The sequence below is a fragment of the Callionymus lyra genome, chromosome 3 (genome assembly GCF_982586985.1).
Source record: "Callionymus lyra chromosome 3, fCalLyr1.hap1.1, whole genome shotgun sequence".
Classification (NCBI taxonomy): domain Eukaryota; kingdom Metazoa; phylum Chordata; class Actinopteri; order Syngnathiformes; family Callionymidae; genus Callionymus; species Callionymus lyra.
This window is the reverse complement of record NC_141820.1, coordinates 25,979,858-26,268,215: the sequence shown is the minus strand read 5'-3', so window position 1 is coordinate 26,268,215 and position 288,358 is coordinate 25,979,858. Positions and strand designations below refer to the sequence as shown.

At 38.5% G+C, this 288,358-nt stretch overlaps 4 protein-coding genes across 4 annotated transcripts; 2 read left to right on the top strand and 2 right to left on the bottom strand.

Moving 5' to 3' along the window:
• Positions 1-102,784: 102,784 nt before the first annotated feature.
• Positions 102,785-225,940, bottom strand: snd1 (staphylococcal nuclease and tudor domain containing 1). Its single transcript, XM_087787301.1, has 25 exons — positions 225,925-225,940; positions 225,703-225,843; positions 223,830-223,979; positions 222,311-222,431; positions 221,891-221,972; positions 216,599-216,759; positions 214,984-215,075; positions 214,390-214,548; positions 213,538-213,644; positions 213,316-213,406; positions 210,278-210,382; positions 203,224-203,325; positions 198,200-198,300; positions 196,837-196,947; positions 195,691-195,763; positions 192,230-192,371; positions 188,847-188,956; positions 157,997-158,185; positions 141,056-141,197; positions 130,578-130,701; positions 129,174-129,243; positions 124,942-125,055; positions 120,178-120,381; positions 105,781-105,825; positions 102,785-103,484 (listed from the first exon to the last, which is right to left on the bottom strand). Exons 2-25 carry the CDS (start codon positions 225,769-225,771, stop codon positions 103,419-103,421), a joined length of 2,730 nt encoding a protein of 909 aa, XP_087643427.1. The 5' UTR covers positions 225,772-225,843; positions 225,925-225,940; the 3' UTR covers positions 102,785-103,418.
• On the top strand, positions 173,086-178,593 carry lrrc4.1 (leucine rich repeat containing 4.1). The gene has a single exon (XM_087787300.1). It carries the CDS (start codon positions 175,047-175,049, stop codon positions 177,879-177,881), a length of 2,835 nt encoding a protein of 944 aa, XP_087643426.1. The 5' UTR covers positions 173,086-175,046; the 3' UTR covers positions 177,882-178,593.
• Positions 225,941-232,737: 6,797 nt separating the features above from the next.
• Positions 232,738-235,594, top strand: pax4 (paired box 4). The gene is made up of 7 exons (XM_087786061.1): positions 232,738-232,771; positions 232,839-232,969; positions 233,035-233,250; positions 233,310-233,400; positions 235,181-235,324; positions 235,392-235,474; positions 235,538-235,594. The coding sequence occupies exons 1-7, from the start codon at positions 232,738-232,740 to the stop codon at positions 235,592-235,594; spliced, it is 756 nt and encodes a 251-aa protein (XP_087642187.1).
• Positions 235,595-238,767: 3,173 nt separating this feature from the next.
• On the bottom strand, positions 238,768-279,462 carry LOC148084031 (hepatocyte growth factor-like). The gene is made up of 19 exons (XM_087787297.1): positions 279,313-279,462; positions 267,296-267,455; positions 264,584-264,696; positions 264,143-264,257; positions 257,211-257,353; positions 257,024-257,144; positions 256,838-256,956; positions 252,743-252,917; positions 252,515-252,648; positions 250,861-250,954; positions 246,690-246,829; positions 246,130-246,162; positions 245,487-245,519; positions 244,530-244,638; positions 244,390-244,464; positions 244,182-244,319; positions 243,117-243,223; positions 242,915-243,048; positions 238,768-241,596 (listed from the first exon to the last, which is right to left on the bottom strand). The coding sequence occupies exons 1-19, from the start codon at positions 279,374-279,376 to the stop codon at positions 241,420-241,422; spliced, it is 2,184 nt and encodes a 727-aa protein (XP_087643423.1). The 5' UTR covers positions 279,377-279,462; the 3' UTR covers positions 238,768-241,419.
• Positions 279,463-288,358: the final 8,896 nt, after the last annotated feature.

Below are 288,358 nucleotides of genomic sequence, written 5' to 3'. Positions count from 1 at the left end.
TCTCAAACTAAAACTTTAAAATGTGTGATTCAAAACCAATGTTTTTACTTTCAACTACTACTTACATCTAATATGTTTTATCCATATTCATACAGAGATAAACTAGATCAAATTTTCAGACGTTACAAGAAGACGTTTTGAAATTAACTTGTCTAGGTCTTCTCTGTTGGTTCACTTGTGATAAAAGCTAATATGTCATCAGCGATAGCCTAAAAATAACAATGGGAAGTATTAATAATGCTGAGGTACATGCACCATTTTATTTCCAATTTAACCACATTAAGTTAATCACCTATAATCACAAAGTGTTTCCGAGGAAGTCGTCTTCATCACAGTCACCATGGTAACTCACACGTTCCCGCTCGCTCGTTCGATGAGACGCTGCAGGAGGATTCTTGTCAGTCAATGTTCTGTCAGCATCTTCTTTTCTGTTGCCATCAATTATAAATTGGGTTTTTTCATCGCCTGAGAAGATGGACATGTGGCATGATAGTGTGTGAAAATCACCAGTCTCACTGTCGCTGCGTGTGACAAGTGGCCGTATGGCTCTACTCCACAAAAAAAAGAAACGTTTTTTTGACTACATCCCGTGTTTTTGAAGAATATCATCACTTACAAGTTTATGCTTCGACGGGAAACGCTCGATGTTTGGTTTAAAATGCCAGAGTTATTATGTACTTCGCCGACAGATGAAAGCAAGGTCGACGTTCACAGTCAGGGGTCGTACTGGATCAATAGCCACATGGCACTTCCTGTCCTCGGAGGATTGTGTGACATCTTTGTGCGAGAGATAGATCTTGAAGAAAGGATGTCAATCAAACGTCCTGTCAGAACTAATCATCACCCCGATCTATGACTTGAACTGAACAGACGTACAATTCCCTTATTCATTTAAACTTGTTTCATTATATTTTGGTCAGCAATGCTGTTTTTTTCCGATTATTATTAGAAGCCGCAGAAAGACTTTGAGCAAAAGGTAATGAGAGTTGCGTGTTCAAAAACCTCCTGCTGCTTTGATAATAAGGGAAAAAAGCAAGTCTCTTGATTTGGAGTTGTGTAAAAGAACTATTTCTTTTCAGCGGTTTTCCAGTCGCTGTTGTATAATACATAGACCTTTGGATACAACAATTCCATATTCCCTTTCTTTTGTTGGACTTTTTTGGGTGAAGATCCATTGTTGTTAAAAAGGATATTCTTCTTTTGTGTATTTTACTTACAAACCTTCTTGCAAACAAAATTAAACCGATCTAGTGTTAATTTCCAAGCCTTGGCTACCTTCATAGAGTCTAACTTACCACAACATCTTGTATTTAAGATGGTAAAATGATTTTTAAAAATGGCATCGACTCATAACCTCAAACCATTCCAGCCTTGACCTACAAAGAACTGTGAATCCACGTCTTGTTTCAACGTCTCACTCCTGACTGGTGTGCCTGCTTGCACCATCAGACCTCCGTGAACTCATTACGAAACCAGTTTCTCTGGTCATTAACCTGACAGCATTTTGTCTACTAGACATCCCACATCGTTCCCCGGAATGGCTTCCACTGGCGGGCAGAAACCCCCTTAAGTCTCTCGGTCACGAAAGGACCAGGCCCCGGGGTACATCAGGGAAATGGTTAAGGCTTGCACCTTGGCCCTTCTGTTCTGCTCCATCAGTTCGCTGAGAGCACAATCTCGCTGAAACTCAAATCCCTGACATCTCCTTACATCTTGGTTAACTTAAAGGTCAAGTAATGTGTTGATTTAAAATAGATGTTGGAGCTCTATTGTACTCGTCAGTATGTGTCTGTTTGTACAAATCTCTCTTTTTATTGAAATATTTACATTTACAAAATGTGCTTAAGCCCCGCCCACTAAAAACACTTTTAGTAGAGAATGCATCTAGTTTACCATAACATAATCTACTCTGCTGTGATTGGTCAAGCATCAAGGCTTGTCCCCACAAGTCATCAACCCCCGGAAGTCGCCACTTGCACGGGACTCATTGTATAAACAGAGAGGGGCGTGATTACAGCTGGTTGGAGGAGGAGTGAAGCCATTATTACACCATAATGGACTAGGCTCTCATAACCTCTCATATGCCGATATTTCAGACGGGCGAACTTGATAAAGTAATAATCAGACAATTTGAATTGAATTAAATTGAATAAATGTAAGTACCCCTGTAAGTGGAGGTACATGTCAACCCATCTCTCAGGGATTCATCTGTACATTTGCTTCCTCACTTTCATGCTGTACACAGTTCATGGGGGCTTCATTCTCTACACCTTCATTTCCATTTCCTTTCTCAGGTGTTCAATAATTGATGGATTCTAACTGAAAAGTTACACAAGTCTCTCAGTCCTCTCACCTCCCGATGGCTTCATTATTTCATGCGAGGATCATTTTAGCTGTGGCCGAGTCCTTCCCTTCCACCAGGGATCCAGAGTTAATATTTTAAACACTTTTTCTAAAACTGTATATAACAAAAAAAAAAAGAACCAAAGTCAAAGAATAAGTGTGAGTTAGTCTGATGTGCTGGGAAAACTATGCCATGTCGGGGTCAAAGGTGCAAAGAGCTGGATTGACTCTGAGCATCTAGAGGACAAAGCCATCTGTCTCATGCTTTAGAAAATCTCCTTCAGTTTTATGAGCAGAATTTATTGGAGGCGGTAAGTGTGATAGTGGTTTTATCTTCAGGCGAACAGCATGTTGGGTTACTTATTCATTATTTGACACAGCATGCCAAAAGTGCACCCTATTTTTTTTTTTGTCTTTGCTTTAGCTTTTCTCCTTGAACTGAGCATATGGCGGAATAGCATCAAGTCCTATGCAAGTTATATTTATAAATTGGGCTTTTCGAATATCACCTTGTTATAATCCAAGCCCCCTATATATATATATATATATATATATATATATATATATATATATATATATACAGTATGTATATAAAAGAAGGATGGATAACACATTATTATCTATTAATAAGATACTTACTTACATATGTATTCACAGCAAATTAGCCACTTATTAACCATTATATAGTAACCAAAGATTCCAAGATGGAGCCTGCCTTTGCGCAACATTTATTGATATTGATTATTTATTTATTGATAATTTTAGTTGCTGTTGGCATATTATTACAACTGTGTGTAAATGATGTAACTTAAGAGAAATAATTAACATGTTTCATGAACATCTTTCATGAACATTAATGCTGTTGATACTCGGCATGTCATGTGTATAACACGCTTATGTCACTCTTATGTTGACACCTTCAAAATACTTGCTTAAGGAATGTCCCAAAAAATTGGCCAAAAAGTCAGTTATTTTACATAATGTAAACACAGTGGTATTACCATGCCAAAAACCATTATTTTTTATATCCTTTTTGAGTGAAATCATGGTAAAGTTGTCTGACATGAGTTAGGCGAGTATTTTAACAGGATGACGATATGTAACTTTATCAATGCACCCCAACTTTTTCTATGAGGTTTTCAAAACGTACATTGTCCATCATCTGGAGCTGTGTTCGTTTTTTTTGTTCTTTCCCCCAAAAAATTACTTAATTAAGGTCATATTAAGTTTTCCTTTTATAGCCATAAACAATCAACCTTCCTGTTAACGTTTTGAACTTGAGTATGAACTGCACTTATATTCTTATATATACTTTCATTTATCTGTATTCTCTTCTATTCTTCTATTATTCTATTAACTGTTGCGCAGCCATTGGAATTGGAATTTCTTAAGGAACATCTTCCAGGTATTAAAGTCCAATCTACTGTATCTTTAAAATAGTTGGGCACCAAAGAGACATGAACACATTTTATTACGTTTTATCTTTTTTTATACTAGTGGTTATTAGTAATGTGTCAGCAACAATCCTTCAGAGCCTTCATGGATCCAGATGATACTCTGGAAAACCAGCAAAATGTTATCAAATTTTACACATTATCAACAATTCAACAAAAATATCAAGCCTTTATTGTTTATTCAGAGAGCTACATGTTAAAAACCACAAGCTTGCAGGTAATTAAACTACCCGAAAAAACTGGGACATTTCAGTTAGTGACACACTTGACCCTAACAAAAACATGCTTTACTTTAACATACTTAAGTTTTTCACATCAGGGTTATTAATTATAACTATAATTATTAGGAAATAGGGCACATAAAAACATTGACAAATATATTAACAAGAAATTAATCAAAACTCACCAGAAAACCAAAAAAACCAAAGGACCAGGCCCCGGGGTACATCAGGGAAATGGTTAAGGCTTGCATCTTGGCCCTTCTGTTCTGCTCCATCAGTTCGCTGAGAGCACAATCTGGCTGAAACTCAAACTCCCTGACAACTCCAAACATCCGACTATTGGTTAACTTAAAGGTCAACTACCGTTAACTGTGTCTTAAAGAGATGTAAGAGCTCCATTGTACTCATCAGTATGTGTCTGTTTGTACACAACTCTCTTTTAATTGAAATATTTACATTAGAAAAGTATCTTAAGCCCCGCCCACTGAAAACCTTTTTCTATAGAATAAATCTTGTTTACCATAACCACACCTACTCTGCTGTGATTGGTCAAGCATCGAGATTTGTCACCATGAGTCATCAACCCCGGAAGTGGCGACCTCCAGGGGACTCGTTGTATAAACAAAGCGGGGTATGATTACAGCGGGCTGGAGGAGGAGTGAAGCCATTATTATGTCATAATGGACTCCGCTCTTGTAACCTCTCAGATTTCAGTCGGGGGAGAAATTTATAAAGCAATAAGTTCAAAACATGATCATGATGAGGGACTTACTGCATCTTGGAGAGGAAGACTGGTTTTTATTCTTGTTTTTTAATATTGAATAATATATGGTTTACCATAGTTAATGGTCACACATGAAGCGGGAAAAGGGTTGACCCCAGTGTTAGCCATTTGTAAGGTAAGATCAGGCTTAACTTAACCTTTTATTGCATAACACCGTTAGAAAAGAAGAAGAGAAATGAATCTATACATTTAAAATAATAACTTCACTCATTTTCTACTCGCCATCTAGTTGGTTAAGATTATTTTCAGAGTAATCTGTTCCTTTTTAGTTATAGACAAAAATATAAGTCCATTTTAAAGTAGCTACTGGAGCTCAGTTGTCTTTGTCTTCATCCAAAATGACAAACATCAAAATACTTAATGTTAATACCGTAATGCTAATCTGACATGAGGTAGGCGAGTATTTTAACAGGATGTCGAAATGTAACTTCATCAATGCACTGCAACTTTTTCTTCTAGGTTTTCAGAACGTTCATTGTCCATCACCTGGAGCTGTGTTCGTTTTTTGTTTTTTCCCCGAAAAATAAATTAAGGTCAAATTAATTTCGCCTTTTACAGCAAGTAAACAATCAAACACTGCCACAAGCGAATTCACTCGTTTTTAAAATGTAGCAATCAAATATATCTTTAAAAACAATTAACACATAATCAAGATTTGATAATTGTATTGTCCTGTGCTCACACAGAAGGAAACATGATGAAAACAATCAATGGTTGAGAAATATACTTTAGCAACTGTAACTGCAACCTTCCCATTATTACTTCATATGAACTGCACTTATATTCTTGTATATACTTTGTATTCTCTTCTATTCTTCTATCAACAGTTTTGCAGCCAAGGAATTGGAATTTCTTAAGGAACATATTTCAGGTATTAAAGTCCAATCTACTGTATCTTTCAAATAGTTGGGCACCAAAGAATTTATCTTTTTAATACCAGTGGTTAATAGCAACATGTCAGCAACAATCCTTTAAAGCCTATTACTAACAATTTAACAAAAAGATCAAGTCTTTATTGTTTTTTCAGAGAGTTACATGCTAAAAACCATAAACTTACAGGTAATTAACCACCCAAAAAAACTAAATGGGAAAGGTTTACACAATGGCATAATTGCCTTATAAAAACATACTTTATTAAAACTCAGAACACCAATTTTTGGGGGGGAATATTGAGTTGAAAACAAGAACAAAAAAATAAATTAAGTAAATATAAAATGCACTTAAAAAACGAACATTCTTTGTAAAGTAAATATTTCTGTCTCCATTTCAGTCCAAATTGTTGCAATGGAAATGAGAAAATAAACTGTATTTACAAACACAGTCGTCAGTTGCCAATTGGTAGATATGTGTACAATATACACTAAATAGAAGACAAGAGAATATATAAACAGTCTTTCACAGCAAGAGACATCAACTGCACAGCTGAGTAAAGAATCAGCTACATTTTTGGGAGTGATACATTTCCTTTCATCCTGTGGTGCAGTGAAGCACTCGCCCAAAAATTGCACCCAGGGTCGACAACAAATCAGCACTGAATAGTCTCTTGCAGAGACAACCTTGTCACACAGCTTTCAGAGAAAGTGCCTCATAGTCATTTGACTTTTCTGACTGCAATTTTAGGTACACCAAAAATACCAGCATTTCACGTTGTGGCTCTCAGTATGATGGTGTGTTTCTGTCTGTGTGTGTTTCTTTCTTACACAAGGATAGTTATTTACTCTCCTATTGTTCTTAACTTCTGGACTGGACTTCCAGCCACTCTTATCTCTAACTCCCTTTTTGTCAACCACCAATAAGAAAAATGTGAAATTTAATTTGAAAATGAGTCTCCAAAATCAGATTATAACTGGTGAATGTTGAATGGAAACTCTTGTTTCGTGTCCTATTTCATTTTCAAGGAAACACCATTGAGGTGTTTTTCATCCTATCTTTCAAACAGAATCTTTGTGGCCACCATAGGAGCCATCAGTGTCACTGGTGGCGTACCACAAGTGTCAGTTTTAGGTCCAATTGTAATTGTATGCTTGAACAGACTTTAACTCGTCAATATCTCATGTCATTTTTATGCAGATGACACACCGATATACCTTCCACTCAGAAAACATGAAATCCTCAGCTAGAAACCTTATGTGTCCTTTTTTATACATCCTTTTCATTCAACCACCACATTAAAAAAAAACGTTCAGTCCTTTTACTATCAACTCAAAATGAAACTGAAAACATAAACCCGATCATAAAAATTTAACTCAAACCTTAATGTTGTCACATCTTGATCCTTCTAATTTCCTCTTTTTTTGCATCTGTCAGAAATCTCACTCTCGCCTCCGAATGTTCCAAAACTCAGCCGCTTTAACTGGTTGTATTTTATTATTTATCACTAATGTGCTGTTCCTAATGATATAATTATAATTAAAGTAGTACTGAAAGTAGGCTTCAGTCGACTAGTTAATGTTGCAGGCCATCGATCTAGAAGGCTGAGTCCAGGGTGTTGTTTGGAAATCTGTTTTTATCGTTGGTGAGAGCAAAGATGTTTGCCAGGAAGAGGGTTCGGTGGTCAGCTAGCATTTATCATCTATGCAGCTTCCAGCCTCTCATACTGTATCTGGTTTGTGTTTTAATCGTTGCCACTTGCTATATAAACGCTAGTCAAAGGCACAGTAAGAAGCCACAGAAGACTCCTAGAAGGAAAAGCCCACTCCACATCCATTAGTTTGGCTAATCTTGACTGAACATAAGAATAATTAAACAATTGCTGGGTGATGGTTTCTTGGTGATGGTTGGTGTGGGAGTCAGGTCCTATCTAGGACTCTGAGAGGTGTTGGCTGAAGCAAGAACAGAGGCAGATGCATGTCCAAGCAACAGTTACTAATGACTTATTTCAACTGGAATGATTCATAGAGGTCTATGGATACTTTTTACAATATGGAAAATACTTTTTTAAATTAATTGTTCCTAAAGGGCAACTTAGCAACTTACCTAAAGGTAACTATTTGACTGTATGATTTAATGTTGTTGCGGATGTAAACTATATATGACAATGTATATTGCAGAAGTAATGCAAAATGTAACTGCAGCTATTGAGCAGTGGTTCCCAACCTTTTTTGCATCAAGGACTGTCGCACTGTCCGGTAATATTTCACGGATCGGTCTTTAGTGCAATATGACCAGTGACCATAGGTGAGGCGCTACAAGCGAGCCTTATATGCGTTATCCTAAGTATAGATGTAATGAATTGCTCTGACGTGACTTTAATCAAATACTCCCACAGAGTTGTTGATTCTATGATGCTGCAGAAAGTTTTCCCTACTGTGGTAACACTTGTAAGAATGGATGTCGATCTCATCACTGTCATACACAAGTGACTTTATCTGACCAGCAGCATCAACTTGAACTTGACGGCAGAACTTGGGGGAGGGCAGTAAATATCCAACCCAATTTATTATTGGTGCACACAGAACTGCAACCTCCCAAGATGCATCCTGGCCAAATAAAGAAAGCTGATTGGTCGATACTTTACTTTTAACATGATTTGCGATCTCCAGCAGTTGACCTTCTTGCACAGACATTCTGGAGTTACCAGGGGCCTTTTTTGGGTTTATTTACCGAATACTTTATTTACATTAACATTCATGGGCTGGTTTGAAACATCTTAAGATAAAATTTAACAAGCTTAAAACTGCTAATCAGTAACCTAATTCGCTGCGTCTGATTGTCTGATCGTCTCTGCAGGTACATGTAAGTAAGTAAGTAATTTATATTTATAGAGCGCTTTTCTAGACCAGGGTCACAAAGCGCTTAAACAATCAAAACAATACCCAATAGTATATATACTCTAAAAGATTAAGACACATAAGACAAACACAGGAGTCTCAGAAAATCAAGGAAAAGCCTGCACGAATAAAAAGGTCTTAAGATGTTTCTTGAAGGAGTCAGTAGATCATCAAACACAGAGAGAGAGGAAGATCGTTCCAAAGCTTAGGAGAAACAGCCTGGAAGTATTTCTCTCCTCTGGTCCTGAACCGTGTGCAAGAAACCATCAGTAGATTCTGTGCTTCATTAAAATGTGAGGCTCATCTGCGCAACACACACATATTCTTATTATATGTATAGAATGAAAGCATTTCTTTTAACAAATCATGTCATAATGTGAAGTTGTATTAATATAATTGTGTTTTTTTCAGGAGAAGGCTCCGATCACGTGATCACACGAGGGAAACCGTCTTTTGCTGCGCCTTCATTTGAACTTGCAGCTGAGTTTGATATAACAGACGTTGATGTTGTTTAACAAGAATGTCTACGACTCTCGGAGACTAAACTTGAAGCGATCCAACAAGAATCATTTTGTTCATTATATTATAAAAACAGATCTCATTCCTTATATATGTGTGTGTTAATATTTGATCAATATGATTGCAACCAATCAGCTTTCACTATTGGGCAGGGATGAATCATGGGAGGTTGCAGTTCTGTTTGCACCATTAATAAATTAGGTTGGATAATTATTTCCCTTCCCCCCCTGAGCTCATTTGTCAAGATCAAGTTGATAATATCCTCAAATAAAGTCAGTTGCCTATCACAGTGTGGAGGATGACGTTCTTCTTGGACTACAACAGTGGCAGCTCGTGATCCAGTAACAACATGACCCAAACTGGATGATGGCTGAAACCTGGGGGATGGGGACCAAGGACCATAGAGAATCTGTTCAAGCAGTTCATTAATTTGTTGTAAATGGGCTGTGGATGGAGATTCTAAGCAATTGAGTTGCTCCAAGGAAAAAATTCACAAGTACTTTTAACAGAGTAAACTTAACCCTAAACATTCTTGTGGTAATAAACCTTGTGTTGAACTGATGAAAGCATATACTTTCCACTTATTAAACCAGAATTCCTGGTCTGGAAAGCTTCAGCAAATATTATTAAATTAAATTTTAGGGGTATTTTAAGAAGCAAAGAGGTTGTAACTATCCAGCCATGACACAATTTTCTAAAGAGAACCTCTTCAGCCTCGTGACATATAATGTCCTCACCATCCAGAGCACTTTATGAAAGTTATTGAATAATTCATGTGCTCAGAGCTTTAATTATTATCAGTTATGTAATGTATGTATGAGAGACCTGCACCACCCTGGGGTTTTAATCCACTATGTATGCCACATGATGAAGAGAAATGAATACAGATTTGACACAAACCTGACAGATTCAGGTTAGACCGTGAGCTAGCTCTTAGCTAAAGACTTGTGCAAAACTTGCAGTTTAATTACTCATCACAAATGACACAGACACGGATGGAACTAGGATTGGTGAAAAAGTGTTTACATTTCACTAACAGAAGTGGCCATGCTTCATATTGATAAAAGGCAGTGTCAAAGAAAATGTACCTGCGGGCCTGAAAGTGTTAATTCAATATGTAGTCTGATACCAAGGTCAAAATTGATTTATGTGGAATGTTTTTCCCCAATCCTGGTGAGTTGTTGGTGAACTTCGAAACCATCACTGTGCATATAACAAGAGAGTGCATGGTAGATATCCCCGCCCCCTCCGGCAAGCACCCTCAGGGTAATACTGAGGGTCCAATTAAAAAGATATAGTGAGTTCAGGCCCCCTGGGTCAGCAGAGCAGTCTCCTCGCTTTAGGACTATAAACCACCACCTCTTCCCGGTGACTGCTCTGTTGATGCTTGACGGCAGCCTGGGGACATTGACGGCAGGCTTTAAACACTGTTTGCTTCCAGAACACAAACAGCAATTGGTAATCCAGGTAGAAATCAAAGTGGGGGGGGTATTTAATTATTTAATTGAGAATACAACATGTCCCTACGTGAACTCAATACCTAGATGTGGAAAAGCAGAAAGAGAAAATAAATGTTTAAGCAAAGTTGATGAAAATGTGATGGAGAAAATTGCAAGGCCACTTTATTATCCCTCGCATTGGTTTAAATCCAAAGAATTCAACGTTCTCTAACATCGCTTTCCATTATTTGCAAGGCGCTAAAATGCTGTTATCTTACAATAGAGCAGCTTCCACTTCACATGTTAATCAACCTTAACCTCAGATAAGTCACTGCAGTATTTCTTTTTAATAAGAAAGTTATTGCTCAAGGCTGCATGTCTGACGAAAGCCGGAAAATATGTAACAGTTGTAAAGGCTTCAGCAAATTAGGATTGTGGTTTCACAGTGAGTCTGTCATGGAAATTAAAGAGAAAATGTTATTAAAATGGTCACTCAAAAACAATTGCTTTAAGAGTGTTAAAGCACGTCTGCAATAGAGCTAGTTAGATTCTTTCAAAGTCAGTGTACAGCATTTTTCCGACTACAAGGCGTACTTAAAATCCTTTAAATTTTGTAATTTTGCCTTAAAATCTGGTTGGCAGTATGTATTATTTTGGGGTTTGAGGAAGGCTTGAGGGTTTGTTATTATACTTTAAGGCTACTCAACAATGTTTAAATGTGTAATCTTTGCTGGGCTTGTTTATTTGTTAATCTAGGGAAAAAATAAAACAGTCAAATTGCAAGCTCCACGCTCAGACCTCCAGGCTCTGACCTCCGCGACGAAATTTTACAATATAATTTATGCTTCACAAAAGGGTTAGTTAATTATGATCGTTAAAATAATGAATCTCATCCATCTATCATTAATCTATTTTTCGTCTAAATTAATTTATGTGGCCACGCCCAGACCTCCAGGCTCAGACCCACTTTTGGACAAAATTTTACAATATCATTTATGCTTCACAAAAGGGTTAGTTTATTGTGATCGGTAAAATAATCAATCTCATCCGTCAATCTATTTTTCTTATAAATTAATTGATGCTATATACATATATATATATATACATAGATATAGATATAAAATAGTAAACAAAGTTTAACATTTTATATAAACTTTACTTTAGTCATAGGTGAATATCTAGTCTTAAATTTCTATAATTCCTCTTATTCAGCATTTCCTCGCAAAAGGATTGCATGTCCGTTTGTGAAAAAAAAAAAGAATTTAAACGGCTCCAATATTTGTTCTCGCTCCTCTTCGTCGATGAGAACGCCTTCCTCAGATGACAGAGATTGAAAGCTTTTTACTGCCTTTTCCAGGTACTCTCCCTCCATCTGAAGAATGTCAGGCAGCTCAACTCTTGCTCAAAAACAAAGTTTGTTCTCCTCAACCCATCGAAAACAATCACACGAGAACATGGTTAGTTTTAAACAGGCACAATTTAACTGTGTTGGTTTTAAACCACATGGAAAGATCTCTCTTAAGAAGCAGAGCAAGTTAAATATTTTCTCTTACTCTGGTCTATAATTAGAAAAAAATCTTAATAATGCAGAGAAAATCTTTTGAAAAAACTGACCTCAGCAACAATTACTTTACTTTCCTCCAGACGGAAGACTGGTGGCTGTTCACCCCTAAGCAAACGGGACAATAAAAATGTTGTGACATTCGACATCCCAGACTCGGTTGCATATTGTTTTATCTGGGAACAGAATAAGCAAATGAAGAAAGTTGTTAATAGTGTTGTATGGAAGTATGTAAGCTTTACTGCCATTTACACATGCAAACTTACCTTCAGAGTTTCCGAGGGTGGCTTGATGACCCTCCCTGCTCTATCTTTGGCTTCGGGTCAGTAATTAAATGAAACTTCCCATCATGTTTAAGAGCGCTATCTGCTGACCTGAATTAAGAAAATGTATCATGTAGCATCATTAGCATTAACACAATTACCGTTTTAATAGATTTGGCTCTCAAGATCATGGTCCACTTTCCAAGTGCTTAGTTCTCTCAAGCAGGATTAAACGATAGCAAAGCAAAACAGACAGATGGAATAATTGTTGAATGACTGGACTAAACTTTGTCTAGACATGGACAATTTCACTAGTAGAGCACTAATAATGGGCTAATATCATGTCAATTTCAACAGCAAAATCTGTCATTAATGAGTTCTAGAATTGTTCATGTAATTGTCTCTCAGAATATTTGCTGAGACACCTTGAAAAAATTGTAGGAATCAATAACTGGTCATTGATTTTCTTTTAATTAAGTGTAGTGTTGTGTACTGAATATACGGTTAAACTTTATCAGAACGACTAGGGCTCCGGTTATAACAAATATTACCATGTAATGTTTTAAGAATATACCTAGAATTATGGTGCACCACCTTTGAGTCTTAGACCAAAGGAAACTATTACATTTACGTGGATAATATTGAATTAATTGGCCTTATTAATTCATTATGAAACACTAGTTTGAATCCAACTCAGTAACTAAAGTCTCTACTTGTTGTCGTGATTAAAGTTCTTTACTGAGTAACAGACTCTTAAATTGATTATACAAAAATCTGAAAAATTTTAAAGGCAACTGACATACTTTTTATAGGATTTATTGAAAGAAACAAAGATAAAAGGGAGAACAGTTCGGAACAGTGGAATGGAATGAAGATGATTGCTTTGATATGGAAGGAACTATATTAATTACTCAGGAAGTTACTGACTTGAAGGCTTTGAAGTGTCAACTCTGGGAAAGCTTTACAACGTATTTTAAGCTAATCTTGCTGCCTCTGTTCAATTTGAAAAATCCCAACACATCAATCAATGCAAGAATGACAATGTTACAGTTTCTTACGTCGTCAAGATAAGAGAGAAAAGGCGTGATGACGACGAATCGGTTGAGGTGAGGAGGATGAGGAAGAGGTGAGCAGGAGTAGTTGCGTTTGTGGAGTGACTTGGCAGGGACCTCAGTGGAGACGGAGTGGCAGCGGGAATCGCTGACGTCGGGGTCCTCTTGGGCCCTGGTCCTTCGTTGCAGGCTAGCAAAGATCTTCCTTGACCGAGTTGGCGTAAGCGACCAGAGATGTATCTTTACTCAGTTCAAGGGATCAAAACGCATGGATCTTCTCTGGAAGAGCAGTTTGGTTGCTTGGTGGAGCCAGAGAGGTTCAGGCTTGCTTGGCTGGCTGCTGGAGGTTGGATTGTGTACAGTTTGCTTGCGTCTTGAGAAGGTCATGCAGCTGGGGAGACTTGCCGCACCAAGCTGCAGGGTAAGACCGAAAGGTCGTGGAAGGGGGCAGGAGTCAGGAACTGGAGTGAAGAGAGGAGATAATTGTGGCGAGAGAAAGGGTAGATTTGTATCGCCATTCAGTCGTGCTCCTGGATTGGTGGGTGACATCTGATTCCTCAGGACCCATTGGCTAGAGATTGGCACTGGTCCACTCCCTCTCTCCTTCTCCTCCTTCTGATTGACTTTGAAACTTCTTTTATTTGATGTAATTGAAAGATCTGAGGTTCACGCATTATGCTAACTTATCATAACTTTCCCAGTTCTTTCTAATGATCAGAATGATACCAAACATTACTGTATATGTTATGAAACCACAATATTGAGATGTATGTTCATACAGCATATAGACATCAAAACACTTTTAGGTTTGGTTATATAGTTCATGTGACTTTCTTCTTTGGCTTCTCTTTACCTGAAAATATTTTATTGAACAAGAAAATGACATTTAATACTCTGTAAGTCATCAGGTGGTTGTGGTTCTCTTTGGTCATTATTGTGTGTGGAGAATGGCCAACCTTTGGTGTTTCAGTGGAAGCAAAATCAAACATGAAGGACTTCACTACAGTGGTAATAAAGTAATATATATATTGTGGAATCTTGGAGAACAATGAAGGACCCATCACTAAACGAGCAGTTTGAGACTCAGCACAGGCTGAAGCAGCTTCAGAAAGAATATATGCGATTAGCTAATGAAATTCTCTCCATGATAACTGATAAGTGGTGGAAGATGAATAATGAAGGACTTGGGCAGCAACTTTGACCATCTCCTTTTCTTTAACAGAAACTGGATTTGCCGAAGCTTTCAGAACCTGCTTACGTACTTATTGTCTCCCATTATCCAACATGTCTCTTTCAAGAGAAGAAGAAAACAAGCCCAGTTCCCAGAAATGTTTTGTTTGCTGCAGCTCCTTACATCCCCAAAGTTGACTCAGACTTGTGTGTGGATACACAGAATTGGTTTCTTAAAGACATTTAAGATAATATTGGGAATATTTAAGTATCTTTGATGGCCTTGAACTATCACAAGAAAATGAAAAGTAATGATGGAACATTAGCTCAGATGCCAGTATTTCTGCTTGCCTTTTATCTTTTCTTTTCTAGTTTTGGCTGTTTTCCTCGACTAGCTACGACAGTGCTCGGGTCTATGCTGTTACGTATCTGAAAAGGCCTGGTATTATTGTTCATCAGCATGTAGATGAGAGGTAAATGTATTCATCTCCTTCTGAGAGGGAAGCTGATCAGTATTCACATATGCTCATTTGCATCTCTGCCAATGATCTCACTTTATATACTCAACTGTCTGCGTGCTTTATCACAGGAGAGTGTCAGTAAATCAACATCGCTGTTCTGCGGCTTCAGTTGAAACTCTCGCTTGGAAGATCGCTTGAAAGTTCAGACAGCTCTGGGGAGTTCAGAGGATGAAAAGAGGAATTACTATAATTTAAAGGGCAACTAATGTGTTGATTTAAGTGTGTCTTAAATAGATGTTGGACCTCTATTGTACTCAATTAAATTCAATTTTAATTAAAGTGTCTTATGATAACAAATCTCAAGACACTTTACAGTTTAAGTGAGACTATAGTGGAGAAAGGAAAAACAGATCCCAGCGCCTCAATAATGAGTAAAGCACAGTGTGGCGTTGGCGAGGAATACCTTCCTTTAAGAAGGCAGAAACCTAGAGCAGAACCAGACTCATTGTTGACGGCCTCCTACTGTGAGCGGCTGGGAGGAAGGATAGGGGGTAGACAGATGGACGGAGAGAAGATACAGTGAGAGAAAAAAAAACGAGGAGAGTATAGAAGAGTCCATGAGGTGCTGGAGAGAACTCTATATTCAATGACGTGGTGGAGGTTCTGTATCAGCAGCAGCTCTGGAGGTCGAGCCTTGCTGTGGGTTAAAACTGCACAGGTGATGAATGTAATGCAGAAAAGGAAGGATATACAGAGAGAGAGCTCAGTTTCGTCCGAGTTCAGTAAAAATAAGTTTTTGGTCTTCCAGGACTTGATATCTGTAATACAGGACTGTACTTGTTGTGTTGGCTGATTTCTTTCATCTGGCTTCCTTGACAAGTAGAGTTGGGTCAAGTCCCCTAGTGGACGGACCAAGAACAGAACCTTGTGAGATACCATAGCTTACCTTAGGGTGTGTCGATGAGAGGTGGTTGACATCTACAAAGTGCTTTCTATCTGACAGGTAGGATTTAAACCAGTTTAGAGCAGTTCCACGTATGCCTATATGGTTTTCTAGCCTCTCTAGAAGGATCTGGTGGTCAACAGTGTCAAATGCAGCACTGAGATCTAGAAGAACAAGAACTGAAACATGGACCTGATCAGACCATTAGCAGGTCGTTACTTACTTTTACCAGGGCGGTCTCTGTGCTGTGGTGTTCTCTAAAACCAGACTGATACACCTCAAATTGATCATTGTCCTGGAGATAATCACAGAGCTGACTCACAACCACTTTCTCCAGTATCTTTGAAATGAAGACAAGATTAGAGATAGGATTCTAGTTAGTGAGAACCTCTGGATCAAGAGTGGGCTTTTTATGTAGAGGTTTAATTACAGCCACCTTAAAAATACAAGACAAATTAATAATGTCAAGTATGAAAGTGCTAAGTAAGGGGAACACTTCTTTAAGTAGCCACGTGGGAATGGGATCCAGTAAAGCTGCATAGATTGTATTAGAAGAATCTAGGAGGTCCTGAATTTTTCCTCTTATAGTTACAATTTTTTATAAAAAAAATTCATCAGTATGTGTCTGTTGCTTAAGCTGTTGTGTCTGTTGCTTTGGAGATTCAATCTGATTTACTGTTACCACATAAAGTAATAACTTCAAAACATGGTCATGATGAGAGACTTATTGCATCTTAGAGAGAACGATTTAGAAATTTAAAACATGTGAGTCAAAAAAGTTGGGTTTTCACATTAGTTGCCTTTTAAACTGATGCAAGTTGAATAGTTCAGCACGATCAAAAATATGAAGTGCTATTAAGACAGCCAAGCTGCATATTCCAAAAGATAATAAAAAAGTAAAACATGTATAAATGCACCAAACCAAATACTTAATTAAATTCAAGTTTGTGTTTTCTTCATCTTTTTTAAATTAATGGTACAAGATTCTGACATTAGCGTCCTCATGCAGTAGGATGGTAGTAGTCCTGGAACTAGGCTTCAGTCAACATGGAAGCATATTAGGAAACTACTGATTGTTGTTGTTGAAGAAGGTTGCCTGGAATGATGTTGGAACTGGTGGTCTGCTTGCATTTAGCTGCCCTAGCAACCCAGCCAGCTTCCCTTTCTGTGAATAAAGCTTCTATTAGCATTAAATGTTTATATAGTTGGAAAAATTGTCTTATCTAATTGTTCCAATTTTTTATATCATCAATATAATCATTAAAATAAAAACAAATTGGATATAAACATTATTTTGAGACAAAGATACAGAAACTAACTTATTAACCCCAATACATTATTTATTATTATGTTACCTTATAATATTCAGAATCAGAATGAGAATCATTTTTATTGCCAATATCAGTTCAGGGTTCCACCAATTAGGAGTTTGTTCTGACACCAAATAAAATCTTAGACATAAATAAATATACAGTTAAACAATTTACATGTTTGTATTTATTCTCCATAATTCAAGCTTTTTCTTAGCATTTAATAAAGATTAACAATTAGCTCAAGAAATAAATAAAAAAGGCAGCAGTGTTCAGTAACCTGCTGGCACAACACAGTAGAAACAGTAGGAAGAACGATCCATTCATTCAGGTCTTTGGTGAATTGTCCAGCAAAAGTTGAGTTGTGAGATTCATCATTTTTTTTTTAAATGTATTTTTTCAGCTGGCCTGAGAACGCCTCAGAGTCTCCCAGGAAAGAGCTGGATGATGTAGCTGGTGAGAGGAAAGTATGGACCTGAAGCCGCTGGCCTCACGACCTGACCCCGGATAAAGCAGAAGAAGATAAAGACGTTTCTTTTTCCTCCTCCTCCAGCAGGCAAATATTTAAAAGTAAAAAACAAATTTCCAACAGAATGGTTGATAGTTAATTAAATCATCATTAGTATTTATTTATCTCCACCTATAAAATCCTAATTATAAAGTACAGAACCTGAGCCAAGGTGACTTAATGGCAATAAGACACTATAACAATGAACTGAAAGATGAATTAATGTCAAAATGGTTCCAAACTTGAAGCGCTTTGAGATACACACTCCACATCCCAGATCCATCACAAACAGACCAACATTTTTGTTTTTTTGCAGGGACACATAAGTGACCACTGCCAAACATTCCAGGTGCACCAATCCAACATTCTTCTTTTCATTTCACCTGGACACCAGCCAACCAGACTTCCATAACTCTGCTTCTATTATCACTGGAAATGCATAACATCTAAATAGTGTGATAAAAAGCAATTGATCGAAGCCCTTGTATTTCAAGGAGCCTCTGCCATACCTCGTAAAGGTAAGCAGGTTCTAAAAAATGAAAATGCATTTTAGCATCTACACATACACAAAGCTTGCTGTACCGAATCACATGACCCACTCACTCAGAGAATGTGTGTGATAAGAGTGGAGAGAGGGGAACACTTTTGTAGAATCAAACAAAATGCGAAAATTACCTTTTTGTTAGAATGTAAAAAAGGTTTTCTGTATTCATCTTCTCACAGGATTAGTTAAAAGGCTACTTCCAAAGACTAAATGGGAAATATATAAATTTTATTTAGTGGAAAAAAAACATGTCCCCTTTAACTTGAGTTGAGTTACAATACATTGTGTATCAGGAAAAAATGTTTTCCTGTTGTTACATAATTGCAGTCATGATGCCATAACTCACACAAACAGTTTATGTATAATTTAAAATGTCAGTACTGCATACATATTAGCGGAGGTCCATCACTTTGACAGATCCATTAGTAACGTAGCCTCACCATGTATCGCAAAAACTTCTCTCTGAAACACCTGAGGCGTTCATGTTGCCTCAAAAGAGGTAAAACAGATGTAAAGTCCTCTGGCTCGTATAATGTTGGTGATAATCTCAGATTTGTTTTATTGACCTCAAGGGGATGAAATAGTTGCATAATTTTTAGCACCGAAGGTCAGCTCCTGTACGCCAGGCAGATTATCTTCTTCCTCCGCACTGAGCCTTTTTACATTTATTCTTGAGGGCGTCCCAGCTGTTTTTTAAATATTAATGTTACTGTTTCTAAGATACTAGTGCTGTGTTTCATTATTGAAGCAGATAAGCGAGATATGGATGTTTTTTACACATGATCCAGATTTCAATGCTGCTAATTAGAAGAAGGAAAACTGGATCCCTGCAGAATATTTATCGCCACCAAATAGGAAAGACTCCATCCTTTCTGGATGCTAACGAAGCTCCACAGCTGGTCTGAAAGTACATTTCCATGAAAAGATCTTGTTACTGTATGATAATGATCCGCTTGTCTGACTCGTGAATAAGTTACTCATTTATTTATTCCGATTCCACAACCTCTTGACTTCTTAGTTTTTAATTGTTGTAACAACAATGCATTTTTTTTTTTTTTTTATAAATCTTGGTCTCCTGCCAAGGGTACCCAAGTTTCTCGACACGGAGAAGAGAGTGAAGTATTGTTAGGAGACTCTACGTTGTTACATTGTATTGACTACTTACAATATTGTTTAATTCATGGTGAGACAAGGTTTTAGTACAATTTGGAAAAAGCCTATCTTGTAGGACATCCAAGGTGACAGATGCAGCAAATGACACGTCAAGACGCTTGTCTCAATAAAGTTTATTCAAGAAATAAACCCATAAACTAGTGGGAAAAGGTTTTTTTTATGAAGATCTATAAATATAATGCCCACGTTAAACCAGTTGGTGACCCCTACTTTAAACTTCTTCTGTCAAACTCTAAAATTCAGTCTAATCCAGCAAGTAATTTCAGTGACCTGTGAGATATTTAAATACATAGAGTTGTCTTTAAATTAACTTAAAAACACATCGAAAGATCAACAAATACATGTCGCTATTACTACCCAAACGTAAAAAAAAAAGTTTGTGTTTATTTTTATTTATAAAGGACATCAATTTCAACTATTTCTTGAAGCTGACAACTTGTCTTTTGTTTCATGGTTCAGGGGTGTCGTCTTTGTACTCTGACCAACAACCACGGATGAGATTGACAGCTATTTTGACACAAAATATTCTTCAATAAATGGATATGGGTCAGCCTGCGACTGTGTTTAAAACTTGGTCCCCTGGAGTGATTGAGTTTGACACTCTTGCCTTAAATCAATATTCATCACGAATGTAGCGCAAAATATATCCCGACCAGGTTGCATGTCCCGTGGCTTGCGCTCAAATTTGAATATAGAATAGAAGTTTTGTTGTTCACTCTATCCGTCAATCAACCTCTGTGTGTCTTATATGTCTTCAGAAACTTTTGATTGATGTTTTCCATGTATAAAATAAAGAGGAAAAAACTCAAGAACAACAGCTATGAAGGGTTTTGACTGATGAATGTAAATTTTCATCTAAAATGCATCACTGTCTGATGCAGTGGAGAGTACTTCTTTTTTTAAATCCTTTTTACCTCAAGGAACAAGATCTTTCCAATATTTCATTGTCAACCAATGACATTCAATAGCCTTTTCAGTAACTACATTTACTTTGAAGCATGTGAAAGTGTCAGTTATAATGTGACAATTTCTTCAACTGGCCTTGAACGATTTTTTTCTTTTCTACTCTCTCCTTGTTAAAGGCTCCTTCACAACACACGTTTTCATTAAACAGTTTTTTTATCCAACAAATGTTCAGAACACATCCTTCCTTCAATTCATTCCTGTTTTCTTCCATCATATTTCTATTTCTCTGTAAGTGAAGAGTGACGCTGAAGTTTCCATTGTCGAGATATTACTAAACATGAGCAAGAACATCTTCTGTGTGTCTTCAAAAAAATGTATAGGTCGAGAACATTAGAGTTGAGTTTGGAAGTTGTGGCGAAGGTTTGACCTTTCTCAGACTCCAGGAAACAGAAGGTATTTACTAGAGGTGTATGGAAATGTAGAAATAACAATGTATCGCCATATTTTTATACACAATACTGTATCGATATTCAATAGCACTGTATTTAAACAAAATGTACATTTGCGCCGTAGGTGAAGCAGCCGCTCACATCAGCAGCTCTACTGCATGTGAGCTGAGGTGTGGAGGAGGAGAAATCCCACGACAAGATTCAACAGCACTAACTGTAATAAACATCTAAAGATGCATCACGATAAAGAATATCAGCAGATCGACCAAACAAGAAAGACAAAACAAAAGTTAACTTTGCTGTTCTGTAGAGACGAGAGAAACTTTCAGTCGACATATGAAAGTCAACAATAACAAACGTTCTTGTTAGTGTTAATGTTAACTTCATCGTTGGAATCTGTCTCTTACAATAAATAGAGAATTTGTGTTTAAAAGTGATTTAATAAAGACTAACAGTGCAGAGTTCCGTGTGTGTAACATCAGGGCTAAATTTAAATTCCACAAACTTTAGGATGATCAAAAATGACACATACATACATTTAACTAGTTTAGTTTAGTCATAACACCGTTAAATGCTTTACTAACTGACTTTTAAATCGTGTTAATCACAGTTCAAATATTTTTTTTGTTCCTTTTTCAGAAAAAAATGAAATAAAATAACTAAATTAAAGTAAAATATTATTTCAAAGGTTAATTATATATTTAACATCCACTTTTAAAGCTGATGTTTGGACTCATTTTGGCTTTAAAACAAAGTATAAAGTTAAAAAATGTAACTTCACCAACAATTTTAACTTGATTAAATTAACAGATACTGGATATTGCATGTTGCTCCAGGTTGTTTGAGACTGTTAATGAACTTCATTGTTAATATAAGTCTACAGTTTTTGTTCATATTTTGAGAAGCACTTTCAGACAGTATATACAGTAGTTGTTACTACAGAATCGCACTATATCACAATATATTATATAGTCACACGTGTATTGTGATACTTATCGTATCGCCTCATTCTTGCCAATACACAGCCCTTGTATTTACCCAAAATGCTCCAAGGAAAATCAACAAGATTAGGGGTGGCAACAAAGTGCTACCAAAAAAGTACAGCAAGGGATTCAGGGAATTGTCAAAGTAGCATTGAATATGGAATTTAGATGAGGTCAAGCAAGAAGTAAAAACATAACAACAAAACTGTTATTTTACGCTATCTGCCGCAAATTCCAAGAGACTCCAGCCTTAAATCAATATAGTTTGAGCCACATGTCAACATTGGTTAGCGAGACAGCAGCAAGTAAAGAAAGAAAGAAAGAAAGAAAGAGTCAGATTGATCCAATACATAAGGTTGTGTGTGACACATATCTCTGGACAACAGCATACATGCTCAAAATCAATTAGCGAGTTTTTGGTGGCACAATTCACTTTGGAATTTTAAAGTTGGTTGCTGTTTCTGGAAAGCTTTATTGATTTGTAAGCATTAAACTGCACTCATGGAACTGCTCTTATTATTTGTTGGATATGCAGCCAGTTCTTATTTAATTCTACTACTCCCAATCTATTCTTAAGTATATTTGTAAAGAACTGCTCGCTTGGATAACTTTAGGAATGTCTATTGGGACCTCTGTTGTACACTCACTTAAAAAGTAAATTAAATAATGATGCTTCCAAAATCATCAACTACCAAATTATTATTACTAATAATTATTAACAACATATTAAACACTACTTTGTGAGAAGGTAGAAACAACAGCAACTCTTTTGAGTGAAGGTGAAAAGTATTTGTTTGCACCATGTGTATTTATGAATGTTCTGATACAAGTCTCTGAAAAAAAATCATTCTTAATGACATTAATGAATTAAAAGCCTCGATCCCAGGGTGTGGGGGAAACTATATTAGTAAACAATTTGAGTTTACTAGAAGTAGAGTTTAAAATATCTACTATTACAATTGTACTAGTAAAGTATGTGTTTACTAAAACCTTCACAAGTACAACTGCTTTACTACTAGTGATACTAGAAGAGCTAAACATATTAACAAGTAGCACTAGTAAAAAAAAAGTTTGCTACTAGTATAGCAAAAGGTAGTTGCCAGTAGTATAAGTAGCAATACTAAAATGGAGGATGATGGATTTAAGCAAGATAAAGGTATCTGATTACCAGTTAAAATGGTTTAAAATATCTACAATTACAAATCTACTAGTAAAGTATATGTGTACTAAAACCTTAACAAGTACAAATGTTTTACTACAAGTAATACTAAAAGAACTAAACATATTAACAAGTAGCACTTGTAAAAGTTGTTTCAATCTACTAGTAGGATGAGGGATTAAGGCAAAATAAAGTTATCTGATTACCGGTTAAATTGTTTAAAATATCTACTTTTACAAGTCTACCAGTAAAGTATTTTTGTATCAAAACTTTCTCAAGTACAAATGTTTTACTGACAGTAATACTAGAAGTAGCTAAACATACAAAAAGTAGCACTAGTAAAAGTTTTTTTTAATCTACTAGTAGCACCAGTAGTATTAGTAGCAATACTTAAATGAAGGATGAGGAATTTAGGCAAGATAAAGGTATCTGATTACCAGTTAAAATATTTTTGAAGATTCAAGTGGAAGACACAGTTCACTTTCCCCTGCTCCTTATTCACAGCTTACTAGTAAACTAGTAAACTAGTAAACGTTCGAGTCAAGCAACTTCATCCGTACACGTTCCTTTTTGACTTGAATTATTGGCGACGTCTCATATCATTTATCAAAAGCACTGTGTGCAAATTATCGTTTGAATCAGTTGGTAAGTATATCATGTTTTGAAATCTAAATTTATCTCTAAAATAAATTGGTATTCTCGTGCTTTTAAACTAACCACACGACCTCTTCTTGTTTGCTAGCAGTTTCATCATCACTTCACCTCATCAATATGTTTAGTACGTAACACCCTGATCAGCTTCCACACGTTATTATCAACGACGAACACAACATTTAATTAGACACCATCGCTGTCAACACCCTGTTGTATTCATGGTACGACATATTTCCTAATGATCGTAACGTTATGCCGTATTGCTCCTTGACTACTTCTGCTCGGCTTGATTGTCTTATTTCCTAAAATGACAGCATCTGGATCAAAGCAGTGTATTAAACACCTCCACAAATTGCTTCCTCTAATGGTCTTCCCCTTTGGCTATCCATGTTTCAGTTCTCTCAGTGTTCCCTCATTTCCGCTTTATCTTTCTCCAAATGGGTCTTATATACCTATTTAAATGTCACTGTATTTATCGAGTTCTCATTTTGCTCAAGAAAGACACACTTAAGTCAAGAGGAGATTGATAAACCCCTTCCTTCAAGTGACAGCTTGTTTCAACGATGAAAAAAATGACCTGGTTGATATGAGGACGTGGCAAGTGGGTAGAATGAGGTGATCTGCGTTCCATGCCTTATCTTAAACGCTTGAACTGTTATTATGCATAAATATTTTTTATGAAATTAATTTAGATCGACAAATATGTTTGTTTCTTGAATTATTGCGCAAAAATATAAATATTTAGGAGTTTACTTTTTTCCCTGATTTTCTTGGTTTTTCTTGGTGTTATCTTGATCTTACACAATACACAATATCCCAATATCGCGCCTTGTGCAAATGATATGTCCGTTGATTTGTTGATTTTCATTGTAAAGTTAATCTTTAATATATATTTTATGGCAGATGATTGTTTCAAGTTCATATTTTTTTCAGGGTGGTTTATGTTTTTTTTGGTGTGGTTGAAATAAGTGAGTGAAATAGTGTAATAACGATTCACGGACGATAGACGGATCATTTGTCAGTTGAACCTAAACTTTTTTCTCTTTTTTTTAATGAAAAGAAGGAATCGGCAGATTTTCTGTACAATATTATATAAAGGTGTCTTAGGATGTCTCGTAGTGCGACGCAGAAGTTATCTTTAGGAAACTAAACCATCCTAAGCCGCCATGGAATTAAACAGAACCAACTTTGTGAACGATAACAGACAATTTCATGCTAAATGTTTATGCATAATTCAATATAGTTTATATATAGTTCACTCTTTACTTGCCACACATGTTCTTCAGAACTAGGCTGAACTAGCAAGATGATTATTATTGGTCATTATTGTGTCGTAACAATTCTCTTTCACTCCACCTTGCACTGATCACCTCCTCTTCCCCTCCCTCAATCTCTATCCATTACTCCGAGTCCTCGCCTCTATCCTCAACCGTTTACAGCCATTATGCAGCACGAATGTCACACAGTGTGATCTACTTCAGTTTCGGGTCAGACACCAGCGAAACACCTTCTAGAGTGTATCTTTGAAAATCAACATTACACAAGCCGTCAAGTGCGCATAAGAACAATAACTATGCATCAATAAAGTGTCATGTTAACACCGGAACCCTCTGCTCTGCCACACAATGATAGTCTTTATGAGTGAATTTAATAGGCCTCCATCCAGCCAGTGTCCCACATCGCCTTATCTCTGGCAGTAGAAAATATCTATTTGGCCTCTGACACCTTCAGAATTATGAGCCACAGCTATTTACGAGCGCATCCCGGTTAAGTCACATCCAGCCGGTCCACCTCCAAACTCACACTGCGACGTATTGAATCTGTGTGTCCACCGGTTGTATCTGGAGCTGTAGATCAGTTATATTCGCCGACGTCTACGGACCGGCTTTTATTTTACTGGCGGTATCGTGCGCTGATTGACCCATTCTTGAAACAAACTGCTGTAAAAGACTCAAATGTAAAAGGAAATCTCTAATAAGATATAAAAAAAAAAAACACCAGGTCATTAAAACAACACTTACTTTCAGTGTTGTTTTAATGTCAAATTTGGATAATTAAAAAAAATAAGACAATAGAAAAAGACATTTGCATAAGTGTTCACACTCTTTATTTAGCACTTATTTGAGGAACCTTTGGCAGCAATTACAGCCTGAAGTCTGTTCGGAAATGATGCCATAAGTTAGACACACTTATATTTGGGGTATTTTTCCCTATTCTTCTCTGGATATTCTCTCCAGATCTCTAAGGTTGGACGAAGAGCGTATTGTTAGGTCCTTCCAGAGATGCTCAATAGGGTTCGAGTTGGGCTTTGACTGTGCCACTCTTTTCACACACTTGTCCTCAATAACATCTCAAGGTCAATCAGTGGAAACAGCATTTAAGCAGAGTTTTGAGGGTAATAGCAAAGAATAAATACTCATGTACATGTGAGATTTTAGTGTATCATTATTATTTTTTTAATGAACAAAATATTAGCAAAAACGTTTTCCAATTCATGTGGTATTCTGCATAGATTGATGAGAAAAAAACAAAAGTTCTGCCTTTTGAGATGAGTGGTTTAAGTGAAGGGGTCTGAATATTTTGACTGAAGGTAGGGTTTAGAAATATTCATGAGTGGAAGATTTCGGTGGTGTTTATTCTCCAGTACGATGGATTAACGCTGGCATTTTCAAATGTCTAAAGACTGATGTTTTTTGTTTTTCTCGTTGAAAGAAATTGGGATAACCAATTTAAATTTCAACTGAAGTCAAAAGTACAAAAGTCATCTAAATATAAAAAGTAAACATAAAAATTCAAACGGAAAAGAGAAACTTTGTAGTTTGATGCAATACTACAGGTGTGGGCAATTAAAAATCTTCAAGGGCCACATTCAATTCTGTGAATGTTGTTAGGGGCCGTCATGCAAAAAGAAAGACGAAAAAATACCTAAAAAAAAACCAGGACATGTGTCATTAGGCCATTACATTTTTTAAGCTAAATAAGCTGCAATTGTATTCTTGTATAGATGAGTTTTTTTCAAAACATTTCTTCAATCAACTTAAATAAAAGATTTTGAGAGATTAATATAGACATGAAATATTACACACAAAAAGGAGGGAAGTGTTATGTGAAAATGTAAATGAATGATAAAATGCATTTGTTAATACATTAGAACCATTTATACATGATCATACTTTGACATTATGAGGGCCGCATAAATACAATCAAAGGACCGCATGTGGCCCCCGGGTCTGCAATACTATATCAGTGCTTTTAAAATCGACAAAAACAATTCTTTATACTTGAGGTAAAACATATAAAAAATTAAATAGGGCTGCAGTTGTGTGTCAGCGTTATACTTTTACTACCATATTAAAAATCACAATCTCTTTTAAACACCTCATCCATCAATCTCGGATACATCCAAACTAAAACTGAAGACTTAGTCTTTGTCCTCTCAAAGTTGGCTGCTCATAATGAGTAAAGTAAAGAGCAAATTTAACACGTTGAAAGCTAAAAGATGATCCTTGGATATCATGTGCAATTTAACACAAATATTTTGTAAGTAAGCTGGTAAGACCAGGGCACGTACAAAAAGAATTGTGCAGTTGCTATAGATTCTTTAGCAACCAGCATTGCCTTTGAGTATTTGCCTCACAAAAAAAAGACAAACAAGTAAAAATATTCATGGACATTTCTGAAAACATTCATTTGCATACCCCAGATGTAGTTATCCGTCACTGAAGGAGCTGCTCAGTGTGTCAAGAAGAGGGAGAGACACGTTGCCTGATATGGATGATAGCTCTCCTAACATCCTCCCAGCACCCTAACTGGGTCAGACCAACGTCCCATGACAGAACCAGTCTATTTATACAAGTCAACCTTTCCCTGTCAACTGTTGCTACATTGATGGGCCGTCAAACCGGACCAAAGAAGTCACTTAGTTAGTTTTACTGATACATGAGCCAGAGGATTTAGTCTGTTTCCACCATCTTAGTGATCTCTAAAAAAGATGTTAATAGGCATTAACTTTTTGGTGAATGTTCCAGATACTGACACCAAGTGATAATGATCCATTGCAAATAACCAGCATTCTGCACATGTTTGAACTCCACCTTATAACTAGGGTAGGGTATTAAGATTCGTTTGGACCAGGGACTAGCTTTCAGATTCCCTCTAAATGTTCAAAAGTAAAAGTTTTGATTTCAAAAGGTTCTATTCCCAGTCGGCAAACTAGAAAAAGAAGCAGACGAACACTTCGTGTCCACCGGAAATGTTTTCATAACAGAGCAAGTTGATCATGAAAAGTACACCTAGATAAAGTGTGGGATTTGCACACGATGACGAAAGTATTTCTTGCATAGGATGGTGTAAACATGAAAAATTGGACATAGTACAAGCAAATTTGTTTTGAGTTGAGTTATGGAACTCAACCAAGAGACCACTGTGTTATTCTTCAAATATAAATTGGGGACCATATCCAGAGAAAGCTGATTGAACTGGTGAAATGTAATTCATGCTCTCACAACTGTCTATTTAAATGAAGATCTATGCTTTATATCTTCTTTGCAGTCAACAGAGGACTGTAGAGCTCAATTATTCACAGCATTTGTTCATTTATGTGTTGCAATTAAACATGTCGGCTAGATGGCAGCCAAAGAAACAATTAAATCTCTCGAGTTCCCAGTGATAACTGAGGACGAGAGGATAAATAACAGCTGGTTCATACTGCCTTTAAGTGTAATAATCACAAGATGTCACTAAACTTCAGTGTCCCCTAAAATTGTCCTAAACTGAAGCAAGTGTATTGAAATATATGGTATCGTGTTGTATCAGAAACTGAATATTACCTATCAATTTGTATCGTGAAGTGAATATCATATTGAATTGTATCGTGAAGTGAATATATCATATTGAATTGTATCGTGAAGTGAATATATCGTATTGAATTGTATCGTGAAGTGAATATATCATATCATATCATCACTCATTGAGATTAGTGTACACAGCATGAACCAACTAGTGGAACTAGTGAACTAACCATGGAAGTACAAACTGTCGACTATGTAGAAAACCAAAAGAAATGAAAGATTTTCTATTTATTGCGGATGCATCAGGAAGCGTTCGGAAAGACTCATCATGTTTGAGTGATTACAAAAGTGGAAAAACTGCAACCCATTGTAGTAAAACCCCTGTTGTATGATACACGAGCCAAAACCCAGATAATGGGTTTCTTTCAGAGAATAAATTAACTCGAGATCTATGAGCCAGAGATGTAACTTGTGATTTGAAGGCATTTTGGCAGCACCCCAATGATGTCATAGGGCTCTGAAACACTTACTCTGACATCACTGATTGAGGATTCAGATTGTAGGGAAACAAGATAAGCAATTTTCCTAATGGCTGGCGTGCCATAACTGTGTGTCAAAAAGGAGCGCTCTCACGCCCGTGATGTGTTCACTTTAGCGTGGATTCATGTGCGCTTCTTTTTTTTTTTGCTCTGTGGCAGGCTGTATTTTTTTATTTCTTTTTCATGAACGTGAGCAGGCAGATGTGATGGGTGTCGACAGAGCTGGCAGCTAGCCTGTATCTCCTAGTTAAAGGGCAGCGTGTGCATAATGCTGGCGCGGCGGAGTATCAGGGTCTATAATCTCTTATGGAGCAGCGTCATCATGGCGGGGTCATCGTCCCCTTTCCTCCGTGTGAAGGGGGAAGGAGAGCGGAGCTGACAGTCTGGACACCAGAGGGCCATACTAGGTTGTGCTGCAGGCCAGGAAAGGAACAAGGACAAATGACATATTGCTGCACACATTAGCATTTTTATTCTGGCACCGTATTTAGTGGTTGAGGCAAGAAATGAACCTGATGCACATTAGAATGCGGCATTATACGGCACTGCAGACTTGTTTATATCCCCTCTAGTTCCTTTTTTATAACCTGTAACCATCTGTTTGTTCAGCACGGACCATTCCTTGAATTGTACATAAGCATCTAAGTATGAATTTAAGTTAAAGCCGGTTACTAACTTGCAAAACAACCACTGTCAAACGTCTTCAAATACATGACAGGAAGTCAATTTTGTTCATCATTTCACTTAATGTGGCTCATTTATCAGCCTTGTCAGTAACACAACAGGTCATCGATTTTCTATATGAGGGAAGGATTTGGATGGGAAGAGGAGAAACGTGAAGTCAAGGCTCCTGAAGACTCTCTTGTCTTCGTGTGCGTTGTTATTATCATTCATTTATTCAATATCGCAGCTTATTTCCTTTGCACGGGTCAAATAGACACACACTCATAACCGCTATCAGTTTAGACTCAATTAACCGGAAAAACACACATATCTCAGGAAGAACATACAGAAATGTCAAATAAGTTTAACAACGAATGACTTGATTTTTTCTTAGGAAAGATTCTATTTAGTTCTAACAGAAGGAATATCATCAAGACTGTGTTGTCAAACCAGTGACATTTCAATTAGTTTACATCTAACACCTACAATGTTATGTTTTTCAACTGCAATCAAACCATTTTAAACTCTAATCAAACAATGATTAGCTAAAATCAAACTATAACAGCCGTACTAAAATCATTTTTCACTGTATCCAAATGAATGTCAACTGTAATAAAGCGGTGTTCCGCTGTAATCTAACAATTATCTGCTTTAATCAAACAATAATAGACTAAAATTGAGAAATTTTAAACCTTAATCTAACAATTATCTGCTTTAATCAATGAATAATCAACTAAAATCAAGCAATTTGAAACTTTAATCAAACAATTTTCTGCTTTAATCGAAAAAAAATCTCAACTCATCAAACAGAAATACTCCCCGATATTCACACTCCTATTATTTCAACAGATATTTAGTTCTTACGTAATTTCTATTGACGCTGCCTAATACTGACTTGATCCATTTTTTGTGATCACAGTGAACATTGTGTGGGTTGTGAAGTCATTTAGAAGTTAATAAATTAGGAATAATTTGATTCATATTTTTGTTCTAATTATCTTTTAAATGTCTGCACGTTTTGATGTTCTGTTATTATGATGATTTTTTTCCCGTGTATGGTGTTTTTTTTAAAATAATTTTACTGTAAGAATCATGAGATCATTTTCACATCCATTATCAAATAACAATACAAAGATAATGTATTTCAAATCTTGGATGCATGGAGCTCAGTTGTCTTCGTCTCTGTCCAAAGAGAAACACTTAAAAACATCCATATCCATCCATAGGGCTCGACTGTAACGTACATCTTGTACTGATGCCTCAATATTAAATAAAAAAAAATTATACTGATATTTTCAGCTTTGTTTTTAAGCGGAAGATATAGGATATCATCGTTAATCTTGTAGCTTGAGCTAAGGGTCTGGGAGTTTCCACAACACACAAATTTAAAATATAGACAATTTTTGTCAAGACTTCAACACAAGACGTTACAGACGAGCACTAGGTATTTGGAAGTTTTTCTTTTTGGAGAAAGATGAAGACGAAGACGATGACCTTGAGCTCCAGTCGCTACATTAAAATGAACAAACATTTTTGTCTATAACTTTGAAAAGAAACAGATTACTCTGAATATAATCCTAACTCTTAGTCGACATGAGGGTGAGAGGAAAATGATTGGATTAAGATTTTTGGGTGAACTATCGCTAACAGTATTCTGATCCTCAACTCTGACAGAGGAGTCTAAACTGAAAGACCTCATGACTTCATGATGTCTTTGTCAAACTTAAGGGCTGGATTTAACTTCCAAGAAGAGCTGGTTTTAGGTCAAGTGATGCCATAAATATATGCCTTTCAATTCTCTGTTATAACATCAAGTTTGAGATATTTCCTCATACTTGAAAAAAAAAGATTGTGGTTCAGCACTTAAAACACTGCTTGCCAAAGAAACTGTGCTTACTCGAGCATTCAGCTCAGCCAGACCACAACAGCAAGGCTGGAAATAGAAGTGCAGCCTCTGTAGATGTTCTAACAATGTCAGGGAAGCAAACTCTGTTTGCCATATTTATGTTGTCTCCTTCTCAGATGATTACCCCAATAAGCTGATGGTGCACTTCACTTGGCAGGAGGGGAACATACGCAGAAGCAGCCTCTTTCTGCAGATGTTGCTGGTGTGCGCATCTTGAAACTCCCTTTGATTCTTTTTTTTTGTTTGCAGTCATCAGTTTAAACCACAGCTTGTTCTGTGTTCCATGGTTCTGATCCTCCAGCAGCCTGCTGTATCTTCCTTTAACAAATGTATGTCACATGAACTCCTACCTAAGCCGCTCTCAAATACCTTTTTTTCCTCTCCATCCAAAAACGTCTCTCTTAAGCGTGCCACGAATAGCAAAAGGTTGTTCTCCTTTCATCGGAGCAGGTGACATAAATATTGCAAACACACAAGGTCATTGTGTGTGTGTGTGTGAAAAAAATTAGTGCCATTTTTCCACCTGAAAACCGCCTGTCAGTCCTTGTTACGGATGTGTACCTGCTTTTCCAGCTCCCCTTCTTTTCTACCCACCCTTTTTCCTTCGAGCTCGGTATTACAAAATGAATGATGAATGTTTTATAAAATTATTTTCCTGTTCCCAGTATCGCCAGGAGGAATGCGCGGCCTGCACTTCTGTGGCAGCGTTATGACATTCCTCCAGGGTGCGACAGGGAATGGAAGCTCGGATTATTGCTTGCATGTTCTGTATTATTTCTCTAAACCCTGGAAGGTGATTGTGAAGGTCTGTGTTGTATTTGGACTAATGTACTTCCTGCCATTGTCACGGATTAAAGCATATCCAATGGAATTCCGTCGGCTGCAGCAGATTAAACTGCAGGTGGAATGACAAATGTGCTCTTCACTATTTAATGTCACTTCCCTGCTCTTATTGATTTCCACTATGTAGAAGAAGATAATTGGGTTTCGCATCAATGGGTTCCTGTCGGTGTGTTGTATGGATTTATGAGAGTTTCCCGAGTTTAAGAAACCTTTATCGTGGGTTGTTGCTGTGGGCTGTTGGGGACAAAACCAGCCAAACAACATGTTTTAAGTTACCCATAAAACATACAGTAGACGCACAGTTTGCACTCGTCGCTGTTTCTAGGAGCCATTTAAAAAACTCATCAAGAATACATTTTTTTTAAGTCAACCGAGAAAAAAAAACAATGCAGAAGAAAGCATATTTGTTCGTAAGTATGAGTTTTGTAATAACTAACCACACATTATTGCCATGCTAAAATGAGTCTTTAATTTAAAGGCGAGACTGTTACTTTTAAAATGTATTTTTTTTTATTTTGCCAAACTTTGGCTGTTATTTGGAAGTTAACATAATGGTTTGTTAAGGTTTTGGAATACCAATATTTTGATTATCATTTGTTTTAATCTGTGAGAATGTCGAACTTACTCATTACAGATAAAAAACGGAAAGTGTTTGATTCTTATTTTAAGTTTAAAAAAAATAAAGTCGACCTTTATTTTACCTTTTTTTGAGATATTTACATCAAAATTAAGCCTGAATTAATTGTATATAAATTAGCTTATGTGTAGATTTAAGTGTGTCTTAATTAACTCTTGAACTCTTTTGTACATATCAGAATGTGTCTGTTTGTACAAAACTCTTTTCGTTTAAATATATACATTAGAAAATGTGTCTAAGCCCCGCCCACTGAAAACACTGTTATTTTGAAGATAAAATCTTGTTTATCATAACCCCACAGTCTGCTGTGATTGGTAAAGCATCAAGGTTAGTCACTGCGCATCATCAACCCCGCAAGTCTCCACCTTCGAGGGACTCGTTGCATAAACAATGCAGGGCACAATTACGGTGGACATATCTCATAAATAGACTCCACTCTCATAGATTTCAGACGTGGGAGAACTTTATAAAGTAATAACTTCTACGTAAGAAACATTTTCTTTTTAAGTTTTTTAAAAACAAGAACCTTTTTCTAACCATATTGAATAACTTATTGAATATCTTAGGATGAGTTTTGGTTGTCAAGTAGCGAAGTGACTCGTTGCACAAATTTGCGTGTACTTTAAAATTAGACGGATGATTTAATTGTGGTGATGTCTCAGAATGGCCATCTGGATCCATTGATCTTTTGAAGGATACATCACCCTGTTGTATTAAGAACCATTTCCAAACATAAAGAAAACAATGATTTCTAAATCACCAAAACAGCTTCTATGTAGCTGTGGTTTCAAACGTTGTTAATCAAAAGTTCCTTCACCACTTGAATGCAGCTGTGTTCCCGTTGTTATGCAACTATCAATCTGGTTGGAGACAAACATCCTCATCAAGAATACGTGTTTAATGAGAAAATCACATAATGGGTAGAAATTAGTCAACCTCTGAACAAGTTCAAGTTTGTTTGTTTTTTTTAAAGGTAAAACACATTAATCTACCTAAAATGCCAACTCTATGCAGAGTCTAGTTTATTGTTATGTAAGCTGGAAATTGAGGGCTTGGTTTCCTTTAAGAAAAATCTACTACTACCTCATCCATTCATTAGAACAGATATTAAAATGAAAATTAATTGCTATCTATAGGATTTGATATTCAAAGTAAATTAATTCATTATCCTAATTTAACACCGTAATCAAAGGAATTTACATGAAAGGATTTAGATCTTCTTTGTTCCACAAATGCATAGGGGAAAAGTAAATCAGTATTAATGTATGTTAATCCTGGATAAAGCCCCTGTAAACACCTACACATCTGTTAAGGGAAGAGGCTCAATGTGTGTTTATACCTGTGTTTGTATTTTAAAATGTAATTATATATTATATTTAGAGGTCAATCTATTCAACAAATTGAACCTGTTATATTTAGTTTATCATGATCATAAATCGTTTTTGATCAAGCAAATGAGTTCCTCATAATAACCGCCTTTAAAAATAACGTGATTTGTTTATAATTTATTTTATATGTTTGTTAACAGTAACATCTTGCAGAGCTAAGGTCATTATTGTGACAGTGGTTAAGATCATATCGATGACAAACCCATGGGGGGTAAGATCTGGTGAAGGTGAGTCAATACAATTATTCATTTTAAAATGAGTTCCTTGGCAGAGGTATGCCTTGTCTAAGTGCTAATTAAAGTACAGAAAGATATAATTAATAAACCCTTTTAATGGGTCCATTTTAAGTTCATCTCAAGAGTATAATGTAATAAAGATAAATCTACTTAATGATACAGAAATACAGGAATAAAAGCTAATTATTGGAACGAATATTAATGGTTTATTAAACCAGCAATAAGCAGTGCCATTATGTCTTAACTTAAATTAAAAAATATAATGGGTGTTTGATGTCGCAGCGATTGATTATCCTTATCTGCATTTCAACCCTGGCACCTTCAACCTTATAGACCTATTACTTTCCTCTCTTGATAGATTCTGTGTACCATCAATGTTTTTGTCAGAGATTAATTTCACTGCATAATCGAAGCATTAGAGCAGTACAAGCTACCAGATAACGTTTATAGAGCCAGGCTTGACCCTGAACATTGATGATGAAGTCAAAGACAAAGTGGCTGTTGTGGGCAAAATGAAACTGTGTACAGATATCAGCATCACGACGCCGATTCATCTTGTCTCTATTTTTCATTTTGGCTCTAACTAAACCCGGTGCAAAGTTCTTGTTTACTAGAAGGATCACCAACGGTGTGCTTTCGTACCTATTAGCATGACGTTCTTTCACTGGAGCACACGGATAAAAATGGCAGTAATACTTTGCTAAGACTGCACAGTCAATCATTTAAAAACCAGCGCAGGTTCAAGGTGACCCCCAGCATATGGTCTGTTAAGCCTCCAAAGTGACTTCTAGCTGTGGAAATAGACAGGTGGTGGAGGTATTAAAGAATAAAATCGAGGAACATGTCATCTATCAAAGGGATGATTACAGCGCGACGAAAGATGGAGAAGTAGAGATTTGACATTTAAGATCTTTATTTTTCCGTAAATTCAAGCAGCTTAAAAAAAAACATCATCAGCGGAGGGGAAAATAGAATGTTCTGTAAACTCAATGGTTTTATGGACACCTAGCATTCAGAAATAGAACCCATTGAATGGTTTATTAGTGCGTGCTGCGTAGGAGGTACAGCTAAGGGAACAGAATGAATGACATTTCTCAGTTTATTGATTTAACAGACACCTATACATCTTTTGAGACCATTATCGACAAATTCCTTCAAAGACAATTGTATATATTGGTAGAGTGTGTACTCCAACTGAAAGGTCTTTATTTCAACACAGTCAGTATGACTGAGATATTTCCAATACAGACCAGCACTGTCGTTTATGCCCAGCCACACTGTTGTGTAATTATACTGCATTGTTGTTGTTCATTGATTTGTGGTTATAATTCTACTGTGCTGGTTTGTTGGCTGATGTGTTTTAACTGTGAAAAAATGAGTTGGCTTTATAATTGGTAACCTTTGTAAGTAAGTAAGTAAGTAAGTAATATTTATTTATATAGCGCTTTTCCAGACCAGGGTCACAAAGCGCTTTAACAATCAAAACAATGCTCAACAAAGTACATACTTTAAAGATCAAGATAATACTGAGAACAACACAGGAGTTCCAGAAAATCAAGGAAAAGCCTGAAAGAAAGAAAAAGCCTTTGTACCTTCTAGTGGCCAGGTAAGGAATGCCAGGAGTGCCAAGCTTACGTGATAAAAGAATATATATATATATAAATAAAAAAAGCTATATTGATTTACATTTAAATTTATATGAATACACTCATTCACTCTTATACCGACTGGTCTGTTTCCAGTCGGCCATCTAGCTGCACTAGAAACGATGTTGCACATCTGATGACGGTATTACAGTAGAAACCAAAATAAAAACATTAATCAGATATTTTTTTATAGAATTTTATGTGTTAAATAAAGGTTAAATAGATTAAGGAGCTACATATGTGTTTCTTTTAAACCTTGTGTTATCTCAAGGTCAAGGTAACTCAGAGGCCCGAAAACAAATGTGTCTGTGGTATCCCTTGTGTTTTCTCCGGGTCAAGGTGAATGACCTCTATGTATTTTTGGAAGCCAGGGACATCTAAAAGCACATGTGTTTTAAGGCACATGGGTCACCTTGACCCGAAGACCGTACAAGAGTTAAAGAGATTCTAAGAGTCTAAGATACCATTTCACAGTAGTGGACAAACATTCAACTCCATATATGTGTTCAGCAGGTATTGAATTAGAAGTGAGCAAAGTTTCATACATGATTAATGTGGAAATATTGATTAAAGTGTCACTATTAATTAATTTAAAATAAATGTTTACTACATAAGAGCCTTGATCATTTTGAAATTTCAGATCAATTCCATTCCTGCCAATGAACTACTTCTCACAACAAATGTGCAATGACTCTCATATTGTCGCATGTTGCTGTATTAAGTTTAAAAAAGTTGGCTGAAAAGTTTGAAAGCTGTGAAATGTAGCGTCTCCTGTTGAGAGAAGCTTCCCGGCCCTCCATCAAAATGATTAGTTAGTGCTTCTACCATTGGGGGGCGACGTTTTATATCCACCAAATTACAACGTGTCTCAGCTTGTAAATGACAGGAGGAAAACAAGGAGAAGGGAATCGACCAGGAGGTAATACATAAACTGGTAAAAATAACAGTCGTTAAATGAGTTAGTTGGGAATATATTTTTTGGAAATACTGAAAATAAGTTGGATTTATATGTATTTCCTTATTTCTACATTCATTTCTATGTGTATCATATTAACAGGGAAGCAGACTCTGGGTCTGCATTTCTTTGATCCAAATTTGATTTAGATTTTGTTCATTCATTTTTGGGTGTATTTAAATGTGGTTTCAACATGAATTATCATTTTATTTTATGTTTGTTTTTTGGAAATCATTTCATCCAAACTAAACAATCAATGCTATATAAAGTGGAGATTTGGTGTAATGATGATTATTATTTAATTCCATCTGATGTTGTACAAAAATGGAGTGCCTTGCTTCACACTCATCAGAACCTTGACATCAAATGGAGGGACGCAGAATATCATCTATCTGCCATCCAGCATCAAAGAGCCCGGCTTAGCAAACCCGAGGCGACAGAGTGGAGGGTCAGTATCCAGGTCAAAGTGAGATGGCTCTTGAGGATTTTCTCCTGTAGGCTTGTTGGTGCATGCAGAACGATGTTCGCTTGTCCCAGCAGATAACGATCCATCAAATCGTTGATCGCAGGAGAATTACGCGTCCATGTCCAGGAATCCCATCCAGGCATGACTACAATTCCTGAGTCAAGCCACCAAAAGCAGGTTATTTCCCTCATAGAAAGATTTTCAAACAGAACTTAATGGAAGTTACCTTTATTTTTCTGAGCTCTCATGCTAAAAATACTTTACTTTTGTCTTTTTATAACACACCTAATTATCTCTCTATGGTTTTATAAATCACTGAGAATACAGACCATTGTGAAGCAGCTTCTTCCATCCATATTGTTATTTATTAAATATACAGTGAGTTACCGAAACAACAAGATCCCGGATACAACCGGACGAAATAACTTTCCCCTGGAGGGCGGTTGGGCTCTCCCTTGGAGATCAGAAGCACCGTCATGGGAGAAGCTTGTAGTAGAACCACTGCTCTTCTAGTTGAGAGGAGTCTTGAGGAGTTACGGTGGCTTTGGTGTCCGATTAGACACTTCACTGGTGAGGTGTTCAAGGCATCTCCCACCGGTAGGAGAGCCAGGACATGCTGGATAGACTTTGTGTGTCAGCCGGCTTAGTAACAACTCTGGGCCCCCGGGACGATGCAGCTTGGATTCCCCAGATAAAGAGGACGAGGACAAAAAAAGCTAAGTGGGATAGAATGTGTTTCAGAACTCTGCACAACCCAGGATAGTCAGCTCGACTAAAAAGTTTACAGCATCCAAATGGTGTATGAGGACACCACAAAAAAAGTAATCCTCTATACCAGACCTGGGAATAGTGCGGCCAGGGGGCCACATGCGGCCCTTTGACTTTATTTATGCGGCAAAGTATTATCATGTGTAAATGGTTGTAATGCATTTATTATTCATTTACATTTTCAACTAACACTTCCCTACTTTTTCTGTGTAATTTGTCAAGTATATAATAATCCTCCCTGTAATGTGGCCCTTGAAGAATTTTACTTGCCCACCCCTGCTCTATACACTGTCCACTTATCAATATTTCTGAATCTTTTTTTGAAATATTCTCAATACTTTTCAAGTTCATCTGCTAACACACCACCACCAACAAGAATTGGGATAAACCATCCAAATTGATTTGTATAACCTCCGTTTGAGTTGGTACAAAAGTGATGTGAAGGCCAAAAACAACCCAAAAATTACACAAACACCATGTAACACCGTGTTTCCATGTAAAGACGGAAGTTTCCTAGAAATGCACTAAACATGTGATCCCTCCCTTCAGCGTACATTATCCCTCTTAATGGTCAGCATAGGGGATTAACAGAAATTAATCACTGAGTATTTATTGAAGCTTTTGAACCCACACAGGAAGAAGGTTAAGGTCAGAAAAATTGTGCAATACTGCTTTTAAAAATAAGGAAGAAAAGAGGGTTTTATTTTTCCAGACAGCTACTCTTTGGTCAAACCGACATCAGCAACGTCATAGATGTAGGTAGATCAATAGTCAGTAGCACTCATCAGAATGCTGTTCCACTTATAAATCAATCGATGGACAACAAAAGGCCATTGCGCAGAGAGCGTTGACTGGCTCACATTTCCCGGCCCAACTTTTCCTTGACTGCTAAATCGATGGGATCCCCTGCAGATGGAGGAGACGGCCACTGAGATGATGGCATTTGTTATCCCAACACATCACATTAGCAGAATTGAGTGAAGAGAGTCAAAAATGTGTTATTCCCAACTATCAATAGGGAACTGTCAACAAGGCCGGGGGTTCAGTTTCTCACCACACACTGTCCTGTGCCTCGCTATCGATCTGTTTTCAGCCTTGGCCTGATGTGAATTGTGAATACCTGATGATGTCAGTTGGGATCGTATGTTCTCGGACAAGGTGGTTGCAAGAATATCCGCAAGGTTATAAACAACAGCTCGGTTTTGTGTTCTAACTATGACTGTATGACTGCATGTTTTTTACTTATCAAGGGGTCCCAAACTTTTTCTATGCCAGAGATCAGTTAAATGTCAAACTTATTTTCACAGACTTTGAGATAAAAACAGAAGTTAAATAACATGAGATTCAAATGTGATTATTTAGATAATTTAGTTATAAATTACAAATTACAAATGTATTTACTTCTGGAAGGAATGAGAATGAGAAATGAATCAGAGGAACAGCACATGTTAGATATTTTGAGATAAGGTCAGAGAGGCCAGAAGGAGATGGTTTGTTCATGTACAGAGGAGGGATAGTGAGTATGTTGGTAGAAGAGATGCTGGGGTTGGAACTGCCAGGCAGGAGGTCGACTCTAGAGGAAGACCAAAGAGAAGGTTTATGGTTGTAGTGAAAGAGTACATGGTTGGTTGGTGTGAGAGAGGGGGATACAGAGAACAGGGTTAGATAGAGGAGGTTGATTCGCTGTGGTGACCCCTGAAGGGAGCAGCCTAAAGGAAAGGAAGAAGAAGAAATGTATGTACATAGACAGAGGCGATAACCAAAAATGCCTCATTGACCAGTATTGGCCCCCCGGACAGGTGGTTGGGGGACCCCTGATTGTATTTAATTCAGTATCTTACACTGCGAGACCTTTCAAACTGGTCATACATGATTGTCAATGTTTTAATGAGATACTTGTCACTGGTCCAAACTTAACTCCACAAAAGGAAACGTGAGATAAAACTGATGAAACTATAAGTGACCTTAGATCCTCAGGTCGTCACAATAGAATTCCATCTTGATTTATTCAATCACAGCAATTGTTCATGGAATACAAGCGTGCAGAGGAACTGGTGCTTACTCTTGAGATATGAGACGCTTTTTATAATATAAATATAAGGAACCATGATAGTAGACAAGATATCATTTTATTGGGGATGTTCGAGAATACTATTTGGATCAAGAAATATTTGCTTCCATGTCTGCTTCTGTAGTGTTTTCTTTTTGTGTTCATATTTTGTCAGTAAGATTTTTATTCCTTATCTTTATTGATATATTCACTTATGCAATGACTTCACACTGCCTTCTTTTCAGATCATTTTTACACGCTTCCCAATTCCCTTAAAGGTATCTTTCCGCCAGGAGCCCAAGGCACATGAGTGTGTGGACGATCAAACTGAAAGGAGGCTTATGGCCCGAGGCTGGACCCTGGTCAGTAACTTCAAGATCCGCCTCAGGAAATGTTCGCTCTGCCTCTGGCCCAACAGAACTGGACACAAGTGAATTTCTTAGTCAGGAGTTGGAGTTGATAACTTTGATCTCATGAAAAACCAAATGGATATAAGGAGATATAAGGGAGCAATAAATGTTTATCTTTCGATTGTATTTGCTGTTGCCAGATGGAACCTGTGATCAAAAGTGTTGCCAACGTATGGATTCTAGACCTAAGTTAAGATGGATTATTGCATCGCCGCTGGCAGGAAGTTGCATAATTACGTGTTTGCTAATTCTGGAGCAAATATGGTGGATCAATACTGACTTATTACTTCCTCTGTGTGTGGGCTGAGTGGGAAATTTATCAATCATTACATACATGCCGAGGCTCTTTTAATTTGCAGACCGCAAGAATACATCAGCCAGCCTGAACAAAGCCTCTTTGTAGGAAACGCATTGGAGCTATTAAAATACTTTTGTCGCAGGTCAAAGGTAAGGGTTTAGTAAAGTCAAAATCGGATTTCTACCCATCTTATGATATCAGAATCAGGTCTAAGCCCTTTGGGGCCTCTTTCTATGTAATGGAAAGCAGGCTGAGTGGTCATTGTTTACACAAACACTCTCTGCTAACAAAGTCCTGTCTGAAAAAATCCGGGACATTTAGCAAGAAGACGTATACAACCATCATCTGTATATCCTTAGGTTGTTTTTAATAAAACTCATGGAAACTTGGTAGGACGTAATACAGCGGGAAAACAGGGTGACTGTGAGACATCTGCCGTTCAGGTCACATGCGCTAAAAAGTTGCATTCTGTACAAATGATACACAGAAACTGGTCAACCTTCAGCTGGTGTAACCCAAACAAAGACAAGGGCTCTTGTAGTTGAAAACGCACTGTCAGAAGGCTTTAACCCCTGTGTCATGATGAACGACCTCCCCTGCTTCCATTAATACATATGCAGTGGTGGAGATGGTTCACCTTGACCCAGATACAGCACAAGGGATACAACAAACACTTTTTTTTTCCGGTCACCTTGACCCAAAGACATGACACGTGTTAATAATCCTGCATTTATCGGAAACAAAAGCAGAAACGAGTGAATAAGAACTAGATGAAACACAAGTATTTAACTGTTCTAAATGAATCCAGGATCCGTCAAAAGTACTACAAAAAGATCTTGAGTTGAGTAACGCGGAGAGATATTTTAATCCCATACAAAGCGAAATAATAAAAGAATCTCCATCAGCAAGCAGATGACTGATTAGCTCACCGTCGGAGATGAACAGAGCTCGTAACTCAAGGCGCTCGTACACCGTGGTGATAGCGGATGTGCATGGTCATGATGCATTTGACAACCATTCATGATCGCTGACCCGCAGTATAGTCGTGAGTGATGACTCATCTCAACGTGATAACGTATTTGATTTGAGTGAGTGCCGTGCTGTTAGCTCGCGCTCACCTTATGGTCACTTAATAAACGGCTCGTAATTACTCTTACAGAGCATTTATTTGATCAAGTGTGTCAATATTTGTCAGGAAATTGATGATAGTGATTTCAGTGATGAATGTTTTACATTATTCCATCACTTGATTCTTTTTTTTTTCTTCCTTATTTGGCATCATATGTAGAGTTTTTTCACAGACAAGATTGTGGGCTCTTTGTTTGATTTTTTCAAGCCATGCGACAAATATCTCTGGTCCTCTATATAATGTCTAAAGTCTATTTATTTAACAATATTTATTATTATCAGGCCAACAAAGACACTATCTTTGTACAATGTCAGCTGTTTAAAGAATATATACAAGAAAGTACCTCTTTGAGACGTCTCTTATAGATGAAACTGGTGATGGCAAAGATATTCTCATTTAAAAAAAAATCTGTTCTGCATTACCCTTGTGTTATCTCAGGGTCAAGATGACCCGAAGGCTCCAAACAAATGTGAATAGTAGCATATGTTTTTATGGAAGCCAGGGAGGTAGTTCAAATTGACCCAGAGGCAACACAAGGGATACCACAAACACATTTGCACATTAACGTTGGATACTTAAAAACCATGTCGCAGAGCTTCATCAGAATCTCCTCAAATGATGTAAATGGTAAATCAAAGTGGTGGGTTAATGAGGCCTCATGAAACAGCTGATGATGTGTCACGATACAGTTTATTTTGAAAGGCCACTAGATGTCACTCTCAGCTCGAAAATATTATGAACCAGAGAGTGAAATCTAGTGGTCTTTCAAAGTGAATATTTGATGATATCTCATCTGCTGTTTCGAAGCCTCATCTTCCAAGTATTACGCAACAAAAGTGGCAGTTGAGGTTTGTAAAAACATCAGTGAAATCATTAACTGAAAAAAATGCAACCCCTAACTGGTACACCATCAAGGTCAAAGGTCAACAGGCCAGAAAAAGAGGACTAAAGCCTGTTTCTAATCCTCATTGGCAGAATACCTCCAAGGATTCACTTATATCCGGCTGAATGATTTCGCAAGTGCTATGTCGGTATTTTCACCACCGAAGATTTCAGCCAAAAATGTTGCAGTCAATGATGAAATCAAACCAAAGTGCCAAAAATGCCTCAGGGTTGTATCAGACTGTTGCAGGAAGCACTTCAGAGTTAGCTGTTGGCAGAGAACCCAGAGCCATACAGAGTGCTTTCGCTTCCGTCACCCCCCCTGCCGCCCCCCTCCCTTCTCACAATGCAATCGCTAAGATTGATGTGTTCATTTAACATTAGCCTCCAGCAGCACAAAGAGGATAAGCACCTGCGCTCTAAAAATACCTTTCCAGATCATCCGAGGAAGAGAAAATCAGATGAGTGAAATTACATTCCAAATGGAGCCCCATTCATACAACTGTGTCCTCCTCGCTTGCCAGAAATCCGCTGTGTAAAAAGTAACACTGGGCTTGCCAACAGGGGTATTCATATGAAAATGCTACCCTTTATTAATACAACAAACAAACTGGGGGCTTGACTGGGCTCCAACAAAGGATGCAATTTTGGCAAACGGTAAATGTTGGACGTCTCAGTTCGGTGTGACACCAGCTCGGAGTGTTTAAGGGTCAGTCGGTGTTTACACGTCAGGAGGAGACGGACGGATGCGAGTCTATAATAGAATCGTTCATAAGTGGCTAAGAGAATGAAAAGATGAAAAGGTGTGATGGATTGGGGACGTGTCCGGTGTGTCCCTGGTCTCCCACCCAAGTATCCTGTGGCGTCTCCAGGCCTCTTTAATGAAGCTGAAGAAGGAAAAGAAGGTGAAAGTATTTTAACTAGTTCAAGTTAAAGCCTAGAATGGCTTCCTTTGTGCTTGGTTCTGTTTTTCTATTGCTTATTTTTAATCTTCTTTCATTCAACAAAAAAAGTACGTGTTGTGTTTAAAACTAAAACACTGGCAATAAAAGTTAAATCCACTTTCTTTAAGTTTTTTCTCACTAAATGTATGAAGATTGAAGTGTCTGTTTGAGAAACAGCACTTTGTTTTTGTCGAAACTATACTTTGGAATGTTTTAATTTTCAGCTCATTTTTTTCCATTTAGAAATAAACCAGTTCGATTAAGAATATATATATATATTTTTTTTTTTCCAAGAGTACTCAAAGATTTAAAAACATCTTCTCAACACGTTCCAAAGTCTATTTTTTCCCACTTCAGCCAAATATTGAATCCTATAACTGTCTCTCTGAAGAGAGAAAAAAAACTTTACACAACCTTGAGTTTACCGCTTTCTACCACCTCACCAGAGAAAATGAGAGAATAATGTTATGAAGTTCACCACTGCAATCATACCACTGAATTAACAGACAAGAACAAAAATATCTTTGAAGCCGTCATCTCCTAGCAACAGGTGTCTCTGCTTAGAAGAACATTCTGTTCACTGCAATTTAACTGTGACTGACTGCGGCTATCGCAGCCACGAGCAGGTAGATTTGGTGGCTAATTTTTATTTATTTATGTATTCATAGTCATATCTCTGGGATCATCAAACCATAAATTCAAGTCAGAATGCTTCATGCTCTAGAAATCAACCCTTGGGTAAAGGATGGAGCTCAGAAAAAGAGCTTTAAAATTTAAATCACCAGATGTTACGATACAACAATCTATGGCAGGGGTTGGGAATTAAAGGTATCTTATAATTCATTTTTAAAATGAATGTTATTTGTATACATATATTAAAAAAAAAAGGCATTTCCGATTCCTAAAATTTACAATTAAAATAAAATACAATGCTAAAAAAGTGTTATTGTCCTATAAATTGTGCAATGTTTCATTCTATATACACGTTTTTTTTTTTTTTTAAATAAAATAAAAGCACTACAAAAAATATAAAAACCAATACCCATGAAAAAAGAAGACAAATAAAAAAAGGAAAAACAGGTTTTGAAAAAAAAAGATCTTTATCACGTTATATGTAGAACTAATTACAAAAGAAGTGATGAAAAAAATTAAAGTATGTTTTTAAAATGTACTTAACCACATACAACATTATTATAATCGTATCAATTGTTTGTCTGCTTCATGTGTGAGGAAGGAATTTGGGGAGTAGAGATGTCTCTGGAACTGGACTCTGAAGAGAAAACCACCTCCAACCTCCAGAGATGGAGATAGAGAACTCTTTATATATTCTACTTTTAAACTATAAATGTCAATCTGCTGCCATCTTGTTCGGGTACTTTTAAACGTGACTTTTACATAAAGTTATATTTGTACGAAAAGATCCATCCTTTTTATTGCCCTAAATATGAATATTGACAACATATGTCACACATACAATACAGCACTTTTAATTTAACCATTTTGTCCACTCTGAACAAGTGTCACGTTATACAGCTTATTGTGTTGTTATCTGGGTTTCCTAATTATTTGATATAACATCCTGTTCTCTCTTTTTAAGAATTACAGCCTTGGGGTAAATAGAGAGCTAAGAATTAACAGTGCTGTATCAGCCGTTTAGGGGGATTTAAAATGTAATCTTAATGAAAAAAATGCATGAATTAAAACACTGTTCCGTGAAAAGCTTTTATGCAAACAATCCTCCGCACAATACATATTTGTTGTGTTGTCATTAATTCAGAATCTCAGCAGATAAAGGTTAGGAAGAGCGTGAATGTTGTGGTGCTAATAGCTGAAGAGAGAAAAATGCAGTCACGGTCCAGTGTCACTCCTATACACACAACGCTTTGACTTTATATGGGCATTTTATGAGGCGTCATCACTCACGGCTCCTCCACATGTAAGTGAGATGGAAAAGAAAGGGACGCGGTCAGTCAGTCATGTCTTAGAAGACCTTGGGGGAACAGGGAGCCGCGATGCGGGGACTTGACATTGCGACGCTGATAAGATTGGAAACCCCCAGTAGTGGAGCAGATGCGGGGAGGCAGAACACCGTGACCACACCTGAGATATTTGATCACACTGAAATATCATCAGCCGGCTTCCCTCGAGGGATGAGCGACGACGAGTTAATTTCATACAGATACAGCGATAGAGAGCAGCGGCGACGAGAGAATTACCAAAATGAGCCACATTACATTACAGGGACTGTCGAGACGAGCCGGCAGATAAATTGTAAAAAGGGTCATTGAGTTTGGATGTCGGTTGTTATTTGATGGAGGAAACGGGTAAGTGTTTCATATAAAGTTTAAGAAAAAGAAAATAATATCACTGAAATAATATATTTGGACTTTTGTTATTTTCTGCCAAAATAAAGATGGAATTTCTACAAAAAAAAAAATGATTTAAAAATGCCAGTGTTTACGCTTAGATCCTTATCCTAGACGAAGAGGATCAATAATACCAATTATACAGAGACTTTTTAATAATAGCAGCATGTTTTTCAAAGAGACAGTTCAGTGAATAACAGTTGAGTAACAACAATAAAATAACTGATCTTATTTCATAAAGCACTTTTAAGTCCAGATTGAGAGCCCTGGAGATGAGAACTTTATAAAGTAATAAGTTCAAAACATGGTCGTGATGAGAGACTTACTGCATCTTGGAGAGGAAGACTTCAACATTTGAAGCATGGGAGCGAGTCAGGAAGTCGGGTTTTGACTTTAGTTGTCCTTTAAGTTATGTCACAAGTGTGAACCAAACCAATAGCTCTATAGGCATAAAATGCCCTTAGAGTAGGTCTCAGTTGCAAAAAGATTGGTGACCCCTGACCCCTGATACAGACTCTGGACCATCTTGCCAACTCTAACAACAGCAGAAATCTTTTGGCTTGGTTTCTACGGGGTTATGCATGCGAGTGCAACCTCCATCTACTGTCCCACAGAGCTTATTAGATTTGTCTACAAAATTGAGATGAAATTCTCGATTGGTAAGAGCGAGAGTGCAGGCGACACATGTACGCCAGCACATATTTAGTTGTGAGCGCTGTTGTAGTGACACTCGTGACTTTGTCGTGTCTGGACCCCGCAGCAATTGTAGACAGATCATTCCTCCCATCATTCACACTCAGACTAAGGGACATCCACAGACGAAATCCCATCTGCCCGACATGAAGGACACATTACAGGAGTGCGTTTGATTCATGTGCCCCCTGGTGAGAGAAGACCCTGCTGTTCCACCATTTATCCTGAAATCTCACCCGCCACGAGCTCGGGCAGAAGACTTCTCATCACTCCCCGTGGCCTCGAACAGAGGGGAGCAAAGTGAGAAATCTGATCCGCTAATTGAGAGCCTTTTAGTATGTTCATGCTAATCCAGACAACACTTTCCCCCCACGTGTCATAGCCTTCAGCTAGAGGAAATCTACCGAGGCATCGATAGCGATACCTGAGTTATCCATCTTAATGAATTCCTCTCTAACCTATTAGTGGCACCAATATAGATCTGTTTTTCTGATACCAAGTCTGGCGGCATCATCGCGAGCATGTTTTCGCATTCATTAGGACATGTTTGAGACACTGAAGTAATAAAAGCATTAGCAGGGGGATGATTCGGTTTTTCCTGGATCATTACAATGAAATGATACCGTTGGTGTAATCATTTCTTCTCAACATGCCTGATTTCTTATTAAAAAAAAAAAGGAGCATAACAAATCAGACAATTGTCCTCAAAGTGTCATTATCATATTTTTGGATAGGAATGAAGACTGATGTCTTGTTTGGGGATTTGAGACCTGCGTCATTTCTTCCCTTGTTTTTTTTAATCCCATCCCACTGAGGTACTTGGAGTCAGAGAAAACCATTCAACTTTATTATGCAAAGTCATCCGGACGGGTCGTACACACTCTCTGCTAATGGAGCAATCCTTGTGTAATCCAGGAACTTCTTACCCTTGGTTTGACCCTCAGCCTTTTTCTATATGGACACATATGCAACACCACTCTCCAGGCACTGTGTCAAAGGGCATCCTGACTAGATACCAAAGCCAACTTAACCTGCTTCCCTTAATGCAGAAGATCAACAAATCTACTTCTAGCTTCCACAGGATGACTGCACTTTAACTTATATCTAAGCAGAGACATCCTGCATCTGTACATTAACTAACATGTAGCAGTAATGACTTGTTTCTTACTTAAGTACTTAATGCATATCGAATGCATAACGAATATCCGGAGAACTTAGTATTATAAAAAGATTATGAAGTAATACAACACATTAATATGATGAGGAGCTTAAGCAGTGTCTAGGCATGACCCAGTTTAAAAAGCGGTTCAAACACATGGTTTTCAAAAGGTACAGGGAAGAAGAAGGTCGTCAACAACCGGGTGTTTTTGATTTATGTATTCTTTTTTTACTCTGTTTACTCCTTATTTATTTTTTATTATGGACCTACACATGTTCCGAATAAAGCATTCAAATCAAATCAAATATCTCATTGTAAAAACAGATGAAAATGTGTGACATGACTGAAGGGGTTCATGCACAACACACAAAAGTACACAGATAAAGAGTAGTTCTGACTACTTTTTAGAAGTGCATGAAGTTAGCGTGGATGCTAACAAGCTGTCATTTTGTGTTTTCTTAAGAGATCGCTGTAGTGATACACTAATCTCACGATACGATTCAATACAATTTTCAGCTCACAATACGATAATTGTCGGAAAAATTTCCAGGTACACTGAATTTGAATGGCATCCTGTGATTGTTCGACTCTCTTATGAAGGTCAAAGTATCTCCAAATATCAGCTTCAAAAGCTGCTACAGGCGTCTGTATGCTATCGTCCCTTTGCTGGATTTGAATTTTCTATTGGCTGCCATCTTGCGGCCGGAGGTTTATTAATAAATAATTATATTAATTGTTTATTTTACACACCCTTTATTAGTTACTTAAAATTACTAGAATAAAAATGAAATATAATTTGAAAGACTACAAATATTTATAAAATGGTCTTTAATATCGATATATATCAGTTCTACCAGATATGATCAAACAGCAGCCGGTTACATTTAGATATCAGTTCAATATCAGCTCAAAGCAAGTACCATCAAAGTTCATGTTTACGAGGATATCTAGCTTGGTGAGCTAGCGGAAAAAGCCCATAAGATCATCTGGAAACAAAAATGATATGCATGTAAAGGGCACTTCTACGTCCAAAACCAATTAGATACTGTTTAAGGCTACAGAAATGGCACCGTTGGACCCCCAGAGGATTAGTATGGTTGAATGCCTTGTCAAAGTCCAGCGAGCACATATGAACTGTTTGATCAAAAGTCAATGAAGCGTAAGACACAGCATGACAGGAAATGTCGTTCCCGTGTTCCATGACCAGGAAGAAATCGACATTGCTCTTCCTGAAACTAAGTTACAAACAAATCCCTTGAAATACAACTTGCCGGGGAATCAGAAGTGTAACAGTTTATATAGATTGTTTATTGCAACGAGACAGCGAGACCACGTTGTGATTCGATGAGGTTAGGACCACATTATCTCTGACGGGAGCAGTGAAGATAAATGTCACAATTAAGAAGGGAAGTAAAAGAATGATGTGCAGAGATTCTAAAATAGATCCCTCCTTATGCAGCTTGGTGGACGGGTCAAGGCCTCTGTCAACACAGAAAGCTACAGCAGCTCTTCAGGCTGACAATATGAGGTCCACTTGACATTTCTGATGGATCTGCACAGTTCCTTGAATATCTAATCACTCTCTATTTCAGTGGGGCACAGAGTTGACGGATGGCACCCTGACATTGAGCAGAGATCTGTTTCGATAGACAGTCGGAGACCACCCTCAGTTTATAATAAAATAAAATCAAACAGCTACATTTAAATTAAGTAATGCAAACATCAAGCATGGGAAAAGAGAGATATTTCATTATCTGTTGCTAGTCCTATAATGGTGGCTTTGGGACCGGAATGCTAGTCTGACAATTAATCCAGCCACAATATCATGGGGAACAACCACATATGGAGAGGCTTCCATTTCTAGACCTTCTCTCATTAGGAGAAAATCTATAGAAGCCATTTATTAGTTTTTGTTGTATACTGAATTTGTCTGTGACACCCCCCATTTGAAACAGAATGTAGGGCTCGAGGGCCTCAAACGGTGCTTTCAATGTATTTCCTGGGCCCTCGAGAAGCTAACGTTTAAAACTAGAAATAGCTTACTAACTCTTGTTTGTTTATTTTTACTATTAATTTCCACATATAAAAATAAAATAAAGTGGGTTTTTTTAGGTTTCCGGGTTTTTAACCCCATATATTTTATTTCTCTTTTTTTGAGTGTTTTATAAAGTGAAAAGTAAACTACATTAAAAAAAAATCAAAATAACATGCCCAAATTATAATTTATACTTTTTTATTTAGCTTCGTTGTAAAATACCATGTCATAATGACAATTCTATTCTGAATAAGTGTTGTTCTTTTTTTTCTGTTGGCAGGAGAGCAACTCACTACAGTCACAGTATATAATGAGGCCCCTGGGGAAATTGAAAATAATAAGGATAGGTATGGTTCCATGACAATTCGATTCAAATTCTTAGGGTCATTTTTCAAAGGTGATTAAAGAATGAATATAAGTCAAAAATCGAAATAAAAGTGATATAAAAAAAATTGAAACTAGAATAATTTAAAAAAAGTATTATCATTTAAACACTACAACATGCTGAGGTTAAATTGTGAGAGTGTGACATTTCTTTTGGAACATTTTGAATGTTTCTATATTGGACAAAACTTTTCATCAGGGAACTATTGGGGGGAAATATGAATAAAAAGGGAGAACAGATTTTCGAAGTTAATGAATCAAATAGAAGATGATGACTTTCCATGAACCTTGAATTTTCATTCTCAATCATTCTAAGCATCACACAGTGATGGGAGTAGACTGCAACGCAGCATGCCAGCTCAGCATCAGGCACAGGAAGGGTTCTTTCTCAAGGACACAATCATACATAATCATATCCATGGCTACAATTGAATCTGCGACTTCTAAGCAACAAAATGATCCGGACAATCTTGAAGGCCAAGCTTTTAAATAAAACAGCTATGGACACTATTATCCTAAAAGACTACTAAGCAACTCAGCCCCAGAGAAACTGACATTTCACAAGTCCCTCATGCTTACCTGCCAATCTGAAAAATATATTTCTATCAAATCCCTCACTATCGAGACATTTTTGATCCATGAAAATGATTGACAGACAGAGGCAGGAGCAGTTGGAATCTTGACACCAATATTTTTTTCAAGATAATTTTCCAATTGGGATTCTCAGAAGGTGAAACATCAAGAAACCTATCAAAACAAACTGAGATTTTTTTTTTTTTTTCCTGCCCACCAAAGAGCTTGAAGAGAGTAGTAAGAACTGGACTGGTTTATTTTGCCCTGCAGAAGTGCAACCACAAGCAGACAGAAGGTAACCAAGATTTGACTCGTATGAGGAGAGTCAGGTGCCCTGGACTAAACACTCTCCCTCCATCTCTTGCATCTCTCTTGCCAAGTACCATGTGCCAGGCTCCACTGCCTCCAGCAATATACACACTTTGACGGCAGAATGTTAAAATGGGTAAATATCAAAGCACACATGGGGATTCAAAACTAAAACAGTCCAAACAATGTGATATTTAAAGTTAATATAGAAAAAGAAATACACCTGGTGAATGAGGTGATGATTGAGAAAAAGAAGGAAGAGTAGAAAAGAGCAGAAAAATACACAGTTAGAGCTGTTTGTGGCAAAATGTTGAATTCCTGGAAACTAGGATCGTAAAAGCTAAAGAAAACAAGCATAAAAGACTTTGTCATTTAATTATATTTGTACAATCAGATACCTTTGAAAGCACTTCATGACAAAGTCATATTCAAACGGCCAAATGGAACAGAAGGAGGCGGTAGTATACGCTAGTAACACGCTTGCGCAACACAGTAGAAAGCGAGAGTAATCAAGAACACAATCTAAATAAATGTTTGTTTTTTTCTTCTCCCATTATCAGATTAAAATCACAAATACAAAACATGCTTAGTGGAAGAACAACATGTTCATGTTCTATGTAAAGTGGTTAAGGTAAGGAGTTCAATCTGAACTCCACTCATCGTCTATTTTCTTTTTACGGCCGAAATACTCACGTTTGGATCAATGAAATCTAACTTCCCTGTGTCCAGAAGCCTTTAGACAAGCAAAGAGTGTGATAAAGTACGTCGCTCCATCGCTTTCTGCCTCAGAGTGTACTAAATGCTTCGATTAATTTTTGTCTAGTGCGGTACAACTTTGCTTTAAGTGAGCATAAAAATATTCCCGAGTGGGGAACACTGACCGTTAAAAAAAATATCTGCTTGTAAATCTTACAAACAAATCTCGGCTTTAAATTATTGATGTGCCCGAGAAAGGTTAAGCTTTCATTGTTCCACTGGCACATAAAAGAAGAAAAAGTAGCGCAGAATACTTTGAAGTTCGATTGAATTACTTCTGTCTCCTTTCCTGTCACATGGATTAAAAATCAATCACATTGTTTTGAGCTACAGATCTTACAGAAACTGTACTTTTGGAATGTCTTTGAAGGAATCTTCTGAGTATTAGCAGACAGAAATATTTGGAATATTGAGGAGTAAATGTTAGATCTTCATTCTGTAAAATCCACATTTTACCCTTAATTAACTCAAAGATTCAAGTCATGTTTTCTTCAGTAAACAAAGATGTGTTTGATTATTTATAAATACCACTAATTATGAAAACGCTTTGCATCCGAAGACATCAAAAAGTCCCCGAAAATAGGCCAACAACCCATAATGCAAAGCGTTTCTAGATTATATTCAGATGTCTTTTTAAGAGGCGCCAGCAAACACACAAGTATCCAATTTACTGAATTCATGGAAGATATTTCAGCAGAATAATTTTTTTAATAGTTAAATTAAAGATCCAGGGTTCATTTTAGCTTCTGGAGATGCTCATGGATCTTGACATTTGCCAAGTTATGCCATTCTTCAGCTAGTTTTCTCACAAGCCAAAGAAAAGAAACATTGATTATGCTGCTGCAAGGGAGTTTCTGGCAAGTTAAGGAAGAATTAAGTGTTTTCTCTTTTCAAATGGCAGAATTTGGCAAAAACTCAGTGGCCTCCAACCACCAAAGCATTAAGCAATCGTGAGTCATTTGAAAAAAAAATAAACACTCTCAGATTTTACATTTATTGTGTTGAAAGTGTAAAAAAGGTATGGAATATAACATTGGATTAAATCGTGAATTGTCAAGATCCTTGTTTTAGTCATGTTTACTAAAAAAAAGAAAAGCCTGTGAACTACTGAACATGAGTTAAACATAAACTATTTGTGGTATCTCTTGTTGCTGAGAAAGCCCTCAAAATTGCACCTTCATTTGGAAAAAAAAAATGGAAAAAGGCCAATCTGTGAAAATAATACCTTCATTCAAGTAAAATGTGAAAAACCCACCTCTCGTGACTCACTCACATGTTTCAAATGTTGAAGTCTTCCTCTTCAAGATGCAGTAAGTCTCTCATCATGATGATGTTTTAATGTTATTACTTTATAAAGTTCTCAGGTGGTTAAGATTCCATTATGATGTAATAATGGCTTCAATCCTTCTCCAGCCAGCTGTAATCACACCCTTCTTTGTTAATACAACGAGTCCCTTGGAGGTGGAGACATCCCTGGATTAATGGCGCGCGGTGACAAGCCTCCATGCTTGACCAACAAAGCAGACTGGCCGTGGTTATGGTAATCAAGATTTCCTCTCCAGAAAATTAAAGTGTTTTCAGTGGACGGGGCTTAATCACATTTTCTAATGTAAATATTTCAATGAATATAGAGTTTTGTACAAACAGACTCATACTGATGAGTACAATAGAGTCCAACATCTATTTAACACACACTTAAATCAACACATTAGTTGAACTTTATACCAGTAAAACAATGTTAGGGACCAATTGTTTGCCACCCTGTGTGATTGAACCTTTTTTTTTAATAATAATTTATAAGAAAGGATTTTAAAAATGTCTTTGGTGGGACACTGCAGAGAGCCCTTCCTGAGACACACCCTTGCAATATCCATGTTGTCTAAGCAGCATCTTTATATGCCACACCTGTCAGGTGGGATTGATTCTCCGGGCGAGGATGAAAATGTTTACAGATGGAATAGTTTTTTTTGTGTATTCAGATTTTTTTTTTACGTGCATACCAGAGCGATTACAAAATCCCTGACAGGATGGAAAGAAGCAGAGCATATTAACATTAACTTTTCCTAAACAGATGGTGGTTTTTGGATTGTCACAGCATCGAGCGGATTCCCTAAAGCATAAAGCAATAACTCCTGCTAGCTGATCATATAGATCCATCTGCCAACAGTGCCTCTAAAACGTTTGTTTCTAAAGGCTTCAAAAATATCATCTCAACTTTAGAGAGTAGTAAAGGGTGCAGTTCTAACCTAAAAATGTTTGGGGGCAGACAAGTTGAGCACTCGTCCTGCTTGTGTTGTGTCACTATTGCTTACCAACCGTACAAGTTCCATTTAGAGTGAGCAGCTGCCCCTTCTCGGTGGCAGTTCCTCTGGTAAATGGCTGGCTGAGTGGATGCAATTGCCTCCCACCAAGCCTCTTCAATTGCGTGGAAGCTGTAGAGTGCAGTGATTCAGAAACCCTTGTCAGAACAGCACAGCGATTTAAGGGTTGCCCCTACACACTTGTCTCATCTTACTGCAAAAGAAAAGGTTTAAAAAAAAAAAAGTTGACTTATATTCTAACAGGCTTGTTCTGGCTAAGATGTTTATCTTATTTTAACTACAGTGTCATTAGCAGGAAGGTCAAGTCAATAGACGTGTTTCCAAGATTCAATCGTTCTTAAAGGTCAACTAATGTGTTGATTTAACTGTGTCTTATTAGATATTTGACCTTTATTGTACTCATCAGTATGTGACTGCTTGTACAAAACTATCTTTTCATTTAAATATTTACATTAGAAAATGTACTTAAGCCCCGCCCACTGAGAAGAAATCTTGTTTACCATAACCAAGCCCACTCTGCTGATTGGTCAAGCATGGAGGTTTGTCACTGCACGTAATCAATCCCAGGAGTCTCCACCTCCAAGGGACTTGTATAAACAAAGCGGGCGTGATTACAGCTCACTCTCGTAACCTCTCACACCCGAGATTTCCGACGGAGAACTTATAAAGTAATGAGTTCAAAACATGGACTTACTGCATCTAGTCAGGAGAGTTGGAGTTTGACATGAGTTGCCCTTCAAAGACTATTAAGGATGGTTTGGCTTGGAAGGAGCACTTAAAATAGAGCAAAGTGGGCTCTGGCAAGACCTTTATAAGGTGGACCCTCTCTTCAATTTCATCCCTAATCTGTGAAATGTCACAGAGTTGTTGATTTTTTTATGTGTTGTTGTTAGAAAGCGCATACGTCTTAAACCGTATCGTTTGTTTTTTTGTGTGTTTTTATTGAAACCAAAGAGTTAAAGGGTGTTTTCTAAGTTCTTGATCAAATGTTTATGCCCTTGAATGCATCAGTCATATATGAACATCGATGCAGCAAAATTAAACATGCATATATGTTGATTTATAAATAGAAAATTAGTTTAATGTTGTTTCATTAATTATTTCGACTCACAAAGATTATTTAAGGTTTAACAGTTTACTTATATGAGTAATATAAAATCATATAAGTAGATAATTGTGGAAAAGATAAAGGTGTAATTAAATAAAAAGCAATTTTTTTTAAATTGACATGACATAGATCTCTAAGCACTTGGTCGCTAAGAAAGCTGTTAAGAGTGGCTCAGCTCCATCTTACATTTCCATCTTGGTGAAAGATCTTCTTAAGGTAAGAGCGACCCTTCGAAACACATCCGTCTTTCACAGCATTCTTAAGAGCTCCCTTAAGAAGATCGTAGCACTTAAGAACACAAAAAACTCTCCAAGGCAAGTTAACTATTTATCATTTCTTTAGGGAAGAAAAACTAGCCAAAACAAGTACAAATAGCTCACGGTATGACTCCCATTGCTTTGATAAGACACTGACTTGCGTGGATAAACAGTAAATACAGGTTTTCCTTTGGTCTGACAACAGATCTGAAACAGGCCTCGGGCCTCAGCTCATTTGATTTCCCACCAATCCTCAATATACCGTGGTGTGATGCCTTTATTCTGGCGTCTCAGACATCTGTGTGTTTATAAAGGAACAGATGGGGAGAAGAATGCTCAGGAGGGTCTCCACTGTTGGGGAAGAAAATGCTTGCGTGACTCGCCACCAGCTCCCACCCACCAGGACTGCTGCGCCTCGAGTACATCTGGCTCTGGAGGACACGGGCGCTAACACGGTGCACGGCAGCATCCCCACCTACGGTGCTACACTTGCAATTGAGGTGATGTTTGCTCACACACACACACACGTATGTGCTTTGACATGTGCAGACACGCTGCAGGCCCATGTCAGATGGAATCTTGTGGCACACGGTCACGTGTGAGTTATGTATGTGCGAGGCCACATGATCAAATGTTTTACATGAGGTCATCATTATGTCTTCTGTCAGGCTGTTGGTGTTTTTTCTTGTCGAATTCTGCTACATTTGTGGAGGGTTGAAGTCCTCGCCTTCTGAACCTGAAGCAGCAGAAAGTCTCTTTCTAAAAATGAAAAATATTTCAAATACATTTTCAGAAAATGCTGTTAATTTAAACAAGGATTAGATTTTTAAATGTTGGTCCATGAAAGGGTTCATCAGTTTTTTTAAGGAGCGAGATACATCAGTCTGTCTTATTTCGGAAAATTAGCATGAAAGTTAAACATGTTTTGTTTCAGCTTACTATCACACCAATCATTTCCATGTTGCCATGTTGCCTAAATGTATTATTGTTCAACATGTTTTGGGTTTGCCAACTCAGGAACTCTGATGAAACACTAGACTGAATGGGGACCATATATACAAACCACTAGAATAACTCTTTGATTTATACTCTTTACCTAGGATCTACTAATTCAATGAAACCTGGCATCATTTTACAAATCAAAGTGCCTTTTGAACAATTAAGATACTGTATCAGAATACAGCATCAAACAGTTGAAATAAAAAGCCACTCTATTAACATAGGATCAAGAATGTTGAACGAAATAAAACACAGCTATTACTCTACTATGAGTGTTTGATAGGCCTTAGAAAACTGATGTTTTCACTACTGGAACTGCAATTTTTTAAAAGCAAGTGTACCAGAGCAACAGTGGCAGAAGTAGAATTAAAGTACCTCCGAGCTTTGTGGCACCACTTTGGACTATTTTGAGATTAATGTCGCTGGTATATTCTGCCTGACAAAATATCACATGATATGTCTTCAGGGTTAGGGTTGCACCTGTAGATGATCGAGGTTCAGCCATTTAGTCATGAAATGATCAAATTGATTTATATGGAGGAATATTGACCCTACCATAAAGAGCACTAAATTATCTTACAGATACCATAATTATCGTACAACACTGGAAGTTTGATAAACAAAGACGCTGATCTCATAGCTGTCATTCATAACCTTAGTCTTTGAAACCTGAAAATAATGGGGAATTATGCTCCTTTTCCACTGGCTTGTCTTAGCCGAGTCGAGGTCGAGAAGGTTTAGTAGAAAAGTGAAATTAGTAAGTCATGTTTAACATTAAAATTATTAGACACAAGACAATTCTGTAATATAAGTAAACAATGCTCTTGGATGTACTGGAGAGAAAACCATAACAGCAACTGTTGGATATCTTTCTATTTTAGTAGTAGTGTTTTCCCAGAAAACAAAATTAAAAAAGGATATGGCTGGGTCTCCAACTTTTCCTTTTGTTAGAATGTATTTTTTGTCTTTGTAAAAGTCTTGTTCAAGAACCATTATCAAGGTGAAGGTATCGGCACGATACTGGTATCGAAGGTTTTTCAATCCATACCAAGCCCCGGTCAAGGATGAAATGTTTTACAAGCTTAACCTCAGCACCAGACTAAACCTAAAGTTTTTTATTACACATTTATTATGACTAATTTGGTCAGAGCATTATGACCACATTCTCAGACAAAATGTGTTCTTCACCGTTAACAGTCAGGCTTGAAATAGGTCCATTGTGAGGAAGCTCCTTGTCGGATATGGATGGATGCCTGTGACTGTATGTTTGGTTATTAGAGTGCTTCAGTCGCTAAGAAAGACACCATAAGTGTGATGAAGTGTCTTTAGAGCCTGAGTGACTCAGTATGGTTTAACCAAAAAAGTATTTGTTTTTGAATCAGTGTGCCAGTCTGTAACACAGAGGGTTTCTGAATGCGCCAGAGAAAATTAAAGAGGCTGTTAATTACTCGTCCTGCGTCGATGTGTATTTGCATGTGAGAGCCAGATCTCGAGGGGACCCCCCCCCCCCGCCCTCCCACCAACACCACCAATAGCAGCACTGCTGCTACAAGCTCATCAAAGTAGCATATAAAAAAAAGATGAGTCAGACTCTTGATGATGCTGTGAGACCTGCTGTGCCAGCAGTGTTCTAAAGGATACTGTGTTTGTCTCATTCCTGTCTGCTGCTATCCAGTTACCAATTAAGCTCGATGAAGAGGTGCTTTTTTTGGCTTCATCGAGCCCTTAAAACACCATCAATGGGAGTTACTCTCACAACCGTTTGTCTCTGTCCCGACTGAAGATGACTGTAACTAAGCATACCAAATCTGCAAGGGTTTCTATTAGCCATTAAAAAAAAAGACAAAAATTAAGACACTTAAATGTGAAAATACAAATGTCATGTACTTACTGGGAGTGAAAAAAGTTGTTTCTCTATTGTCTCTTGGTCAGACCAACATACGTGATTATTTAATTTACTAACACACGACGTATAGCATTTAGTAAAAAGAAGGTTCTTTGTTTGGATAAAATGTTTATCTAAAGTGTCAAATCATAACTGAGTTATCTCAAGACACTTCCGAGATAAAACCAGTGATTCACAATGTTCACAGTGGCAGGAAAAACTCTTTAAACAGGAAGAAACCTTGATCAGAACCAGATTCAGTTTGATCAAGGTAGAAGGATGAATAGTTTGGGTTACAACACTTGAAGGTTTAACATTACATTTACATTTGTTTTTCTTCTCAAAGCACATCCCCACTCCCACCTGTCATCAAATTCCCTTCTATATTCACCTCTTTTTTTTCTTTTTATTTTATATCTTTGAAAGTTTCCAGGTGAATTTTGGACATTAAATATATATATATATATATATATATATATATATATATATATATATATATCCCCTATATATATAGGGATACCACAAAAACATTTGTTTTCAGGCCTTCGGGTCACCTTGACCCTGAGTTAACACAAGGGTTAAAACTAGAAACTGTTAGAGACAAGATTGTGTAGAAAATAAATAATTTTCACTAATAATCCAAAGGTAATCAATCTCTTTGTTTTGTGTTTTTTTTTTTCTCGTTTTGTCATATATTTGCTTGTGGCAGGGAGTCAAAGCATTTAAAACAACTACAATGAATGCAACTGCTTCAGATAAAAAGAAAAACCATTTGCCTCCGAACCCCAAAAGGACAAAACCATTTTAATCGCATATTAGAACGTGGCCTGGAACAGGAAGTAATCTACGATTACATAACAGCAGCTGTGTGGCAGATGTTGTGACCCACTTGTCAATTCACTTGAGTGTCACTGTGGTGATTGGTGTGGATTCAGAGTAATTACTTAATATTTAATCGGATTTAAATATGTGATCACAGACAGGTGTGAAAGACAAATTGTCTGCCAGTGGCGACCCTGAAGGGGAGCGAGTGAGAGCCCGAATAGAATGGGGGCATATTTGACTGCGGCTATGACTCGATCTTAGAGCTTTTCAAAACCTACTTCAAGTCTATTTTTCAGCCTTTTTTCAGCCCCATTTTGAATTATTTTGATGATGTCAACATACTAATACACTTAGTCTCAATACTGTTCTGTCTAATTGTACGATCTGTGCAATTAAATTGTGTGTGCATGAGATCTCGTTCATGGCTTGTCTGGGGGGAGTTCCTGGTTCCACTCCCATGAGTGACACAGCTGTGATTCACTGTCATGACAATGTTTTTAATACAAACTAAATGATTGTATTAAAGACAAAATGTTGTCTTAGGGGAAGTGACACCAAAGCCTTAATGCAGCAGCTAAATATGTGTTGAATTCACTCATGTAAGTGCTGTTTATATCAGAACTTGTTCCATAATGGTGTCTTTTGTCCTAAACAATACCTTTTATAGACTGAATTATGATTCAAAAATACATGGCAGAAGTAAAGACAAGTTATTTGATTAGATGAAAATCTTCTGTTGGCCAATTTACTCAAATACAAACCAACTCATTTAGGGGATAGTTCTGGATTTTCCTCTGGTTCAACAAATATTTTGAAGGATTTTTCATTCAAGATGGGATCATTGATGATCTTCCTGAATGAACAACTCTAACACTAGTGGATTCCATAGATGGACTTCTCTAATGTGTTTATATTCATCCCTGAAACAGTTTATTTTGAGGGGAATCTTTCTTTGTCTTTCTTAAAGGTTCAGTGGATTTCATTTGTACTACTATGATTACTATAGAAATTTCGTTGCCAGTTTCACTGCTGTGTTTTCTGTGCAATGACAATAAAGTCTCTAAATTGTCTGGGATTTCAAAAGAAAAAAAAAAAATTGGTCCCCTTTTACCTGCCTAGTGTAGAGTTGTGATATTCCAAATTTCCTGTCAATAATATTCATAGTGATGCCTATTGAAAGATACACATGTGAACTCTACACAATATCTGCTAATGAATGTAAAAAAAAAAGAATATCAGCAGAGAGTGACATTGAACTGAGGCCACGAACTGTAATCTCATTTCAAGGGCTAGATAACCTCAAGCATCATGGTGGACATCAGCTGTCAGTTAACCTTGAAACACTAATAGGTCATGGTTCTGTGTAACAAGTCGCTATATGATGCTCCTGGGCTGATCACATGACCGCCCCTCGCTGATAGCAGGAAGCAGCCCAGATAGAGTTCCCTGATTACTGTGATTACGAAGCCTCGTATGCAATGAACTGCAGTGCATTTTTGTGTAATGACACATTCCACTGAGATTAATGTTTGATTTGATTTGCGCGGAAAATCTGCAGAGCACGGCCTGCAAGTGAAAAGTCTGTCACTGGAGTACACTTCCAACTCTTAATGAAATCTGGTTACAAGTTTGCGAACCCTTGCATGTGGAGCCGTCAGTGGCCACCGAATAAATAGTTAATAACCTTCATTGCCAGCTATCGCTGCAAAGCAAGACGTCGGGTGCTGTGAGCCGAGCACTGAAGGGAGCGAAACACTGATAGTGCAGAATATATCTGCCCTTGACATGACAAAGTGAGGTGGAAGGCTTAAAGTGGTCACATTGCATTAGCATCGAGCCGGCTTGACTGACTGAGAGGGCAGTCTGACTGGAACCCTGTGGTGGGTAAGGCAGTGTGCAGCAGGCAGAGAGGCTCCACCATCCTTTGGGCAATACACAGGACAGGCAGATGAGGTCAGTTAGCAAAACCAAGCATCCACCCATCAATAATTTAATCACTTACAGTCAATGTATTTTGGCGAAAGCGCCGGAGCACTTGGATCGCGACGGAGGAACTCACAACCCGCGTCTAAAAGGAGAAATTAAGGTTTGATGCGGACCAAGACGGAAGCTGTGAGTTTCCGTGTGATTTTGACACAAACAAAAATCCCCTGTGCTGCCTATTCAGGATCGGCCGGCGGTCCGTTGAGATGCGTTTTCACCCGAGCAGCAGGCCTCCTTGTCAAATTAGATTAAGGTCCGCTGACTCATTATTGACAGGAGACGTTTTTCCAGTAATGACCCAGCAGTTGAGAGTCATTTACTTCGGTCTGAGGAACCCTGGCCACCGTTCCAACTGCGGCCACTCCTGAATTATTCTGCATCACCTGCCGGTCCTGCCAGCTTTGATCGAACGCACACCTTTCTTTGGCCAAGGCGAGGGCCCTTTGAGAGCACAGTTGGACTTTATAAGAGCCCAGTGGAGTATGTGTTGGCATTTTGGCCAGTTTGAGTATGACAGGAGTCACATTTAATTAACAGGCTCTTGTGTCATACGGTGGGTTGTGATGAATGGATTGTGGATATTGAATACCAATAAACACACAAGTTTTCTCTCAGTCGTTGAAACATGGCCGACTGTACAAATTTCCCCTTCGCGTCTGTCAGGATAGAAAACTGACTAAGAGCTGAAACTTAAAGAACAGACACCAGATTAAGCTCAATGTCCCAATTATTTACTTGTGTACAAGTGAGAAAGAACACAGATCTTACATGCCTCAATGGTTGCATGTCTGAATTCTTTCTGAGGCACAAAGAGGTTGTATCTTAATCACAGTTTCCCAAGGCGTAAATGATCTTACTCCAGTGATCTAACCATCCAAAGTTTTTTGTACCTTCAAGGTCAGAGGTGGTTTGCTCCTTAGTCCAGACCCTGGCACAGAGACATCTTTTAAACGTAAATTCCTTTCTCGTGGAAATACCAGCACTGATACAATTATAATAAATGTGATTAAGTGAATTTGGTGAACATACTTTTTTAATCAGTGTCCAAATCAGAAGCTTTCGTAGTTTGTGGAGCCAAAAGGAAGCTTCTGTTTGCTTTAACCCTCAAGTGTTGACACTCACAAGTCTGCCTTAACTTGACTATCCTCCCCACTCACACCTATAGTACCTTCTGTTCTCCATCATAGTATCCATTTATTGTCTTGTTTTCTGGTACCTCCATATCTAACATGCTGGTCCAGCAAAAGTCTCAAGTCCAGCTGAGCATCTTCAACTCTTCTAGCCACGTCTAGCTCTGCTACGTACCCGAGTCTCTAAACCATAGATCATGAAATGACTTACTGTTGTCCTATCAAGCTTCCCTTAACCTTTATTTCTATCTATTTATCAAAGTACATCCACAACAGTCATCACACTTTTTCTCCTTGATCTCTCTCCATCCTTCTCCTTCAATAACTTCACTGCAACATGATAAGCTTTTCTTTTACCATCAAAGCCACAGTATGGCTTCGGAAGGGTCAAAGGAACCATCTGGTGCAACATGGCTGTGAAAGCACCTTGAGATACCAAAGGATGACACAGAGGTGTTTTCATGAGGGCAGCAAAAGACCCCGGTGTACCCTGACATTTTGAAGCTCTGACACGCGAGTGTCACGGTTCATCTGTTGGATCAGACCGATGTGGCTGGCCTTCGCCCCGACGTACATCTGTGGTTCTTGGCTGCTTCTGATCTCTTGCCTTGCGTCTCCTTGGAACCCAGTGGCGACTGGTGTATCCCTACTTTAAAAGTCAACCATTATTTTAGGGTGTTTTAAGGTTAATTCTGAGAATTGTGTAAATGTGATTTGGTTCTATAAATGTTAAAAGTGCATTTAAAGCAAATAATCAACACATTTTCAAGGGAGAAATTATAATTTATAATTATGTTTTTACCTTAAACATGTAGTTTAAGGTGAAAAAAAGAGGGAAATGAAGGTGAAAAATCATCAAAAGGTGGGACAGATAGTTCAGCATCAGTACGGGTGGTTGAACTCAGTTGGAACATGCTTGAAGTAATTACTTTCACCTATAGAACCTGAAAAGGGGCTCTTTATCTGATGTCTGATGCAGGAAATCTTCTAGACTCAAATGCTATTGGTTTCCTATGAACCATCAGATGTTTAAATATGTTAAAGGAAGTAAGCAGACAGGGTGAAAAGTTTAATTTTTGTAGCTTGGAAATTATTTTGACATGCCCAAGGTTGAACTGTCTTTTGTCTGAGTGATGTTTAGTTTGCTTTTAATGAATTTTATCCGGCAGTGCACTGTAAAATTGCACCTAAATTGGTGCTCTGGCAGTCTGGAATAAAAGCATCAGGGAAAGATTCATGAATGAAGCTGCACTTTCTGACTACACACTTTATTTTCAAGTACATATTGTCTTTCAGTCAAGATCAGACTCAATTTGGCCATGTTTTCTTCCTCGACATACAAATATATATAATCAAAGTTGACTATGGTAACAAAAAAACAGAAGAATAAAATTGCCTTCAGGGGCTGAAGTTTTGAATAAATACATTTTGTTTATAGTGTCTTGTATTGATCTTGGACCGTTATTGTATCATCAGTATGTGTCCGTTTATACAAAACTCTCTTTCATTGAAATATTTACATTAGAAAATAATCTTAAACCCCGCCTACTGAAAACACAATTTTTCTGGAGATTCAATCTTGTTTACCATAACCACACCCACTCTGCTGTGATTGGTCAAACATCAAGGTTTGTCAGTGCGCATCATCAACCCCGAAGTCTTCACCCCCAAGTGACTCATTGTATAAACAAAGAGGTAATAACAGCTGTAACATGAATTATATCCACCTAAGGGGTCAGGTGTTTTGTCAATTGTTTGCACATTATTTTCCTAAAATGTGGTCATTTATTTCACAGGATAATCACAATTGGATAGAAATGAGCTACTTTTGGTGCTTTTCTGTCGGTTCTTCTGGATTTAACAATATTTTAAAGGTTTCAACAGAATACCATCAAATCACTTAAATAAATCAACCTGGTATGACACATTTTTTTGCAGTAAGTATAGCGACAGCCATGTATTTTCAAGGTAGGCATGTAGTAAACTAGTTAAATCAAAGTTAAATGTCTCATACTTTAGGATATCTGCTCACATTTACTACCATTGTGTTGTCTTAGGGTCAAGGTGACCCGAAGGCCTGAAAACAAACGTGTTTGTAGTATCCCTTGTGTTGTCTCTGAGTCAAAACATATGCAGTGGCGACGGTTGACCCTAAGATAACACAAGGGTTAAGACTAGAAACTGTGAGAGACAAAAGGGTGTGGGAAATTAATAATTTGCACAAATAATCTCAAATTAATCTCTTTGTTTTGGGGTTAAATAGCATACACATTTTTATGCATACAAAAAGATATAAAAGATGCAGAAGATGCAGTTTGAATGGAAAAATAAAATAAAGACACATTGATGGAAAACTTTTCGTGGAGCTGTTAAAAGGTGTTTGTACATGAAATCTAGCATTTGTAAAGTCTAGTTGTACACGTCGGAGGTCTCAATGATACAATACAATTACAGCTCTACACAGCTCCGTGTCTGCCCACAGGCTCCTTGTTGTTTCCCGTTTTACACGAGCAATTTAAGATGATGTGGCAGGTCGAGTTAGAAAAAGCCAAATGTTGTCAAACAGAAATCAGATTTGCTCCACTCTCCATTAGCTTCAGCCCCTTCACTCGACCCCCCGGAGAGCACATTAAATGACATCTGCTATCATCAGGATAACCTGTGTCAGCGACGTGACCGGACTGCAGATGCCGGTCACTCGTTGTGCCGGGACGGATGCGAGGGTCTGGAGATGCACCTGATGCCGATAGCCGCGCACTCCTCATTCTTATATTAGCGCTTGTACGATCCGTCTCCAGATATAATTACCATATAAATTGATGCTGGTTCATAAAACAGACAGGGAGCATTTTGCGAACGCTTTCCACGCCATCAGGAGGATAGAAGGACATTATTTATTTAAGGTTTACCGCTTCAAGTCACGCTCATACCTCGTAATACCATACCAGCTTATTCCTTAGCAATGAGATATGAGGTTTCACTTGGCAATAGGAATCTGAGACTCACATGTAGCCATGTGTGACTTTGTTCTGGCAGCATCACCCATAACCATGTGGCTATTCATATCTTTTGACAATACTTGTTGAGCTCGCACTCATCTGTCTGATTCTCTTGCTCGCCTTTTTTTCGCCAACACTCCCAGTTCTTATTTGTTGACACGGTAATGAAAACATCAGAAAAACAAGTTAAGACTGCGCTTTTGTTAGCAAAGTGTTATGTACATTGTTAACTGCTGATGCTTAACCATATATAAGGAAGATTGTATTGATTTTTTTGTTGTTGGTGGGAGTAAAGATTGAAGTGTTTGGTCCGGTTCAGTTAAAAGTACAACTATGAGCAAATATAATGTAGCGTCTACTCTCAAAAATCTACTTATACAGCCTGAACAAATTTCTTTACAGGAAAATCCCAAGAGTTATCAAAACACTGTTCTCATACATCAGGTATTATGGTTAATAAAAAGGGACAGAAGTCAAATTACATTGCTACCTTTAAATTTGATGTAAATATCAAGCTCTAATGACAGATGAACTGGGGTCATTATCTGTGAGGGAAATGTTTGTAACACAGTCCAAATAAAAGCTTTCAACTGACAAACCGTGAGGTATAATCACACAAACTCTGGAGCATTAGTGAGACGGCAAATGTGATCATGATATATCCAAAGGGCAAATTGTTACACTTAATGCATCAGACAAGAAAGAAAACACGATTAAGAAAGTGTGCTTTCCATATAATGGCAGGAACAAAGGCTCATATCTTAAATGGGTTCAACTTTAAGTGGCAGATTTTTTAAAAGCCTTGCAGGTTGTACACATTTTGATGTCAGTTCTGCGTGGCACAAGCTACAATTATAGCTTCCCCCAGTGGGTTTCCATTGTTGTTAAACAAACTATACTGAAGATAAATAGTGTTCACTTGCTGTATTGAGGTTCATTTTATGCTGCTTCACCACTTTGCATATTTTTGGGGTGTGTGTCAATGGCATCCGGTGAAGAATATTCTAGGTTCGGCTCTTTTCCAGTACATTTCTCTGCCTACAAAATTGAAAGAATCAGTTGTAAATAGTCTTATATTAAACTTAGATAAAAAATTAAAACATATTTTAACTATAATATGACATATATATATACATAAACCTCATATTGAATAAACTAAATTATTTAAAATCTAAAGAAAAGCTATAAACAACTTGTGCTCTGCATCAGGACATCAGATACTTTCTACACACTTCACAAACACACACAAAGACACTGCAAATCAAAAATAATATTTTTTATTAAAAAAAACTCGAGAAAAAATGTCGAGAGCAGCGATCGAACCGGCAAATCTCCGCATCCTCGAACTTCAACAATGGTGCACGATACCAAGTGAGCTGAACAGTGACAACTTTCATCTATTGCTACCATCAGGGTTGCCTTTTCTTCGCTCTTACTTTTGCAGCAATGTCTGATTTGTAGTAACAGAAACGTGACGTCACTGATGGGCTCTTCAAAGAACCTCCTCCCCCTGAAAGACCGTATATGACGAAGGACAACACAACATTGTGAATAATTGCAAATATAGTTTATCATTGTGAAGACTTCTGCAAAAATACGAAATCTTCACTGGTGATGATTATTTAAAACTAAAAAATAATTAATCATGGTGTGTGTTTCTTGGAATATTGCTCAGGATTCTCTATATCGTGGGATGCGCCATGTTTATATAACACGGCATGCTATAGGCTAACAGACGAGCGGACAAGCTGCTGATTGGCTCATGGAGCGCCACATATAACTGTGTCAGACGCTTTGCTTGTAAAAGTTTGCCTGAAGTTTTTTTTGGTATACCGAATGATACACCACCTGACGCTGATTTGCATTTGACGTTAGCACCAAAACACACCATCACCAAATTACCATCATTACTGCAAATCAAATTCATCATCATTGGAGTTCGATCACAGTCAGCTTTGAGACTCACAGGCTTTTATGAAAAATGTTATAAAATGTACAACAAGCACAACCATTTCATTCATGTATTTTTTCATATTTAAACAGGGTTTAAATGTGTGTAAATAACACATTTTTAGTGTGTCTCACTACATTGCGGATTTTTACTTATTGCAAGTAGTCTTTAAACGTAACCCGATTAAATACAGTAAACAAGAAGTTCTGGTGTTTAATGATTCTTCTTTATGAAAGTATAGAAAGCGGACGAAGACTCAAAAAGAGACAAATTGCGTTCATATTTAAAAACGAATCCTGTTTTTTAAAAAGTACCTTATTTCAAGTTTTTCCGCACCAACTCCACCACAGTTTCAGTAAAGCGTCAGGCGAGATGTTCAGCTCGGATATAACTCCACCACTAGTACCCATCAGGCATAACACAACCTTCAAGGCGTCTGTCAAAAAGTGTTCCATTGACAAGCAATCACGGAGCAGAATCAGGCTTTGAGTGTCTTGAGGAAATCATTATCAGCCTTGCAAATAAAAGTAGCCAAATAGCCGGCGTCCAGAAATTGTTAAAGCAGGGCCTGTGCAGCGGCGTCTGATTAAAAAGGAAGCGGGGACATTAATAGGCCGGCTGATGTCGGGTTGTCAGCAGCAGCGGATGGTTCATTTGGCTGCTGAAGCCGGATGAGAGGAGGATGAGAGATAATCATGGCCCCTATGCATTATCCCTTGGCCATCCTCGAGCCGAGCACACCTCGTAATTTCGCCCCATCACCACATCGCTCAATGGTATTGGATAAACAAAATCTTCCTCCGATACAAGCGCGATGGCGGCTGAGAATGAAGAGGTGAATCGGAGCTTTGTGGAGCTGGGATTCTGGGGGACAGTTTGCTTGGCTAATGGGGTTGGCGGGAAGCACAGCGCTCGCTCAAGCGAACAGCTAATTAGCGGGAGCAGATGAGAACATGCCGAACAGTGTCCAGGATCCAAAGACGCACTGCTCATCAGACCAAGATAAGACAACCCCTTTTTTGTCCAATCATAGCTCCCCGAGCTGATCTCTCCGATTTTATTTAGTGTCCACTCAGCCAGCGGCTGACACCGTGACCTTTTCACGGAGTCCCACATCGCAAGCGTTTCTATTTACCATGGCAACGGGATGTGTCAAACAGCGCCGGCCCCTGAGGGAATCTCACAAAAGCAGAATCCATCAAGTACGAGTGGGGGCCATTTACCGAGCACGTTGCCATCGCCACAGATGAACAATTGGAATGTGCGGAGAATCGTCCTTGAGATCGAGCGGAGATACTACACAATGAGGAAGGATGGCAATGTACAGATGGAGACGCCATGTTGTCGCATATATGCTGTTCAGTTTTTATGCTCAAGATAAAGTAGAGCTAGAATTGGAGATGGTCCTTTACAGAAAACAAAACGTATTATAAGGTCAAGCAAATAGTAAAGTTTGTATAACACTGATGATTGTGTTACAGAAGTGAAAGCATGAAAATATATTGTATTTCGTTGCAAAGATAAATATCTCGACATGAATGATCAATATAAGGTTTATCTTCATCAATATTTCAAATGCTTAAAAAGTTTTAAAATATTGATATTAACAATAATTATATTTATAACATAAAGTGTAATAATATTACATTATTATACATTATCAAAACTTTTTAAGCATTTGAAATATCAATGGAAATTAACTTCAGTGGGTCTGCTCATGGCTATAGTGGTCTACAACTCGCTTGCACAACACGACTGCACACGAGAGCATCTTGTTAACAACCTAATTTGCACAGTCACAACAATATGGTTAAAATCTAAACTAACAAACCTAGGAACAAGTGATACGGCTGCACGATATTTTTTTAAAGATTTGAAAATATTGATTAATAATTATAATAACACAATACTAATAATTATAATAAATGCATTTTTGTCGTAAATAACACCAGAAAAAAAATGTTTTTTTTAATGGAGAGTAGTCTTTTCAATTATATTTATATTCCTTTTAACTCTGTGTTCTGTGGAAAGATTAGGCACAGTTTCAGGGAGGTGAAGAGGAGAGTGCATGCATGGTGGGATTTTGGCTTTGAAAATATCAATACTGGAAAGTATTAATACTAAAAATGCTATATCCGGAAACAATACTAATCTGTTGTGGTATCGATATAACTTCTCAGCAACGGCAGACCTTTTAAATGTGTTGACTAGCACGCTATTGTAGCCCCAGCTAGAGTTAGCTTACTCAATGAATTGTTCCATTAGCATTTAGCCACAGCTAGCTGTTTTTATCTTTTTTTTTTTTTTTTTTTTGTCCATTTCTGATTATTTTATTGTTTTATTTAATTGATTCATTTTTGTTGGTTATTTTAGTTTTGAGTCTACGTTAATCCAAGCAGTTTAAAAAATTGTATTTAGTATCAAATGTTTTCTTGGATGTCGATATCCAGTTTGCAATTTCAGTGTCGTGATGACCCTGTGTGGAATGGACAGGAAGTCAGAGTTAAAAAGAAAATTTCATGTGGAGAAGTTTGATAATAAAGTTAGAAACACATCACACATTTTAGATAGGGAAAGTTGGAACAGGAGATAATAGGAAAAGAGAATGATGGTAGGTAAGTGCAGAACATAAAGTGGACTCATCTGACCAGAGAAAATGAAAAGATCTGTTAAGACTTGCTGTGACTTTCAATTAGTGGTGATAATAATAAAAAGGAAACACTAATATCATGTATGATAGTAAATAGGACTTTCTTGAAACACGTGCTTCCCTTCCTGTCACAGTTATGGTTAATAAAAGGGCCACTTTGACAATCTTGGCGTAGAAAACCTTTAATTTATTCACAGACTTAAAACAGAGAAGGAGATTACTCCGGTGTGCTTTGTTGCTCCGAATACAAACTAGGATGCACAGAACCAATTAAAGGCCTCAGTAGACAGCACCACTCTTCACAGGACCTTTAATAGAAGTCAGTAGTTCCACTAAACTAAGTCTTCCACATAGATGAAGGGCCACACAGACGTGTGAGTCACCTCATTATTGAGGATTCTACTGTAAAAGAAAATATATTTTCATGTGCTCTCTGGCCTTGATCTAATGAAATGTGCTGAATTTCCATCATGAGCCGGACTCACTTTGCATCTCGCGCCTCGCTGTTCCAGCCCCATTCATAATCCACCCAGTGCTTCTCGTCTTTTTTTTAATCAAATAAACAGATACCGTAAACATTGGTACTTTACTTAAAACCCTATGAAATATATAGGGGAAGGAATTTGTGAATTTTCCACATGTTCAAATAGCTTTTGGCACTTCATCGTGACAAAGAAAGAGCCATTGGGGTGAGCCTTCAAGGTGCCTGTCATCTCACTTCCTTCGAACTGAAACAAATTGACAATGTTTGTGTGCGTTGGAGTTTTTGTGCATTTTCAAAGCAATTTTGCTCCAAATGCAGGAATTATATTAACAAAAAGAATGTGCTGTGAGTCTACCTCCAGGAGAAACTGGAAGAAAACAGGAATGATTTCTTAAAGAAGGATTATGCACCACAGATTATATTTTTATTGACAGCCAAGATGCATTTGCTTCTCTTGCAAAAATCAGCCAAGGCTACTTCCTTTTCAATATTTGTCCACTTCCTGTGGTGCATAAGTGTACTTTTAAGACGTCAGTATTAATTCAGCCGCAGTGAGGGACAGAAATATTAATTTGCGCAGTTGAGCCAATTAATCTGTGTTCCACGTCACATTCACGTCGTCTCATCGTTAACTGAAGAAAATGTTCTGTTAGTCGGAAGTTTCATTCCGTGATGAAGCTGTGAAATATTCCAGAGACTGCTTAGCATGACGCCATCAGCAGGTGGCATTCAGGGCCACTATTTAAAGTCAGGAAAAACACTGTTCAGCTGGATCAGTACAACTACACGATGAGAAATAACTGTAAATGTTGGGCAAGATTCTTGTTTTTTTTTAATAATGAAACCGGAAAATAAACCAAAGCAAGGGCTGCATTTCCTTAATGGTTTCACATGAATCAAGCGTATCTGTTCTCCCAACGCATATGGAGCAAACACAATATTCATATTTAACCAACTGGAAACCTGATGAATATTTCATCAGCGAGAGGTTCTTGATGGTAACTCCTGCAGCACAGCGGTCAATGAAGTTCAACAATGTAACACCCAGCATGTCCTCCAATCATTAAGCAGGCTTTCCATCTCCCTGCCTGCTTGCACTCTACAGGGTGAAAATCAGAGCACCTTTTTCTCTCCAGAAGAAACCCAGAGACGCATCTATTAAACATGGTGTATCTGGTTCCATGGAATTAACCGAGTTCATTGGGCTCATTTGGTGCTCATACGGAGCAGTCTCCGAGGGCAGCCAATTATCTTGTACCCTTCATGGTCAGGCTAAAATAACCAAAATTCCCTATCTGCCAGTGCACATAGAGAAACAGGAGCAAGGAAATTGCCTCCGATCTTTTTCCCCAATGGGGTGGCCCTGCTGACACTCAAGGAAATCACACATCTCAAGCATTTATTACCTGCTAATGGCCCCGGCAATCCTCAGAGATGGCTAAGAGAAAGTGAACGGATCAAAAAAGGAGGAGGGGAGCGAGCTGAGTGGGGGTAGAGTAGGAGAGGTGGTTGGGGGGGGGGGGGGCATTAAAGTTAAAGATGACTGGGTTGAAGATTGGAAAGACCATCATCACGGAAGATAGACGCACCCTTGGGGAATACGACTTGCCAACTGGAACACCAACCATTACTGACATGGAAATATGAGACTCGCTTAGTGTGTTCAAATTTTCAACCCAGGAGAAGCTGACAAATTGTGTGTCCTTGAAGTTCCGGGTGACAGACATCCAACCCTTACGCATGTCATGGACCACAAGCAAGAAATTGTAAACCTTGATTCCGAGTCGAGGATTGTCAAATATTTCAAGTGTTTGTTTGGGTTGAGATCACATGGACAGAATTCCTTCAACATGAACAGTGAGACGGTGCAACATTAGATTTGTCCTCTCTAACCCAGGAAGGTTGAAGAAAATTGACCTATGAGTCAAGTGTGAAATTGCCATGGCAGCATTCTTTTTTTCTCACAACATCAGTAAAGATTACCGAGCGGTCTGGGGGAAAATATGACTGGACCAGACTTGACCATGTGAAGATTTAAGTCATCTCTTGTGAAGTTTTGCAATTGTGAACATGTATTTGATCATACTTGAAACTTGTTTTACCTGCAAGCAAATACCAAGTTTCCTTCCTGCGTATTGATAATTAATTGGGCGGCAATGATTTTTTGAATTCTCACTGGAATATGTCTCTAATGCAAGAGAATTACACGAGTACAGTTCAGTCAGTGAAGGGGATAAAGGATCAGGGAAGGTTACTTGGTGAAGACGGAGCTGTAAACAGAATCTTGTGCAGCTGGAAGATTGCAACTTTAAAGGTCAGATCCAAGGGATATGGCTTCTCTTAGGCAATCTGGAGCCTGAATCTGGAACCTGCCTGGATATTTCCAACAACGTATATCGTACACAAACATGCTTGGCTTGCTCATGTGAACCAAGATCAGCCAAGAAGGCTTTAAGAAACATTTTATATCATTATCAAGGTTTTTGGCTTCCACTCTGGCAGGTTAAGATTTGACTCTTAGCACTGTGAAAGTGGTTACTTTCATGTTCTCTGAATATGCAAAAAATGGTAAAATCAAGTTCCTGTTCCTGACCTTCTGTTGGAACTGTGTTTTCTACGCTTTTGTTTCTCCTCAAACAGACAGGAGTCCAGGGTAACTTGGCAGGGGTTGCAACTATGAGTTCTACCATTGATAAACCAATGTTGTATGAAACCACTTGCATACGTGTCCCTCTGACCCAATAAAGCTTATGTATGAAGAGGATACAAGGATTTAAAGAGTAAGCGCGTTATTGTCCACAACCCAAGCTTCCTTTCAGAGACTAGAAACTTACAGGGTAACTTATTGTCTGTTATTTCTGCATTAAGCATCTCATTTTCTTGTGAAACATTTCAGTATGAAGCTTTCTTACCCAATAAAACATCAACTGCTGTAGTTGTAATCGATTGCAATGTCCTTCACCCTGGAACTGAAATTACATTTCAGTATATTTGCTAGACATTTCTTGTGAAAATTTTTATGATTGCGATGAGTGAGATCGCCTCCCCCACCCCTCCCAAGTCGCAGCAGCTAAAAGTGTTCATACCAATTATCCTGCCTCTCATCTTTGGATTTCAAACAAAAATGCACACCACGGGAATTCATGCACCTTGAGGCATCTTTAGCGCACGCGTGCTCAGAGTGTAATGAGTTTTCTTGAGCGGATGTGATAATATAAGGGGGTCATGAAAATGTTGAACAAAATGGAAGATTTTTTTTTTCCTCCTCAAGGCATTGAGTTATGAAGCTCAATCATAATAGAGGCAGACCACTGAAATGGCCTCGCCGAGCTCATGGATTCAGTTGGAGTTGAAGTGATGTTTGGAGGAAATTGTGTCGAGATCAGTGGTCCCCAAACTATGGCCCATGGGCTGCATCCGGCCTCATTTAGACCGGCCCCTTGACCAATACCAGAGGCAGTGCGCAACAAAAATAAAGGACCACCCAATTATAGTGGGACGATTAGTAGCTAAATAAAAATCAAGACTGTATGTTTTTGTTGTTATACTCTACACGTACCTATATTCTGTTTCTCTCTAAGAAGGTCATTAAAAAAGGCTATTAAAAAATTGTCTTACTTTTTTCCGTGAAAACCCCAGGAAGGATTATTTGGTTGTTATCTATTACAAATAGTGTAATATTTATACCCATGTTTTTTCTTTGAAGAACCCAGATAAGGTTATTTATTTATGTGTGGCTTTCTTGAAAAAAAACAACATTTTACAGTAGGGCCGCCCTTGTGATCATCACACTTTTTCTTCTACAAACCGACCCCTACCATTGAAGGGAAAAATTATGTCACTTTCAAAGGTAAAAGTTTTGTGACCCTTGATCTAGATAGAACTTCCCGTTGAGTGTTTTTGCTAAAAATGTTGATTATCATCCCAGACTAAGAGCATTGTTGGTCTCTCAATTATTTATTTCTGTTTCTCCCATTTAGACAGAAGCATGCATGATCATTTAGATATACATAGTAACTAGGTTGTCAGTTACAAAAAGGTAGAATTTCTTTCCCACGTGAAGGTGTGCATGTAACTGGGGGGGCTTTGTTCAGGTGTTAGGAAAGACATCCGTCCAAGTGAAGAAAGAGCCGGGCTATGCCAACCATTGTATAGTCAAGAGCTTTGAGTAGTGACCTGAAAAAAAAAAACGTCAGACAAATTGAGCTTTCTTTCCTGATTGTCTAGAGTCTCTCTGAGATGCACTGAGAAGTTTACATTGAGAGATCATTCCAGGAGCCTCCTCAATAACTCCCTGTCAAGGTATACTGGACATGTCCAACTGGGAGGAGGCCCCAGGACACACCCTGGACAATAAACTAAACCTTTTGTTCCACCTCAGAATCCACTGGAGGAGAATTCAACACATGTGGAAAGTCTGGGCCACGTTACTCCATCTGCTGCCAATGACTTTGGATAAACAGAGGTAAATGAATGGATTTGAACAGAACCATCACAACCATCCGACAAAGATCCTCGTTGTGAAATACATCGCGAGAGTTTACTCCTTCCAGCTTTACCAATTACCAATTCTTTTGCTTCCCAAGTGGTAGGGAAAAGGCAACAGATTGTAATAACTATCCCCCGGAGGAAGCTATGAGCGCTTGGTCACAATAATTGGTCGGGTCCGGCCCCCACAGAGGACGGAGATATTGCTCTTATTGGATTTTCTGTGTGGCAAGTGGTTTTGTTGGAGGAAACAAAGACAAACTGACAACACTGGGACTATCAGCCCAGGAAAAGTGTTTACCTCAGACCAGGTCTAATGACTCAAGAGACACCTTCCTTCATTATGAGTAAAAAGTGGTATAATAAAATATTTATGGAAGAAAACACTCTAATACAGGTTTAAAGGGGGGGGATCAGTAGAATGAGGCTTTAAATCAAACGAGTGCGCTCTAAAACCACAAATACATCCTTATTGAAGCAACAGATCTCTCTCAAATGTAAACATGTGTCCAACAGTGTAAAGAAATCTGAATAATTTGATCAGCACAGAGTCCATCGTGATGGAGGGAGCAATAAACAGATCTATATAGAGGTAAAGAGCGGCTAAAGTCGCCGTAATGGTCCCCGCAAGAGCCACAAAAATTAACCCTAGGCCCCTGCGATATATGATTAATTGCAATAACGGATGGCAGGATCTCCAGGGAGACAGAGAATACTCGGTTGAGCAAAACAGCCTTTTATTACGCTGCATTAGAATTAATTATCCTCCAAGGTCACATGTTTACATATATGACGTTATATTTAACGTGGAATTAAATGAAAAGCAGGAGGACGTAAGGGGGGGGGGATTTTCTCAGGGTACTATCAGTTAACTATCATTGGTAACCGGACTAACTGAGGTGAACTGCAGAAAGCTTAGACCTTTTATCTTCAACGACATGTGAAGGTCTAGTTGTATCCAAAAAAAAAACTTCATCTCATGTTTCTTGTGAGTTTTTTTGTGGTGGTTTCTTGACCTCATTAAGGTCTTTACCTCCCCAGCTGAAAGAAATCGCCAGTTGATCGTGTCTCCTGACTTTTGTCCTTTTTCTTTTATGTTATTCACTTGAGTACAAAAGAGGTCCAAGAACTACTTAAGAGACACTTAAATCAACACATTGGTTGCCATTTAAGTTAATTGGACTGTGATATATTAAAGTATTATTTTGTTATGAGAACATGTGTATGCTAACTTAATGACATGCATATTCTTTTATACCTAAAACCAGATTTACAGTAACTGATAGCAGGAATCGCAGTGCCGGATAAAAATGTTGTCAAATAACCTTATGGACTTTAAGCATAGCTGTCTTTAGAGTTGGGCTTTATTAGGATTTTCATCTATGTCTTCTTATTCAAGTATGTTTGTTTTTCGGTTCATAACGCAACAGTTAAATTACAACACAATCATATCACTGTAACTATGTATTCCTTTTCCCTGAATCAACAGCAAACCCCCTTCCCTTAACCATTTATTCTTGTCTTTTCTTGGCAGGAGATCATAACCACAAATAAGTTGAGGTTGGCAGAAACAATTCGGTGAATGTGAACAAAAAAAACACATATTTCAGGAGAAAACACTTAAAGAAACGGCCATGATTGAGCATTGAGAGCCATTATAACATCCTACCGGTGAAGTAAGACACAAAATGTTGTGGGTTTTATCCAGAATCTTGAACAATTAAAGAAATGGTTTTCCAGTGCACAAAAAATGCATCAACAAGTAGCAGAAGGTACTCACTCGCAAACAAAACTCTAGGAAAGTATACTTTTGAAAACCATTGTTGCCAAGAACAAGAAAGAAGCATTGACTCCACTGCAAGTGTTGCATGCACTTAAAGCACGACCTGTCAATAAAGTGGCTCAAATTGCTGTTGAATAGATGGCCTTTAACGGTAAATGCTTTAGCCAGAGCTACACTTTTACATACCAAAGTGAGAACAAAGTGATCTTTAAAGAAGGGGTTGAAACACTTTCCCTATAGCAACAGACATAGAAACAGGTCAAAGTGATTAAATCAATGTATGAAAAGTGAAGGGTTTGATTGTCAAGAATGTTCACTGCAACTGTGTTTTTCTTTATATTTCTACATTACACAAGATAAAAAAAGAGTGAATAAACAACATCTTCTGGAGAAAAATGTTTTTGAAAGCCTTTCTGTTATGTGCAGCACCAGGGTTCTTTCAGTCCACTCAGATTGAACCACTGATAACCTGTTCTTTTTCATTACGTATTCAAGAGTTGTTTTTAAAAGCCTTGTATCAGGTTACAATACAGATCAGGCTTTAAGAAAAGACAGAAACTAGCTAATGTGATACTTCTGCTGACCAGATTTCACCTCAGCGAAATTTTGTTTATTACGGAGGCCCTGAAGTGACATGAAAAAAAAAGTATCTTGTTCCAAGGTAAAACTATTTCATTCTAACTTCAATGTGAAACTTTCTCATCCTAACATGAAACTATCTCATCCTAACCAGAGACTTTGTCGTTCTAACATGAAACTATCTCATCCTATCATGAAACTATCTCGTCCTAATGTGAAACTATCTCATCCTAATGTGAAACTATCTCATCCTAATGTGAAACTATCTCATCCTAATGTGCAACTATCTCATCCTAATGTGAAACTATCTCATCCTAATGTGCAACTATCTCATCCTAATGTGAAACTATCTCATCCTAATGTGCAACTATCTCATCCTAATGTGAAACTATCTCATCCTAATGTGCAACTATCTCGTCCTAACCGGAGACTTTGTCGATCTAACATGAAACTATTTCATCCTAACGTGAAACTATCTCGTCATGGCAGGAAACAATCTCGTCCTAACTAGAAACTATCTCTTCCTAACATGACATTATCCTGTTTTAACGTGAAATTATCTCCTCCTAACGTGACACTATCTCATCAGAGCATGAAACTATCTCTTCATAGCGTGAAACTATATTCTCCTAACTAGAAACTATCTCGTCCTAACATGAAACTATCTTGTTCTTACATGAAACTATCTCGTCCTAACATGAGACTTTGTCGTTCTAACATGACACCATCCCATTTTAACGTGAAACTATCCGAAATCTAAATGAAATGTGTTTTGCACCTTTAATAGTGCCAACAAGTTTGAATAATAAAGAATAAATACAAAGATGCAATTAAAAAAAATATATATATTTTGCTGCAGATGAGCTTGAATTAAACAAGTGCCTGAAGCTGAAGACGTTTTCATAAAGTATATTAAATGTGTTTTGTCAGTCAAAAAAGCTCAGTGAATTTTCTTTAAACCTAAAATAAATTATTCAACCGAAGCGCATGTTTTATTCTCTTTCCGCTTCATCGAAAGACGCTTCAGCACCAAGTCAAGGTGAAGGAATCTAGAGGTCTGGACTTCCGCAGTTGAGGATACAGCAGACGTGTTTGAACAGGAAACGATTAGCGGCACTTAAACAGCTCAAGTTGTTCGAGTGATTAGCCACTGTTTACCTGAAGCTGTACTTTGTATACAGGATAACTGAGCTCATTTGCATATGCTAATGCTGGTTAATTAGCAATGCTCCGCCGGGTAATTCCTATTCTGTGCCAGCCTACAGGCGTACCCTTTTTTTTTTTTAGATTAGAATAGGCGAGCATTAATGAATATATTCAATCAATCATGTAAAGGATAATGTATGCGCGGCAAACAACGAGGGAGAAAGTTTTAATGTCACAAATCAACAGGGAAAGAGACAAACACTAGTTGTAAACGTACCATACGTGCTCATCCGCTGTGAAAATAGTTCCATTGGGAGATGTTTATTGTGCTGATGGATTTGCTATCTTTTCAACCAAAACCCCAGCTTTTCTAGCGTTTTATTATTATAATTACAATCCTGGTTTGAAAAGTCCTTCATTTTAGACTTATATCAAATTTGATTGTGGTATGGTATTTGTTTTTTTAAGAGCGGGGAATAGAATTTGGGCTAATTATTCAGAACAGTCTGGACTTCAGAAAAGCACTACCAGAATATTTGGAGCTGAGAATATCGTTCATGCAGGAAATCAATCGATTAAAGTAAAGTACATTCTGGTTGAAACTAAAACACTATTTGCAGGTGGGTTTTTGCACCGTGGATATGTTAGGTCAACCTTTTGTTAATTTAGTTTAGACACAATGTTCGAAATGCAAAAGCTTTTAATAGTAGCTGGCTTATCCAATTGAACATTTTTAAGCGCCAACTTTCTCACCAAGAAAGTGGCTTATTGGATCATCATACGTCTGGTTTAATCAAATCTCCGCGAATGAGAGGTTACGTCCATTATGTCCATTATTATGTAATAATGGCTTCAGTCCTCCTTCAGCCAGCTGTTATCATGCCCGCTTTGTTTATACAACGAGTCCCTTGGAGGTGGAGACTTGGGGATTGATGACTTGCCGTGAGAAAACTCGATGTTTGACCAAACAGTTGAGTGGGTGTGGTTACTATAAACAAGATTTAATCTCTAGAAAAACAGAGTGTTTTTAGTGGGCAGGGCTTAAGATCATTTTCTAATGTAAATATTTCACATACACAATAGAGTCCAACATCTAGTTAAGACACACTTAAATCAACACATTAGTTTAACTTTAAATGATAAAATGTCAAGCGTTTGCTGAAAGAAAAAATGGGAGTCGTTGCAGTGCACTATGGGGTCCAGCACTACAGCAAACCACGACCTGATTTGCAGTGAGTTCAGAGTAATGCCTACACTCTTTGTTCCGTACATATGAATATCACCCATAAACAAGCTTCACAATAGGTCAAGTGTAATATCCTGTGTGTCCTGATCTATTTAATAGAAAGCTGTTGCCATTAATGGCTCAAAATGATCATTTTTTGGGGTAAAACACCGAATACACGTTATCACCCTCATACGTCCTCTTGGATGGCTTTTATCAAGCACTTTTGTCGGCTCCAATCCAAAACCTTTTTTATGTAATGGTTCGCCCACGCCACCTGTTTATGGTGCAATAGAAGAACCAAATGAGTTTGTGTTCTCTCGGAATTAAGGGAAACTTCATTTGCCCTGCAGGCAGACGTGCTTCAGAAGCATTGACAAGAGAGAGCAGCTCATCTCATTTGAGCCCTAATGTGTGTTTGCTCTCCTAATTTTCTCTCTTCTCCAACATTCAAAGGCATGATCAACTGTGAAGCAAACAGGCGGCTCCTTTGCTCAAAGCTCTCATCCCATTACTTCAGACTGCAAAGAGGTACAATATCGCCCATCTTTGTGTTCCGTTCCAGGGCCTGGGCGAGATCAGCCGGCGTCTTTCCGTCGTAAACAAACAACAATAATTTGTAGGGTCGCTACGTCAGTTTGGTTCGGCTGCTGCGAGCGTCAATGATGTGATCAATGGACATGATTAACGACAAACGAAGATCTGAAAAGCTGATCCGTTCTCTTGTCCGTGGACGACCCGGCAGGAGCCTCAGATTATTCCAACAATGAAGCGAAAGTGGTTTAATTGAGAAAGGAATCAAAACAGGTTTGACGTTTTCAGCATCATGTTGTTTCAGATGATTATTGCCTCATAAACGTTGTCACACCTCGCAGTCGACACGGCTTCCCAGGATTCATAAACTTCAATACAATCCCCCCAGAACTAGCTCGACGTGCCGTGCTATGTCCGCATGTGGATTACACAAGCCTCAGAGTGGGAACCATACTGTGACGTGCCCTTCTTCACATCAAAGCTAAGTGATGGTGCAGACTGTGAGAGTCCTTTTTTTTTTTTTTCAAATCTATCTTTCCGCCGAGCTGGTCGGCCCTAATGGTTTCCTTTCATCACAGCGAACTTAAAGCTCAACTAATGTGTTGATTTAAGTGTCTCTTAAATAGATGTTGGACTCTATTGTATCATCAGTTTGTGTCTTTTTGTACAAAACTCTCTCTTCATTGAAATATTTACATTAGAAAATGATGTTAAGCCCCGCCCACTGAAAACACTTTCTAGAGATTAAATCTTGTTAACAATAATCAGACCCACTCTGCTGTGATTGGTCAATCATGGAGGTATGTCACCACACATCACCAATCCTGGAGGTCTCCACCTCCAAGGGACTTGTTCTATAAACAAAGTGGGGCATGATTACAGCTGGCTGGAGAAGGAGTGAAGTCATTATTACGTCATAATGGAATCCACTCTTGTAACCTCTCGTTCGCTGAGATTTCAGACGGGTGAGAACTTTATAAAGTAATACGCTTAAAACGTGGTCATGATGAGAGACTTACTGCATCTTGGAGCAACATTTGAAACATGGGAGTGAGTCAGAAGGAGTTTCACTTTAATTGACCTTTAAGTCTTGCAAATTAGTACCTTAGCCACATTATCTCTGCAGGGGAGATAAAAGTAAAAGTAGAAAACCCCAATAGAAGGGCGGAAATAACCTTGGCATCAATGTGAAGAAAACTAAGGAGATGACTGAAGACTTCCGGGAAAAGCAGCTGTTCTGCAGCAGTGAAGAAGGTTCTCCACCGGGTTATCGGGAGCATCTTCTCCACTATCATGGATGTCTAGTTTGTTTGTAAGGTTAATGAAGACTCTTAATGTTATTGTTGTTGTTAGCTGTTGTAGTAGAATGAGTATCATTACCTTTAAGGGTTTCTCTCTTGCTGCTCTGCTGCTGTCTCTGCTCCATTCCAAGTGATCGCCAAAAGAAAAGCCTTGAAAATAAAGCAAGTTTGTTCAATTGGACTGACCTTTCCATGGTAATCCTTTCTTGAACACACCAGATACTGTTGCTTGGGTTTCTTTCAACAAGAAATAAAATAAGTACTTTTGTATTATTGGAGATAGCAGTCAATTTCTATACATCTTTACATATATAATGTATCGTTCCAACATTTAGTTAAACCTGTTTGTTAAGTGACTGTATATTTGACTAGTAAAGCACTGAGAGGGTGCATACCTCTGCCAACGAGCCAATTTCACATGACAAAACATATCAATTAAAAAAATCGTGTTGGCTCATAGTAAAAAAAGTACATTAAAATAAGTGGCAGTTATTTCCTGACCAGCATCCACCGACACCGCAGTGCTTTATTAAGAATCTTTAGTGTCTACATCATTACAAAGTCTGTATATCTGAAGTAAATACTTATTTCATTTTGTCACCAGTTACATCACGTTTCTATTTAAAAGATTTAGGTTTCATCTTTTTTTCCGAGATAATCACAAATCAATGCTAAGGCTGCGTCTCACGACTCTTTTATTCCTCAAGCTCAGTCCTCAAGCTCCCGCAAAGATCTAGTTTTGTCCCAATAATCAAAGGTGAATGAGTGAAAGGGCTGTAGCTTCCTCAGGTTTGACATTTTTTTGGGAACTCCCTTGATAGTCTTTGGAATCCCAGAATTCCTTGCGCATCAAGACCCAACTCAGTAAAACCAGGAAAAAGACAGGCTACAAATGTAAGTATTTTCTCTGTTAACAGAAATGTAAAAATGACTAAAATCACACAGTTGTATTGGTTTAATGTTTTTTGTTATGGATTAGATTCCTTTGTAGTTCAACTTTTTTAGTCAATTTCATGATCTTTAGCCGGGTGCGTACAATCCAGTGCTGAGCTTCAAAATGTATTTTCTCCAGTGGTACTTTTTTTTTTTGTCAAGATATAACCGACATGCACCGACTTACATTTAGGATGTACTAATAGTTTGATGGAAGATGTAGTGTTAAGGATAGTTACGGCCTCTAACCTCTGAAATTACCCTTTTCCAGACAATCCTGAACCTTCTATAAAAAAAACATTTATAATTGATGTAGTTTTGCTGTTGATAAACAAGCAAAAACTACAACCAAGAAGGAAAAAACAAGAATGCACTCGTGGTTTTGTTTGGAAGTTGACCACAGTGGAACTAATAAGCGTTGCTTTGCCACGAGGGATTCTGAGCTCAGGAGCATTTCAAGTCTGCGGAGTGATTCCAGAGGGTGACCACAAGTCAACATCAAACATTTGATATGAAATAAAAAAAAGCGAATACATGTCCAGGTCACACTTCTCCGCGGAGCCTCTCTGTGGAACAGCATGAATCACAAGGTTCCCGCTGACAAATGTTATGTACAACCGGTTATATAATAATGGCATGTCATCGTGATACATTCCAACATGTCCAACTAACAGGCCCACTCGAAGGCCTGCCACGTCCCCAGCTGCCACCTGCCACACGATTCTTTCGAGAATTAGGGCAATAGCCTGGATTCAAGCTGGAGCTTTACCAAACCTGCCTGCAGCCCTGTGGGACGCCAGCGTGAGAGGAAGGGGGGGGAGTGAAGGGGTCCTCCTGGGTAGCTGGTGTCCCCCCCCAGAGCAGCAGAATTTACAACAAGAAACTGGCCCACCACAGCGGGTGGTTGTAAGGATCGGAATGCCAAGCGGCGTGGCTCCCCTCAGGTGGACCGAGAAGCGCCGACAACATGAGTGACGGCGCTAATGGACGAGTGGAAGGCTCTGGCGTGTGTCTGACGTGCACTAAAGTCAGTCAGTGCACAGAACGTTCTGACAGATGGCACTTTGGTGGCGACAAAGTTTGCAGAGGATCCACGACCAAACAAAGAAAAGATGAGAAGCAGAATTTGGAGATGTTTTTCGGTAGATTTGTTGAGCGGATCTGCCAGGATGGTCGTGAAGCCGGCGTCGGCAAATATTGGTCGACATCGAAAAGGCAGTTTGACAGTTTGCGGAGAGAAACGTCCGCAAATATTTGTGTTGAATACAAGAAGTTGATCGGTTTGACGATTACGGTTCCGTCCAAATGTTAGCAAGGAGTCAAACGACCAGGATGATGAAATCCTGATTTTGTTCTACATGTTTTTAATAGTGATGGTAAGCATCTATATTGTGTGTAATCTTGTTTCTCTTTATTTCTCCCTTTTCTCTTTATTTCTCTTTGTTCTTGTTCTTTTCTCTTTATTTCTCCTTGTTCTTGTTCTTGTTTTATTTTGATTTATTTTTTATAAAAAAATTACTGTATGGCTATTGGAAAAAAAACAATTTTTTACCTTACCTTACCTTACCTTCATCTATGGAAAAATGGGACAGCAATTTTGCCACACTTGACCTTTGCTTTATTATAGTTTTTTATAATCACAACACACCAACAAACTAACAAACTTAAAGCTCAGAAGCTCATATTTGTGAACTAAACACCTACAATATTTTTTCAAATGCAATAATATACAAACACTACACAGGAATTGACCAAAAACCAACACCTATTTTCTTACAAACCTTCTATCAGTCATACAACGCTGTCATAAAAACATGTTGGATTAAAAAAAAAAAAATACATTATGTTTCAGGTATATTCTTTTGTACCTTTTTAAAGCTGTTTTTTATCCTTCTCCAGGAATATCCATTATTTTAGCATGTAAACACCCAATGCATATGTTGTTATATCAAACCTTCATTGGATATGAGTTTATGAAGACAGTAAAAACTCTAATAGAATATTTGCAACATTTGTTTAAGTCATTTCACTACTTTTGGGATACATAAAAATACAATACTCGTATCCTGTACTTTGAGATTTCATTCAACCGTGACTTTCATTTGTAGACCAATTTACATAACTTTACTCAGCTGCTTTTCAATGACAACGAGAGGTAATTTACTTCTGTGTGTTTGAACAGCTGCTCACTTCAACATTAGATGTTGGTCAACTTTAAAACATGAGGTTATACTGAAATAGCATCTGTTAATGTGTGACTTGTTTTGGCCTATGTAGAGGTTTTATGTAAAGAAAGTCAAAAAACGTTTTTGTAAATGTGTAAAACTGTCGTTCACAGGTTGATGTTTCGTCTGTGAAGTGGTGGAAATGGGTCTGAGGCATTGGAAATTGTGTTCAGACGATCAGACGAAAATCAAATTAATCACATTTTTTATGTTGGTTAAAACAGTTGGTTAAGATTCAAGATTCAACAGCAGCTTTATTCGCCAGAACATATCGGTATACAAACGTGGAATTTTTGTAAGTGTAAACGGCATGGTGGGGATAAACTGTTCAAGAGTGAGATGGCGGAGGAGAAGAAAGTGTTCTTGTGGCGGGGGGTTCTTGTCCGCAGGGCTCTGTATTTCCTGCCTGAGGGGAGGGGGCAGAAAAGATGATCCGGGGTGAGTCTGGTCTTTGATGATGTTCCCTGCTCTCTTCAGGGTCCTGGACTCGTACAGTTCCTGGATGGAGGGCAGGGGGGCACCAATGATCCGCTCTACGGTCTTCACAGTCCACTGAAGTCTCCTCCTGTTTTAAATCATTTAATTTGAAAAACTGTCATTAATCTGCACTATAAATACACTGAACTTGTAACTCTCTATTTAAAAAATATCTGATTACTTGACTGCAAATTAACTGTTAAATTGATTTTATTTAAGATAAGACTCACCCTTCATTTAGCTCTCCATGCACACATGTGTGCTGTGCACACGTGCATCGTAACAAGCTGGTTCAGACACCAATGGACCAGAAGTCCTGCAGGGCTTTGAGGAGCAGCGGGTGGCGAGAGATGTGGTGATGCTGCTCCAACCCTGTGGTATGTGCTGTCACTTCAGTGGGGGAGCTCATCTGAGGACCACGGTTAAAGAAGATGTGACATTACGTGTGTCCCACTCATAGACATATGTACAGAGACACCACATCGAATTCAATTATTCGCTGAATTCTGGACCGGTTTTCGTTTGGTTAGTTCAAATTCTCATACATGTAGCTATGATACAGTCTGCTTGGATAATAATAACTTTAATAAAAAAGATTCCTTCTGATAATTTAGCAACTATGGCTAGACCTCGGATAGTTCCTGGCCATGGAAGCTGACGTTTGAAATGAATGTTCTGAAAAACAAGCCACCACAAAGTTGTTGAAGAACTTCTGGAATAAGAATAAGATTTTCCGCACCACAAGGCACACTTAAAACCTTATATTTTCTCAAAAATGACGTGCGCCTTATAATCCGGAGCGCCTTATATTTGAACATTACCTGGTAGTTGACTTGTTTACAAATACTTTCATGACTCTGAGCCGACATGCCGTGGACGGGATTACATCATTGCGTCATCACGGGGCGAGATTTACGATGTACGTCACATCATAGCTGACGGCTATGGAGTAAGATTACTGCCACCGTTTTGAGCGAGTGTGTATTGGTTGTTGTACACTCAAAATAACTCAACTAGTCATACACATGCATTCAACATGTCATAAACGCGCATTCTAGCTGTCATACACGCGCTCAACTTCTCTGCTGTTCCCTCAACATTTGTCTGCTCACAACACCAGTCTCAGGCACTGCTGCTCACAGCCTTTTAAACGTCATTTGAACATCGTTACCATGGGAGTGAACAGAGTTGTCAGAACGCTTGATAAAGTTTGATTTTATCTGACTGTTTTGTTGACATTTCCTTTAGCACAGCTTTATCTAGTTGATGCATAACGCAACCCCAGTCAAACGTTTGACTGTATCTTTTATTCTATGCACTGATAATCCGGGGGCTCCCTATTTATGAAAAGTTCTAAAATAGGCAATTCATTGAAGGTGCGCCTAATAATCCAGTGCGCCTAATAGTGCAGAAAATACGGTACTCAAATGCAATTGAACTTCAAGCAATAATGACCTGAATGTTTTCTGGCTTATTTTCATTTTATCTATGTCTGTCTGTCTATCTACAATCAAACCCTGTGAAAATAGCTTGACAAATGATTGATTAGAGATGGTGTAAACAAATCACTCCTCTATAGACGTAATGCAATGTAGGAGCGAGTACCAAGATGGCTGCCCTGTATACATGCCGTCGATGCGGCGTCTATGTATACATGTCTGTGGTCCCACATGTCCATGTGACAACACTCTTCACAGGTGCATCCATCCAAGTGGTGGAAGGCGAATCGGGTTGAATCGTAGATGAGGGCGGTTAATTACATCTGCTTTCTCAAAATGTCATGGCAACACTCTAATCAGATGTGCGGCATATTGACCACTAAATTGCTTTCACCTCTGCAACCGCACTGAAAAGATACGGCCCGGTTTAATTAACCCAACACAAAGGACTACGATGATTGATCACCTCAGCCATCAAAAGTTTGGACGGAAAATGTTTTTCCCAGTTTCAGTGTAAAGGTTTTGTAACGAGAGATTAGGAGCGTCTTCTGTCCGTGGTCATTCAAAACTATTCCTGTTGTTTCTTATCTGGAGGACGACAAGTTCGCAAGGTCCCGGAGAGTCGAGTCGGAGTCAATTCAGGGGAGGATGTGTAATGTTAACATACTTTAACAGTTATATAATTAATACTAGAAATATTTCCAACACTGTTCTAACCAAAATGAAAAGAGAGGTAAAGTATTTTTATTTGTAGTATTGCAGTGGCAAACAAAACTTTCAAACAAATTCGGAAAAAACGCTCTGAAATGTGGGGATTGAACCCACAATCTCTTGAGTGTTTTCAAATGACTTTCAGCAGAACCATTCAGTAGGGTAAGTTTTAAAGAAGGATAGGTAAATCTACTCTTAACTTCATGGTTTTCAATGTTCCAAAATGATTATAATGATTGTTATTATTTTCCTACATTGATCTTGCCAACAGAAGCCACTGTGAATGGTACTTTATGTAAACTAATTTACATTCATATTTATGCTATTCGAGCAATTTAAATACACACTTAAATAATATTAATACATAGAAAGCATAAAGAAAACACTCTGTACAGTAACATTTGCACTGAAACACGCTGTAACAAGCTGAATTTTTATCATATACTTTTATTTTGTATTCATTATGACTCCCTGGCAGAAGTGGGGGAAAAAAAGTTTTCAAGTTGTTGACAAGTCACATCTTTACTTATATGGCCAAGATTGTAACATTCTTTAAGCATCAGTTTTATGAAAGATTAAGAAGTACCTGGACAAAGTGCGGCCCAGAGGCCACATTTAAAACTTTAGATTCAATGGCTGTTTTGTGGGCACAAAGGTTTTGTCCTACACCTAAACTCGAGGATATGAAATGTTAAGAACCTGAATAAATAACTTCAAGAGCCAATTTTCTGTGGGCCTGTTGATCTCAATTAAATAAAGGAAAACACAAAAGTTGCCTCAGACAGAGAAAAATTGAACAGTATCTTAATTCAATTCCGTGGTTGCTACTTAAGTTTAGAAGCAGCAACACGCCTGCAGTTGCGCGATGAAGAGGCGAAAACGAAGCTCTTTATTCAAACATAAAGTAGTCCAATGGAATTACGGGATAAAACCTTTATTCCTGTGTCCATTCACAATACATGCTTCAGTACGTCCGACCCACGAAGACAGACCCGAGGCTTTGTAATGTTGGGCTTACTAAACACGGCGGGGTTTAGAAATGTTAAGAAGCAGGATTATGCTGAAAACTGAATGGAATTACATGTAAATCTATACAGACTGGATAATGTCTCCCCAATTAAGCACCATCACTGACTCCGTGGGGCTTCGTCTTACACCAGCTCTTTAATTAGGTTGGCAATTTTGAAAATAATTCTTGACATCGGAAGACCCCGGACAAAGAACGGTTTCCTGGATCACTTGCTTTTTTTATGCGATGTCAGATGCAATATCCTTTCCTTTGCTTGAAGACTAAACCACTGCTGACCAAAATACAGTATTAATAACGATCTCCAGTTAGGTAGACAATGGCGAGGAAGATGATAAATCAGCCATATGATGAATGAATCTTTATATTAAGGTGGTCTTAGGAGACTTTTCACCTCAGAGGATCGATAGATAAAACCAGTTATATTGGTCTGTCGTGCAGATTAGTTTCAAACTAATGGAGCATTTTCCTGCTATTGGATGAAGAAAACTTGGCATAAAACAACATAATAATCTAATTTGATATGTTTTGTATGTGCATGTTAAATGTTTGTCCTTGTAGGTTCTCATTCATCCAGGTCATGGTTATCCAAGTGGTCAACTGGACTGTGTAGCAGTCTAGCTCATTTGGAAGTGAAGAAACCTCTCGGATGAGGAGGTGAAACGTCTTCCCAGAACTCTACACAGTCCAGTTGGCTCGCTGTCAAATCATTTGAGTAACCATGTTAAAGTTGTTACTACTTTGGAACCTCTGTCTAACGCTACGTTCAGACTGCCGTCTGTAGTAACCCTTTAGATTTTTGCCCCTTTACAACCTGTATCAGATCTTTAAATGACAGATTTCTCAAACACAAACCAGGCCTTTTGGACATGTGGTCCTAAATTTACTCTGAATGACCAGGTAGCATTTCTCGGACTTAAATTTCATCAAGCATTCACGATCGTACACAAACGCCATGACAAAAAACCCTGTCTTTTTTCATCAACAGTTTCCTTAACCGCTGTGTTATCTCAGAGTCAAGGTGTTTTCAGGTCACCAGGTCACCTTGACCCTGACATAAAACAAGGTTTAAAACAAATAAAAAACGCTAACGAATATGCTGGCTCTGGTACAACACTTGAACATCACCAACGGCATGAATTACAAGCGTTTACCTCTGCAAACACTGACAGTTGCTGTGAGTTTTGAGGCGTCTTAAGTTCACACTTGAGACGCATACAAGAATCGCATTTAATTACAAATGTCAACAACCTCACAAAAATGAAAATCATATTTCATTTTCGGTCGCTTATTCCCTTTATGCCAGTCTGTCTCAGGGCACACAAAGACACACATTCATTCACACACACACTCAAACCTGCCAACAATATCCCAAAGTTACCAATCAACCTCTGTATGTTTTTGGACTGTGGGAGGAAACCGGAGTAAACCCACGCAACACAGGGAGAACATACAACCCTTTCACACAGAAAGGTCACAAGTTGGCTCCCTACTGACCTGCAACCTTCTTAGGAAAAGGTTGTCACAACACAATCTGGAGCTTGTAATCCATGCGTTTGTTTCTTCTCGTCTGGACTATTGCATTAGTTTTCATGTCTTAACAAGAAGGATCTGTCTCGCCTGCAGTTAATACAAAACTCTGCAGCGAGAATGCTGAGCTGCTCTAGTAGAAGAACTCACATTTCTCCAATCCTTGAAACTCTTCACTGGCTGCCAGTTTCTTTCAGGATCAATTTTAAATTTGGGTTCTTTCTTTCAGATCTATTCATGGTCAGACTCCTCCTTACATCAGTGATGTGAACCAGACTTACACCCCAGCTCGGGCTCTGAGGTCTGTGGATCAGAATCTACTGATGGTTCCTGAACACGCTTCCGGACCAGAGGAGAGAAATCCTTCCCTGATTTTCTGGTTGGTCACCCACATCATCAAGCTAAATACTCAAGCAAAGAAAATCTGCGCATTAACTTCACGTTGGCCAATCTGAACCCACAAGACACAGTGATGTAGATAATATTCAACATGGAGAATAAACTCATTTTTGTCTTTGCTTTATCACCCATAATGTTCAAATTAATTAAAAATATTAAATGTATGTCAAATGTTTTGACATATTAGTGTTATGATAGCTTTTATGCTAACTAGTGCAACAATGTAGTTCCTGTGGTGAAAATAGTTTGTAAATGAAAAATTAAGAGTCTCGGGCGAAAGTTTTGCCACATCACGTCAGAATATCAAGCACATGGGGGTGGAAGGGTGCAACGGTTGATCTACATTTTTACTAGCGATGCTGTGATTACTGGATAAGAGTCGGAACCAAAAGGGGAGTGAATCAACCAAAAAACCATGCAAAAGGGAAAAATGCACACATGTTTAACCACAAGGTAACAATTCATAAACAAATAGAAGATCAACTAAGTAGTGTCCAAGATCGTGGGTGTCCATATCACAGACTTAAAATGTAAATTCAAAATCAACCACGAATCAGGAGTTAAGCTAAACACAAATGGTAAACAAGAGAAGAATACTGGCTACAAACCTTATGATGAAGGTTACAATCTTGGTGCCTGTTGCTGAGGCATTTAGGTCAGGCAGTTGATACGTTTGTTAGTTAACCCTTGATTTCAGGGTCAAGTTCCGAAAACACTTGTGTTTATGGGATCAATTGTGTTGTCTCTGGGTCAAGTTGGACGACCTCCCTGGCTTCCATAAAGTACATATGCAGTGGTGGACCCTGAGATAACACAAGGCACAGCAACAGGCGAGCTGCTGTGAAGACACAGCAACAGGCGCAGTGGACCTGATCAAACTGAGGATTAAAAGGAAAGTGGGACAAACAGGAAGTTTAAGATGATGAAACTGATGTGAGGTTTTATTTAATATTACTGGCTCTGACCATATTGAGAAGCTATGGACAAAATGTGGATAAAAGCAGCCAAAGCGAGTGCTTTTTGCAGAGAAGATCAGGGATCTAGTCCGGACAGATTCCTCTCAGTGTCCTGGGACACCTCAGTTTAGGTCAAGAGGTGGAGAAGGAAAAGTTTAAAAAGCAAGAGTTGAAAAAAAATCTCCTCATATTCTTTACTATCATTCAAATGAATTCACTTTGAACTAAAGCTTTTTTGCAACAGCTGGCGTCAAGAATCATATTTTTACTAGAACTTCTGACAGCTTGATTTGAATCCTGATATGAATTATCCAGTGGGGGGGAGGAGGAGAACTTCCGCCTGGAGACAGTCAAGAAGAAGATCAGTTGGAAGAAGAAAACTCCAGGTCCAACTAAAATAAACACAGCCTGACGCTGCAGCGGGGAATCTAAGAATCGCTTCAAATCCTCTCCCGGGATGCTTCAATCTTTCATGTCATCCATGAAGTTGGGGGAAATCCAGCTGGTTCTTTTCAAAGACTCGCTCAGTTTGGTACTTTTTTTTTTTTGTTACATAGTCAGGGTGGAAAATGAAGTTTTTCTGGATTATTATTATCTATTATCTCAGGTTTTTGTCCAGGGCAGACCGAGGATCAGACCATAATGATTTAGAATGTTATCAAACTGTGAGCTGATGATCAAAAATAGCTGCTCGAGTAAACTGGGTACAGGTTGTAGAAAATGAACTGAATCACCAGTTTTACAGATGATCAATCAATGTAGAGAATTACTCGATAGGCGCAAACAGATATGCAGATTTATTTAGTTTGATTGATTGATACAACTTTATTCTTCAAAATATTGGGAAATCTGACTTAAAAACAGCAGTAAAAAAAAGGTTATATCAAGACATACAGTACACATATTATACCTAGAAAACGAAGATTATATTAATCAAAAAAAATAAAATGGATAAATAATAAAAAACTAAAATTATAATAAAATAAAAAAAATGTCATAATAAAAATATATTTAATAATAATGATAGTAAAATAAACCATAATAAATCAAAGAATGCTAAATATATCAGCAACAAAAACAACACACAGTTAACACATGATTATTAAATGTTAAACTAAGTTAAATTAAACTTAACTCATTAAAGATATGAAACTTTCTTCTGGGCAAACCTAGAACTCTAAATAAGAACTTTTAAGAAACATTTTAAATGTAATGATCTAAATAAACGCTGATGGCAGGTGGCGCTCTCAGAGCTTTTGTGGTGATTCATCTGCTCCACGGTCCAACTAAAACTTTTGTCTGCACTGATGGAACATCTCTAGACAATTGTGGTTGATGAAAATAAGCCGTCAATTCCAATCCCTGACTTCTTCTGAGACGGACGCGGCACAGCGAGACACTTTTCACTGAACAGCTGTCTTCAGTGTGTCTGATTGCTGCCATCGTTTGATTCAAGCTTCTGCCCAACAATGAAAACCTCTCGGGAGGAAGTCGGAATCGAGGCAGGTGTCGCTCTCGCGGACTTCATTCATCAGCGCCGCCAATACGAGATGACGATGTCTGGATCCTTTTGGAATAAGGTGACGCATTAATTGCTTCTTCTGAAATTCTCCAGGAGGAAAAAATGTTATCTGCGATCTCGGACATTATGCGGACAAAAGAGTCACATTGAAGCGCCGCGACAATGATGTCGTGGTGGTGAATCGTGACCCGGACCCCGACCTAGAATGAACTTATCAGGCAAGAAAGCCAGGAGGGTCATATAAGGAAGCTGAAATGTGGACAAAACTGAAACTCTGGTTATTGCTCCTGATGATAAGGTTCCAGGGTTGAGTCGGTACTTGGGTGACTTAGGTCAGTCTGTCAAACTGAGCCTGAGAAACCTGGGTGTTGTATTTGACAAAGACATGTCTCTAGTTCAACACTGCAGAAAACTGTCCAGAAACTGTTTCCTTCAACTGAGAAAAATCTCTAAATTTAGGAAAATGTGTCACAACACAATCTGGAACTTGTAATCCATGCGTTTGTTTCTTCTCGTCTGGACTATTGTAACAGTTTATTTTCATGTCTTAACAAGAAGGAGCTGTCTCGTCTGCAGTTAATACAAAACTCTGCAGCGAGAATTCTAACCCGCTCTAGTAGAAGAACTCACATTTCTCCGATCCTTAAAACTCTTCACTGGCTTCCAGTTTCTTTCAGGATCAACTTTAAAATTCTGGTTCTTACTTTCAGATCTATTCATGGTCAGGCTCCTTCAAGAAACATCTTAAAACATTTTTATTTGTGCAGGCTTTATATATAGTATATATTTTATTGAGCATTGTTTTGATTGTTTAAGCGCTTTGTGACCCTGGTATGGAAAAGCGCTATATAAATAAAAATTACTTACTTACTTACTTACTTACTTACCTTATATTGGGTTTTAAATCACAACAATTTTACTCGTAGCCAGGAGAGTTTAATACGGAACCTTTTTTTGAGCTCGGTTTCGGTTGCATCTTTATACTCCATTGTACGTTATTGATTATCTGAGAGAAAGAAAAAAAAGTTCACAAACAGATTACAAACAGAACAGAATGAATAACAGCTGGTCTTAAATGAAGCAAACAAAGATCAGTGTTTTTTTCCTGATGGCTAATCTGAGTAAACAAGCTTCATGTTCTTTTTGAGAATTTCTCACACATTTCAACACACTCGCTCAGTATTTTTCAATCACAAACTTAATCACACAAGGGACCAAAATCCTTTAGCAAATGCAAATGTTCCCTTAAAAGTTAGTATGAGTCTGATTATGATTTTATTGTTTTATACTTGGGGGATCCAATAAATCTCAAGTATCTCTGTGTTTGTCTATCAAATACTTACCCCCGCAAAATCATTTCCTTCAACATCATTTTACTGTTATTGGCAGTCTCTGTTTATTCATCGAAGTTAATAGGCTATCTTATCTTTCTTATCTTAAACACTGGCGTCCTCTATGTGTCAGGATATCAACGTGAACATTGATCTACTTCGAGCCGACCATCAGACATGCCATATATAATGACTTGGCCAGATTTGAGAGTTTGACACAAAATTGTTGGGCTTTCACTTGACACACATGTGGAAATAAAATCATAAAACAAGTTTGACAGTCAAAGTCATTACATTGAATAACTTTAAGAAAAAAACCTGCTCAACAAGTTCAATCACAGAAAACATTATTTAAAGCCCAGCAGGTACAAATCAACACGTTGCCAGGTATGTAGGATAAAATGTCCCCACACAGTATATAAATAAAAATCAACGCTGCCTCCTGCAAACGTGTTGCCAGGTTTCAGTGTGATTGAGCTTCTTTTGTGTTGTATTTTTCACCACTTTCTATGATCTGAACTAATATTCTCGTACAGGCTTAATGTGGTGTTTTGGTTCGGAAACAATCAACAACAATTCTTCTCCCAGTTCACACCTTTAAACATGTTTTCAAAAAACCATCATCTTGTGAAAATGAACAATGTGTGATAGAGTTTCCCTCTATCTGGCTCTGAAAATGAGGCGAGGCTTCATGAAGCTTCATCTCTACGGGATCTTCATTCGCATCATTCTTCATCTCTGGAGTGATGGTCAGTGTGACGCCCTGGAAACACACACCGTCTCATTGTAAGTTTCTCAGCTTTATTTTAATGCATCTATTCATCATAAAATGTCCTTTGAATTGATTTAAAACAGTAACTCTTGAATCATTTAGTGTACTATGTTCCAGTCAACACTACAAAATATAAAAAACTTTGTAACTTTAAAGTAATAATGAAACAATACAAGTACATGAACAATTAAAATTCTATTAAATGTCTCACTTTGTTATTTAACCTTCTGCAAAACTCGCTCTCTGAACCGACCTGCTGCTGCTGTTTTACCGTTTTCATTCCATTTGAATCATTTCCCTGGGATTTTGAGTTTTACTTTTGCAAATCAAGTTAAACTTTAAAGCTCTCAGTTGTATTAAATGTCATTTTTCTAGAATAAGACTTGTTGTATAAACGTCCATATCCTTTTTAAGTTATTTTACTGAATCTTTTTTTTGGTCTTATTTTCATATTTTATGTATTGAATATTTAAAGGGTTTTTGTGCATTTTTGAAATAATAGAGCTGCATAGAGTTGTAAGGTAAATGTTTGGACTAAATCAGTCTTTATTGTATTCATTGTTGTTCTGAGTGCAACAACTAATGAATAATAAGTCACACACACGAACACACACACACATATATATATAAGTATATATATATACTTCCAAAGTAAGAGCTCAAATTTGATAAGTTATTGCTTTTAAAAATCCAATTTTTTTTGCCCTTAACAGCATCCAAAGCAATTTTATTGGAATCTGTCGAAATTTGCCGTTTACTGACGCTAGCATCCTTCTCAAGTCAAGACACATGTTTTAGTGAAGTTTTCTCAAAAAATAAGTCTGTTATCAAGTGAAAAAAAAGTCAAAGAAAACTTTATATTGGATCCAGTCCAGAGCTTCTGCTGAGTCAGCGTTATGGTGAGATATATATTTTTTTGTATTTTAGATTTCTTGCCTGTCACACAATTTGATTTTTGCAGTTTTTTTATCTGAAGGTCTGTCCCCTGAAAATAATGCTGTCATTAAACTGTTGCCTTGTAGCTCCATCTGAAGACTATTTCTGGGGTCGTATGTCCAAACCATGTGTCCTTCATCTCCGACGCTCCTCACACCATCGGTCTCTCTGACGTGTCCTCAGGTTTGCACCTCCTCGACTCCACTTCGTAACTTCTAACGGAAAGATGTTCCGTGGATTATGATCTTGGATGAACTCTCCTGACCGCGGCGAGAACAAGTCGTCTCCGGAAGGTGTTTAATCAGGAGCCATGAGTCAAGGGGACGTGCAGGTTGATGGAAATCTATGGAAATATGTCTCCGTTCTGGGCTTCATAAAACCATCAGTGGTTTCAAAAAAGAACAAAAGAAAAGCAAAACTTATTTAATTTCACGCCATGAAAACATCTTAATCAAAAACAGAGGAGTGTGAAAACTCTTTTTTTTTTAATAAATATTCATAGATCAGCTTCTGGACGACACGAGCGGTACTTGACCAGGGTCCAGTTAAATACTCATCGCCGTGGCAACACGACGAGACGGACGGAGCGCCTGCGACGCCGAGATAAGCGAAGACACGACGGTCTCGTCACATTGTTGGAAGAAAGTGACGCGACATTTCAGCGGAGAAGATTCTGCAACAACACATTGTTCGGCAGCACAATAAAGAGTTAAATAAATGTTTCTTCATCAACTGTGGGCCTTTACTGTAGTTGGTTTAAAAAGGATTGAGTTATATTAGTTGTTCAAAGCTGGAGAAATTCAAGCTGATGCTTCGCGAAGCTTCATGATTCCAAACACAATACATACATTGTTTTACATACAATAAAACACAAATTATATTTAAATCTATATACTTTAAATTCTTACGTTTCTTTACGTTGACACAAGTAAATATTAAGAAAATTGTATACATTTTTTTACAGTTAAGTTATTTACTAACCAACTGGTAATGAAGCTTCATGAAGCATTGTCTTCATTCTTTGAAGCCCACTAGAGGGCACTCTCTGCACTTTCACCTCTGAACCGTTTTAATGAAACTTTGTCATTTTTTAAAAAGAGAGTGCTCTGAAATTGATGCTTAGTGAAGCTTCATATTCGAGAATTAAGAAGATAAATTAATGTGTTTTTCTTCCAATAATATCAATCAATAATTTGGTTATTGAAAGGTTGGATTTGTTTTTATTAAATAATTGAATATAATTGTGTAAAAAACATGTTAAGACAAAGTTTAAAGCAGGCGCTGGTGTGGAACCGTCACAGTTTGTTGAGGAAACAACATCGATAATCAGTTTAGTTGATGGTTAAACAGAGAAATTAATATGTTTTTCCAATCAAGACACATTTAGACGAGACTGTCAACAATTTACTGTGAAAGTGTCTCACAGTCGCCGAAATCTCAGGGTCAAGGTGACCCCTTGTTACCCTGCATGCATTGTACTCTATTCTGCACTGAGAACTTGGCTTCCAGAGGCAACACAAGGGATACCACAAACACATTTGTTTTCTGGACTTTCTTGAGATGACCCAAGGGTTGACGATGTTCAACAGAAACAGAAACTCACCTACAGGAAGCAACAAGCCTGGATCGGCAGATGATATTTGACCAGGTGTGTCACAGGTAAGCAGGAACAGGTTTGGGGAAGGTGAACATAAAAAAGGGTGTCCGCCAATCACGGTGCAGCCAGGGCGACCAATCAAAAGCAAGCACCGGTTCACACCTATTTGATCCCCGGAACACATGCCAGGGTGTGGACGGGGCATCAGAACCAAGCGCTGGGAGAGAAAGTGTTTTCTCCACCTGGTTCCAAATAACAACTTGACCCAGAGACAACACAAGGGATACCTCAAACACATTTTCTGTTAGACCTCCGGGTCACCTTGACCCAGAGATAACACAAGGGTTAAAAAAAAAATGCGAGAAGATGACCAGTATTTCGGTCCGAAAAGATGTCGAGACCTTACCTTACCATTTCCGCCCAAGGTCACGACGGCCCCGCCCACCACAAGTACCCCCATGTCGTCGAAAAAGCCCTGTGAGGGACTTGACGTCTCTCCCCAGTGTCCCGGGACAGACCCTAGACCTCAGAAGCAGGAGCTACTGAATGAAGAGTTTCATCCGTCGCTCTTCAAAGGCATCAAGCGCTTGTTTATTGTTTTTAAGCGAAAGTGACACGACAGGAAGACACAGCGATATTAAGACTCGGAGACTTCAGTGACGCCGACGACTCTTAAGAATCCCTCACAGCGCGGTCGACGCTTCAGCGTTTAATCGTTGTTGACACCAGTTTGGATTGGGCCGCCTCGGAATAAAACAACAAAAAAAAAGCGGCGGCGGCGGCGGGATCAGAATAATCAACATCTCAGAGCAAACAATTCGCTGACAACGGTTCTCTGTAATCTGTCCGTAACCGGCATCGTTTCCACGGTGACAGCTTCAACAAACAGAGGATGAAACCACCACAAGGATGCGCTCAACAACTCCGACCGCACTTTTAATAATATCTTCCCCGGCATCTTCGCTCGTTTGTTCTTCTTTATCGCGGCGATGGATGGCGGTGACGGAGGAGCGAGAGCGAGAGCGAGGGGAAGGACATGAATCTAGAAGACAAAGTCGCCCGGTGCTCAGCCCATGACTCAGCTAACAAGGGAGACAGGATTGTTAATTGCTCACGGAGCATATTTCTCATCCCAACTTCTGGTAATTGGACATGAACACCATGATGAATTGCTCGGGCCATCTTTGATTTGGTGGCTCCTGACTGCTGCTGGCACCTGGAATTAGGAATGACATCCCGAGGAAGGCTCCATGTCACCCCCCAACCCCTCTTCTACTCGTGCTCTATTTTACTCTGAGAACGTATATCCTGGGATGTTTAATGATTCCCCGGGTTATGCAAGTTGGAGCGCCATGACAGATATAATATAAAACACACTCATAAATTTTAATTCATGCCTTCGGTCGGAGCGGTGATCAAGCAAAAAAAAGCGGGCGCCATCTATCAAGCGTGAAGAAAGCCATAAAATATATCGATATATATATATATATATATATAGAAAAGTTCCTAGAGCGTCTTCAAGGCCCTTTTTAAGACACAATCGGAATTTTTAAAACGTTGAACGCTTCCGTCCCGGTCGTTTTTTTTTTTTTTCCACAGAGAGTTTGGAATAACAAACAGAGGGTTCCTCCAGTTCCCGGGGGCCTCCTTTTTGGTTCTGCTCGCTCGTTCTACGGGGCCCCTTCGGACGGTTGGCTCGAAAATCAAGGTCGATTAACATTCGTGTGGATATTATGAGTTTTAGAGATCCCGGGGGGGTCGTCGTGGCAACATTGTACGGAGAGAAACCAAGATGTTCGGTGAGGAAGAAGAAATATAGTTACAGGAAATTGAGTCCGAACAATGAAAAGACAATATCAGTTAAAAATTGTTTCGTAAAAGTACATATTTGCCTCTTGATTCTCTTGCATCTGACACACCAGAAGAATTACATTTTTTTTTTGTTTTAAAGACACTTAAGTCTAGTGTTTAACAGTTTTAGTCTCAAACTAAAGATTTTGCAAAGACTAAATCTTTCAGGGTCACTGACTACAACTAGTGATGGTCTGATGAAGCTTCATGAAGCAGTGTCATTATTCTCAGAGGCCACTAGGTGGCGGGCTCTGCACTATTTTCCCTCCGTTAGGATGAAACATCACATGAACTGATGGCGCCACCTACTGACGTCTAAACAACATGACACTGTATCATGAAGCTTCATCAAACCATCACTAACTACAACTTGAATATTTTTGCGTGATAATAAAGCACAATTAAAAAGGGAGACATGTATTTATTATATCTTTTTATTAGCATACATTTAAGTTTTATTTAAAAATACAAGGATACTTTTATGTAGTCTTTTTTTATTCATATTATTTTAGAAAATACATTACATTAAACACCAATGACATGTATTACGTATTGTTTTTTAATGTATTAATACTTTCATTAATGAACTCAAACTAAAAAGATTTCATGTTTATTATCATTTTTAATATTTTATGCAAGCAGTGGATCTTAAGTTTGATAGCATTAGTTTAGAGGTCGACACATGTGGCTTGAATGGAAAAATAAATATATGTAATTAATGTAATAATTGCTACACAAATATTTTACGAAGGTGTCGTTACCTAGTCTTGCTTAAATAAAAGGGATGTTTATTAAGAACTTGACACTTTTCTGTTTTTTAACTGAACGCTACACTTGCTAGCGTAGCTAGTCGATGTCAAGCTAGCTGCAGACTTTAGTTTATATATTATGAATATTAGAATCTTAATTCTGTAACTTTGCAACTCTTTAATTCTAATATCAAATTAGATAAGTTTACAATTGAGGACATTCTTATGACGAAGACATATTGTTTTTAAATTAAATGTGGGCCTTATGTCTCTAAAACTCACCCTGTTGTCGCAAAATGTCAAGAAACAAAAATAACTAAAAACTTATAATTAAAAAGAACCTACGTAACGAAAGTTTGGGTAGATATTAAACACAAAATGTTGTGGAATGTTACAAAAAATGGATATCAAAAAAACCAAAAAAAAACAACACGGCTCAAAAAAATAATAAAATGAATAAATAAATAATTCCACCAAAAGTATCACGAGACAACAACTCACACCTTCAGGATAATGACTTCCATGTTTTCGCTCGGATAAATCATCCACTTCCTTGAACTTCCAACGGTAATGAGCAGATGACGTCCATCGTTACGGAACGCTCCTGATTCCGAAGGTTATAAAAACCCTCCTGTTCCGAGTGGAAAACGAGTGAATTATGCATCGTCGTCATCCCTTCAGTGTGACCTTGAAGATCGAGAAACATGTTGGCCATGAATCTCACGACGGTCGTCGACGCACCTTCGACAACATCGTCTCATAAATGAGGCTTTCGATGATATATGATGGAAAACAGGGACGACTTCGTCAGGAGTCGTGCGGTCTGTAAATTCTGCGACACCTAGAGTACTCGGACAATAACACAAATATATCCTCGTTACTACAGTATCGCAATGTATCACAACCCACTGTATCGTGAAACATATCGTATCGCCAGATTCTTCACAATACACACGCATGATGTCAAGTGTTGATCAACAACTTATCAAACAATGGCTGAGTGAAAACACTTTGCAGCTAAATGTGGACAAAACTGAAACTCTGGTTATTACTCCTTATGATAAGATTCCAGGGTTGAGTCATTACTTGGGTGACTTAGGTCAGTCTGTCAAACTCAGCCTGAGAAACCTGGGTGTTGTATTTGATAAAGACATGTCTCTTGTTCGACACTGCAGAAAACTGACCAGAAACTGTTTCTTCAACTGAGAAAAATCTCTAAATTTAGGAAAATGTTGTCGGAACATGATCTGGAGCTTATAATCCATGCGTTTGTTTCTTCTCGTCTGGATTATTGTAACAGTTTATTTTCATGTCTTAACAAAAAGGACTTGTTGTTGGACAGTTGATTCAGAACTCTGCAGTGAGAATTCTGTTCTGCTCCACTAGAAGAACTCACATTTCTCCGATCCTTAAAACTCTTCACTGCCTTCCAGTTTCTTTCAGGATCAACTTTAAAATTCTGGTTCTTACTTTCAGATCTATTCATGGTCAGGCTCCTCCTTACATCACTGATCTGATCCAGACTTACACCCCAACTCGGGCTCTTAGGTCTGTGGATCAGAATCTACTTATGGTTCCACGCACACGGTTCAGGACCAGAGGAGAGAAATCTTTTCAGGCTGTTGCTCCTAAGCTTTGGAACGATCTTCCTCTCTTTCTGTGTTTGATGATCTACGGACTCCTTCAAGAAACATCTTAAGACATTCTTATTTGTTCAGGCTTTTCCTTGATTTTCTGAAACTCCTGTTGTGTTATCAGTTTTATCTTGACCTTTTAAGTATATATTTTATTGAGTATTGTTTTGATTGTTTAAGCGCTTTGTGACCCTGGTCTGGAAAAGCGCTATATAAATATAAATTACAACAAAATCAGATTGAGGTTCAAAGGTGTGTCATCCATTTGTTCTTTCAAACCTTGTGATAAAGCTACATTTTTCATAAATAATATTCCCCCAAAGGACAACCAAGAAAGTTTTGGGTTCCCTTCCTGCAACCCATGAGCCTTCTGTGTGAAGTTTGTATGATCTCCCCATGCTGGCAGGGGTTTACTCCGGGCACTCCGGTTTCCTCCCACCTCCTGACGAGGGCACGGGAAGACAACAAAACAAAATTTAAGCCTTTAAAATATTCCGAGAGAAGTCAGTAAAGATTGAACGAAAGATAAATGAAGAAGAAGAAGCCAACTCTTGAATCATTTGCTCATTTTTATTCAGCAGATTTTTAATATAATGCAAAGGACCGATATTAAGGAAACAAATTGGAAACACCGTTTCTGCTACCGAGACAGAAGGAAGAGAACCGTTGAACTTTACAGAGGACGAGAGAGCGAGGGAGAGAGAGGAAGAGAGAGCCATGGTGACGATCAAAAAAGCTGCAGCGCTTGGCAACTGTAACCACTGGTTGCGAAAGTGTGACAAGAAATAAACGAGAAAACGTTCCTCACTTCATCATCACAGAGATCTACATTGAAAACAAAGTCATGTTTCTTCATCCGTGCTGCCGCGTCGATAAAAAGAAACGTCGTGAAAGGTTTCATGAGCGTTACGTGGAATTCATCAAAGCTTTAAAACGGCAGAAACCAGTCATACGTGTTGACGCTACGAGGGCAACAGACGGTGTATGTTCTCGGATGATTCTCATTTCTCTTTGCTAGCGCGCCCGACAGCAGCTACGAGAGCTGAGCAAGATAAACTGGAGGGATTAAAAATGCTTGTAATCGTTCTTTTCGTTTTTTTGACTTCGTCTTCTGTCCAGTGAGTCACCCGTGTCTTTGGAATGGTGTTGATTGGATGGTTTGCTTTTTTTTCTTTTCTTCTCCTTTTGCTTTAACGCCTGTAACCGAACTCGTCGGCGTCGTCTGCACGGAAGTCTCCGTAGCGCCAGATGTTGAGCTGGTGGAACACGAGACAAAAAACATTCAGACAAGTAAAAGTTGTTCAAAAGTAACAATTTATGTCTATACATACATGTTTATTTACTTAAATAGGTTCTCAAATGTTTCCAAATGCCAAAATAAATATAATCAGGCTCATTATGTAATGCCACAGAGTCTCTAAGTAATACTGCGGAGCCTCTGGGAGTAATAGTGCGGCTACTCTGAGAGTAATACCGCGGAGCCTCGGGGAGTAATACAGCGGAACCCTCGGGGAGTAATACCGCGGAACCCTCGGGGAGTAATACCGCGGAACCCTCGGGGAGTAATACCGCGGAACCCTCGGGGAGTAATACCGCGGGGCCTCGGGGAGTAATACCGCGGGGTCTCGGGGAGTAATACCGCGGGGCCTCGGGGAGTAATACCGCGGGGTCTCGGGGAGTAATACCGCGGGGCCTCGGGGAGTAATACCGCGGGGCCTCGGGGAGTAGTACCGCGGGGCCTCGGGGAGTAAAACCGCGGAGCCTCGGGGAGTAATACCGCGGAACCCTCGGGGAGTAATACCGCGGGGCCTCGGGGAGTAATACCGCGGGGTCTCGGGGAGTAATACTGCGGGGCCTCGGGGAGTAATACCGCGGGGCCTCGGGGAGTAATACCGCGGAACCCTCGGGGAGTAATACCGCGGGGCCTCGGGGAGTAATACCGCGGGGCCTCGGGGAGTAATACCGCGGAACCCTCGGGGAGTAATACCGCGGGGCCTCGGGGAGTAATACCGCGGGGCCTCGGGGAGTAATACCGCGGGGCCTCGGGGAGTAATACCGCGGGGCCTCGGGGAGTAATACCGCGGGGCCTCGGGGAGTAATACCGCGGGGTCTCGGGGAGTAATACTGCGGCGCCTCGGGGAGTAATACCGCGGGGCCTCGGGGAGTAATACCGCGGGGCCTCGGGGAGTAATACCTCGGAGCCTCTGGGAGTAATACTGCGGCGCCTCGGGGAGTAACACCGCGGAGCTTTGGGGAGTAATACTGGGGCGCTTTGGGGAGTAATACTGCGGCGCCTCGGGGAGTAATATTGCGGAGCTTCTGGTAGCAATACTAAGGCGCCTGTGAGAGTAATACTGCGGAGCCTTGGGTAGTAATACTGCGGAGCCTCAGGTAGTAATACTGCGGAGCCGCGGGTAGTAATACTATGGATCCATTGAGAAGTAATACTTTACATCCTCGAGGAGTAATACTATGGCGTGATATAACAGTGTTTTGCCATGTGGCTTCGTAGTTTGCCACTATTTCTACATATTTTTGAGTACCGTGTACAACATACAAAGTAAATAAAACCAGATTAACGCAAGGCTTCAAAAGAGCACTGCTCTTTGAAGAAAAGAAAGTGCACCTTATAGTCCACAAAATATGATAAAAAAAAAAAAGTTATGTTGGCTATAATTTACCACCTATTTAAAGTGATTAAACAAGAATAAATATTTTGTGTCTGATAAATACTGAAAGTCTTTGCTCTAGTGTTTGAATAGAGCGAAACCCTCCAGTGATTATATAGTGCAACTGCTTGTAACCGGTTACACGACAGTTACGAGCCTCGTCTACGAGTCGACACTCTTAATCCACACATGACGGGTTTTAGTTTTTTCATTATCGTTCGCTTTTATGTCGGCTCTGGAACGCTCACCGAGATTCTTAGCTCATTAGCACCTACGCCAATTATCACCTGTTATTACAAGCGAATTAAAGAATCAACCATCGGGGGGGGGCGACACTTTTGTGACTGTGGCCCCGACACCAGCGTCGCGGCGAGCTCGTTGTCGGGGTAACGGCAACGGAGCTGCCGCAGCGACTGGTCACTCCGAGAGGGTGGATAAGTGGAGTTGGATATTTTTTCGCGCCGCTAAATTTAGATCCCATGTCCTCCGCTGAAAATCACGTAGGAGGAGGAGGAGGAGGAGGCCCCGGAGTGAGGCGGCGAGAAGCACAACAATTTATCACGGGAGGCTACGAATGAAGACGTGCATCTGCATATGAAGACATGTTGATGACACTAATTAGCTCGCCAGCGTGAGCTCTGACGCACGCCTGCTCCAAGAAGTGCGGCGGCGTTTACTCCCCTCACACAGCTCTGAGTCCTGCACCGCTTTTTTTTTTCTTTTTCCGACGGCAGATATGATATTAACCGGAGAAAGATAATGCAGCCAGACTCGACACAGACATCTGCCTCACAGACAGAACGTCTTCAAGCCTCCTCGTCTCCGATCCTTAAACATTTTTCGAGCGGCTCGGATGGAAATGCAGAGAGTTGAAGAGACTTACCCTGGAACTCTTGGCAGATTCTTGACTGTTCAGGTACTCCGTCACCTGAAGCACAGAAACACTCATTAGGATCACACGGCGGATTTTAAAGGATTATGGTCGACAACATCTTCGGCGCCACGAGAGCTTCTTTTGAGAATTTGCTCAAACTTTTTTTTTTTTTTCCCCCGCTGGGATGAAAAAAACACCAGTTCAACAGTGTAGGTGAGGGAACAGCAGAAGTTAGATCTACTGCTCAAACTTGTGTTTCTCTCTCGGCAAAATAACTATACGTCGAAAAATCTTTTTATTTCTTCCAATTCACTTGCTTTACGTTGCTGGTCCCGATAGTTCAAATGGTAGCGAAACTTCCGAGTTCAATCTCCGGCCTTGAATTTGTAATTTAGCCTCTGGGATTCCTCCTTTTTCCATTTTCCTTTTTAAACGACTTGTAACAGCATTCAAAACAGTCATAAAACAGCACATGTCAAAACACAGAGTATCCAGTGAAAACATTAAAAAAACAAAACTGTTAGCACAAAATTCTAAAAAGGTTAAAATACTCCACTCTCTACGTTTGTTTATTCTTTTCGATGTTGAGACATTAATTTAAAGTTGTTGCATTAGCCATAATAAGAGGCATTATTTTGATTAATGGGCTAAATCTTTTGTATAGGAATGATTTATATTATTTTATCATTGACACCAGCAAGGTTGTTTTGAAGAATGTAGTACCTCAGTGTTTCCAAGATTTCTTTGACTAGAATAGAGTTAAAAACATGATTCTTCACCCAGAACTATGACAGACCATATTGTTGTCGAGGATATATCTTTATTTTTTGGGGGGTAATATTTACTTTCGATGCTTCAAATAAATGTGTGTTGAACAGATGGTGTGTTTTTGCTAGAACGGCCATCGTTGTACGGACTGGTGATGAGTAATAGTGCGGCGCTGGTCGAGTGGATGACGAGATGCCCACAGTGCTCGCTCGGACCTCGGGGAGCCGTAAACCTCGGGATTAGAACACATCCACACTTCACCTCCAGAATCAAGTTGTAACGACCCCAAAAAAAAATGCAATGAAGTGCAAAGCTGAGGCATTTGAAAGCCATTCGGAGGCTTGTGATTGACGGCGGAAGCTGATAATTAGCGCTCATCTCAGACAATAAACCCTCCTTATGAGAAAGAAAATCACTTAAAAGGCGCAGGCAGCAAACCATTCATTGTGTTCCAGTAATAGATTGAATTGTGCACCATGTTTGTCGGCTTATTATAGTAGCAGATGAGCTGGGGTTCACACTTAGACGCGCGCACGCAGAACAAGAATGCCAGATGTTCGCTGGAGTGCGGAGGAGGCTGGGAAGTATAATTGCATAGCTAGTAGCAGAGGCATGAAGGTTGATTTAATAACTACATGAAGACGTGCAGCTGGGTGTACGGGGTAGAGGGTGCCGACTAAAAAAGGTGTACTAGGCGGCACGAACCGTCATCGGGACCAAGGTCTGGAATCACGTTCACAGTCGAGCATTTGGTCTGCTTTACCACGTGGGAGGAATGTAGCTTAAATACCAACGTTTCTAGATGTTCGGGGATGAGTCTCATCGCACTGGTATGTTGCCCTACTACGTTCTGTTCTCTCCTCGTCATCCCCTCCCATCCCTCCTTCACAGCAGGAGGCCGTCAACACCGATTCTGGCTCGGTTCGAGGTCGCTGCCTATTAAAAGAAAGTTTTTCCTTGCCACTGTCAATCATGGTGATTCTCCGGGACCTGTTTTTCTCTTCTCTAATAAAACGTTAAGTTTTTATGCAACAATTTCTCTTGTCAAGGCTTCAATACAATGAATGGGTATGGAGGCATTTGGATGTTTTAAAGCGTGTAAGAGTTTTGGATGAAGACAAAAACAACTGAGCTCCAGTCGCTACATGAAAACTTATAACTTTAAAAAGGAAACTAATAACTCTGAAAATCCCTACTTAGTTGACATGAGGGTGAGTAGAAAATGAGTGGATTCTGGGTGAACTATCACTTTAAAGCGCTTTATAACGTAAAAAAAACGAATAGATATTGTGCCTTATAATCTGAAAAAAACAGTAATCTACAAAGAAAATACTGAAGCAGCTCCTTCTGAACCACAGAAAGAAACACTTAAATGATTCATGGTTTGGCACTTGAGAACACCATCAGATATTAATTAAATGTTATTTTCTCCATCATCGACTTTTACTAAATATATGCGTCAATAAAAAAAAGGGTTAAATGGAGAGTAATAAATAATGTGCCTTTCTGACCTGGACCGCTGTTTCTGTAGGCGTCAATTTTGTGGATCTAGAATTTAAAAGGTCATGCGGCTTTAATACTTTCTATAGAGAAAGAAAGAAGCACGAGGTGTTCTTTAGTAATTGGTACTTGCACACTCACTCAGGGTTAATATACGCCCTGGAGTCCATTATGGAACTGTATGATATGAGACGAGAAATCAGTCTGATTTAAAGCACTGCTCCACTTGATGCTTCAATAAAACGACGACACGAAAAGATTTGATTTCTTGCGGCAGGAAAAAAAAAAAACAACCCGACATTGATTAAACACAAGAGCTTTAAATTATCTGGAGATTAACAGCTATATGTGACGGAGATAGAAATCACGCTGAGTTCAGTAAATGATGCTGATCATTTTGAGGCAGGAAATCAAACAACGATTCAAGAACTCCACAATGTGCACAGATAAGGCGCTTCCAATTTAGCTAAAGTTTCTTTGTATTCGTGAAGCGGCGTCTCAGTGTTCCACAGGAAACTTTTACTGCTCAGTTCTTGAGCTAAGTGCAACGCACCATTCAATCAGTCGTCGGCGGAACAGCCAACCAAATTGTTTCAGCGCCATTTGCTCGATACCAGATCTTTCTTTCATTGCTCTTCTATCAGCACTTGATGCGCGGCATAATGACTCATTTAAGCCACAAACAGGCACAGAAACTCATTAAGGGTCTCCTTAAAGTGGTGAAGGGAAAGCTATGCTTCACATTTTCCTGAGTGAGGTGAGGAATTAATTACATGCCAAAGAAAAGACGGGTGTATAAACAGAGGTACAATGCCAACTTCATCCTTGCCAGCGAGAGAAGGCGGCTGCCAAGTGAAGACCATTAAGGTCAACGAGGGGGAGATTAAATGACTGCTTCAACATATGGGGACGACTTCCTGTCTGAGATTTTAGGTTAATATGTTAAGAGGTATTTCAATCAAGAGAGATTTGGATACATGCTTTAGCGAGTACCAGGAGGCAACAAATACACATCCATCAAACACACAAAAGATGAAGTTGGAATTTATAAGAGGTGGTTCGAGATTGTAGGAGGGTTTTTGAAGTTTCAAGGTTTTTTGCTCGTTCTGAATCACAATGAAGAAGCTCTTGAGAAGCCATACAAGTCAGTGACAAAATAAATAAATAAATCAAGATGAAAAAAACTCAATGACCACAAAATTGAAATCAATTCAAAATGATCTCATTCCTAACGAGTTCATTACAAGCAAATAAACACAAAATAACCTCCTTGGGAGAGTTAATAACATTTTATATTTATTGCATAAACACTTCATCAACTTATTTTATACCGAGAGAAGTTGATCTTTTGGACAAGATTCATGTCACATTGGTCACTGCAGTACAAATAAAAGTGAAATTTAAGGTCTTTTTTGTGGCCTGTCAGATGCGGGTGGCTCGAAATGAAAGTAGATTATTGTTCATGACAATAAATTGACTTGTCAGTGTTTAAGACAAGATCAGGAACAAAGACTGTGGATGTCAACAATCATACAGAGACATCCAAAAAATAATTTTCAATGAAGGAAAACCAACATAGAGATAATTAAGAAAAATTGATCCTAAAAGGACTTCTAAACAATTTTGGCCCTTTGTGTGATTGTGTTTGACACCAGTGATCTAGAACATTAATACTTTTGCTAACACAATCACATAGTAAGAAAGTTATGATTAAAGAAATTCAGGTTAATTCTATTGTTGTTGATGTTGAAATTCAGGCCAATAAAACAGAAGCTTTACGGCATTCTTAAATTATTTTAACCAAACACTAATAGATGCGAAACCGGTAATAAAAACGTAACCAAGCTTTTGGTTCTTTCGCCTTCATCCATGTCGACACCAGGGAAATGTCCTCCGGCTCTTCGCCGAAAACCAAGATTTAGACGAATCAGAAGAAAAGGACGTGCTCTGATTTGAAGAGGGTAAGAAAGCAGAAGGCAGCAAATGATCGCATGCTCGTCTGGATGGCCCCACCGAGCTCCCATATGTCGGGCAGATGCCACGCTTGGCGAATGCTGGACCACGGACACTGGGCTGAGGCAGAGTTCTGAAGAAATTCGCTGCTTCGCCGAGAAAACACACTGGGAAGCTCAAGGAGAATTAAATCGGAGTCTTTAGCCCTTCTATTTTTAAATAAAAACAAACACAATCTGACCTCTTCATTGACACTGAAGGCGTATGTTCATGCAAATACACATTATCAAATAATGCAACTACTACGGCCTTACTTAGAAAGAGATCTATTATCCTGATGTGAATTTATATTACTAAAAACAAGCATGAGTTGCAGTCAGTTTATTCATTTAAAAGAAACCAGCAACAGTACCATAAACAGACTAGATTTCATTAAAAAATAATAGCAAGTCGACCTGTTATGCTACATATCAAATTAACCAATGATGAAACCAGACCTCAGAAGGTAAAGGAGAAATGTTTTCTATTCTGTAAAAATTACTTAAATAGTTGTTGTTTTTTATTATTAAATCTCATTTCTGTTTGCAACAGTAACTAATCAAAAACATACTTTAAATTTAAAAAAAAAACAAAAAAAACATGTTCTTACTCTGAAAGTTTTTCGACAAACTGTACTTTCAAGTGAGTGACATCCCACTCATTTAAACTAGTAAAATAAAGCAAAAGAAAAGGTTTTCTAGGGTGAAATCTGCTCACTTAACGGAAGATGATTCCGCGAGCATGTGCCGTGTTTTGTAAGATGAACGACAGGTGGTGTGGATCTGGTGTTTTGGCTCGAATGGTTGCGTCTGGCTGCCTGTGAATCTGTCCACCTTTCAAACGCAGAAGAGAGAGAGTGTGTGTGTGTGTGTGTGTTTCCTGACACTGACCAGTATGCTGGGCCCAGGTGGCGTTTTTGGAGAGCACAACGTGAAAGTGATGGATCTGTGTGAACGCTAACACAGCAGCTGTCTGACAGGTTGTGCATGATCTGGTGCGTAGGTGAGCCGACACTTTTTCTGATTTTCACAGCAAACCAGGGAACAGCGAGTCAAAGTTCCAGCTCTGGTTCTGCTCGGACACGGCAGACGCTCGAGTGTCAATAAACATCAGTCGGTCGAGCGAGAACACAGTTGCCCGCTAACCTCATCTATGCCACGTTGATCAGAAGCAGTCGAAAACGGGAACAAAAAAAAAAAAAACTAAAAAGTCCCTTTTTATTTAGTCTGGCTCAGTCCTCCTTACACAATTTCATTCTGTTAGGGTCTGCTGCCTCATTCCAACTCCACTGAAAGCAGACAAGTCGGCACACGACAGGTTGTTGTCGGATCATTTGCTGGAACATAATGGCTTCTGTGTCTAACTTACTTTCAATTTAAGGAGCTACTGGGGTGTAGGTTTTAGTCTAAAGAGATGCTACATGGCAGTGCATGAATATTGCATCGCTAACAGTTAGGGTGCCAAGGTTTAAGGATCGTCTGCTCTAACGAGTGACTGCGCGAAGCAATTTGAGCCGGAAAGATTTGTTACAGGCGCACTACAACACACCAGAGAACCCAGCAGCATGCCATAGCAGCCGAGTGATAAAGAGGCAAGTGTGTACAAGTGAATTCATCATGATTACCACTTACCACTGCCCTAATCTCTCTATAGATGGATCACTTAGTGCTGGTGAAATTAACACGTGGGGGCGAGGACTTTGAAAGCATCGGTCATTCATATAAGATTTATTTTTTTGAGAGGCTTCAGGCTCAGCTGATCTACTAGACTCAACAACTTGTTGATGTTGCCGAGTTGATGTTTGACTACGGGCTTGAAATGCCTCAGAAATTCTGAGACAGTCTGATAAATTCTAATAATAATAATAATAATAATCTCTATTTATATAGCGCCTTTCTAGACCAGGGTCACAAAGCGCTTTGACAGCCATTCACACATACTGATGGGAGTAGGCTGCACCAGCTGGGATTGAACCTGCAACCTTTTTGGACTGCAGGCAACCACTCTACCATCTGAGCTATGACGCCTAAGAATCTGTTCATTTAATTACACTACATGTAGCTTTAAAATGTATATTTCAACGTTAAAATACGAAGAAGATGTTTGAGGCTCTATCTTGACTTTTTGGGTAAGAACTGAAAGATCAAGCTCAATGGGGTCTTTAGCTAAAACATTTACGATGATGTTTTGGCTGATGATTGATGGGAATTAAATGCAGCATGTGAGACTTGATAATTCAGCTTAAAGAACACATTGCGCACACAAACTGAACGTTAAATGAGCTAAAACAACTTAACCTGAATGAGAGAAAAACAATGTTGGTCATTAACGGATAAAAACTATAAAACACTACCTTGTACTCTTAAAAAGGGAACTCGAAATCGGACCAGATAAAGAGAATCTGAAATTAAAGAGGGACTTTCTTCCAACTGAGGAGAAATGAACACCCCAGTATCATAAAAGTTAGGTTTAGTTGAAAAACATTACTTTTAATATTAGATTAGATTGACTTTATTATAGGCCATGGTTCAGAATAGCAAGACTAATCGGTGGAAGTAAGATTTATTTCTCACTTTCATCTTTGTCCGCTAAAAGACACACATTGTGCAAGTGAACTTTAACTGTAATTGGGTGAGATTCAGTTATATATGAATCCTGAAATATGTTTCAGTTACAGCAACTCCTCTATACTCACTCCATCCAAGATAAACTGGGATTTCTCACTGTTGCTTAGTGATAAATGGAGAAAAACTGTCACAGCACATTAGACATGTCGGTTCATACTGTACAATGACGAGCATAACAGCATGTTCTCATAGTAGACAAGTACACATTCTTGTCCAACAGAAGCCAATGCACACTGTACAAGATCTCACTGTAAATAAAGAGGAAAATCCTGCGTGTAGGTTTACTTTCACAAATGTTTATCCTCAACCCAACCACTCCTGAAGAAGAGGTCTGAGTACTGCTATGTTGCTGGGTAACCTCTAATGATCTCCTGGGAGTTGAAGAGTAAAGGCCAGGGGTGTGCGTATCTATAAGAGTGTTTAGTGAAGAAGACATAGTCAACCAAAGTAATAAAAAACTTGCCTAGATGTTTGTGTGTTGTGGTCAACGAGAGGAAAAAAAAGCAGAAAATGTCCGTTAAAAGCCTTGATCTGCAAGTGTAAATTAGGTATTGAACCATTGGCGGTGAACGGTCATGCTATCACTCGCCTACAAAGTTCAGAGTCAGTGTGTGTGTTGGTTTGTGCCCTGTGGTGGTTTTGTGGGATGAGGAGGGGGGTCTTGATGGACTGTGACAGGCGTTGGAGTTGAACAGGGAGGGCAGCGACCTGAAAGCCAGTCAATTGGTGTGCCGGATACAGCTAAAAGCCATTTATAGATGAGCCGGTGGAGGGTGCTCAGGTGGGGGGTGTAGGGACTGGGGACATGATCCACAGTGGCAGCGACCATCGGGGGCTTGAAGCCTCTCTTCGGACACAGGAAACCTTTAACAAATGCCCGTTTGACACAGGGAGGCTTTCATGTCTCGTTATTAACAATTTATTCATTGTAGTTTTGATTTTTGATCGATTTGACATCTACCGGAGAAGGTATAAAAAGGTGAAGAGCAAACACTGCAGTTCATTGAGTGTCCACTTGAGGCTGGCTACAGAATGACACAGATATTAACTGAATCTTGCCAAAATAATCTTCACAACTTTACAACTTTCCCAGCTAGCGCCCCGTCTAGAGCTTCATAAGATTGACACACAAAGTAAGGGCCTTGGTTGGACTACAGGGACAACCCTGGGAACCAAAAGCTGACAGAACTTTTCCTGAGAGGCCACAAGGTAATTAAAGCGATTCAAAGACTCATCCACAGATTTCACTCATCCAGCAAAGAGCTTTATACAAGTTTTCCCTCTGGTTTTGATTTATTTTTTTGCTGACAGATGGACAGCGCAGCAAAAAAGAACTTTAATAAAGACACTTCAGGCATCTGCTCTTGTGACGACACCTATTCAGAGGGGATGCATCAGAAACAAGATCGATACAGCGCTTTGTTGTTGTTGTTGATTGATAATAATTAAAGTGGAGAGAGAGTAACAAGGTTCTGGGTTTGTATAATTAACTTGTAATTAGCAAAGCAGGGAATATTAGCTCGTAACACTAATGAACTTTTCGATGCTACAATTGATGTCTGTTGGTTTGTACAGAACAGCCAAAGTCTGATGCAGTCTCTGGTTGTTGATGGACAACACTGCTGTTAACAAATGCACACAATTTGAATTCAGCCACATATGCAGTGTTCAAGAACAAATCAGTTTATTCAGAGAAAAGTGCTCCAAAAGATAAAGCAAATCACACTACGGATGGGCAGAATTTATTCATGTCGTTTTTTTTTGTTACGGTCACAAAATGTATTTGCATCCGCTGACATGTTTGCATTCCTACCGTCTGGTGGTTTCACAAATTCATATATGCAATAAAGTTCCCCGCTGGAGTCGACCCGATTGAAAGTTTTGACCTATTTTCCATCACTCATGCCTGTGGCCTTATTTAGAGATGATGTTTTTTCGCAAAGTTACAACCCGCTGAAATTATTGGCAGCCTTGATATTATGTATGTGTGCAAACATTTCCCCTACTCCGTCGGAGGACGCATCAGTATCTTTGAAAGTTTCTAAATAAGTGCAGACGATCCCAAAAGACCGCCGGCGCTTTGATGCCGTTGGCTCATGTGTGTTACTATGTTTGCAACAGAAAGTCTATTAAAGAATAGTCTAGAGAAAAAAAAAGATTGTGGATTATTCATCTTGTTACGACAATGAACTGTTGCTGACTTTTCTTTTTCCACTCTTATTGGAAGTCTTGTTATTATTCTTGACATCCAAACTACCTTTTTGTCTTGGTCACTTCTTTATAGGTCACTATATCAAGATGAACATTAATCTACTTATTTTGCAGCAAACCATCTGGTGGGCCACATAAAATGTTTGTTTTTTAACATTAAATTGCTTTCAATGATGCTGGTATAGAATTGTTCTTAGCTCTACTAGTTTCACCTCTAAATGACCTTGAAACTTACATTTTGTAATACTTATTTTTGCTTCCGTTTAAAAAAAGGGTATGAGAAATGTTTAATAAAGTGTGCATGTCTTTAGATTAAATAAGTTATGCAATTTATTGCAGAGAACGGCATTTTAAATCTGATTACAAGGGCAACACCGGCTATGATCCGAACACCTTTCCACTCTAATACCTGGGGATTATTGTTCAGTGGGAGACAAAATGCAAATTACCCCAATCGGAGAACTAAATGAGCAGCCTGCCCGTGGCTGCCTGAATGAAATGCTTACGGCGAGTTTGTGTGACACGGGGGGGCAAAGGTTAGACAACAGGCAAAGACGAGGGAGGGTTCGCTAGCGAGTGTTAGAAAAAGTAATTATGACAAGTCAGATTATGTGAAAGTGACATGGAGGAGGTGAGGAAAAGGAGGAATAACAGAGTTCAGGGGTGAGTAAACAGGCTATTAGTGATGGGAGGGAGCAGAGAAATGGAGTAAAGAGAGCAGGGCAAGAGAGGGAATTATGGAAAAAAGGATGCTCAACAATAAGTGCACGGTTATAGACAGCTAGGAAATGCAAGAGAGGACTACAAAGTAGCATTTAGACGCAAGTGAGTAAAATGTTCTGATGCAGACATTCTGCCATTAGGGATTCCTGCTCAGTAGAGGTACAGAAATACTTCATTTAACTTTTTATTTTATTTAATCAAGTTATTTTCATGCACTAAAACTAAGGACTTATTCAAAAAACATTTTTTACTTTTAGTTGGGTATGTTTTGTTTTTCAGTCAATTTAAAATTAGATTGAATGAGTCAACAATGGAAGTAGTTTCTGACGAATGAAGGAAATGAGAACATGGCTAAAGTCACACAAATGGTTTGTATACACCGATATTTTTTAGAAATAGTATTTGTTTTTAATAAAAACATTTGATGGGAGTGTCATTTTTAATACACGAAAATGGCACTCACACCTTAAAAAGTAGCAAATGAATTATCCTATATTATGGTTTTAATATACTGTATATTAAATATATATATAAAATATTTAAATCAAAAAAAGGCTGCCCGTTAATTTTCATCAACACTTTTTTACAGTGCACAATTGCTAAGAAAGCCCAGAGAATAGTTTAGTTTCACTGCGAGCCGTTACAAAAGTGATACCAAATAAATCATCTATTTACTGTAGCAACTGCATCAAAACACAACATTATGCGTGTGATAAAGCATCACCAAAGCTGGAAACACAGAAGGCAGAAGACAACACATGACACAGCAGATGTTTGACAGATTAACGTCATGCAATAAAATAAATGTGCCAATTGAAAAAAAATATGAAAAAAAGAGTGAGCAAACAGAGTATGTTATTATTACACGAGTGTCTGTATGAAACAGGTGTTTTTTTATTTATTGTTATTTCAGGCAAGTGTTGAATCATCGAAGAGGCCTTCTTAGAGGCTGTAGATGTCAGAGATGGTTCGCAAGCCCAGTGAAAGTGTCTTATAAGAAAAAAATAGAGAAAAAAAAGAACCTAAAATGAGGTGACATGTTAATGCTCAACATACCCTTTTCTTAATGAAGATACAGTGAATATTAGTTTATCAAACAGGTTAGTTTATGTACAGGAAGCAGGAATGTAAAAGGGTATTCTCTTTTCATCAATTGAGGCTCAACCTGGCCAAAATATACTATTCCAAAATATATCTGTGTTTGTTCCCTTCCAAGTGTTTTCTTTCAGTTTTTCTGTTCATGGGAGTTTTCCATATTGTTAGTCTGTTATCTTAGCACAAACACTGGTATCTTCATAAATCATAATATCAATCAGAACAATAATCTTCTTTGATTTTGAGCGGACCATCAAGCAGGCCACATTAAATGACTTGGTGTGGCAAATGTGGACATGAGTTTAAGTAAAACTGATAAAAACCCATCTCCAAGTTCCCTCAATTAAAGAGACCCTGATTATCATGGTAGCGCTGACATACAAACAGCTTAAATGCTAAGCATCTTAGAGAGAGGTCATGTGCAGATGATTTCGGCAAGACAAAGTTATCTGTGTTAAGCAGGGATGCCAGCGTCAGGTCACTGACCAGAAGTCAAAAATCCAGGTAATAAAAGTCGGGAAAAGGCTCCAATACAAGTTTTGCTTGTGTAATATTTATTATATATTGACTTTGGCGGTTAAGGCTTAGAGGCTTTTTGTATTACCTTCTATTCACGGATACAATCACTTTTCACATCTTTTTTTTTTAAATGGATCGCTTATACTCTACTCTTCAATACCCGACATGAGCTGCTCGTATAGAGTCCATAGATGACAGACAATTGTTGGATTTTAATCATAAATGCACATGAAAAGTGTTTCAAGTCCTTACTGGACAAATCTCCCCCCCTGCCCATTAAAACAGCCTTCACTCTCAGGGCAATTCCATCATCAAGACTCATCTTTAGAGCGCAGATAACAATGATCTGATTCAATCCCCTCCATGGCAGAATGGAGAACGAGGCCAGAGAGGAGCAGATACAAAGGACACAAAGTTACGTGAAGGCTGCTGAAGAAATGGGCTCTGGGAGGAGTGGAAGAGAAAACGGCCGGGTTGGCGACATAATAGGAGCTCAAGGGATAATTGTATATAAAAAAAAATGGAAGGATGAGAAGTGGAACAGATTGGGAGGTCAGAGAAAGGTTGAATCATGCGAGGTTTTGGACACTAGATGGCTTTTGTGTTACTGTACTTTCATCGAGGCCATGAGTCTGGGAGACAAACTGCAGCAGATTAAAACCTAATCTGCTACAATATTTTCAAAATACACCATTTTAATAAAAGGCAAGCGATGCAACTGTGAGAAATTATGAACTACAGAAAAAACTAAATACAGTCTGCAATTCCATCATAAAATGCAATTATGAAAATGTGTTTTACGCACCAAGAAGGTGCATACCTCTGTCAAGAAGCTAATTTCATCGTCAAATGACATTAAAGCGATGACAACAAATGGTCAAAATAAAAGTAGATTTTTTTTTGTGTGTGTATATATTTGTCGTTTTTGCCAGTTCTGAATTAAAAAAAACCCATAAAAGTTGTATTCAATACTTAACAATACTACTTAATAATAAAGGTATTTCAATAATACTTTAAATAATGTTAAAAGGAGATGGACATTAAAAAACGATTAGTAGTTTTAAGAATCAATGCGTCACAACACTATGCTGTTTAGAGGTTTAATTCAAATGAAAGGTGATCATTTTCCTTGGTAGTAAGAACACTCGACATGGAAAAAACCTGCCTCTGTAGCTTCATTTTCTTTCATGTTTAGGTTTGCATGAATGGTTGACATACCTATACATACATAATCAAACGTGATATAGCCTTGTAACGGTAAGATTCGTCACAGAGAGCACAACCGTTTCCGAGGCTGATCGTGGTGTGGGTGGGAGAGTTTCCATCATCGTCTCTTCTCTGTTGGATCTATTACCAGGAGATTACATTACCATCTACTGGCCACTCTTTGGAGGTCAGAGGTCAGAGGCACATTGATGCAGACGCTCTTATTTACTGACAATGAGGCTTGAAGTGCTTTTATATCGGTGCTGTTTTGTTTCTCTCGAGTGCCAATGACGTGCTTTCAGGAGTCCGACTGTCGCTAATTTAGATGAATTTATTTTTGCGGTGCGTTTATGAACAATTACATCCCTGTGTACATATTTCTCTGCTACTTTGTGTGATTAATTTCTTTTAAAAAATGGAAGCGTGGGTAATATTGAGGGTTTGTGCAGTGGCAGTAATTGCAGCTCGACTAAATAACCTCCATTTTTCTTTATCTTCATGTACAGAACAGCTTTGAGTCTACAGGGAGAATTACCATAATGAGGAAAGTAAATGAGCGATGCCGCGCGGTTTGACAAAATGGCTGCCATTTGAGGCAAATTACAGAGGTGTGTATATGAATATTGTGGAATGGGAATGTCAAGTACAGGCTGACATTTGTCTTTTTTACTGCAGTGTTGGCGTGATTAGAGGTTTGTACTCAATATCCAAAGAAAGTCAATGTGAATAAAACCACATTTTTAATCCAATATAACTAGTCAGAAATGTGTCTGGATAAAATGTAAATTGGTTAAAACTTTTTAACATAAAAAAAACAAAATGTTGTGATGTAAAATATTTTATGAAAGAACAGAATCAAAGTAATCATTTAATTGATGCACTATAGTCAGTTTATATTGAGTACATGTTTTTCTTATTCGAATATTATTCACCCAAACATCCTTTTTCTAGATGTTTTAAAAGATGGACCAAGCACTAGTATGAATGATAGAAAAGTTTACCTCACAAACAAATGTGACCAACATAGTGTCATAGTTTGAGATCAGGTCTGAAAATTCAACTTATCTTCTACTTTATCTTATTAGGATCAATCAACAATGTTTGGTTTTAAAAAAGGCCTTTCAACGTGTCAATATCATAGTAGCTTCACTTACGTTTCTGAATAAGGATCTCACTCCAAGAGTGAATCAGGATCTTAGAAGCTCCTTAAATGGAGGATTTTGAGTTTATGCGAGTTTGATTAAACTTCATATTTGTATTTGATTAAAAGTTAAAAACAGGCTGAGCAGAGGTCCCTCTATGCCGATCAGGTCATTGATAATTACAGTGTAGCCGAGTTGCTCTACAGGCTACCATTAGATCTGGAGTGATTTTATGACTTCATGACCAAATGAAAAAAAACCCTCTCTTGATCTAGAGTATCATAAAAAAATTAATCTTTTTTGGTCGTTTACGATAATTAACATCATTAAAATTAAATCTCCATATCAATCACTAATCCTGCGTGTAGCTTCTCTTTTTATCGGCCAATTCGGTTGTGAGTCGGGCCGTTCAAAACATATTTTCACGTCTTATATTTAACAGTATTTATAATTATCATTTCATTGTCCTCTTAAAACTTTATTCCTTCTTGATAAAAATCAAGATGTCTGACATGTCTTGAACAAAAGCAACTCTGACTGAGCTTCTGGTAAACCTTCAAAACTGGCATCAAATGATTCTCTTCATCAGCCTGATGACAACCAGGACTCTTGCGTTCACTTACCATCTTCTGCAGGTGCTTCTCTTTACGGACCTCCACCATGACCATGCCCTCCTTCACAAGGCCCAGGCCGACATCATCCTTGGTGTCGCCAAACTGTATTGTGACATGTGGGCAGTTGGCGCCGGCGTACTCCACGTTCAACAGGCACTGGACGTTGTGGATGTCTCGCACGACACAGTCCACAACATCTGCACGGACGTCATCCTGGAAGAAAAGGAGGAGAATGAAGAGCGTTTAATTCACGAACCCGATCAATGTTCATTATTTCCCAGGCTTAAATGAAAGAAACAACATTTCAGATTCTTTTTTATAAAACAGGAAACCAGGGAAGTAGTTTCAGCTGCCTTGTGACTTCCATTGTTCTCGCTCCTGCATTACCTTTTTTATCATCTTCTCAGAAGTGAAAGGCTGACATTTGATTGAACATAAGGTGCAGGAGAAGACAGAAGCTGCGAGGCAATCTTGACCCGATGCCCTTAAGTGAATGGGGCACAGTGGAAAGGAAAATAACATGCTGGATCTCCAAAAATCACGTGGAAACAACAAGGAAAAACAACAATAAAAAGTATTTCTTTCACAATCGTCTTTCCCTACTCCGCAACATCCATCTCTTTGCTTCTCTGCTTCTCGCCCATGGCCCTGTCTCCATGGCAACCCCCTTAGAGCTAGCTGCCCTTGGTGATGTGCAGGGCTGGTGAATACGTGCGAGACTGTGTGGGCCGGGGAGCTTGTTGAAGGTACAAAACTAAGGCCCTTTTCCCCCCCTGTCTCGGCTACCCCTCTGGTCAACTTGTCACGGGAGCTGCAGGGGACCTCAGGGCAAGAGAGCGATAAGACCGAACAAAGGAGAAAGAAACTGTTAGAAGAAGACGTATCTGAATGGAAAGGTACAAAGACGGAGAGGAAAGTGAAGAACACCGGGAAGCTTTAACAGGAAGGCAGATGACTGACGGGACCTTTAAACAATAGGAAGGCAAGGTCAGTGGATTTGAAGTGTGGCCCGGGGCACAAACAAACAGCCATTTATAAAAGTACCTATCAATCAGATGGAAGAGTAAGAAATATATATACATGTACAGGAAGAATGATAGGTCTTAACATACGAACAGCAGGGCATGGGATTTGTACTAAGCTAGCAACGATATTTACTGTAAATTTCACTTTATACCATTCTTGGAAAAAATATAGTTTAAGGCAGAACGACGACATTTAACTGACTCCAACTACCAAAAATCCAATGATCTGTGAACGTCTTTAGTTGTGACATTGACAACATTATGTAAAAATGCTGGACAGTCAGAAATCGTAACTTAACTTTTATTTCAAACAAAACAAGCAAGTAACCATTAATAGCATTGATAATGAAGAATCAAATGAACAAAAATGTGTTTAGAAAAAGAGAATGTGTATATTTATATGTTAAAACCCAAATCCGTTCTTGAAAAATGTATAGTGCAACGGCAACAGAGTAGATTTTCTGTTTTGGTTTTTGCAATTTTCTCGTCATGTGAAAATGTTAAATATTATAGATTAAAGCGAGAATACCACGATGGGACTCACTGTAAAAGTCGTCCATCTTTTTGCTAAAAAAGACAAAATAAAGAGCATTTATATTTACAATGAGATGTTATATATAGGATTTTAACAGTTTTGATCGTTTCAAATACATTTTCAAACATTATTAATAAACAAAAGTTCCTAAAATGGTCTCTGCAAAAAAAAGCCAACCATTTGTTTGCCACTGCTCAAGAAAGAAAAAAACAAGACTTGATAGTATTTAAATTATTACCGGTAGTGGTTGTAGTTATTGTTTGATTGGTTGGGTTTTCAAATAAGCAGCTCATATGATCCCATTTACTTTACAAGTTAATATAAGATCTCTGTGTTCTACTTTCTTTAATTAGCTGACCAGGCTTAATGAGCTAGTGGAGAGGTGTCCAGGAGTTCAGGCAGTGAAGAGTTCAACACAACTATAATCAAAGTGGGTTAGCGCTAAATATATACATATATATATATAAAACCAGCGAGCCACTGCAGTGGAATGAGCAGACGCTGCATCAGCACAGGACAAGGACATCCATGGCATGACGTTTCTCACTGTGCGGGACATTCCGTATGACAATGAATGGAAGCGGAAGGATGGTGTCCCGCTGGCAGGGGTTTGTCAGGGGAGAGAAGAGGAACTGTGAACCCACATAATTTGAGAAGGAAATGTCTATCAGTGAGGGGCTTGAAGAGACAAGCCGAGCGTCGTACAGTTCCTGTTTGCAGCAACGCTGGAAACATCACGCAGGGTGACACGGATAAATGCTCCACATAAAGTGAGACTATCCAAGGGGAACAAATACAGGGTGTGAGAATTAAAACAAAAGCAGGGCAGATGCAGCAGGACAATAACTGTCTGGACGGCTGCACTGGAGAAGTAGATTTACAAGCTTTATTCTAGATGCTTATACTTACTTAAGATTTTGCTGATTGATTTCTTATTTTAATAAGAAGTATTAAGATTAATTAACCTATATTCCAATTAATTAAGTAAGTAAGTAATTTTTATTTGTATAGCGCTTTTCCAGACCAGGGTCACAAAGCGCTTTAACAATCAAAACAATATTCAATAAAGTATATACTTTAAAGGGCAAGATAAAACTGATAACACAACAGGAGTTCTAGAAAAATCAAGGAAAAGCCTGAACAAATAAAAATGTCTTAAGGAAACGTTCGCACTTAATTTTTACAGTATATTTGTTTCCCTAATCCATAAATAAAAGATACGGTATTGGTCTGATTGAATGGTTTCAACTCAACTTTTTCATCATCATTGCACTATTGCGGGTTACAAATTTCATTCAACTCTCCAATCCTTATTTGGAAGCCTCATCTGGCAATTGTTCACGGTGTTCGCAAACAATGAATTGACTTCAATTTTGGTCCAATTTTTCGGTTTAAAACTCATTGGCAGACCACATAAAATGATTTGGTAGGCCAGAATAAATCAAAACAAGGAACAGTTCAACAAAATCTTACTAAAAAAAACTGTGTCACAAGGGAAACATAAACTCAAGACAACTGCCAAAGAGAAGCTCTGCATCTTATCAAGATTAAGGAGAACAAATGTGCTTTAAGCAGACGCACACTTGATGACACACAGGATGAGGCGGCATCTGCCAATCAGGCATTAAGCAAATGAAAAACGGGATCCGGAGAAACTACTCCGGATGCTGCGGGCTCAGGATGCTTCAAATCAGTAGACCCCTGGTCGGTCACCAGAGATTGATTAAACACACTCTAAATAAAAACAAGATTATCACTAGAGGGGAAATAAAAACACACACATTAAGGGCTCTTTGGCAGCATGTCCGGAACATTGGAAGATCATAAAAGGTACTCAAGTGTACTTGTGGTCTGGAAAGTGTCCATTAAAGAACAATTCTTGCTCGGGTTTCAATTACTGTGTGCTGTAACAACTTTATAAATCAGAGAACGTCATGCTCCTTCGCCTTCACAGCATCGCTCTCATTTCTATTCTTTTGAAATTAAAGATAGCAGATTTATAACCTGCAACACTCAAACACTTTCAAAGTCAGATGAGAGGTGAAGGACTCCTCCTTGAGTCGCACCCTTATCACGGTGGAGTTTGAGAGTGACTACAGGACGGTACTGAAGTATGGGACCTCGAAACAAAATGAAGAACACCTGGAGAGCTCAGTGGTGATTCAGGTGAGACTCAAAGTAGAATAACGGCTCCTCCACATTGATAGAAGCCAGTTGACGTGGCTAGGAGGGATGTAGCGATACACTCCTCTCACCATACGATATATTCAATTTACTTGCATCAATTTCTGAGCAAATTAAGGAGACACTGAGTTTAAGTGACCTCTTGTGATAATTCCATTCTCTTTTGGTTAAATAAATAAAAATAAAAGTGCAAAATATGCCCAAACATCAGCATTAAAAATAACAAGAGCTGTATGTTTACTCTCCCCTCGTACTCAGTCATCGCGGGTATCTCACGGGATGACATTGTTTATTTAGCTGCAGAGGATGTAAGGACTTCTACCATCCAACAACAAGAAATTAAGTTGAAAGCCAAAAAGGAACAAATGCCGTTGAAATATAAACCATAAAACAGCAAGGAAAAAGTAAAATGATTTGAGACCCCCAAAAGTATATTATAAAAAGGAGAAAAAAAGCAATACAGTGCTGATGAATATCTAAACAGTATCTTGAATTTTTTTTATAGGGACATGATTTGACCCCTCGTAGCTTGAGCACCTTTTAGGCTGCCTCGTGGACCTCTGGAGGGAGACCTCGGGGGCAGACCAAGGATGCATTTGACTGGTATTCTATCAGAAAAGCTGGAAGAGGTTTCTAGAGATAGGAAAGTGAGTGTCTCTCTGCTCTGGCTATAAGCCCAGTGACCCGACCTCGGATGGAGGCGTTTTTAAGGTGAAGGACTCCGTGAACGGAAGGAGTCAGAATGCAAGGTGAAGGTTGGCATGAGATGTCTTTTTATGAAACACTTATTCACTCTAATTGGATTGGACAGCTTATTTAAGAGTCTGGGTGCAGTGTGTCAAGTCAAATAATGGAATTGAGTGAACATGCAATTTCTTTTCAAAATAAAAATGATTTAAAAAGTCATAAGTTATCCATAGGTTTGCCTCATTCTGCGATGGAGCATCGCACTTCCCTCGTTCCTCAGCGACACAATAAAAAGCCTGGCTATAGAGAGAAAACAAAGAAAGAAAAAGAGCATGAACTTACATCCTGGGGCACCTGGATGTAGGCAAAGGCGTACTCAGTGGCCTGCGCTGGAAGGTTCCTGGTGCTGAACGCTGGTGGGATGGCTGCCAGATGTGTGCTGGAGACCACCTCTTTCTGAAAGAGAGAAAAGACACGAGTTTAATACATTGAATAAATTGATTCAGAGCTTTAGGTTTGATGCTTAAAAACGGATTCAAAATACATCAAACCTGATATACAAGTTGAAAACGCTTATCATGGATGAAGCAAGACAACAAAAAACGTACTACGAATAAATAAACGACTGCCTTATTTATTGTTAATAATCATTATTTGGGGTGTAATATAGTCATGCTAGGCAAGATGTTAATAAGGGATTAATTATAGAAAAAACTATTGATTTCCTGCCATTCCTGCAGAATCGCCTAGACAGGTGCACGATAGAAGTGAACACTACAAGCCGTCAAGAGTGATTGACAGCGAGAGTCAATCACGCTATGGTTCTTTTTTGAAATTGAGGGTTTGTGTTCGTGGTCCCAGCAGACGAGCTACTGTAGCTCAATTAGACGGGGGAAAAAAAAAAGTAATCCAGACTTGAAGTCAAGGTTCCTCGTACTTAGGCACGACTGTAACCTTCATTACCCATGATTCCGTCCCTGTTTATTGACCACAGCAGACTGAGTTGGTTGCACTTCAGGATCATTATGTTGACTTGAACAAATCTTAATCATTGAGATTTCAAAGTGCTTCAGACAAATGTTTTAGTCAAGGATGTGAACCTCGGCATTAACATTAGTTTCAAAATCAATATAACCAATTATTTATACTGTCAATTATGTTTTTAACGCACACCTCTTGTCTTTATCACATCTATTTACTTTCATCTGATATTCTAGGTCTTTTCCAACTGTATTATTTAACATAAATATATTGTAAATTATAGAACTGAATGTTTGATTGGCATATTGTACCAATAATGTTTACGTAATGACTTAAATCAAGTAATGGTTCTCACATGGTTGACTTTAAGCCAACATTGAGAACGTAGGGTCTATCTAACCTTGTGAAACACAAGAAGAAGGAGGAGAGATGTTTTGAATTGTATTTTAATGATTAATCCATGTGAGCAAGCATGAAAGACACATCTGCTTCCTGTTGCTTGCAGCAGATTAACAAAAAAAAGAAAAAAGATAATGAAGACATGATACTCAAGTGGCTTCATGAAAAGAAGAAAAATATCTAAAAGAAATAGTTCCTGATGGCAAAGTTAACTTTTTAAAACTCAAGACTTTTCAGACTTTAACACAGTCATTTATCATGAATCAAACTCAAGCGAAGGCCAAGTGTGTCTGTCACTCTGTGAAGGCTTTATAATCCATCCACCGCTTCAATTCAATACTTCGATGACGATGACAGAACAAGAAGGACATTTTGTCGTTAAAGGCTGTGATTCGCTGTAAGTGTGACATGATGGTTTATGATGTCATGTTGCTAGATATGAGTCATCTTTTCGAAAGCTTTCATTGGCTGTTAAAATTGGCTGTAAAAGCTAGATAAAAATAGACATTTGGTGAAAATGGGAATAAGATTGACCTTTAAATCAATAAGCCAAACCCTAAATCTAATGATATCAATATTCTTTTTTTCTATTTTAATATTTCAACTCAATTACTTATTAATAAAGGTAAAATGGTGCAACTTTTAATAATGTCTGGGATTACTGACCGGCCTGTAAAGGCAGTGTTAGTTGGCTTTAATATCTTCCACAAAACCGTGAACAGCAATGGAGAAGAAAACAATAACCCTAACCCACCTTAGGATACTTGAGGAATAGCTTTTACTGTAGTAGGATAAACTGTTTGGGGAAATCCAAAGAAAATATCACAAATGTTCTTAGAATTTGGCAAATACTAGTAACTCTTTGCAATATGTAGGAATATGGCTCCATAAATCCACATTTTTTGGGTGTAACACTCATAAATAATTGATCAGAGTGCATCATATATCATCATCTATATCTACAGGGGTCCTACAGATCTCTTCTTGGGCTCAAAATATCTGCCATGAACTGCTCAGTGTCTGAGCAAAGTCCAGAGCTAAATCGTCCAACAAGGCATTATAATTATTATTGCGTTAACAGGCTGATTTTCTTCATCTCATTCCAAGGCAGGTTTTAAACTAAATGGAGCTCTATAACTCAAATATTAAGAAAGTTAATGCCTTTTCAAGTCCTTCTTTGCATTCACCATTTAACATTCATTCTTCAGCAAGTTGCCCCGCAAGTGAGGATTGACAAAACTATAAAAGGGTCAACATGATCTCCAAAGGGATCAATAAAGTTCCATCCATCCATCCATCTATATATATATACAGGATACGTCATTTGAAAAATAGCCCAATAATGAAAGGATCTTGCTTGGATGGAAAAGATTATCTGGTTTCTGGCACACGACATGAAGCAGCCAATCGTCCGTGGTGTTACAAGCCGACATGTTTGTAGCAATACGTTAACATCTTAATTGGGATCACAAAGCCATTGTTATCCATGGCAGATCTCAGAGATCAAAGTATGTTTTATGTGTACATTAACAAAGAACTGCCTCACAGCTCGTTTAGTATGTTCAGTGGCCTGTTAAGTCTAGACTGAAATTTCAAGATTCGCTGAACACAAGCTAAACTTCAAAAGAAGAAGCTTTGAACATTAGCCTCTGTTTTCCATAGATTTAAATGGTGCACAATCTCTACCTAAGGCAAGCGCTGATATCGTGAGCAAAAACACAAAAATAAAGAGTCAGAAAGACCAGAAACTTCTACTAGGTGGATATCAGCATTATTTTTCATGGGCGACAGGTCATCCTGTGAGAATCACACTTTCAGCAACATGCCAGGATTCATTGTGTCTGCCAGCTAAAGTGGGGGGTCAGTCACACGAGAATCTACTCCGCTGCATCATGGGAAATCTCCCGCAGGGCCCACGTTTGCTTCATGAGCCACTTGGTGATGCAAGTGCAACTGCACATGGTCGCACGCAAAGATGTGTGGCCTCCGTCATCACGGGATAAAAGCAACAAGAAGCCACAAGCAGTTAAGAATGCTAGTGGAGTTGAAACGTTTTTGAAAATAAACAGGGTTTAGAAAAATGTTTAAACAATATCTGTGCAAAAAAAACCCCTCTCACTATAGATTTGAAAGGATCCCATGTTTAGTTATTCGCAATTTAAATCAAAACATTTGCAAAATATCCATTTTAAATTAAACTGTAAAAACATGTGTGCACCAGATAATAAAGTTCCCGTCATATCGAAAATATATTACAACGTAATAACGGGATTTAAAAAAATTATAAAATCAATATTGACTCATCGCCGAAACCATAAAGTGCATCTTTCCATTGCAAAAATCAAAATGTGCATGCCACTTGTGTGCGGTTGGCTATTGAGTGATAGTTGAGGGTAACAACGGTAACTATAGCAACACAAAATGAAAAAAAAATTGTAAAATAATTCTCCATATAATATGCACATGTGATTGTCTGCCTGTCTGAGCTCACTTGACATCAATATCTCACCTCCTCACCATAACAAAGCATAACTAAAAAGCCAAATTGTTTGTTGGCAGTGATTTTAAAAGACTTCATTGGAGAGGCTACAAGTGCCTTGAACAATGGCAATCTGCATTTTTGACTCGCCGCATTTTTTGGCTACAGAAATTTACTTTAGTTCACTCGTTTTGATGTACAAGACTTTGTTCCCATCTCGTATATGCATTCAATATATATATATTGGCTATACAAATAATATTGGCATTTAAATAAAATGATTGGCTGCAAAAAAATAATTCAAATATCTATATTTAAGTCAAAGTTGCGTTGTTTTTACATACAGTACTAATGGAGGGAATCGTCTTGAACAAACAATGTCACCTTGAAGAGAATTCGGAAAATTAATCTAAATCTTCCATGTCAACTTCGATTTTCTATTCCTATATATTTTCTTCAAACCAATATCTTTATTTTTAATTCCAATACTCTTTTTTTCAGCCATGTTTTAATGCCAATGGCACTATTCCAAATATATATATTTGAGATGGTAATATCAATGCTGGTCTGGATCTGGGAGATTTAAAGTAAAACAAAATTGTCACATAAAATATGTGTTTGTGCAGTCAAAATAACAAAGCAGAGCTTTCAGATGTGAACACGATTTTTTCTTCTTTTTTTTTAAGCTTGATCTGAGTAGTAGTGAGTTACTCACGTTGCCATAGTCGATGTAGAAGACATGGACTCTTGCCGGTGACTCAACTTTCTCCACTCTGGCTCTGTACCTGCAGCAGAGGAGAAAGAGAACAGGGGGAGGGGAGAAGCAGATGAAGAGAGAGGGCACAAGAGGAAAAACATATGAGTAAATGATTCCAAGCTTATTTCCCCGGGGAGGAGGTGTTGGAGGATGTGTCTGCCGTGATCAGGGGACGAGAGTGGGAGATGGTGAGGAGGCTGGGGGAATCAGGCGAGGACAGCCTGGATCCGGCAGGACAAGGCAGAGCAGCAGAAATTGTACAGAGCCCCCTGTGCAATAAAGTGAAGCCCTAAACCAAAGTTTGCCTAAAATAAAGTCATTAAGTCGGAGATAATAAATAAAAAAAAGTGTGGACGAAGAGGACGTTATTATTATAATGGTTCACAACTAGTGAACTCAAGGATGACTCTGCACAAAACTAACTAAAATAGAGCCTTAGGTTCCCTTTTCATTAATTGGAAACGTTTGTTTTGTAGAACTAATATCAGACACATTTGTAAGTATTCTCCCTAGTTAGTTGGTGGGACTTGATGGAAATTGATACCAGTTAGCAGAGCTGAATGCAGTCGTGTTCTGCACTGCTTTTGCTGGATGCATAACTTTGATTATAGAAAATATGATATTTTCCCCCAACAATATTGAACTAATAATACCATTTTGAAATATGCATGTTTAAAACCAGTAACTCGAAAGTATCTTTGAAAAAAAAAACGTTATTCAAGCTCCATCTCCCAAATGTTTTCAGTAAATTAGTTTTAAATTAATTTTTGTGACCCACTGGGTGAGGAACGCTACTCTTGAGTTATTGAAATAATTAACAAAAATCAAGCATTTAAGCAAAGAAATAAATATGAAAGAGAAAGATCAAGTAAAGACGCACTGGCACAGAACCAAGGACACCGGCACAAAGCCAAATAATGAGCACCGAACGAAGAAAAAAAAAAAAAGAAAAGAAAGAAATATAGACAGAAGTTTAAACAGAATAAATGATTAACAGGGACACAAAGTGTGAGTGACTGATGAGCTCTTTCCTTTATCCTCCCTGACTATGTAGCGAGGGGTTTTGAAAGAACACATTTTTAATTAGTCTTCTTATGAAACACAACTTTTCACAGGATCGTAGAATATAATTTGTGTAACAACGTGGGCATGAACCAGCATTACTTTCTTTTTTTTTTTTTCAAACATTGGCCCTATAGGGTGATGGGGAAAAAAAAATGGAACAGATGCTCAATTTGCCAAAAGCTTAAAGAAAAGTTGTGATATCGTACTACAAAATTAAAACTTTAAATTAATGTACATTGATCCCGAAGCTGTTTCTTGTTTTGTGAAAGTAAAGTATCTTGAGAAACGACAACGTACCATTCTCCGTCACCAAACTTGGCTATACAGTAATCTCCCCTGCGGCCAGAATAAGATCCTTCCACTGGTGGCTGGGCAGCGATCTCCGCCCTCATGGTCTCCATCAGAGTCTCCAGCTGACCTCCTAAAAGAAAAACAAGATAAAAGACGGTCAAGCATTAAAACTCCCTCCAGTTAAGGACTATTCATAGCAGGTCTTATTAGTGTAGGAAACCACGTGTATTTACAGTGTATTCAATTCATTTACATAATCGGAGAATGTCAGCGAGCATCGACTTGGACCCGTCAAGTCTGCCATGTTCGGCCTGAGGGGTCCATTATATCATGCACTTCACCTATCATTATCACAAGACTCCAGGCAGGAATAAGGCAGCTGACATGGAAAATTTCACCAGATAAGTCAAAGCACTACAGAGTCAAAGAGGAAACCCAACTTAGGCACTTTTCTCAAGAGCGGAAATTGTTATTTCAAAAAATTCAATAATTTGAAAGTAAAAGCTGCAAAAAGTCGCATTTTGAATTAAAATGATTCCTTTTTTCAAAGATGATGTGCTCGCCAACTTGTCTTTAAACCTTTTTCACAGCAAGAGGGGAGGGAGGAAAGGTAGAATGTTAAAATGTTAACCATAAATAATTACCTCACCACTCAATATATTACATAAGTAGGTCATCTATCAGAATTATAAAGCCCTAGTGGTGAGGCAGAATACGGCAGTGCCTTACCAACTGACATTTCTCTGCACTTTGAGTGGTAGCCAGGAACAATTCTCTCACACATACATAACACAGGGTCATGCTGTATTACCAACGCTACTGTAAAGTTCATATTGGCGATATGCTGAGGAACAACATTGGATACACGTTGTGTGACACAGTATGTATTGGACAGAACAGTCAGATATGAGGCACAGACCTTCAGTGCCTCAGGCAGAATTTAAGCGTGATTTTCAAATACTTATTCTGTCATTTAAAAAAAAAAGAATCGTCCCGTTTGCTTGTGCTTCTGCCAACGCCTTTCCTAACAGCTCTTCCTCCTCCTCTCATAAATGTGACATCAGTTCCGTTTTCTTTTGTTGTCAGGTTACAACAGTGACTTTAAATTTACATACCAGCACCTACTGTAAAGTCAATGTAAGCATATTTTTATCTTTTTACGTTTCAATTTGCAGCCTCTGATATGGAAATTGCTATAAACATCGTTCAGCTCTAGGTAATAATAAAGTGTATTCCTTCTTTCCTAGTTTTGAAAAAAGATTGGCTTGCCAGCAGCAGAAGTGAAAGCCGTACAAGTGAATATTGAACCCTTCAAATATGTCTAAATCCAGACTACAGAACCACCAAAAATGTAGGCATACACCACTTTCCCAGCACTGCTCTGATTTGATTCCAAACAGCAGACATGTTACAAAACAGCTCTGTATCTCCCCACCTTTCCTTTTAATCTTTTCTACAAACATGAGGCGCGTTTTTACCAAGGGTCACTTGTGATCAGGAGCAGAGGCCTTATTTAGTCGTGATAAACACAGGAAAGTACAGGAGGGGATTTAGAACGAGACAGTTTGATTGTTGAGGGGGCCAGGGCAGCGTACAGTGCTTGTCCAAACACCTCGTCGGCCGCCCACTGCTCTGCCAACTGCTGATGAATGCAGTGAGGGGAATAGGAGAGCACACACAACATCAGACACGGCAGCAGCCGTTTTGTGGACTTTTTCGATATTAGAAAAAGAATAGTCAACTAAGCAGGCTGAAAAACAACAACACCTCCATTTATTATGGAGTTTCCTCCTAATCTTTTACGTAGTAGCTACACATTTAGGTTAGGATTAATGGAAAGACGACCACACGAGGGCTTTATTTCCTCACGTGCTCTAAATAGGCAGAACATTTCACATTATAATTAAACATTAAAATATTATGTATAAAATTATAAATATTCATACATCGGGGGTTAGTGGAGAATAATTAGCAAGTCCTTCTCCACAGGAACAGAAAATGCCAGCTTGGAATATTCTCAAGGTATAGAGCCGGGAAAAGTGCATTAATGTATAGCACACATTAATATTTGATTCAGAAGGCCACAGGTTGAAGTTATGAAACTGAAAATAAGATAATATTTATTGCATGATGAAATGATGCCTCTAGTGTAGTCTCAAATGTTTTGCTAATTAAAAAATATTTTAAAAAATTAAATTGTGGGTGAAAGCTACAATTTTGATCATGATATTTAGAAATGTAAAAGTTAGGGCAAACATGGGGAAAAAAACAGCCCAGGGTACCAAGTCCCGCCCCTCAATTTTTTCGGCCATTTCATCACTTTTTTTACTGCTAAATTTCCATTTTTATGTCAATTGTTTATCCACATCCAGGACATTAAACTTTTTTTTTCCAATCCTGCTTTCCATATTCACTCTATTATCTATTATGCTTTGTGTACTCATCTTATCTTTTTTTTCACAGATCAATTTACGCAGCGCAAGGATTAACACTAATGTATGTAATAGAATGATTTTACTGGTGTTAAGTGTCTGCTTGGCAAAGCTCTGTAGCCATGAAGAGAAAACTGCTTCTAAAAAGATGTCATGTCAACATTTCATCAGACTGATGGCAAAGCTGAACGCGGCCTTTGTTAATGGGAAAACAACGGCATAAATTTGAATTGTCAAAACATCTAAACAAGGGGTGGACAGCAAGAACCGAGAAATCAACACCGACCGTAATTGGTAAAGAAGGGAAACTAAAATAAGCCTTTAACACAGCATGCGAGCACTGAGAGACGAGATGCTTTCATCATTACTGTCATGCAAGTGTTGCAGCACATTATAGTTAAATGTCCAAATAAAAGCCGCTAAAGAAAACGTGGAAAATAACCCACAGCAGGCACTCAATTCTGTCGTGATGCGATGCTTGTGTAAAGCAAACAGTTTATATGGAGCTTCTTCTGTCTTTTACTGCCATTTGTTCATATAGCACAGCCGTTTATAAATCAAGCAGTTGAAAAATGGAGCATTTAGGCCCAAACATTGGGAAATCGATAAAGAAAGATAGAAGAAAACATTGGCGAGAAAAAAGCAAGGCGGTGAAGGAGACATGAGTCTGTTTCACAGGTTGGTCGTGATGATATTTGATTAAATTACAGCGAGCACGTCGCGAGCAGAGACAATCGGAGGATGAAAATGCCAATGAAAAAGAAAAAAGAAAAAAAAAGTGAATCATGTGCTCTTTTGCTACGGATCCCAAGGCTGTGCTAAATTCTATTAGGCTGTTTTACGAAAGCCATTAAACCACAGAAGGGTGAAAAATCGTAATAAGAGCGAGGCAGAGGCCAACAGAGGGAAGGAGGCTTATAAAAGCATTCTAATTCTGAAGCTTGTAAAAATGAAGGATAGAGACACAAAGTGCAGCGAGCCCAAAAACAGTACACAGAGGAAAAAGGTGATATAATGACAACCATTAGGCAGGCATTTATAAGTAAGTGGCACACATAATTTGAAAATTAACTTAGGTAAATATTAATTTCTTGGTTACACTCTCCAAGGAAAATACGCTTAATTATACGGTTAATGACACAATAGAATGAAAGAAAAGCAACGGATGTAAACAGAGATACACTAACATTAAAACAACTGATGAATGGATTTATTTAAGGTAGAATGACAACTGATAGTGTTATTACCCGAATCAGCCATTTTATTTAATCAGGTTCTGATTTAATTACAGAATTGATCAAATGATGGGCTTGAATAAATAATAATACTATTTATATATATTAGGCTGTCAATGACGGCAAGTATGTAATGGTTAAATTTCCATTCTTGGGGGTTTTATCCAAAAAATATTTTCTCTGTGGTCATGCTTCACCAAACACCCCATTACCAAAACTTCAAATTCCTTTTCTTGACATCAGTTTAACTGTTATTGGAATTCTCTCTCTATTGATCCTTAGCGTATCTTAAACACTGGCATGTTTTATATGTAATGCTGTCAAGTGAAAGTACTTTACAACTTTAGTTTGAGCCAACCTTGGGGCCACATAAAATCACTTGGTGGGCCAGATTTAGGCCCGGACCTTAGATTATTCTTTGTTAAAAAGAAAAATGATTAAAATCCATATAACGCATCCGTCTTTGACCAAAATGACCATAGATCAAGTTACACCAGATAGATCGACAGCCATTTGAGGAAGTACTATAGCATATATGGCGCCACATTGTAAGCACACACTGTCAGTAGAATGGTAACAATAATAATCCAGCGCAAATTGTCCATTAACATTATCTATGTCCCAAAGCAGAAAGTTTAAAAGGCCCAAATAACTTTCGTCTCAATATAATTGTTTTGATGCCGTTTTACTTTAAACATTGCTCATGGTGTGAGTGAAAAAAAAAGCAGAAATAAAGTCACAGCGAGAGTTACATTATAAAAACATTAAGTTCCAGGTCATGTTTAAATCAGAACACTGACACCGTTGGAAAAAGCAATGGAAAGTGGTATGGATTTAAACTCATTGAATGACCCCCTACCAATACCAATTATCCCGTTTTATCCTTCTTGGCAGTTCATGCCTTTTTGGGCAAATTTCCGCTGATAATGGAAATAATTATAATAAAAAAGCCCATTTTGTTTTTGCATGACTCATCTTTCACGTCAGTCAATCAGACATAAACGAAAACTAGGCTGCCATCTTCGTGCGGTGACTCATCGAAGTTGTGAATGGGCTCATGTTTTTGCACAGGAAATCAAATGCAACCAAATTCAAAGTGACAGGTATATGCCAAGTCGCTAATCAAATTAAATAATGAATGTTTCCTGCTGCCAGGATATCCTCTGTGCATCAACCTGACCTCTAAATATTGCATTTGCTGCAGTGCTGCAGAGGAACAAACACACTTTGCTGTTACAACTTTTCTACTCCATAAATTTGGTCGAATACGGGAAGAAAAACAAACTTTTTTTTCACAATGATAGCATTAAACGATTGAGAAAGTGATGGTGTGGCCTTTCTCAATATTTTGATGTTAGGGTAATACTTTAAGCCAACAAAACTTGAACTTGCATCATGAAAATGTCCTTATTTCACAGAGAAAGCCTTTTAATTCAATGTGAAGTGCTTTCAAAAATATGTCATATCTACTCTATTTCCAGCATATCTTCTGGCATCATAAATAGGTTTTTTTTCCTGGACAAAGAGATAAATTTGAATAACATCTTACTAATCATGAGTATTTTGGGGCCTGAGGAAATGCTGTGTAAGCGACTGTTCAAAAAGAACATTCTTGTACCGCCTTTTAAAAGCCAGTTCTACAAAAAGGAATCATTGATTTAGACCAATGACCCAATTGCCCACAAATGGGCCACGTAGCATGATCGATATCAGACAGTGATTTCTCTGCTCTACTGAAGTCAACAAACACGAGACCAACAATTGCATGACAACTGAGCAAAACGGTGTTAAAATAAAAGAACTCATATTCCACCAATGTGAATTTTTTCAACCGTTGAAAGGGTTTCCACACCATAAATTCGGAGGGCTGGATTGAAGTCAAGCCAGGGAGAGCACGACTCCCCGCCTGCCTTGCTCCATCACTAGCTGTGTCCAGCATCATTAGGTGATGAACAGCTGCTGTGTGTAAAACATAGAAGTGTGAATAATGTGGATGGAGAGGCACCTGGTTAAGGGAGAAACGACTTCTCTCATTATCGTCCTGTGCCAGAAAACAAGGAACTTGACAGGAAGTACCACCAACGCGAAGCAGGTGAGGATCAAGACGGTGAGAAAACGTATAGAGCATATTTTTAAAAAGATTCTTTGGCTGTGTTTTTGCCTTCAACATATTTCCCCTATGCTAAAGTACTTACAATTATTACCTTTCTGTTAAATCTGCTGGAGGAGAATAGGGGCCCAAATCCTGCTGGATGGTTGGCTCAAACTATGTGATCGTGAATGTTGAATACATATAGAGATCCCATTGTTTAAGATAAAATAAGGAACCAAGACTATTGATTGGAATATGGACTGTTTGATGAAGGGAGACAAACAGAGATAATGAAGATGGAGTGAGCCTCCAAGAATGAAAAGACAATATCATAATACAACACACAGTTTGGTATGGATATTTTTTTTTGACATGCAACCTTAGATTGCGTGAAGATTTTGGCCTCTTGGCTGGTTTAGTTTATCAACCCTGCACAAGGCCAAAGTTCTCAAACTAGCCTTCTAGAATGAAACTAATAGCATATTAATGACTGCCAAAATGAGATGAGATCACATACAAAGTTTAGTGAAGACAATTACCAAATGGAAAGGCCAGTGCAACCTTTCATTCCTGCAGTGCATGATGGGATGGCTCAGAATAACAACAAATAAGTCCAATACGCTACAATTCCAATCCGACAGCAGGATTGTGATGCACATCTGTGAGGATGAGTTCTTATCGTCTAACTCAGGATATTTATTGCCAATCAGTCTTTAAGTGACTCATCAGTTTTGTTGATTCATCACCAACTTAAGTGTGGACAAAAGGGTTGATGGGTGGAAGGAATCTCGAGCATGTCCCATAAAACCTCTGATAGATGAGCGTGGAATCAGATGGTAATGAACTGGACATTTATCCAACTTTAACAGCCTCACAGGCCATCAGTGATGACATTATGTCATGTGCTCAAGGGTCTCTTGAATATCAATATGTTTTGGTCGTTTTTCTAAAAAGATGAATAAAGAAATCACTTTGACTTACGATTATTTCCTTTCAACTGAAGGACCAATAGACTCTTTAAGTACATAGATGGATATATAAAAAAACGACTTAATTAATCCCTTAAGGAAATTCCTTTGGGTTTAGTCTTTATCCAAAGAGACAAAAATATCCTCTAGAGTCTAAGGTAATGATTTGTCGTTTACTTCAATAGAAGAACTGATGATCAATAAAACGTATGTAATTATATTAAGTTAAACCTTTGATAGTTCTGCCTTGAGGCTCTATATTTTTTAATTTAGCTCAAACATTTTTGATAAAGAGTGAGATTTAAAAACATTCCAGTTTTGATGAATAAAAAAGCCTTCAATTAAAATTAAAAAGAACAACTTGATTTATTTCCATCAGATCCTTGGACAAATTTCCTAAATGCAAACAGTTTAATTTTCTATTTAAGCCTCTTTAGGTTAACAAAACCATTACATATTTTATTGTAAATCAGGGATGTCTAAACTTAACGTAAAGAGGGACATCACATTCAAAGTATAAAGCAGTTATACAACCAGTTCAACACAATTGTAAACTTGTCCACGGTCAAATAGTAAAGAATGTTTTCAATATTTAGGAAGTGGCATAGTCACTGAGCTCCATCACTTTGTAGTGTTTTTCTTTTATTCATGATCTTTTCATAGAAAAGCTTGTGAAACACCAAATATAAACATTGTGGTGTATTTGACATTCTCTGGTTGAATAATACAGTTAAGGAGAACCCAGGCTGCATGAAATGAGCTCAAGGGCTGCAAATGGCCTGTACTAAATTGTTGTACGAAATAATGTCAACTCAAGCTCAGCTCAACTTTTTTTTTTCAAACTTATCTCCATAGCCTCAGGCTATTCTCCTTGAAGTGTCTTGTCAATCAGGTTGGCATGTTCTTTTGGATTACGCCCCTAATGGGTCAAAAACGGTTTCTGCTACTGTTGTATTTCTGCAGTATTCGGTACAACTTCAAGTGCACTCAGTTAACTTCGGTGAAGTTTTTGTCGTTATTATTATCAAATTAGTAGAAAGCCAATTACAGAATCATGAATTCATCCATTGCTTACATTTATACAGTTTATTCGCTTTCTAGCTTGATAACAAAACAACTTTTCTTATAGAAAATAAAAATGACATTAGTTAAACTGAAATAAAAAACATATTTCAGAGGACCAGACATTTCAGTGATACACTTCAGTAAATACATCAAAGGGGCACAATATTGAAGCGGTAGCCATAACATGCATCTAGAGATTTTTGGGGTTATATTTAGAAAGTTTGGATTGCTTCTGAAAGTCCTGCAGTTAAAAGTGACAATGGTTTAGAGCTCGGACTCCCCACTGTGTATAGAGTGACCTCTCTCTTTAGTGTGCAAGGTCACATAGATCTATGCGAGTGGCCCCTCTGACAGTAATTACATACAGCCTAAGGAAAGAGACCGACACGCAAGTAAAAAGCGGGAGAAAAGGCCAACGTCAATAAGAGGAAGAGATAGCACATGTGGGGAGGAAATTGAGACAATAAGAGATAAACGGGTACATTAACAGATAAAGGCCCTCAAAATGAACCAAGGATTAAAGAGCAAAATCCCTCAAGCACTCGGTGATGTGCAAAAAAATATTACACGGGAAAACTAATCACTTATCAAGCCTAAATAAATGCCCTGCAACAAGGAGGAATAAATTGAACTTAAAAACTTGTTAAACCGGGATAATTAAAACAAGAAAAGGAGCTCAGAAAGAAGCCACTGGGAATAAAATATAGGAGAAGGCATTTAGTTCACAATGGTTAAGAAGATAAAAGCATAAAGATTATTTGCCGGGCTTACATATGCAAAAATAGCTGCAGGGTTTTTCGCCAACACAGCAATGGCTCAGCAGACTACAGCAAAGACATACACTCTTGAATATGAAGCTCAAGACCGTAACGTTTAAAGTAAAAAATATACTCTGGGAAAACGTTGAAATCAGGTATACTGCCCTCAGTGCGTTGGAGAGTTAAACAAAACACAAGAAAACAAATTAAGCAGCAAAGGCAGAAGGATGAAAATCAATGATGAAGATTTTACTTGACTATTTTTGTGTTTAGCTTTTGTTGTGAGAAGTGTATTGAGTTACATTAGACTTGATTTAAAGTTGAGGTATTGATGTTACTCACTAGGAGAAAAGTTGACAAAAAGAAGCAAAGAAAACTGAGGATAAGGGACAGAAATAATATACTCTATGATGAGTTACTACTGATTCTGATTATTAATGTATGAAACCCATCTCAACCATTTTGATTGAAAAATATACAAAATCTTTCAGAGGTATTCAACTTGAATTTATTATTGCAACGACATTTAGCACTATGTAACCGCTACTCGTGGATCCAAGTTTCTAATGCTGCAACATTGAAATCTGACACTTTGGATTCACAGACCTTAACTTTGATGTGCTATTCAAGGATGTGCATTGCTTTGAGGTCAGCAAAAATGTTGAGTTGGGGTAAGGCGGTAGGAGGGAAATGCGGACTGCATGGGGTAGATGAGGCAGGCAGGAATGAAGGCCACACAAGATTTGCTTACCTGGAGAAAACTCTTTTAGCTCATAAGCTCCTTTGTGAAATAACAGGTGCTTATTAAAAGCAGGAAATGAATAAATAACCTGAGTCAGCTTTGTTGGATCATCTGAAATCACGCCGGGTATCAGAGCAGATTAAATCACTCACTGTTCCTCTGTCAGAACATTTTGAGCAGAATGGTAAAACGGTGGTTTCATAAAATATCAGAAGGAGCATCATTTTCTCCCTTTGTCTCAACAGAAATTCATAATTAAAGACTTGTAAAGAAGGAGTGTCACCCTGATTATTGATTGTTATTGAACCCAGTAGTGTCCCTTAAAAAATCCACAAGGGTATGTTTCTCCTAAAAATTGTTGCAAAAGTGATGATACATACAAAATCTGTGCAAGAAGTTTTTCTTTAAGGACTTCAAAGATAGGAAGTGGAAAGGAGAAATCCAATTCTGTCTGAATAAAACCTCAGACGGAGTTGCACAGTTAATCTTTTTCCTTTCTCCTTTTTAGGAAAAATACATTTTACCATTTAAAATCTTGCGACTTATGAATGTTAAACTCCAACTCCAACATTGAACGCTTTCATGATCTGAGGTATACGGTTATTCCAGATTTTACTGTGACGGTCAAGATAGACTTGTGTATGACAGGAAAGGAAACTCATTGAACCATCCATCATATACAAGACAGACCATTAGTCAGGACAGTAGGGGAGGCATTGTATTCTGTGTACCTTAATTCATGTATACCCAGTCTGTTCGACTGAGCAGCCAAGCATCAGCACCAGGGAATGCTCATGTTTTTCCATCTCCCCAATTCTCTGACCTCCTCTCGTGTATGGTGAGAGGAGGGGGTGATTTATTCCTGTCATTGTCTGGCAATAAGCAGTGTGCCCTTGTTTGTATGTTGGGGGTGTAGGGATGCAATTGGTAGGCATAATTGTCATTAATAAAGTCAGTCTAGTGTTAAATACGAGACACAAATGTGAGACATGATGATAAATAGCTTCTGTTACACTAGTCAGTCAAGCCACTTCATGGTAGTTTACTCCTCTTAATTGAAATTCCTGTGCAATTCCTCCAAAACTGATTTATCCATCATTAGGCCTTTGTTTGGATTTAATTCATCACAAGGAGAAGTACTGAGGAAGACATAATAGACATTCATGCATGGATCGCTGCAGTCACGGCTTACCTGTCTCCACGTCTTGGGCATAGAAGTGCAAAGTGTCAGAAATTTCTGTGACACACACAGATTTGTAGTTAGCCACCCTCTCTTTCGCCTCCGTTGGTTGGACGACCTCCTCCAATGCTTTCTCCTCATAATTGGACCAAACCTGAAAGAAACACACGGTTTTTAATATTTGGTGGTCTTTTATTACGTTTGTCACATCACAAATACACAGAACAGCAACCTTCACAAGAAGTACAGAAGAAAAAGACATTAGCAAACAATAAATCAATAACAATGACTTCAACAATTGATCCCTATTCCTAGAATGTTTAAATCTTCCCTGGTATCAATTCTACATGGCATTTTATTTTGAGGCCATGATACACTTCAATATGGATCAAGCTAGGGACAAGAAACGCTTGCCAAGGGATATTGATGCAAGTAGTAGTGAAAGTATTTGTTGCTTTTTATTTCAACCAAGATAATTAGCTTCGCCCATACCTTCAAAGGAACCCACCACTCTAACATAGTCACGGATCAGTTATTAAAACATACCAAGTGTCAACTTACATTCACATCCTAGTGTGAGAACGGTGTAATTTCAATGTGAAAACGCAAACTCGAATGCTACTGTTTGCAGTTTCATTGGTGTACAAAAATATAGAAAAGCCCTTCTGGGTTGGCTTCCTTTTTAACTACGAAAAAAGTGCTTTAATCATTATAGAAATTAATGCAAACACAAACACCAACAGTCTACCAAAGATCAACCTCAAATATAGGACAGAAACACAAACAGAAAAAAAAGTAATTATGGGGTAAATTGGCCATTTATCCAAGTGCTTGGAGTGCAATTTAACCTTGGAAATAGCACCAAGGTTATTAATGCCCCACCACCAATTTATGACTTTATTCGGGACATCCTTCTAGAACACACCAGTATTTCCAAACCTGCAATAAGCCAAGTGCATGAATGAAACTGCTCTGCAAACACTGGCATCACAAGTGCAACTTACAGTAAGTGCCATCATTGCAGCGCTGGTACAATGTCAACTACAAAAGCATCACTGTTTATGTTTATGCAATACTTGTATATGCAGGTTGCATAGCTTCTATTCAGGATGAAGGTTAGTTTTCCCTCGGCTCTGCTGGAGAAGCAGAGGGCAGGAGGCTCATTAGGAAGAAGTGTTTTGCCTTGGGCCTCGAATCAAACTGCATGGATGTCAGTTGATGTGTGTGCTTGCAAGGAGCAGGGGAGAGGATCCGGAAAGAGTGGGCGGTTGTTTCAAGTGAATATGTTTGTAAACAGCTTCAATTGTTGGTAATGTTAGTTATTTAGTAGAGGAAATGCTCTAAGGTAAGAATTGAGATGTAGAGGACTACAACTGGTCGAGCTACAGCAACAGAAGCAGCACAACTACCAGCTGGGTCTCTGGGCTATTCAAGTGCTTTCTTTAAAAAGGTTACACTTGGACAAGAGTGAGACGGATTAAAAACAGGACTATTAGCCAAGTGGGTTGAGGCAAATTATTTAGACTGGTATCAAAGTTAATTCAATTACTAAGTTTGAGTGTTGTCAATTTCTCCCCTCTCTGCCTTGGCTCATCTTTGCTAGCGTTTGAGCTCAGATAATCAGTCCCTGGGCTTTTATTACACTCCGGCTTGCCAACATTATCCTTTTCCGTGATGGAAATTGGCAAGCCTTCTACTAGAAGAAGTCTACCGAATTGGTACAAAGCGAGGAGAAATTATTATAAAACAATAATGAGAGGAACGGCTATGACATGTTAACATGTTTTCATGAATTAAAACGCCATTTTTACCTTTTATATTCCACTACGCGTACTTGTGTGTCCGTAAAATAACTCAAATTGTATGTTTTAAGGAACTGTTGACAATGGGACAATACCATCTGGGGAATTGTCACTCTGTGGTGCAGAATGAGCTTCGGCACAAGCTCCTATTCTTGCTCGTTGAGTGTTGTCAGTGTTTGGAGTTCAAGAACTAACATGCATAAGAGATAATATAATATAAATACAATAAGTGTTGAGATAAAAGCTTGCACTCTCTTGCGTTATAATTAATCATTGACTTTACTAATGGTCTTAAGCCTAATAAACAAGTGCCTGGATAACCAAAAACAACAAAAGTAGGATACAAAATGCTGGGATGAAAATACTGCGAGAGGACACAAGAATATGAAGGAAGTCAGCTCAGCACATGAAGAAAGGGATCATCAGAAGAGGATGGACTGTCAGGCAGAGCTCAACGATAGCCATCAGGTGTAGTTAGAGATTGGGATAGAAAGACCAGAATGTGGCTGGTCAGGTCAGGACAGAGGGATGTCACCTATGACTTGGGATTCATGGATCTTTTTTTTATATTTTTTTTCCTCCATTACCATATCGATAGTCAATGGTGACCACAAGAAACATTGAAGCTTCATATTCATTTTTCTGCCTTACATCTTACTGGATAAACAGTTTGCAAACTTTGGACCTGAAATAACTGTCTAAGCGTATTCACGATACTCTGGAAGGCTTCTATAATCCGTCAACTTTCTACCTTAAAGATATGACATTTAACATGTATATGACTGGGGAAAAGTTTTCAAGTCAAACTCTGGTTTGGGCACATGATGGCACCCGTGCTGAAACATCAAAAGCTGAAATGTTCTGGTGATGCTCATAAACATTGCTCGGCCGTTAATCCCACCTAGTGCACCAATTAGGGATGAAAAAGATTAGCGTGTCACCATTCATTAGCCCGGCTGTCATCATCGTGGCACCTTTTAGAGAGAGTGGGCTTACGATTGGATTGGAAATCTCACACGGCCGTGAGGTTTCCTCTTGACCTTCGACTCTACGTGTGTGGCTATCAACGCGACCAGAGATGGACATCTGGATGCCGCTTTATGGCTCGCGGGGAAATGAATGTGCCTAAATTATGATAGTGGGCTTCCCAAGGAACTTTTTCCTTTGCTTGAACGTAATGATCCATGTGCAATAAGGGAATATGAAGACAAAACATCAAATAGTTAGGAGATATAGTTCAGTGTTGACGCGACTATTGGATTCAAAATGATCGTCATATTTTCAAAAACGGATCGAGTGCGAGTAGTTGCTTGATCATTCGGAAGCGTCTTGGATTTCGCGAGTGCCGCGTTGCAACCTCAGAGTTTTATCTCTTTATAAACTGCACACACACTTGTACACAGAGCCACACAAAGTGCCCAGGGCTGATGACCTTCCGTGAGCAGCCAACCATCCTGTTTGTTCCACTTGAATGCAGGTATATGCGACTGCTGCTCTGCAACTGCAGCCAGACGCTGGAGCCACCGAGCTGGCAGAAACAATGAGAGGGGGAGGAGAGGAGAGAGGGATAGGAGGAGGGAGAAGGAATGGCTGGCCATTAAGCACAGACTGAAAGGACAACAAGGCCTAATAATGGAGGCCAACCCGAATGAGATGGCAGGTTAGTCTGACCTTCACAACTCCGGAGAAGGAAAACACACTTGCATCTAAATGAGTGACAAGTGTGAGCTCATCGCGGTAATGCTATATTGGGGAAAGCGCCATTCATGCTGATCCTGCAACCACAACTACGAGGCTAAAGGAAGTGTTCAAGCATGCATTCGGGGGATTAGGCAAATTTCCATTTTTACAAATATGCGTACTCACTCACACGTGGAGCTTATGTTGGCTTCGGGATCGTCACCTGCTTGCTCTCTAGCGGGAAAAACACCGTTCTTACCACGACTGTCACACTACCTTTCCCGGTTTAATGCTTTACAAATGTAGACATGCTCAACCATGGCGTGTGGAAGAACATGCAGTAAGACAGGGATTACCGATAGCTACAATTCAGTGCGTTTAAGCCTTCATAGGAAAACAAGTCTACGTTCTTAGTCCGGGTTAAACACATTTTTTTATTTTAATTTGTCAGACGCCTTTTAAATGTTTGTTTTTTTTTAAGTTCCGAGACAACAAGGTCTACACAGTCACTACAAACACTTTATCTTGCATACATCTTTACACACATCCACATAAAAAACCCTGGAGAGGTTTGTTATCAACATGGTATCGAGTTTTCCATTCCTCCTTACATTGTAATTTGCATAGTGTTATAGCTAATTCATTATGTGGTCACACTTTGAGAACAATCGAAATCAATACAAGTCTGCAATTCAGAAGAAAGCACTTTGTGAATAGATCTGGAGCCCATTATTCTCCAAATGAAGCGCACTTTGGAAAGAATGCTCGACTAATATGGCTGAATATCATCCTTCACTTATGTATAAAACCTGATAAATATTTTTCACCTATTAAAAGTAATAATGAAACTGCATGTCTAAATGTTTCTGAAGAAACTCGGAGGTGGATAGAACAGGCAGTTGTTGACATTTTTAATAAAAAGTGGAGGTGAAACAGAAAAAGTAATTTTTATACACACAAATATTTGCAGCAGCAACTTTACTGCATATTGAAAATTAATTGAATAAACGCAGCAAATGTGAATGACATTTAATAAATGTGAAAACACATTTAGATTCAATCAATGTCAAGTGCAGCGGATTCTGTTTTTTTCAAATATTTCCTTTCTGAACAAATCCTTTGACCAGACGGTGACAAAGGTATATCAAATCATTTGATTGACAGACCGACTACTCCGTTCTTGCTCTTTGGTTTATTTCTGTCTGAAAGCTGAAGGTGTCCAATATCTAGAGTGTCTCACATCTTCTCCATCTCCATCCCGACGAGCAGCATTCCAAATGACTCCCCAAGAAAAATGACCGTGCGTATAAATCATGATTGGAGTGTAACTTGACAGACGGGTGTCGGGCTGGTCAAATTGCCGCCGTGCTCTAAATGGATGAGACATTAACCCAATTCACCCACGCGGCCCCTAAAAAAGGTCTGCCTCCGAGGTTAGAGGGTTTGTTGACGGTACATTAACCCTGGCAGCTCACCTTATGATGGAGCTGACCGAAGAGGGCGGGATAGAGACATATCTTTCTTAATACATAAACAATATACGTCTATTTATTTTAGAGCATTACATTTGTGAAGTTTTATTGGAAGAATAAAAAGTTGTTGTTTTTTTAAACTATGTCTTCAAATACAGAGGCTGAAAGTAACATATTATATTATGGAAAAATCTCGAAATCAATCCATTAGAAGAGTATAAATGAGAAAATGGGAAGATAACAGGAAGTTACGTTCAGAGAATGGAAAAGACAATCTTGACTTGAGAAAATATGGTAATATACCTGTATAATAAAAGTTTTATTGATTAAAAATCGTACACCTTTGATGATTTTATGTGATGTTCACTTTTTTCCTTATTCCGTTTGCTTTGAAGTGCACAGATTATATCCTTTTCCATTAGATCCAAAAGAACACATTTTAAAATTATTTTTGATGTTTCATCATCCCCATTATAAATAACAATTAGTTGGTATAATTGAACGAATATTTACACCCCTAATTTTTTTATATGCCATGCGTTTATTGTGATAAAAACAGTCAACCTGAGAGAAGTGTAATAAAACATATATTCTACTGTCGTTTCTTGTTTTTCTAGAATATCTAAAACCGCTGTGTAGGTTAAACCGTCAAATTATATGTTTTTCCTGAATTTGCATAATTCTTCAAATGACACAAAGAGGTCACGGCTTCCATCAGTCAAACCCAACCAGTTCTCAAGCTTGAACGCAGCAGAGGGACAGAGGTTTAAGTCTCTCAGATGTGGTTACTTAGCAGATAAATTATGCATTAAAACTGCACAGGTGGTGTGGGACAGGTTTTTTTTTTTTAAGGTGACTTGAGGAAGGTGAGCAGCTGGGGAATTCAGAACCAAAACAGGAGAGCGTGTGACGGAGGGTGGGAAAAGAGGAGAAAAGGATACTCTCTTTATATCACAGCCAACAGATGTTCTCCCTTGAAAAAAGGTAGCAGGCAGTCGGTGAGGATACTCGGGCCCGGCTTACCTCCTAATATGACGCTGTCAAGCACACGCATGCATGCAGACCGGTATTATAGCTGAGGACCGGGGAGCCCGGAGCAAACGTACTATCAACTTGTAACATTTTTAAAAAGTATATTCAAAATGAGAGGTTTAGCAAGCGTCGGCCACAAGCTGTAACTGGGTACGTGACGGGGATAAGAACGGTCGCCTTTGTCCTCTGGGAACCAGCACCTGGCTGTAAAGACCAGATGACTGAGGACACAATGCCGCCGCTTATTGCTAAAACGCCAGGTCCGCTCGAAGCAGTCGATTCAACAGCCTTATGTCAAGAATTTAAGTGATTCCAGCTACACTTTTCTGAAGGTGCAGACACAAAGGATCAAGTTAAAGGAAATTGAGGGCTTCGACGTGGAACATTTTCTTCATACTAGAAAAGCTTATTTTTTACTCACAATGCATGAAAGGGATTGTTTTTTATTTTTTAAGATGTATCCAAACCAAGGTTGTAATTTGCGAGGTTGGATAATAAACTGCCGGTAATTATTCTTATAATAATTATGGAATATGCAATGTTATAAACAATACGATAAAGGTTTTAAGTTGCTTTGTTTACTTATTCTGAAAAAGCTCATAGGAATTGTTTTTATGAAAAAATGAAGTCAATAAAAAAAGGTAGATCAACGTCTAATTTTAAGTTATCTATATTTATCTAAATGTTAAATAATAACCCAATATACGGGCCATTATCCAGACATTTCATTTATTTAGTTTTTTCGTGTGATGTAAGTATTTGCAGAGCAACACTACAGAAAGTTCAGAAGCAGTGCCTTTGTTTCCAGTGTCTTTGGTCATGATCTAGAGATACGGGAGGACAGGAAGGCTTTGTTCCAACTCCCATAGTAACGTAAGCTTCAGGGAAATACCCGTCTCTCCGTCAGCTACCAGTCGACTTTCATCATCTGAGGTTACCTGCCCAGCTTCAATCCATTCTCTGGGTTTTAAGTAAAGGGAAAAGAAACTAGTGCAGTCGAGTCGTCTCTCAATGAAATTCTTTACAAAACAATGGGATTGAGTGTCATGATTTATTCCATGTCTTAAATATGTTTGGTACGTCAAACTGAAGTCTGAGCATATTGGATCCAAAAGGTTTGGGTAGTGCTCATTTTATTAACCAACTTAGTGTAGATGACTTTAATAATAATCATATTCTTTTTCAAAGACGTCACATCTATAAATGAAAAGCTGTATGATGCAACTGTGCCATCCCAGCACAACAGTATTCGAATAAGCTACTGAGAAAGTACTGCTACAATACACTTACAACCCATCTTCATCGCCCTACTTACTCAAACCTTTTCTTTTCACGTCTCTAATGTTTACAAAAAACACTGCTTTCCTCATCATCAAGCTTTTCAAGTCTACCGTTACCATGAAAACAAAGCAGCACAGGCGATTTCCTCACTCTGCATTGATAAATTACATTTGAAGAATATATTAATAATTATTTCTAGTGATCTTTCACTTTATTTGCACTTGGGGTGAGTCAACAGTGGCATTAAACAGAAGACATAGAGCATGGAAATGGGGCAAGTAGGGATTAGAGTAATGGTAGTGATGCTGCATCGCAGCAAGTGGCAGAGGTTAGTGCAGATGAAGAGATAACTAAACAAACAAATAGGAAGAGGAAGAATGCAAGTAATAAAAGCCAAGGAGAGTGAACTGATGTAGAGTTTTTGATTCGGTTTCTTGGTAAGCAATGTAAAAAGAGTAAATCCATCAGGTAAATTGACCTATAATTATCATTAGGTAAGTGCATACAAGATTGTTCCTCAGTTCCCCATTAGAAAAGAAAAGTTAAGTAAAAAATTAGTTTGATGACCTTAGAAAAACCTTCATGGCGATGACAAAGTTCAGTGGAGTAGTACACCGCACTGTCAAGAAAAACACTTAGAGGAAAAAATGACAAGTGCAGTAACATTTGAGGCCATGGCCATTGAATAAAGTACACACAAAAATGAACAGACAAAAACAACAAAGTCAACTTGAAGCCATTGCCGTTGTGACGAGAGCTTGTTTATGTAACCGTCTCACCCCTGGGCATGTGAGAGGAGATGGAAAGAGACATAGTCCCAAAACTGGGAGAGTGGTCCCATTCTCTAGTTTTACTGATAAACGCAAGGGTGGACACAGTAAGTGAACTGACCTAAATAACAACCAGAATCAAGTTGTGCCGTACAAAGAGGGAGAAAATGCCCTTTTTTAAAAATCGCAGTTTGAAATGATGAAGGACAAACATCAACTTCCAACATTAAAAAAATAAAATATATAATAATATACATCTTTTTAATTACAAAGGGATTTAGAATTCAAAGCACAAAAAAGTACTTTTGTATGTTTTTGCAAAGCTCATGTCAGTTTCATATATGAAAGAAAACCATTATTTTGAAGCTCTGCTCTCTATAATCACATGATGGTTGAGCGTTTCAAATTAAATCTTAAACTTTAGACATAGGACCCAAAAATACTGGCAAGTTCAAAATGTTTGGATTGCTGTCAAATCATTGGATTTAATGATTAAAAAAGAAAATAAAGAAATCTACATCATGCTTCAATCTTGTTTTCTGATCCATTTTTGTATAGCCAACTTCATTAAATCCGTCTTTCCCGTTTTATCTAATTTTAGTCATACATTTTTATCATGGGTCTAAAAACAGTGCGACTACAAAGTGCATTGAATAATAGGATGAACTGAGTGACTATACAACATCATAGATGAATTTGCATTCTGGTGCATTGTGTTTTTACAATTTAAGTTTCTCATTTCTTACTAGGAGATTCTCAACGTACTCACGGTATTCATATCATTTCTATGAGACAAATTTAATTGAGAATTTGAGTCACAAAAAAAAATGTAACGGACAAGGCGCCACTGATTATCCGAATTAACAAAAAATCCTAGAAATTATTTTATTTTTTAAACGTGTGCAAAAGCCTCACATGGTCAAACTTCACGATGTGAAAACAGCACAGTGTTATCTCCTATTGTTGGAAAACCTGCTAGCTGGCAAGATAAAACAGATTGTGGTTGGAAAAATACAACTTCATGAGTGAGTCCACTAAATTGGGAGGGAAGTTAAAAAGTCAGGTGGATGTAGGGGACAGTTTAAAGAAAAACGAAATCCACAGAAGCTTTGTATTCAGCTCGGGCGACACGTGAGGTGAAGAGGAGAATGGTAAATAGAATGCCTAATTTGGACTTAAATTGGAAAAGTGCAGAGAGTCTGGGAAGGAGTTAGAGTAAGAAGCTGGCTGAATGAAAGACGATACAAAGGGGAGGGTGGAAAGGGGAGCGACAAGGATAATCGTGTGCAGGTACTGAAGCAAGACCAAAATGTATGAGGGGATAAAACAGTGGTGGAGAGTTTAACAGGGGAAAAGCAAGAATAATGAGACTTTAGGAGAGTGGACATCAGGTGGCAGGAGAACGAGAGAGGAGAAAAATGCATTTAGCAGGAGAATTGGATGCTCAAGTCAGAGGAGTCCGTCAATGAGCAGTGGACTGTGCGAGTAATAAAGAAACCCGATGAGGTGTAAGGATCAACGCAGACTAGAAGAGCTCCTCTCCATTATGACTCCAAGTAGATTATCTAGCGAATCAAAGCAAACCACCGGCAACATATAACAAAATAAAAAGGCATGAAAAGTCAACGAACAATGGAGCCACTCACGGGCCTGCAAAGAAACTTGGGGTAAGTTGGGGTGAGTAAATAAGGTCTGATGCTAATGCCCTTAAACTAAAACAAACAAATTAATAAAGTAGGGCAAGGATTAAAGATCCTAACACGTGGAGAGCACATTTACATGGTTGCCTGAAGAAAGAAAATTTAGCATTCTATTAGCAGCATAGGAGAGCACAGCAGGCAGGGTGGCAGGGCGAGGGAGGGGGGATTCTAATGCCGACCCGTATTAAACAGAGTCAAGTGTAACTGCAAGCAAGGGGCCCTAAAAATGTCAAAGTCTATGCAAATGTCTGGAACTGGCGTGCGTCTTATTTTTAGAACAAACGTGGACAGCCTACGCGCTTTTCTTTCTTTCAGAGATTAAACAAAGACTATCTGAAAAGACACCTGGAGCTGCGGTAGAAGCTTGCAGGCTTAATACTTTTTTTTTTTCCCCTTCACAGTTTCTGTCTGACGACTCCAAAAATATACAAATGTCAATTGTCTGGAGGGGAGAACGTCATTCTTGCTGCCACTCGCGATGGATGTTCTTGCCAATATATCCGTGCATGCTTGTCGGTACGCATGACGGCGAGGATATGGAAATTGCTCGGTTTTAACTTGTAAGTATAACAAAGTTAATTTGTGTATTTATTTAAAGTGATAGTTTGAACACAATTAGATATCCCTAATTTTCTCAAGTTTTTTGATTATCTCTAGAGTAAATGGTGCTCAGTTTTCTTCATCCAAAAGAAACTAAAAAACACCTAAATACTTCCAAACTGCTTGTATGTAAAGTCAATCTCTTTATTGAAGCCTCGAAGAGGAAAATTCTTACGGAAAACTTAATTAAGTCTGTATTATACGTTTTTTTTTAGTGTACACTGCTGGGCAATCAGCGCACACAATATCGCAAGTGATTCCATTGTAGAAAGTAGACTGGAAGTGCTCGGGATATTACGCCTAGAATACTTTTATACAATTCCTGACGTCAATGCTTCCAGTACAAGATGTTCACAGACTAGCAGTACGGAGGTATTCAGATGTTTTTAGGCATTTTGAAAGAAGTTAAAGACAAAGATAACTGAGCTCAAGTTACTACATTAAAATTAATATACATTTTTGTCTCTAACTCTAGAAAGGAACAGATTACTCTTACCCCAACATGAGGGCGCGTAGAAAATGTTTGTAGTTTGAAATGTGGGTGAACCAACCCTTTAATGGGCATCTGTAAAATGATTTAAGATTATAACACGGCTAAAGCGCATCATCAGTTTCATCGTAATCCTCAATAGGCATGTTAAATATTTTAAGGCATATTGACCGAATCGGCATGATAAGTTAAGAAAAAAAGCCAGCCAGAGTTTGACATTTCTGCATCGTGAGAGAAAAAATCTAAAGATAATTCTCTGACCCAGGTCCCGTTAGTGCATGTCCTTCACGGGCCCTTATACCGGGAGAAATAAATAAATTGGGTCAGAAAAAAAAAAAAAAAAGAGTGGTGGGAGGGAATGCCCCGAGACATACAACGCAGAGGAAACCAGGAAAGCAGAAAAATAGGTCCACCTGGGGGATGCGTTTCCTATTGCGGGTGGCAGGCTAAGCATGCGTTAATCAGCCTATAATACGACACACTGCGTCATATTACATTAAGCTCTCTGCTGGTGTTTTCCCTTCTCTCACTTTCGTCAGCCCTCTGCCTTGTTCCTTCCTGTCCCTTCCGAGTGCATGGAAAGGTTCTGATGGCGTACAGTGAGGGACAGCAGGAACTACTTGAGTTATTTCCGCACTAGTGAACCGGAGGAACTCGCAAACCTGACCCTCTGTGGACCATTGTTTGTAGCGGATGTGTCCTTTGCATAAGTACAATGATGAAAAGCCACAAGGACAGTAGTTGAAAGGCAGGAAAAACATGCTCTGGACAGGAACACATCAATTAGCATGCAAACAAACACACTTAGATGCAAATATACAACACAGACGGTAATTAGAGTCAAGTCTAATGTAAGAAGCCGACTGCTTCACGTATGGTCCATGTGTCCGCCTAATGACAGCCGTTCACACGAGATAGTGTTTTTCTCCAGTCGGACGGTGCCCTTGTATGCGATGTTATTGTGCAAAACACACACATGGGCCATGTCTGAAGGGAACAAGTAAATAGTTTAAGTGGGACAACCTTGTTTTAAAAGTGCTACTCTCAAGCGCTTTGTGTTGCTAGGAAACACAAACCCTCTTACAGCTTCACTAATGCCTGAGCAGACCCTAATAACCATCCATCATGGAATTCTGGGATGTGGTATAGGGTCAAAAAAGATGGATTACAATGGTAAATAAGATGGAAGGACATATAAATCAATACTTGGGTGATCTACATCTGCATACGAGAGGGTTTTTTTTTTAACCAACATCATCTCATTATGGTGTGTCAACTAAAGTTTATTATTGAAACAATATATAGTCCAATTTCTTAGATTGTGTTCAACTATTAAATGTCATATTTCAGAATCAGACACTTTTACTGCCAGTGTCATAACATAGGATTGTTCGTGGTGCAAGAACAGAATAAAATTATGAAATGAGATAAGACACAAAATAAGCGATAAAGAAACAGAACTCAAGTACCAAGGCAGCCATTCTTCAGTGCTTATTGTATATTTTCTCAAATAGATGGCATTTCCAATTTTTTTGAACGATAAAACGGTATTAAAAAGCGGATCGTTTTGCGCCGTAGATTCATTAGAGCGCGACTGTATGTGACAGACTGCTGAATTAGCATCTTGGAACTTGGACGAGAGGGAGTGAGAGAGGTCATGGTGCATGTAGCATCCACATCAGTGGGCCCACTAATCGCTTCCTGTGTCCTTCTGTCTCTCCGCTCCGGGGCACTGAGCGGTCCAACTTGCAGCTGACAGTGCTGGCCTGGCAGGGGGGTTGTCCTAAGAGAGCATGTGGATGGGTCTGTCTGCACCACTGGTCTGCACATGCTGCAAGTGTGTTTGAGTAAGCAAGATTGAGACAGTGAGAGTATGGTGTAGGCACATTTGGCACCTCCCTCCATCTGCAAGCAAGGTTGTGTATGTGGTCTGTGGTGCATTGAAAATCAGATTATGTAATCGTATATGGAAAAAGCCTCCGTCAGCTATTTGCTTTTTGTGTGGCGGACAGTTCATTTTATGCTCCGAGTATTGAAAGGCAGTCAACTCTGAATTGGAATGCTGAAGCAGAGCAAACAAATAGAGAGCAAATGGCACGGAGACAGAACATGAATTCTATACATATGAATGTGAAGACAATCCGGATGCGCACACTGGATTATGGGAATATGTGGTCGGTAGTGCACACTCTATTCCCGTCGTATTTACAAAGACTCCTGGCCTGACATGGGTCACCTCTCTCATCGTGGCTGCAGGCGACGATGTCCCCTTGCTTTGATGTTGCCGTCCTCTTTCTGCAACCTTCATCTTACGTGGCAACTAGGCCAATGTATCTCACTGTAATTTCCATAAATGGAGAGAGGCTGTGGAGGAAAAACTATATCCCACCTGCCTCTTTGCTTCCACTGTAAATCTAAGTTTGGGTCACGGGGGCAGCGGCAGAGAAAAAAAAAACTCTTAGGGGGTGAAAAAAAAACAAGGTGCACCTGGACATGCCTCGAGTATCACAACAGCAGGACTAGCAGCAGTCTAAAAAGATTCCCAAGCCGCCTCATCTGGTATATGTGAAGAAGCAGCACTTCTATTTTGAGTCACTCCCAGATGACTGAGCTCCTCCCCTCATCATCCAGAGAGTGTCCATCCAACCAATTATAAAAGTCTCTGCTTTCGTGTCCTTTAAAGTTTATGAAATCCAATAAAACATATTTATGAACTATTATAAATGAAAGATTTTTTGTCAGCAATCTGCAAGCTCAGTGATTTCTTGTTGATTTATCCGTTTCCATTGATTCCATTAAGAAGAGAAGACTGCTTTTTCTATAGAGAGTTTTTATTGTGGTAATGGAATGTTAAACATAACAATTGGTTTGTGAAATGGTTTTGAAAAGAGCCTTACAACCGCCTGTAAAATCTGTACGAACTTAAATGACATCCTCAGATTTTATATTGGACGATTCACTGCATAATTAAATGTTGTAGAGGCATTTAATTTTCGACTCGGCCCGTACTTACAATCTATTCACCTCTGGAGTAGGCTGGATTTATTCAAGGCAATATGATGTTTTTGGATTTGTTATGTCATGATTACTGGTCCTCTCGACAACAACACATCGTCCATTGACAAATGGACATTCAGAGAGGGAAATTATTGAGAGAAAATTGACGGAGGGTGTGGGGGTTGTGGGTGATGGAAATATCGACGTACTGCTTTTATATTGAATATAATCCATGCTGAATAATGAGATATGGATGTGCACACTTAAAGATTTAACAAGAATTTGACATGTCATCACAAAAATAAAAGGCACGATTGCATTTCTCTTACATTGAGGGCGATATAAAATTAAGTCGTCAAAATCATTTAATTGGGGGAGGGGAAAAACTCTTCATTCAAAAGTAGTGATGAATTGAGATGTCCATGATTTTTCACTTCTTTATTTGAATAAATAGACAAACCTATTAGCTTTTAAAGAGAAAGCAATTACTCTATTCAATCATGGAGCCTGACCAGGAAGCTTTGCTTTTTTAAAGGTCTCTTGCACAATTACAAAATTATATGAATTAAAAGTTGTGCAGAGAACAGTGTCAGGAATAACCAAGGAAACTAAGACAGAAAGTAGTATCAAAGTAATCCACATAATCACGGGAGAAGTATTACAGTCGATATAATAGAGGGAGGAAAAAACATGTAGGAAGGCATTGAGTCCATAAAAATAAAACAAGAAAAGACTAATAAGATGTGGAAATAGAAAGAATGAGAATACTGGAAATAATTAGTGTTACAAAGGATTTGAAGAATTGGGAGGCAAAGGTCGGACAAAAATATACTTAATATGGATAATGATTTGCTCTCACTTCGTCTGGTTAACGGTCACCTCGCTCTCCTCAATCCTTGAGAAACTAACGTTTCAGAGGATCATCCCAACTGACAAAATAGACAACTGAAGACTCACTTTAGCCATCAATTGTCCTCCTGTCCTGTCATAAAACACCTATGGAACAGCGGTCAACAAATACTATGCTAATTAGGAGCGGGTAGTAGTACTAGCAGTCGCTTATTTAATCCACTTTAGGGCTTACATTCGACAAAGGCTCATCCATTACAAGAGCTGAACTCGCAATAAGAGGTCTTACTTGGGAGACACTTCAGGATTCAGTTGCAATTCCATTCGAATTAGGATGAGAAGTACCGGGAAAGCAATTTACAGTTCAGGGTTGCCAATCCTATTTTAGCGGTGCAGCCCAAAAAAGGGACAAGACACGGGTTCAGTGTGAGTTCGCCGATTGATTTGGTAACTTACACCCAAGATCACAAAACTAAACACTTCCTCACTCTGGTTGGTTCTAAGGATATTCGTTTTCCAAATAAAGTTAAGCCGATTGAGAAAATAAAATAGCTACGCTTTGAAAACCTTTCCCCACAAAACCCCTCGGAAAGCTTATGAGAAACTAGACGTCTTTTTCCCATTGGTCTAATTTGAGCAGAAACTCATTCTATTAAGTCATTAGATCTAAGCACTTTTTGGTCCAGGGTGGTATTTGCAGGAGCAGCATCAACATGGCGTCCTGGGCCCCCCGCTAGTGCGCCCCTTTTTTTTTTTTTTAATGAGAAAATGTGTGAGAACACACCCCCTGTGCTTCATTATGACATCCTTGTTTCCTTTAAGGGAGGTCTGACACAGCATAATCACAGCTGTCTTACATACCCCCAACCGCAGGGACATTAAAGATAGGGCAATGAGACAGGAGGAAGAAAACCGATGCAATCTCGACTACCTAGCATCAGCCTACACAAGCTCAGCCTGCACTCCAAATGAAAGAACGGAGAAAAAAAGTGCGAAGCACTCCAAATATCACGGGGGAATCCCTCGGGGTTAATTAGAGCACATGGTCCCATCTCACCTGCCATGAAGTTGCATACGATGCAGCCACACATGCAGACGATTAGGAATGTAGTGTTCCATAAAGACCGGATCCACAAACACGTCGGCCTGTGGCAAGTTCGCGGCCGAGGCAGGTTTTTCATTAGCCTTCGATATTAAAGACTAAACGACTAACTAACAAGTTCACACCTCAAAATGTAGTTGTTTACATTTGTAAGGTTTATATTTTTTTTAAGCTAACCTTTTAGAAACAGTGGGACTGATAAATATGACTTAGCGAGATTGATATATTTAAATAAAATGAGGCAGTTACTAATATTAGATTTAAAAAGGCTTGAAACTACGACGACAAATTAAACTGTGTACAGTATACTGCAAAACTCTCCTATTATTATTCAGTTTTTTTGTCAAGTTCAAATCTAGTCTTTCTGCTGGTAAGGTGCTACTCAGCAAGTTGTTCATCCCTTAGTTATTAAAGGGCGTTGAGGTATTGCTAATTTTTTTTTGTTTTCATAGGCAACACATCAAATCTGCTCAAGGGCCACAAAGGGCCAGACGTTATCCACCTAAAACCCTCTCTTAATTCCGAGATATGATACAGATTACTACCTCCTATAAATGTCTAATTGAATTGGCTCGAACATTTTAATTAGGACAATCAAGTGTGTCATACGACAGCAGTCCATTTGTCAGGAGCTGAAACAGCCGTCGGGCGTCCAGCGCATTCAGGAAGTGGCTGACTATAAGCATGACAGATTTAATGGACAATACATCACTTTTTTATTGCAAGAAGAAGCAATCTCACACCTAAAAGGGGCAACGGCGAAAAAGAACAGGATGAGAATACGAGGGAGATTAGAGTTTCGAGGGATAGCGAAGAGCAAGAAGAGGGCGACGGCTTGCTAGTTACTTCATGCATCTAGCAAGGGCGACTGGAGGAACCATAATGGGAATACTGGGCCAGATCAGGATCAATGTGAAAAAGGGCTCCATCCATCAAAGCACTCCCATTGAGGAGAACAAACCTCGGTGAGAACAGATTTCTGTCCAAAATAGCTTGATTTTCCAGGTGGACTTATCATCTTAAATTGCTGAAGACTCACGATTCAGCTTTTGCATTGGTGTTCTTTATTCTAGATGATATAGAACATTGAAGCTCTAAATCAGCTTGAACGTTGAGGGTGAGCACCAACAGATGCTTCGAAGAGATGTCAACACTGGACTTGTTTGAATGACACGTACCTTTTCTTTCCTCTCCCTACATCCTTCCTCTGCCGACACCAAGGTTTTGTAGTAGCTGCTGCGCTCGGCCGTGAAGTGAACCTTCGAGAGCGCGTTCTCAACCAGGGCGAGAGACAGATTCACACCCTCGATGTGCAGCCAGCCAATGAAGTTTCCTGCTTTGTCCATGCTTTCGACTTCAACTTCAACCTGAAGAAGAGACCAAAAAGGAAAATTGGTTAATTGGAGATTAAAATATCCATCATTCAATTATTTAACTCATAATGGAATATCAATCTGACCCGTGTCACAATAAAAAGGTTGATAATTTATACTTGTAATGGAATGTGTAATTTGTACATTAATTCAATTTTCCCATTAAAATGATTATGGAATTAATAAATTGATGAATAAACTGTCCTAATTATGCATTACATACACAACATAAATAATACATACATATAAGAAAAAATTAAATGATAGCTGCTCCTGGAGTAAAGTTTATAGATTTAGATGGAGGGTGAAAAAAGGGATAAGAGGAAAAAAGCATGCATATCAAAGTAGAGCCCAGATGGCTCCCAGTGGAGTCCTTCTCCGAGCCAAAATGGCTCCAGTTTGAGCACAAATGGGCACTGGTAATCTCATAAATGCTGGGATTGTTTGGTCGCAATACAAGAGAGGAAGAAAAAGTATGCATGTACAAAAAGAGATGTTATTTGCATTAGAAAAAAAGGCACTATATTTTCGTATGCATCAATCATGTACAGCCACAGCCCATTATATGTATATTGTGGAAAATTTTAAATAATTACCATGTAGTTAATGCTATTGAAATTTAAATATTTAAATGTTTCCGGTTTTTTCTTTTACCATTTTGTATCTGGTTTTATGCATTGCATGTGTGACGATATATTGCAATACTGTAGTAACAACAATATATTGTTTCTTTCAAATATTTAAAAGAAAAAACTTTTTTACGGCAAATAAATGAACAAATACTTTCTCTAATCAAATGTGAAAGGGCTTTTCAAAATATTAACAAAAATGTAAACTTACATTAACCATAAACAATGAAGTGCCTTTACAGTTTCAACCTGGAGCAACATGTAATATCCAGCATCTGTCAGTGTTTAACTTTTTTTATTTTAACCTATGTTTTAAAGCCAAAATAAGTCCAAACACCTGCTGTTAAATATATATTTAACCTTTGAAATAGCATTTTACTTTAATTCAAAGTTAAAGTTAATTTTATTTATTATGTTTTAACACTATTTATTGTACGAGACAGATTCCAGTGATGAAGTCAACATTAACACTAACAAGAACGTTTTTTATTGTTAACTTTCATGCGACTGAGTTTCTCATCTCTACAGAACAGCAAAGTTAACTTTTTTTTTGTTTCGTCTTTCTTGTTTCTTCGATACTAATATTCTTTGCCGGAAGAATCTTTATAAAGTATAAAATGTTCAGTAAAGTTAGTGCTGTTAAATCTTCTAGCGTGAAATCTCCTCCAAACATCTGCTCACATCTTCATTGCAGCACAGATGTTGCTTTACCGGCGCTAGTGCGTGACATCAGCGCAAAAATACATACTTTTTAAAAATATCAATAAAGTGCTATTGAATATCGATACAGTATTGTGATTAAAAACATTACGATTTATCGATATATTGATATTTTCTTACACCCCTAATTTCTATATGTATTATTTTGTGATAAAGGATAAACTCTTATGGAACAACGATTTTTCATTTTTGTTTGTTCATTTTCATTTTTGTTTGTTCATTTTCTGCTGCTGATTCCCAAACATTGTTACCGGAGGCAGAATCTTTACTAGCCGTGGAAGGCAGGTGGAACTGTAGAGCACATGGGCAGGCATCCATTGCCATACTTTCCCATAAAAAATTAAATTTAAATCGTTTATGTCATTTAATGCATGTGTTCTCTATAATAATAGAAGAAAAAGAAGTCCAACAGATACACTTGATGGATAGATGCTTATTTGTCATAGTTACGTGCTTAAATGTGCCTCTTTACAAAAACAAAAATATGTTCTTCTAGTCCTTTATATATAATAAATACAAATATAAGTATTATCAATAAATCCTATTTTAATGTTTCCCACCGATTCTCACCAAAATGTTCATCACTTTAAACAAATCTTTACATAGTTATAAATAAAAACGGAAATAATTAACTTATAAAGTACTACCGTGGTATCAGAAATAGTTATAGAGGATAATTATTTGGTTCTTTATTATTTCATATGTTTAATTAAAGCATGTACTTCTCAATTAATGTTTTCATTTGTATTTCTGGTTCGTCCCTTCAAGGCTTCTTTTCTTCATTCCTTCTGTCGTTTTCTCCCCCAAACAGTCCCAGGATACATCATAGCCAGATAACAACAACAGAGTCTTGCGACTCACTTTCACGAGTTGAATGACCACTTCTGATCATGAAGATGGTTGGCAGGATTAAATCTATCTGGGGCGAGAATGAAGACGAGAGGCGGAGAAAGAAGAAAGAGCTGGTGTGCTTGCATGCATGGCTGCCCATCAAAAGTGCTGAGAAGATCAAGAAAATGACCATGAAGAGAGAGAGAAGTTCTGGCGGTGATTCCTCACTCAGCTATCGCTGATGTTTCTGCTGATGTCTGCTGATGTCCGAACAGGACAGCACAAACTCAAAGTTGTTTGTGCTGTCCGGTACAGAATTTCTCAATTATATTATCAGTTGTGGACTTGATAGTTGGCTGCATAAAAAAAAAAAAAAAGATGCTTCATCTTCCTAAACTAGCGGAATAAAAGTAAGCCAATCTGCGCAAAATGTAGAATCCAGATTCATTTATTGCATTCAGTGTTCCCAGTTATGCATGAGAACAGAACATTCACATTAACGCATACCAGATAAGCACATTAACATTGTACATGTTTACTCAAAACAACAGGATTAGTTGTTCAGATAATCTGATGAAACCGGCTCCGAGTTATAGTGAAGACATCTGTTCAATTATCAGATGGCATGTTTATGTTTGAACACACATCGCCCAAATAAAACTTGTGGGAAAGAGCTGCGCTACATAAAACATGTTTCTTTTTTATACACAGTTTGTCTTCGATTTATTTAATTTCGCATTATCATTTGTAAAACCATGAATCAAAATGGTGTAAATGTCCAATTAATCAGGAACCTATACATACATTATCTTAATGAATCATTCTCTTGGTCTAATTAAAGTAAAAGCACCGTAAGCGAGGCGGTGGAGGCAGAGGTCTGGACAATCCACTGTAGCTGTGATATTCCAGCCGAATGTGCCATTCATCAAAGTGAAACCAGGAGACGATTGCAGAAGTGATGTGCACAGGAGCAGAAAGCGTGTGAGCACTGGGGCACAGAGATCAAAACTGCTGCAAGTATTGTGTCTTGAGCTCCAGAGCGAGATACAAAACACCAAGAAAAGGGGTGGGAAAGGGTAATGATCAGATAGTCCATGAAACTTCATCTATATTCTAAACTTCCACAACACACTTAAAAGAAAAAAAAAAGAAAAGAAAAATCAATGACTCTGAAAACCTGATTCATTCATGAATACAACACAAAGAGTTTGGCCATTTTCGTGTCTACATGTGGACAGAAAGTAGAACAAGGCTAAGTATAGCAGGTCAAGCCTGCTGCTCCAAACAAGTCTTGCATGAAAATTCCATTTATGGCCAAGAACCAGACAATCCCGCGAAAATCCATAACCTAGCAACAGTTGCATGCGGGCCGATTTAGGATTAGGCAAGAACATTTTTTCCCTCGATATAGATCGACTTCACCATGTAATGGAATGTGATTTTAAAATGGCAAGCGCTACCATTTAACAGGCAGGGAGATGACTGACATTCACGCTGGATATGTCTAAACATACATCAGGCAGCAGATATTTCTGTATTTGTGAAAACTTTCCCCTTATGCATTTTATATTCCAACTCACAATATCAATTAGAATTAATGAATTCAGTGAGGAAAAAAAGTGAAAAAAAGGCAGAAGAGCTTGAGTTCTACTACACAAGTCATGACTGGAAAACTGTGTCGATTGTGCAACATAATGTGTGATTACATGACAGCAATCGATTATCAAAACAATGAAATATACTATAATACTACTGTCTTATGTGTTACCAACATTCGGAGGTAAAAGCTTGACACCACATTTGGTGGTATGTTGGTCAAGAGTCATGACAAAGGTCCCATTTTTCATGGTTATAGGTAACAATTGGTATTTAAGAAGTATTATCAAATAGAGAAATGGCTACATCCTTTGTCTCCATTCCATGACTACTAGAGGAAAAATCCTGGCCCTGGTCTGACCTAATTAAACTGACAATAAACTAATGTGTCTTGCATGTAGAGCTATGTCCGGATGTGAACGGTCAATACGGGTTGAGATTGGGAAATACATTTCACCTCCAAAGACGTGTAGTAATAGTAAACAAAACAATTAAACAAACGGCGATTGATCACTTAACAGTATAGATCACACAGAGAAAATACATTTCAGCGCTAATGAGGCTTGTAATGAAAACGCTCAAGAAAAAGGAACAGCTGTTCCAGTAAGAGATGAAAAAGTACAAAAAAAAAGGGAGGTTAACTGATGACTCATGAAGTCAGAGAGAATGTCACGGAGTAAAGAAAATAACATTGTGATTCCTTCAGTACATAGCTGGAGCTCAGTTTTCTTTTTGAGAATGATGCAGATGTTGTTTTTTTTTAAAAACAGTTTTGAGGACGACTGTCACGCCGTGGGCTAAACCTCTGGTATGAGTCAATTCTAAAAAAAAAGAGGCTGGTTCAATAACTGGGATCCTGGTTTGGGGTATACTCTTATTTATCACAGCTGAATCAAAGTCGACTGGTGGATGTGGACAACAATTTCTGTGGCATAGTGTTGGAGATTTAATTTTTGGAGCACAGGGTATATTTTTATAGCCAATAACAACTACTCGTCATAACCTCTTGGACGAGGAAATTATAAAAACATAGCGATAATTGAGCGACTCAAACACCTCATGAATGTGACGAGCTATGATGGAACGAAGTTGTTTGCATACGGATGTGTGCGACGCCTCACCGAGGGTGATCAATGTGACTCAGGGTGGGTCCATGTATCACTGTCAGTGGGCGCCTGCTGTCTGTCTGGGCCAGGTCGGTACAGCCAAAGCAAGCTTCTCATGTGGCTGCCTGCCCTAAATGGCCAGGTAAACAAGCATGATCTCCCTCCATTAGAGCCGTCTGATGCCCATTAATGAGTTTCTCTTCATCAGCAAATAACTTGTGTCGGCCCGACATCATTATTCCCGATGAACAGGTGGAGCGAATACAATAATGGTAGGCTCCTTTAAGCAAACACAAAACTGGTGAATACTCATAAAAATTTAAAGTAAAAAAGATGTTCTACTACTTTGGAATGATGGGAAGATCAAGAAAACATTCTGTAAAATAATCAACCAGAAAGGTCAAGAGAAAAGTCAGAGAAACTAATTTTCTATCAAGAGACAAGCATCGTTTTTTTTTTAACTTTAAACCATAATCAAGTATCATCAGGGTTAATTTGTGACACCGCTTTTCTATAAAACAGGAAGAGGACACAAGATTTCTGGTCAACAATTTTCACGTACAAGACATGTAATCGAGGTCCTGCCACCATTACAAACGAAGCTGCGATACAGCCAAGAAGGGACGGCAGTCATGGTCGAAACAAGAGCCGTAAAAGAAGGGGGGTGGTCGCCACTTATTAATGAACAAGAAAAAGCTTCAGAACTTTCTCCTTTGTGAATCATGTTTCAGTCCACGCTGACCTTGTATGCCAGCGTTTCTTGGCAGCTGAATCCGGAGACAATCAAGCGTACGTATTTGAAGTTCGAGAACGAGGACTCGATGCACCGGAGGCCACTGAGCGAGAGTGAAGCACTTCACTGAACCTTAACGGCCTGGTTATTGAAATCAATAAACGCAATAACTACGATCCGTCTCATTTTTTAGAAAGGGGGCGACATGGCAAGCGGGTCGATGAATATTGAGCGACATTTGTAATATTAGTAATATCATATAATTCTGCCCTAACTGCTGGAGGTGTGGGCGGACCATAGCAGGTATGTACTGATTACTTATTCTATTAAGCGCCTTTACTCATGCGTGATGACGGGCTCTGAACAAGATATGGCCAGCAGGGAAGACGGTTCATACCGTTTTATACAATTGTATTAGGCGTCTTAAGATGTCTGAGTACCGTCCCATTTAACACTAAACTCAATATTTATCCAATTCAAATAGTGAATATAGAACATACGAATGGCTTTCACAGGCAAAACATCTCAAATTAGGTACATCCCATTTTCTGCCTCGTGAGTCGATTCAACCAAACTAGAAAATGTATTACATAAAAGAAAACGCCCTTGAACACCGGCATTCCAGTCCCGTTTGACAAAACCTCTGCGACCTCTGGGGAAGGGGGACGGGGATGAAAGAGGGTACGGAACAATCACGACTGAGTCATAATCATTGGTCTCCACCTCCTTTTCTATCCTCTTTCACCAGCTGACACGCAAAATGGCATAGCCAGCCCGTGTCACTCAAAAACTCATTCCTGTCCTCCCAGACTGTCGTACTGACGGAGTGAGAGAATGAGGGGTAGACAGGGGAAGTGGGTTGTCCAACAGAGGCATTTTTCAACATGGCTTTTTTGTCAATTTGTGAGTACTGTTGAGCTGACTGAGGCGTATTTTAAACAAAGGGTTTTGAGACAATGGAGTTCGGGGATATAGTTCTAAAGCCACCATTTGTTGTTTTTCTTCTACTTGAAGACGTCTGTTAACCTTGGTGTCAGACATACCATAGTAATTCCATTTTAAGATCATGAAGCTCGATTGTGGGTGTTAAAGCAAACATGTTCAACTGGATTTTGAGATGTCAATAATGAAATAATTTACAACGCACATTTTATTGTTGTGAAAAAAACCACTTGGTGAGCAATTCCTCTAATAAACTCTACATGGGAATTATTTCCTATGGTCCTTAAGGAGCCTTCCATACATCAGGTTGTCATGTTAAATACAGTAGATGTCGCATATAGAATAACTCCATGCTAAAGGTAATAGGATTACACTGTTGAAATGAAAGGAAATTGTGTCATAATTTGAACCATTTAAATGACCAAAATGGAGAGTTCAGGACCAAGTAGAAAACATCTTAATAAAAACCTGGCAATAATTCAATTAAATCAATTAATGGGAAAGATTTGGCTGGAAAACCAAAACACTATATTGTAATTATAATGTCCCCATCAACTCTTGTTTATGACCCTTTTGTGATATTCAGAAAGCTGGTGCATTTAGGGCACCTTTTTTTCCACCCATTTTTTTTTCTACAAAATCTGGATTTAGAACCACCTAAAGTATATTACTCATTTTGAATGCCTCTAAAATGGAGGCAAAAAATGGCAGGCATTAGTGGAATGAGATTTTGCGAAGAAGAGAGACGCTATAAATGACAAGATATCAAAGGTGCAAGTCACTTGTCCCCATTACTTCTCTCTCTGTCCAGGCTTTTTAATCAGGGCTGCTTAAGGAAGGACATGGTCTGACTTGAAGATGAGCGCCCACGAAAAGATTAAGGAGAGTTTAGGCTGTTTTAGTCAATCATTTGTAAAAGGAAAAAAAAGAGAAAAGAAATGATAGGCAAAGTTTTAATGTAATTAAAAAGGGCATTATCCTTTTGGATCGGTCTTTGGCTACTGCTGGCAAAAGTGAGTTTGGTCTGGTCTGAAGATTGGCGAGTCTTGCCAGCAGCTGTCTCAAATGCTGCCCATATTATACCAATAGATTGATTTACCCTTTCCTTCATTTCTGCTTCCAATTTGTGAGTCAAAGAGGAAGGTGGTTTTGTAAATAATTTATAAAGTATGGCCCAAGTATACAACTGTAGACACAGATTAAACAGAGAGACCACATACCAGAGCAAGTGTTACAACATGTCAATAGATTTGATTTATTGTAGGAAATGTGAAAAATCGGTTGTATTCCGGTGCTCTAGGTATAGGAAGTTTTTAAAGGATGGATTAAATGAAAACCACTAGCTTTAAAACTTTCTTTAAAACTTACCTTGTGAAAATTAAGCTCAACAAACATGTATTGGAGTCACACGATTGCCATCAGTGAACATCAGTTCATGAGTCAACAGCGGACCATTATCATAATCTCTTACTGCACGAGTTCAGAGAATAAATCAGGGGTGTCAAAATCAATCACACAAGGGGCCGAAATCCTTTAGCAGTCCAAGATGCGGGCAGATATTTGTTTTTTTCTTGAAGGCTCAATATATCTTAATTATCCGAGTTCGTCCTCCTCGATCAAACACTCGCCAAGCAAATCCAATTCCTTCAATATACACTTTACTGTTATTGCAAGCCTCTCTATAATTGTTGACATCAATACGACGTGTTCCTCATCTTATATTAATCGCCGACATCTTTATAGGTCACAATGATAACATGACCATCAATCTACTTTGATTTTTTAGACAACCAATGACGTAACCTAAAATAACTTGGAGGATATGCGTTATAAATGTAGTACTTTGAGAGCATTGAGGGGTTTTTCCCCCCATTCACTTGGGCAACAAAGACGACGAAAAAGGCTTCATCCAGCATCTTCCTAACCATTAGTTTAAAGGCTTTCTCGATCAGAATTGCACCACTTGATCCTTGTCCAAACTAATTTGTATAGTTTTGCTCAGGAATAATATTCTTGCCCCAGGTATTATTACATTTAAGTCAAATTAATCTTGTACCCATTCCATTTGGTTTTGCTTCAATCACCTAAGTGTGGTCAAATGAAACTGTCCATCACATCATTGGTCAGCTCAACAACTAGATGCCAATAACAAGTATGGCATTAAAGATGGACTGTTCGACCACACAAGGTCCAAATGAGTCAACATGTCTATAAAGTGTAAAATGTATGTACATAGTGTGTTAATGGTTGGACAGAAATGGAGTTATACCATCATGGTCAACTACCATTCACACTTACCATGTTGTATTGGGACATGGAAAAGCTACAATCGCCTCCGAGACTGAATTAAAGATGGAACTCGCAAATGGTTGGGTCCATTTTTCTGTTTCTTTTTTTGGTGTGTTAATACAGTTAATTGAGTCACATTAATTAAATTTTATTCATTTCATTTCAATAAATTATTCATATTCCTTTATTTATACATTTTATGGTAATGTGTGTGTCGTTTTATTCGAGTATTGTATTTCATTAATCTCCCGTTTCATTCATACTATTTCATTTGTATATTTTGTGCAGCCACCACAACAAATTCTTGTGCTGCACTGGCAATAGAAGATTGATTTTATTTTGATGTGAAAAAGCCTTTTGTATTTTAATGCATTTATTTACCACTTACATTGGATTTATGGATACAAAAAAAAAAAAGAAATCTTGCCTGCCTCTTTATGATCAAATCGGCAATTGACCTAAATGAATGCATCTCGGCCTAAAAACTATTTTAAATTGTAATAAAATGCCTGGTCGGGTGGCATTGGCTCAAATTGTAAACCTGGTTCATGTCAGACGTCTACAGTGGAATCGTCTCTGCAATAAGGACGCAGGCAAAGGTTCCAAAACACGTCTCATCCATGCAGTGTAGCTGTAAGCGCAGATTAAACATGAAGGCATAGGATTTGGCAGTTAATGCATCAACACATACATCTGAGGGATTCTTCGTAGAAGATGACACGTTTGTGGAGCAAATGTCGAGATGACAACATGCTAATGACGACTCTTCAGAAAATGCAGATTAAGCAGTTTCGTTATCTCTGCCAGGGAGGGAGGTTCTAAGCCTGTAAGCGTTTGTTTCATAGCAAAAATTCTCAAATGTTTTTTAATGAACCTTTCAGAAAATGTTGATAATGGGGGAACAGGAACAGATGATTACATTTTGTGGGTTTTTTTTTATGTTATCTACAGATTTGTGATTCTGTTCTGGGAGAGCCGCAGTGCCAGTAATTTCTGTTTCTGCCAGACTTCATCGAAGTAATTAAAAAACAATTCATGTTATCAATTAATGCCAGAAAATGCAGTTTCATTGGTTAATATTATTCATTTTAATTGTATTTTCTATTTTCTTTTTATTTGTAGTAGCAGAAACACTAATTATAAAAGTCCAAAAACCATTTAGAATGTTTTGTTGTTACAGAAGCCAATATAAAGTTAACTTTCCACATGTACACTGACAAAACCTCTTGTCAATCATTACTTATCTAAATGCAACTAAAACTCATTCAAGTTCGATCCCCAAAAGGTACGACATTTTTAACGTATTGATCCCATACTGGCAGAACTATACATTCATGCACACGACCATATGTTGCCATAGGTGGCAGTACTTTGGAGAACGTTATCGACATCTTGGCCTCTGCCTTCCTCTGTGAAAACGTGTGATGACTGGCCCTGATAGAATAGACTGTTTAGTTATTGACTTCAATTTATAAAGTGCTGCCCAGTGCTTTTCCCTCTTGGTCCTTTCAGAGCCAAGATCTCACTGGACACTTTCGCAGTCCGTCTCTATAGGGATATACCCTTTGCAATTCAACTACAGTTTAAAGCCGAATTCGAGGCACATTTGTAAGAGGCGGGGGAACACCATGTGTTAAGCTCAGACGGTTGGAAGAGTCCAGCGAATGAAGGAGAGCAAAGCTCTTGATTTTTTAGCCCCAATGTTTTGGGTAGAGATAAAAGGCTAGTGAAACTTAACTGTTTTTTCTTCCGCCATTTCTTGTGAGGACTGATTAGATAAACTTTATTGATCCCTCTGGAGGTCTCCTTTGGGAAATTGTTTTTATACTAGAGGACTGACAATTTTGGATGAAGAATTATAGGATTATTATAAATTCATTATTATTATTATTTAATATTTAATTATAAGTTACTAGGAAACATAAGGAGAGAAAGAAGATCAATTATCTAACATGTGAATAATTCTAAAAAAATAAAGGAAAACTAAAGAACTTTTATTGCGCAAATAATAACACACAATATTAACAGAAAATTAAGCTATAAAACACACTATTCAACTGTGCTGGCTTCTTAACAATAGGGTCAACAGTGCTAACCTCTCAGCTTCTTTCTACTGCTTCCAGCTAACACGGTGCTCAAGCTAATCCCGGCTCTGGCAGCCAGTTCCAACACAGCTCAACATAATGAAGCCCATTAGTGTAGAGACAATGGCTGCGAGTGAAGACCAAACATCCTATAACACAGGATTTGAGTGAAGGGGGGGGGGGTCTCTTTGAAACCGTGCACTTCAGTTACCATGACCTGATGAAAAAGCAATTAACTCAGAATTGACCTTTATAGTGAAGAGTAGAAATCATGAATGAAAAAGATGACATAATGATAGAGAAACCCATGATTGTAGCAATTATTTATATAAAAAAAGAGAATAAAATATTGTGCAATTTTCTTTTCCTTTTTTGTCATTATAATAGATTTCATACTTCAGAGATACCTCGACCTGCACATATTTAGCTCCATCATTTCTAAACTATTTATCAACTTCGTCCACTGTGCGGAATATTGTACCAGCTATTCAAAAACAGTTTTTCTACGTCCTAATGTCAAAGTTTCACATCATATGATACAGTTGACACCAGTGCCTCACGTCGGAAGTGACGGTCACTGGTTAACCGTTAAAGGGCCATTAAAAAAAAAAGCAAGATGGCCGACAGAAAAGATGTAGCAGAGCTAAGAGATGCATGTTTAATTTATTCTAGTCTAGGAGACTTTTGATGGTAAAGCAAACAAGGAGGGGAAAAAACAGTGTGAGGAAAAGAAAATACATAAAACTTTTGTTGTATGCTTGACTGTCATCGACTCCTTGAAATGTACTTTGATAAGACTGAAGTCATTTTAAAATTAGTCTAAAAATGATATATTGTGGCCATTTTAAAATATATAGAATTCGTTTTGCTCAAATATATACTTCTTTTTATTTGTTCACTTTATTATGAGCAGATAATCATTTGTTTTTGTTACATAAAGGAAGCGTTCAATAATCATGATTGAAAACTACACACTTTCAATGGATCACTTTCTTTTGAAATGAAGCGACAAATCTTTCACATCCGAACAAAGGGAAAATGAAAATGTGATTTACCTTTTCCAGGGTTGAGTCTACAATTGCATATTATAATCTCATAATATGTTGGCATATGATTGGTGTGTCGGCGTGTGATGAGAAAAATGATAAACAGAATAAAAAAAAAAAGAAAGTCCCTCAGCTAAGCAGTTTAAGCCGTTCCCGGGACAGTGATAGCCGAGTGTCTGTGTGCACGAGTGTCTGTGTGCGTAATCTCCAGCAGAATTAATTCCTGTAAATTGAAATGAAATTGGAAAGTGAGAGTGTAGCCGAGGCTTTACCTCAAGGTCACGATCAAAGTTGCATGTACACATTAGAGTATGTGGCATGGAAATTGGGTGGCGACTGTGCACTGAAATGATTCACTCCTGATTAAATCGCCAGTTACTTTGAGGTCGCTCGCCGAATGTGACGAACACCCAAAATTGTTTTACTTAGCTTGACCCTTTTCCCGTAGTGACAGTTTTGTCTTTCCCGTTGAGGAAAAGAAAAAAAAGAAAAGGGGAGGTTGAAATGTGCACTCTGCTAATGTGATTGTCATTACTACTATGACCGTCTGCAGGCCACCCCCCTCGACACACACATGCAAACGGGCGCAGGCTGTTGACCTACATGTGACTGGCGACAGCCCAGTTTTGCGAGCACTTGCCCAAGGGAATAGGTTTTGTGCCGTTTGTGTGTGCCCCCCATGAAAGACTGTAGCTGACAAGCTAGGCTGAAGTAGGTCGTGGTGAACCCTCAAACAACACTCCTAAAGCCTCGAGGTCTTTTTAGGGAGAGAATCCACAGAGCCCTGGGTTGAAGCAGGGGGCACGGATCAGGAACTTTCAACTGGCGTGACACTTTGAGAGTCCCACATATTTGACAGCTCGTCGAGTCGCCACTGGTCAACCGGGTCCTGGAGGCCAGCCTCAGCGGAGAGAGTTGTCAAGATAATGACTCCTACGCCGTGAATGCGCGAGTCCGCGGTTCACGTCGGGAGCCTAGGTGGCTTTGGGTTTGGGGTGCCCGCGGTGTCGCCCTCGGAAACAAATGCTTGACCTTGGATCGACGCTGACGTGACGGGCGACAAACTTGCGAGAGCCGAGGGTCACCCACCAGTGGCCAAGTGTGACACAAGCTCGGTTGTGAAAGTGTCGTGCCCGCTGACTAAGTGACGAACGCAGCGGGACTTTCAAGTTCCTACAATACTGAAAGTAAATTGTAGCAGTGATTCAGTGCACTTGGGTTAATTACTAAATTATGATGAAGCGAAGTTAAAAAAAAAAGTCTGAATGAGTAGAAGAAAATTGACAGCAAGTGCATTTCAGCGTAAAGATGTACTTAGAAGGGACATTTAACTTGCCCCTGCAATCTCGCTGGCACTTCAATAGTTTAGCTACTTTGTCGGTCCATGTGTGTGTGTGTGTGTGTGTGAGTCTGTGTAGAATAAAGGCTCTATACTGATGTGCCGGTGGGAATATCTTACTGTGCTACAGCAAGACTGACCTTTTCTTGCTGGCATGCTGTCTCTCCTCACTTTCCTACTCTTTCACACGCTTATTCTGCAGCTCGGATGGAGGGACGGACACACACACCCGTGCACACAACACACACATGCATACAGGAGCCCTGTCACAGCTCGCTTTACCAACTATCAATTACCCACACTACTGCTCCCTGGTTTAATGGACATGAAGCTTGTACAAATCACTGGAGATGGAGGGGCTGATGGGACAGTGGGCTGCGTTTGCTTTGCCTCTTTCCTGTGGCAGGAAGGTAAAGCATGTCTTGTTTACTCCCGTTTGCCTTCCTTAACATGACCTTTATGGCCGTGTGTTGCCTGAAGCACAGGTTTGCTGAAATTGAGGGTCAAGGGGGCCACACTTAAGATGCCCTGAGCCCCTGAAGAAGCATACATGGGAGATTAATGAAAGAGAAAGGTGTGGTGACAAATGGCAGGATCGTGAAAAGACATTTCGGATACAAGCTTATTGACATATGAGGCAAGAAACTCTTAAGAGGACATTTTGATTGTAATGTTATAAACAGAATTTTCAATTGTAAAATAAGTTGGTTTTGCTTCTTTACATTTTTTTAAATAAAGGAAGCAATACGATACATCACAAAAGTTGTGAGTAACAAGTGAACAGCCAGGGACTATGTTGCTTTTTTGGCCATTTTGTTTACTACAATACTAGTTTAATGAAACTTAATTTGGGGCAGCTAGATCAAATCTCATCTGGTTTACCTGATGAGTCATCAGAAAATATTTGTTTAACACTGGTCCAATTAATCAACATCTACAATTCCTTCAGGTACCTTTTCAATATGTCGATCAAAGGCAAGCAGCAAGTCAAGTGTAAATTGGCGCCCTCTTTGTCAACAAATTCAATAATGAATTACAGTCGATTACGACGACTTTTCTTCGCAGCTCAAACTGTTCTCGGGATTTTTAATGTACCACAAACTTGTGGGTTAATGAGCAAATAAAAACAAAAACAGAAGTATAGAATGCTGGTGTGAAAAGGTACAGGCTAATAAAACCAACAAAATAAAAGGCTTTGACTGATATGAGTGACGGGGGGGGGAGTTAACACGCTGCATTTAAGCAAAGCAGTGCTCGGAGCAGGATGCGTCAGCACTCCATTCATGTTTCTCCATCAGTAAAGGACAAAATGAGAAGGGCGAGAGCAGCAAGGACAGGATGAAGTGAAACTGATGGAAGAAAACGGAAGTCGCAGACAAGAAGAGACCCATCTGCCCACGTCTTTGGCCACAGCATTGCTGGCGAAAGATTCATCGCAATGGCTCGCTTATCACAAGCAAGAGACCGGTAAAAAAAAAAAAAAAAAAAATCTGGTTGCCGTGGGAATGCCACCGTCCGTTCGTGCATGGGTCTGTCTTTAATTTCCCCAGAGCCGCACAGAACCCCCCCCCCACCCCACCAAAACAAGAGTATTTAAAAAGAGCGCACAAGACGGCAAGAGTAAAATGGTGTTTGAAGAGGTAGATTTCTAAAAAGGTTTGAGTGCTTTGAGCTCTCCCAACTACCTCAGGACACTGCAGAGACAGCAGCAGGGAGGCAGGGGCAGAAAGGGAGGCACAAGAGAGAGAGACCAATAGAAAGCAGGAGGAGAGAGAGAGCGAGCGTGTGAGATGGACAGAGCGAGAGAGCGACATTGAGAGAGAGAGAGAGAGAGGGAAAAAGAGAGAGATGTGATGAGAGAGACTAAGCTGGTGCACCCTCTCTCTTTTGCTGCTACAACGGATCTTTCCACATCGACGCTACCGTTAACGTCACGCCTGTAAGCAGTGCGCTCACCGCTGGCTTGCCTTTCCCTCGTTTTCGTCTTATCCTCAGTAGAACGCTTTGTTTGTGAAGAGGTGCCGATAACCAACAAGAAAAAAGAAGAAGAAAAGAACTGGGGGTAAAAAAAAAAAAAAAAGGAATTAAAAGAAACAAGCCAGGAAGAAGAAGGAGAAAGCGCACCACCCCTTCCTCTCGCTCAGCCAAGCACCCCCACTTCTCGGAGAACCCCCTTCCATCCCCCATTCAACTCCTCCAAGGAAGAAATTGACGGATTATTGGGAAGTGCACGGGAAGCAGGCTGCAGCTGCTGCTGTGTGCACTTTTCTACTGCTGCTGTACGCTCTGCAGAGACGCTGTGAGTGTGCGCGACTGCTGCCGCTGCGACCATGGCTGGAGCGTGGGGTTTGTTAACAAGAAGAAGCAGCTGCTAATGAAGGCAGTTTTTGTCATTCCGTTTTTTTAAACCCCTACGTTTTATCACTCAAGAGAAAGGGGGGGGAAAAAACCCCGAGAACAATCGAGTGGACACGATGCCTCGTTGAAAAGAGGTGCCGAGGAGAGAGAAAAGGGCTTTTCGACTGACCGACCGGCTGAATGATCGACTCAAAAGTGAACTGAGGAATACAAAGAGAACTGTGTCCGTCTCACCCAAGCATTACACAACTGCCAAGGGACGTAAAAAATTGCAAAGGACTTGGATTTTAATTCAACCTACAACCAACCATCGGACCGTCTAACTTCTGTTTTTTGTTTTTAGTTTTTGTTCTCCTGCGACTGCTTTCCGAACAGAAAATGCGTGCCTTTTTCTGGACAACTCTGCTATGAGGAACGGAGTAGGAAGATTAGCAGGAGGATCAATCCTGAGATTTCAAGGACAAGATACAGAGGAGCCACTAGTAAGAAGAGAGCACATGAACGCTGTTGCTTTTGGAGCCTGACTGGATTTCTATACGATCTTCTTTTTCTTTTTTTTCTTTTTTCCACTCATCGTACCAACAAGGAAAAGACACAGACACACGAAGGCCTTCGAAAAGATTCTATACGGATGTGTGGATTTACAAAAGTGATCATCTTGGCTAAGCTCTTGGGCGTTCATACATGTACTAACAGATATTTAAAAAAAAAAAAGCTTCTCGTCCTTCTCCTGGGATATACGTACTACTTGTAAACATACCACAGCTCTTTCCAATTGCTATAAGGAGAAGTAATATTTCTCATTGCAAGGATCTGTAAAAATAACTTGAGGTAGGTGTCTAGTGTTTCAATCCCCCCCCTTGCATCTGTAACCAACCTATTTACCTTATAACAATCATTTTGTCAGTATGCTCCTTACATGCATGATCCAAAGCAATCACATATTGACTGCCCTTTTGAATCAGAATGTCTCAGAGTAAGGTGCATAGATAAAGAAAGACATTTGAGGGGTTCATCCCAACAGTGAGAAAACCACCTTAACCCTTTTTTTTTTTCTCTTTTTTTTAAGATTATTATCTGAACATTATTGACACACAATCACCCCCTCCTACCCCCCTCAAGAACCCCCAAAACACCCGAACCTCCCCCCCAGATGATGCTGAATTATGAACGTGCCACATCATGAGTCTCCTGGGGCGGGTAGCTGTGCATCGTGCCAGGAAAGCCGCCCTACTCTGTGTAGTCTTTCTGATGGCGCCTGTGTGGAGCAGCACCTCCCTAGCCTTGGCAGGGCCGGCGATGTCTCAAGGACCCCAGGGCTGTCCACCGCAATGTTCCTGCAGTAATCAACAGGGGAAGGTGGTGTGCACCAGACGAGGCCTCACTCGTGTGCCCCCAGGAATTCCTGCCAATACGCGACACCTCAATCTAATGGAAAACTCCATTGAGGCGGTGCAGGCTGACTCATTCCGCCACCTGCACCACCTTGAGGTGCTCCAGCTCGGGCGAAATGCCATACGACAGATTGAGGTGGGCGCGTTTAATGGACTGACAAGTCTCAACACTTTGGAGCTTTTTGACAACAGATTGACAGTGATACCCAGTGGGGCTTTTGAGTATCTATCCAAACTAAGAGAACTGTGGCTGAGGAACAACCCTATTGAAAGTATTCCCTCCTATGCCTTTAACCGGGTGCCCTCTCTCATGCGACTGGACCTTGGAGAATTAAGAAAACTTGAGTACATCTCAGAAGGGGCTTTCGAGGGCCTACAAAACCTCAAGTACCTCAACCTGGGCACGTGCAACATAAGAGGTGAATTGCCAAACTTGAGTCCTCTCAAGGGTCTGGAAGAGCTGGCGATGTCCGAGAATCATTTCCCCGTCATAAAGCCGAGCTCCTTTAAAGGCCTGCGCTCCTTGAAGACGCTGTGGATTATGAACTCACAGATCACGGTCATAGAGCGAAATGCTTTTGATGACCTATCATCACTGGTGGAGCTCAACCTGGCCCATAACAACTTGAGTTCTGTGCCACACAATCTGTTCTCCCCGCTCAGGTACCTGGTTGAACTCCATCTACACCATAACCCCTGGAATTGTGGTTGTGAGGCAGTGTGGTTAGCGCGTTGGTTAAGAGAGTATATCCCTACAAACTCTACCTGTTGTGGACGATGTAACGCACCTGCTAACATGAGGGGCAGGCAGCTGGTGGAGGTGGAGCGAGGTGAAGGTGCTGCCACCCAATGTTCTGCACCATTTATAGCGGATGCACCTAGAGACTTGAATATCTCAGCGGGTCGGGTTGCTGAGCTTCGTTGCCGTACAGCTCTGATGTCATCGGTGCGCTGGTTACTACCCAATGGAACTATAGTAACACATGCCACCCGCCATCTCAGAATATCAGTCCTAAATGATGGTTCTTTGAACTTCTCAAATGTCCTGGTGGGTGATACAGGCACTTACACCTGTATGGTGTCCAATGCAGCTGGGAACTCCAACGCTTCGGCCTACCTCAATGTGAGTGCAGCCGAGCTCAACACGTCCAACTTGAGCTACTTTACGACAGTGACTGTGGAAGTACTAGGGCCAACAACGGAGATGCCTAAATCCAAAATGGCAACCGCTACCACCACGGTTGCTGGAGTGGCTGGAGGAGGAGGAAAAGGCCTGGCAACGACGACAACAACTGCATCCCCTTCTGTGTTTCAACCCGTTTTCATCTCCACGCCAACCGTACTGCTGCAAAGCACTGACAGTCCACAAGGAGCAACCAAGCCATCGGCAAAGCCAGGTGTCAAAGGTGCAAATGGCAAGGCAGGGAAGTCTGGTCCAAGTCTAGACGAAGTAATGAAAACGACTAAAATCATAATTGGCTGCTTTGTTGCTGTGACGCTCCTTGCTGCCATCATGCTTATTGCCTTCTACAAGTTGAGGAAGAGGCACCAGCAGAGGAGCACAGTAGCAGCTGCACGCACCGTGGAGATCATTCAGGTCGATGAGGAGGATCTTCCACCCCCGGCGTCAGCAGTTCAAGAGTCGTCCCTCACACTGCCTGAAATCCGGGACCACAACAGCATTCACAAACTTGATTTTATTAGCCACAAGACTGATTATGGCTTCCACAAACCCAAGACTGAATACAGACAGCCAGATTTCACTCTTCACAAGCCCAAGGCGGAGTATACTACATATAAGCCAAATATGGACTATGCTACTCACAAATCTGTCCCCTCCTACAGCGCTCACAAATCCACGCCTGATTTTGGCCTTCATAGAGCAAAACCAGAATATAGCCCTTTCATACAGACCTACAACACTCACAAACCTAAAGGAGAATACAGCCCGTTTAAACCAGACTTCGGGACTCACCCAAAAGTAAGATCTGACTTTAGCCCATTCAAACCAGACTTTAGTACTAATCCAAGGCAAAAAAATGAATTCAGCCCCTTCAAGAGAGACTTCAGCACACAACCAAAACCGAAACATGACTACAGCCCATTAAAATCAGACTACAACACACAGCCGTTACATAAAGCAGAATATAGCCCATATAAACATGACTTTGGCACCCACCCAAGACCTAAAGCCGAATACAGCCCTTTTAAGCCCGACTACAGTACTCAGCCTAAACCCAAACAAGATTACAATGCTCAAAGACAGAAAATTGATGTTACCTACAAAACCCAAAAGCCTGTGGCTGACTTCAGCGCCTTCAAGACCAATTTCAGCCCTCACAAAGGGGATTACAGCGCCTTCAAGACAGACTTCAGTCCCCACAGGCCCAAACATGACTACAGTCCTCACAAAATGGACTACAACAGCCCGCATAAGATGGACTTCAGCACTCTCAAACCCAAATACAACACCTATAAACCAACAGGCCACGGAGCCAAGTGGACAGACAACAATGTTGGGAACTCTTTGCCACGAACCTTACCCAGCACCATCACAGCAATGGCTGAGCCCTTTGTTATAAAAACTCACACCAAGGAGAAGGTTCAAGAGACTCAGATTTAAGGGGTCTGAAAGACCAGATTTTTTTTCTAGAAAAAAAAAAGTGGAAGTTCATGACCCCTTCTGTCCTTTCCTTTTAAAATCATGCAATAGAATGCACAATGAAAAAGGTTCAGTGACTACTTTTTTGTACAGAGTGCAACAGTAGAGACTGCAGATTTTCTTGTTGTACATGCTTATTAATATATATATATATAAATATATATATATGGACATTCGAAAAAAAAAACAACCATGGGCTGGTGATAGAGAGACATATATTAAAAGAAATTGAAACTATTTTCTAACTTGTAACTTCTATTTAAAGACAATGAGTTGTTTAAGATGCTGTCTTGACTTTGACATATGAGAATAGTCTTGTTTTCAAAGAGGGCATTCTGTGTGATTTTTACACTATGCTAAAGCGAATGCAGTGATAGCGAAATATTTATACAAAGACTTTCTTTAACAAAACAGAGAAAAAGGTCAGTGTCGATCTTTAGAGGTTTATCTTGTAAAAGCACCAAGATTTGTACTGTGCCAAATGTTATAAATGCAATAAAAATGATTTTTGGAAGAAAAAAAAAGGGTTGCTAGAGAGACATGATTTCCCCCCTTCCTCTTCTTCACTGTAACGATCAGCCAAGTGCTTTAGACACTGCGGTAAGACGCTGCAGCTATGCTTTAACCCTGTGTGCGCTGAATGGTTCAGGCGGAATAAATTATGTGGAAGTAATCGGTGATTTTAACATGGACTCATTTTATAAGCTTCATGTTGCTTGGCAATCACCATTACTGTCTTTGATGGATTGTGATAAGCATGTCCTGTTTCGGAAGAGTTTTCATGCAGATATGTGGCCGTGATACTGCTTTGTCAGTGAAAAATATGTGTTAAAGGTTATAGATTAAGTTTAATTCACAATGCTGTTAGAAAGAAACTGGAATTTAAAGTAAATTTTATAGAAAGGTCATTAACTATGATTTTTGATACATACACTATCACAGTACAAACTTGTGATAAATATAGATTAATGTAATCCAAATACAGGGCTGCATTCCTGTAGGATCATATATCACTTAAACTGATATAATTGGACCACAAAGAAAATAAAACATGAGTAAGGGTGTATGCACAGATTAACAACAATGAATGTGTTACAAAAACAATCTGTGCAATAGTGAGTGAGTGGTAGCAAAATATGGTGCTTTAAGTTTAAGTTAGTTTTCAAACAATTCAACTATAATAAGGGGCACATTTGCTATAATGTTGATTCATTTTCATTGCTGGACATATTCGGTTTCAGTCGGTGAGAGAGCTTTTATTAAAAAACAGGCTTTTGTCGAAAGCAAAGCATAATTAACATGTAAAAGCTGTTACCATTAAAAAGTATTCAAATTTAAATGAGTTGGTGGTAAGGAGAATAAGCAAGAAAACGGTGAAGTGGTGTCGTGCTCCAGATACAGCTCAATTTCCTTCAATTGCTACAGCTGAATTGAGCGACAAATAAATCACTGCACTGCACCGGGGGCAGTCACAACCGATCACATTGACAACAATCGGACATAATGGCGTCAACCAAGGCCCTTTGGGTTGGCCGTTCTTGCCTCCCTCACGAGTGACGGTCGCTGACGCTGCATGAAATTTAAATTTTTTTTCTAAGCAGATGTGAAGCCAGTTAAAATGACAAAATTGTGTTGACATGAGGTGAGGTTATAGCAATCTGAGCTTTCCATTTAAATGCCTATTCAGTATTGTACTAACGATTCAGCGACTTGCTGACTCATGGCTGAGGAGGCTGATCACGCTCGACTGATTTGATGACAGGCGTGTGCAGAGACGTTCTCGTGAGGAAGTTGTACCGCGGTTGCTTGTTGAGCATTTATACAGAGCAAGATGCGAATCATGTCATGAACCCGATTCTTACAAGCCTTTTTTATTTTATTCTGCTTTTGCTTCATATCAGGACGGAGGTTGTGTGTGACAGCATGTTCAATTCCAAAGTGTTGTTTTATGGGGTCACAAAACAACCGTGCCCCGTGCTATAAAAGCCTGGTCATACTAATCAGTCAACATGGTTAGAGGGTCATCAATCAGCCGGTAACCTAGCCGCTGACGGGTACACTGTTCTTCTTTTATTCTCTTAAGGAATGGAAGCGGGAACAAGGCAGGTTGCAGGTTAAATCATAGAGTGAAAGACGGTACTCTCAAGTAGGTGAGAGGGTGTTTTAAACGGTTTATAAGAGTGTGGCGTTAAGGAAATAAGAGCTTTGGATATGCTTACAAAGATAACCAAATGATTGATCAAATTAAGTGAACAGGACACAAAACAAGGTGCAGTTCATTTAATAAAATCCAAAGTCGAACCAGAGAAGAGGTGATTAGTCCTTACTAGGAAAGGCAAAACAGGAGGAGGAGGAGGAGGAGGGAGGGAGAGAGGGAGCAGACGCATAGAGAGAAGGAAGCAAATGTGATGCAAGAGTGCCAGCTACAGATGGAAAGGGGGATATATTGCTTGGCTGCCATGACCATTGTATGATTAGCGAGTGGAGAGTATGACAAATGCCAGAGAAATGAGCATAATTGAACAGAAAAGGGATGATCAATGCAGATTTAAGTCACTTGAACAGATGTAGATAGAATTATTGAGGTGAGAAATCCATGTCATTAAACAGCCCAAACCCATTCCTATTAATTCTGTCTTATTATTAACTGTTATAGTACGGATCACAATAGGCAGGTGGAATACAATTCAAGATGCCATATTTTGGAAATAAATTTCAAAGTACGTTTAAGTAATCATTTTAAAAAGGTAGGGATAAAAGGATAAGAATATCCACCTGGTGACAAGACTAGAAAACAATGACTTTCTGACACTTCAGCAACACAGCCACAGGGGTCATGATATGTTCCCCTCCTTAAGATGGTTAAAGACCAACAACAGAAAAAACAAAAAATAAATAAATAAAAAAAAACTGTGTCTGAAGTGTGTGGTACGTTCCAAACAACATACAATCAGGGGTCACATGCTCGTAATTGTGCGTCCAATCGCTAGTGCGCTCGAGCAGCAAAGGCTATTCTGAGCAGGCCTGCGAGCTGCTGCCTGGTGAGTCAACATGAGTCAGGGCCAAAGATTTGCTTAGTTATAATGTCAAATGAAGGAAGCTGGGACTCACCCTATTGTTATCATGTCAATAAGAGAACGAGGCATCTTTTAGAAAAGGACAGTCTTTGAATAAAATGGTCAGGGAATAAAAAAAACTAAAAAACTTGATGAATAGAGAGCACAAGCCATTTAAATCACTCGTTCCGCCACTCAATTTGTGTGGCACCCGTTGGGAAAGACTTATTGCCGTGTTTACAGGAGCAAGAAAAAAAAAACCTATATATTTTTAGCAGGCAGAGACGATGAAGCCTCACTTTTATGATCCTGTCCAGTAGTTGAGCAAAAGAGTGTGTGCTGTAAATCTCTTCCACCGAGGGCAGAGAAATGAGGGACTACGAGATATGTGAGGAGGGAATGTTGCAGTTTGTGTTTTCACCAGGCAATAAAGACAGTCGTGCACAAGCTTACAGAGCAAAGACAGAAATCTAAGTGACGAAAACATTTTCAGCTTAAAAGAATCAATGAACAATCACATATTGTACTTGCATTTTAAAATGTAAGAACAAACAAGAACTAGAACTAATTTTATTTATTCAGCTGCTCACACCCACTAAAATAATTGATATATGTATATATATATATATATATATATATATATATATATATATATATATATATAAACAGTTAGGGTTTGATATTAATGGGTTTCAGGGAGAATCAGATATATCTGATAAAGTCACAAACAGTACCAGCAAAAGATAAAGTCTTTATGTAGCCTTTGTGGAGCCGCGGTTGTCAATGCCGAAGCTTATTATTGAACTTGGTGTTTCCATAGCAACCCAGGTGACATTGATAAAGCTGCATCAGGGGCAGGATCATAAAAAAATGTCAGAATCATAGAGAGCGCACATTTATTAACTTGGCCAAGATAATTCTTTGCGTAAAACAAATATATGTTTTAAAAAGGAACTAGAGGATATTATATGAACGTTATTCATCCATACTGCAAACGCGTATACAAATGTTATTGTCGAATAATGTAGGTAAAAATGCATGATTCTTTTTGTTAACCGTAGATTAGATTTATTTTTTAAATTTCTTTATTAATCCCTCTGGAGAGCTCCTTTGGGAAATTAGATTTCTAGCACACACGATAGAAGGTAAAGCAAGTTTCATAAAAGCAAAATGCAAAGTGCATAAACAGGTGTGAATGAACACAAATGCACTTCGGTAGAAAAACGGTGCTTATTCCAATTTAAATGGATTAAATCAACCATACAACAATATTCTTCACTGCACAAATCCACAATCCAGATCAACCACTCCGTATTCACTCACAAAAAGGCCTTTACCATACTCATCTGGTACACAAAATGTTTGAAGTGTTCAGCAGTAAAAGACATAAAAATGTAGACACAAAGCTTAGAAGGGGGAACAGAAACACTGCCAACAGCAAATGAGTGTTGGAACATTGGGTTCCTTTCAGGGTTTGTCCTGAGGTCAAACTGTTGGAATCTTAGGATATAAAATGGAAAAAGAAAAAACTTTCAAAAATTGATCCTAAAAAGGAAGCAAAGGACTGAATGTTTTAACCTGTAGAATAAAATATATATATTTGACACAACCAACTAGAATTCAACACCTGGAGTTAAAAATCATTTTAGTGAATAAAAGCGTTGGGAATTTATGATTTCTATTATTAACTTCATTAATTTGAACATGCACGCCTATTAGTATAAAGTGTAAACTCAAGACATACTACTGTAGAGTATATCTAATAAGTCAAAGTGAAAACTGCAGTCAGAAATTTGATTGACATGTCTTCCTCTGTAACTCAAAGATGATGCTCAAGTTGGTGTACGAGAACAAACTGATAATAATCAGACCCTTTTATTTACCCCAGCTAATGAAAAGGAAGAGGACAAATAAAAAACTAAGGTCATGGTGTGCCAGAGGATAAAAGAGGATGCGGAGGGTTTATGGTCTGATAAAAAATAATTTTTAAAAATGAGGCAAAGAGATGAAAGGCCAAGAGAGAAGGATAAGGGTTTGCAGCCTTGGCAATCATTCACCCTCCCACTTTGTAGGCAGCCGAGCCAAACACTGTTTGCTCACAGCAGTACATGCGTTACATTGTTCCAAGAAGGCAATAACTATGTTTATGTGCACCGCTGTGTTATATTAATAATATTTAAGTTCTATTACGTTAACAAGTGTCCAACAATACGTCTGTAATTAAATTAAAAGGTCAACTTTGTAACTGCAATTATAAATGATTATTGAATATGCAAAATTAAAAACCTTGAGATGAGCTTTGGTTAAAGACATGGATTACAGATTGATCCAGTCACAGTCAATTCTTTTACCCACATTCACACATTTCAGTTGGAAAATGAGTGAAATTTACATTTTTGGTGAACCATCCCTTCAAGCATGCTATGAATCGTGACCACATGGGAAAACCACCATAAATCACCACACTGAATATCAACTGAACGTTTGCGCCACAGGTGGACCCACAAAGGGGATCAGAAGGATTTTTCAAGTGGTCATGTGTAAAAGGTGGCCAAGAGCCACTTCATCTTCAAGACCAGGTTTAACGACATTTAAACACCTTTTGTTCCGTCAGCCACTAGCGCCATTAAGTTTATCTCTACGCGGAGCCGCCAGATCGATCCCTACTGGACGTGCCTTCAGGCTTTTGCATGGTTTGTACTTTCTTTCAGATCACCCAGTTACAGCGAGAACACTTAAAAAGGAAAGTGGCAGCAACTGTCGAACCCTGACACAGGTTAGATAGACATGTCCAGTGGGGAGAAAAAGGTAAAGAAGCAGAGTGGACCGAGAACTGAGCCGAGACATCACAAACTCGTGCTGGGCTGAGGACAGAAAAATGTGGGGATATAAAAGGAATTGATCTTTAGTTGTGCTCTCATGGCAAGAGTGTACAATGCAATTTTCATTTCAGTAAATAACCAATGATGCTGGTGGTGAGGCCATATCCTGTTTACCTGCCTTGGGCAAAGAGTGAGTAGATAAAAAAAACAGAGACTCTCATCTCTTCATTTCATCAAAATAAGCATCTACAGTGTGAGTCAGTGTGTTGCGTTCGAATCTGCCTTTGTTGTAAAGCAAGTGTGTTGTCAAGGGAACCAACGGAGTGAACGAAGCTGCGATCCGAGCGCCATATTGACTAACTGGCCTTTTCAGGGCAAGAAATAAGCGCGATACCGGAATATTGTCGTGAATTGGGTCCCACAATGGGCAGTGTCAATATTTCTCTGAGCTCCAATTTATCTTGTCGGTCGATAAAAGTGGGGAATGAATGTGCATCTGTCAATCGCACATGTCATTACTCTGCACAGTTGGGTCCCAGTTAGCAACAGAATAGGATCAAACTCGGCATCAATAAAACAATGGGGGCCTGGAGACTTTTCCTCAGAGGGGATCATCAGAAATTCTGCTCACATATGGTGTGAGAAAGAAAGTAGGTTCATTTTCTAGAACAGAATAGATGTAGGCCACATTGTTGACTAGCTTCGCTTTGTTACTCGAAATACCTTGAATGAAAAACGCTTCTCATAAAATAAAAGTCCTACCTGCTGAATTCAAAATGCATAGATAATGCTTTGCGCAGATACATTTTAAATGACTTGCAGAAGAATTTAAACCAACACTACAGTTTTCTGTATTAATTGGAAATGCTTCAGTTAAGCCGTTCCATTTTTTCCCCTCACATCTTTACATTTCTGCCCATTTCCATCAGAAAACACTGATTACACATATCAATTAAAATCATCATGATTAAATACAAGAGTTCAAGCTGACTCACTTTTGCAATTATTGTGGTACTTCACTCGTTCTTTGCGTCAAATGCAGATTTTTAATTTAACGTATTTTTCTCCTTAAATAAAGTGAAGGCAACAGGGTGAAAAGAACAGAAAAACAGACTGAACTTCAGGGCAGTGAGTGTGGAAATATGAGTCATACAGAAAATAAGTGCCGATTTAAGTAGTGTTTGAGGAAATAAACTTTCTAGTTATCCAGCAATGTAAACCTTTGTTCTCTACTGGGATCCAATAATATTATATCAAGTTTCATTTTTTTTTTTTAAATGGATACCGAACATTTAAGAAAAGACAAATGTTTTAATTTGGAATGACGAGACACCAAGTAAAATTCTAAACTAAAACCTTCAACTTGATCAGCTATGATGGTTTTTTCCATTGCCTGTGGGATATATATGTATATTAAAGAGACAAAATATAGCAGTAGCTTATGTTAAAAAAAACTATACAAATTCAGAATAGAAAGTTGTCTCTACTCTGGAATTCCTTTGTGGGCAACACACAGAGATGCAGAAAGTTGAAGCTCCCGTAAGAATAAAGTGCCTTAGTATATTGAATCCCAAGCTGAATAAGTTGCTATGGTAACGTGGATGGAGACGCTGTTGCCTGGAAACTTTTGAAAGACATAATACAAAATAAAAATCTGAAACATTTCAGTGTTGTGTCGTTTTTTTCTTATATTCTTCACACCGACTGTTCAACTATGGTAAAATAATATGTTATTCATTTCACCAGTGTATGGTTAGAGAAGCACAAACCTCCTCTGAGACTTTAAAATAAAAGTATTCATGGTACTGGGTCACCGATGCTACTTGTGGTTTGCTCGACTTCAGTATGCGGTGAGTGTAAGAGAACCCACAGGGCACTTGCTGTCGCCACAGTCTGTTTGGGGGGGGAAACCACAACCTGCATTTTTCAAACTGTGTACTACTTGTTTGAGACACTGCTTATGTGGGCAAAAGAAGAAAAAAAAAAGTGTAAACCCAAACACCTATTTGAGTAGGAGCACTCCGAGAGAGATGAAGGGAAGCTGGAACGTGATTGTCAAGGGGAAGCACGACTGGTGTCACGGGCCTTTTGCCAAAATGATTCAAGCGTGATTGGAAATCAATGTTCCAGCATGGCTGCTGTGGAGAAAGCCAACACGGTGCTGCAGCACTGAAAAGAAAATAAGACACTGCTCCATTCTATGAGAGTTGTTGTGTGATGAATTTGTTCATCTAACCAACATGGATGTGGTTGAAGGAGATAAAAACAGTCGTCGTTATACAACTGTGAAATCTTTTGTGAATATCCATGAAAAAAAAAAAATACAAAAACAACCTCTGCAGGCGTTTACTAATGCTTGATTAAACACTCAGCAGGTTACTAAGAGGAGAGAAATGCTTTGTTAAGGTAGATATTAGCATGACTTCTGAGGTGCCTGGAAACATTGACACCAATAACCACAGTTGGGACTTGGTCATTCGTCATTCTTACCCCTTATAATTAAAACAGAAGGAACAAAACCAAAGACTAATTTTCTTGGTGTTAGTGGTCATAATGTTATCACCTGTCAAATTAATGTACAAATACGTCCTTCATAACTGTACAAAATAAGACAATTTAATACTGGTACGCTTTTAAACCTGACCACACCAACACAGTGTTTTGTCTTTTATATATTTAAGTCCTATGAACTTATCAGAGGCAATTAAAGCAGTCACACTGTTGTCTTATTCCTTCTTTATCAACACTACAATTAAGTCTCGTCTCAGGCTGACGCAGCCAAGATAAATGTATTGCGCGTGAAAAAGACTTCGACTCGCCTGCCTCCTTTTTAGAATGTACTTTTGAAGCTCCCCAAAAGCACAGAGAAAGTCAGCAGGAGAGACGGTGAACGGGTGTCAAATTGGATGAGAGGTGAAAATATATTCAAAAAGGAGACCTCAAAAACATAGAGATGACAGTGGAGTTCTGTTTACTCGCCTTTTTTTCTTCCTCCACTCTAAAATCTGTTCCGTGTCTTGAGTTTGAGTCGTGTGTGTCAGAGATTAACACCGCACACGGCGAGAAGAGAAGCAAAAAACAGGAGGATAAGAGGGAAACCGAGACAGAAAAACAAACATGCAAGGATGAAGAAAAAAACAAATATCAGACGCGTTTAAAAAATGCGGACTTTTGGACAAGCTGGGGAATTAAAATACGCATCTTTTCATACATTATATGGAGGAAGTAAATAGAGAGACTAGAAAAACATAAGAAAACAATGAGTGTCATCACAGCTAGAACCACAAATCAAATCGTATTCATACCATCTTGAGTTGTTAAAAAACACGTCGTAATCACAGACAATTCAGAGCCAGCATACAGAGATAGATAATTAAATGATAATTCCTGAATACATTTCAGAGCGACGCATCTTAACCTGCTTTCTCTATAGCTTGTTGTTGCAATTGCAGGGTAACGCACCACAGAAAACCATCCAAGCTCTTTTCACACATTATATTTAGTGAGTTTGGCTCTTATCAGTGTTTGCATGGCAAGTAAAGTAAAGCAGTCTCTGGAGAGAGAGGGTTGTATAATTTACAGGTGGTACAGCTAATATATCACACGTGTCTTGGAGCCCCCATTTTTTAAAAGTAAGCAACAAATCTTAAAATGTTGTTTTTGCGGAGGAGTGCGTTATCGGAGTGTTGTGTCTACTTGTGATGACGATGTGTATTGGCTCTTATTAGCCTAATTGGAAGATCAGGTATCAAGGAGACGTCTCAAGCACCTGGTCTTTGGCCTCATTATCTCACTCGGTCTCAGCTTTAAGGTCTCTAGTGATACACGAATCTCTGGATATATCTAAATACACTTTCATTACTTTTTGAACTATATGAGGGGAAAGTGAATTCAAGTGACATCTCGTCACTGTTTCACTCTCTTTTGGTTGAATTAATAAAATTTAAAGCCAAAATCAGCTTTAATTGCATATATATTTGCATGTTAGTTGTACATAAAATATCTAATTAATTTAAACACTTTATTTAAATATAAACCATAAAAGAAAACATTTTTTTTAAATGTTAAAGTGATTTGAAAGCCGCCACCAAGAAAATGAGAATTGGATTGGATATACTGTATAATCCAATATTGATACATTGCTGTTGAATATCAATGCAGTGGGGGAAAATATATAAAATTCCATATACAGGGTGTATCAATTTTATAGCACCCCTGTTGGCAACAACCCCTAACTTCGAGTGTAAAACTTGTCAAAAACAGCAACACAAGCATAATATACCCAAGTTATAAACAATTTTAACAATACTTGAGAAAAGATTTTGAAAACTGCCGCCAGTGAAAAATCCCAGACAACCAGAAATAATAAAGCCTTCATCTTTTGAATCGACAGCTATTGATATCGATCAAACCATCAGATCTACGTAATCACATCCAAGGACTACGGGACGTGCGACAATTGGACAAGGGGACAATTTCCCTTAAAAAGATGAGTCTGTCAATCATTATTTAATCGCAAAACACCTTTGTAGCCGTTTGTATTGACAGTGTAGTGTTTAGCGAGCCATTAACTCCCGTCTGTATTATCCCCGCTACATTTTTCACAGGCCGAAACATCCTTTCACCTAACCCACTGACCACCACTGACATTAACATGACAATTTAATACAAGACGACAATAAAGCCAGCGCAAATGGATCTTATGGAAAGTGGAACCAAAAGAGCGAGTGTGTGGCCTGGATAAGTGGTGGCAGGATTATAGCTACTTCCATCATGGCTTTGGTCCATTCACTGCTTCCCATAAAACCTATTAGCATGTGAATGAACAGGCACACAGTGGGGAGTTCTCTGAAGCTGAAATGCACTGATCCACTATCAGGTGAGCTTTCTGTGAATTGGCATGGTTTCTGTGTGTGTTCAACCATGTTTGTGCACTGTCTTTTTGCAGTTAAAAATGGATTTTTTAACGTGTAAATGCCATCTGTGGATGTCGAATGAGAATATTGCAGCAGGTACAAAGATACAAGGGGTGATAATAAGCGACTTACTTCTCTTTGCATCACCAGTTCTTTGGTGAACAGCATAGCCTCGTCGCTGAAGGGCTCGGCCACCTGCACACCCCCTGGCGTATTCCTGGAACTACGGGGACATTCGATGCCTAGAAGAAGGAACATTCAACGTTGTGACAGTAGCTCACTTAAGGACAAACATACAAAACTATTCTAAAAACAAGAAATTCTGACTTTTATGTCACGTATACGTTATGGCTGTGTGAGGACAACCTTGTTTTAATCAGTGTGAAACAACTTTCACCTCTAAGTGGTAGATAAATCTGCTTCCATAAGTCACCTCAAGATACTTTTCTCTACTTTTCATATTCATTTTGTGCGCTCGCTTTAATTAATTCATCCAAATGGATGAGAACTTGAGATCCATAGAGAGCAAAAGGAACAGTAGGAAGACACAGCGAGTCCGAGATCATTTGAAAATATTAATAGCAGGCCGGCACATGTCCCAGATCAGACTGAGGACACTATGGCTAGAAGGAAGCCAGAATTGAGAGATGTGATGGAAGCAAAAAAAAATAAAATAAAATGAGAAGCCATCACAGAGATGAAAGGGAGGGGAAATAGTGCACACTGTTGGCAAAAAAAAAAAAAAAAAAAGTCGAGCAAAGTAATTGCAGAGAGGGAGATATTTGAGCCCGTGCTTGGGTTGGCCGGAGCTCAGATAAGAGCTGCGCTTGTTCGCCATAATCCTCAAAAAGACGACTCAGGAATGTACTACACAAAGACCACTTTAATTATATTGATGGTACAGTGCAAGGTCTCAAAAGGCTTAGACAGAGCTGGCAAAGTAGACGAAAACATACCCAAAAAACATTAAACAAAATACAAAACCATGAATGGAAACATTAGTTTAACAACTGCTAGTGGTTTGTCTGATAGAAATGTCTTGTAAGAATTACAAGCCTTTAAAAAACATTGTCCTCCTCAAATAAAGTATATCATGGTAGGTTTTTAAACATATTTTTGTATGAAAATGTTGCATTATCACTATCTAGTTTAATCAAGATATAATGGCTGCGGAATTATCCAAAATGCAAGTGTTCTTTTGTGTCTTTTTCTAAAGATATCAAATCATCTGTTGGTTAAACATTTCTTTGAGGTTTCTTTGTAAGTTTTTACCAACCTATAAAATAACTTTTTCCTGCCAATTAATAAGTGAAACATCCCCAACTAGTCTTCTACCCGAATACAAATCACTGTGACTCACTTAACAAACTCTTAATGAAACTCTTCTCATCAGAATTTCCAAAGATTGCTGCCGTTTCCTGACTTTTGTGCAGAGGAATTTGGTTTGGTGGCCACAGTTCACCGCTTTTACACAGTGTATGGTTTTTCTTGATAGGGGGAAACCCTTGGGGATATTTAGTAATTTGAAATGAACATATTTAAGATCATTGGATCCAGGATTTCAGGTCCTATAAAAGTTCTTGAAGGCTGAAAGGAATATTATACATTATCATTAGTGCTTATTAAACATACTTGTACAGAAAAATACATAAAAACACTATTGCTTAAGAAAAGAATTTGCTTATATTTTATATAGCATTTATTAGGTATGCAAGAAAGTTATAAGTCGGACCCCATAGCCATTTTTCACCTCAAATATATTGAAAAAATGGATCTCCCAGCTGAACTATTATAGTAGAACTCTGGCGGGTTAGAGGTTCTGTTTGGTTTAATTTCCTTTCAAAAATATATTTCAGTTCTGTGTTTGGTCCCTCTCTCCGTAGCGTAAAAAGTAAGAGGTCATCACTTGGATATTAAGGTGGCGACTCAGAGATATTTCCCCTTCACTGACCTTTGGCTCTCGCGGTTGGTCTCGATATCATCCCAGTGTATCTACGGCATTTCAACAAAGCCGGGAAACAACTTCGCTAACACATTTTGACCTGCAATTCTTTGCACAGCTGACCGGGATAAACATCTGGGTCACAGTGCATAAAATCCACCACCTCGTTTGCTCCAAGGGACCTACAGGACATGAACTGATCGTTGCTGACAAACAGCACAGGATCATGTTGTTGCTTTAACTGGCCTGAGGGTCTTTGTGTTACATGTCAGGTCCCCAAAGACATCAATCATTGGGTTCGATTGAACGCCAGTGGCAGTTATCAATAACCATAATTCTTCTGTTTTTTTAATGCACACACGGAGCTTTCTTTGTCTTCGTCACAAAGCCGAATACAATTCAATATCCTCCCATTTCCTTTCAGAATTAAATTGTGTTCTTTTTGAACATTTCTACAAGTGTGTCCTAGTGCGAGAGGTAAGAATGAAACAAAGGCTGCCTGGAAAAAAAGAAACTTCCCGACCTGGAGAGCACTCTGGCTTTGTAAAACAATGGCTCACTACCGGGTTTTTGTTTCTTCAACAAATCCCATTTCTCTCATATAGCTTAAGAAATGTCCTCTCAATAAAAGCACTCGAGCTGAAAACAGGAACAGAATGTTCCAGCAGTTCACAGGAATCGAGCTAAATGTGTGAAAGAGAATGAAGCTGCATGTCAACACATCTTTATATTAGGCAGTGGAGCTGCTGTCGTGCCATGATTGTACAACCATTGAAAAGACACATACAAAGAGTAGATCTCTCTGACATGTCAAACAGTTAAGTGGTTTGTATAGTGCAAAATTGAATATGGGAAAAACTAGTCAATGTAAGCTGTTAGGCTTGGCAAAGGTGCCAGTATACCAGAATAATGCAGAGGAAAACCAGTAGTTATTTGAAGGATCTTTCCTCTGCTGCAACATACTTCATTCTCCTCATCGATCATTGATTAAATGCCCCAATAACAACTTTGTTCAGGACAGCTTAAGACAAACATTACAATACTACTTCTAGTCCCTTGCGACTTAAATCTATTTTTCCTACTGATGCAGATTATAAATGATAAGCTTTCTACGTTGTTTTCTTTTCAGTCTTAAATGTGAAAAAGATTTCACCATGTATTAACTTTTTTATAATAAGCAGATGGCAGTAAAATAATATTAAATTGAAAAACTGAAAGAGAGTGACTCAAAGTCTCGCATGATTGAAAACAAATTGAGTTTGTGGAAGTGGAAATGTAATGGCTTAAGTAATGCCGTTTAATTTCCGACAGAAAATGTACTAATAAAAAAAAACCAATCAACAATGAAGAGTTGGCAAATAAAGTAGTATTCATTCTGTGTCAAGACTTCAAGGATTTAAAATGTCCTTTTTATTGATCCGAGACAAGATATTTGAACAAGACCAATTATAACCTTTTTGTATCTCATGACTCGAATGTTTTGTCTTTGAACACACAGTAAAGGAGCTTAAAATTTGTACCACTTATTTTTAATTTACCTGTGACTTTAGCAAGTAGAATAGAAGTTACTCACCAGCAAGGAGAAAGGTGATGAGACAGGTTTCTTTAGGCATGTAGAGCTTCAAGCGGGAGCCACTGAAGACGTATTCTACTATTGCTTCCGAGCGACCTGCCCTCTGAAGGAATGGAAGGAACTGTTTGGCCTTCTGGGTGTCCTGGTAGGAAGAGGAAAAACAACTTTGTTCAAAGATTCTGGACCTTTTTTAAAAAAGAATAGAGTCCCGAAAAATGAGTATGTGTACCGAACTGTGACAGGAAGTTCGAGTCGGACCGCAATATTGTCAATCTTGAAGGCACAATCGTTATTATCTCTGCGTTCCTTTCCGTTAACATCAGTCTAACTTTTATTGGAAATCTCTCTGTATAATTGTTGACATCCATAATCTTCGTTCCATATATTATCCTAAACATTGGCATATTTTTAGGTCACCATTACAAGATGACTTTTAATCGGTTTTCATTTGAGATAAACATTAGGCGAGACACATAGGGGTCTTGTATCTAAGATAAACTCTAAATAATTGTATTTTAAACTTACAGGAAGCTAAAATTAAGTCATTATTTGTTTATTTTATCTTGTTATTTGTAACTTAAGCATGAGAAAGCTTTCCCTATAATCATATTAGTTGCAAGTATTGTTCTTTACATGGTTTTCAAATGTTTCCAAATATATAATCTCAAAATGTTATTCCATCATAAACCTCAATTAAGAAGCAACCATTTCATGGATTAACTGTGTTCTTCAGCCCAAGCCATCTGGTTCCTGGTTCCCAAGGGGAATAAATACTAATAATTTGGCGTTAAACATGCAAAGTGAGCACTCTTTGCTTTTTAAACAACTTCCATCAGAAGCCAGTTAAGTAGGCAGAGATGAACGTCCTTTATCGTGGTGTACACAAACACAAGTCAGCAGTGGGAGTCAAACACTTGACATAGTGAGCGAAGGGTCCTTGTCGCATGAACTCCACCCACATGAATGGGAGGCTCCATTAGCAAACATCCTGCAGTCCACAAAAACAGATTTACAGGACCTGCAGTGTGCGAGTGGGCTGTGAAGTCTAACTTGGTGCAGTAAAAAAGGAGCCTGTGAGGGGAGAGGACTTGATTATGCAACCTTTGGAGGTACGAGGTGAGTCAAGTACTTTAAACACTCTCCTCCCACTACCTCCGTTTAGCTCCTACATCACACATTTGTATCGCCGCTATTTTTGATTGCATCCCACTAAAATGTACATAATCTCTGTCAACAGACCGACTGCAGGAGGTTGATGTAAGCGTGTACTTTGGAGTGTGGGGTATGGCCGTGGAGTTACACTTGTACACATGCACGAGGATATTCGAGGTTATTTAATTTACAGATGCTCGTGATAAGATGAACACAAAGCACAGCAGGATAAATGTTAGGACTTCCAACATTCCTTGTGAGAACAGATCTCATGTGCATGTGCTTTCAATCTCTACAGCTGAGAGGCAAATTCTTACTATTAACCTAGTTTCTAAGATTCAAAATTGACTAGAAAGGGAAGTGGTGAATTTAACTTTAAGATCTTGAATGATGAAAACAATAAAAGGTAGGATTGGTGCAAGCAACTATGTTCATGGGTTTGTTCAATGCTACCTGGACAACCCCAAAAAAACACTTTAACCTCATATGGAAACAAGAATATTGACATAATCTCTGGGACCACGTGGTTTCATTCTACATATTTAAAATGAAAGAAACTAAGCTGATAAATATTTTTTACATCAAGATGTTAACCGCTTTTGACTTTCAATTAAGTAAAGGTGTACTGCAAGTCTATTTTATAATTTTTATCTTTTATAAAGGACTTTACTCAGAAACACTTTCGCCATTCAAAGGATTATTTCTCATTGTTCTTTTCATACAAAACACATGCAATTTCTTTGAACTCACTGACTTTCAACAAAGGGTAAAAAGAGTGAAACCTAGTAAATCACTTTCATTCTTGCATCACGACATTCCTGTGATCAATATTTTTTTTTACTGTCCAATATGAAGGTCATAATTTACCAAGGTATTATGCCAAGAAACGTTTCTGTCTTTGGACAGTGAACTGGCCATTAGCCATCATATGTCAGACTCATGACATGTCATTTCAGAAAATGTGTATTGACTGTGCTTTTGCGTAGTATTTGAAATGTAAAAAGTTATTAATTATTAATTTTATACATTTACAGTATGACATGAGCCAGGAAAGAAACAAATAAGAGGGTAAAAACCTGGCACATAATACTGTATTCCATCTACATATGATTCAGCCACTTTTAAATGAACAGACCGAAAAAGAACAAGAATCCCATTAATTTAAGCAAATGTCCCTCTTGAGTCGACAAGCACTACACGAGAGCTCAAGCAAGCGAGACAATGAGGCACTAATGTTTCCAAAGTTCAATTCTGAGTCGTTCAGAGCAGACCATCTAGTGGATTACTAAAATGTAAAAGAGGTGGCTGGGCAACATAAAGAGCTGCATATGTGATTATCAGTTGGGAAAGTAAGAGCTGCTTCTGGCCTCTTCACTTTGAAAATGCCATCAAGTTTAGACTTCATTGTGATAAGTGTATACACGCGTTGTGCATGTCTGGAAAGACACAAAACACCTGAGCTGAGGTTAACTTGGCATGTCAGAAAAGAGAAAACACGGTAGGAAGTATCTTAATGACAGAATGCGTCAATCACTTCAATTGAGGGTTGGAGATACAAGTTCTTCTGTAATTGCCACTTCATTACATTTCCTTTGTTTCCAACCACTGATCTCACTTTCTTTGTTCTGTAAATGCTCTAACAAGTGAGGTCTCGTCAGTCTGTCTGCCTGCGACAGGCTTTTTAAAATCTTTTCTCTTGATTACAGTAACTATTGTCCGTATGTTTAACAATTGAATAAAGATTGCTTGGGAATTGAGTAAAGTGGATCAATATTGTTGTTCATCCGTGTTTCTGCATCATTTTGTGTCATTTTACATCAAATTGCTTTCATTTTATCTCTTCACTCATTTACCGCTTTGTTGATACTTAGAGAAAACGGCTTAAAAAAAAAAAAGAAAATCAGATGAAAGTGCCAACACGGCTGTGTTGGTACATTAAGTTGGAAGGCTCTAAAGTGCCGCCATGAGTTCATAAACACCAAGACTGCTTATGAGACTTTCAGGGGCTTCATTTTCCATCGGTGGGTGCGTCAAATCAGGTTTAATGAGGTCAATAATGCCTTTAGCATGGTCAGGTGCACACACACAAAATCACGCATGTTCTGAGAAACACGGCTGTTCCGACCATCATGCTCTAGAACGGAAGATCTCTTAATGGGGTTGGTAGTATTTAGGGCTCCTTTTTGTCTAAAAATAAGACATTTTTCTATCCAATAAATGTTGGAATCGGATGTTTCCAGTCAATCTAAAACAATGGTTTTGAGAATGATGTTGACATTTTGTAAAAATAAATAAATAAAAGTACTTACACCAGAGATATCAGCCACTCTGTGAATTGGAATTTCCTTCTTGCTGTGCAGTCCCTTTCCATTCTTGATCGCCCTGCAATCAAGTATTTAACGTCATTTCCATTTCACTTCAAAACAAAATCATCCATGTGTTTGCTTAACAGAATGGGGCATTAAAAAGACCGGGTTTTTTATGCGGGAGGGGCAGCCAATGAGGCTTGTGTGGTCAAGAAGTTCATGTATCTGCTGTTAAGACTCAGCTGGAACCACCATGGTAAGATACTTTTCTTCACTTGGGGACTCTATCTTTTTATATGAATGGGGCGAATGCAGAAGAACGGTTAGAAGAAGGTGAAATGGAGAGGCATGAGTTGCTCCCTAAGAGCAGTCCAGAGCTTTAACAATGATGACTGGAGCTGGTGATCACTGCCTGAAAAAGCCTGGAGGACAGTAAGACATGAAGATGACCTCTGGAGGGATAACGCCCCCTCTGGCAAGTGAAGGATAAAGCCTGTGCATTTATGCGCACATGCAAGTGTGCACTGAATCGCCAGGAGGAGCTTCCTTGAGGGCAGTCAGAACTAAAAATAAAACCTCCGCTATAGACAGAAACCTCCTCATCAACTCTAATAAGACCCCACCAGGGACAGATGAAGAGAGCGAGAAAGAAGGGGGCCGGGATGGGAGGAGTGAAGAGGGCCAAAGGAGGACAGAATCGGAACAATGTTGCAATAATAAGGATCTGATAGGGAAAAATATGATGACAAAAATAACAAGGGGGGGGGGCATAGTTTAGAGGTGTAGATTAGTGGGGTTGTAGCTAGAGGGGTTGCTGGTTTAGCTCCAGATGTATACAAGTAGTTGTGATCCTGAGCAAGACACTAAGCCATGGAGTTCTATGTAGCATTGTGCTGATACGATTCATCACATGAAAGTATTCGTACAAATATAAAGGAGCTGAATGAATCTGGCAAAAAATGTTCTTCAACAGGGCAAATTATCAATCCGTAAATTATCTCATGTGTGATACTGCTTACTATGTGGTCTTTGCATTCTTTGGTACTCAGTCGACTCCCTTTTAAATGGATCTAGAACCAAGTATCCGCCATGTACAGCAGCTAAAAAAGGGGTGTTGTGTGTAGCAGTGCGTGGCAGAATGATCCTCACCGTGCCTCTGCGGCGAGCAGCTCGTCGTAGTGGGAGGAGCGCTGGTCGTCATCCTGTCTGTATCTGATGACCGTAGCCAGTCCTTTACTGACCAGAGCCTCTGCGATGTTACTGCAGAGAGAACAAAAAAAAACATGAGGGCGTAATTGACCAACACCCCAGACAAATCCCCCCCCCAACCAATCCATAATGGCGAGCTCTTTAACAGAGCAAGTTGAAAATGTTACGGACAAAAAACGTCTAAAAAGACTCAATACGATCGGCGTCCACTACAGAGCTAATAAGGTTCCCCCTGTCATGTGGAGATTTTGAAAAGGTTATGAAAAAAAAAAAAGAGCTGCTGCAAAGTTTAAATTGTGGTTGGACACCGTGTCTGTCCTCACAATGACGACATTTAGCATCCACTTTAACTGAAGGAGATAAACAAGTTCTCTTTAGTTTAAACACACTTTGGGTGATGGAAAGAGGAACATATGGGTCTAGATCTAGGGCTGCAAAATGAATTGGAGAAAAAAAATAGTAGGCGACAAACTATGTAACCCATTGTCGAGTAACTCTCGTGCCGGTCAATAACACTCATTTTGCCACCGCAAATAGTGAGACCACTTATTTTTGAACATGCACACAGTGAAGCTCGACTCATAGTACCGTAAATTTTAGTGTGAAACTGTTCTTATTTTAAGAGTTTGTGAGTCGGTGAAAAATATAATTTTGTATTTAGGAGTAACACATTTATGCACTTAGTGAAGTTTTATATAACCAACCAGTAAACAAAAAAAAAGTTGATTGGTCTATTTAAGAACAATCTAAAGTTTAAAATAAAAATGTATGCCTTTGTAGTTTACATTTTAAAAACAAGGATGAGAGTATTACTACAATGTAATTAACTACATATTATCACCTTTCAAACATCAGTGTCTGTACATACTTGGCCATTTCTTTTATTCATGTTTTATGTACAGTATATAAAAAAGGGCATAATAACAACACATTATAACAAAACAATATCTAATTTTTAAATAATAAAATGGGATGTTAAAATTTTAAAAGGAAAAACGTAGTTTATTAAAAGAAAGTAAAAACCCATTAGTGACTCCTTTAAGAAACATCTTAAAACATTTTTATTTGTTCAGGCTTTTCCTTGATTTTCTAGAACTCTGTGTTGTTCTCAGTATTATCTTGACCTTTAAGGTATATACTTTTTGAGTATCGTTTTGATTGTTTAAGCGCTTTGTGACCCTGGTCTGGAAAAGCGCTATATAAATACGAATTACTTACTTACTTATTATTGAAACCATGAGATTTTATTGAAACAGGATTTTTTTTTTTTTTTAAATTGTAGCTGCAGTGTTTTTTTACTTACATGCCCCCGATGGTGACCGTGGCACAGGTGCGTTCAGAGAAGGCGGGGGTGCTTTCACCTGGACCAGTAGCTGCTCTGATGTAGTCCACCGTCACGTTGACCTGTGTTTATAATAGAAGAAAAAAGTTGACACAGAAATCCCTACACGCAGCAGAAACAACATGATGGCAACAGCAGATCTGCTTATAATTAATGTTGAGGATGTTTTGACTCCTGTGTGCATGTGTGTGTGCGTGCATGTGTGTGTGTGTGTGTGTGTGCGCTGCAATAAGTTTTCAAGGTCACCTCTAGTCAGAGTGAATCACATCAGCCAGAACTGTAGAACTCCCAAGAGGACCAGGACGTACAAACACAGAGACAGGACACAAATGGCAGCACACTATGTGCCCCCCCCCCCCACCCCCCTACCCAGCTCCCCAGGGGACACGTCGCCACCCAACCGGCCCTGAAGATGCCATTTTGTCAATCAGCACAGTGTCAACGCACATATACAGGCGTGTGATGGGGAAAGCCTGCTCCCCGGGCCAGACACACTGTGACGGTGCCAACAGCAGGAATGCAGCTGCACACAAAGTAGGCAGTTTAGGAGCGACGCCCCTGTCAGGCAAGTTAGGAGGGGGCGCAGATATGAGTCGCGCAGGAGAAAGTGGGTCAAAGAGAGAGGAAGCGCATCACAGGACGACCACAAGGACATGGAGCGAGACTCAAAACAAGACTGAAGGTCCACCATATAACAGGACTGTTAGGGCGTCTTCAGTTAGTGATGACAATCATTCAATCTACACAACATGATACGCCATTAACCTTTGGGTCATCTCAGGGTCAAGGTGACCCAGTGGGCCGAAAACAAATGCGTTTGCGGTAACCCTTGTTTTTCCTAAGACGAGGGTTAACGACGACATAATATAGTAGACAATTCAAGGTATAGTCATGACACAGACTGTTGTTATTGGTCAGCTGTTAGAAGTGCAAAGAGAGGAGTTGAGGTGCAAAAACACGTGAGGGACATTTACTTGTTTATTCTGTAATGCCACCATTTAAAAAAAATGTTATGTTGTGTTAACATCGGCAATAAAAGTTTCTGATTTCAAAGCCTCGGCATCCATGCCTGCTTATAAATAACAACCTTCTTGAGAGACACGTATACTAATGTCTTTTTACTTTAATTGCTAAAGCAATAGACCACGGTAATGCAGTATATATGCATGGTGCCTGCCAGGCGAGTATAAATGTAATGTATAAAAAGAGCCGGCAAGGACTATTATTATAGAGAAAATGTGTCAAGCATTCAAGAAAATAGCTAGTCATGCTCAACAAAATGTTTTAGTAGATGCCATTAAGTTGGACCAGAGCGGGAGTGGGAGTCTTCTCGATTAAACAAGGAGACAGATTATAAACTTGACTAGGCGTTGTTGGATTAAAGCAATTCGAGTTCCATTCTCCACGGACCATCAAACCGACGCACTGATAAGCCAAAGCCATCTTTAAGACATGCTATAGGAGGAAGGTTGAAGTACAGCCGATCGAAATGGAAATTACGTGCGTGTCGTTTTTAAAATTAAAGGTAACCTTTGTACTCATGAAGCAAACAAACTCTTTTGAGGAACTGAAGATACATTTTTGGGAATATGGAATTAACGGCTAAAACACAAAGGCTTATTTAAGAAACATCCCTTGGTATAAGGGGGGTCACACAAATGAAAATAAAAACTGCACCCATTACTAAAAATATTTAAAAAGTCTCAATCAATAAACGTGAATATTTTCTATGAGGCGTTTTTTAAAAATAAAAATGTAAAAATGCAATAGAAAAACACGGTATTGCAAAATCATAGTATATGAATCGAAAAATGTATAAATATAGTCTCACACATGTTGGATTTTGAACAGTGGATGGAATACGTTTGTGTAAGATAAAACTTCAAGTCAATTTATTGACTCAACAAACACATTAATGGGGTAAAAAAGTACTTTTAAAAATGGACATAGATGGACAACCCAGGAGAAGTAGACTAATAATAGCTCAAAATGTTTAGGCTAGGTGCAAAGCATGTAGTCAAATATCTGCTCTTTACAATATTCTCAAATTCCATACATTGCCCCGTCACAGAATGCACGCTCGGATGCACAGCAATGAGAAGGCAAATCTAACGGTACTACAAAAGCAGCTGTATAACAGGAGACACTTTGAGCATTGCAGGATTAGCTGAATGTGCTCAACTCTGATAAGTGGCTTAATGCAACATTTTCATTGGACTTTTTTTTCTGCTGAGGCTGAGACCCAGGCGCACAAGAAGCACTACTTATAAAGTTAGCCAAATCAAGCTTTTCGGGATTATGTCACTGTGCAGCCTCTGCCATTTCAATACATGTAGGGATATGAAGAAGGGTAGAGAGAGATATAAATGCAAAGAAGCTGAGAAGTTGGGTATCAACAACAGCATGTCAGCGTGATACCCCATCTAATAAACACCCTAAAAATGGGACACCCAATAGGACAGAGATGTGGGGACCTGTTGTACGAACCCTATACAAGCAAGCTATACTAGCTTGACGGAAACACACAAAAGACCAATGCCTGCCTCAAGATGAAACTTGATATTACTTGATATTTCAAAGCTACAATGATGATATTTTCATACAAAATATTTGCTGCCTAAGACTATCAATAGCAAAGCAGGAAAGAAAGTTTCTTGTACAAATGTCCTGTTTGGGATCAATCAACCAACCATGACTGTTGTTCCAGTTTGTAACAGTGAAAAAGTTAAAAGAAAACGTACATTAATAGTCCTAATAAATGCCTTGAACATTTTCTAATCAGCCAATTCTTTTACGCAAATTATAACAATAAAAGGAATTCATTTTACAATTACTTATAGCAAAAGGCATATCAAAATTGACAGGCAAAAAACCAACTTTATTTCCCAGCAAACTAATATTTTAGGAATATCGGGGAAACACTTGCAGTATCATTATACTCCCATAGAGAAGCACCATTTTACAGTTTTATGCCAGAGGACAGTGAGAGTAATGTAAACCTTGGCAATGACTTTCCATTCAGAGGATGCCAGTGTGTTTCAAAGGTTAATTCTGTCCCATGGCAAACCAGTCTGTAACGTTGTTAAATTAACCTCATTACAACATGTTGCGACATTATTCACGTAATAAAAAGTAAACAAATGACAGGCCTTCAAAACTGACAGTAGAGCCATAGCTTCAGAAGATGGAAAACACAATAAAATGCATCAGTCAGATTAGATGGGAAACGAAAAATTGAAAATAATAATGTGAACGTCATGAAATGAGCAGGATAGCACCAGTTTAGTCACATCTGTAAAATGACACCTCAGCGATGCAGACTGACAGTAAGTAGGTCAGCTTCACTTTGGATTTGCTTATGCACTTACCTGCATCAAACTCAACTAGGCCAAGGTAACACACATTTTAAAATAAGCCTCAAGTGTGAAAATTATATCTGCCAATAAATATTGGAAGCCAGACATTATCAAGGAGCTGTTCTCAGCAGTCCTGATGCTGTGGATACTCCACCATGTTCAGAGCCGTGTGCGTTTATGTGTAGCAGACTGAGGCATCATTTCAGTCAAAAATCTCCATTAATCCTCATCAATAGGCCTGATAATAATAGAGCTTTGCACATCCCATTTCCATTATCCATCACCACATTATAAAACACTCGCTCTAAACTCTTGTCATAACATTGATGCGTCTATGAACCCAATGAACCACAACTTTTTGGCTTATTATTTTCTCCTCAAACTCGAAACAACAAATAAAACAATATTGTTCACTTTTCTGGAAATGAAGCACAAAGAGGCAGCTCACGGCTAATGTTTCCGCCACTGAAGGAACGTTAATGAGGATGATTAAAAAAGGACTGTAAAAGCCACTGGGAACAGAAGATAAAATAACACTTTCGGTTCTTCTCAGCGGCACCAGGAACTTTTGGCTATGAGTGGGTGTGTGTTTCCTCATTTACCCGGAAACACTTAAACAATCGTGAACAATTAACAAATGATAGACTAATGAGTGAGTTTGCTCCATCTCTCGAAGACAATTGTTCTGGTAACCGAAATCTGAATGGAGTTTCCAGAGACGCAAATGCAATTGTTTTGTTCTCATTTCTTACGGCCAGAGTACATTCATTGACAAAAACAAAACTTCTGACGCCTTTAGCCTTTTTTAGTGACATGTACAAGTGCTTAGAACTGTTTTCTGTATTTTGAGACATTCACCTCCTTATAGTTGTTCTACTTTATTAATTAAGGATAAGGATTGTAGACTCTAATTAGTAACAAGTACCCGAAAGACAAAACAAATGTATAATACATAATTATGATTCAAGAACAAGCCTGTGTTGTTCCCCGACCAACTCAAAATACCCGTTTGGAATGGGATGTGACGAGGGATTGTTAATCAGAGACTCCTTTAAATTCAATCAATGGAGAAACAGATGTGCCGAGGGCTCTTCAGTCCCGTCCTGCGCTGGATTTGTTGAAATCAAGGGAGCCCCGAGGCGCCGCTACCCAGTAGATCGTTCCAAACGGAAGAAGAAAATCAACAGTGCTTGTTTAAAGAGTGCATTCTTGGGGCTGACACCAAGCTTCCTGCTGTCTACACCTGAGTAACTACAATACACATGACGGATAGAAGGGGAAGTCATGGAGCTGCTCACAAGCTCACCAGGTGTTTACATTTGTAAAGGTGCCTGATTTGTGTCTTTGTTTCTTTTAGTGGGCTTCACTTCAAAACAAGCCTTCATGTTTGCCTTTATCAAGAAGTATTTGGACAAAAAAATAAATGCTGTAAAATGCGTTCCAAACAATCCCACATACATAAATAAGTAAATTCATAGTATGTTCATGTCTCATCCCAATTGAAGAGTTTTCATCAAATACTTGTTACCAAGTAGGAACATGTTAATTTAAGTTACATTCTTGAATACGTCAATATAGTGTCATTATGTGTGGATGTAAGGCGACAAACATTGTGTGACATAAAAGTACCTTCTTTCCGATCAGCTTCTTTCTCAGGAACTCGCGGGCTTCAAACATGTAGGGGATGTCATAGAGTGGACGGAAGCGTTTATCTTTGTCTTTGTTCTTTTCCTGGATAAAAACATGAAAAAAAATGACATATTTAACAGAAATGTATGATACAAACTTCAGAGTTGGATAAAATTGCTCTGCGTGTAACACATGATAACAGTGTTTGTACAAATATTTAAACAAAAATCACCGCTAAAGAAATTGACAAAAGTGAAGAAGAAATAAACTATTGAAGGTAAAACTAGGCACAGCAAAAACGAATGACCACCAGTTAACAAAAAATAATCTCAATGTTAAAAACCAGACGTGGAAGAAACTGACACTGCGATGTGTACGATAATTACTACACAGCTGCACACCAAAATACTTCCCATAATACACACACAACACTCTATGAGGGGAGCTCCACAAATGGAACCAATTTGAATTTTCAAGAGGACACTGGCAATGAAGAAACCATCTCAGACATGGTGAGTGGCAGGTGCATTCGTAACATTGGGGGAAAACAACTAATCCAAATCAGGCTGGTAGCAAACTTTTACGAGCCTGATTTGAAATCGTCTTTCATTCAGAGCCAAAATAAAGTTATATATTGTTTAACTATCTTAGCAAAGAGTGCTGGAAATATTGAAGATCCATATTGATTTAGGAAGGAAGCAGGAGAAAAACTGAAAACTTTATGAAATGGCATACAATCAATATTTTTTCAACTTTCAAGTTATTCTTGATTTATTGATTTATTCAACTCTGTTTCTTTGGGTTACTAGATAATAGTTTTGAGATTTCTTTGATCGTGCAAAGCCATCATTAACAATACTCTTGTTGTTGCAACGCTGTGAGTAGACTCAGCATCCCGGGTTCAATTCCCAATGGGGTTATTGCTTTTTACCCTGAACCATCACAATGTTTGAATCATGAAAGTTGCTTTATATCACAAAAAAGAACATTTTATATAACCATTTGAAGTTAGCTCTTTTGCCTCCACTTGTGCTTTTCTAGTTTTATATAAACACATCACATTTTTGTCAAGATGCATTAACACTAAAATCCAGCTAAACCTTTAAACACGGTGGATATACTGTGATACGCGTTGTGCGAACCAGCCATTACCCATCGACAACTCGGTTGATTGACAAGTGGTCATTTGTCCTCGATAAGAATAATTTGCGCCTTCACGTATTGAGTCACCATCCATGATGGATACGTTTTATATTCCAATTGAATGGAAAACATGGGCTCCTTTAACTTTGAAGAAAACCCAGTAACGTTTGAGTTTAATAGCTTTTCATGTTTTCCCTCCTTTGCGACTCTTTTGCCCCTGTCACAGTACAATTTCAGTCATGGAGTCAGCACTGCATAAAGCTCTGAGGTGAGTTAATCTCACACATGGCCAGCGGAAATGTGCATGGCTCGGCCAAGTACGACTGGCCTCCATTTCGTGTCAGCCGGGGCTTATTGTTGGGGTCTCTAATACCCTTAAGTGCTGTCAGAATTACAGGGCCTTTAAGAACCATTAAGAAACTGCATTACATAGGATGGGTTTGAATGCATCGCCGGGACTTATGACATCCGGTTGACATTCTGTTCTTTTCTTGGAGAATTTTTGATTGTTAATGCTGTTTTTTCCAGAGGGGTGGAGTGTAGAATTCTAACAGAAAGATTGAAAAAAAAAAAAAGGGACAATCAGTCTGAACTAATAAGGTGTTTCATGGTGAAAAGTGAACCATGCAGCTGAGGGCAAAGCGTGTAAATGTCAGCACTCTATGCCAATTAGGCACATGGAGTCGAGAAACAGTGGAGGAGGACAAAAGGTACGACTGCCCCCCCCACACCTTCAACAAGACCTGGGTGGAATATATGGAGAGAGAATGTAAGATGATGCGTTGAACCTGCCACTTACAGAAGAAAGAGTCGCAAAGACGATGTTAACTCGAGTGAAATAAATGAAAAGAAAAAAAAACCTTTGAAAGACCAGTCTGGGGTCTGAACCTTTTGCTATTGAATTGAAACATAATTTCATAAATATTTAAGAGCTGCAGAGGCTTTTTTTTTACTGGAATGCTAAATGTGTAATAGAATTGGATGCATCCGGATGATTGCAGAATAATTTCCTCCTTCCAAACTTAGTTGCAAAGTGTGCACATTTCTTATGGGTTTTTTTTTTTTCAGTTGGAATATTTTTCCGCTGTGTAGCATGAGTCATTTTGAAGAGCGGAGGCACATTATGTCGCTTGATTGTGTCCTCGCTGGATAATTGCAAGCAGGTGCCATGATTAAGCTTGTACGCCAAAACGCTTTTGATTACAAAGTCAAAGTTTTATCCCAAACATCATAGTGATGGAACAGCGGTCTTGGCGCCGCACTAATTTCTAAATCATTGAGGTTTAAACCAAGCATCGCGTCCTTTATGGTTACGAGACACTTGTCGTGTACGCTGATGAGAGGAAGCGGTGACACGGCACTTTGTTCTCAGGGTTGATAAGATACTTTTGGATGTTCTACAGAAATCCCTCCAGCCAAGAAAAAGCTACTGTTCTGGTTCCAAGAGCAAGGGTGTCAAACTCCATAAGACTGGGCCGGACAACATTTATTTTCATTAAACAAGGACACCGAAATGTCCAGACAGAATGTGATATCAGTCTCGCTTTTTTAATCCTAAAGTACAAAGCTTTGCCTTTTGGTTTTTCTCACAACAAAATCTCTACAAATTTGCTTTCCATTCATCTGAATTAGTTCCTTTTTTTGAAGTTTATTTGTGGATACTTAATGCCTAACCTGGAAAACACAACGCTTGTACACTGATTTCTACAAACAATGTACGGAGATAGATTCTGAATTAGCCCTTATATTCTATTTTAAGTAGCCACATTTCTCTGATGATCGCTACCTGAAGACCTTTAAAATAGTAGTAGTCACCTGAACAGGTGTGGCTTTTCATGCATACCTAGTGGAATCTTTTTGCCTTATTAATGGGGTCGGGACCATCAGTTGTGTTGTGCATAAATCAGGCCGATTCATTCCTATGAGACTCCCTTAGAGTTAATTTTAAAGTAAAGAGAAAGGAGTGGCCGTCATTACTTGAAGAAACTTAGATCTGTGAGTTCGAAAAATTGCAAAAACAATGAGCCCAGAAAGTGTCTCTGAACTTTTAGCTGTACTGCAAATCCAAAGACTTAAAGTATGAAAATAAAAATATCTGTAATTGTCACCTAATCTTATATAAAAGCAATGAAGAATACTTTCAAAATGACACATTTATGTTGACGGTATCATCCGTTTACAGAAGCAACATACATCTGCATCACTGTCATTTTTAGCACAGTGTTTAAGGAAACTTCCGTCATGAGATCTTTGCGTAAAGAGCAGAGTCACTTTGATGTCTTAACCATGACCTCATAACTGCAGTTTGTTCTCACTGCCCTCAGGGGGAGTTCTGTTCTATTTGGGGTAAATTTCCTTCATTCCACATTACCCTCTACTGCTGAGGAATCATCTATGACTTGAGCAGAGTTAAGACACAAGCTGGAATGTACAGTGGCGCTGCAAGGGTCTGACTGGGTAGAAACTTGTGCTGGCAAGCTTGAGAGGAGATAATCATAACCCTGGAATCCTTTTTTTTTGTTACTTTATTCATTTGATTAATGAAGCATTTACTTCCACTACGGCATGCAAACCCCTGGTTATAAAAAGATCAATGTAAAAATACAACTTTAGATCAAATCTGCGTTTGATCTAAATATAGGATCAAACGCAGATGTTAATTGAAATTTTACTGTTTACTGTTACTTAATAATGCTCGTCTTTTGCAGAAAGATAAATTGGAGTTCTTCCTGGAGATTGTGAAATTTCCAAGTTAAATTTGCAGAGTAAGTCATAAAAACACAGACTAGTGCAAACAAAAACACTCGCCTGCAGAGGCTGGAGGAGTAGGCAGGGCTTTGTGAAGTAGTGTGTAGTCAAGTCTTTTTTATTGTGTTGCCTTACATAAGTGCAGTTATTTGACCCCTCATCGTAGTCCATCACAAGAATCCTTACGAGTCTTTAAATTATGGAAACGAACGCATGAATCACGCCGCAAGAGGAACAAATACGGCACTGATGTGCGACTATTATCAGAGCGCGGACGCTAAAAATGATTTCATATGAAGCGTGTTAGTCACCAAGATGCACCGACATCCATCGTGACTATTGATGCTGTGCTGATCCTGCTACACAAAATAGAGGAAACAGATAATGAGGAAAAAGAGGGAGGACCAGAGGACAATAAATCCGGTCTTAACTCCCAAGCTGAACATAACCCAGCAAAAACATGGGGAGTCGGGTAGAGATTGGGGGATACTGGCTCCGTTTACAGGCACCAGTTAGATTTTATTATTACCATTAATAAAATAAATAAATAAAAACATGACACAGCCATAAAACAGCAACGAGTATAATTACATCAGTGTGCCGTTTCAATTAACCTTAAACTTTTGCTCTTCGCCTTTTATTATTCAGGTTTTCTGCTGATTGATATTTCCTATTTCAAAAGTGTTTTCGTTGATCTGATAGGACTTGAAAAGGTTCCCAATACTAAAGTATAATTACCGTAACATTAGTTGTTTTTTTCATGTTTAAGTGTGAGACTTAAACATGATCAAAGACACAGAACAAGACTCAAACTACCCTCTTAAATCTCTTTCAGGAGGTTTATTATCTTTTAGATATGATGAACCTTGAAAGAGTTCAAGCAATATATTATAATATATAATAATTATTTTGGAGTTAAAGGACCAAGATGCTACTTTAATGAAGTGTTACTTTAAAGCAAACTCTTTGGCCATATCCATTTTTTGTCCGTACATATGTTTGCAAAACAAATTAGGCCTCATATGTTGTGTCAGATTCTCCCCTTAATCTCTTGGTGACTTTAAAAAGTATCTTAATACTTCATATAAAGAAGAGTATCGATGAAAAAAAAAACAGCTATAGATTTCTACCACACAAGTGATCCAAGCATTACAGAAAATATGAGATAATAACCAAGTCAAAATGTTACATACATCGTCACTAGTAATATTTTCAAGCCTACATGTGGTGTTGTAAAGGCAGAGATGGGTATTATTAACTTGTTAGTACACCACAAGATACATATGAAACTAACAGCTGGGATAAAGACTTGAGTAAGATTAACAAATAAATAAATGACTGGCATTCATTGTGTCAAACCACTCACAATCCACTCTTGTTGGATTTGATAATGGAGCATTTAGCTCATAAACATCGTGATTGTGTCGCAGCAGTCAGTCAATGGAAGCAAGGAGAAACGGTTAAGTGGCATGTAGAAAAGGCAGTAGAAGAGTTGGGTTGGTACCAACTGTCACAGTACATCAGAGCACAGCTACACTGCATCTGACCTCAGTAACCGCAAACGGCGCACAAGCAGAAACAAACACATCGACTCGCTTGCAGAAAGCATCCTCAAACAGTGCGCACGGAGCTAATGACAACTTGTACAAAAGAAATCCTGCAGACACCGAGCCTCGTCTGTCACGATGGTAACAGAGATTTCATCCAGACAGACACATTTCTATTCATGCGCACAAACCACACAAAACCATTTGCCGATATTCACTATGGCGTCTCGTCTGTGTACACTACCCTTCTGAGGCTTTGTGACGCTGTGGTTTGGGTAAAGGTGGCTCGCTGGTGACAGTGTTGGACGAGAGGATGTCACATCCGCAGAGACCTCTCAGTCACTTGACCCAAAGGTACAATGACATGTCCATCATATTGAGAATGAAGCTGCCATTTTATCATTGCTGCCTTGATAGAAAAACATTTGCAAGCAAAAAGCAATTTCCGTTTTTTATCGTTCCATGGATGGCCTTAAGTGAGCGTTTCACCCATGATTTTGCCATTGAGTGACAGGTCCGATCTCACCTAACTGGTATTGACTGTCACTAGAGAAAGGATTTATTTAGAGGCAAACCCAAGATTCAAAAGAAGTTTATCTGATTTAAAAGGGACATCTATAAATTAGTTAAATATGTTCTGCCTCTAAGCTCAGAGTGCAACATGTGTTTGTCTTCGGGTATGAAAAAATAATCCAACCCAGGTATTGGGTCCAGCTAAAAAAGAAAAACGTTTCATCTGATGTAATTTTGCTTATCATGCTAGCAATACAACTGCAGGACGGTCATGAATCATGATTTTTTATTTATTTTTAAATAAACATGTAAACATATTCTTCCTCTATCCCAGTTCCTTCTTCCCGTTGACCTTTTTCTCCCTTCCTGCCGATCAAAGCAGAAGACCGTTCAAGTCTGGTTCTGCCTGTTAAACAGAAGTTTTTCCCTGCCACTCTCACCCATTATGATATGCTGGAACCCATTTTTCTCTTATCTTAAGTGTTATTTAAACTGTTAGGGAATTGAGAAAGCTCTTAAATGCAATGGGATATTTAAAAAAAAAATGGGATTAAAACTTCAGAAATTAGATTTTAGATGAATACGTTAAGTGCAAGGAAACGGTCTACTTTCTTTGAATTGACTTAAAAAGTGTTATTTATATTCACAGTACGGTGTAAAAAGGCATAATGTAATTCACAAGCCTTTGATTTCAGTTTGGTAGAATGACCAATTCGTCCATACGATAATCCCTCCATGTTTGATTTGGGCAGGATCTAAACACGTCTCAGGAAAAGGAGGTAGGGAGAAGACGGCGAAGGAAAAAATAAAACCGGTCGTCCACCTCACGCTGCAGTGCTGCATATACTGGGTGTGTGAGGGCGTCTCAACGCTTTGTTGCATGAGAGCCAAGTACAGGGGCGCCACCAAGTGGTTACAGGTCGGACAGTGAGGAACGCAAGGACGAGCTTTTTTTCTAGAGAATCTGCTCCGAGAGGTAGAAATGGCGTAGATTTAGATCCTTTTTAAAAAGCCAAGAAGGATTCAGGACTTGTGGTCTAACGCAAAGAAAGTTTAAGCAAAGAAAATGGTAGAGAAAAAAAAAGGGTGGCTCAAGCTCTTACCTCTCCTTCATTCCTAGGGGGTCGGATGCTGGACAAATGGATGGTTTTGTAATCACCAGAGTTCAGTTTCACCACCATGGCGTCAGCGTTGACCACCTGCATTACCTGCAAGAGAAATGGAATGGAATGGGCCCAGTGATTTCACACAAGACACCCTGGGAGGGGCAGCTACCAAGAAAAGTTACATATTTAGCACACTTTAAAACTGAAGCGAGGTAGAATTAATAAACGGAAAAAAATGTGTTAGGAGAAAGGGCATAGAATAAAAGGTCAAAAGAAAAGGCTCCAGACTCATTTGTGTTTTTTACTTGGGTCACTCTGACCCTTAATTGAATATTTCCTTAACCTCTTTTCATTCAAAGATTTACTTTGATTTATACTGTTTTTTCCATTAACTAAATGACACAAAAGGTGGTTCACTTCACAGTCGCATTCCGAGTTCGGTCGACAGGTTTCATTTTTCTTGCACTCTAAAAAGAAAACTTTTTTGCTCCAAACTAAGCGAAACCCTTCCATTAAATATGAGCAGCGATCACCTAGACAGAGCAGTCTGTTTGGGAGTACTCCAGCTGATCAAGAAGAAACATCTGGAGGCAAAAATAATGAAGTGTGTAAAGGGTTCATTGCGATAATCCACCCGAGTGAGAAGACAGATTTGGGGTATGATGCGAGTGAAGTGGAAGAGGCATCCAAACTCAGTTTTAAGTAGGCCGTATGATAGACTGAAGCGAGCAGCCCCACATGCAAATGCATACACCAACAAATGCCTCCTATTATACAAGGCAGCAAATGTGAGGACAATACAAATTTATATTTGATTTTCTCTCACAAAGAGTCTGAAGAGAAAGACTGTGAGGTTCATGGGGTGAATAATCAGGACATCAAAACAAAATCAGCCAACAGACTTCAAATTATACCCTATAGGAGGGCTACTGAGGAGACAAGTGGAGGAGAGTTGATCATCACGCTGACGGACAGACAAAAAAAACAGCAACGCCATGAAGCGTGTGTGTGCATGTGATACTACTGAGATGAGAGCAACATGGAGGACAGCCAGTAAAAAAAAAAAAATGGAGCAAAAAGTCTTTCCAAAGTAGCAGCCATAAGAGGCGAGCTTTGAGGAGACAAACAACCATCATGACTCACAGCTACTCCAGAGGTAGGCATCTACTGCCACCTTCTGTTAGCGCCAGACATGACATCTGCAATGTCCAGAATGAGTCAGAGGATAATTTGGGATGTGCTCAGGGATCGTGCTGCTAGTCAGATCCATTAAGGCAGGCAGTTTCACATCATATTCTTGTCACATCATTTCCTCTCAAACAATTACAGACGCTGCACAAACTGGAGGAGGAAACCTCCCCGAGTTCAGGGTTGGATGCGATGATGACAAACATTAGTGCAGACGTAAGAAAATGTTTTAATGCGTTTGAATATATGAAAGCTTTTTTTAAAACTTGGACACCACTTTAAAGCCATTTCTAGTTATTGACACAAAGAGAAACGTTTACAATTCTGTGCCATTTGTCTTTTTATTCAAAGACTGCGAATAACATGATGAAAACTTTTTTTTTAAATAAAAAACAGAATCTAGTACGCAAGATACCATCAAACCCGTTCTAAAAGGCTTCCCGACGTTAATTAAAATCCATAAAAATAAAACACCAACGGGCCACATCATTTCAGGCGATATTTTAATTAGTGTGTGTCTAGACTAAACTACATGGTCTCATCTGTTCCCACGAGGGCATTGAGAGAGTGGAGAGTGTTAACATTTGCAGGCTCGGTGGGTGGAGTCGTTCTTTGGGCACGCAGCACAGAGTGTTTTCTGCTGCCCACAGCAGAGATGAGCATTAAAAGAAAAAAGAAAAAAAAAGACCCTACTTGCAGACAGGTTTTATTAATATTGTTGTGCTCTACTAAAATTGTCAGAATGATGAATGTGTTGTTGCCGAGTTATTGTTTAAATTAAGATTGAGCAGGAGATAAAAAGTGAGACACGAAAAGCGGAAGAAGAGAGGTGGGGTATCGGGAGAGGACGGGAGATAAAGAGGGATAAGACGGAGGGGGTGTTGTAGACATTGGGATGGATTCGGAATTAAGTGAGTTGAGCACTTCACAAGTTCCCTTTATTGCTTTACAATTAATGCTCCGCTGCTCAATAGAACATTTTGGTTGATGTATATAGAGTTGTAGTCCCTTATTGACTGTTAAATTGTTTGTGTTTTCATCAGTTTTCTAATACACCAAACATCTGTGGCAGAGTCTGTGACCATCCTGTAACAGGGTCAGCTCAGGGTTTACACCATGTCACTTTACATCCGTCATTACTCAGCGGGAGAGATCCCCGGGGGGGAAAGGAAGGGCAAAGCATGGAAGACTTTTGGGAAGAGCACTAGATCAGCTTCCCCCATACCACTGGTGATGGGAGAAGAAAGAGTCGGTCGCGACGTCAGCATGACTGACTTATGGGAATTGAACCTGCTCTCCATCCATCACTCATCTAATGAAAAGTGAAAAGCAGAGTGGACGAGTACATGAGGGCAGCGGACGCCGCTGCTGATGTCAATGTCCACGATGGAACTGATGAGTGGATGTCACTAGAGTGCAGAATTCATGTCATGACGATAAGAGCGGTCAAGAAATGACAGGACAAGAACCCTTGAGTGTTCAAATGTGGACTTTCGTCAACTTGCTACAAGCGCGTTTCATTTCATGCAAGCAATCTTTGGACATTGGTTTAATGACGAACCCCCTTTCTTTCCTAAATCAACACCTCTATAGCAAAATTATGGACATTTATTGCACAAAGAGTTTAACATTTACAAAAAGAAAAAGCAACTAGGACACACACCCATCGGGACAATCCAAGCAAGTCCCCCAGCTTAGATTGTCACAGACTACTCTGATAATATTTTGCTTTTGAAAGAAAGTCACAGGAAGGCTATCATTTGTGTCACAAATGATTCAACTGCCTTTCCTTACTTTATAATATGTTTAAAGATGAACGGCACAGAAATTGTATAATGAAACTGTACCTTGGCAACAAATTGTCGGTCCTTCACGTCCAGGTTTGCAGTGGGTGCTACATAGTCCTTCCAGATTCTGACTTTGCGTTCTTTAGCGGATCTAAATAAAACAAATCATCATTTTTAATATAGACAAGATAATAAGATAATGGTGGACAATTTAATGCTCTTTTGTTACAAAGATCGATTTTTTTTTGGAATAACCCAAAGTTGTGTTCAAGTCAGACGGACCTTTCAGCAGCTCGCAGTTTATCAGCTCCTTGTGTGTAGACTGCCATCGACCAGTCCACGCAGCGGGCGAAACCTTCCTTGAGCAGCAGCTCTGTGATGTTTCCATTCTGGAGAAAGAAAGTGGTGATAACTTGTTAATTAAACATCTGGTAATACTTGAGTTTTTGGGAAACTAAACTATTGAAAACAAATTCCACAGTTAAGAACATCATTTAAATAAATAAATAAATAAATAAAGGGGAGTAATGAACCGAGATGTTCCATTGTTCATTTAATTGTGAGAAATTTTCTGGGGGAAATGACTCACTAACTGACTCACAATTGTTGCTTCGCAAATGGTAAAACAAAAAAAAAAGATTCATTAATAGTAACTTGGTTAAAAGTACAAAAAAAGAATTAAACTTAATCTAGTGGCCTTTATAATATGTTTGTTTTTTCAGTTCCAGTAATTGACACACCAACAAAGTATGTGATCCATTTTTTGGTGGACATGAAACTAGTATTGAACATGTTTTTAAAGCTCTTTCCGTCCAGAAAATATATATTTGCTGGCTGGATGTGGCCCGTGGGACCGAGCTGGACAAATGTTCCGAATGGTTATGCACAAATGTAAATATAGTTCATTAGTATTATTCATGTAAAAAGGAGGTAGGAAATAAATTCCTTCCTTCCTTCCTTTGGATCATCATTTCCTGTCTAGCCTAAAGTCACAAACTTGGCAGAATAAATCTGGGATCAGAGCAGCAAACCAATGTGGATAGAACCCTAGCGAGAACTAAAGCAGCATTTTTTATTTAGCTGTCAGAATCTTAATGTCAGCAGCACCGCAGGTCATCGTCTCAGGTGTCTCACCGGGTGAAGGATGGTGCCCAGTATGATCTGGTTTGGACAGCTCTCCAGGATGATCTGAACATCTCTCTGCAGGAGGCGTGACTCTGTGAAGAATTTGGCCTCTGCTGCAAACGGCTCTGGGCTCTCAGCTCCATCAGCTTCTCTCCTGAATGTCGGGCACTGGCAAAAGAAACAGTTTTTTGCTGAGATCCATCACAAATACAAGCATTAGATAACATCTCCCCGTGTTGGCATTTAAATTGAGACCGTCTGGTTCATTTTTTTTGCATCTTACAAATACTCTTATCGCCTTCAAACAGATGTCTTCATTCTGTATTTGCCAACTGCGTAACAAAAATAAGACATAACACTACAGCAGATAAGATTAGAGACAGAAAACACCTTAAAAAGGGGACATTATGGGTGAAGATGAAGAAGATTCATTCTGCATAGTAGAAGAAAAGATTTATGGGAAAATTAAGCGTAGAAGATAGCACGGCGATAACAAAGCGTCTCTGAAGAGGGAAAACAATTGTTTACAAACAAGACAGATTTTGTTCCATTTGCTCTCTGTCATGAAGGAAATGAAGATGAAAGTGTTTGGGGAGATCTTACCTTGACTCCAGACAGCATGACTGTAACCAGGTAGTGGTCGGGGAGGAGCAAGGCACGTACTACGCTGCCGTCACGCACATGTTCAATGATAGCTAGAGGAAGAAAAAATAAACTTGAGATTCTAACTTTAAATGTCCTCCCATCTCGATGTCACAGGTTTTAGTCCAGTTAAAGTTTAATTCATGCGACTAATATTTTGATGCTTTGGCCATTTATTGCTCCCCTAAGACTAATCTCTAAACACATATAGTCCCATGAACATTTCAAAATCCATGGCGTTGCTAGATCACTCCAGAGAAGTATAAAGGACTTTATTTTTAGTGTCAAACCCTCGCACTAGGTTTTTATTTCAGTAAGTGTGTTTAGTAGTGTTTCAGATTGGTATTCCTTTTACGGAGGTGTTCATCTGGTAATAGAATTTCAACCATATGGTTAATGACAATTCCCCGCTACGTTTGATATGCACTTCAACAGGTGTAGGCTTTAACAACATTTAAAAGACGTTTATGCAACATCTGGCTCTGTACATTACCAACGAGTTAGTCCCTCTACTCACTTAGGCCACTTCCTTAGTGGAGATATGCAGTTATTTTCTTGTGGCATTAATGATATTAAAGATTACAGCCAAAGATATCTTCAGATATTTAGGATATTTTCAGCATATTTTAATGAGTTTTTAATAGGCCTTGACATACTTAATTTCCTATATGTGCATTTGTTGAGTGAAAAAAAAATGAGAATACTGCTGTGCAGGTATTCAGAAACAATCCCTTTACATCCTGTATTTAAAGGGCAACTAAAACTCTTAATAAAATTAGCACATTTTCTATTGTAAAGATTTATATTAAGATGAAATCTCATTTACCCAACCACACCCACTCTGATCCTCAATCCCAGAAGTCTCCAAATCCAAGGGACTTATTGTATAAACACAGCAGGGTATGATTACAGCTGGCTGTTGGAGCGAAACCCATTACTGCGTCATAATGGACTCTGCTCTCGTAACCTTTTGTTCGGCAAGATTTCAAAGTACACATAATTGGTAATCAATGCAACTGTAAATTGCCCTTTTATCTAAACTTCTGAGAACACTCAAGCTCTGTGCAGTTATTGTGCTTGACTTGAGAGGCAGTATGCTATGCAACAAGCTTTGAGGTGATGTCAATTCACTGCCAGGTAGAAGCGGTTATTTCCCCACAAATGGGATCACTCGACGCACTCACTTGACCTCCAAAGTAGTCTAAAATTGGGTATACACCTGTGGGAAAGTCATTTCACGCACAAATGGCACTCTGAGATGAGTAGTGGAGTGACGATAGGATTTCTTTCTCTGTGCCACTTGTGCGTGACCACTTAGCCACAGGAAAAAGCACAAGGGGGGGATGAAATTGGCGTTCCCTTTTCTAGAGCGCTGCAATGGTGTGATCATGAAGGGAAAGAAAATCCATCATTGGTTATTCATGTAATTAAATGATCAGGGGTTACTGAAAAACTTTTCAAAACACTTCAAGCTACCACAACTTGATGGATACATCTTTGGCACAAATGTATATTTGGGTATTTCAAACTTTGAGATGAACGATGGTACTTGAACATTCATTTGAGAAGTTCTTACCATTGATTGGCTTCTGGTGCAAAGAGTCGACAAAGTTTCTGGGATTCTCGATGGTGTACTTCATGTCACGAATAGTTTGTGTGCCGCCTCCTTCGCTCCAGATTCCTTTTTTGGAACTCTTCGCCTGGTCCTCAAGGTCACACAGTCGGACTTGATCAGGGCTGGAGACAAGAAAGGATGGATAAATATACTTTATTCATCCGATACTGGGAAATCAAAGCATAATTTTTTTTTTTTTTAAACGTACGAGATTGACTTGTAATTTTGAAACATGAAAATCATGAAACTAATTTTGCAGATGACTCGCTTCAAGTAAAGAACATTTTTATTTCAACGTTGGCAACAACCATTTTTAACGGGGATTTTCCTTCCAGAACGAATATACAGCTTTCTAACTGTGTTTAAGCCAAAATAAACTGCAACATCATAATAAAATTGCAAAAAGCTTTAAAGTTAAAAAAAAAGATTGACGAGAAGATGTTGTTCCTCATCGAAGGACATATATGCTCAAGATATGCCATGCATGGAAGTTGCAGTATTTGAAAAAAAATAAAATAAAAGTTTCAGTACTTTTAGTTTCAGTAATATTAAAACATGGTCTATGAACATCTCTAATGGTCACATGATCGCTCCAGGAGGGTCATCAAAACAAGTTATGTAATGAAGAGCATTTTTTTTCTTTTACATGGGTGTATAACCATTAAAAATTAAACCAATTATTAAAGAAAATAGGAAAATTATGATGTCAAAATGTGTGTTTAATATTGTCTAAAACCTTTTGTTTTGTTTACATATATAGTACAGACAAGTCAAAAGTAAGTAAGTAAGTAATTAGTACTTATAGAACGCTTTTCAAAAGATTGGACTGTAGATATGATTACTATTAAAAGTATGAGACAATACAACAGGCAGTAGTTGGAATGTAAAGATTCTGTGAGTCAAATGCAAGGAATTGCGACAATGATCGGTAACTGGAGCAATTGGAGCAATTATTTTTGTGCAACCAGGCATCATGGTACAGGACTAAACTTCAATATTTGGAGCAATGAGATAAACATTCTGATCACGCTCCATGAAATATCTTGACCAGTAATACAGAATTACGTAACAACACTGTGACGCTACAAGAGCATTTAAAATGTATTTTCTTTTCTGATCAATATCAGTTTATCCAGCAGAGAAGAGTGTGTGACCAAGATGGACCAAAGACTTTTTAGGAAGAAAATCGGATTTGCATGATTTAGACCCATTTTGGGCACCTGCATGGCATCTGATCATTTTAAATAAAAATATTCCACATGTTACGCCGTTTACTAAAATCTGGGTGGGTCCAATGCAAAGCTAGTCTAATAAACCTCCAGCAACGTTATTTTATTTAAAAAATAAAACACATGTGCAAATGACAGCAACAAATCTTTAAGCATCTGGCATGTAGCAATTATTAAATGTTGTAATTTTTCTGAAGAGAAGCAACCGAGAATGGCCATTAACTTTATTAAGGGCTCATTAAAGAACAAGCGTGGCATCAGCATGGGTTTATGAGGCTCCATCTATGTTGAATTAAGTGTTACACAAAGTGCTGTTGCAGAAAAACTGCATTGTTATTTTAGTCGGAACCAGCTGATGACCAGATTATAATTGCTTTAAAAGTAATTCATTTGCACACTTGGTGTGAAGGCAACAATAAAATTTGGCAGCTCCTTCAATTGCAAAGCACGCAGCTGGCCACGATTAATTCCACTCCGCGACTCCAAATAGAACGATGGTTTTAGGGCAATTTTAATGATATACTACTTGCCATGACCGAAGGGCTCGTTTTATGTTATTTTGAAGAGGAAGCAGCTCGAATACAATTGGGGTAGCAACGACATGATGAGCTTTTGGAGAAGAGAGGTTGAATACTGTGAATTTAGGTAGAAAGTGTGTCAAAGGAAAAGCACAAAATGAAAAACATAATCTGACCTCAAGCTGTGCTCCTAATTGGAAGTTGGGAGTTTAGCCCAGTATTATTTTACCACCGTAGACCTTATTTAAATGTGTCAAATTGATGGAAAGAAACCAGTTCTAACAATGTTTGATCCACCTTGTGCAAAGAACCAAAGAGTTTGATTAGAGTCGCAAGAATTCAGTGTCAAATATCTTAGAGGGATCTAGAAACGTTTAGAAACCACACTAGCGTTTAATATCTGGACTATTTAACACTCCAATACAGAACAGTTGGCTCACCTTTGCTCTGCTAAATGAAGACCTAACTTCAATCGATAAAATTACCCAAAACAATCTTCAGGCAGTCTCTTCACACGCATAGATGCATGATTGTCCACGTTCTGTATTTCACTCCTTAATAAATTGCAGACGGTGCATAGATAAGCTGCATTAATTTTGCGCACGGGTCTTTATAAAACGAAAGAAATCAGAAGAAAAAAAAAAGTTGTTGTTGGCAAAGCCTTGGTGGAAGAAACAAGAGTATTTTTATTGTTCCTCGTGTATAAAGTGTTTCTGAATCAATTTAAAAAAAAATAATCGTTTTTTCATTAGAAAGTTTGTGCAGAAATCTTTGGCATCTTAAATTATAAATTAAGTGTTGAAAGTCATTTTGCTTCAAGGAAAATATTTCTTTTAGGAGTTAGTATTCTCTGCTTTAGTCAGCAAAAAAAAGGCACTTGTGCCTTCAGGTGTTTACTTTCTAGTTACCGACTAGGGAAGCAGTGAGGAGCAATAATCGGATATTCGGCCTCTGTGGACAACACAGTATAAAGCAGCCAGACAAAGTTCATGCTGATCCCTTAATGCATTAGCAAAGCATTGGCCAACCTTGACGTTTGTATTTATACTCGTGGTGAAAACCTGACAGAAGTGTACGTTGTGCTGTATGCTCGCTGAAGAACAAACTGCTGAAATGTTTTCTATAAAGAATCATCAATTTTCCTCTCCTTATCCGACGCATACTCGCATGGGGAGCAGTCAAGGACAGTCCAGTCTTCGGCTCTTTTGTTTGGCTTGGGAATGCCTCAGAGGTATACCAGACGCATGTTCCCCAAACATGTTCTGGGTCTGACCCAGGGGATCCTTCCAGTTGGACACAACCAGACAAACCACCCAGAAGAGGCGTCTGAGAGACATCCTAAAAATGATAAACCCCCTTAACTGGCTTCTCTTGAATGACACAGCAGTAGTTGTACTTTGTGTGACCCAGATGTGAGAGCTCTCCACCCAGTAAATGGTTATTGAAGTGTACATTGTGGTGCTTTTACACAAGCGGGGAGTGCTTCACATTTAGGGAAGGTAGCAGGTTTAATGCTTATCTAGGGCCTCCTATAGTATTCAACCCACAAGTTGAATAAAACTAAATCAAAGATTTCACATTTGCAAAGAGGGAAAATTACCCAATAAGATGGGTAGTGAGATTTTTGGACACTTCTTTTGGCTCAGCTTCTTCTTTTTTTTTTTTTTAAACACAGTGTTCTTAATAGCTGTCTGCAAACTACGGAATCCTTTATGATTAAAAAGATATTTCTCCATCTAATGAACAAGATCCTATTATACTTTATTGTGGGAAGTTTCAGCCAAAATTCCCAGAGGGACAGATTTTTGGTGTCCAGCCTATGAGCCAGTGAACCCTTCTGCCTACCATGAATATAAGGCAAACAGAATAATGTGCTAATCTGCTTTCATTCTAAATCATTAAGTATTGACCTGTGGTCATTTCAAAAAAAAAAAGTTTTTCCTCTAGTTATACTCCTTAATGAAGTCATTTGCTTTATGAAGATGTTTTCACTCTATTTGTTGTTAGAAATTCTGTTTCTGTGTCAACTTTAAGTTGCTCTAAGAGGGTCATGTTGCATTATCTAAACTAAAGCTCCTCGGGTGGAATGGCCTTTGCCAAAGAGCAACGCAAAGTGTTACAAAGTGCAATAGAAAATACACTTTCACTGGCTTTCTGACAACACATTCATCATTTATGTCTGTCCTCAAGTTGAACATTATTACTGCATTGAATAGTCACGTTGATAATACGTTGCAATCCAAACAAATCCATCTGAAAGTTTCATAATCAAGTCCGGCAGAGGGAAAGAGTAATAATAATAGAAACGTTTTTTAATCATACCAACTACTGATCTGTAAGTGCTGTGATAAACCAACTAAAACTCAATCATTACATTCACTTCTTGTGCCAGCTCTTGTGCAGAGGATTGACAATTATTTTCCCGGACAGCCTCCGAGTGCCCGACACATGTTGAACCACGTAGTCCAAAGCCATCATTGTTATCGCCGTGGTAACTATTCCCACATCGTCGTGTGATCGATACAGAAAAATACCTGGGGTAATGGATATTGGAAGCAAGAGCGCTGAGGGGTAGAAAAAACTTGAGTCGTCACAGAGTAATGATTCTCCCCTTTAGCCAAATGATGCCTGCTTACACTTAAAGCATCATTTACATTAGCGGAGATTCCGGGCGATTGCACAAAATGCATAAAATGGCTCATTAGGAACAAAATATTAGCATCGTCCCCGTTCACGTTAGGAGATATAATGTAGCAGCACGAGTCAAATTGCTTGTAATGTTTGTAATATGCAAATTTCAGTGTGTGGAAAGAAGGGGGGTGGGGGGGTAGCTACCTTGTCATCTAACAGAGCAGGATCTTTTAGAGGATCACGGCACAAGCACATCATAGTTGAGAAGGTTTTACAGAGTTGAAACGGTTTGTTACGGCAGGGTAATACTGCCCCCATCTGGAACACCATAGATACGACTTCCAGGGAATTTATCACTTTGGACCTTGCACCAGGATCAGAATCCTTTACCAACAGGAGGACTTATGTGCAGCTAAGCTTTTGATTTGAAACCTTTGAAACTCAATATGATGCAGAATTGCACCGTTTTTTTTGTAACTTTAAATAACATACCAAAAATGTATCAGGAACCACAACATTTTTTTATTATATTGTATTTTCTTGTCTGAGGATATTTTTTTTATTAATCAAAGTACAGTGTTAAGACATTTTTATTTGTTCAGGCTTTCCTTGATTTTCTGGAACTCCTGTTGCGTTATCAGTTTTATCTTTATCTTCAAAGTATATACTTTATTGAGTATTGTTTTGATTGTTTAAGCGCTTTGTGACCCTGGTCTGGAAAAGCGCTATATAAATAAAATGTACTTACTTGCTTACAGTAAAATTGAGTTGTGTCTGAACTTTGAACTGTTCCATAGAAATTCTACTTTCCTTATATATACACACTGTATAATTAACAGCCATGAGGCCAAAGTTGTTTCCAGCAAGCGTCTTACTTGTTGCCTCTGATGCCTTCCCTGCGGACGGTGGCCAGGCCCTCGCTCACAAGAGATTCAGCCAGGCTCTCCCCAGACGTGTCTACAATTAGTAGGCAGAGAGAAACAAAACATGAGACGCACAGATTCATAACAAGCAGGAAAAGTGTTTGGCAGCCAGAACAGAGCGGAAAATTCATTGCATCTTGTTGCTTTAATGTCATCTGACAAGGCAAACTGGAAATTATGTCAATATGACCAATGAATTATTTAAAAATGTTTAATGATCCAAACAAACATGTGTAAACTAGATAGTTTGAGCAATTATTTCATAATACGAAAAGGCATGGGATGTAAATATTTAAGTAAAAATAATCGAAGCCCAAGCATTTATCACTTTGGACCTTGCACCAGGATCACTCCTGGAGGTCTGCTACTGACCTTTCCCCAGGTAGACCATGCCGTACTCTCTGCCCAGAGCAGTCTTGATCTCTACGGTGAAACAGATTTCTTTGCCGATGAGCTTCTTCCGCAGAAATTCTCTAGCTTGAAATGCCCATGGCTGTGAATGAGAAAAAAAACAAAACATATTAGCGTCCACTCAACCCAACCATGACAACAATGTTTGAATACAAAAAAGCAACAACCAGACACTTGTATAGGTTCATCGGAAAGTTATTTGTTCTATATAATCATATCCAAACAATCATGTCAGAAATATTTTAACTAATTGATTCCGAAAAAACCTTCTGGATATTTTCCTTATGGAGCCAAAATTAAAAGCAGGTCTTAATTTCATCAAGAACTAACTTAGTTTAATCAAGCAACTTAACATGTCTAGTTAACTGAAAAACAACGTTTTTACAAAAACGAGTAAAAATCAACATAGTAATAATAAATAACAATTACCGTCCAATTTTAAAACTATTGAGTTGAGGCTTTTTTTTTTTCCTCATTTTCAAAGCTCAGCTAGATAAAAATGTCTGATGGGCCCTTTAAAGGTGATATAAAGATGACTGCATTATGAAGCTTCAACCTATTCATCTTGGCACCCCCAAATGTTCAGTAAGAAATTTGGTGGAAACATGTGTACCGTCTTTTATCCATATATACTGTATGTATCCATTAAATCAAGTTTTATACTCGAAAGGTTTTTTATACTTTTTTAATTTATGTTTTTTAAATAAAAAACAAAGCCCCCCAAAACACAACAAAGTGCCAAAAAGTTATTAGATGAGATGGACTAAGCTTCAATACTGCAAGACATTTATTTTGAGTTCCTAAATGTATTATGATCCTCCGATATGTATAACTGCTAAGGGTTTGTGGGCAAGAAAGTCTTCTTAAGGATGAAGCATATACATCGTTTGTCGCTCTTCCTATAAATAATAATGCCATGTCAATAGAAGCAAAGAACCAGAATTTCGTTAATGTCAAAACAGAGTGCTGTACCACCAAATTTGTGGCTATACAATGCTGGCAGCACCAATTCCAAATACAATAAAATAAAATCATTAATAAATGAAATCAGAATAGGGATGACAACTAATATGTCAAATATAAAGCAGTGTTTTAGTAAACCACTCAGGTTTAAAATCACAGGAGTCCCTCCAAAAGTGGAAACTTCACTTATTGTCAGTCGGACATGATGTATAAAAGACAACAAAAGCAGGAAACTTCAACCACTTCACTGTTTTGAACACAATATTTGTTCTTAAAAGGAACTTTAAGGACCTACAAACAAACATATTGAGTGTTTTACGTTTACAAAGAGAAAGTAAATCTTTATATAAAAAAAAACTTCCTACCAAAAGAAAACTGCAATTTTAAAGTGTAAAAAATAAACGGGTAGTTTTTACCAGCATTTGTCATTTTCAAGTAGCCACATGCATCAGTATAACAATCGAACTTGAGTCAGTCTAAATGTTGGATAAAGAAAGGCACATCATGGGGCTGTTACCTCATCAGGGGTGTCCTTGGTGTCAGGCTGACCCTGAGCAGCTCTTCGTGCCATGGCTCCAGCACGGATGTTACTGAGATTTATCTGTCGCTCGGGTGGCGGACCCCCGCGGGGCTGACCTCGCACAATGATGGCACAACCAGACAACACCTGGATGGACGCACAACAATCAAAAATTATTAAATAGAAAAAAAATACATCTACTTCCCAAAAGAAAACAATTTTAAAGTGTAAAATATAAAGGAGTAGTTTTCACCAGCGTCATAAAACCACAATTAGAACAAGATCCGGTTATCAGATGATGTTGATAAATACTAAAAAGAAGATAGCCTACTGTTGGCTTTGACAACCTCGGCATTTATGCGGATCTAAGCAAACAGCTTTTATCTGCAGAACCTTGGGGGGGTATAACAGGGGGCTGTTGATCTAAGATTTGGGTGTGATAAACTATTCCAACAACACTGAGCACCCCCTCCCTTAAGCCTGGCACAACACACAAGGGTTAGGATTTAAGATTTGTTTTGTGTGCGTTAATGCTAGATGACTTTGGTTAGTACACCATCTCCTCAAACATAATTGATGAAGGTACAAAGCAGCTTATGTCTGTTGTTATGCTTTCTTGCATTTGCACTAAAAGCTGAAAATATTTATGCCTGACAGTTTTCAATTTAAATTATTTTGGTCATTTCAATGTTGCTTATAGCGTCAACTTCTCACAGACTACATTTAAAAGTAAGACCTCATATGTAGAGTATTTGTCAATACAATAGAGTGATTAAGTATGCCATTATTATTCTTTAATGAAATAAAATCAACCACACTGAAGTAATGGAAAGTTACTTAAAAAAAATAAACACAAAACCGAGTACAATTGAGAGCCGGACGACTGCATTTATTTGTTTTTACACATAAAAATGAAAGCGAAAGCTGGATTAAATGAATTCATCTGTAGCATGTTGCAGGAATCATGCGTAGAAATGATCATTTCTTCTAGAGGTCCACAGGGAAAAACACAAACAAGTTTGCACAAGTTCTGCAGCCCACTCGTGAATAATACACACATGCAGCTATACCCTGCCAAACTACTCATAGATTATATCAATTGTGATTTTTATATTTGGTTTAAAACACACTTTTGGTTGCTGGTCAGAACGAGAAGCAGAACTGAAAGTCCGCGCAGCTGCATGAACACCAGGTTACAGAGGCCAAAAAAAAGAAATCTGGAGCTACGTGTCATTTTCCCGTGGTCTCTTCAGAACCAGCCACTGAAGCTGGACCTGAGAAAAACATTAACTAAGTTGACTCACCATCTTTTACGATTTACTATGACTGTAATAAACGCAACTACTGTTTAACCAACAGACATAATAATAAAAATACAAGTTTAAAAAGGAACTCATTATACTATTGTTTGTATGCGACAAATAACAAGAATATATATATTTTTAAAACAACTGAAAAACGGAATTGTCCTCTAAATTATAACTGATCGAAGTAAGATTTAAAGTTATATTAGCTTTAGCTAAAAATCCACTCGAGAAGTTAACCATCTGTCACAGTAAACAAGTTGCGAAGAAGTTTTAAAAACGATTGAAAATACACATTCGGTAAACTCACAACCGAGTATTTAAGCTTAGTGTCCATATACAATGACGTTTTAAAGCGTAAAAGTTTAAATAAGTGGGAAAAAAACATGTGCTCAAGAGTTGGCTGTTAGCCGGCTAGCTGCTAACGTTAGCCCGAGTGCTCCTTCCAGACACACCACTGACAGCGAGTCGCCTGAAAAAAGTGTCAATATGTCGGATCCGTTTGCGGGGACAACCGTTAGGCTAGCCGGGTGCTAACACGCTCCACGGTCTCGGGGTTTCCTTACCATCTTCACTATCCCTCGCTGGAGGGAAGCAGGGGGAGCTGCTTGAGCTGGAGCCGAGAGAGAAGCCATGTCCACCGGGTTGAGAGAGCAAGAGAGTGTCGGGGGGAGACCAGGTGAGGGAGCGTCCGGGTGACTGATCTACTGGGAGTCAAAGAGGAAAAAAGAAGGCTGAGCACAGATCAACACACACGTTATGCCGGAAACACAATGTGCCATGCATACGCTTAAGGTTCCGAAGCGTTTCCGGGTCCTTTGGACTGGGGCTGGAATGAATGGAGTCGAATGGCTCCAGAGTCAACGGCGCCAAAGAGAATCGAACGGAAAGTCTTCCGGAGCAAAGACGCGCGACACGTCAGCATAGCGTTAACCCACTTAGTGACGCGTTCACGGACCGTCGGAGTTTTCAGCTCCCTTCAGAAACCGTTACGCGACATGACATTAACATAGCCGTGCATCATCAACAACATGAAAAAAAATAATTATAAAAAAAAATAACGATTATTTATCTAAAATGATATTTTAAAAAGTTCTTATGAAACTCCCACTTTGAAATAAATTATTATAAAATATTATGCGGGCTGTTAATTTCATTCATGCTAAGGATCCAAAATGATAGACAAGGGTCAAAGGCAGGGCCGGGTCTAGGCAGGGGCAAGAGGGGGCCTGGCCCCTCATACATGCCTGTCTAGACCCGGCCCTGGTCAAAGGGCCTTTTTAACAGAAAAAAAAATTTAATATGTCGTGTAGTCTGAAACAATAGTGGGCACATTTACATTTTCACAGGGGCCACATGTAAGGTAAGGTAAGGTAAGGTAAAACTTTATTGATCCTTCAGGAGGTCTCCTTCGGGAAATTGTTTTTTTTCCAATAGCCACAGAAAATACAGCAATTTTTCATAAAAAATAAATCAAAATAAAATAAGAACAAAGAGAAATAAAGAGAAAGAACAAGATGATGTTACACAGTGGCTGTTTTTAGGGGTCATCAAACAAAAATTAAAGCAATGAAAAGTATTTAAAAAAAAAAAAAAAGATAAAATTAAGGTAAGTAAGTGATTTGTATTTAAATAGCGCTTTTCTAGACCAGGGTCACAAAGCGCTTAAACAATCAAAACCATACTCAATAAAATATATAAAAGGTCAAGATAACACAGAGAAAAACACAGGTGTCCCAGAAAATCAGGGAAAAGCCTGCACAAATAAAAATGTCTTAAGATGTTTCTTGAAGGAGTCAGTAGATCCATCAAACACAGAGGGAGAGGAAGATTGTTCCGAAGCTTAGGAGCAACAGTCTGGAATGATTTCTCTCCTCTGGTCCTGAACCATGTGCGAGGAACCATCAGTAGATTCTGATCCACAGACCTAAGAGCCCGAGCTGGGGTGTAAGGCTGGATCAGATCACTGATGTAAGGAGGAGCCTGGCCATGTTTTTAGGGGTCATAAAACAAAAATGAAAGCAATGAAAAGTATTTTAAAAAATCAAGTAATAAAATGAAGGTAACTATTTTTAAATCTTTATTTATTGTATATTGCGTAACTTTTTGATTTTATCTTCTATTAAAGTAATGTTTTTACAAATATTTTATTATATTCACTTTGATCTTTTTAAGTGGCAATAAATACTCGCAACAAAAACCTATATTTATATTTAGAGACTATAATAATACAATAGTGAAATAATTACTAAATACAATAGTTTGGTTCTGCTTTTCTATTGCTTCTCTTGTGTGTTATCTTATTTCATTTTTGTATTCTGTACCGACACCACAAAAAAGTTTACAACACATAAATACAGTCAATGGGCCATATGTGGCCCCCGGGCCACACTTTATCATGTCCAGGTTTAAAACTAGAAAAATAAATTATTTTAGAGTAATTTGTAATTCTATGATGCTTAAAGCATTAAAAAATACCCACACTAAGAAAGAAATGTGTAAATCACTCTGAACCACTATTAACTACTAATTAAAAAAGTAAAAGTTTTCAAATTCATTGTAGAAAACAGTTCTACAAAGCTTGAAAATTAAGTTTAAAAAATCGACATGCTTTGGAAGCAAACTTTTTTGTGCTTTAAATTACTATTGATTTTAAGTATTTGGAAACAAAATGTATGTCAAGTTTAAGAAACAATCCATTGCAGGACAAACAATGCCTTTAATTCGATACAAATTGTCATTTAATTTGATTTGATTTGATTTACAGAATTTATATGGTTTAATGAAAAAAATATATAACTATGTGGACATACAAATAATTGCGGGGTGATACAACCTCAGAATGACTATTGCTGACGGGCAAGGCTAGCAATATATATTATATACCATTGGTTATAATAGAATGGAGTGAGTAAGCAAGTAAGTAATAGTCATTTGTAAAGAGCCTTTCTAGACCAGGGTCACAAAGCGCTTTAACAATCAAAAAAAATACACAGTCAAAATATATACTTTAAAAGATCAATACATATAAGAAAAACACAGGAGTTCCAGAAAATCAGGGAAAATCCTGCACAAATAAGAATATCTTAAGATGTTTCTTGAAGGAGTCAGTACTCTTTTTATCTTGGACTACATGTTTCAAATCCCGGATTACATTTATGCAGCTAAATTCCCAGTAACCATGGAAGTTTGTACAACATACTTATCTGCTCACAAATATGCCAAACATTATGACGTGGATGGGAAGTTGGTTATTGTTGTTCAGTTTCAATCTCTCTAACAACGGTTTAGTGCAGTGTAGTCCCTCATGATCCAGACAGGGGGCGCAGTAAGCAAAGGTTGTGTATATATACAGATCCTAGATTTTCCATATGTCCGCTGAAATGCATAAACGTCCCATATTTAGCATGGAGATAAATTGTCTCGGTGTTACTTTAGGTTACGCTTCCTTATCTGTGATGTGTTTACTTCTATTCTAAGCAGAAAATAAGCAACACCACACTTTTTAGGATTTATTTTATTTGCAAGTAGTCTCTAGGGACTGTATATATTACATTATCAAAAAAAAACATATTATAAAACGATGTAATACACACAGAGAGTCGTGTGCCAGGGTTTAACTCTTGTTTCATGTGCCAAAAGTCACTGTTTTAATAAAATGAAGCCACTCTGGACAATCTAAGTGACTTGTCAGTATAATGAAATCAATCCTTGTCAGACGACACAGTGAACTGAGGCAGATGATGAGCCACTGGAATGTGAGACTTCATCAAAGTCACAGGTTTGTTTTTGACATCATTGTGATAAGAACATGACATACTTCTAGAGGCAGTTGGTACATGGAACATTTTGAGTTGTTCGCCAAGCACAGTTTTTTAAAAACAGTCCCCACGAGCCAAACCCCCTTAATTGCCCTTGGCTGCTCCTAGTTTGGAATGTAAGTTGTTTTGTGAGCAGAAAAAAAAAAAAGCGGGCACCAACAATATCGATGCTTTGGGGACCTTTTGAAAACATTTGCTGGATAAATATCTTGTAATGTTTTTAATAGTCTTAATGTAGTTCCCATAAGAAGTTCCAAATGTCTTGTGAGAACTGGACGTGGGAAAGAGGGACCTCCAAACGGCCCGTAACATTTTTAAAGAATTTTAAAGGTTGTTTTTTCAATATAAATGTGAAGGCATATTTATATATACCGTATATGCAAGAACCTTGGGAAACAGCTCTCATCAAGACAACCCATGTTCTCCCTCCTATGAGATCCTTAACCCAAATAAATACATTCCTAATTTTGGGTGAAACAGATAAGGCATCATGGGTTTAGTAGCCAGCTTACTGTCGAGAACAATTCAACTTTTGAGAAAACGTGATATTTAATAATGATGTTGTCGCAATTATCAATTCAAACCACAATAGCAAAACTGTAATGCTTCTGTAGGTGCTTCCAAAACCATTGTTGAATAGGTTTGCTTCTAGTTAACCCCTTAACTTTATGGATCTACTACTTATTTCATGTATAACTAGTATAACCATTACTATAAGTTGGGATATAAAATTACAGAATTCAATAACAACATTTCACATTAGTGGAGTGGATTGGGTATTAGGGCGGAAGCGATACACACATCTTGCAATCCAATCCGATATTCTCAGCTCAAGACACGTTTTGATATATAGTGCGATACACTTCCTTTTTCGGAATGATTTTAGGTTATTCTGGTGATAGTTCTACTTTCTTTAGGTTTAATTAATAAAACTGAAAATGGTAATATGTTCATCTTTAAAAGCAGCTTAAGTCGACGGTATCCTCTCGTCCTCAGTAATCTCAAGGATCTCCAAGGATTGCATTGTTTCTTTAGCTATGAGGACGCAATGACTGCTGCCATCTTTCAGCCGGATATTTCAATTCCATTAACAAAATGAACAAACGCTGTGAATATTTCAGAGTCAGGATCAGAAACTTTTATTGCCAGTGTTTTAAACACATTATAGGAATGTCTTGTGGTGTCAGTACAGCATAAAATAATGAAATAAGATGATTATAATTAAACATTTTAAAAAGTAATTATTTTATTTCTCTATTTAAACCATAAAAGAAGCTTGATTAAAAAAAAAGAAGATTTGATAGCCCCAAACTCGTTCCTAAAATGTGTGTTGAACAAGTCATTTTAAAGTATGGTCAGCTTTTAAAAAGTGAAAAATCGATATATTTCTGTTGAATATAAATATATATTGAGAATGTTTTCCTACAGCCTTATTGGGTATAGTACTACATTTAAGAACTTTTCTAGTTACTGATTAAGGATCAGGAGACGCATCAGATACACATGGTTTCAAAAACGTTTTGAATATGTACGTTTGGTAAAACTTGTCCAAACCTTTGCCAGGAAGTCACATTTTAAATCAAAATAACGGTAACCCACTGCTACTGCATTTTAGACACGTCAATGCTGTTCTTAACAACAAGATCATCTTTTTTGGCTTTGAAAACCGAGTCCCGTTCGAGACGAGACGTCGGTGCTCGGGAGCGTTACGCACGACGCACGTCGGTGCGCCTTGGAGAGGTGACGGAAAACATTTTACGCGGTTCATTCACGCGCACATTTGACCCACTCCAGTTAACCTTTTCGTTGGAAAACGCGTAAAACCCGTGGACTATTCGAACGACATGCACTGATGCGATGTGTTCTATTAGTTATATTGCGTTATTTCTTCTTTAAAGTCCACGTGCCAGCTTTGGCATGCATTTACGCACAGGTCACTGCTCGGACTCTGTCTTACCGTCGCTAACTAAGTTCTTCAGATAACCTGCTTTGGCACACACTGTACGTGCAATAAAGCACAATAAATCAAAGAGTCCATCAACCCACCTGTAATAAATAGCACACACAGCCTCGTTTCCCCTCGTGACTCTGTTGGCAAGGAGGCAGGCCAGGTCTGACATGGCTGACCTTTATCTTACCTGGCGGCTTGTACACATTGATATTGTCCTCCAACTCATGGTTAATGTATAATGTGGTCCATATGGCATTTTTTTTTGAAATCCCAGCTTTGATTTCTGAGACACTTGGACCTCTGTGGACTCAACTAATGATATTCAATTAGTCATTAAACCCAGCAAAAAAAAAGCGAGCCCTGTCCGAGTTTCTACCTCCAAGACTAATATTTGCTCGTCAAATATTTCCCTTTGGAATCGTTTACAGCGTATTTTATCTCCTCTCCGAGCGAGGGAACATCTGTGACGGCGATTTTTTTTTTATCCCCCGTCGTCTGGCCCGGACCTGGACACCCGCTCCGTCCTCCTCTCCTCGAGCCACACTATTTGTCCACGTCTTGAGAGAAAAACGCAATAAAAGAAGAAAAAAAAAGCGAGCGGATGATGGATTTATGTTTATCAAAAGCACTTGACCATATGGCTGTGGTCATTGTGGCACGTGTTTGCTTTACGAGAGGAGGAGAGAGATGCTCTTAATCCGGGTGAGGATGCTCCAACCACGTGACGAGAGGACGCAGGTGGATGAGAGGTTTTTATAAAACATATTTGAGACGTATCGGCGTCTAATTTGAAAAGAGAATATTTAAAATATTCATGCTTTAAATCATTGTTTAATATAATATAAGCTGGACACAGAATTGCGTATGACACTGCATTAACACATTTCCCCGAACAAGTTAGAACATTCTCTAAATTGTTAAAATGAAAGTGTCTTGTGCGCATATTATCCTCCTCCTGTATCTCTGGAGTATATGCCTGATATTAATGTTTTATTTCTTACTTGTATTCTGTTTCTTGCTTTTTTTCTTCTTTTTTTTAAACCCCCTCCATTTAATATTTAATCTTTTTGAGTTACTTTCTTTTAAATGATGGATTTTCTTTGTTTGCTATTAAAAAAAAGAAAAATCAAACATTAATCTTTAATTAAGTTGGGATGTGCTTTCATTGATTAACTTTATAGTCAAATGATTTGTAACTAGTTTTCAGGTTGTGTTTTTTTTCATTCCATACTGTTCATATGTTCATATATCAAAACAATTTTTTGGGTGATTCTATGAAACCATACTGTTCAGTTAAAATATTCAAAAGTTATTAAAATGTATTTTAAATTACTATAATTGTTGTTTTAAGTGTTGTAAATACACATCATGCACTGTATAATATAAATCTAAACACAGAACGACAACAATGTATTATAGGCAACAACCTCACACGAATTCTGTACTTTTCCAATTAAATAAAATATAAAGGATCTAATTCAGGATATTTTATGTTGCGGAAAAACATTGGACATTATGAAATAAAAATGTCTCGTTTGGATTGACATTAATTGATCTAATCTATGGAACATGACACCTGAAACAAAAAGCCTATATCAAAATGGTATGTATGTCTTAAATAAAGTGAATGTCTAAAACTTGTAATGAACGTAGAAAAATCATCATCGTATCTTCGCGGATGTTGCGATCACCGTATTCAAAATAATCGCTTTAAAAAAAGTCTCGGTGAACTATTGAGTCAATATTGACCTTCACGTCATGTGCAGGTCCATAAAGGTCCCTCAGGAAACCTCCTTTTTACGCATTTCACTCGGACTCAGGAGCTGAAGATGTTGGGGAGGAGCAGCTACGGGACCAGTCCAGGTGATTTTTATTTATTTATTATGGGATGTGTGGGACTGGAGGGTGACTCTGGTCTGCTGCGCTGCAGGCGGATCTTGTGTGAACCAGCTCGGGGGAACGTTCAGCAATGGCAGGCCTCTCCCGGAATCCAAAAGAAGGAACATCATCGAGCTGGCTTCTGAAGGGGTCCAAGCGAGCCAGATCTCCAGGATCCTCCGGGTACACCCTCAGCGTCACCTACAACGCGTCCTGTCGTTTTTATTTTAAAACATGCTCTTCTCCAGGTCTCAAACGGATGCGTGAGTAAGATCCTGAGCCGGTACCGACAAACGGGTCTCCTGGGGCCCAGGGCCATCGGAGGGAGCCGGCCTCGACTTCTCACCTCCCCCGCCATCGCTGCTATCATCCGGTACAAGAGAGAGAATCCGTCCATTTTCGCCTGGGAGATCCGGAACCTTCTGACCGCCGCGCGCACCAACAAGGCCTCCAGGATCCCCAGCGTAAGACGAGTCACCGAATACGGGTGTTTAAGTATTGAGCCAGACTTGTATCTTTCTAGGTGTCATCCATCAATCGAATCTTAAGAAAGATCCATTTGGAACATGGACCGATGTGCTTGGAGATCGACGCGCACAGCAGGACGCACGAGGGTAAGACAATTATTCGGTTATTAATTTGATCTATTTTATTTATATCAAGGGGCCATTCAAAAAAGAAAGTGTCTGCCTTATAGGCAGTTTTCCAAGAAGTGGTTTAACCAAATGTCCGAACCTCGTTCAGGTGGACACACATAGAAATATATGTTTTCCAATTTTCTGTTCTATTGATCGTAACTGTCTGGACGTTGTTTTTTAAGATAGTATTTCCTGTGACTCTTGACAAGTCACCTGTTAACTAGTGTATACAAAACCTATACAAAAAAAAGGCTAAAAAGGTTGTGGTCTGGCACATCTGCTGCATACCACTCAGTTTTAAATTACCTTTAGTTGACATTGCATTTAAAAAATACACTTAATTTTGGTTTATTTTGTGCTTAACTGAACCAATCTAATCACCAAAATTAAGAACTTGGAACTTACCTGCTTAGGATCACGTCTTGGGCATAAGAACCAAGCACCATAAATAAATAAAAATCTAAAAAAAACAAAACATGGTTTAGCTCTGAGGAAATCAATTCAACAATGTAATTTATGAAAATATTGCTTTTACAATGAGACAAATGTTTCTAAACAAAGAGGTCCACATTCTTGTTAATAAATAATATATAAATAAAAGACTACATTTTGTTATTTTTCTACACTTTTCTACAAGTATTTTAAACTATTAACAATGACATTAAAAATGCATTATGTAATTCAAAACAATTAAAATATATTTTTTTGATGCATTCTAAATACAGTAACAGTTCATTAAATGGTATATACATTGAGGATATATACTATATATATCTATATATATAGATATATATAGATATATATATCCTCAGGACGCACAAGGGTAAGACAATTATGGGGAGGATCCCTATTCATTTGATCTATTTTATTGATACTAAGGGGCCTTTCAAAAAAGAGAGTGTCTTATAAGTGCCTTATAAGGAGGTTTTCCAAGAAGTGGTTTAACCAAATGTCCTGAACCCTCGTTCTGCTGGCTGGTACCAGTCCGTGAGGAACTTGTCACCAGGACACACAAATATATGTTTTCCAATGTTCTGTTCTATTGATTATAACTGTCTGAAAGGTGTTTTTTAAAGATAGTATTTCCTGTGACTCTTGACAAGTCACCTGTGAACTAGTGAAAATGAGTGAAAGACAAACTCCATATGATATATTTTTACTGTTTTTATCTGAAGGTGGCTTGGTAAATATACAAAAAATGACTAAAAAGGTTCGGCTATGGGACCTCTGCTCACTCAGTTTTAAATTCCATTCACTTGAGATTGCAAAAATACACTTGATTTCGGTTTATTATGTGCTTAACTGAACTAATCTAATCAACAAAATTAGGAACTTTTAATTTACCTGCTTAAAAACAAGCACCATAAATATACTTGAACAAAAAAAACATGGTTTAGGCCCGAAGAAATCAATTCAATTGTAATTATGAAAATATTGCTTTTACGAAGAGAAACTTGTTTCTAAACAAAGGGGTTCACGTTCTTGTTAATAAATAATACATAAATAAAAGACTAAATTGTGCTATTTTTCTACACTTACACAGTATACACGGTATTTTAAAATATTAACAATGACATTGAAAATGCATTATGTAATTCAAAACAATTAAAATTAAAAATGTTGATGCATTCTAAATACAGTAATAGTTCATCAAATGGTATATACAACTATGATAGGCAAATCTTCTTCTTAAATATACATTTATTTGCACAAGAAAATTTTAAAAATGCAACATTTTCTGTTGACGCTCATGTAGGAGGTGATGCCAGGGTACAACCTGACACCGATAGAACTAAGAGGGTGTCAGAGAGTGAGTACAACACCAAGCAGGAGCGAACAAGTGCCCACAGTCGGAACCGAACATCTTTGACGTCGGAGCAGAAACTCACTCTAGAACAAGGTGTTTGCATTATTGTTTACCTGTGTGTGTGTGATGCAAATCAACTCAACTTGATTTCTTCAAGCAGAATTCTCACTCTATCAGTACGCAGACGTGTTCACCAGACATAAACTCTCGGCTAAGATCCACCTTCCTGAGGACACTATTAAGGTAATGGGTGTAAAGTAACACATTTTTTTAAAGCTTTTCTCATATGTGATCAACCTCTTTTAGGTCTGGTTTTCCAACAGAAGAGCAAAGTTCAGACGAGAAACAACGAAGAGTAAGTAGACCATTTTAATCAGAGGTTGATGCATTCACTTCATTCATGTCTGTCAACAGACTTTCAAAATGAAAGCAAGCGTTTTACCTGCGTTCCTCAGACAAGCTTCACACCTCAAGAAGTAAGAGAAAAAGATCTTTAAACTAACGTTTCATCAGCCTAGAAACATCCTCTTTACTTTTCAAACATATTGTTTATGTGTTTCTTTTAGAAATATAGAGGGATCGCCAGGGAAGACACAGGTAAGAGAACAATACAATCACCTGTGACTGCTAGTTCACGTACAAGTACTGTTTGTGTATATCAAAATTCAAAAAAAAAAAAAAGGGTGCCAAATAGGCTCAACCTAGGGGTGTAAATGTCTTACAACTTAATATGCTACCACTTCTTAAAATCGCCTAAAACAACCTAAGGCCTGGGGGGCTAAATTCGGCCCACCCAGTCATTTTATGTGGCCTGTTGGATGGTTGGCTCACAATCAATAAAGACGCCAGTGATTAAGATATGGATACAACAATACTATTTAAAATGCAGTTAGTTTCATTAAGGCAAAAAATATAGGCAAAATGATATAAGTTGAGGAGTTGAAAGACAATATGTTAAATCTTGTTTGGCCCCGCGATTTGTACTGCCTAAAGATTTGTGATGTGGAACGTTCACCAAAGGAGACCCAGGAATGGAGGGCAATGAACAAATGTTGATCAATATACAATTGACTTTCCAATTCAAACAGTCCAGCTCACATGAAACACGTCAGAAACAAAAGTCCACAAGATGGTGTCAGAGTTCTATCTCATATTCAGAGTCCAAATCTTAATAAATCAAAAATGTCCAAAAAGGAGGATCTCCAGAAATGATGTGGCGGCCAGACACACAAACCACTAAAACGAAGGGACGTAAAGGAAGTCAGCGAACAACATAAAACTAAAACAGAGTAACTAAAACGGCTGTCAAAAAAGAGCCAGTATGAGCCAGAAGGAGTACAGGAAAACACAAATCCAATGTCAATTAACCAACAAGGTAGTGAAAGAAAACACTTATCAGGCAGAACTGTAAACGAGCCGACGCCGGTCTATGGAAAGACTGCCGTATATGAAGTGTTGGATGATGAACATGATAAAATGTACTTATAGAACTATGAAAACACACAAAAACGAAAACATTGTTAGCATTAAGGCGAAATATAAAAGTAAAAGTGTCGAGAAACCTTAAAAAAATTAAAAAAAAATTCACTATAGCGTTGCCGGAACGATATATTTTTGTTAATGCTATATACATTGCCACATTTACCTTGAGTTTCCATTTATGAGTCACAAATGTGTATTCAAATCAGCTGTCAGATAATAATTTAGTTAATTAAATTGATTGACTTTCAGGTTTGGAATACCCACAGTTTCCTTCATCCATGTTGAACGACACACAGAGCTGGAGCTTCACCAAAGACCGACTGTCACTGACTCTTGCCACTGAAAGATTCTCTTTGATTCCTCATCTGACACACATAAGAACATCTTCAGCTGCAGAAGCTGACAGCAGGAAGTCTGTGCACCTGAACCAGCAGGGGGTCCTGGCTGGCCGGTTTCAAAGTGATTTTCAAATGCATCCCAGCTGGTTTTGAATTAAAACCTGGTGTTAGGTTCACAAAGACACGTGTAACTTCATTTTAACCTTGTGATTTAATTATTAAGGACATTGCAGTCCTACGTTTAAGTCGAGCAAAAAAATGTAAAATGCTGTAAGCACTTGAATTTAGCTGGTCGCTAGGAAGTACTTACCTTATAAAGCCTGCAGAGGGCGACAAATGAGAAGCGTTGTTTGTCCACTTAAAAACCATTTAGTTGAATGTTTTCAAGTATATTATTCAAGCTGGGAAAAGAAGGTGTTTTATAAGCATGTATTACTTTAAAGCATCAAGATTGTTTATATTAAACCAATATTATATTGATTTAAACGAGTCAAAATAAAATCATGGACTATTAAGTAGCTCTATTAAAAAAAAAGAAGTTTTTAACAAATATAATAAATAAAATATATTTTGGATTCGGCAAAATTGTGTGCTTCAATTCCCAGTTATGTTGACAATTCAAGCAAAAACGAGAAGACAACAAGATAAAACAACAACCTAGAGAAGTTGTTAAACTTAAAATAGGTGAATAAAAAAACGGTTTGATAAAAAAAAAAAAAATGAAATTAGTTTTTTGGTTTTAATAGAAAGTACATAAGCTTCATGATTTCAAAAATATTTTCAAATTTTCTTAATACTAACTTGTATTTATTATTTATTGTATTTTACCTTTACATTTCGTTTTGACAGATAATAATGTGTATTTTTGACAAATGTTTTACTTCCTACTTCCTTTCCCTTTTGGGAAGAGACAAAGTAACAATAAAACTATTGTATTAGGACAAGAATATACATTTGCTGGAACAAAGATGGATTAAATGCTAAACAGGAAACTAATATTGAACTGGGAACATCATATGCAAAGTATTAATGGAGGAACATTGGTAAGCACCAAATCTTCTTTAATGTAGCGATTGGATGAAGAGGTTTCATGTATCACTGTCTTTAATGTACGCACTCAGAATTAAAAATTGATTTAAGGTGTGTTTAAAAACAAGAGCAAAATGAGGCGAACAACCAGAGCTAATAAACCCCTTAGCGGTTACGTTGGGTGTGCCCCAGGGCTCTGTCCTGGGGTCCAAACCTCTTCATCATTATACCCCCCTACTCTCACCACTCTCCTCCCAGACTTTGGAACGCTTTTCCATTTCTAGAGTTTTCTATTCTTGTTCAATTTCCAGTTAAATCTTCCCTCTGACTGCCATTATTGTCTTTCATTTATTATTTATACATTTTATTGGCTTTTATATCCATTTTATTTTGGGTATTCTGTATATGTATGTTGCTTTTTATGTATTGTTAAGTGTTTTCCCAGTTTCTTGAAAAAGCCCTTGTCAATAAAATAGAATATTATTTGTATCCTGTTGTTTTTATATGCACAAGTCAGTTATTAACCAGAACATTTATCTTTCTCCAGTGCACCGCTAAGAGAGTGAAATAATCCCCCAAATGAGCCAGTGGGAAATCGATAAGAGATCCAAAGTTGTTTATTAAAATCAGAGAGGATACAAAGACTACAAAATACAGAAAGATACATAACAACACAAAATAGCAGCTTTGGTAGTTCATTCTCAAAATATTAAAAAAAATATTTACAAAGAAATACAACTTTTATTTACATAAAGGAAAATTAAATATATATTTATAAAACAATTTACACAAACGTGAAGTTTTTCTTCCTTTTTGCTTCAGATTTTCACATTTGTGGAACAAACCAGCGCACGTACGAACGCACGGTTGCTCAGACTCTTTGGTACAAACGATGATAGAATGATTTAATGTTTTTCCTTCATGTGGCTTTCCATATTGGAAAGTAGAATTATTGTGGTTTGGAAAAACCTTTATTTATTTTCCCTTCATTTTATGGGAATGAGCGGAAAAATGTTTGTCCTCTAGATATAATTCCTTATAACTTGTAAAACAAAAGTAACCCTTGTGGGAACATATAAAAAAAAGTGTGGGAACAAATGATAACCCTGTTTATAGAAAAGATGAGGCCTTTCAGAGACAAGACCCGGAAAGAAAAATGTAAGGAAATATTCTCGGAACTAATATAATGATCCCTTGTTTGAACAGTAAATCCAAATTATGTGAAGTCAAACATAATGACAAATTGAATTAGCTATAGGGCCTGAGTGTGATGGAATATGTGGGAATAAAGTTGAGAAGGCGAAGGGTTATAGGGTGTGAGATAGGACAAACCTCCAGGGAATAATTTGAACTATATTTTTTGGCCGGAGATCAAAGGAAAACCTAAAGATACCTTGAAGGAAACACAGATAAAATTCACACAATTATTGTGTGGAATAGATGTGTGGGAAAAGTGGAGAACCTGCACAGCTTGAGGGGGAAAGTCAAATAAAAAGATAACTTGTGGTGACAAGAGTCGTAGATACAGTGCAATATTTGTCCACCGGGTAAAGAAGGCTGTTTGAAACAAGTGTGAGGCTATTTGAGTGGAAGCCAATATTTAAATAATCATTACAATCCAACAAGTAGTTATAAAAACTCCTGGGTGAATCAGGAAAATTAAAACTGGTTCGGTAACAAGTCTTTACACAGTTGTGGGAGTAAAATGTGTTGACAACAATAAATATCACACAGGAGTCTTGGAAGCTGAATAAATAAACCTCAAGGCTGCTTTTGTCCTTAAATATATTACCAGAAGAAGCATAAAGCTAATCTGATGCACACATATTCAGATCTATAAGACCCATAAAAAGAGCATTTATCAAAAAAATACAGTATATATATATAGTCTACTGACCACATGGGACCCGCCAGGGGCCAGACTTTCCTCCAAACTGGAGTCATCTAACAGTGGATTCTCTTGTACAATGCACAAGATGATAAGGGCTCTTTACACTTGTTCATTTCAAAGCTGTAGCTCAGCTACACCCCCCCCCCCAACCCCCCATGATGAATCAGCCTCAACCCTGTTACTAAACACATACAAACACTTTCAATGTAATTCTTTAAAGGCAGAGTAAACGAGTGAGAGAAGGATTTCAACGGGTCTGTTAAAAAACTTTTTTTTTTGGTGAAAAGTGAAGGCAATTTTAGGCAACATATCAAGACGCTCCAGGAAAACATCCTTTATGATTTAAAGCGGCACTAGGTAAGGTAAGGCACTTTTGTTTTTGGCACCCCCTGTTGACCAGTCCAGCACCGTTTTAGCAGTTTGCATGTTGTGTGAATCAGGGGTCCCCAGCGTTTTTTTTTTGCATGTCGGAATTAAACTAGACCAAACCCCCCCCCCCCCCAACCCCCAAAAAACATTATATTAAAATTATATACGAATGAAATATACATCTCACCATAACGCTGACTCAGCAGCAAATCCCTTAACATAATGGTCCCGAATAGAGTTTTTGTTTTACAAATTTTCCCTATTTTACAGGCTTTCTTTCCCCGCAAACTTCACTAAAGCGAACATTCCAACATGTCAAGAGTCCCATAATAATACTACTTCAGAGAAAATCTAAGATAAGAAAGCTTTTAGACAGTAGTAATCAATAGAACAGGAATTATATTTTCTTTCTTGTTTAGCCTGGTAAAAGATGGTGCACAGGCCGGGTTTGGGGACAAAAGATTCAAATGATGCTTTTGTTTGGTTGGTTTACGGTTTTGTGTCCTCAGTACTTAGGCCATTTTGGAAATGAATGCAATTGCCAGACTAGATTTGTGTTCACAGGCAACGTTTCGTGGTGAAAAGTGCCTTTGAATCAATAGCAATTATAACACATTTATGGAATGTGACGTAGTGCTGCTTTAAGGCGGGATTATGTTCGTAAGGATTTGAATAGAAAAACTGCTCAACAATTAAAACACATTTCTAAAAAAAAAAGTGTAAACAACACGTGTGAACCACTTACAAAAATAAAAGTATAAAAATCTAATTCCATCCAAAAGAATTGGCGATTATTAGGAAAGTGTCTTTTCAAGTATCATCCAGGAGAAACTAGAGTTGTTGTTTGCATGGCTTCAGAAATTCTGAACAAGTCGACGTGAATGTGCTCAAGACTCGGGTGACTTAAAAGAAGTTTTGAGAGGAGCGACAGTTCCGAAATCCATGGCAGAGATTAAGAAAAAAAAATCCTCCAGATTGGCCATGATCCAGAACAACCCCCACCCCTCCATCCTCGAGAGGTCTTGGAATTCTCTGGCACCCCATCAGTCTGCGGAGAAACTCCCCCGTGGAGTCATTTATCAGTTCGTCTCCACAGAGGGGTAATGTCTGAACACTTTGTAGATCCACTCGGAGTAAAAAGCCACGTTCACAAACAGCGCCGGTCGCGACGAGGCGCACTTAGTCCTTTGTATGCTCACACCGATGATGACTCTTCGCTCATGCTCTTGACACACCAGCGGACCCCCGTAGTCTCTCTGCAGGGAGGAGGAAACCATTTGGTGAGTCTGGGTGAAGGCGTTGGACCAACTTATTCATTTCCTAAAATGTTTCAGCAAGTGACCTTCGTAGGTGATGATAGTATAAAGATTATATTCATTGATCTGAAAACATCCTTTCAAAAACCACCACAAACCAATGACACACTCACAACCCCAACATAGAAATACACCATAACACAACCCAACACATAAACACGGCCCACTCAAACACAGAAACATACATATACTACCCCAACACATAGACAAACAGACACACACAAGCCTAAACCAAAAACCTGAACCACCCTCAACAAAGAATCATACATATACAACCCCAACACATAGACAAACACACACACACACACCACCCCAACCTAAAAACACAACCCACTCCAACAAAGAATCATACATATACAACCCAAACACATGGACAAACACACACACCACCCAAACCCAGAAACACAACCCACAGAAACAGAGAAATATAAATATACAACCCCGACACATAGAGGAACATACACACCACCCCAACCCAGAAACAAACACCACTCATCCATGGAAACATACATATAAAACCTCAAAACATAGACACACACACACACATGCCAACCCAATCCAGAAACATAAACCATCCTAAAACAGGAACATACATATGCAACCCCACTACATAGACACATACCACATCAACCCAAAAACATGACCCACCCCAGCACAGAAACACAAATATACAACCTCAACACATACACACACAACATCCCAACCCAGAAACACAAACCACCCAAACACAAAAACATATATATAGAACCCCAACATGTAGAGGAATACACACACCACCCCAACCCAGAAACACAAACCACCCCAACATAGAAACATACATATATAACCCCAACACATAGAGGAATACACACACCACCCCAACCCAGAAACACAAACCACCCCAACACAGAAACATACATATACAACCCCAACACATAGACACACACCACCCCAACACAGAAACACATAGCACTCCAACACATTTACCTACACACCATTCCAGGAAACATAAAAAAGCCACTAGCCAAACACAGAAACAAAAAACCATCCCAACACAAAAAGCACACAGATACTACTGCAACACAGAAACACACAGAGACCACCACAGAACATTAACACACACACCTACACAACACCACCACACAATAAAAAGATACACAGACCACCCCATCACATATAAATGCCCACATAACAAAAACACAGAAACAGAAAGACACAACACACCAACAAAGAGACACACACAACCCTATTTCACAACGCCACAGTTAAATATACTCACGTCACACACTCCTTCTCCTCTGTTCCCTCCTGCACAGATTCTACTTTCTCCTGCATCTCCTTTAATGAGTGAACACATGTGGTTGTCCACCATGGGCATGTTCACCTTGTTGAGCACCTCGTCCTGTCCAGTACCTGTACACAGAAGGTTTGATCAGTCAGCTGTGAACATTAACTGTATCTGTGTCCATTTAACTCAGTACTTTTGGTCTCTCCCCATCCATACATGGTGCAGTTGGTGCCTTCTGGGATGTGACATTCCCCGACTGGAAGATGAACCGTGGAGGCTCCCTGAGACACTGGAGCAGGACTGGAGGAGAGACAGAAGCAACACTGGTTTGTAAATCATCGCTGCAGGAACAGTAGCTATTTGCTATTAATAGACGTCAGATCATTAAATGGTTGAATTTAACATTTAAAATGTGTTTTTTTTTTTACTTTTGGTTTATTGATATCCTGTTTTTAGTTAAGTATTGAATTATTTATTTATTTATTTATTTTTCACAATATATTTATTGATTGATGTATCAAGTAAAATACAAAGTTCACAATTAGCGATCATTTTTTCAATTTTTTGCACAAAAAAAACAGAATAGTAAAGAAATGGGTTTTAATAACAGTACAAATAAATAGGTTAAAAAAATAAAAAACAAAAATAAAATAAAAAAATGATGAAAATAAAAATACAATCAACGCAGTGGAATATGAAACATATGCGGAAAACCATGGACTTGTGGAAATAATACAACTTACAGAGTAGGTACACCAGAATTGCAGATTGACAGGCTGGTGTATTTTTTTAAATACGTTTTTTTTATAAAAGTTAAAGTTGATAATTGAAATGTTGAAATTGTTTTTATTTTTATTTTTTATAATTGATTTTAAACAATCCATTTTTTTTCCAAGTTTTTTTTTAAGACAGTTAATATTATAAACCCAATTATTAAAAAGGAAATATTCTAGAATATATATATATTTTTATTCCTGAGCCTTTTAAATTAAATATATAATTGATGGTATAATAATGTCATCCGACAATACAGGATTTTTTTAAAAGAAAGAATTTAAATTAGAATTTAGATGATCGGTTTTACAATATGCATTTCAAATGCAAAAAAATGATGCATCTAAAAACAAATCCAACACTTTAATGAAAAAAGTTTCAACATTTGAAATGCTGAATTTAACCATATTCTGACGTCACCGATATCCTTCCATAGCAGTGACTTGTACATCATAGCCTTATAGGTCAAAACGAAACCTCTTACTCTGCTAGTTTGAGCATCACCAGGTTGGAGCCCTCGGGGCCACAGATCAGGCGTGAGATCTGCAGACTGGGATAACTGGAGGAGTTGCTGAGGTAACGTAAACCCACTTGAACGCTGTACTCCCTGAGGTCAGGGATGCTGAGGAGCACAAGAAGAACCGTTGGAGAAATCGGTCGTTGGGCGATTTGAAAGTGCGATCATTAATTACCAGGAAGTGAAACACTGCTGGTCAGTCAGTACCCAGTCGTCTCGGATCAAAGAGCCTCCACACAGATGAACCTTCCTGAGAACATGTGATGGGGAAGATAAACAACCGAGATTCATCTACTTCATTGAGCGCCGACCTACTCTCTCTGGATGCTGACGACCCAGCTGCCGTCATCCCCTCGAACCTGATGCCCTCCAACGATCCTTGTGTGTATGTGCACGAAGCACGAGATCTTTGGTCTGGTTTGATCTAGAACCCCGACAAATGTAATCAACACTTCCATCAAACACTTCTACGATCTGAACTTTCATCTTGTTTAAACTTGTTGCAGTTTGAAACATTTGTGGACCTCATTCTAGTGTATCTTTTTTTAATAATTCAATTTATTAAAACCTCTTGAAACACAATAATAGGAACCGCATCAAAGACACATCTCACTACTTGGATCTAAAACTCAAGTAAACAAATGTTATCAAAGACAAAAATCTACTTTCTTCTGGGAAGAAATCAAGTTCTTGGAAGGATGGGATATTTCTCAGGAGGAACAGATCTGTCATATAGTCAGACACGTTTGTCTAGTTTTCCAGGTACTGTAGCTCATTTAAATGCAAGGAAAACTCAAGTGTAAATCAAAGTGATTGAAAGTGTTGATATGATCAAAGTAAAAACGTTTTTTGATCGTTGAACAGTTTTTCCTTTAATTTAGATCTTTAGACTTAATATACTTTTTTACTATATATACAAAACAAGTTTTGAAAAAGCATGAGGAAAACTACTGTGACATTTTTTTTTAAAGCACTTGGAGAGTGCAGACCTCCGCCAAGCAGCTCATTTAGACCTAAATTATGACTTCCCCTGAAAGTTGCTTCTGATCTGATCTATTTAATCGTAGCATTTTTAGCATCATTTATATCGGACAGCAGGTGGCAGTGGTTTTCCAAAACACAGTAGTTGTAGTACCCAATAGAAACCTAATGTTATAAACCTTTTCTAACAATGAAACTGTAAATTGATTATGAACTTCTCCAGATAGTTTGATAATAGAACGATTCATTCCAGCTTCACTAGTAACATTGTAAATATCATAATTCACTTACAGGTTGTTGTCGGAGTCACTCCTGTAGTTTCATCTAAAAAAAACAAAAAACAGCAGTTTTTAATATCAGGCAATCTACAATTGAAAATTTATGAAATGAATATCATTGTAATTATATTTTAAATAATGCAAAATGGCTTAAAACATGTTTCTATTGGGCTAAATTGTACGTGTGTGAGACAATGTACATCCATTTTCTTTTTAACGTTTAAATGACCTCTTAATACAGTAATGTCAGATGTAGTACAAATACGGTACCCTACTAGTAAACTCACATTAGAGTAGAGGAAAAAATATTTCAAAGATTAAAATATATAATATATTTTATAAACTATATGTCACACTGGATTATAATGTGCACTGTCAATGAATGGTCTATTTTCAAAATCTTTTCACATATAAAGCACATTTGGTGTCGTTTTTTTTGGGGGGGGGGGGAATTCAATGCTTTGAAGTGCGCCGTATAATCCAATTGTTTTTTTTAAATGTGACTGAAACACTCAAACATGTTTAAACAACTCTACAGCTCTGTCATTGAAATAAAGCCAAAAGACATGTTTCGTTTTAAAAGCATTTGCTTTTGGACGGTAAAGTAAAATATGCTTAACAAAAGTCTCTTTGATAACCCAGAGGGTTTTACTTACTGTTTGGTGCTGGAGTGACTGCAGTTGTTTCACCTGAAAGAGGCAAAATAAATCAATGAATGAGAGAAAAGGTTAAAAAAAAAAGAATATACAGTACATTCATTTTTGTGTGCAACTTTATCTATAAAATACTTCATCAACTGACTCATGTGTGACACATACTGGTTCAAGCATCAACAGATGCCGGAACATCACGAGAAACACAAACCTCAGTGTTGCGATGTCAACGTGCCGCTACTGTGTTCACTTATGTGATGGTGAAAGTTCAATTCAACACACATTATGTCATAACAAGAGCAACATGCCTTCTGAAACAATTAACCAGGTGGACTCGTGTATCAAAACGCACAGAATACCGAACTGTCAGCAAGTTCCTTGCTGCACATTCCTCACATTCTTATCCTCGGCCCGGCCTGCTACAGCGCCGAACACATCTGTGTTGGCACTAGACGAGCCCGGATCAAACAGTCAGACGGCAGGAGGATTGTGGAGCATTCGCAACGCTCATGAGATAGAAGTGTTCTGGAATATTCTATACTCTTTAGGTAGAAGCCACTCACAGTGCCGCAGTTTGCAGTAGTCCCAGGCCAAGCGGGAGTTTGGATCGGTGTAACACCAAGGACCGTGTTTATCCCTGTCTGGATTCCGGCAATAGTTCTTCTCCAGTCCTACATGGGACACTGTAGAGTGAGTATCCTCACTGTAACACACAGATCTCAGGGTTTATTGGTCAGGTCGGGCCGAAAATAGACAAACAAACAAAATGCAATTTAATGAAACATGTTTCTATTGTGTCTAGTTCATTTCCTGCACCCCGAACATTCAAAAAAGGAAACGACACAAATTATATTTTAAATGATCAAATCTGTTGAAAGCTGTATGTATTATACAACAGGTATTTTAATGTCATGTTTAATACAAATCTTCACTTTGTCGTTTTTAAAAAATCATAAATCCGACAATTTCTACACGTACTGAAAGTCACACATAGAATTAACATCTTATATTAATTCAAAAGTTTCATTATCTAACATCGTCATTAAACAATGATGTCCTTGATACTATATTGTATTTCATTTTAACATAAAATCAAAATCTCAATCAATGATTTATGACCTTGTTGGAGCCAAAAACACAAGCATGCAAAAATTAAACACAACTTTTTAGTAAGAAAACACACTTCTTTGAACTGCAATGTGAATTTGCCAGACTCAACATGAGTTTGTTTATGTTGGCCAATGAGTCATTGGCTTAAAATAAAAGTAAATGTATTGTAATTGTAAGACTTATTAAGACACCAGTAAGAAATGACATTTTCAACGTCAACATGATGTTATTTAAAAAAGAAAGGGGTTCATTAAGCATCATCCTACCACGCTGTAACATCTATTTGAAATAGAAACTGAAACCTTTTTTCAACTGTAGGGTAAACAGGTCATGTGTGTTTTAAATAAAGTGCCTTGTTCTAGACCAGGGCTCTGAAACTCAACTGGTCCGGGGGCCAACAAAGGTCCATTTTTTGTTGAGACTGGGCCACAGACTGGGAGGAATTCCATTTGTTCCGTACTTATTTAATCCAAATTTGATTTATATTTTGTGGATTTGTGCTTGATTTCACTGTGAATTTCTGCAGTTTTTGTCATTAAAATAAATCTATTCCATCTTAACTATATAATCAAATCTATAAAATTTATATAAAAGTTTTTTCAGTATACTTGAACGATCTGAGATTGTACAAACATTAGATTAGATTGTACATTGCCCACATTCCGTGATTTTGAAACCCTGTTTTAGTTGATTTAGAAAAAAAAGCGATTTAGAAAATGGCACCGGTGTCATTGAATGACATGCAAACATCTCCTTGAAGGTCTGACTTGGACTTTCCTACATGCAGTCTTTGCTTTGGCTCCATGAGTCACTACAGAGCCCCTTAGAAGGAAAGACAGTTAAGCGAACAGTGCTCATGGGAGTTTGAAAGTATGCACGCAAAGCATTCAGCCTGGCTCAGACCACCAGGAGCCACATCCTCTACAGAAAGATTCGGTTGCTCTCAACGATTTGTAGGAGTTCACATTTAATCTTCGACAAAACAGGCTCAACTCGGCTCCGTGTGAGTTTCATATGATCCTCTCGGACGTCCGCATCATCCCTGCGAAGCAATTACTGTGACGGAATCTGGGTTAACTCACAGAGGAATAAGTGATGGGCAACAATTTGTAAGGAGTTAAGATAATATCGCTTCCCAGGAGGATGTTAAACAAGCTGGAACGTTCAGCAGTTTTTTTTTTCTTCCATCTGCAACAACCCTTGACCTTGAGCGAGGTAGACTCCCTGGCTGCGCTGTGCACGAGGATGCTGATTGGCTTTGATATACTTTGCTCAGAAAGCACTTCCTGGGGTCAGGGGTGAGTTCTGGAACATGTCCGCCTGCCTGTACCATTTTTTGGCTTTTAAAATTCCTGTAAATTAACTTATTCCAACAGGCCTGACTCAGAGGGTGAAGCAATGCTTCCATCAGGATGGGTCACTCGGAGAGCACGCGAAGATTTCCGCCTGTCAGTTAGATGAATAGAAACTGGGCCAGGTACTGACCCCTTCAGAAAACCCCTATTCTTCTTTCTTCTGTCCCGGGGGGGAACGCTTGTTCACAAGGCAACAAAATATATGTCGTCAACAAACGAAGATGTTACTTGTTTCAGTTGAGTCGATGCGTGACAAGACGGCGTTGAGAACTTTTCTTATCCAAAATTAAGCTCTGCCAAACATCTACTTGAGAATGCTCGAATGATGGATATGATCATCAATCTTTTTTCGAGGAGTCCAACACGGATTTGACTAACATACTTTCTGTATTTTATAGCTGCAATCATACATAAAACACTTAGGTGGAGGTGAAGAAGAGAGTGCAGCCAGGGTGGAATGGGTGGAGGCGACTGTCTGATCAGTGACAGAGGAATAGCAGAGAGAGCAGGGCCCCTAAGGGGCCACATAACAGTTACGGGTTCTAGGAAGTAAGAAAAAAAAGAGATAAAAAGGGAAGAGTAACTAGTTATTATTTTTTATTATAAAGGCCCCAACTGTGGGAAAAATAAAGCTATAGCCCAGATCTTCAATCGTATATAATTATGTTATTTATTATTTATATACAATTAACAAAAATATAAATTAACTTTAGTTATATTCAGGAAAAAGAAAAAGAAAAATATTAGTAATTAAAAAAAGATGATGCAATTATAGGTGTATGAAGGTAATATCTGTTTGTATTTATGATGTATTAAAACAATTAAATAAATATATGGAATAAACCTACTTAAATGAAAGAATAACTTAACCTCTATATGAATACAAAACTACATGCATCAATATTGCAAAACACAATTAACCAATTACCTTTTTGTTACGATTTGACTTTACTGAGTTGACTTGTACTGTATGAATCATTAGGGTCGATGCAATCAGAAAATATTTTTAGTTTAATTCAGCGATCTTCGAAACTCAGAATAAGCGGTTTGATTGACAGTTGGCTCCAATTAAATACTTTGGCACGCCAACTTAATGGGCGGACCTTATGACAAAGAAACCGGCCCATTGGTTTATTTTCTTTCTAGTAGTTTCCAATAAAGCCGGATCTCACAAACATTGGTTTCATGGATCACTAAAATGTTCTTACATTAATGGAATAAATTCAAGCCAAAGTTTTCCATCAGCGACGAATAAGTGAATTAATGACGCATGAAGCCGGAAAAATCTCTTAGTTTAGTATTAGAACAAGTTAGATGTCATCAGAATGGCTTTCCTGTTCATCAGAAGTGTGATGGATGATAGATTGAAATCTGCCTATTAAATCGTTGTATTGAGCCCCCCCCTCAAAGGGTTAGTTCATCCAAAATTCAAACTTCACTAATTTTCTACTCACCCTCATGTCGACAAAGGGTTGGGATTATTTTCAGAGTAATCTGTTTCTTTTTAGAGTTATAGGCAAAAATGTGTGTTCATTTTAGTGTAGGGACTGGAGCTGTGTTTGCACTCTGGAAGTGCTTGCGATATTACGTACTTTCGGAATACTTCCTGTTTATGTGGCTTGCTAATGTTTAAACTTCTGCCACAAATGATCTTTAAAGACTTGTTTATTTTTTCTTCTAATCAATTATTCTCGTCAAGGCTTCAATACAAGATGGACGTTACATACGAACAGAATGGAGGTACATTTGACCTTTTAAGTATATATTTTATTGAGTATTGTTTTGATTGTTTAAGCACTTTGTGACCCTGGTCTGGAAAAGCGCTTTATAAATATAATTTACTAACTTACTTAGAATCATATGGATGTTTTTAAGTGTCTTTTTGGAGGAAGTTTGTCCCGGGGTGCTTAGTCGCCACATTAAAATAAACACACATTTTTGTCTATAACTCTAAAAAGGAACAGATTACTCCGAAAATAACCCCAACCCTTAGTCGACATGAGGTTGAGTAGAAGAATGAGTGAAGTTTGAATTTTGGGTGAACGATCACTTTAAAAGTTAGAAGTGTCATCGAGAGTGATTAACAAGCCAAGAATGGAAATGAACGTATCAGACGAGCAGCTCAAGTGGAAATATTTCAAGATAAACGCAGGGTTACCAAAGGATTTACACGCAGAAACCTCATAAAGATAATGGACAGCTGATCCCGGCAGAGATCATATACGTGAAGTTTAGGATTGAGAAGTAGATGCGTAAATGACTTTCCTACCTGTTTATGTGTCTTGACCAGTTTGCACATGGAACCCCTGATCTGGTTACAGCCAACGTGCCTCGATACAGCTCTCCTTTGCCCTCATAACACTCTAACAGAAGGAGAAGAATCATTCAAAACTGAACACTCATCCACATTTTCAACATGAAACATAGAGCAGAGGGCTTTCCTGTCAAGCGCCCCCTTGTAAGAAGCATTAAACATTTGAAGTTATCATGATCCTTAACAGAACAAGAAAAAAAAAGTTAGGATCCCAGAGTTACGGGCTGCTTTTTGGCACGCACGCTCTTCAGAAATGCAAAGCAGAGAAACATGGGAATTGACAGCCTACTCCATTTCCAAAGTCTGGTATTTCTGTTCTTCCGAGAAATGGAATTCATTGGGCAGCAGGCTTTCAAGCAAGCCCGTCCTCTGGGACCAATACACAGTGTCTGTGTGACTGCACTTTGTTTAAGAGAACAAAGGGAAACGGGAATGACAAGGAAATTGCCAAGTCATTTTAAGCGATTAGCCAGCATTTGAAGTTTGGCACAGGATAATTTGTAAGTGTTCTTGAGCAACATTTCAATGCTCAACCCAAAAGAAGTACATGAGCCAAAGAAATGTCAATGATCATCACCGCTCAAAGGTTGAACGACAATAAATAATGCAGATAGTTTTGAGCTGCTTTCATATCATGAAGATAACAAACACAATCTTGTTTGAAATTGCGGACTCAACAGTCGGGGAGAAGACAACCTAAAGTCTACTGCATGACTCAACGATAGATACTCCGCCTTAACCCTTGTGTTGTCTCTGGGTCAAGGTGACCCGTAGGCCAGACAACAAATGTGTTTGAGGTATCCCTTGTGTTGTCAAGGTGAACGACCTCCCTGGCTTCCATAAATACATATGCAGAGGTTGTTCACCTTGAACCAGAGACAACACAAGGGATACCACAAAAACATTTATTTTCAAGCCTTCTGAGGGTTAAGGATATAGTGATTTTATTTTTATTTTCGCGGAGGGAAACTTAAGGGGGAAACACCCCAAAGTTCCTTTTGATTAATGCCTATAAATCCATTTTTTTCCCCAAATACATTTTAAATAGAAAAAAGACACAAATGAATTGTGTAGAAAAAAGACCAAACATGTTTATATCCTATTAATAGAATCAAACACAGAAGAAGCAAGATCTACCTCCAGAAAATCTGTCATGATTATAACTTGTTTTTAACATATGTGAATGAATTTGGATGGACGTTTTAGGTAGATTTAAAAGTAATAGTATGTATATGTATGTACTGTATACAAGGCATTAACATGAAGCTTGACTATTTATAAAAAATGACATAAAAAAGAATTGTTATTGGCCATTTGACATTTTTCCAAGTTTCCTATGTAGGTTTGCTGTCATTGCCTTGTTCAAATCTATGTCATGACGTTAACTTTTTTTCCCATGAGTCAGCACAATAGTTTGAAAACAACAACAAAAGAAACAGGTTTGCATGTGTCTTACTATATGCAAACCTTTGGTGTGAAGATGCAGCCGACTAATAATACATTTTTTTGGTGTGGCCCAGTTGTTAAACAAAGCTAACCCAATAGGATAAGAAGTCTTGTGCATGTGTGTAAGGATTTCATGAACATGATGGAGGACTTTTACATTTACCCAGTTTCTGTCTGGCCTCGGCGTCACACCTGGGGATGTGGGTGCAGTTGGCAATCCTCTGTTTCGGGTCGTTGGTGAAGCACCAGGGGCTATCGGCACCGTCGGGGTTACGGCAGTAATTCTCCCTCAGGTCTCTGTTGCAAACACGTCCATCAAATGTCGGTCGTTGAACAAGTTGAGGCGACAGCGGACCGACTGAGGCGTCGGAAGGAGAGCGACATGACTCACTTGCATTTGAAGTAGTGAGGAAGGTAGGAATGGTAATGAGGGAACTGGGAGTCCCAGCGCTGACATATCACACCCTCGGGAGTGACACTCATGGTTCCTCTGTAGTCCTGGCCCTTCGCCACAATACAGGATCTTGACGTGACGTTGACTTTCGTGGCTTCGGAGGACTCCAGCTCTATAGGAACAACAGACACCGTGAGGAAGGACAGAGGAGCTGGACTAACCGGGAGGGAGGGCGGGAGAGAAAGGACATATTAATCCCTAGAGGAATGTGTCATGGTGAACCTGAAGACAGTTGATCAAACACAGTAACGGGGCCTGTTCTTCTCAACTGCGATGACAAGAGTCTTGTGTATTCACAACAGTCCCAGATTCATCCACAACAAGTTACCCAACTGCTGACATCATCACTTTTCTAGGAAGGTATTTTGGAATAAATATTTGCCTTCAAATTAAACAAAAAAAAAATCATTTCATACCAGCCAGACCAATGATATCACTGGCAGACTAGTTCGACTGGGTCGACCTACTCGGACGGAAGACTATTCCAAACATGTTCAGGTGGAATTCTTTATTTTTGTAGAGGGAGAGCTAAAGCTGGGATCGAAGAAGTGCATTCTCCCTCTGGTCTACTGTCTCTGTTTCTTTATCTCTTGACGAATGAGAGGATGAAGGAGGAAGAAAGGCTTAAAAAGAGGGATTCTTTGGCTCGATGCAACACATGCCAGTGTCTGTGTGTGCCGTGTAATACAGGTCACTGGTTTTTATCTTTCTGAGGGCAGACATCGAGGGATACACACATCTGGACAAATGCACATCTTCCTGACATCATCATAAATCATTGGACTTTTACTGTAGAGTGCATGTGTGCGTTTGACAGAGACGGAGAGACAGCGTCTTAAATTTACAAGCTGACTTCCGTTTTCAAGAGGAAAATGGCAAATATTTAATGATTTATTTAGGATAAAGGTCAAGCAGTAGAAAACCATTTTTAGATTTGAAAAAAAGGTTTACCATGATGATCTTCGACATCATGAAGTTCTTGTTCAACATTGCACAAGATTTTGAGTGAAATATGGATTTATAATGGTCGATATTTCTTGTATGATTTATATTTAAATTAAATGTATGTAAAATGTAATTTAATCCAGGAATTTGTGTATGTATTATTCCAATGTTTCTTACGTGTTTTTTAAGTTCCGAGTTTAAGAGACTCCATATTTCTCTGGCTGATGTGACCTATTAGGAAATGTATTGCCCACCCCTAGTCTAGGGTAGTCTTTGCTTTCTTCAAACTTCCATTTTTTACCATATAACTTAGCTAAACCTTAACTCTTTATAAGAACCTCCAAAAACTACCCTGTGTGGACATTGAGGTGTACCCTTCAGTCCAATGGGACACCCCCAAAAAACAGGTTTCCAAGCAGGAAAAGGTTCTTTCAGACTTCCTACTTCTTTCAACCTACATTAAATGTGAAAGCCTCTGCTTAATAGCTCATTTTCACCAAGTTTGGTTAGACATTTTCCTATATAAAAACAAATTCATTTATAGTTGTTGAAATTAAATATTTATTTTCAGTGGTTGCCAGAGTGTTGCTCAGAATTGCCTCAGATCCAAAAACAAGTTGATTTTTCCAACCTATTATCGGGGTCATAATAGCACCTTTCCTAAATACCCAAAAAGGCAACACAGTTGTCCTTTGAACTCGACTGGACAAGCCTGAAAACGACACCTCACACACACAAGTAGCCCCACCACAACAGTGACAGAAGATAAGACAAGTTTTTTTTTTTTTTTTTAAGCAGCATCTGTACTGTTCAAAAGTATCTGTTTGATGAATGATTTTGATCCTTGAGTCCTTAAAAATCATGACTGTATCCAGATGTTAATCCAGAACACCATCAAAATGCAATCATCTATTTCTTGGACCATTATCAACATCCATAACATTTTGGTTATTTGGCTATATCTGCTTAAGTAAAATATGGTTTTTATTTGCTTCATTGTTGGTTATCCATAACTGTGTTTCTCAAACTTTTTTAACCAACCAAAACTCTAGACAACCCACTAGATAAACATACAGACAAAGCAGATATCCTGACTGGAATTTATGAGAGACAAACGTGAGTTTCCTTCTCCGTTTCTATACATGTTTACCTATTATAGTAGTTAAGCTTGAAAAGCTAAGCTCACACAAATATGTAGCTTAATTGGTCAGAATGGGTAACTCTTTGGCATCGGTTTAACCAAAAAACTTCTAAAGTAAAATCCATAAACTTAACTTTAAAGCACAATCTTGATTTTTACTACTCCTTTGGCTGGGCCTGATCCTCCAGTCGATCAAATATCCTTCAAACTCATCATCACCTTTTTTTTCTCCACTAAGCGACTTTCCAGACAAGCAGATCTAGGACGTTGGACCAGAGCGTATAGAGGACATTTTCTACGATAATAGCACGAAAATAGGTTTAAACTAGGAAGAAACTTAAACATTAAATAAAAAACGGTCAACAACATGAAAACTAGTACAGAGTCATTTAAAGTCATAAATCTCTCTGTCGTCTGTAAGCCAGCTGTCCGAGGTAAAGCCATTCCAGCCGTTCCGATTACCAGGATACGATGAGGTCAATTCGCAAATACTTCATCGGCAGCTCAACGAAATTTATATTCTATAGATTTGTGCCAGTTCAGTCACTCTAATGACCAGTTTCTTTAAACCCTCTCCTTCTGTTTTTGATGATGCAACTGGAATTTTCGGCGCTGGCTTTGGAAACTTGAGGAAGTCAAAATAAGTCAATCTTACCCCAACAGATTGAAAATGCTGACACATGTGAAAACAGTCAAATGAATCACTTTTTAAGTGGATGCTAGCATAACATAATAGCGCTGGAATGCTCAACTGTGGTACAATTTGATTTACTGTAAGTATGCCCTTAGTGACTTTAGGATCTGTTGTGTGATTTGAAATGAATCTTAAGGACAACTTAATGACCCCTAAACAACCTGTATTATGATCTGAAAACAGGCTGTTTTCTCCTGGCTTTACCATAGCAAGAGTCTGTTTAAAGCCGGCTTTCAAAAAACGACCTTGATGGTTTAGATGTTCTGAAACCGTGCACCACATGAAACGTCCAACGGGGTAAACAAAAGTCTTGTGAGACTCTGCAGGGGAGAGAAGGAAGCGATTACTGAGCTCACAACAACTACCACAAAACCACAGAGTCAAGCCTTTTCCAGACCCCTTCACACCTCTTTACCCCCAAAACCACAAACTGCCACAGCAGGTTTAAACTGCGGTTTCCTAAATATCGCACACTAAGAAGGGGGACTTTAAAAGCCATTCGTCATCAGTGTAGCAACATAAATGTTGTGTAACAATCAGGAAATACTGTACAACTCAGCAATACACGCTGTAAGTCTGGTCTAAGGTCTATCTAATTTGGACGTTTTAAAGCTGACTCGGCATGAATAATGTGATTATTCTACAAAAAAAAATGTTGCTCATACAGTGAATCAATACTTATGACTTTGCTTGATTTTTTATGTATTCCAAGCAGAAAAAAAACAACCATTTATTGTAGCAAAGGCACCAGATTAATGAACTAAAAATAATAATCTTATTATGATACACTTTTTTCTATTCCACTTACTGCTTTTGGAGCTGGTTATTAATTCCTCATCTAGGCAGGAAATATTATTTCTAGATTATAGCTTATTTTAAGACAGCCAGCTAAGTGATCTGAACACATTTTACTAATAATAATAGGCAGTATTCTACGAGATATTATATAGTATTTATACCTTACATTTTCTGCAAGTGTTGCATTTTACATTGTTTAAAGAGTTTCAACTGTTGCGATACAATACGGGGATAAAGGTAAAACGACTTTCTATGGAATCTTATTAAACATGAATACATACAAGTAATGTCCAAAATGTTTTGATATTATTATAATCAGAAAGAGAAATGTTTAATGCCCGTGTTGTACAGAATAAGAGAATGTAGTACGGCAACACACAAAATAAGCAATTATGGGCCTAATATGGGATTTAAGGTTTCTGATCAAGTCAATAATAGAGGAGGGGTGTCTTACCACACACTGTAACGTTGCAGTACTCCCATTGGGTTTTACGATCCATCGTATAGCACCACGGCCGAAGGCGATTATCCGGGTTACGGCAGTAATTGTCTCTTAAATCTTTATCTCTGTGTCTGAGAGGAAGGGGCGAAAGCATCGTGAGTAATTTGTGTATTCCAACAGTGGAACTCGTATGCTTACTTTTTAGGTTGGAATTTGTGTTTGTGAGGTCTCGCCGAGTCCCATCTCTGACACTCTTTTCCACTCTCTGTATGGTCAACCTTTCCCCGGTAATCCTCGCCATTGCAGGTCATACAAAGCTCTGAAGAAAGAAAGAAACATTCCATTTTTTTGGTAAAAATGAATGAACTATCAGGATGTGTCTTACCCTGAGAACAGTTGGGGATGCCACACTCCTCAGCCCGCACATTCGGGTCTGTTGTGTAGCACCATGGACCACCTGGATCGTTGCTAGGATTCCGACAAAAGTTCTCCCTCAGGTCGTGTGCAGGGTAGCGATCGGGATAGAACCTACAGGGAAGCCGACACACGTTATTGAAAGTGTTAACTGATACTGTGAGCTGTTAAAATACATTTTATGGAGTGCTTGCACCCTTGGCTGCTCCTCTGGTTTATAAAGTAAAGTCTGTTTGTGGGTGTGTGTGTGAGCAGTCGGTGTAACTCTTTAACATCACAGTACAGCGTAGGATGTTGAAGTCCCCAAGCCTCTTTTACTCAGAGCCTTTTGCATGATTTCCTGGCTGGTTCGTACCCTATCGTAGCTCTCATGTGTGAAGGCAGCCAGACACGGTCACAGTGCCATGACTGCCAACAACTCAGAACAATGCTACGAACCACTTGGAGTCGTCCAAGCAGGACTTTTGTTGGCAGCGTTTGATCGCCTTTAAAACTAATTTGTCCCAGTTAACTGAGACGTTGTGAGGGCCCAGAGAGTTTCTACAAGAAATACAACATACTGAATCCATTCAAGAATACTTTTAAGCCACGATGAATTGGATGGATACAGAAGTGTTTTATGTTTTTATTCATTGATTTGTTTTTCATAGTTATTATTGTTCTTTTTTACGTAGTTGTATTCTTTTCTGTTTTAACGCTAAATCTTTTCCACGGTAAATACTTAAACGTATTATTTCAGGCCAATAAGATGATTTCACATCCTGCAAATGGGCTTTTTTTAAGCAGCATTTTTTTTTCATAAGTGAACAAACCTTCAGTTGATAAATTTGCTGTGTCAAAAATTAAAGAGTTAATGTGGAAAAACTTGTTTGTAATATCCTTCTATCTATTACATAAAATGGAACTAAACTCGACTATACAACTGAAGGCAGTTTGATGTGAAGAAAATGTAATGAGAAAGACAGCAAGTAGTTTTAAGGAGTTATCATTTGCTTTGGCTGATACATTTCCAGTTCTGCAAATCTGAGCGCCATCCCTCAGTAATCCACCAACCCATTGGGAGTTACCAACATCGCAGACTCGGTAGCTTACCTAAGCCCCCCGAACCAGGAAGTCAGGTGTGGCTCAGGTGCTCAGACTCAAAGAGGTTGCACAGAAGAATACCACTGGCAACCAAGACCCAAACCAACCAAAACATCTGCCACCAACTGGATGAAAGACGAGCCTCGAGAGCAGAAACACAAGCTACCCCAGAGCTCTGAACTAGGCCCTCCAAATGTTGAAGACCAACAGAGCCAACAATTCCCAACCATCCGCCCCAAACCTAATGTTTCTTTGTATCACCTATCCATAAATTGTGTTGTTTTTTTTAATTTGCTTTCAGCCGAGAATAAATCTAACAATGTCTTGACCAAAACAATACTTGTGATGGGATATGAATAACTGGATAAACACAAAGCAAATCAGACAAGAAGGACCAAATTAACAGCTCAAGTATCATGAGACAGAGAAGGTTTTTGTCTGCTATGTATTCTTTGCAAATTAGACTGAACTGGAGATCATCACCACAGGCTGAGCAGTGATACGCAAACAAAAACAAGCATGTTTATATGTGTTTTGAAGGAATTTAGGAATCCAGGAAGGGTGGGACGAGCTGAACATAAAAATGCTGGTTACCTAAAGATACTTTGCCTGGATGAGGATATAGATACAATTTCATTTGGACCACACAGGTAAGTTTTTTCAAAGGGAATGAAGAATAACAAGTATAAGGTGAGTGAGACTCACAGAAGGATATATACATGTTTCAACAGGCCCAGAATTAGAGTAAATGTAAAGATTAAAAAAAGCATATAGAGGTAAATATTGTAATAAAATATATTTATATTAAAAAACGTAATATGTTTAACACTAACTGAAGTATGTATAGGTTTTTTCAGTAATTGGCTCATATGTTTCAAATGTAGTCACAAACAGTCATTCATTCATTCATTTTCTACTGCATTCCCTGATAGGCACTTCAGGGCCCTGTTTTACACTGATCTAACTTCTCTCCTAGGCTGTCCCTTTCCCCCTCTCCTTCCCAGCTCAACCGAAATCTGGTTCTGCTCTGTAAACTGACCTTTTTCCTCACCAAATGCTTGCTCATTGTGATTTAATGAATTTGGACTATAGATAGATTTTGATGAATAATACTGGGCGAAACAAAAACTGCAACTTAGATATGAATGAGCCACTTGGTGAAGACCCACTTTTCAGGTTCATGGAGTTCTATTACCACTGTTTTTTCTGACTCTGTTCTTCTAACAAATGTGTCGCACCGGACTGAATGGTAAGTTATCAGGGAATCAAACCAAGGACGATTTAACTTTTTATTCTTGTTTTAAATTTTACACAACAATCAGTGGACCAGCCCTTCTATCCAGCATGTGTTATGTATGCATTGGTTGTCATAAATCAGCATCAGTTTATTTAGATGGAAATACCCTGGCATATCATAACACAAGTTCTTTGTCAAGTGAAAATTATTTGTTGACTGGATTTAAATAAAACAGGAAAAAAAACAGGAAACACTGTCCGCCTATTCAAACAGGACACTATCCAGTCCAGTGTATTCACACCTTTTTTTCAATCTGGACTTTATTAAGCAGCCATGAGTCAGTGGACTGACTCAAACTTATATAACAACAAAGAAAGAGAGACAAAAGAAGATATTTCAAAGTATCTGGCATAGAAAAAAGGGAGGTCACTTAATTGCTGTCTTACTACAATATCTTGTATTGACAAACAGAATTACAAGGTTCAAGTTCGAGAGCCTCCATGTACTGCAAGTCTATAAAAGATTGCAGCATGGGAGCAAGTTAGCTGTAATGATGTTGTGCTAACAGATGTTAGCCAGTTATTCATCTTCTTGCCAGCAAGTTTTCCCGTTGGGAGTTCAGGCAGACACGTTGTACACATGCTTCAATTTAGGCAAACCAAACATGTTGACTCAATCTTTTTAATAAAAGTATGACGGAATCTTAACTTGAGGAACTCAAACAGTTCTGAGAGCAGATTGAATAATGCTTATTAAACAATGGATATTTAATGACATTCTCATCAGGTAATCAGTATATGGAGAGTATTTGGCCTACTGTAGACATGTTTGGATAATTAACAACACACAAACAAAGTGGGGATAAATAAAGCTGCCATTCCTTGTTTATATAACAGTTACATTTAACACAAAAACTCTCCATAATGCAAACTATAGTTGGGAAGTCTTTATTTAATTGTTGGTTTTATAGTGTGTTGTGTGTACGAGTTTTCAGAGGATTAGAGAAGCTGATTAGAGAAGTGTGCTTTGTGACAAAATAAAAACAAAAAGCGTTTTAAGAGTTAAAAAACATGTTTAGTATATATGGAATATTTTAAATAATTATCTATATCTAAATGAAAAATTGTAGAAAGAAAATATTAAAAATTAGTTTGAACATTTTCCATGTTTTTAAACAACCCATTTATTATTTTGTTTTTGAGAGCTCATTAAATGTACTGGGCACAAAGGGCATAGGTTTCGTAGAATTCAATTATATTGTTTACTAAGAATACTGATTGAGTCATCTGACATTTTTTCTTTCAAAGCAGCAAAATGCAAGATTGAAGACTTTGTTTCTGGTTCCCCCTAATTTCAGAACAGTGTAACTGCAATGAAGTGGGTCACCCAATGCACTATTTCCACATACGGTAAGGTAAGGTAAGGTAAAACTGTGAATTGGTTTGAATAACGACATAAAAATTCTTGTTGTGTCAGTTTCTGGTTTTATCTTCTTGGTAACATATAGGTCAACTAATGTGAAAACCCAACTCCTGACTCACTCACATGTTTCCAATGTTGAAGACTTCCTCTCTGAAATCTCGGCGAACAAGAGGTTACGAGAGCGCAGTCCATTTTGACGCAATAAATGGCTTCACTCCTCCTCCAGCCAGCTTTGTTTATACAACGTGTCCCTTGGAGGTGGAGACCTCATGGATTGATGACATGCAATGACAAACCCTGATGTTTGACTAGTCAGCAGAGTGAGTGTGGTTATGGTAAACAAGATTTTATCTCCAGAAAAATGAAAAAGTGTTTGTAGCAAGTGTCTCTAGGTAAGTATATAATAGCTAAAGAGTTCTACTACACGAGTTGTGGCATCTCAAAATTAAACCAAATATAACAGAAAATCAAATAAATAATTGAAAAATGTTCTTTGTGTCACTTTAAAAAGAAAACTGGCCATATTTTCCTAAAGGAAGTAAGAACGAGAGCCAGTAAAAAAAAGAGTAGAATGAAGGTTGGATGGCGGTCAGCACAGTAGGAGGATCATTTAAAGAGGTGCCAAGACTGGCAAGCAAAGACTCATAAGTTCCTGATGGTGGTATGAAAATATTTGCAGTTATTTCAGAACGTACAGTACTAGTGATACCATCACCCACAGCATACCACGCCACTCTCACTTGCTTTGGGCTTAACACGGTAAGAACAAGAATTTGAATGTTTAAAACGTTGGCCGATGTCCAGTGGAAACATGTGACGTAGGTCGTGTAGACATTAAAAAGCGATCAGGATAATAGAGGAATGAGGTTGACATCTGCCATCAGTGCTCAACGAAACCCAAGCACAGCCTCGCTAACCCTTCTTGGGGAAATATACATTTCCAGAGCGGATAAATAAATGGCCCATGTTTTTCATTCTTATTAAAGTGCGCAGAAATGTCCTGCCCTCGGACTCTCTCATCAGCACACATCCCTCACATATTTGATTGGAACGGTAAATACAGAAAACAGGTGGAAGCCCCATTCCTGGAAGGAAGCCTCCTGAGAAATCACCCCTGCCTCGCAGTGATCGGTCAAGCATGAAAATAATAGTTACCTGAAACTCAAATGGTGCGCGGGTCATTATGGAGGTAATTCTCACACAGCGGGGGCAAGTCCCATGTTAGCTAGCCCTCGGCGGTCCTAAATCTCCCCACAGCCAAGACCCTTTGACCTCTTGGAAGTTAAAAGTCGCTAACATGCCGCCGCAGTGTTGTCCGACATTATGTTGGCCGTTTGGGAAGGTAACTCACATGCATGTCAAATAAACAATGACAGAGCATTCCTAATGGAAGCAAGCTGCACCTGGGAGAGGAAAACGACATCGAGGGGTAGGAAGAGTATATAGAGCCAACAAAACGTCAGTGTTTGGCAGGACTTGGTACTAAAGTTTTATTTAAGTCTCCTGATGCAAAATGACTAATAAATATTGAAAGGATAGTTCACCCCAAATTGAAATTTCAATGATTTTCTACTCCAACCCATATTGACTGAGGGTTGGGATTATTTTCCGAGTAATCCGTCATAGACTGAAATGCTATCCATGCTAATGCAGTTGTCGTCATCCAAAAAAGACACTTAAAAACATCCAAATACCTCTATACTACTCGCTTGTAACATCTATCTTGTATTAAAGCTTCGACGTGAGAAATTGCTCAGAAAAAAAGTATTTATTTTAAGCGTGTTTGTAGTGGAAGATAACATGCTAAACATGCTAGATCACGCAATTACTCTGGAAATAAGCCACACTATATTGTCTCTCGACATGAAGGTGGGTAGAAAATGAGGGAAATAGTGAATATTTCTAGCAAATATTTCCAACTCATGGTCCAGGTCCTCATCTAGTCCCTCAATGCATCTTAGGTGGTCCAGAGAGAATTTTAAATGGTTCAAAAACTAGATGAACCCAAATTATATTTCAGCAGGTTATGTTGCTCTACTTACCCCAAGTGGCTCCTTCAATTTTTATTGGACATGCATTAATCTATAACCAAGCTACATGCTGTGAATGTTCACTCTCCACTTGGATTATTGTTTATTGATAATGCCTTATACGCTGAGGGTGAGACAAACACGTTAGAAAAACAACAAATGTTGAATTTATGTAGTCAGCGTGTGAATTAATAACAACATCCTTTCCACATTTTATAATATTATTTAATAATATATATTAAACTCTTCACTGGCTTCCAGTTTCTTTCAGGATCAACTTTAAAATTCTGGTTCTTACTTTCAGAGCTATTCATGGTCAGGCTCCTCCTTACATCACTGATCTGATCCAGCCTTACACCCCAGCTCGGTCTCTGAGGTCTGTGGATCAGAATCTACTTATGGTTCCACGCACACGGCTCAGGACCAGAGGAGAGAAATCTTTTCAGGCTGTTGCTCCTAAGCTTTGGAACAATCTTCCTCTCTCTTTGCGCTTGATGGAGTCTACTGACTCCTTTAAGAAACATCTTAAGACGTTTCTATTTGTTCAGGCTTTTCCTTGAATTTCTCGAACTCCTGTGTTGTTCTCGGTGTTGTCTTGATCTTTGAAGTATGTACTGTTTTGAGTATTGTTTTGATTGTTAAAGCGCTTTGTGACCCTGGTCTCGAAAAGCGCTATATAGATAAATATTACTTACTTACTTACTTACTTACTAATATTCTGACTTTTTTAAAGAGGGTTATCAAGTGAAAAGAACGAATGGACAATGCCATGACACGATGACACGATGACCAATAAATCATTTTTGTATACATTTTGTATAAAATATTTTTGTCCTTTTAAAAAAAATAGACTTTTAGGAACAAGATATACACAAAAAATAGAACAAAGAAAAGAAGAAAATGTGGGGGAAAAAAAAGGTCATTAAGGGTAACTAATAATAGAAAATAAGTAATTAATAAAATGTTTGCGAGCCGGAATGTCTTCAGTCTCTAACCTCATAAGCGCCGTTCAAATGACTCATACAGCCACGTCTGGCCCCCACGCCACACTTTTGTAAAGTGTGTTTTCTTATTGTTACAGCTGCTGATGTTAATAAAGAAAGGTAAGGAATATTAAAAAAAAAGACTCACATGTGGTCGTTGATGTTGTTATCAGACCAGGCTTGACAGGTTAAATTGGATTTAGTCCATGATCTCCTCCCTCTGTAGTTGTCCTTGATGCTGTTGACGCACTCCCGAGTATATTCTGAGAAAGTGCAGACGACAGAATCTTTACCTGGATGAAACTAATGCTTCCACTTGTTTCCAAAACACACCAGGGAGGACACTTGTCTCATTATTTAGTGCTGATTTCATGGGTGACTGTAAGCAACATTCAGTTTACACAACACTCAAGCTGGACACATGTTCACAATTGTATCTATCTCCACATTATAGCAGTTCGACAGCAGGGAATCATTTTATTGCGCTCAGTGAAGATAAACAATCTGACGACGACAGCACAATATACTTAATTATCACTTTGCCAAAGTGAATCTTAAACAAAGGTGAATGAATGATCAATATCTTTACCTTTATTTTCATACAATGTGAAGTTGGTGTCGGCCTGCTTCTGCGCACCGTGAGTGAAACGGTCGAAGGGAAGCAAGTGACATCTCCTGTTCTGCCTTTGGAAGTTGAAGGCCCTGCAGAGGAAAGAGGTAGAAGGTAAACAGACGATAAATTCTGGAAATATGTAGATCCTGGTGGAGCAGAAATAACTTTGGGCAGTAAACACATGAGACCCAGAACCGTTTTTTACAGTTTGATGCACAAATACAAACAAAATAAAAATGTAGTCACACGTCGGATCGTCTTTTTGTTTAGAACTCAAGTATTTCTCCTGTCATTCCATCAATAAGAATGGAAAATTATGAATCAGTTTAATGAATGGATGAATTTAACATTTCGAATGGTGAAACTTTTTTTTTTTAATATTGTATTTTCTTTAGGCATTTAATGGTAAAAAATGTTTCCCAATATTTGACTTCAATATCTTATAAATTTAAACGTTGATTTTGTTTTGTTTTTTTATTGAATAATTGAATTCAGTAGTTTTCAATAAATGTTTACACAGAGCAAAACCACTGTTGAGTGGAAAAAGAAAGTGGTTTCTTGTGTTGTGGTCCTGATGCTCCAAAGCCTCTTCCCAGAAGAAAGAATGGATGGAGTCCTTCAACCTGAGGCAAAACTCTTTATTTAATGGTTTATGACATGTTTCCACTGACATGTATGACCACAAATCCTTGCTGAAAAGATAATAGTGGTAACAAGCTGTCACAATGAGTTTGACTCTCCCATAGAGATAACACTTAGTCTTCAGGGACTCTACGGAATACTAGAAGAGCTTCTACTACACATCGAGAGAAGCAAGTGGAGGTGTTTTTATTGGGATGCCCTGGCATGTCGAGCTTTGTTGGGACGAGACTTGTCTGACTTAATTCTTTAAAGGGCAACTGTGTTGATTTAAGTGTTTCCTGAAGAGAGCGCCTCATTTTCATGTTTTCATTGAAATAGATAGAAAGATAGATAAACTTTGATTGATCCCTCCGAAGGACTCCTTCAGGAAATTGTTTTTCCAGCATAAAGCAACACAGACGATAGATTCATGAAACAAGAACAGGAACAAATTACAATTAAAAAAAAGGGCAAGATAAAACAATCTAAATCTAAAAATAAAGAAAATAGATCAAAGACAAATAACAAAGACAAAAGAAACAAAGATTAACATGAAATATCTTTTCACTCCACTCCTGCCCCCAAAATCTGAATTAAACAATCTAATAGCATGAGAAATGAATGAGTCCCTGAGTCTATTAGTGTTGCATCATGGGAGGAGCATTGTTGTGTGGAGTGTTGAGAGGATGACTGTCATCATCCATGGTGACAGTAGGAACTGTCACCAGTGAGTCCAGCTTCATGCCAACCACAGAGCCAGCCCTCCTTATCAAAAATAAACAAACAAAACAGGACACTGTCCACCACAGACTGGTAGAACACACAGAGGAGTTTCCTGCAGATGTTAAATGATCGGAGGATCCTCAGAAAGTACAGTCTACTTTGAACTTCCTTATAAACACGGTCTGTGTTGCAGGACCAGATAATATTAACATTAAAAATGTACTTAAGCCCCACCCACTGTTTCTCTGGAGCTTCAATCTTGTTAACCAAAACCACCCCCACTCTGCTGTGATTGGTCAAGCATCAAGGTTTGTCACCGCACGTCATCAATCCACCTCCAAGGGAGTCGGTGTATAAACAAAGCGGGCCTTGATTACAGCTGGCTAGACCTCTAAAAAGGTCAGGAGAGTTTGAGTTTGACATGAGTCGACCTTTAAATTCGATATGAAATGTTGCATTTTGCATTAAATTTGTATATGAAGGATGCATTTTCACTTTTTTCTGTATGGTTAATAAACCCTGAGATTATTAATGGCCTCTTGCCTTTAAAGTTCTTGCCTAAACAGGCATGATTCAGAAATGATTTAAAAATATTATATTTCCTGTGAAGAAAAAACAATAAATGAAAAATATTTAGAAAAGGTAAAGGTCTTTGAGTTGTGCAGTCGTGAAAATATTTATGGACCTAAGATACAACAGTAAAATGTGAGACTGTCCAACATGACTTTTTTGCTTGAAGCAGAGCAGATCAGATCATCATCATTCCCTTGGTATTCGTTACAGTTTTTAGCTAAATCAGAGAGATAGAAACTTTAACAAAGTGTACTTGGACCATGTATTCATTATAGGTTGTTACTATAGGTTGGACTGCAAAATCAAAACTCAAAATCTTGATGATTATTCTCTAGTATGGTTATGTTTCTCAAGTGTGATACTAACAAAATACCTGTACTGTGTAGTTGTTCTAACATTAAACTAGTCATGTGACACGCTACGTCATAATATTTAAGAGTTTTTACTTTGCCACAGAAAGAAGCAGTCGGAATACTTTCTTATCTAAGCTGTAGCATGGATCGACCACACCGAAGGCATCAAAGACCGAGTCAGGATCTAAATAATCTTAATGTTTTTAATGAGTTATTTTCTCCCCTTTTCTGTACTTCTGTAGTGTGTGCATTTATATATATATATATATATATATATATATATATATATATATATATATATACTGTATATACACAGAAGTATATCATACAATCAGTAGGAAATCAATACAAAGGCAGGTGAAGCCAGCCGACGAAAAAAGCATGTAATAAAAAAAACTTTAAATGAAAGTTCACCAACCTGCAGTTGAAGCTCTTCACTTTCCTACACTTGCGAGCACAGTGTTCTTGCGATCGACTGTTCCGTACCAACGGGTGTTGTGGGCAGTCGGTGCACAGCAGCATGTGGTTCTCGCTCTTCTCAAACTTCTGCAAGGACTGTCGAGACCCTCTACAACAACCTGAAAGAAGGACGAGAACAAAACCACTCATGTTAGGTTTCATTAAGAAGCTGGAGAGCGACTAAAGGGAAATCTGTTGCTCTTGATACTTTCCAGCATTTCTCCTTTGAGGCTCTTCCCTATCCTAATTAAGTCTGATCTGATTGTTTCCAGCTAACTTGGATTTTTATTGGAAAAAAAGTTGACACCATTCAAAAAGATTTGAAGGATTTTGGAGGGATTAAGCTTCAATACTTTCATTTAAAGTTTTGTTTATGAGGATTACAACATTGTTGTACAGATCCAAGAAGATGAGCTATCTAAGATAGCGACGTAATGAATCTATTTGAACAAATGTAACTGTTATCAGTTTAGACAAGTGACGCAACCTCTATCAAACACTGGGAGTCAATGAGAATTTGACATCCAATTTATGGCCTTTTGAAAATGAAATTGATGTTGTTTTTTTTGCTTACTGTACTGAACCAAAACAAAATAATAACTGAGGTTACATCAATATGCAAAGATTGTAAAAAAAAAGAAACAACAGGACATCTGTTTTGATTTGCAATCACCGGAATTGACTAAATTCCTTTTCTTGTCCTCACATGGCTTCACTTACGGGTTGGTCTCGAGCCCTGCATTCAAAGTTAATTAAGATAAATTTGCATTGGCTTGACTACTAAAAGGAGAACAATTTATTTCACCTGTAGCAAAAAATACAAATTAAATACCTCAGCATCTCTAGCATTAGCCTAATTTCTCATTGGTCGGTCATTTCCAAGAGGTGACTTCACTTTCAGATCGAAATAAATCAGTCTTGGGAAGTTCTTTCTATTTTATCTGAACATGCCGATTTGAACTATGGCAGTACCTTTTTCTCTGACTGTTACAAGTCTTGCATTGGATAGATGGATCTATCCATCCCTCCAAGCATCTTTCACAGGAATTATAGACAAAACAATAATCCTAAAAACACTCACAAGGCATGGTTCTCTGCAAAGCAGCGGATTTGTACTGATAATAATGTAACATTTTACCAACCTTTATACCAGAGTAGGGGAAAGAGTAGCAGACGAAAACTACAAAAATTGTATTATGTTGTCCATATTTCTCCATGCACTATTGTACTTTCTAGCAAAAAGTTATATTTTTATTTTATTTTTCCACATTGCATAACAATTTTTCTGTTCTCGTCATCATTTTAAGGCCATTTTTTCCATAGATTTTATTGTGTATGACGGTGTTTTATAAAGTCATGTTTTGCAATTTTCTTAGAAGACAACGGTTACTCCGACGACACCATTAAATCAATCGCCTGTTCCTTGTCCTTTATCAACCTTTTACTCAAATTTGAATATAAGCTGTTGATAACTTTTCGAGATAAAGACATTATCTGTGAGCAAGATAAGCGATGAGGTTTGATTAATTTCAAAAGCAGCTGTCAAAAATGCAAATTGACAATTGACTAATGTGGTTAGATCAAACGTTTTCGCTTCTTTTAAAAAAAGGTTTGGCCTGGCACGACATCTGGCTGAAACCTGAACAACAAAAAAAAAAGGGAATCTAAAGGTTCATTTAAGTTCATGTTTTTAAGCAAACAATGCAAAGAATAGACTCCATTCTATATAATTCATCTCTACTGTAAGGGCAGCAACAGCGTGTCCTGGTGAGTTGTTATGTCCAACTCCACAGTTTCAGGATGTCTAAGTATCAGTAAAAGTGCCATGAGATTTATATTTTGGGTCTGTTAACAATGAAGTAAGCCTTGAGGTTCTATCAAATAAATAACCGACAATGTTGACCGTTTCTGTCCTTCATTTCCTTGGTGGTCTATCGGAAAATGTGAATAACGCGAGGCTTCAATATTCCCTCCATCTCTTGTGAGATTGAACTGTGATGACAGTCCAGAGAGCAGAATGATGCTCGCTGATGTGGCTCGCTGCTCCGCTCCGTGATTTGATACTCATAAAAGCATATCTCATGTTTTACTGCTTTCGCAAGCTAAAACAGCTGCTTTTATAAACTGCTTTGGTTTATTTTACTGGAGATACATGACTGTTGAGGTTCCCAGAGTGGGCTTAGTGGACCACTTCCACGGGGACTTTAACAAATCAAGCCATCTGACACATCTGCAGCTGACACTCGGTGGGTGTTCAGGCCAGTTTAGATCATTTCTTCACACGTCGAAAATCATTTTAGAAAAGACAGAACTAGAGCATAGTTAGACGAGCGATACACCGGCTGCTTGATACAGGAAGAACCGCAAGATCATCAACTCATCAGATCAAACCTTTTACTGCTACAATTGCTCAGTTTCATGTTTATGTTTTCCAAGACAGATTTAATTTCATCATATACCTGTTACTGACATGACAAAGCCTCAGGTATCTGCTTTCCTAGATACCTTACACATGTCAAATCCTCTACGGCGGCAACAGAATCATCAATCAAGGGTTAAGTGAGTATTTGGACGGGTTTTGGTTAAACGTCTGACAACAGTGTTGTCTTGTAAGATAACGCGAAAAAAAAGACCTTTTCAACAGCAGCCTCATTCGTTAGCACGGGAATCCTTTTCTTATCTTGAGAGTGATGAGAACCAGCAGACAGAAAAGGGAGGTAGGAGTGGTATAGTGATGAGAGCTTGATGGTATTCATGGTGTTTTTAACTGTTGAGAACAAATACATATATTTCGTTTAAGAAAGTTTTTTCAGCATATGCGTTTAAGATTTTATGTACACTGTCAAGATAACATTACACTGAAATTGCTAAATATCCCGATTTTTCTGAACATTTTACATACATAAATCTTTTCTGAACAACATAGGCAAGTTTTTTATTTTATTTTAAGAAAAAAACAACAGATTCATTACATAACATTCATAAATACTTATTATATTACTAACATACTTTTCTGAATCGAGTCATAGTTAAGGGAAGGGTAAGATTTTTTTCCCTGGTACACTTTTATCCCTTGTGTTATCTCAGGGTCAACAACACAAGGGCTACCACAAACACATTTGTTCTCTGTCCTCCGGGTCACCTTGACCTTTTAACTACATTGCCTAAAATCATCTTCACACCAAGTATTTAAATGCCATAACACATAAAATAAACATGGTTAAGTTGATGGTCATTTTTACCTCCTATTTTATACATTAAAGATATACAGATGTTTGATTTTATGTTTTAAAGTTGTTTTATATTCGTTTTAAAACTATATTGAATACTGATTCAAATATTATTTGGCATTTTGTGTAAGAGTAATTACTCTTTAAGTATCTAAAAACATTTCATCACTGCATTACATTTTCACTTGAATACTTGATTAGTAAAGTATTCAATAGTTACAGTCCTAAATTATTTGCAATACATTTGCTAATTTATTGTCATATTTCAACTTGCTAACGAATTGCTAATGTTGAAATCTGCACCTTAAATCTGCGCCAGAATCTAAGAAATTGCATCAGTGAAGATTGTTAAAAAAAAAAGTTTTACGCTGAAACATTAATGTAATGTCTTTATCTGTAATTCAGAGACAATGCTGTCAGGTCCTCCTTAAGACAAAGACAACTCTGACAACTCTTGGACGGCATCTTTTCCCTTTTGAATACATATAATGGATGAATTGTTTTCTCAACAAGTCAGTCATTACAAGACGGAGTGAGACTCTCCTGGTATAAGAGTGTTCCAGTTGACAGGCTTGGTGTAACAAGACACTCTTTGGCGGTAACCTAGGGGTACAATGGTAATGCCTGAGCTACATTGGGCTACAAGAATTGGCGAAGCACGAAGCCCTGTGGATAAAGCTCTTGCCCAATACTGCATTAAGGAGGACCTGACAGCATTGTCTCTGAATTACAGATAAAGACATTACATTAATGTTTCAGCGTAAAACTTTTTTTTTTAACAATCTTCACTGACGCAATTTCTTAGATTCTGGCGCAGATTTAAGGTGCAGATTTCAACATTAGCAATTTGTTAGCAAGTTGAAATAGGACAATAAATTTGGCAGTAAAAAACCCCACTATTTCTTGGGTGTCCAGTTTGCACTAAATGTTCAGGAAGTCCCATGAATATGTATACAATAATTTTTAAATGGGGGATATGTTTAATCGATTCATTAAATAGTCAAATACATGCCAACACAATTGGCAAAAGGATTTAAGATTCCAGCATTTCTATTTATTAAAAAGGTAAGTAAAGTAAGTAAGTCATTTATATTTTCCAGACCAGGGTCAAAAAGCGCTTGAACAAACAAAACAATACCCAATAAAATATATACTTAAAAGGTCAAGATAACACCGAGATGAACACAGGAGTCTCAGAAAATCAAGGAAAATCCTGCACGAATAAAAATGTCTTAAGATGTTTCTTAAAGGAGTCAGTAGATCCATCAAGCGCAAAGAGAGAGAGGACGATCGTTCCAAAGATTAGGAGCAACAGCCTGGAAGGATTTCTCTCCTCTGGTCCTGAACCGTGTTCAGGAACCATCAGTAGATTCTGATGCACAGACCTCAGAGCCCGAGCTGGGGTGTAAGGCTGGATCAGATCAGTGATGTAAGGAGGAGCCTGACCATGACTAGTTCTGAAAGTAAGAACCAGAATTTTAAAGTTGATCCTGAAAGAAACTGGCAGCTAGTGAAGAGATTTAGGGATAGGAGAAATGTGAGTTCTTCTACTAGAGCTGGTCAGAATTCTCGCTGTTTTGTATTAACTGCAGGCGAGACAGATCCTTCTTGTTAAGACATGAAAACAAACTGTTACAATAGTCCAGGCGTGAAGACACAAACACATGGATTATAAGCTCCAGATCATGTTGTGACAACATTTTCCTAAATTTAGAGATTTTTCTCAGTTGAAGGAAACATTTTCTGTTTCAGTTTTCTGCAGTGTTGTTTCTGCCTCTGAGCATGCGGTTTTAGTCTAATCTCCATGACCTTACCTTAACTTCCTGAATCATCTCACGAAAACTCCTCTCAAAGAATACAAGTCTTCAACTTCAAAGCTGCATCCTTTCAGTCAGAGTTCCGATGAAGTACCTCTTATTTTCGTCCTCACTGTGTAGTGCTTGTTCGTGCTTGCACTGTTGTTTTCTTTCCACTATTCCAAAAAATGTTTAATTGACTGTCTGCCTGAACATGACATGGAATGAACTGTTGACCCCTGCCTTTCTAACTTGAGTAGCTAGGTCAGGATAACTGACATCCCATGACAGAAAACTAAGGACTGCAGGAAAAGACGTCATTTTGGAGCTTGTCTTACATAACCTAGGACACGAGAATGGCTGCAACCTCCACCTTCAACCATGTATTTAGACAAGCATGCAGGATTTAAAATGTGCTTTATCTTTTATTGTAACGCCAAAAGATATTGTGCTATACAGAGAATTCAAACAGCATCTAAAAGGTAGGAAACAGAGCTCTTACGACAGCCCTACCAAATCTGCAGTAGAGCCAGATTCAAATGAATGTCATTGGAACTAGTAAATGTAAACTTTTCAATAATGTATAATATAGAAAATCTTAAAAAAAACAACATAACACACTAGTCTGTGGGGATGAGTTCACGGACGCCCCCTTTTCCACCGGCAGGTCTAAGCCCTTCTCAGCTTTGTCCTTTGTTTTCACCAGTAGGTACTATTTTAGTTACTTAAATATGATACTGGTCACTGATTGGTTGATAGCGTTACTCCCAATGCAAGCCACGAACACTACGAGAAAGAGTACCAGTGTGTCGTTCCAGAAAGTTGTTCCGCGGTACTTGGACAAGGTCCAGACCTTTTTGTGTTTGGTAAGTAGAATATTTCCTCAAGTGTATGTTATGATGGCCCCCGTCCAGTCGAGTCAAGTCGGGTCGGAACTGTGACGTGGAAAAGCAACCAGAGATGGAGCGACCATGGGGATCAAGAGAAATTGTTTTTTTGTTGTAAAAGACAAGAAATAAAGTTTTATTTTATTCAGGAGGGTTTTTGTGCAGAGTCGCATTCTTGAGCTTTAGTCTCAGTTTATACTTTAGTTTAAAATACATTTCAGGAACTTTCAAGTCCTACAACACCAGTTAAAACCCCCGACATAAACAAAACTAAATGTTATGCATCATGTCAGTATCCTTCTTTTTACTTCAGAGTTCTTATCATGTTATAAAGTTGAATAATCCAGTTTAATTTTTATATAAATTGTAATTAAATAGTCAAAACTTACAGTAAACGAGGCTAAAACACCTACCAATGACACATTTTTAACCAATACACAGCCATAAAGTCCATCAGAAATCTTTAAACAATGATAACCTGTTGGCTTCTTTAAAGTACCTAAAGATACATCATCAAAGTACAACTTAAGAAATCAAGTTCCCTGATTCAGTCAAGTGTGAGTGAGAAATCGCAGTCACACATTTTCTCACAGCTTTAGGTTTCTGAACTCTGCTGATACAATAAACCTGCGGGCCGATGTCGAGATCACAACGTGTATCACGCAACTTTACTGCGAGCTCACATCAAACAAGACTTCTATTATTTCAAAGACGTCGGGTCACGCAGACGAGCTCCGAGCGGGTTCAAGACAGGGACACAACCCTATTTTAGGACACAAACCCTCCGTAACATAAACCGTTTACTGTCAGCCGTGTGGCTCTTAACTGCAAATGTATCTTTGGATATAATTATTTACAATAGCGTCGTGTTTATAGCGCCGCCAGAGATTAAACTCAATCACAAAGGGTTTAAATTTCACGTTCCCTGGTTGCAGCGACACACTTGCCCGTGTGTGTGTACTTAGAGTTGTGTAAACTGTGGAAGCGTTAAGAGGCGTTCTCGTGGTTGAAAATGGTTTTTTTGGGGAGGATGTGCGATTAATGTTTGGGGCTCTAGTGGACCACATCTGGCACTCATCACACTGTGGTTCCACCCGTGATGTCTGGCCAAGGCTGCTCAATTAGATTTCACTTAGTCTCTTCCTCTCCTCGCAGGCGGGACATCTCAGGACCCTTGTTTGGGTGAAATCAAAACTGAGGAGTGACAGGATGTGATGTGATGGCGATGTTAACAGGTGTAAAATATACAGTGAAGGTAGTGACTTTTCTCAGACCTTTCGTTGGCTGTATTTACCATCCATTATCTTTCATATGGGCCAGGAGGCACCTACTGTACCTGTCCACACTATAGGCCCTATACCAATTCAACTTACATTTCCAGAGGGACGGATTTTTGTCCGGTCTGTGGGCTGATAGATCAACCCATCTTTTACTTATTACCTACCATTCTTGGTTAAATCTTCTGTTTTCTTAATTTAATCTGATCTTCATGGCTTACCATAAATCGCAGACTTTGCTGAAAGGTGACACAAGACGACACAAAGTGTACAGTTTGGCAAGTTGTTCTTTCTTCTGTAAATACTAAGACCTGGATACTTATTCAATACTGATTCCTAAATTACCTTTTTCGATACCATTTTTGAAGATCAATTGTAACAAAAAGAAAATTAATTTTTACATAGTACAAATCTTGAGTCGGTACATTTGCACTCATGCTGTTATCTTGAAGAAAGAATAATTTAGTTTCAAGTAGGGCTTCACGATATTGGAAACAAGTGCGATATTTGATATTAGTATCTAGAATTGCGATATCTATAGTAATACGATACATTTTTTCTTTCACCTAAAAATGTCTTGAAAAAGTCAAACTAAACACAATCAACAAATACACAAAACACAATACACAAATCAATGTGAATACATTGAAATGTAGAAAGGACCTATTTACTCCTGTCCTGTCTTTTTCATTATTCTCCAAAGAAAATGAAAATATTGCATTTATTTGCATTGTATATGTTAACATGTTGAACATTCAGGTTTTGTACCTGCAGACATTTAAAAAAAAAAAAAAAGTAACTTAAAGTGCAAAAGCAATTCTGCCTTTACAGTCTTGACAAGTTTTATAAGTCACTGGAATTGCAGTTTAGGTGAAACATGTGCGAGAAGGCAGTGGATTTCTTCGGAAAGAACTCCTTTTAAAGTTTCAAAAAGCCATCATTACATACTGACTTGACTGAAAGTGTGCATTTTGCGATATAAAGCGTAACGGCTGTGGTTAGCGTTGAGTTTTTTTCATACGGAGTGAAGCAATCGATTCTTTCATAGTGGTTTGTGAGGTTGCCTTTCACTTTCCCATCTTTACCAGAGTCTTCTGTGCAGTTGTTGAAAGGTCCTTGTGGTGGTTCCTAAGGTGGTGGTGTAGAGTTGCGTTGTTGCCACTGTTTTTCTTCAAGACTTGCAAGGAACATGTTTTTGGGATTCGTCGTCTGTATTGAAACCGAAATATTTCCAAATCCCAGAGGTACCATGTCTTCTTCATCGGCATTTCCCTCCTCGTCTTCCGCCATGCTTATTTACTAGACACGCCCTCTGCTGAAGCTGAGTGTCTGCTGGTTCTGGCCAATAGCGGAGCAGCATATAGGGACCACGCGCATTCAAAGTTGCGCTTGATTGGTCGTAGTGCACATTTTAAGAATTGCTTGGTTTATACAATAAATAATTATAAATTATTGCACTTATGCGATATGCAGTATCGCGATATCAATATTCTTGCGATATATCGTGCAGCCCTAGTTTCAAGTGCAAAAAACACAAGTAGCTCATTGATTTCATGTTCCCCTCCTTTGTCATGGTTTCATCATGAGAATCCATACGTTATAAGGTTTTCATCACAACAAGGTATTGAAACTGGGCACCGATACCCGATACTACTGAAACAATTCAGTCAGTGCCAAAAAAACAACCAAAGTTCTATAGCCAGCCCTATCAAATACCCAATAGGTTACTTCATTCCGTACGTCAAGTTGCCTCGGGCAAAATATCACACCCTCCAAAAAATCTTCCTCTCCAGTCCAAGGACAAGGTCTGGTTTACATATGTTGACATCTTGATATTGAGGTAAACAGACTTGGACATGGGGACATACGTAAGTAAGTAAGTAAGTGAGTAAGTAAGTAAGTAAGTAATAATCATGGGTAGGGTTGACTCTACAGTAGGTGGTGGTTTGTACATTCAAAGTCACATTTGCAACCTGCCTATGGAGTCATTTAGAAATAATTAAAGCTTTTATTTTTACAATTCAAAATGTCCTTTATAATGATTGTATTAAAACTTCTAGTTCTATACTGAATCTTAGTCTTAGTTATATTTTTTTCCCCTACATCGTTCAGCTCTACTCATGGGTAAGTGTTGTCAATAGGGTTGTCTTCATTAGGGATTCACTGACCCAAGTTCTACAATACAAATACCGAACGTTATTCAGGTCCAATACCAGAACTATATCTGCTATAATAATATCATTATTACTGTATATTTTTTATATTGATGTCAATCCGAGAAACTTAAGTAAGGAACTTGTAAAAAAAATGAAGTAAATCTTAATAAATTAGCTATTTGTAAATATGAAGTTTGAGTATGTTGTTATGCATATGAATATCTTTGTGCAAACCAAGAATTACTAGAAATGAAAGAAGGAGAAACAACTGTAAGTTCAAAGTTTAGTGTGAACTCCCGTGAGGGGAAGATGCACTTCCAGGCCAAACACCTGCTACTGTCATCTTTTCTCCAGGTGGATAAAAACTCTCTGCACTGGTTCTTTTTCATTTCTTTCATTAGGGTTTAGTGTGTTTTAGCAAACGATTGAGCCTTAACCTTTTAAAAATTGCACTTCGCTGGTTTGCATTTCGGGGTAACTAATATGCCATAATGAAGTCTTTTGATTAGAACCAGACACTAAATTAAAGTTGGACCACAGTTACAATCTTATCATTTAGGGCTATTAGAAAATATCAAAACTGCGATATATAGCGCAACATTATTTCGAGCACTGTAGCGATTTACATAGATTATCCTTTTTGGTCTTCAAACATATTCTATGTGTTACCAATCATTGCTCTTTATGAATTATAGTACAAAAATGTGTGTCAATTTAAAAATATATATTTTCTTAAATGTACAATTAATATAAATTGACGCAATGTTCATTTTTGTGTAGCAATTACACTTGGGACCATTAGATGGAAGCAGATGAAGGAACATGGAAATCCTGCCAGATCCCAATGATGGCTGAGGACAAGAGGATACACTCGACTCAAGAAGCTTTTAAAGTTGACGTTTGGCCATATTTTGGTTTAAAAAAAAAATGAAAGCAGTTATGACTTCATCAACTTCCCTTGCACTTTGTTCTTTTATTTGATGTTACATTTCAAGAAAGGTTGATATTGAGACGAGGAATACATCGTTTAATCGGTGTTCTAGGAGCCAGAGTGAACGTATCATGGATCTTTCTGATCTTCAGTCTGAACAGTAGACGCCTCACAGGTGAACCAAGATACACGTCAACTTCTAACAGTGGCCACATCGTGACAGATTCTCTCTCATTTCAGGTAAACCCTTGTAAGGACAAGCCACCTTCGTAAGACACAAGAAGCTTGAACAAATCTGTCTTCTACACTAGTACCTAAGAATCTAGGGCAGGAGTGTGCAAGTGTCCAAACAAAAGTCAGATTTGATTTCAATTCTTGGCCTCAACATTCAACATTCTTATCTGTGTTTGGCCTGAAAATACGGTTATCCTCCTCCTCTTCCACCGACACTGACTCGCATGCACAGCATACATCCCTCCTTTCATTGATTGACATGTCTTTCTAACACTTCCACAGGTGACAATTAAGACACTATTGGAATACCAACAAAAGAAAATAAATACTCTCGTCCAGCAAATGTCTAAAGAAACAGTGCTTTTGTAAAACTTCAGAAAAAAAGTAAGAATCATGTTTTTCATCCAAATCATTTAACTTTTTGTAAAAAAAAAAGAAAAAAAAAAAGGGAAATGTATAGCATCAAAATAACTGGATTTTTTTCTTATATGGAATCAATGAACTTTCTGAAAACATGACTTTGGAATGAAGACTTTGGGTAATTGTCTGTGTTCTTGCTAAAGGTTACGTGTAGATTTACATATGAAAATACAGTTAAATATATAATATATAATGCTCTGATGAACAGTTCTGACTCTTTGAAAAAAAAAAGAGCTCATGACATCAGACGCAAAACATTTCTAAGACTTCAGGATAGTCTGAAGAGTTAGTCCTCTGTTCCCGAAATAAGGGGATCACAGGGTAAAACCACAACTAGAGTCCATGGAGCCGAACGTGAGGGTCACAACAACCTGGACCTTTTTTTAACCTGAAGTGCAACCAACGTGACGTCAACTCAGTCGAGGGTTTGAGTCTGTCGACCGACTGGACATCTGGATCATGAACTCAGCAGCCAGATGTTGACCCCCTTAGTCCTCCCCCCCACACCCCCCTGATACACACCTAGTTTCTATGTCTTTATCGAGGACAGAGTCCAGGAGGGGGGTAGGGGGGTCCAGGGTCAGGACTGGCACCCTGGAGGTGCTAAATGGATTTGGTGCTTCATCACTGGAGTGGAAGTAACCTGGGACAGTCAGATCAAGAGATGCGTGTGTGTGCGCGCGCGTGTGCACGTGTGTTAGTGAAATGACCCTGACCTTTCTTAACAAAAGTGTCATGACAGAGTTGGATCACCATCTGAGAAACTTCTAACTCTTCCTGCAACCTGCAGGCGCGTGTCTACTTATCTCCTCACAAAACTGCATCATTATCACATGTTTACCTTTCATTTTAAAGCTGGTTATTTCAAAGTAAACCCCCTCTTTTGGCCCCTGCAGGGGTCCGCCAAGGGGAGCCCCTAAATGAAGCAGATCCTCTTTACAACGTTTAAACAAACAAATTAAAATAGTCACGGAATGTTTTGGATGAACGTTTTTGTCATTAAAGTGAGAAAAAAGACACATTTAAAGAGGGATAAATGACCTACGTGTGTCCAGAAGAGTGACCAGGACTCCCAGCAGAACCTGATAAATCCACACGTTTGTCCTCATGGTTGGGTTGAAGGTTAGAATCCGGACTTGAAAAGTTAATATGAGGGTCCAACTGAAGTCCAGGACCTAGTGAGAAGCAGCAGAAGTGAGTGACCAACAACACCAAGACCTTCTCTCCTCCACCTTCCACTTGATTTAAGGCTCAGAGCGCTCAGCGCGTCTCCTCATCTCCGTCAAGAGCGGCGGGGTGCTGCGGCAGACTTCCGCCGCGACTTTTCAAAATAAAACCAACATCTGCCCTCGACGCTGTCGTATGGGTTTGGACTTTCTGGATCTCAGCAATTGAAATAAATAATGATTGTTATTTTCCCCTTAACGATACAAGGATCAACAAAAAAAATATCTGAGGGATGTGATCAGGAATCATATTTTCTTCTATAAATAAATGGAACTGTTTAATTTGACCAATTGTATCATCATAATAATACAAGTATTAGAAAAGTAAGTGAATTAAATAGTTAAGTATTCTCCTGAAGATGAAAAAGCAGCTTTGGCATACAAATATTTATTGAGTTTTAAAGGTACTTGTTATTTAAACTTTATTAAATCCTTTAAAATAAATTTGACTTACATTTCGCTGAAAAAAAAAGCTAAAAAAAATGTTTTTGTACAGCAGTAATAAAGAGTTAATTTTAACTTAAGAATGACAACAAATATACATTAAATTTAATTGCAACACAATTTATGTTCATTTCTGTTTTATCTGATCACCTCATCTGACCTTATTTGACCTCTGACCCTGTCGTTAGATTAGATCCTATCATCTGGTTTGAATTCTACTGAACAACACTTAATAGTATTTGAGGCTCTAATCACGTCACAATAATATATTATCATCATATATCTGTAAGTCTAAATATTATATTAAAAAGAAAACTGTGGGAAATCTTCTGACACGTAGGATGAGCCAAAAAAGTGTGTTGTGCCTTTAAATGGTCTTTGTTTTTTTGGGGTTTATTTGTTTTGAAAAAGGGGTTTTCTGAACTTTGTATTTTGATTGCTCCAACAACAACAACAACAACAAGGGATCATCAGCATAAAGTAAATTAATTTCCAAAATTCAAGCTTTGAAGGTTCAAGTGTGTCTAACATCTACAGAGCACCTCAACCCACCTGACACTCATGTGCTCCAGGTTCCAGAACCTTCTGGAAAAAACCTGCACCACCAACCTGCTGAAGATAAAGTCAATGTGCACTGACCTGTAGTCGTCTTTCTTTTCTTACACGTGCACTTTCCCTCCAACTGCAAACACATAATGTTTATTATATTCATTCCTACAACATTAGGCCAGTATTATGATGATATGATAATTTCATGTATTTTCATTTAAACCTACCAAAAAAGGTTTTCATTAATGATTTTCAGTTATACAAAATATATGTTCCTAAAAACTCCCATTTAACTGTAATTTTAATTTACATTTGTAAATGATTGTTATTTTTGTTATAAATTGAAAAAGAAAATCAGAATAATCCTCTTTCTGTGAACAAGCTGTAAGTAAGTAAGTAATATTTATTTATATAGCGCTTTTCGAGACCAGGGTCACAAAGCGCTTAAACAATCAAAACAATATTCAATAAAGTATATACTTTAAAGATCAAGATAATACCGAGAACAACACAGGAGTTCGAGAAATTCAAGGCAAAGCCTGAACAAATAGAAACGTCTTAAGATGTTTCTTAAAGGAGTCAGTAGACTCCATCAAGCGCAAAGAGAGAGGAAGATCGTTCCAAAGCTTAGGAGCAACAGCCTGAAAAGATTTCTCTCCTGAAAATCAATTTACTTAAAAAAAGTGATAAAAATAATTAGAATTCGATTGAGTCACACCAAAACAAGACAACCAGAATAGTATTAACCCTTTTTTCACTTTTTCAATTTAAAGCAGCAACTATAGAAAATTGAACATATTTGTTTCTTGCTCCCCCTAGTGTTAGGTTAATGTAATTGCAGCAGTTTAAACTAAATAATATATAAAATATTTATATATAAATAAAAAAAATGAATTCAGTTTTCTAAATGAAACATTTTTTAAATTCTAACGCTTTTACATTTGAAATAAAACTGAATAGAGGCACCAGACAATATCAAAAGAGTAGACATGCTAGTTCTTGTGCTTCGAAATGAAAACATTGAGAATTAAGCAATTATTTTTGTATTAATGGAATAAGAATAACGCCCTTTTCTTTGAAAATATTCAAAATTTTGAATTCAATGATTCCATGAAAACAAATTAAATCTTTCAATATAGAAATGAATACATTTAATTACATTTCTAGACCTGTGATCTGAAAACAGTTCACTAAACTTGCCATTAATAAAATCCAGTTTCGCCTGCAGTCAAGTCCTAGACAAGATCAGATTGATGTCCCTACTTGTCACATGTACCGTCTGCCAAAGGGCTGAACAGACTCTGTGCAGCTCAAACCACAACCACTCTTGAGCAATCGGAAATGGGGAGAGGCTAATAAAAATGAAAAACACTTTAGAGTTAAACAGTTTGTTTTTCTTTTATCAAGTATTTCTGCGTTGTAACATGTTAGCAGTCTCTGGGATGAATGCCCCTTTTTATTCCTCTGCTTCTTCCTAATAAATATTTACAGAGAACTGTCTGGCTCTCAAAGTCTTATAGTGGGATCATTTCCAAGTCAGTGAATTGTTGCATTGACTTGAATGATGCGAGTCGAACAGCAGGTGACCCGGTTTAAGGGCTGACGAAAGGAAAGAAACACAATTCTGCAACTGTTGTGAATTGTCAAGACAAATAATGGTGAAGAGTTTTAATCTGGGATAGAATTTTTTTCACCATCAACTTGGTATCCCAAAAGATTGTTTCTTTTTCAATAAAGGGGGTATAAAACTATTTGTTTTTCTTAAATGTACAATAAAATCACAAATAATTAAAAACTTTTTTTTTATAAATTTAAATCAAAATAACATTAAGCAAATATTCACAGCATTTAGTTTGCAATAAACCTCCGGCCACTAGATTTCAGCAGTCACCCACCCAAACTAAAACCTGCAAGATCCCTTTGATGACTGAGGATGAGAGGATACTGTCGACTCCAGCAGCTTTTAAAGCTGACGCTTGGACATATTTTGGCTTCAAAATAAATGAAAGCAGTCACTACTTCGTCACAAGAGTCACGTGGTCTGCGACTAATTTGGTTTTTGTCATTAACAAACACAATATTCCAACATTTACAGTTGTTTTATTGATTGTCTGTTGTGTTTTTTTATGTGCTCTCTAGTGCTTTTCTAGCAAGAAAAACGTGTTTCAACAAAAGTGTAAAACCTTTTGGTGATATTTGAGGGGATCTTTTAAATTGAGGTTTTACAGTTTTGTATTGCGAATTAAGAAATTGCATGGGTAACATAATTCTTGCTACTCCCTTGTAAATCCATTATTTCTTGATGCATCTCAAACTCTTATTTCAATCTTAAAATGTCTCCTTTTTTTTCGCTCCATCTTTGCATGGAAGCTCCACCTCGAGATCCCGCCTCACGGAAAGTGTTTCTGTTAAACGGTTTTAAGTTCTATGGGCAATAATAAAGTGTCTTGAAAGTCAATATTGAGCAGCGCAGACTTCATGTTAAGTTGGAGCAGCTGGAAGTAATCCCGTTTAGGTACCAGCGTAAGGACCGTCACCCTTATTTGACAGGAAATCCACACTTCAGCCGTTAATGGGTGGTGGGCTTAAAGCCCTCCAGAGGACGCGTCGGAGAGACGGAATGGTTTGAGGTGAACGCCAGACGCGCGGCCCTTCCTCATTAAGACGTGTGCTGGTCATTTTATTTCCCTTTGTTCCCCCTTCTTCTGGCTTTGGGTCGGCATATGTGTGGGTGAGCCGGAGGGTAGCGGCAGGTGTAAAGGTGTGTGTGTGTGTGTGTGTGCGAGCTCACTGGGCTGGTGCAACCCCACATAGTCCATCAACGTAGCGCACAACGCCGAGCAACATTTTTTGACTGGCACTTTGTGAACTTTGTTCCGCGTGCTACTCGAGCCTCGGGTAAACATATCTGACAGATGCTTTCACATCAAACAAGGGCGATGTTGGAAGTCAGTATCCACTTTCCCAGTGCACACATGGCCCCGGGCCCAGTCCTTGAAGATTCCACATGTCAATCAGTTCTTTAATTAATTAATTATAAACTGAAAATCTCTCCAGCGCCTGAGTGACAGCAGTTTATTTATGGCTCAACATAGGATACAGTCGACTTTGCTGACAAGATTAATGCTGCCATTAGAACATCATTTGATTTTGCCTTCGGTTTCTGTGGTTTTCCTTGAAGTGTGTGAACACCAGAGGACGTTTTATAGCTTTTATTTAAATCAATATGTCGTTCAGGTTGTAGCGGAAACAACTTTGTAAAGAGGTTTTTACTACTTACAGTTAGTTTCAGATTAATATGCATAATTATAAGTCTATTACAGCCTCCTCAATAAATAAATGATTAAAGACAACAAACTACAACAAATGTACATGACGTTATTGATAGTTATACTACGTACTTGTTATGATGTCGCTTTTTCTGATTAGAACTCAATTGGTCAAGAATACAAAATTAATTTATCTTAAAATGTAGGCATGACAGTCGTGATTCATTCATTCATTTTCTGCTGCTTATTCCCTAGTGGGGGTTGCCTATCTCGGCTTCCGGCGAGAGGCGGGGGACACCCTGGACAGGATGCCAGTCTGTTGCAGGACATACAAAGACCCTCACTCATATTTGCCAAAGTTTTCCCCAAGTTCCCAATCAATGTTCCGACTTTCGGAGGAAACCGGAGTGCCCGGAGTAAACCCATGCAACACAGCGATAAAAGATACAAACCTCCACACAGAAAAGTCACATGTTGCTCCCTCTCGACCTGAAGGCAAACCTGCAACCATCGCAAAATTCAATTCAATTCCTGCCAGAACAAAAAATTATCCCTGAAACACATAAATCATTTCAGATTTTCCGTATTTTTTTCAACAAATTTTGCAAGTTGAAGGGGCAGCGTTTAAGCTCTTTTTAAAGAGAGTATCAGTTTGGTACCAGAATCAGATAAAACCAAAACAAAACCCTGCACCACTGCACCAACTGTGATGTTAGAACTGTTATTATCATTGAAAAATAGCCAAAGTGTAACAAAATTTTGTTAAATCAACCATCAAAATGACATGCACAATTTGTTTCTGCTATTCAAGCGACTCGTCAAGATCCCTTGTAAAGACGTGAATGCATGTAACTTGATTAATCGAGATCTTTGAGCGCTCCGGACCACTGCAGATGTAGCTAGTAATTATTACCCAGAATTCTGGTGGGTGAGTTGTCGGGAACATTAGGAGTCTTACAAGCGTGAAGAATCAAAGCGCAGATATCTCTGATCTTGTGTTCGGCTACTAGTTCAAGCAGAGTTGAGAGACGAGAGTAGCAGAGGGATAATAGCTGGGACATGTTTACGACACCATTTCATCCCAAGGCCAGAACCTGTCAGCGCTCACAGCATGGCGAGCCACGAGAATATAGTTCCCCTTGTCAGCGAAAATGACGAGGAATGTATAATCCCTTGTCTCATCTACCTGGTCTCGTGCCAAATATCACGATGGCTATCTGCGCGCCCTCCCGGGACGCCGCTAACAGGGGTTAACCGATTGTACTCTGGTTTATTTTACAAGCCAGCTGCCCAACAAACTCCAACTTTGTCCAGCTCTGCACATGCAGGAGGCTAATCACCGGTGTGATCTCCCCTTTTTTCACCTCTGACCACCCCGACACTAAAATAACAACCTCCATACCAGCACCACAACGCTTTCCCCCACGATTAGAAGGGTGCTTTTCCTCTGTCAGATGACAGATGAGGGGTCAGGGGGGTTGTCGGACCCCCTTGCAAGCTTCTCCTGGTGCCCACGGAGGATGAAACAGGAGGACGCTTTCGCCTCGGGGAGCCCCGCAGATGAAGGCCGGGAAGCTGGAGTGGTGTCGGACAAAGATGGATGAGAGTGGGCAAAGATGTAGAGGTAGAAGGGTAATAGAAGCCTTTTTTAGGGAAAAGACAGGGGGGCCGAGGAGGACCTGTAAAGATGATGCACTTGAGAGGATTTCGGGAAGATTGACAAGGAGTTTGCGAAACGATTGGAATCAAAACAAACAAAAGAGGAAAAACAGGCAGAGGTACAAGACATAGATAAGGCTAAAAACGCTCCACAGAGACGTTTCCTCCACTGCAATAAAAGCAGAGCTGCGGTCCAATGAATCAAGGCGTCGGGGGCTTTCCTCTCCCTCTGTTGTGTGTTATGTCCACTACTAATGGCCAGCAGATGTTGAGGTATTTCACAAGTGTGGCTTTGGAAAAACATTCCCGCACATAAATCCAATTAGGCCGGACTCTCCACATAAGTTAGCAGGCAAGTGCGCCGATGGCCGCCCAAACACTCGGCAGACACAGTTGACTTAAGTAATCAGATTTTTTGACAGCAGGTAGAAGGAGGAAGACTTTGTAAGCCTAAGTAAACCTTGAGCGCTAATTTGGTTTCTTTTATTTTGTCTGGGTTCACCAGATAATCTTCGACAGCTTCCCCCTCGCCCGTCAAGGTGGTCTCCGACGCTGGAGTCACGAGAAACATCGCTTTATATTTCGTAAGCAGATCTTTATTTTCGGACCAAAGCTAATTCATCAGAGAAGCTTCTCTTTCCAGGATCCAGTGAATCAGAGAGAATTTCCATGTTTGCGCTCTCTGCCAAGAAAGTGTGAGCCCAGGGCAGCAAATGGTTTTATGTAAAGTTTTCAGATGGGAGTTATCCTACCACAAAAGTTGTCACCCTTCCAGAATTATTTGTTCCCTATGGATCATGAGGAAGGAGGCTGTTGACCAGATGAGTTTGCATCTGCTTTCTTTTATAGAGAATTTTGCTTAATAGGAAGAGAAAAGGGCGTATCAACTGTTTACCCTAAGAGCCTGTTTTATATTATTTGTTGGAAAAGCGTTGACCAGCGAAGACCTGCGGCCAACTACTGAAGGCACCTTTTGAAGTGTATTTCCAGATCATTCATATTTTACATGTCATTTAGTAGATAATTCATCCAATGTGCAAGGTACAGTACGTCCATTAAAACCTACGGGGTCGTATCCTGAGCAACAAACCAAAATAAGTTCTCGATAACAAGTAGGTTGCGCAAGAAATACAATGGTAGGTTTTAGTAGTGTCCTAAAAAGCTTACCCTTAAATCTTAATGACACTCTAACAGATGACCCCGGTCAGTTGCCTAAAGAATTTCCACCATGCCTCCATTATATCCACCTCAGTCTTCTGATTTTTTCTATGGTGGAGGCTCATCCTACCATTTGTGGAGAAGTGAAAGTGGTCACTTATTATCAGACATTCAAGGGGCTTGGTTAAGGACAGACAGTGGTTGGTTTAGTAACATGGCCTGACCAGAGGGGGCGGAGGTTGCAGCTTTACTAGCTATGTACTCAGAAGCTAGTTCAAGCAATTAAAAGCTGCAGGTTAAATTATTAGGGATAATATAAGTGGGAAATTAAGTATTTTGTCCCTCTTATATTGTGTGTTACAAATATTCTTCGATGGTATCGAGGTCAAACAAAAAATACATCGAAACACTTGGCTCCATCGGACTCGCGTTGCTATTATTTTTCTCACCAAAATATACATTTTTGGGATACATTTCTCATAAGGAATAAATGGGAACAGGTCAAAAAACGTTGCAAATCTGTAACGTTTTTCAACTATGTCCTGCTCTGGCATACGTTCACGTAGAAATACTATTCAAACTTTAAAATGTAGATCAAAGTCCAAATTAACAAGGTGGGGTTTTACTCTTTTGTAGATTTCATAGTTTTTCCATCACGGGGCAAAGCATACAGCCAGCTCTCGCGATTCCCCGAGGGGTATTGTCTAGTTACACACTTGAACTGCCTAATTCTCTGTTTAGTCCATGTAAGTTAGTAAGTAAGTAATTTGTTTTAATATAGTGCTTTTCCAGACCAGGGTAACAAAGCGCTTAAACAATAAAAACAATACTCAATAAAATATATACTTAAAAGATCACTGAAAACAACACAGGAGTTCCAGAAAATCAAGGAAAAGCCTGAACAAATAAAAATGTCTTAAGATGTTTCTTGAAGGAGTCAGTAGGTCATCAAACACAGAGAGAGAGGAAGATCGTTCCAAAGCTGAGGAGCAACAGCCTGGAAGGATTTCTCTCCTCTGGTCCTGAACCGTGTACGAGGAACCATCAATAGATTCTGATCCACAGACCTCAGAGCCCGAGCTGGGGTGTAAGGCTGGATCAGATCACTGATGTAAGGAGGAGTCTGACCATGAATAGATCTGAAAGTGAGAACCAGAATTTTAAAGTTGATCCTGAAAGAAACTGGAAGACAGTGAAGAGTTTTAAGGATCGGAGAAATGTGAGTTCTTCTACTAGAACAGATCAGAATTCTCGCTGCAGAGTTATGTATCAACTGCAAGCAAGACAGATCCTTCTTGTTTAGACATGAACATGTAATTAGGTAATGCATTCCACTGTGGTATTCCTCATTCATTCATTGTTTTGTACCAATGTTTTCTATTTGTCTTCTTAGATAAACTCTGGATCTTCTCTTTTTACGTGGGCGAATTGTTGGCCTTTTTCCCTAACTGAGAATCAATTTCCCAACCTCTGAACTTCACTTTAAAATGATAGAACGCAGTAGAATCTCCAACACAGGTTCCATGCACTCTTTGAAAAGTCTGCTCCGCGTATAGAGGCTCAAACACACGGCAAGCCACACACCACAGACAGAACCCATGGCACGCACCTTTCTCTAATCCCCGAGACTTAAGAGGCACAGTGGGAGTGTGGTGGTCTTGTGTGGTGTTATTAACCGGGGTGGAGCATTTGGAGGTGAGATGGCAAATGGAGGAATATAGGGGGCAGAGTGGGGGTCAGCAGTGGAGTCCCACCAGGTGCTAATAGATTTCCTGCCGTTCTTAAA

What these genes read in the sequence shown, in the direction of transcription:
- pax4 (XM_087786061.1), top strand. Translation starts at nt 232,738, where the DNA reads ATGTTGGGGAGGAGCAGCTACGGGACCAGTCCAG. An exon ending in CAGCTACGGGACCAGTCCAG is followed by an intron (nt 232,772 to 232,838) that starts GTGATTTTTATT and finishes GCTGCGCTGCAG; the next exon opens with GCGGATCTTGTGTGAACCAG. An exon ending in GAAACTCACTCTAGAACAAG is followed by an intron (nt 235,325 to 235,391) that starts GTGTTTGCATTA and finishes TTCTTCAAGCAG; the next exon opens with AATTCTCACTCTATCAGTAC.
- snd1 (XM_087787301.1), bottom strand. Translation starts at nt 225,771, where the DNA reads ATGGCTTCTCTCTCGGCTCCAGCTCAAGCAGCTCCCCCTGCTTCCCTC. An exon ending in AGAAGCTGATCGGAAAGAAG is followed by an intron (nt 198,301 to 203,223) that starts GTACTTTTATGT and finishes TTATAAACACAG; the next exon opens with GTCAACGTGACGGTGGACTA. An exon ending in GAGTGGCTGATATCTCTGGT is followed by an intron (nt 192,372 to 195,690) that starts GTAAGTACTTTT and finishes TCTTCCTACCAG; the next exon opens with GACACCCAGAAGGCCAAACA.
- LOC148084031 (XM_087787297.1), bottom strand. Translation starts at nt 279,376, where the DNA reads ATGAGGACAAACGTGTGGATTTATCAGGTTCTGCTGGGAGTCCTGGTC. An exon ending in CTACTGCAAACTGCGGCACT is followed by an intron (nt 246,163 to 246,689) that starts GTGAGTGGCTTC and finishes TGCCTCTTTCAG; the next exon opens with GTGAAACAACTGCAGTCACT. An exon ending in AGTGACTCCGACAACAACCT is followed by an intron (nt 244,639 to 245,486) that starts GTAAGTGAATTA and finishes TCGGGGTTCTAG; the next exon opens with ATCAAACCAGACCAAAGATC.
- lrrc4.1 (XM_087787300.1), top strand. Translation starts at nt 175,047, where the DNA reads ATGAGTCTCCTGGGGCGGGTAGCTGTGCATCGTGCCAGGAAAGCCGCC.